Here is a 274,091-nt window from a genome sequence, read left to right as displayed (position 1 = left end):
CGGCTACCATAATCTCCCCATGGAAAAGAATACATAAAAATAACTTAATTTTTGCTGTTAAGAGTAAAATTGTAAAAAGTATGATGGAAATGTTGTAGTTTGTTTTTGTTTTTTAAGAAAATGTGTATTAATTATTGTGCATATGTCTGATAACCTAGTTACCATTGAAACATTAGACAGTTTGTCATACTTAAGAAATTGATGTTGTTCCCCTCTTAAATGTGTGGAGTATGTTGCTTTTGTTTTCTGCCCTGCTCTGAATTAAAGCCCGCTTGTGGTGAATCCTGGGTTCAGGGGAAGGTGTTGGGTTTCTGTGGGCTCCACTAAGCGCTGGACACAGCCAATGAAGAGCCCCAACATGCTTAACCTGTCCATGTCCTGACCACTCTCAATACACACCTGACAGGGCCAGAGATGAGAGAGTTCACTGCTGTCTGGTTTTCAAAATAAACAAATACTTAACTCATATGTTTCTCTGTCACTGAAAACCTGCTCAGACTATTCCCAAGTTCTTCTGTTTCCCAGAAAAACCACAAAATGAAGAATTGTTTTTTTTGCGTTTTTTTCTCCTACTCGACAGCATTCCCCTCCATCAGAGTAATAATTTCCCAGCAGGAGCTCTGCAGAGTTTTTTTTTTTTTTTTGCAATTACTGTATATTTATCATTATATAAATATATATGTATTACAAAAAACAAAAAACATTAATATAAAACTCCCATATTTGATTTCTGGATGTTGAAGTTAAAAGTGATGTGTGCTATAGAAGTATTATTAGAAGTATTATGCACAGTGAGCACTTTATTAGGTATTTATTAGATTTATTTTTTAGACAAATGAAGTCTTCTGCTGCTGTATCCTATCCACTTGAGAAGTTTGACACCTTGTGTATTCAGAGATGCTCTTCTGCATGCCACGGTTGTAATATGTGGTTATTTGCATTACTGTCACCTTCCTGTCAGCTTCAACCAGTCTGGCCCTTCTCCTCAGACCTCTATAATTAATAACACATTTCAGCCCCAGAACTGCTGCTCACTGGATGTTTTTTGTTTTTTGCACCATTCCCTGCAAACTATTGTGTGTGAAAATCCCAGGAGATCAGCAGTTTCTGAGATACTCAAACCATCCTACCAGGCACCACCAATCATTCCACGATTTAAGTCACTTAGATTACATTTCTTCCCCATTCTGACATTTGGTCTGAAAACCAGTTGAACCTCTTGACCATGTCTTTATGCTTTTATGCATTTAGTTGCTGCCACAAAAATCTGCATTAACATGCTGGTGTACAGGTCTACCTAATAAAGTGATCACTGAATGTATAAAGGCCTATCTGCACATTGTTCTAAACTGTTAAAAAGGATGTGCTCCATTCACATTGCTTTCTTTTTAAAACGTCTTTAGCCTGTAGTGGTTTATCGCCCAGACGCAACACTTCTCGGAAGATCTAGCGTTTCTTAACGATTGGCAGTGCCTTGCACCAGGCTTGTGTAAATCAGCCCAGCTCCCCACCCAGTTACTCATGTGGAAACCGGCCGCCATATCTCCCAATGACAGCGCTTAATCTCTGCCCAGACTTCAGCTCCGCGGCCTTGCTCCCCTGCCTTTGAAGTGAGGTTGCTGCTTTTTGTTACTACAGTGCAAGAGCTACTGATAATACCCCTTTTCGTAACGATCAAAATCTTAGAGCCCAAACGACAGCCTTAATAAAACGGCACGGATAGCCGAAACAACCTATGGCTAACGTGGCACTGAACGGAGCGCATGCGCAGAAACGCTTCTGCTTCGTTCTGGAGAAACCTTCTCAATTTCCTCTATTGTTGCATATTTGTCAAACTGGACAATTATGGTTTCATATCTTTAGACAAAAGTGATATGAGACAAAGGGAACCCGACTAAACACAAAACACAAACTATTATTTTGTTTATGTAATGAAAAATGTTATCAAACACCCAAGTCAGCCCTGTGAAAAAGTGGCCCCTTTATTAGAGCACTACCACGTTTGACTTATGTTTGTGTGATGATGTTCTTACTGTGACATTTTGTATTTGCCTTACTCCAGACATAACACATATTGTTAAAATATTTCTACTTTTGTCTTGCGGATCTTCCAGGTGCTTTTTTGCAATTGTGAGATGGGCTTTGACGTTTCTCTTGGTTAGTAGTGGTGTCCACCTCGCTGCTCTCTCATGAATCCCTTCATTGCCCAGAGTCGTGACATCAACATTATCTGATGCAGGAGTCTTTGAATGTCCTTCTCTGATGATACATCCTCATCACACTGTACTAAGAGGCTTCCTGGATGAGTTGGCACTGTGCTCTAGGAGGAATTTTGGCAGGCTGGACACTCCAGGGAAGACTCATCACTGTTCCAACTGTTCTCCATTTGCAGAATTTGTCTGAATTAAAGTTGGCTAAAATTCCTCCACAGTGATGTGCAAGATGAATATGAATTCATAAGAAGTGTTGTGCAACCAGTTACTAATATTACATTGCATTATATTATTGGCATACGCTCATATCCAGAGCGATGTACAGTTGATTAGACTAAGCAGGAGACAATCCTCCCCTGGAGCAATGCAGGGTTAAGGGCCTCATTCAAGGGCCCAACGGCTGTGCAGATCTTATTATGGCTACACCGGGATTAGAACCACCGACCTTGCGTATCTCAATCTTAACCACTACGCTACAGGCCGCCCCATTTTAAGGGGGAAATTCCTTTTTCACATATTTGCAATAAAATATGCAATAGTAGAGAAAATCTGGACTTTTTCACGGCATTGTATGAGTACACTCTTGTTTCCACAACCTTTCCTTGGCTCCTTTGCAGACCACAGATATAAACAGCCTTATCAGTCATGCAGTGGGCTACACATATTCATTGGGCTTCTTGGTGGTGAGATACAGTGATCAGTGATGACATCAGCTACTGTCTCCCGGAGAGCCCATCAGCAGATAAGAAAAAAGCAAATATAGCTTTTGTTTGACTTAAGAAGCCAGTCCTTGTTCACGGGTGTCCATTAATTAGACCGCAAGATCCATAACCCGCCCCGCTTTCCTTGAGAGAGATAGAAAAATGGAGAGAAAATACATTATAACCTTAGTGGCTAAGTGGGTCTCAAATCACCACCCCTGCACCTAAAAAAAATAAAATAAATGGTTGGCATTTATATAGCACCTTTACCCAAATCACAGTACAATTGATGCTTCTCATTCACCCATTCATACACACACTCACACCAACAGCAATGGGCTGCCATGCAAGGCACCAACCCGCTCGTCAGGAGCATTTAGGGGTTAGGTGTCTTGCTCAGGGACACTTCGACACAGCCCAGGCGGGGGATCAAACCGGCAACCCTCTGACTGCCAGATGACTGCTCTTACTGCCTGAGCCATGTCGCACCTCTGCAGATATATGAAATGGTTCCTCTTCTTGTTTCAGTTGAAACAACCCCACCAAAAAAACACAAACACCTCCTCTGTGTCATATACAGATGGTGCAGTGGGTAGTATTGTCACCTCACAACAAGGAGGTCCTGGGTTTGAATCCCGGTCTGTGCGGAGTTTGCATGTTCTCCCCGTGTTTGCATGGGTTTCCTCCAGGTACTCCAGTTTCCTCCCACAGTCCAAAGACATGCAGGTTAGGCTGATTGGAGAGTCTAAATTGCCTGTGGGTATGAGTGTGTGAGTGAATGGTGTGTGTGGCCTGTGATGGACTGGCGACCTGCCCAGGGTGTATTCCTGCCTTACGCCCAATGTATGCTGGGATAGGCTCCAGCCCCCCAGCGACCCTGTTCAGGATAAGCGGGTTAAGATAATGGATGGATGGATGGATGGAGGTTGGTATAGGTTAATTCTCCCCCATATGTGAATGTGCTGGTAAATACATCAGGGAATAGTACAGCTGTGTTATGCTGTTACTCAAATGGGACAGGTTTTACTAAAGCTGTTGAGCTACAGTATGTCTCTCGACATGCTAACAAGACAGATCCAAAGCCAAAACCTAAAACTTGCCATTAAAGGTATACTTTTATGCGGTAAATACTGCAGTTTTAAATAATTCATTTAGGACTGTAACATTTCTTGTTTGGACATTTCAACATAGCTGCCCTTTCCTTTGTGTAGCAAACAATGCCTTGGGTTCCTTGAAAACAAACAGTACTAGCCTTCCTTAAATAACAACCTGTAACAGGTACAAACTGTCTCGGCCTGTGACACAACAATAAGACCAAAAACAAAGATAAACTGATTGCCTGAGGTGGATGTCATTATATTCTAGCTGATACATGTACCTTTGGTATATGTAATGACAAGTCACTTCCGCAGTGAATTCAGTCACCTTGAACGCCTTGAAAGTTCAAGTTCATTTTGGTAAGGAGGCATCAAATGCACAGTACATATGCTTCAGTTGAATATGAAATAAACACAGATTCACCCCTTCAAAACACACTGGTAGCGTGCTATTTCCCCTTTTAAGTAATGTTGGGGAAGAGATTGACAGTCTGTATGACAAGAATGTCTAAAAAAGCAGTCCACTACACCTGCGGTTCCCAAACACCTCCTTAGGCATCCCCAGCCAGTCCAGGTATTTCATGTGTTCCACCTCAAGGACACCTGATGCAACTAATCAAGGGCTTGATGCGGACGGTTTGAGGTAGAACACGTGAAATACCAGGACCGGCTGGGGGTACTTCAGGAGAGGTTTGGGAACCGTTGAGTTACAGTTCGGTTATGCACCTGGCTCCTTGGGTATCGCAGGGACGTTGCATTTAAGGTGAAAATGAGAACCAGCAGACGCTGAGGCTCGGCGGGACCTTGGCCGGCCGGTGAGCTGTATTATCTGATGAGAGCAAAACGGTGTGAGACAGTGACAAGCCCCAGAGCGCTTGGCTGAGCTCATCCGAAAACGCCGGCTTAAACTGTCTCAGGAATTTCATACCGGATTCTCTTACCTTTAATTTTGACATGAGAAGGATCTTTGGAATGCGTGACCGGGGTAGGCGAGGCGAACACAGGGCATTGCCACCGTGACTGCCTAACCCCGAGGCGCAAAACAAGGGCGTGATCCGTTTTTTTTTTTTTTTGCCAACTCCTGCTCTTAATTATTTAATTTCCGTTAGCATATCTTGATCTGACGTGTATAAGCACCAGCTATAGCCGCAGACTGCGAGTGAACTAAAACAAAGGAAACTGGCTGCCTGAAAAACTGACACGCAAACCAGCTCCCCAGGAGGGGAGTTCTGCAACCAAGGTGTAGCCTGACCACATTCAGTTCAGTGCGCATGAAGCACTAAGTCAGGGGTGCTCAACTCCTCAAGTCCTCGCGGGCTGGTCTGCATATTGGTTTTTGTTCCAACCAATCGGCTTGTTTTCAATTTGCTGACAGCTCTATAAATTCAAGCCTGAACTTGAGCAGAGCAAAATCATTAGGATACACTTGCAGTCTGCAGCTGTAGCCGGTGCTCATACACGTCAGATAAGATACGATTGAGTCGGTTAAATAATTAAAAGCAGAAGTTGGCACAAAATCCTGAAACGGATCAGCCCTTGTTGTGCACCCCTGCACTAAGTCATTGCTCCTCAAGTGTTTGCTCTGGTTTTCTGTTACAGCCAATCTCTTGGTAAATAGACTGCATTTATATAGCGCTTTACAATTGATGCCTCTTTCACCCATTCACAAAGCTATCTTTGACTTCATTATCTACCAAATGATTAGTCACAGTGTCCAGGTATGTCCAGGTCCCACACTTTCACCAATTAGGAGTTGATTTGTCTCAAATTAGGCCAATACCCCCCCCCCCTTTTTATGTAATTATTTGCATATAGCACAATGTGAACTTGGGACTTTTATACTTCATGGAATATATAGCTAGTCCTGACATATGCAGTTTAAGAGGGTAAACAATCCCTCAAAACATCCATCCATCCATTATCTGAACCCGCTTATCCTGATCAGGGTCGCAGGGGGGCTGGAGCCTATCTCAGCGTACATTGGGCGAAAGGCAGGAATACACCCTGGACAGGTCGCCAGTCTATCGCAGGGCACACACACCATTCACTCACACACTCATACCTACGGGCAATTTAGAGTCTCCAATCAGCCTAACGTGCATGTCTTTGGACTGTGGGAGGAAACCGGAGTACCCGGAGGAAACCCACGCAAACACGGGGAGAACATGCAAACTCCGCACAGAGAGGCCCCGGCCGACGGGGATTCGAACCCAGGACCTCCTTGCTGTGAGGCAGCAGTGCTACCCACTGCACCATCCGTGCCGCCCCCTCAAAACATGAAAAGCATAATTAAAACAATAAAATAAAACATAATTTAAAATATATATATACTGGGATTTCAATTGTTTTGACTAAGCACTTTGTTGTATGTTGCTCTGGAGCGACGCCTATAATTCAATTGTGGTCAGAACAAAAGGCAGCACTGAATTTGAGAACCAATGATCAAGACAGGGATCATAAAATCACGGTCCTCGAGGTCTGAGAACTGCTGGCTTTCCACCCTCCCTCTACCTGGGAGTCAGGTGTGATCACCCTCCCTCCACCTGGGAGTCAGGTGTGTCCACCCTCCCTCTACCTGGGAGTCAGGTGTGTTCACCCTCCCTCTACCTGGCAGTCAGGGGTTTCCACCCTCCCTCTACCTGGGAGTCAGGTGTGTTCACCCTCCCTTTACCTGGGAGTCAGGTGTGTTCACCCTCCCTCCACCTGAGAGTCAGGTGTGTTCACCCTCCATTTACCTGGGAGTCAGGTGTGTTCACCCTCCCTTTACCTGGGAGTCAGGTGTGTTCACCCTCCATTTACCTGGGAGTCAGGTGTGTCCACCCTCCCTCCACCTGGGAGTCAGGTGTGTTCATCCTCCATTTACCTCGGAGTCAGGTGTGATCACCCTCCCTCTACCTCGGAGTCAGGTGTAATCACCCTCCCTTTACCTGGGAGTCAGGTGTGTCCACCCTCCCTTTACCTGGGAGTCAGGTGTGTTCACTCTCCCTTTACCTGGGAGTCAGGTGTAATCACCCTCCCTTTACCTGGGAGTCAGATGTGTCCACCCTCCCTTTACCTGGGAGTCAGGTGTGTTCACCCTCCCTTTACCTGGGAGTCAGATGTGTCCACCCTCCCTTTACCTGGGAGTCAGGTGTGTTCACCCTCCCTTTACCTGGGAGTCAGGTGTGATCACCCTCCCTCTACCTCGGAGTCAGGTGTGTTCCCCCTCCCTCTACCTGGGAGTCAGGTGTGTTCACCCTCCCTCTACCTGGCAGTCAGGGGTATCCACCCTCCCTCTACCTGGGAGTCAGGTGTGTTCACCCTCCCTTTACCTGGGAGTCAGGTGTGTCCACCCTCCCTCTACCTGGCAGTCAGGGGTGTCCACCCTCCCTCTACCTGGCAGTCAGGGGTGTCCACCCTCCCTCTACCTGGGAGTCAGGTGTGTTCACCCTCCCTCTACCTGGGAGTCAGGTGTGATCACCCTCCCTCCACCTGGGAGTCAGGTGTGTTCATCCTCCATTTACCTGGGAGTCAGGTGTAATCACCCTCCCTTTACCTGGGAGTCAGGTGTGTTCACCCTCCCTCTACCTCGGTGTCAGGTGTAATCACCCTCCCTTTACCTGGGAGTCAGGTGTGTTCACTCTCCCTTTACCTGGGAGTCAGGTGTAATCACCCTCCCTTTACCTGGGAGTCAGGTGTGTTCACCCTCCCTCTACCTGGGAGTCTGAAGAGGCATGAAGACAGTCTGGCCAGTCATTAGCACTAATTGTTCAGCTTATTACCTGGGATAAAAGAAAACCAGGGCCAAATTTTGATTTGAGGTCCAGATTTGATGACTGCAGATCTAAGGCATGTATACTGGTGGAATTAAACCTGGGGGAAAAGTCTGAAAGGCACTGAGTTGTTTTTCTTTTCAGGTTGCGTCCAACATAATGTCTTCCAAACACCTATATCACATGCAACCGTACTATTTATATGGCTCAAAATACTAAGCTGAAAATACTGTGTGAGAATACTGGCAGACAGTGCTGATCAGGACCGTTTCCCAATAATGGTGTCTTAGCATTTTACAAGACTAAAAGACAAAAAAGACAAAAAAGGTATACCTTAGTAAAGTGTGTTTCCCGAAGGAAGTTGCTTAAGGGATAGCTTCTATGTGCGACGTTACTAGGCCCATCGACTAGGCTCCAGGTTCGATTATTCACTCCATGCAGCAACTGCTTGACTGCGTTATGAGAAAGTAGTATTCTTTATAAATAAAACACTGCAGGAATACTTAAAAATATTGCACTTATCATGACTGGTGGGAACTTCTGAATTATCCAACCATATATATAATTTTCGCCAAATGGGTGCAAGAACGCGGCGCCTCAGATTGCGTTATCACACCTCGTCCCGCTACACCACCTGGCAATACGCCTTCTTTGGTGTGTCATGTTTTATTTACATTATTTTAATATCTTTGTCGTGGTGCCTTAAATTACTTTGCAATCTGGGTTGATTGCCAAAGGCGCCATTGCATTACTGGTGTAATTCACTATATTCTCTAATTGGCTGACATTTTCAATAAAAGTGCACCAACAAGCAAAACGCACCAACACGAAAACAACATAAGCTACGCCGGAAAAATGACAAAGAAAGAATCGGTCCCCCAGCTTCACAGCACACGAAATGGAGATATTGTTAGAGGACATGAATAAATAAATATTATCTTCCAGTTTTAGGACTACGGTGTCCAACAAAACAAAGAAAGAACTATGCTTAAACATTGCTCCAGCCCACAGAGAGAGTGTGACGTTTATAAATCACCAGTTCATAAATATCATTTAAAGGCAATTAGGCTACATGTTCAAGTGCAACATGTATCCATCGTAATGTACAATTTTATTCTTTGCATGAAAACACTCCCATTAATGCAGTATTTTAATTAGGTATTTTAGTAATATCATTAGCCAACTACAAATGCAGAATTATTAGTGTGCATATTGCTTAACAGATTGAGATGTAACTAAGAGAAACAGCTGATTTCAGCGGCTTGCAGTCGTAACAGTGGTGGCCACTAGCGGAGTGAGCTGACAACATCGCTAAGGTATAGCTAAGAGTGGTCCAGACCAACCTTACGAAAGTACGATGTACAGAAGGTATACTTAGCTAACAACGTTTCAGGAAACACACTGAAACGTTAAGGTACAGCTTAAGGTATAACCAGGGGTGGTTCTAATTGTTTGAACATATTTAAGTCATGGACTGTGTTCTGCAGTGTAGAGCAATCCCTGCCAAGGTACACCAGAGAAGAATAACAAAGTGCCTGGATAAGGAACACATCAGAGCTAGTGATTCTGGACAAAGCAAGAATGTGTATTATCATCATGATGTACAGTAGCAGTCAAAAGTTTAGACACACCTTGCCTCTTTCTGCTTTTTCCTATTAATGTTTTATTTCCTTCCTTGTAATCAAACAATTCATACAACAATTAATTCTCAGCTTTTATTAAAGGGTATTTTTGTACATATTGGTTTCACCATGCAGTATCTACAGTACTTTTTATACAACGTTACATTAGCTAACTAACTAGATAAGTTAGCTGATTTAGCTAGTAGTACACAAGGGGGCCATATGATATTAAAGAAACACAGCATTCAAGTAATTTATTTCTTCTTGAGACAAACGTTCATTAGTTGGCTAGTCACTCGTCTTCAATTTAATCAGCAAACATTAGCTACCATCAGCTAGCTAACTAGTTTGATGTTATTTAATGATGACATTTAAATGAGATTTCAAACATAACATTACCATTCAACATATTCGATATTTCAACTTGTCAACTGACAAGAGCAAAATACACTTGGCTTTCACGTCTTGGTGATACTGGCTTTTTACCGCACATTTGGTAGTCTTGCAAGAGGAAAAATACGGTGTCTTCGTAAAAACAGATTGATTGACAGAACAGCCAATAACTTTCGAATCAGACTGGTGCTTCTGGCAGGTGCACATTTGGAAGGCAGTTAAACGGTAAATACGGTGTCTTTGGTGAAAACGGTATCTCGGTAACGTTATAGCAGACTGATGATCTGCGGGGTGGCACAGGGGTGGCCAATCAGATTCTAGGGGTGCCATCGCCCACTCCGGCCCCCGCTTTAGTCCTGCCCTTGGGTATAACTTACTAACGACGTAACGTTAAGAAGTCTTCGGGGAACGTTAAACAAGAATAGTATCTTGGCCCCAGAGTGCTCCAACAAAAATCATGCAATTGAATTGTGCAGGACTGCATGGATTGTTTATATCAGTGTCTAGTTCTGGTGTTGATATAATGGTGAGGGAATTGGGGTTTTAACGCAAATGTTTAATGCAGGTTTGATTCCTGGCTGACTGTTCCCTTGAGCGAGGTACTTAACCTGAATACTTCAGTAAAAATAACTACCTGAGTAAATGGCAGAGCTGGGTCAAATACGCAATTTTCTGTGCTCAATTGATCGTGCCTGACACAATTGAACAAATCAAAAGGAGGGATTCACAGTTTTTGAGAGTATGAAATACTTTACTGAGGTTCCAATACACCAGACAAGCTTAGTAAAGTGTAGAATAGTATTTGAATCCAAAGCATTTACGTATTTAACCATGGTCTGGTAAAAGGATTGAGTGTAAAAAATATAATGTATAAGTCACTCTGGATAAGAGTGTCTGCTAGAGATTCAAACACAGTCCCTGTAGGATTGTGGGTCTGTTCCTGTAAAGAACATGAGATATGTCTGTTGAGGTCCAAGAGAAGGAGGATTTTGTGAGATTTGGGGAATTTTTTTTCAACAGGCAAAAATGAAGAAGAGAGTGACATAGTGGAGTAGAAGAGAACCAGAATGGAATTGTGTTGCTCGGGAAGAAAAACTTTTTCGCAATTTCGCAGCTATGCACGAGAGTGATAAGATGTTCAGAAGCTTTGGATGAGTGGCCAGAATGTTCGCTCCACAAGAATCCACAGTCATGTGGCTCATACCCAAATTACCACTTGACTGGATTTTCTGACCCAAAAGCATAATGTGGCAATTTGTTACATGTGAAAGTGGGAACTGCACGATAAAACGCCCTTAGAAAAGATGAAGGTGTGTCAATAGAGAAGGAATAACCCAGCCTGCATCTGGAACTGAGTTGGAATGTCAGTCACAAAGAGTATTCAACTGGTGGCCAAATAAACGCACACCAGTGTCTCAACATGCAAACAAGATGGACACAAGAAAATACCTTAATGCCAGCAGCTCAGAAACTGCAGGGGAATATGGCCAGGATACGATTATTTCATTCAAACAATTTAAAGCAGTAAGTATTATTTAGTTTTTTATCACGGTTAGCCCCTGTACTGGAATATCTCAACATTAGTCATACGCTTCTTCACAAATGCAGATCATAGCTATCACTGAAACTAACTTGACAAACCGAGTTTGTGAAGTCTTTACCTACCAGCAAAAGGACAATTGTTACATTTCAGCCAATGATATCGCAGACTTTCAACACCTCATATATTTCTCCCAAATATTTATCACCTGTAAAATGGAACTACAGTACAACCTCTATACGGTATAGCATATGTTGGCCTTACAGAAACGGGCTAAAGGAGTATAAAAATGGTGTAGCTCATAGAAGACTGGCTTGTCATTTTCAGTAAGGTTGTAAAAGCCATAGAGGCCTTCTGACTAAGTGTGCATAAGCTTGCAGAGCCTGGTGACTAACTGCCTCTCTGCAGGTCTGAGCTGCTACACTGCACTGCCAGCAGCAGCTGCGTATCTGACATATTTATGACCCAGCCGCTGGTCTCAGATTGGTCAAAACCCACCTGCTGATATCTGGGAATGAGCCCAGAGATAACGGGAAAGGAAAAGCACACGTGTAGCGGATGTGCCGTTAATATCCTCAATGTTCCATCATCATCACCATTATTATTATTATTATTATTATTATTATTATTATTACTATTACTATTACTATTACTATTACTATTACTATTACTATTATTATTACTTCCAGCAGCAGTAGTGGATGTTGATTTAAATTGCTTTGGTATCTCCCTTGTCATAATGTTTTTCTTTAGTAATAATAGTTATTTTCTACTTAATTTTTACTGATGTTTTGTGTCTTGCTTTAATGGTATTGTAATATATTCTAATGTCATACTGAGAAAGCTTTGTTGCGTTGAACTGATGTGAGTGAGGAAAAACAGACAGCGAGAGAGCATCCGCCATTAAGAGATCAGGCACACCCTCACAACAGGGAAGGGCTGGAGGACGTGAGGAGTCAGGAGGTATAAATCAGATTGGGGTGTAGAAGGGCTCCCCTGGACAAAAGAGCAAGATAAACAGGCACGTGCAATAAAGCTATGTCTGTGTGTGGTGGAGTACGCCCATGACAGAGAACTTAACCTCGCCCAGTGGTCAGCCTGCTGCGGCATGCTCCCCTGACCTTTGTCCTTTGACCCCGCTATGGCAGAGGTTTTACCGGCTCAAATTGCCTCCTCATGCCTTCCTCCTCAAGAACATCTGGGCCGCCGTGCGAGGGACCCTACGCGTACCGCCAACGAGCAACAACTGTTCGAAAACCTTACAGTCAATACATCCTTGTTCAGTTCCTGTGCTTGCTTCCCTGCCGCAAACCCAATAAACGACTACAAGGCCCGAGCCGACTCAATTACACGAACTTGTTTTCCACCCGCAGTGGTTATTGGACTGTAAATTATTTTTATTTTTATTCCCTGGGACTGTTTACGGAGTCGTGGCGTGGTGATAAGACACGCTCCGGTGGGCACGCGCGCAGCTCAGCGGTTACAGCTGATTTACGCCGCGGCCGGGAGAGTTCCTATAGCTCAGAATTAGTGATGTAAGTGTCAGGGCCCGGCTTTTACAGAGCCATTGGCACAATAAGCGCAGATGCATCTAATGGCTGGTAAATATTTCCCAGTAGTTGGTGGGAAGAAGGGAAGAACAAGACAGCAGTGAAGCAGCCAATCCGGCGAGAGGAAGACCTCTGGGTCCCGGTGTCTTGGTACAGGCTGGAGCTGTGCGCTTCCTGCATTCCTACGTTCTCCTGCACTGTAAAGGTGCACACAGACCCAGTCCTGCACGCAGCGCATGCCATTCGTTCTCTATGGAGAGCCTTGCGGTGCATGATGTTCACAGTCCAGCTCGTGCTGTGGTACGCGCGGCGGTTCTGTATTTGCATACGATGCCCGTGCGAATCAGCTGAGTCCAGTGCAGCTCGCCTGGCACACAAAACCAGGATCAAACTTTAAATCTAGGCTTTGCAGATGAATCAATATTCAGCAACTGTATTGCTTATTTCTTGCCTCAAGTGCTTTCAGAAATATTTTTTTAGTGGACTGTTTAGGAGGAATAAGAAAATAAGTTTCTAAACGGTCCGCCATCTTGTTGTTTTGGTTGATATAAATGGATTATCGGTCTTATTGAGGCAGGAACCCACAGCACCACTGGCTGTAAGAGTATTATACTATATTGTTATGGGTAATGCTTCTGCCCAGTGTGTTACCTTCATTTTATTTATTAACATCCCCCCTCCATCATTAATAAGGGTCCAAGCGCCATATCATTGTTTTATATAAACAGTTCCTTTTGCAGCAGGCTACTATGCTCATGTGAGTGAGAAAGAAAAACACAGAGAGATAGAGAGATATATTAAATGTGTCTTCCCTGTTTCTGTGTTTCGATGTTTAAAATATTGTATTATTTGTTGATTTGGTTGTTTTGTCCTGCTGATGAAGCAATTTGGAATTGAAAATTGCTGAAGAGAGAAAGACAGAGAGAGAGAGAGAGATAGTGAGACATAGAGAGAGATCCCATTAAGGATATCCATCCATCCATCCATTATCTGAACCCGCTTATCCTAAACAGGGTCGCAGGGGGGCTGGAGCCTATCCCAGCATACATTGGGCGAAAGGCAGGAATACTCCCTGGACAGGTCGCCAGTCCATCGCAGGGCACACACACCATTCACTCACACACTCATATCTATGGGCAATTTAGACTCTCCAATCAGCCTAACCTGCATGTCTTTGGACTGTGGGAGGAAACCGGGATACCCGGAGGAAACCCACGCAGACACGGGGAGAACATGCAAACTCCGCACAGAGAGGCCCCGGCCAACGGGGATTCGAATCCAGGACCTCCTTGCTGTGAGGCGGCAGTGCTACCCACTGCACCCTCCGTGCCGCCCCATTAAGGATATCCAATTTAAAAATAGCAAATGTGTTCATTCTGTTTGAGTTGTTGGGATATCCAGGGTCTGGGCTCCTCAGCCTTTGGCCTGAAGAGTACAAACCCTGAATTTCTCAGGTGCATTAACAATGCTGATATTATTATCCTAACAGAGATTTGGTGCCGCAAAGACACACATACACACTGTCCCTCAGGCCTCTATGAAATAACTGTACCCTCACAAAAAATGAGCATAACCCAATAGGGTCCAAACTCCGGAGGAATATTCGTGTTGGTATAGAGAAGATCTTGGCGAACACATTTCCTCAATTAACATACCCAAATCACACCACTGGCTAAAACTAAACAAAGAAATTGGCATAACAGAAAATGACAATGACCTCTATGCAGTATATATCCCTCCAGTAGAATCACCTTACTACGAAGAGGAATACATCAATGACTTCCACTCAGAAATAAGCCATTTCCAGGCCCAGGGAAATGTGCTACTATGTGGTGACTTCAACGCTCGAACTGGATCTGAATCTGACCAAATTGAATCACATGGAAATAAGCATGTGTTACCAACACTCCCAAAGCGAAATAGTCTAGATTCCACTGTCAACAAGAGTGGTAAAGAGCTAGTGCACCTCTGCTGAGCCTTAGGTCTATACACGCTTAACGGTCGGATCAGAGGGGATTCTTTAGGGAGGTTCACAAGTTGTTCAGCACTTGGAGCTCGTGTACTTGACAAGGACCCCACCTTTTTCAATGCATTCACTGTCAGAAGACAAACTCCTCTTTCAGACCACAATCAAATTAACACCTATATAAAAACTATTAGAGAACACATCAAAATACCCGGTAAGCTGCACAAAGTCCCCAAAACTTACAAATGGAACACAGAAAGCCCAAAATAGTTTATAAATGCCCTAAACTCAGAAGTGCTAAAAATTCAACCTGGCTGTTAGGGAATCAACCTGTCAACCTGGCTGTCAGGGAATTGAGACGTATTTCTGAAACGGCAGCAACTATGGCTGACCTGTAACAGAAAAACGAATGAAAAACACAAAAACTGAAAAATGGTTTGATGAGGAATAGATCAATAAGAAAAGAACTGCGCAAAATGTCCAACCTAAAGCACCACCAACCTTTAGACTTCAGAAGAGATTACTCTACAATTGTAAAAATATATAAAAACACTCTACTGAAGAAAAAACGAAACCACACCAATGAAACCGTTCTACAAATTGAAGACTCAATTAAACAATCAGTTTGGGAAATGTGGAATAACTTGAACAAAACAAAACCACAAGACCTGACTATTCAAAATGGTGAAATCTGGAAAAAACACTTTGGAACCCTTTACAATGAAATCCTACCCAGGGATCTAAATTCTAATTATGACCTGCTCAAACATAAACTGCAACTACTAGAATGCACTATTAAAGACAATCAAAATCCACTCGATTTCCCCATTACTCAAGAAGAATTGGCCGAGAAAACAAAAACTCTGAAATCCAAAAAGGCTTGTGGCTCTGACAGCATCAGATGTGAAATGCTTAAAAATAGCAGACCTGAGCTACAGAGAGCAGTGCTCAAATTATTCAACATTGTCCTACATTCTGGAGCCAAGGGTTTATTACCCCAATATACAAGAGTGGTGACAAATTTGACCCTAATAATTTCAGGGGCATTTGTGTAAGCAGCAATCTGGGGATGTTATTAGTAACATTATAAACAATTGAATCCTAACCTTCCTTAATGAACACAATGTCCTGATCAAAGGTCAAATTGGATTTCTCCCAAATCACCTTACTACAGACCATATTTACACCCTGCACATGTAAACCAAACGAAGAATGGAAAATGTTTTGCATGCTTTATTGACTTCAAAAAAGCATTTGATTCTATTTGGCATGAAGGATTATATTATGAGCGGCACAGATGGTGCAATGGGTAGCACTGCTGCCCCACAGCAAGGAGGTCCTGGGTTTGAATCCCCGTCGGCCGGGGCCTCTCTGTGTGGAGTTTGCATGTTCTCCCCGTGTTTCAGTGGGTTTCCTCCCACAGTCCAAAGATATGCAGGTTAGACTGATTGGAGAGTCTAAGTTTAATATACTTTTAAACATCACGTTTTTAGAAAACAGGATATAAAGAAAAGGGGGTGACTAATCCCTAAACTACCAAAACTATACAAAACGTAACTACCTGCTTCAGAAATGAATTGCATATTTGTAAGTTGTGCATAACGGAGATAACTTCATTTTAATGCTACAGAAATTAGACTAGCTTGCTTGCTCGCAAATACCAAGGCGATTAATAAAACCAAGGCGATTAATGACAAAATTACAGCATGATGGTGGCATCTGGCAAGTCCGACTGACCTGCTTCAGTTTTTTTTTTGAGGGATATATAACATAGTGGCGGCACGGATGGTGCAGTGGGTAGCACTGCCACCTCACAGCAAGAAGGTCCTGAGTTCGAATCCCCGTCGGCCGGGACCTCTCTGTGTGGAGTTTGCATGTTCTCCCCGTGTTTGAGTGGGTTTCCTCCGGGTACTCCGGTTTCCTCCCGCAGTCCAAAGACATGCAGTTTAGGCTGATTGGAGAGAATAAATTACCTGTAGGTATGAGTGTGTGAGTGAATGGTGTGTGTGCCCTGCGATGAACTGGCGACCTGTCCATGGTGTATTCCTGCCTTTCGCCCAATGTATGCTGGGATAGGCTCCAGCCCCCCTGCGACCCTGTTCAGGATAAGCGGGCTACGATAATGGATGGATGGATGAGTTATATTATAAACTTTTACAAAGTGGTGTAGGGGGTAAAGTATGATATGATAAAATCAATGTACTCAAAAAGCAAATGTGGGATAAAAATTGGCGTAAAGCAAGTTTTTCACCCAAAGAAGAGGAGTTTGGCAAGGTTGCAGCGTGAGTCCAACACTATTTAACATCTATCTTAATGAATTAGCGGTGCAGTTGGAACAATCTGCAGCCCCCGGACTCAGTCTACAAAACAATGAAATCAAATTCCTGCTCTATGCAGACAACCTGGTGCTGCTGTCACCCACTGCACAGGGCCTACAGCAGCACTGGACCTGCTAGAGAACTACTGGCAGTCCCGGGCCCTGGCAGAAAACCTGAAAAAGACCAGGTCTCTCAAAAGAAGTCCAGATGTCAGGAACACAGATAGCAGTTCAGTCTAGACAGCACCACCCTAGAACACATCATGCAATATGCTTACCTTGGTCTAATCATTACTGCATCAGGTAACTTTAACAAGGCAGTGAATGCATTAAAGGGCAAAGCTAGCAGAGCTCTATATGCCATACACAAGAAATTTTATAATAACGATATCCCGTTATTGATAGTGTAATTCAGCCCATTGCGCTGTATGGACGTGAGGTATGGGGCCCACTCCGTCACCATAGCTACACCAGATGGGACAAGCATCCAACCGAAAGCCTACATGCAGACTTCTGTAGATTGATCCTGAAATGATGTAGGGCGGAATTAGGCAGATATCCACTCATAATTCAGGTCCAAAAAAGATCCATAAAATTCTGGATGCATTTAAAATCAAGTCCCGAAAGATCACTTCATTTAAAAACTCTGACCAGCACTGCTGTTAAAATTATAAACGTCAATCAAATAATCAACGATTACAAAAACAACTATTTGAAACATTGGGACACTGAAACTAAAACTCAAAGTAAATTAGATCTAAAAAGTGAATACGAATTGGAGAAATATCTCTTAACTGTCAGAGATAAAAAGCAGAGACAGATCCTGACCAAGTACAGGCTCAGTGACCACAGTCTAGCTATAGAGAGGGGCAGACAGAAAAACCTGGCTCCCAAAAGAAGAGAGACTCTGTGCTCACTGCAGGACAGGTGAGGTTGAGACCGAGGCGCACTTTCTTCTTCAGTGTAAAACATTTGAAAATATAAGGAAAATATATTTTGACCTATTTAGAAATGCTGTTCCTCAATTTGATCAACTGCCTGAAATTAAGGGATGGAAAGACTGCAAAAATAGCAGCAAAATATGTGTGCATTTGCCACAGCCTGAGGGACAGTGAATGAGTGACACCCACACACACACACACACTTACACACACACAAACACACACACACACACTCACACACACACAGACACACACACACACACACTCACACACACACACACACACACAGACACACACACTCACACACACACACACACAGACACACACACTCACACACACATACACACACACTCACACACACACACTCACACACACAGACACACACACACACACACGCATACACACAGACACACACACACACACGTTAAAACACACACACACTCTCACACACACACACACACACGCATGCACGCACACACACATACATGTTTAAACACACGTTTTGTATTGTTTCTGTTGTTGTTGTTTGTACTTTGTATACTGCAAAAAAGCTTTGGCAATACTAAAATGTAAAATGTTTTTGTCATGCCAATAAAGCACCATTGCATTGAATTGAATTGAGAGAGAGAGAGAGGGAGAGAGAGAGAGAGAGAGAGAGAGAGAGAGAGAGGGAGAGGCCTCTTTTCCCATAATAGTGGACTTGAACAGCCGGCGGCTTTTTGCTGGCACAAACCTACCCCCCTCCCCCCACACTACCAGGGCGTACCAAGCAGTGACTTCACCTCATGACAGACTGAAATGCACCGGCGCTCTCTGACATGATGCAGTGCATCTGGAGCCGCCCGCGCGGCTAATCGCGGCCGGCGGATGATTTGTGCGGCCGGTCCCAGGGGCAGGCGAATGCAGGGCCGACAGTTCCCCCGCTCGGCGAGGAGTCGGACGCTATTCATTATCCCCATTAATCACCGCGGATTAGGTGATCGAGACTCCAACCACATGGTCAATAGAGGGGAGACCAGGGGCCCGAGTACAAAGAAACAGTTCTTGACAGTTTTATGAAAATAGCGCTGGTATGTGCTGGAGAAAGCCCTGACAGTAGGCCTTCGTTTCCATAACTACCATGACTGTGTCACTTTAAATATGATAAACGCTGTCCGTGGACAAAGGGGCAGCACACACGTACTGTTTCTCATCACAGTGAAGTGGCAGAGATCTGTAACTCAAAACTGAAAGACAAACAAAAAACAAAACGCAAAAAGACAAAGAAAAAACCGAAAAAAATTGTTTGATGTATATTTGTCTTTATTCTTTTATATTGCCTTATTCAGTCAGGTGGGAAGGGTAAAGAGGGTCAGAGACAGAAGTGATGCCATGGCAGGGGCCTGTACTGCGTATGCCACTCATATCAGCTGCAGACAGACTGCACCACATCCAGACCTTAGTGTGTCAGTTAAATAATGAATTATTATTTATAAGGCAACCATGCAAGCCACCATGCTATCAGCGAGCATTGTGAATGGCAAAAGAAAAGGTGTAAAGTAAACCATTCAAAATGGCAGCCAATTTATGACTTGGGCGATCCATTGGGACCAGGTTTCACTAGTCCATCTATAATGCAATGAAGGAAACACACAGGTACCTGCACAAACAAGCAAAGACCACACAGAAAGGACCCAGGCAGGCACCCTTAGAAGCAACTGTTGTTTTTAATGACTGGTGAATTTGTATGGGCTCATTGCAGACATATTTTTTCAGATATAACTTTATAATTGTACATCCAATGAAGGGTTGACAGAAAGTAGTAGTTTGCCAAGTTGCGTGATGATCAGAAAAGCATTCAAATGTTACAGATATTTCAGTAAAAATGGCCACACCCACAACAATTGACTGATATGTCATGGCAGCATCATAGCATGTTCTGTGTCAAACATGGTGAAGATTAGGTCACCTTTGTGGAAGAAGAAGCCAAAAATGTGTTTTTTAAAAATTCTGAAAATAATAGTATCTTTCAAACCTGCCATTGACAAAGGGTTTGCTCCATCAAAAAAAGTGATAACCTTTTCCTTGGTTACACCAGGTATGCTATTTGTGAAATTTGGTGAAGATTGAATCAAATTAGTAGAACAAGCAAAAAATTGTTTTTGAAAAAAAAAAAAAAAAATCTAAAGGGTGGAAAGTCTAAGGCAGGGGTCGGCAACCCTAGTCCTGGAGAGCCGCAGTGTGTGCTGGCTTTCGTCTCCACCTTAAAATAAGCAACTGATTCAGACCCAAGAAACCAGGTGAGGTGAGTTAACTGTGCAATCAACGGCTTTCATTGATCAATTAATGCCAAGTAACAACGAAAGCCAGCACACCCTGCGGCTCTCCAGGACCAGGGTTGCCGACCCCTGGTCTAAGGGGTTGCCAACATTCTTTCTTAAACATGCAAGTTTGATACATTACTGTAGTGCCCCCTATTGGCCAATTGTCAGTCCAATTTTTGGTTAGTACACACTGACCACTGACCTTGATAAGTCCATCAAATGAAATAAAGTGAAGCCACAAAGGAACCTCAAGAACATGCAAACACAATGCAGAAAGAACCCAGTTTGATTAAAACTTTTTTTCTCAGAGGCACCTGAGCTAACAGCTACCACCATGCCAGCAGGAAATGTTGATGTTTTTGAAGAAGCTTGGTCAAAGGTGGCAATACCCCAAAGTTCTGTAGGTATTTAAACGTATTTGCTTTTTATAGCACCACCTATTGGCCGGGAGGTGCCATAATTGCCATATGTTCTACACAGACTACATATATGTGTGTATGAGGCTGGTGAGGATCAGACAGGATTCATGAGTTACAGCTGTTTTAGAAAAAATGGCAGCACCCACAGCAATTAATAGCCAGTTTGAAACATCAAAAAAGTGACAACTTTTATCGAGGTTACTCCCAGCATACTTTATGTCAATTTTGGTGAAGATTAGATGGAATTTGTACAATATGCAAAAAGAATGTTTTTTTTAAAGATCTAAATGGTGAAAAAATGAAAGGGCTGCCGACATTACTTCTTTAGGAAAAGATGTTAATCTGAAAAGATGTTAATCTGAGACCTACTGAGGTAAGTGATAGGATTCCATCATCCATAGCCGGAGATCCACTCTGGGGAATACTGCATATCTGCTATAGCTGCTATTGCCCCCTAAGGGCCAACAGAAAGCTGATTTTACATGGTGGTATCAAGTCAGTCATGAAGATTGGACATTGCTAAGCCGGTCAAATAGCTGCTGATATCTGATCGGTTGATGGCGGACATGTTTTTTTAAGATACTGTATCTTTTGATCTTTGAAAACCCTATTGGAGACTTGCATAGGAATTAATGGTACCAAATCACTGGATGAAAGGTTGAGTAGTTATTGGCATTCAAACCTATTTGCTTTTTATAGCGCCACCTATTGGCCGGGAGGCTCCAAAATTGGCACTTGTCCATAGAATCATGATTCATCGTTTGAGTGGGCGGGTCTGGCTTGCCCGCAGAGACGGATCAGGCCTATCGGGGGTGTGAAGTGTGCGGGCGTTAAACATGCGCTGAAAGCAGACCCTTCAGCTGTCCAGGGTAAATGGTATGTGTAAAGAATGGTTCAGGAGAACCATATACGCAGTTCAAGTAAGAAAAGAAGGCGAAATAACAAAGCACTTGAATCATGTTTCGCCAGTGGAGGTTGAACTTTGCATTGCTGCAAGAGTCCATCCTATCAGGTATCTCTACTATAACGCTCTTCCAATTGGAATTGAACACCATAAAAATGTCATTGAGCATTTATCAAGTTGTGACTTACACATGTTACAAAACTGAAATTTAATGAAGATTTCAATACTACCCTTAATTGCCAAGTTGGCCGATCAGTTAGTTAGTTGCTGGGGTGTTCTTGTGATGGATGCTCATGTTGTTGGAGGCTATAATAGAAACCATGCAGACAAATTGGTAAAATCACATAGTAGTTATGTTGCTATAATGTTACCTCCACAATTATTGCGTAGTGACTTGTAACTCCCCTCAAAGAATGAATTGAACTGTAATTGAATTGTAATTGTAAAATTAATTTTACAAACTTTTATTATTTAAAAAAATTGGATTAGAGAAAACACGCTTAACAATAATAATAATAATTGTAAAGGTGTGCGATCGCAAATATGTGATTAGAATGTTCTTAACTGAATATTGTAATGCTGATTTAACAATCACTGCTGCATTTGAAAGCAATGGAGTTCTAGAACACTTACAGCTTTGAAAAAAAAAAAAACATTCCAAAAAACCTTACTCTTCAAAGGGTTCAATTTTACCAGTCACTCCTCAAGGGAAAAACATATTCAGGGCATACTGCTGTGCCATAATTTCTGTCCCCCGCCTGTCATGCTTTCCATTGCCAGCAGTTATGTGGTAGTATTTTAAGAGCAGTTCCCTACACTCCTGCATTCATTCTTTTTTTTTTTACTGCCGTTCTTTTTTAAACTTTGACTTTGCCACAAATCTGTCTGGCGAGGAGATATATACCGATAGGCATGCACTTCGTTGACGGTAAAATATTCTTGACATGAGAAAACAAACACGGACAAGATGAGATAGAGTCCTTAAAATGCAGGTGGTGATGGTGGCCCCTGGGAGGGTGTGGGAGTAAGGGAATCTGTGCACACCTTGCCTAGCCTCTTGAAAATACCGCTAATTGTTGATTGAGATGGAGTATCTGGAGAGAGAGAGAGATAGACAGAGAGGGAGAGAGAGAGAAAGAGAGAGAAAGAGAGGAAGAGAGAGAGGGACAGAGAAAGAGAGGGAAAGAGAAAGAGAGGGAGAGAGAGAGGGAGGGAGAGAGAGAGAAAGAGAGAGAGGGAGAGAGAGAAAGAAAGGGAGAGAGAGAAAGAGAGGGAGAGGGAGAGAGAGAGAAGCCAGCGTGGCCAGCACATTGGAGGGAAGCTCAGCTCCCTCTCAAGCGCAGCTGTATTTGTGTTAAGCACAGGGGTCCAATAACTCATCCGCCATGTTAAGAGAGGACCAGAGTGATCAGAATTAGCTTTGATTTAAATGGCTTTTAAAATTCCCCTCCTCAAGTGGCTATTCTTTTTCGGCCTGGACGCTGGACTTTCTCAACGCCAGCCAAGCATTCCTTGTGCTCCGGCTAGCCGGAAACAAGTGAGGTCAGGTCTGCTGGGGAAACGGACTTCATTTCATCTCTAAAAGGGCCAAAAGAGTGTTTTGTACCTAAAAGAATTTCCCAATAAAAAAAGTTGTTGATGGCAGGATAACAAAAATGCTACGAATTTGGGTGCTAACATACCTGAACATGTTCACCGACTGTCTGATTAACTGTGTTAAAAAGGTAACGTTTTGTGGAGGGTTCACAGACATAGGACAGTACACAGCTTTCCTTTCCAAATCTCCCAATAAAGGAACTAAGGAAACAATTGGCTGAGTTAAATAATCTTTCTTTCATTGCTGAGAAACATTTATCTGTGAGCACTAAGGTTCAAACAACATGAAATTGGACATCTCTAGAAACAGGGACACCTCTAGAATAGTAGAGTACAGGCAGATGGTGCCCTGTATCCAATCTCTCTGTAAAGTGTACATTTCTATAGAGATTCTGGAGAAGAAAACAATAGTACAGATGTTTGTTTCATGAGTTCTATAGTATTTATTTTTTTCTGAGAACTATTACTGGAAACAATTTCTGAAATGTTGCATTCTCCCCCCCCCCCCCCCCCCCCCATCCTTATCATGGGTGGATGCAGGATTGAATTGGCTGTTGGGGTGAAGACTGTAATTTCTATAGTGGGGGGAGGCAGACTATTTTCAGTGAAATATTTTGCTACTTTGGCTTTCACATCAGCGTGTGTTAAACTTACCTTCTAAACAAAACCTAAACCATCCACAGATCCGCTCAATCGATCCCCTGCAGAACTGCAAGTTTATTATTATAGCTCTGATATAACATCATATAATTACAACAGAACAATTCAATAAATTTGATGTTAATGATAAGTATTTGGTATGCTATGCTGATAGATTTTTTTTTAACCTAATGTCTGACAACTATTAATTACTTTAAAACAATTCATTACTTTATGAATACACACAAATGCAATAAATAGCTAATGCTGTTGGAAAACAAATCACACTTTTATTATTATTTTTGTTTATGTTTAAGCACAGCATGCCTGCTTTACCAAATCAAGCAGCTAATAATGTAGCTATAATTATGCGGAAGATAACGTAGCTCACTAGCTAACCACAACTGCAAGAGCTATCTAACTACAAGTGCTTCAAACTTTCAGTAAATTTGATTTCTGCCTAATGCTAAACCAGACAAAGATTGAATGGGTTAAGATTTAGTTGAAGTAACTTTTACAGATAACATTTACCTCCAAGTTTTTTATCCATATTAACTTTTTGTTGGTTTGAAGATTATCATTGTTAAACTGACTACTATAAACTGGCAGTCTAGTGTTAGAGAACTCGGGTATTATTCAAAGTCCATATTATTTTAAATAACTATACTAGTCAGGAATTGACTTAATTTAGGCTATATGCTTATTGAATTTGTTTCAATGCAAATTCAGTATTCAGGAGTACTTCCCGTTCTGTGTTTTTCTGTTATCAGTGTTTTTGCTTTTTGTTACCTCTGTGCTTTCCGTAGTCTGTTTCCTGCTCCATTCACCTTTATCCATTTGTTTCAGCTGTGTCCCATATCGTGTCTCCGCCTCCCCACTCCTTATATGGACTTCCTTCCTGTCATTTCTGTCATTTCTCTCACCCGTGTCTCGTTGTCTGTCAGCCAGTAATGTATTTAAACCTGTCTTTTTCTGTTTCTTGTTGCTAGTTTGTCTTTCTGTTATTCTGTTCCCTACCCCAGTTCTAGCTTCCCCGTTCCTGTGCCATTATTTTTCTGTCTAGTTTTGCTCTGCTCTTGAATGTTTCTGGTTTGATCTCTGCCTGATCTTTTGACTTCTGCCTTGGATTTTTGTTTTTGTACCTCTGCCTGTCTTCTTGGTTTTGAACCCTGCTTGTATCCTGACTATGCCCTGCCTGCCCTCTATGTACCTGTCTGTTTGGAATATGACCATTGCCTGTTTTGCCATTTGTCATTTAATTTGACCATTGCCATTTGTCATTAAAGCCTGTCTTATTCACTTATTCTTATTTTTAGAGTTCTCTCCCAAACCTCAGTTTTAGTATGTGAGGACAGACTCAGTTTTAGTATGTGAGGACAGGGCCAATGGGCCTACTGACCCTGTAATTCCAAAGGGTATGACGAGAGGCTAGGAATTGGGAATAATAAAATCAGGGAATATTGGTTGTTTTGCACTTCATGCTGAAGTAGGGTCCTTTGCAGCAGGGCTTCCCAATGGAGATCTACTGTCCTGTAGGTTTTTACTCCACCTTGTTCCTGGAGATCTACTGTCCTGTAGGTTTTTACTCCGCCCTGTTCCTGGAGATCTACTGTCCTGTAGGTTTTTACTCCACCCTGTTCCTGTAGGTTTTATTACCCTGACAAAGCACAGCTCATTCAACAGCTAGAGCAGGCCTACACAGCCCTGTTCCTGATGATCTACTGTCCTGTAGATTTTCACTCCAAACCTGACAATAGCTTGAAATGAGAGTTGAAAGGAAAACATACAGGACAACACATCTCCAGGTCCAGGGTGGAGTAAAAACCTTCAGGACAGCACATCTCCAGGTCCAGGGTAGAGTAAAAACCTTCAGGACAGCACATCTGCAGGTCCAGGGTGGAGTAAAAACCTTCAGGACAGCACATCTCCAGGTCCAGGGTGGAGTAAAAACCTTCAGGACAGCACATCTGCAGGTCCAGGGTGGAGTAAACACCTTCAGGACAGCACATCTGCAGGTCCAGGGTGGAGTAAACACCTTCAGGACAGCACATCTGCAGGTCCAGGGTAGAGTAAACACCTTCAGGACAGCACATCTGCAGGTCCAGGGTGGAGTAAAAACCTTCAGGACAGCACATCTGCAGGTCCAGGGTGGAGTAAACACCTTCAGGACAGCACATCTGCAGGTCCAGGGTGGAGTAAAAACCTTCAGGACAGCACATCTGCAGGTCCAGGGTTGGGCCCAGCCCAGCTCTGCTGTAGTCCCGGGTCCTGGAGTGAGAAGCTCTGCTGGTTTTTGTTTCATCTTAAAATCAGCAACCAATTAATACACCAGGGCCACGTTCAGCCCCGACAAAACATAGCCAAACGTTTATTTAAACATAAACGGTCACGTGTTGAACATCCTGTTGCAAACCGTGGGACTGACTGACATTTCCACTTTACCGTTACTTGGGAGACAGTCTGGCCAATCAGTAGTACTAATTCTTCTGAAATTACCTAAGAAAAAAGAAAACCGGGGCTGAATTTGAATTTGATTTGGATTTGCTACTGTAGCTTTTCCAGGACCAGGGTTGTAGACACCTGCCATTGTGGATTAAAATATGGATTGAGCTGAATTGCTTTTCAATTTGGTCAATTGTCTAGCACTAATACATTTATTTATGTTTTTAATCAATTTAGTCTAAATACAAGTGTCACTAAAAGGCATTTGTACCATTTATAAAAAGCATGTGAAATTCTAACACGATGTTCATAAGATGGGACCCTATGTGTACGTTTCGCGGGGGTGATGTTGACAAGCCTTTGGCGACACCTTGAGGACATCCTTGGAACGGAACTGAAATTTAAAATGGCCAGAACTGTGATCTGCATTTGGAGCACAGAATTGGAGGTCTAATATCATTGGAGCCTATTGCCTACTGTCCCTCTTTTATTGTTTAATTCGGAAATATAACCCCCTCTTTTAAAAGGTAAAATAATGACTTTTGGAGAGCTATTTTTTGAACTGCTTAAGCAATTACATTAGTTATTTTCCGAATTTAAAAATAAAGAATCTTACATTTATGATCACAATCATGATTACTAAAATGCACTCCAGGTCAAAAACCTTAAAATGGTCATGAATTATTTGTCCCTTGAAGGAGTGAAAATGGAGTCCTTGTAATCACGGTATATTCCCTCAAATTTACCAAAACCCTAAACTGGGGGGTATTTCACGAAGCAGGATTACTGAGTTAGCTGGATAACTGCACTGAGAAAAACACCAAAGCCTTGATCCAGTTGTCAACTCTAGTTTTGCCTCTCCCCAAACCCTGTTTGTACATGTACTTACTGGTAATTGAATTGCATTAAATACCTTGATTGCTGTGTCTCATTAAATTACTTCCATAACCATTTTAAATCCAGCTGGAGAATCTTCTGTCATAAGCATATGAATGACATGTTTGTTTGCAACTACATGTTGATGGTTATGCCTGTTATCCTAACCGACCACAATTTACATTACACTTATGGGACTATTTCCATTACAGTTACATTTACTTACAGTTGATTGGACTAAGCAGGAAACAATCTTCCCTGGAGCAATGTAGGGTTAAAGGCCTTTCTCAAGGGTCCAACACCAGCGGATTATATTATGGCTACACAGTGGATTGAACCGAGTCATGTACCGTAACCACTACACCACAACCTGCCCTGTTTTTAACACAATAAACAATTTTTGCACAATTTAGACATTATTGGGGTGCTGAGTGATGTTGAGATTGGAAAAAAGCACATGGACAAGTTGACACAGGTGATTAAGGCTTTATACCTGTATATATCTTAATATTGCTTCAGAAAGTTAGGAAACACATTCTGACAATCCACATCATGTAAAATACATGTTTATATCAGCACACACGGACAGAACAGTGGAATTATAGCCTGATATAATTTAGTAAAACACAGACAAACTAAAACCACAAATGTAATCACATCTGTTTTGTCTGAGTGAATGACTTGTACATGCTGCCATACCCTGATAACTGGCAAAACACACCACTACTATAATTATTTTAATTCTGTAGAGTCAGTTATTGCATTAGCTAGCTTCTATGAATGCACTAGCTATAGTAACTATGGGATGTTGTATTAAACACTGAGCTCTAGTACAAGGACAAGGAAGTACGCGGGAGGGAGACTGAGGAGGAGGATCCATGTGAATAGGGTGCTTCTGGGGGACTGTGCTGTATCCTTTTAGGAATCTCAAGTCCCGTATTACAGCATTGATTTGTATTGCGTCCATGTTTAGGAACTTCATTTCATCCAATTAATCTATTGAAAAGCAAAAGAACGCACCAAAGAACATCCCCATGGTAAACAATTTGATCAGTGTCAAATCCACTCTAACAGAGTATGTTCATATGGCACATATTAGACGAATGCAAACACAATTTATGTTAAAGTGTTACATCTGGTTTTACACTTGGGATTTTACTGTAATGAAACACATTTTTAACAGAAATATAGAGAACACACCATTAAATAATCTCTAAATAATCTTGCTAACAGTTACAGGAGCTAATATACGATCACCAGCTTGACACAGCTCCCGGCATTAAAAGTGCCTTTTCAATTACTATCTTTCTACATAAAATGGAAATTCGTACCAATCTTTTTAAGAAATCAATTGGAAATGTCCCCTCTTGGATCATGGCTTTGTCATGGCAAAAGGGCTTGTGAGGCTTTATGAACCCAGAGCTATGTCATCAGGGACCTATGCACCCCAGTAGGGCCTCAATCACATTAAATCAGTGTTTGTTTGAGAAAGAAAGTTAAAACGAATGCAATTTAATAACATTCAAACAGATCATACCATTCCAGTATGTACACTTCCTAATTGTGGCCCAGTTCATGCTCTACAGCAATTCACACAGACATCACATTGACCTTGGCGTGCACACACACAAGCACACACACACACACACACACTTATATATTTGTTACATCCATGCATGAGGCTGAAAAACTGAGGCAGGGTCAGGAAGTGAGAAGTATTTTGCCTCTTTTAGCAGTGTTTATGCTGCTCCTTTATTTATTTTTATTTTTTTACTTGAACAGGTAAAAACACACTGCAACATGCCCAAACAGTAATATACTTTTAAACATCACGTTTTTAGAAAACTGGATATAAAGAAAATGGGGTGACTAATCCCTAAACTACCAAAACTATACAAAACGTAACTACCTGCTTCAGAAATTAATTGCATATTTGGAAGTTGTGCATAACGGAGATAACTTTGTTTTAATGCTACAGAAATTAGACTAGCTTGCTTGCTCGGAAATACCAAGGCAATTAATGACAAAATTACAGCATGATGGTGGCAACTGGCAAGTCCTACTGACCTGCTTCATAGTTTTTTTTGATGGCTATATAACATAAAAAAGTAAGCAAGTATTGTTTCAGCGTGGTTTCGTAATTAAAACCATGCCTACCTGAGTGAACTGGGGCTGGGGATGCGATGCTTTTTGTGACAAGTATTCTGAAAGTTGGAAGATGTCATGTTGATTTATTGAGACAAAACCATTTGGAAGGGGGTTGGAGAGCAGTCTACTTTTTAAATAAGATAAGATATATATTTTGTGGATACTACTATACATTTCTCTCTTTATATTGGATAGAATTTCAATAACAAATAAATAAATTAAATACAATAAACAGCAGCCAAGGGCAAAAGGGCAGGGGCTCAAGCCCCCCTTGGGCCCGATGTGTGCACGTGCCTGGTTCAGGACAGGGGTTCTGTGTAAAATGCCCTATAAAAGCAATGGCTGTCGCAGGGGTGATGTTGACAAGCCTTTGGTGCCACCTTGAGGACATCCTTGGAACTGAACTGAAATTTAAAATGGCCAGAACTGTGATCTGCCTTTGGAGCACAGAATTGGAGGTCTCGTATCATTGGAGCCTAACCAAGTGGCCAATAGCGCACTTGGTTTGAGAAAACTGTTCACGTTCTGTAGTTGATACTGTCCCTCTTTTATTGTTTAATTTGGAAATATAATCCCCTCTTTTAAAAGGTAAAATAATGACTTTTGGAAAGCTGTTTTTTGAACTGCTTAAGCAATTACATTTGTTATTTTCCAAATTGAAAATAAGGAATCTTACATTTATGATCACAATCATGATTATTAAAATGCACTCCAGGTCAAAAACCTTAAAATGGTCATGGATTATTTGTTCCTTGAAGGAGTGAAAATGGAGTCCTTGTTATCACGGTATATGCCCTCAAATTTACCAAAACCCTAAACTGGGGGGGATTTCACCAAGCAGGATTACTGAGTTAGCTGGATAACTGCACTGAGAAAAAAACCAAAGCCTTGATCCTGTTGTCAACTCTAGTTTTGCCTCTCCCCTGTTTGTACATGTACTTACTGGTAATTGAATTGCATTAAATACCTTGTTTGGTGTGTCTGATTAAATTACTTCCATAACCATTTTAAATCCAGCTGGAGAATCTTCTGTCATAAGCATATGAATGACATGTTTGTTTGCAACTACATGTTGATGGTTATGCCTGTTATCCTAACCGACCACAATTTACATTACAGTTATGGGACTATTTCCATTACAGTTACATTTACTTGGACTAAGCAGGAAACAATCTTCCCTGGAGCAATGTAGGGTTACAGGCCTTGCTCAAGGGTCCAACAGCAGCGGATTATATTGTGACTACACAGTGGATTGAACCAAGTCATGTACCTTAACCACTACACCACAACCTGCCTGTTTTTAACACAATAAGCAATTTTTGCACAATTTAGACATTATTGGGGTGCTGAGTGATGTTGAGATTGGAAAAAAGCACATGGACAAGTTGACACAGGTGATTAAGGCTTTATACCTGTATATATCTTAATAGGAAACACATTCTGACAATCCACATCATGTAAAATACATGTTTATATTAGCACACATGGACGGAACAGTGGAAGTATAGCCTGACATAATTTAGTAAAACAGACAAATTAAAACCACAAATGTAATCACATCTATTTTGTCTGAGTGAATGACTTGTACATGCTGCCATACCCTGATAACTTGTTGGCAAAACACACCACTACTATAATTATTTTAATTCTGTAGAGTTAGTTATTGCATTAGCTTCTATTAAAATGGCAGGGGAGGGATTTGAACCCTCGCCTCCGAAGAGACTGGAGCCGTAATCCAGCGCCTTGGACCGCTCGGCCACGCTACCTAAAGCACACTAGCAACACAACAAGAAAAACATTGAATCCTAACAGTTACTGAATCTTATTCAAATATTTTGTGTCAGGATTTCATGTCCTCACCTTCTTCAAATAACAGTATGTAAGTCAGATCAACTAGTCAGACAAACAAATCAACAAGAGGAGGTTTTCATTTAAATGTTACCCTTCTTTATGGCGAGAATATTTCATTATTTTGTGAACCAATTACAACAACCAGTGTTTAGCCTGTCTATGCCAACAACTGTTGAAATCAGCCACAAAAATTGTTGGTATTGTCTCTGCACTGAAAAGCATGCTGGCATTCTCTCAATGTGAGATCTGTGGTAATACCGTGAGAACCAGGGTGTAGCATGAAGCTGACCATTAAGCACGTTTTGCAGCTTTTTTGCTGAAAATGGCAGCGGAGGGATTCGAACCCTCGCCTCCGAAGAGACTGGAGCCTTAATCTAGCGCTTTGGACCGCTCGGCCAAGCTACCTAAAGCACACTAGCAACACAACAAGAAAAACATTGAATCCTAACAGTTACTGAATCTTATTCAAATGTGGGTAGTTTTTATGGGTGTTGCCGTTGTCTGAACACTGAAGAACAAGATGGCATCCCGACTGTGTGAAATCTTTGTTGATTCACTTAGAAGGAGCTTTTCGCGTGGAGCTCCCAAGTATGCACGTTCGTAGTAAAAATGGCAGCGGAGGGATTCGAACCCTCGCCTCCGAAGAGACTGGAGCCTTATTCCAGCGCCTTGGACCGCTCGGCCACGCTACCTAAAACAAGGACCAAGCATTAAAAGAAAATCTTTGAATACTGGCAGTTTTCTTTAATTTCATCATTTTTCAGGACTATTCTGGCTACGTAAAGTCAATTTTACATTGTGTGATGAAAGTGTTTTGCTAATTCCAATGATGTAAAGGATTACTTGATCTGTGTCAGAGCATTTCTGTCTTCATAGACAACATGCTACATGTTTTGAAATTTAGACGGCTTTGATTTTTTATATATTTTTTAGGTTTGAGAACGAATAATTCCGCCACTTGATTTGGAGTGAAAAATGCATTGAATGCATTGAGCAACACTGACTGTTCATCTCTTCAAACATTCTGGACCATTCACAGCTCTTTGTATTTCTGGTCCATTTACTTGTGTAAATGTGCGTCCAAAAGAAACCATTTTGTGTCAGGATTTCATGTCCTCACCTTCTTCAAATAACAGTATGTAAGTCAGATCAACTAGTCAGACAAACAAATCAACAAGAGGAGGTTTTCATTTAAATGTTACCCTTCTTTATGGCGAGAAAATTTCATTATTTTGTGAACCAATTAGAACAACCAGTGTTTAGCCTGTCTATGCCAACAACTGTTGAAATCAGCCACAAAAATTGTTGGTATTGTCTCTGCACTGAAAAGCATGCTGGCATTCTCTCAATGTGAGATCTGTGGTAATGCCGTGAGAACCAGGGTGTAGCATGAAGCTGACCATTAAGAACGTTTTGCAGCTTTTTTGCTGAAAATGGCAGCGGAGGGATTCGAACCCTCGCCTCCGAAGAGACTGGAGCCTTAATCCAGCGCCTTGGACCGCTCGGCCACGCTACCTAAAGCACACTCACGACACAACAAGAAAAACATTGAATCCTAACAGTTACTGAATCTTATTCAAATGTGGGTAGTTTTTATGGGTGTTGCCGTTGTCTGAACACTGAAGAACAAGATGGCATCCCGACCGTGTGAAATCTTTGTTGATTCACTTAGAAGGAGCTTTTCGCGTGGAGCTCCCAATTATGCACGTTCGTAGTTAAAATGGCAGCGGAGGTATTCAAACCGTCGCCTCCGAAGAGACTGGAGCCTAAATCCAGCGCCTTGGACCGCTCGGCCACGCTACCTAAAACAAGGACCAAGCATTAAAAGAAAATCTTTGAAAACTGGCAGTTTTCTTTAATTTCATCATTTTTCAGGACTATTCTGGCTACGTAAAGTCAATTTTACATTGTGTGATGAAAGTGTTTTGCTAATTCCAATGATGTAAAGGATTACTTGATCTGTGTCAGAGCATTTCTGTCTTCATAGACAACATGCTACATGTTTTGAAATTTAGACGGCTTTGATTTTTTATATATTTTTTAGGTTTGAGAACAAATAATTCCGCCACTTGATTTGGAGTGAAAAATGCATTGAATGCATTGAGCAACACTGACTGTTCATCTCTTCAAACATTCTGGACCATTCACAGCTCTTTGTATTTCTGGTCCATTTACTTGTGTAAATGTGCGTCCAAAAGAAACCATTTTGTGTCAGGATTTCATGTCCTCACCTTCTTCAAATAACAGTATGTAAGTCAGATCAACTAGTCAGACAAACAAATCAACAAGAGGAGGTTTTCATTTAAATGTTACCCTTCTTTATGGCGAGAAAATTTCATTATTTTGTGAACCAATTAGAACAACCAGTGTTTAGCCTGTCTATGCCAACAACTGTTGAAATCAGCCACAAAAATTGTTGGTATTGTCTCTGCACTGAAAAGCATGCTGGCATTCTCTCAATGTGAGATCTGTGGTAATGCCGTGAGAACCAGGGTGTAGCATGAGCTGACCATTAAGCACGTTTTGCAGCTTTTTTGCTGAAAATGGCAGCGGAGGGATTCGAACCCTCGCCTCCGAAGAGACTGGAGCCTTAATCCAGCGCCTTGGACCGCTCGGCCACGCTACCTAAAGCACACTCACGACACAACAAGAAAAACATTGAATCCTAACAGTTACTGAATCTTATTCAAATGTGGGTAGTTTTTATGGGTGTTGCCGTTGTCTGAACACTGAAGAACAAGATGGCATCCCGACCGTGTGAAATCTTTGTTGATTCACTTAGAAGGAGGTTTTCGCGTGGAGCTCCCAATTATGCACGTTCGTAGTTAAAATGGCAGCGGAGGTATTCAAACCGTCGCCTCCGAAGAGACTGGAGCCTAAATCCAGCGCCTTGGACCGCTCGGCCACGCTACCTAAAACAAGGACCAAGCATTAAAAGAAAATCTTTGAAAACTGGCAGTTTTCTTTAATTTCATCATTTTTCAGGACTATTCTGGCTACGTAAAGTCAATTTTACATTGTGTGATGAAAGTGTTTTGCTAATTCCAATGATGTAAAGGATTACTTGATCTGTGTCAGAGCATTTCTGTCTTCATAGACAACATGCTACATGTTTTGAAATTTAGACGGCTTTGATTTTTTATATATTTTTTAGGTTTGAGAACAAATAATTCCGCCACTTGATTTGGAGTGAAAAATGCATTGAATGCATTGAGCAACACTGACTGTTCATCTCTTCAAACATTCTGGACCATTCACAGCTCTTTGTATTTCTGGTCCATTTACTTGTGTAAATGTGCGTCCAAAAGAAACCATTTTGTGTCAGGATTTCATGTCCTCACCTTCTTCAAATAACAGTATGTAAGTCAGATCAACTAGTCAGACAAACAAATCGACAAGAGGAGGTTTTCATTTAAATGTTACCCTTCTTTATGGCGAGAAAATTTCATTATTTTGTGAACCAATTAGAACAACCAGTGTTTAGCCTGTCTATGCCAACAACTGTTGAAATCAGCCAGAAAAATTGTTGGTATTGTCTCTGCACTGAAAAGCATGCTGGCATTCTCTCAATGTGAGATCTGTGGTAATACCGTGAGAACCAGGGTGTAGCATGAAGCTGACCATTAAGCACGTTATGCAGCTTTTTTGCTGAAAATGGCAGCGGAGGGATTCGAACCCTCGCCTCCGAAGAGACTGGAGCCTTAATCCAGCGCCTTGGACCGCTCGGCCACGCTACCTAAAGCACACTCACGACACAACAAGAAAAACATTGAATCCTAACAGTTACTGAATCTTATTCAAATGTGGGTAGTTTTTATGGGTGTTGCCGTTGTCTGAACACTGAAGAACAAGATGGCATCCCGACCGTGTGAAATCTTTGTTGATTCACTTAGAAGGAGCTTTTCGCGTGGAGCTCCCAAGTATGCACGTTCGTAGTTAAAATGGCAGCGGAGGGATTCGAACCCTCGCCTCCGAAGAGACTGGAGCCTAAATCCAGCGCCTTGGACCGCTCGGCCACGCTACCTAAAACAAGGAGGAAGCATTAAAAGAAAATCTTTGAATACTGGCAGTTTTCTTTAATTTCATCATTTTTCAGGACTATTCTGGCTACGTAAAGTCAATTTTACATTGTGTGATGAAAGTGTTTTGCTAATTCCAATGATGTAAAGGATTACTTGATCTGTGTCAGAGCATTTCTGTCTTCATAGACAACATGCTACATGTTTTGAAATTTAGACGGCTTTGATTTTTTATATATTTTTTAGGTTTGAGAACGAATAATTCCGGCACTTGATTTGGAGTGAAAAATGCATTGAATGCATTGAGCAACACTGACTGTTCATCTCTGCAAACATTCTGGACCATTCACAGCTCTTTGTATTTCTGGTCCATTTACTTGTGTAAATGTGCGTCCAAAAGAAATCATTTTGTGTCAGGATTTGATGTCCTCACCTTCTTCAAATAACAGTATGTAAGTCAGATCAACTAGTCAGACAAAAAAATCAACAAGAGGAGGTTTTCATTTAAATGTTACCCTTATTTATGGCGAGAAAATTTCATTATTTTGTGAACCAATTAGAACAACCAGTGTTTAGCCTGTCTATGCCAACAACTGTTGAAATCAGCCACAAAAATTGTTGGTATTGTCTCTGCACTGAAAAGCATGCTGGCATTCTCTCAATGTGAGATCTGTGGTAATACCGTGAGAACCAGGGTGTAGCATGAAGCTGACCATTAAGAACGTTTTGCAGCTTTTTTGCTGAAAATGGCAGCAGAGGGATTCGAACCCTCGCCTCCGAAGAGACTGGAGCCTTAATCCAGCGCCTTGGACCGCTCGGCCACGCAACCTAAAGCACGCTATCAGCACAACAAGAAAAACATTGAATCCTAACAGTTACTGAATCTTATTCAAATGTGGGTAGTTTTTATGGGTGTTGCCGTTGTCTGAACACTGACGAACAAGATGGCATCCTGACCGTGTGAAATCTTTGTTGATTCACTTAGAAGGAGCTTTTCGCGTGGAGCTCCCAAGTATGCACGTTCGTAGTTAAAATGGCAGCGGAGGGATTCGAACCCTCGCCTCCGAAGAGACTGGAGCCTAAAGCCAGCGCCTTGGACCGCTCGGCCAAGCGAGCTAAAACCAGGGTTAGGAATTAAAAGAAAATCTTTGAAAACTGGCAGTTTTCTTTGATTTCATCATTTTTCAGGACTATTCTGGCTACGTAAAGTCAATTTTACATTGTGTGATGAAAGTGTTTTGCTAATTCCAATGATGTAAAGGATTACTTGATCTGTGTCAGAGCATTTCTGTCTTCATAGACAACATGCTACATGTTTTGAAATTTAGATGGCTTTGATTTTTTGTATATTTTTTAGGTTTGAGAACGAATAATTCCGGCACTTGATTTGGAGTGAAAAATGCATTGAATGCATTGAGCAACACGGACTGTTCATCTCCTCAAACATTCTGGACCATTCACAGCTCTTTGTATTTCTGGTCCATTTACTTGTGTAAATGTGCGTCCAAAACAAACCATTTTGTGTCAGGATTTCATGTCCTCACCTTCTTCAAATAACAGTATGTAAGTCAGATCAACTAGTCAGACAAACAAATCGACAAGAGGAGGTTTTCATTTAAATGTTACCCTTCTTCATGGCGAGAAAATTTCATTATTTTGTGAACCAATTAGAACAACCAGTGGTTAGCCTGTCTATGTCAACAACTGTTGAAATCAGCCACAAAAATTGTTGGTATTGTCTCTGCACTGAAAAGCATGCTGGCATTCTCTCAATGTGAGATCTGTGGTAATACCGTGAGAACCAGGGTGTAGCATGAAGCTGACCATTAAGCACGTTTTGCAGCTTTTTTGCTGAAAATGCCAGCCGAGGGATTAGAACCCTCGCCTCCGAAAAAAATGGAGCCTTAATCCAGCGCTTTGGACCGCTCGGCCACGCTACCCACAATTCACTCACAACGCAACAAGAAAAACATTGAATCCTAACATTACTGAATCTTGTTCAAATGTGGGTAGTTTTTATGGGTGTTGCCGTTGTCTGAACACTGATGAACAAGATGGCATCCTGACAGTGTGAAATCTTTGTTGAGTCACTTAGAAGGAGCTTTTCGCGTCTAGCTCCCAAGTATGCACGTTCGAAGTTAAAATGGCAGCCGAGGGATTCGAACCCTCGCCTCCGAAGAGACTGGAGCCTAAATCCAGCGCCTTGGACCGCTCGGCCAAGCGAGCTAAAACCAGGGTTAGGAATTAAAAGAAAATCTTTGAAAACTGGCAGTTTTCTTTGATTTCATCATTTTTCAGGACTATTCTGGCTGCGTAAACTCAATTTTACATTGTGTGATGAAAGTGTTTTGCTAATTCCAATGATGTAAAGGATTACTTGATCTGTGTCAGAGCATTTCTGTCTTCATAGACAACATGGTACATGTTTTGAAATTTAGACGGCTTTGATTTTTTATATATTTTTTAGGTTTGAGAACGAATAATTCCGGCACTTGATTTGGAGTGAAAAATGCATTGAATGCATTGAGCAACACTGACTGTTCATCTCCTCAAACATTCTGGACCATTCACAGCTCTTTGTATTTCTGGTCCATTTACTTGTGTAAATGTGCGTCCTAAAGAAACCATTTTGTGTCAGGATTTCCTGTCCTCACCTTCTTCAAATAACAGTATGTAAGTCAGATCAACTAGTCAGACAAACAAATCGACAAGAGGAGGTTTTCATTTAAATGTTACCCTTCTTTATGGCGAGAAAATTTCATTATTTTGTGAACCAATTAGAACAACCAGTGTTTAGCCTGTCTATGCCAACAACTGTTGAAATTAGCCACCAAAATTGTTGGTATTGTCTCTGCACTGAAAAGCATGCTGGCATTCTCTCAATGTGAGATCTGTGGTAATACCGTGAGAACCAGGGTGTAGCCTGAAGCTGACCATTAAGCACGTTTTCCAGCTTTTTTGCTGAAAATCGCAGCGGAGGGATTCGAACCTTCGCCTCCGAAGAGACTGGAGCCTTAATCCAGCGCCTTGGACCGCTCGGCCACGCTACCTAAAGCACACAAACCACACAACAAGAAAAACATTGAATCCTAACAGTTACTGAATCTTATTCAAATGTGGGAAGTTTTTATGGGTGTTGCCGTTGTCTGAACACTGAAGAACAAGATGGCATCCTGACCGTGTGAAATCTTTGTTGATTCACTTAGAAGGAGCTTTTCGCGTGGAGCTCCCAAGTATGCACGTTCGTAGTTAAAATGGCAGCGGAGGGATTCGAACCCTCGCCTCCGAAGAGACTGGAGCCTAAATCCAGCGCCTTGGACCGCTCGGCCACGCTACCCAAAATTCACTAACAACGCAACAAGAAAAACATTGAATCCTAACATTACTGAATCTTGTTCAAATGTGGGTAGTTTTTATGGGTGTTGCCGTTGTCTGAACACTGATGAACAAGATGGCATCCTGACCGTGTGAAATCTTTGTTGATTCACTTAGAAGGAGCTTTTCGCGTGGAGCTCCCAAGTATGCACGTTCGTAGTTAAAATGGCAGCGGAGGGATTCGAACCCTCGCCTCCGAAGAGACTGGAGCTTAAATCCAGCGCCTTGGACCGCTCGGCCACGCTACCTAAAACAAGGACCTGGCATTAAAAGAAAATCTTTGAATACTGGCAGTTTTCTTTAATTTCATCATTTTTCAGGACTATTCTGGCTACGTAAAGTCAATTTTACATTGTGTGATGAAAGTGTTTTGCTAATTCCAATGATGTAAAGGATTACTTGATCTGTGTCAGAGCATTTCTGTCTTCATAGACAACATGCTACATGTTTTGAAATTCAGACGGCTTTGATTTTTTATATATTTTTTAGGTTTGAGAACGAATAATTCCGCCACTTGATTTGGAGTGAAAAATGCATTGAATGCATTGAGCAACACTGACTGTTCATCTCTTCAAACATTCTGGACCATTCACAGCTCTTTGTATTTCTGGTCCATTTACTTGTGTAAATGTGCGTCCAAAAGAAACCATTTTGTGTCAGGATTTCATGTCCTCACCTTCTTCAAATAACAGTATGTAAGTCAGATCAACTAGTCAGACAAACAAATCAACAAGAGGAGGTTTTCATTTAAATGTTACCCTTCTTTATGGCGAGAAAATTTCATTATTTTGTGAACCAATTAGAACAACCAGTGTTTAGCCTGTCTATGCCAACAACTGTTGAAATCAGCCACAAAAAATGTTGGTATTGTCTCTGCACTGAAAAGCATGCTGGCATTCTCTCAATGTGAGATCTGTGGTAATACCGTGAGAACCAGGGTGTAGCATGAAGCTGACCATTAAGAACGTTTTGCAGCTTTTTTGCTGAAAATGGCAGCAGAGGGATTCGAACCCTCGCCTCCGAAGAGACTGGAGCCTTAATCCAGCGCCTTGGACCGCTCGGCCAAGCAACCTAACGCACGCTATCAGCACAACAAGAAAAACATTGAATCCTAACAGTTACTGAATCTTATTCAAATGTGGGTAGTTTTTATGGGTGTTGCCGTTGTCTGAACACTGAAGAACAAGATGGCATCCCGACCGTGTGAAATCTTTGTTGATTCACTTAGAAGGAGCTTTTCGCGTGGAGCTCCCAAGTATGCACGTTCGTAGTTAAAATGGCAGCGGAGGGATTCGAACCCTCGCCTCCGGAGAGACTGGAGCCTAAAGCCAGCACCTTGGACCGCTCGGCCAAGCGACCTAAAACCAGGGATAGGCATTAAAAGAAAATCTTTGAAAACTGGCAGTTTTCTTTAATTTCATCATTTTTCAGGACTATTCTGGCTACGTAAAGTCAATTTTACATTGTGTGATGAAAGTGTTTTGCTAATTCCAATGATGTAAAGGATTACTTGATCTGTGTCAGAGCATTTCTGTCTTCATAGACAACATGCTACATGTTTTGAAATTCAGACGGCTTTGATTTTTTATATATTTTTTAGGTTTGAGAACGAATAATTCCGCCACTTGATTTGGAGTGAAAAATGCATTGAATGCATTGAGCAACACTGACTGTTCATCTCTTCAAACATTCTGGACCATTCACAGCTCTTTGTATTTCTGGTCCATTTACTTGTGTAAATGTGCGTCCAAAAGAAACCATTTTGTGTCAGGATTTCATGTCCTCACCTTCTTCAAATAACAGTATGTAAGTCAGATCAACTAGTCAGACAAACAAATCAACAAGAGGAGGTTTTCATTTAAATGTTACCCTTATTTATGGCGAGAAAATTTCATTATTTTGTGAACCAATTAGAACAACCAGTGTTTAGCCTGTCTATGCCAACAACTGTTGAAATCAGCCACAAAAAATGTTGGTATTGTCTCTGCACTGAAAAGCATGCTGGCATTCTCTCAATGTGAGATCTGTGGTAATACCGTGAGAACCAGGGTGTAGCATGAAGCTGACCATTAAGAACGTTTTGCAGCTTTTTTGCTGAAAATGGCAGCAGAGGGATTCGAACCCTCGCCTCCGAAGAGACTGGAGCCTTAATCCAGCGCCTTGGACCGCTCGGCCAAGCAACCTAACGCACGCTATCAGCACAACAAGAAAAACATTGAATCCTAACAGTTACTGAATCTTATTCAAATGTGGGTAGTTTTTATGGGTGTTGCCGTTGTCTGAACACTGAAGAACAAGATGGCATCCCGACCGTGTGAAATCTTTGTTGATTCACTTAGAAGGAGCTTTTCGCGTGGAGCTCCCAAGTATGCACGTTCGTAGTTAAAATGGCAGCGGAGGGATTCGAACCCTCGCCTCCGGAGAGACTGGAGCCTAAAGCCAGCACCTTGGACCGCTCGGCCAAGCGACCTAAAACCAGGGATAGGCATTAAAAGAAAATCTTTGAAAACTGGCAGTTTTCTTTAATTTCATCATTTTTCAGGACTATTCTGGCTACGTAAAGTCAATTTTACATTGTGTGATGAAAGTGTTTTGCTAATTCCAATGATGTAAAGGATTACTTGATCTGTGTCAGAGCATTTCTGTCTTCATAGACAACATGCTACATGTTTTGAAATTTAGACGGCTTTGATTTTTTATATATTTTTTAGGTTTGAGAACAAATAATTCCGCCACTTGATTTGGAGTGAAAAATGCATTGAATGCATTGAGCAACACTGACTGTTCATCTCTTCAAACATTCTGGACCATTCACAGCTCTTTGTATTTCTGGTCCATTTACTTGTGTAAATGTGCGTCCAAAAGAAACCATTTTGTGTCAGGATTTCATGTCCTCACCTTCTTCAAATAACAGTATGAAAGTCAGATCAACTAGTCAGACAAACAAATCAACAAGAGGAGGTTTTCATTTAAATGTTACCCTTCTTTATGGCGAGAAAATTTCATTATTTTGTGAACCAATTAGAACAACCAGTGTTTAGCCTGTCTATGCCAACAACTGTTGAAATTAGCCACAAAAATTGTTGGTATTGTCTCTGCACTGAAAAGCATGCTGGCATTCTCTCAATGTGAGATCTGTGGTAATGCCGTGAGAACCAGGGTGTAGCATGAAGCTGACCATTAAGCACGTTTTGCAGCTTTTTTGCTGAAAATGGCAGCGGAGGGATTCGAACCCTCGCCTCCGAAGAGACTGGAGCTTTAATCCAGCGCCTTGGACCGCTCGGCCACGCTATCTAAAACAAGAATCAAGCATTAAAAAAAAATCTTTAAATACTGGCAGTTTTCTTTAATTTCATCATTTTTCAGGACTATTCTGGCTACGTAAAGTCAATTTTACATTGTGTGATGAAAGTGTTTTGCTAATTCCAATGATGTAAAGGATTACTTGATCTGTGTCAGAGCATTTCTGTCTTCATAGACAACATGCTACATGTTTTGAAATTTAGACGGCTTTGATTTTTTATATATTTTTTAGGTTTGAGAACAAATAATTCCGCCACTTGATTTGGAGTGAAAAATGCATTGAATGCATTGAGCAACACTGACTGTTCATCTCTTCAAACATTCTGGACCATTCACAGCTCTTTGTATTTCTGGTCCATTTACTTGTGTAAATGTGCGTCCTAAAGAAACCATTTTGTGTCAGGATTTCATGTCCTCACCTTCTTCAAATAACAGTATGTAAGTCAGATCAACTAGTCAGACAAACAAATCAACAAGAGGAGGTTTTCATTTAAATGTTACCCTTCTTTATGGCGAGAAAATTTCATTATTTTGTGAACCAATTAGAACAACCAGTGTTTAGCCTGTCTATGCCAACAACTGTTGAAATTAGCCACAAAAATTGTTGGTATTGTCTCTGCACTGAAAAGCATGCTGGCATTCTCTCAATGTGAGATCTGTGGTAATGCCGTGAGAACCAGGGTGTAGCATGAAGCTGACCATTAAGCACGTTTTGCAGCTTTTTTGCTGAAAATGGCAGCGGAGGGATTCGAACCCTCGCCTCCGAAGAGACTGGAGCCTTAATCCAGCGCCTTGGACCGCTCGGCCACGCTACCTAAAGCACACTCACGACACAACAAGAAAAACATTGAATCCTAACAGTTACTGAATCTTATTCAAATGTGGGTAGTTTTTATGGGTGTTGCCGTTGTCTGAACACTGAAGAACAAGATGGCATCCCGACCGTGTGAAATCTTTGTTGATTCACTTAGAAGGAGGTTTTCGCGTGGAGCTCCCAATTATGCACGTTCGTAGTTAAAATGGCAGCGGAGGTATTCAAACCGTCGCCTCCGAAGAGACTGGAGCCTAAATCCAGCGCCTTGGACCGCTCGGCCAAGCAACCTAACGCACGCTATCAGCACAACAAGAAAAACATTGAATCCTAACAGTTACTGAATCTTATTCAAATGTGGGTAGTTTTTATGGGTGTTGCCGTTGTCTGAACACTGACGAACAAGATGGCATCCTGACCGTGTGAAATCTTTGTTGATTCACTTAGAAGGAGCTTTTCGCGTGGAGCTCCCAAGTATGCACGTTCGTAGTTAAAATGGCAGCGGAGGGATTCGAACCCTCGCCTCCGAAGAGACTGGAGCCTAAATCCAGCGCCTTGGACCGCTCGGCCACGCTACCTAAAACAAGGAGGAAGCATTAAAAGAAAATCTTTGAATACTGGCAGTTTTCTTTAATTTCATCATTTTTCAGGACTATTCTGGCTACGTAAAGTCAATTTTACATTGTGTGATGAAAGTGTTTTGCTAATTCCAATGATGTAGAGGATTACTTGATCTGTGTCAGAGCATTTCTGTCTTCATAGACAATATGCTACATGTTTTGAAATTTAAACGGCTTTGATTTTTTATATATTTTTTAGGTTTGAGAACGAATAATTCCGCCACTTGATTTGGAGTGAAAAATGCATTGAATGCATTGAGCAACACTGACTGTTCATCTCTTCAAACATTCTGGACCATTCACAGCTCTTTGTATTTCTGGTCCATTTACTTGTGTAAATGTGCGTCCAAAAGAAACCATTTTGTGTCAGGATTTCATGTCCTCACCTTCTTCAAATAACAGTATGTAAGTCAGATCAACTAGTCAGACAAACAAATCAACAAGAGGAGGTTTTCATTTAAATGTTACCCTTCTTTATGGCGAGAAAATTTCATTATTTTGTGAACCAATTAGAACAACCAGTGTTTAGCCTGTCTATGCCAACAACTGTTGAAATCAGCCAGAAAAATTGTTGGTATTGTCTCTGCACTGAAAAGCATGCTGGCATTCTCTCAATGTGAGATCTGTGGTAATACCGTGAGAACCAGGGTGTAGCATGAAGCTGACCATTAAGCACGTTTTGCAGCTTTTTTGCTGAAAATGGCAGCGGAGGGATTCGAACCCTCGCCTCCGAAGAGACTGGAGCCTTAATCCAGCACCTTGGACCACTCGGCCACACTACCTAAAGCACACTCATGACACAACAAGAAAAACATTGAATCCTAACAGTTACTGAATCTTATTCAAATGTGGGTAGTTTTTATGGGTGTTGCCGTTGTCTGAACACTGAAGAAAAAGATGGCATCCCGACCGTGTGAAATCTTTGTTGATTCACTTAGAAGGGGCTTTTCGCTTGGAGCTCCCAAGTATGCACGTTCGTAGTTAAAATAGCAGCGGAGGGATTCGAACCCTCGCCTCCGAAGAGACTGGAGCCTAAATCCAGCGCCTTGGACCGCTCGGCCACGCTACCTAAAACAAGGAGGAAGCATTAAAAGAAAATCTTTGAATACTGGCAGTTTTCTTTAATTTCATCATTTTTCAGGACTATTCTGGCTACGTAAAGTCAATTTTACATTGTGTGATGAAAGTGTTTTGCTAATTCCAATGATGTAAAGGATTACTTGATCTGTGTCAGAGCATTTCTGTCTTCATAGACAACATGCTACATGTTTTGAAATTTAGACGGCTTTGATTTTTTATATATTTTTTAGGTTTGAGAACGAATAATTCCGCCACTTGATTTGGAGTGAAAAATGCATTGAATGCATTGAGCAACACTGACTGTTCATCTCTTCAAACATTCTGGACCATTCACAGCTCTTTGTATTTCTGGTCCATTTACTTGTGTAAATGTGCGTCCAAAAGAAATCATTTTGTGTCAGGATTTCATGTCCTCACCTTCTTCAAATAACAGTATGTAAGTCAGATCAACTAGTCAGACAAACAAATCAACAAGAGGAGGTTTTCATTTAAATGTTACCCTTATTTATGGCGAGAAAATTTCATTATTTTGTGAACCAATTAGAACAACCAGTGTTTAGCCTGTCTATGCCAACAACTGTTGAAATCAGCCACAAAAATTGTTGGTATTGTCTCTGCACTGAAAAGCATGCTGGCATTCTCTCAATGTGAGATCTGTGGTAATACCGTGAGAACCAGGGTGTAGCATGAAGCTGACCATTAAGAACGTTTTGCAGCTTTTTTGCTGAAAATGGCAGCAGAGGGATTCGAACCCTCGCCTCCGAAGAGACTGGAGCCTTAATCCAGCGCCTTGGACCGCTCGTCCAAGCAACCTAACGCACGCTATCAGCACAACAAGAAAAACATTGAATCCTAACAGTTACTGAATCTTATTCAAATGTGGGTAGTTTTTATGGGTGTTGCCGTTGTCTGAACACTGAAGAACAAGATGGCATCCCGACCGTGTGAAATCTTTGTTGATTCACTTAGAAGGAGCTTTTCGCGTGGAGCTCCCAAGTATGCACGTTCGTAGTTAAAATGGCAGCGGAGGGATTCGAACCCTCGCCTCCGGAGAGACTGGAGCCTAAAGCCAGCACCTTGGACCGCTCGGCCAAGCGACCTAAAACCAGGGATAGGCATTAAAAGAAAATCTTTGAAAACTGGCAGTTTTCTTTAATTTCATCATTTTTCAGGACTATTCTGGCTACGTAAAGTCAATTTTACATTGTGTGATGAAAGTGTTTTGCTAATTCCAATGATGTAAAGGATTACTTGATCTGTGTCAGAGCATTTCTGTCTTCATAGACAACATGCTACATGTTTTGAAATTTAGACGGCTTTGATTTTTTATATATTTTTTAGGTTTGAGAACAAATAATTCCGCCACTTGATTTGGAGTGAAAAATGCATTGAATGCATTGAGCAACACTGACTGTTCATCTCTTCAAACATTCTGGACCATTCACAGCTCTTTGTATTTCTGGTCCATTTACTTGTGTAAATGTGCGTCCAAAAGAAACCATTTTGTGTCAGGATTTCATGTCCTCACCTTCTTCAAATAACAGTATGTAAGTCAGATCAACTAGTCAGACAAACAAATCAACAAGAGGAGGTTTTCATTTAAATGTTACCCTTCTTTATGGCGAGAAAATTTCATTATTTTGTGAACCAATTAGAACAACCAGTGTTTAGCCTGTCTATGCCAACAACTGTTGAAATTAGCCACAAAAATTGTTGGTATTGTCTCTGCACTGAAAAGCATGCTGGCATTCTCTCAATGTGAGATCTGTGGTAATGCCGTGAGAACCAGGGTGTAGCATGAAGCTGACCATTAAGCACGTTTTGCAGCTTTTTTGCTGAAAATGGCAGCGGAGGGATTCGAACCCTCGCCTCCGAAGAGACTGGAGCCTTAATCCAGCGCCTTGGACCGCTCGGCCACGCTACCTAAAGCACACTCACGACACAACAAGAAAAACATTGAATCCTAACAGTTACTGAATCTTATTCAAATGTGGGTAGTTTTTATGGGTGTTGCCGTTGTCTGAACACTGAAGAACAAGATGGCATCCCGACCGTGTGAAATCTTTGTTGATTCACTTAGAAGGAGGTTTTCGCGTGGAGCTCCCAATTATGCACGTTCGTAGTTAAAATGGCAGCGGAGGTATTCAAACCGTCGCCTCCGAAGAGACTGGAGCCTAAATCCAGCGCCTTGGACCGCTCGGCCAAGCAACCTAACGCACGCTATCAGCACAACAAGAAAAACATTGAATCCTAACAGTTACTGAATCTTATTCAAATGTGGGTAGTTTTTATGGGTGTTGCCGTTGTCTGAACACTGACGAACAAGATGGCATCCTGACCGTGTGAAATCTTTGTTGATTCACTTAGAAGGAGCTTTTCGCGTGGAGCTCCCAAGTATGCACGTTCGTAGTTAAAATGGCAGCGGAGGGATTCGAACCCTCGCCTCCGAAGAGACTGGAGCCTAAATCCAGCGCCTTGGACCGCTCGGCCACGCTACCTAAAACCAGGACCTGGCATTAAAAGAAAATCTTTGAATACTGGCAGTTTTCTTTAATTTCATCATTTTTCAGGACTATTCTGGCTACGTAAAGTCAATTTTACATTGTGTGATGAAAGTGTTTTGCTAATTCCAATGATGTAAAGGATTACTTGATCTGTGTCAGAGCATTTCTGTCTTCATAGACAACATGCTACATGTTTTGAAATTTAGATGGCTTTGATTTTTTGTATAGTTTTTAGGTTTGAGAACGAATAATTCCGGCAGTTGATTTGGAGTGAAAAATGCATTGAATGCATTGAGCAACACTGACTGTTCATCTCCTCAAACATTCTGGACCATTCACAGCTCTTTGTATTTCTGGTCCATTTACTTGTGTAAATGTGCGTCCAAAACAAACCATTTTGTGTCAGGATTTCATGTCCTCACCTTCTTCAAATAACAGTATGTAAGTCAGATCAACTAGTCAGACAAACAAATCGACAAGAGGAGGTTTTCATTTAAATGTTACCCTTCTTTATGGCGAGAAAATTTCATTATTTTGTGAACCAATTAGAACAACCAGTGTTTAGCCTGTCTATGCCAACAACTGTTGAAATCAGCCACAAAAATTGTTGGTATTGTCTCTGCACTGAAAAGCATGCTGGCATTCTCTCAATGTGAGATCTGTGGTAATACCGTGAGAACCAGGGTGTAGCATGAAGCTGACCATTAAGCACGTTTTGCAGCTTTTTTGCTGAAAATCGCAGCGGAGGGATTCGAACCTTCGCCTCCGAAGAGACTGGAGCCTTAATCCAGCGCCTTGGACCGCTCGGCCACGCTACCTAAAGCACACAAACCACACAACAAGAAAAACATTGAATCCTAACAGTTACTGAATCTTATTCAAATGTGGGTAGTTTTTATGGGTGTTGCCGTTGTCTGAACACTGAAGAAAAAGATGGCATCCCGACCGTGTGAAATCTTTGTTGATTCACTTAGAAGGAGCTTTTCGCTTGGAGCTCCCAAGTATGCACGTTCGTAGTTAAAATAGCAGCGGAGGGATTCGAACCCTCGCCTCCGAAGAGACTGGAGCCTAAATCCAGCGCCTTGGACCGCTCGGCCACGCTACCTAAAACAAGGAGGAAGCATTAAAAGAAAATCTTTGAATACTGGCAGTTTTCTTTAATTTCATCATTTTTCAGGACTATTCTGGCTGCGTAAAGTCAATTTTACATTGTGTGATGAAAGTGTTTTGCTAATTCCAATGATGTAAAGGATTACTTGATCTGTGTCAGAGCATTTCTGTCTTCATAGACAACATGGTACATGTTTTGAAATTTAGACGGCTTTGATTTTTTATATATTTTTTAGGTTTGAGAACGAATAATTCCGCCACTTGATTTGGAGTGAAAAATGCATTGAATGCATTGAGCAACACTGACTGTTCATCTCCTCAAACATTCTGGACCATTCACAGCTCTTTGTATTTCTGGTCCATTTACTTGTGTAAATGTGCGTCCTAAAGAAACCATTTTGTGTCAGGATTTCCTGTCCTCACCTTCTTCAAATAACAGTATGTAAGTCAGATCAACTAGTCAGACAAACAAATCGACAAGACGAGGTTTTCATTTAAATGTTACCCTTCTTTAAGGCGAGAAAATTTCATTATTTTGTGAACCAATTAGAACAACCAGTGTTTAGCCTGTCTATGCCAACAACTGTTGAAATTAGCCACCAAAATTGTTGGTATTGTCTCTGCACTGAAAAGCATGCTGGCATTCTCTCAATGTGAGATCTGTGGTAATACCGTGAGAACCAGGGTGTAGCCTGAAGCTGACCATTAAGCACGTTTTCCAGCTTTTTTGCTGAAAATCGCAGCGGAGGGATTCGAACCTTCGCCTCCGAAGAGACTGGAGCCTTAATCCAGCGCCTTGGACCGCTCGGCCACGCTACCTAAAGCACACAAACCACACAACAAGAAAAACATTGAATCCTAACAGTTACTGAATCTTATTCAAATGTGGGAAGTTTTTATGGGTGTTGCCGTTGTCTGAACACTGAAGAACAAGATGGCATCCTGACCGTGTGAAATCTTTGTTGATTCACTTAGAAAGAGCTTTTCGCGTGGAGCTCCCAAGTATGCACGTTCGTAGTTAAAATGGCAGCGGAGGGATTCGAACCCTCGCCTCCGAAGAGACTGGAGCCTAAATCCAGCGCCTTGGACCGCTCGGCCACGCTACCCAAAATTCACTAACAACGCAACAAGAAAAACATTGAATCCTAACATTACTGAATCTTGTTCAAATGTGGGTAGTTTTTATGGGTGTTGCCGTTGTCTGAACACTGATGAACAAGATGGCATCCTGACAGTGTGAAATCTTTGTTGATTCACTTAGAAGGAGCTTTTCGCGTGGAGCTCCCAAGTATGCACGTTCGTAGTTAAAATGGCAGCGGAGGGATTCGAACCCTCGCCTCCGAAGAGACTGGAGCCTAAATCCAGCGCCTTGGACCGCTCGGCCACGCTACCTAAAACCAGGACCTGGCATTAAAAGAAAATCTTTGAATACTGGCAGTTTTCTTTAATTTCATCATTTTTCAGGACTATTCTGGCTACGTAAAGTCAATTTTACATTGTGTGATGAAAGTGTTTTGCTAATTCCAATGATGTAAAGGATTACTTGATCTGTGTCAGAGCATTTCTGTCTTCATAGACAACATGCTACATGTTTTGAAATTCAGACGGCTTTGATTTTTTATATATTTTTTAGGTTTGAGAACGAATAATTCCGCCACTTGATTTGGAGTGAAAAATGCATTGAATGCATTGAGCAACACTGACTGTTCATCTCTTCAAACATTCTGGACCATTCACAGCTCTTTGTATTTCTGGTCCATTTACTTGTGTAAATGTGCGTCCAAAAGAAACCATTTTGTGTCAGGATTTCATGTCCTCACCTTCTTCAAATAACAGTATGTAAGTCAGATCAACTAGTCAGACAAACAAATCAACAAGAGGAGGTTTTCATTTAAATGTTACCCTTCTTTATGGCGAGAAAATTTCATTATTTTGTGAACCAATTAGAACAACCAGTGTTTAGCCTGTCTATGCCAACAACTGTTGAAATTAGCCACAAAAATTGTTGGTATTGTCTCTGCACTGAAAAGCATGCTGGCATTCTCTCAATGTGAGATCTGTGGTAATGCCGTGAGAACCAGGGTGTAGCATGAAGCTGACCATTAAGAACGTTTTGCAGCTTTTTTGCTGAAAATGGCAGCAGAGGGATTCGAACCCTCGCCTCCGAAGAGACTGGAGCCTTAATCCAGCGCCTTGGACCGCTCGGCCAAGCAACCTAACGCACGCTATCAGCACAACAAGAAAAACATTGAATCCTAACAGTTACTGAATCTTATTCAAATGTGGGTAGTTTTTATGGGTGTTGCCGTTGTCTGAACACTGACGAACAAGATGGCATCCTGACCGTGTGAAATCTTTGTTGATTCACTTAGAAGGAGCTTTTCGCGTGGAGCTCCCAAGTATGCACGTTCGTAGTTAAAATGGCAGCGGAGGGATTCGAACCCTCGCCTCCGAAGAGACTGGAGCCTAAATCCAGCGCCTTGGACCGCTCGGCCACGCTACCTAAAACAAGGAGGAAGCATTAAAAGAAAATCTTTGAATACTGGCAGTTTTCTTTAATTTCATCATTTTTCAGGACTATTCTGGCTACGTAAAGTCAATTTTACATTGTGTGATGAAAGTGTTTTGCTAATTCCAATGATGTAGAGGATTACTTGATCTGTGTCAGAGCATTTCTGTCTTCATAGACAATATGCTACATGTTTTGAAATTTAAACGGCTTTGATTTTTTATATATTTTTTAGGTTTGAGAACGAATAATTCCGCCACTTGATTTGGAGTGAAAAATGCATTGAATGCATTGAGCAACACTGACTGTTCATCTCTTCAAACATTCTGGACCATTCACAGCTCTTTGTATTTCTGGTCCATTTACTTGTGTAAATGTGCGTCCAAAACAAACCATTTTGTGTCAGGATTTCATGTCCTCACCTTCTTCAAATAACAGTATGTAAGTCAGATCAACTAGTCAGACAAACAAATCAACAAGAGGAGGTTTTCATTTAAATGTTACCCTTCTTTATGGCGAGAAAATTTCATTATTTTGTGAACCAATTAGAACAACCAGTGTTTAGCCTGTCTATGCCAACAACTGTTGAAATCAGCCAGAAAAATTGTTGGTATTGTCTCTGCACTGAAAAGCATGCTGGCATTCTCTCAATGTGAGATCTGTGGTAATACCGTGAGAACCAGGGTGTAGCATGAAGCTGACCATTAAGCACGTTTTGCAGCTTTTTTGCTGAAAATGGCAGTGGAGGGATTCGAACCCTCGCCTCCGAAGAGACTGGAGCCTTAATCCAGCACCTTGGACCACTCGGCCACACTACCTAAAGCACACTCATGACACAACAAGAAAAACATTGAATCCTAACAGTTACTGAATCTTATTCAAATGTGGGTAGTTTTTATGGGTGTTGCCGTTGTCTGAACACTGAAGAAAAAGATGGCATCCCGACCGTGTGAAATCTTTGTTGATTCACTTAGAAGGAGCTTTTCGCTTGGAGCTCCCAAGTATGCACGTTCGTAGTTAAAATAGCAGCGGAGGGATTCGAACCCTCGCCTCCGAAGAGACTGGAACCTAAATCCAGCGCCTTGGACCGCTCGGCCACGCTACCTAAAACAAGGAGGAAGCATTAAAAGAAAATCTTTGAATACTGGCAGTTTTCTTTAATTTCATCATTTTTCAGGACTATTCTGGCTACGTAAAGTCAATTTTACATTGTGTGATGAAAGTGTTTTGCTAATTCCAATGATGTAAAGGATTACTTGATCTGTGTCAGAGCATTTCTGTCTTCATAGACAACATGCTACATGTTTTGAAATTTAGACGGCTTTGATTTTTTATATATTTTTTAGGTTTGAGAACAAATAATTCCGCCACTTGATTTGGAGTGAAAAATGCATTGAATGCATTGAGCAACACTGACTGTTCATCTCTTCAAACATTCTGGACCATTCACAGCTCTTTGTATTTCTGGTCCATTTACTTGTGTAAATGTGCGTCCAAAAGAAACCATTTTGTGTCAGGATTTCATGTCCTCACCTTCTTCAAATAACAGTATGTAAGTCAGATCAACTAGTCAGACAAACAAATCAACAAGAGGAGGTTTTCATTTAAATGTTACCCTTCTTTATGGCGAGAAAATTTCATTATTTTGTGAACCAATTAGAACAACCAGTGTTTAGCCTGTCTATGCCAACAACTGTTGAAATTAGCCACAAAAATTGTTGGTATTGTCTCTGCACTGAAAAGCATGCTGGCATTCTCTCAATGTGAGATCTGTGGTAATGCCGTGAGAACCAGGGTGTAGCATGAAGCTGACCATTAAGCACGTTTTGCAGCTTTTTTGCTGAAAATGGCAGCGGAGGGATTCGAACCCTCGCCTCCGAAGAGACTGGAGCCTTAATCCAGCGCCTTGGACCGCTCGGCCACGCTACCTAAAACAAGAATCAAGCATTAAAAAAAAATCTTTAAATACTGGCAGTTTTCTTTAATTTCATCATTTTTCAGGACTATTCTGGCTACGTAAAGTCAATTTTACATTGTGTGATGAAAGTGTTTTGCTAATTCCAATGATGTAAAGGATTACTTGATCTGTGTCAGAGCATTTCTGTCTTCATAGACAACATGCTACATGTTTTGAAATTTAGACGGCTTTGATTTTTTATATATTTTTTAGGTTTGAGAACAAATAATTCCGCCACTTGATTTGGAGTGAAAAATGCATTGAATGCATTGAGCAACACTGACTGTTCATCTCTTCAAACATTCTGGACCATTCACAGCTCTTTGTATTTCTGGTCCATTTACTTGTGTAAATGTGCGTCCAAAAGAAACCATTTTGTGTCAGGATTTCATGTCCTCACCTTCTTCAAATAACAGTATGTAAGTCAGATCAACTAGTCAGACAAACAAATCAACAAGAGGAGGTTTTCATTTAAATGTTACCCTTCTTTATGGCGAGAAAATTTCATTATTTTGTGAACCAATTAGAACAACCAGTGTTTAGCCTGTCTATGCCAACAACTGTTGAAATCAGCCACAAAAATTGTTGGTATTGTCTCTGCACTGAAAAGCATGCTGGCATTCTCTCAATGTGAGATCTGTGGTAATGCCGTGAGAACCAGGGTGTAGCATGAAGCTGACCATTAAGCACGTTTTGCAGCTTTTTTGCTGAAAATGGCAGCGGAGGGATTCGAACCCTCGCCTCCGAAGAGACTGGAGCCTTAATCCAGCGCCTTGGACCGCTCGGCCACGCTACCTAAAGCACACTCACGACACAACAAGAAAAACATTGAATCCTAACAGTTACTGAATCTTATTCAAATGTGGGTAGTTTTTATGGGTGTTGCCGTTGTCTGAACACTGAAGAACAAGATGGCATCCCGACCGTGTGAAATCTTTGTTGATTCACTTAGAAGGAGGTTTTCGCGTGGAGCTCCCAATTATGCACGTTCGTAGTTAAAATGGCAGCGGAGGTATTCAAACCGTCGCCTCCGAAGAGACTGGAGCCTAAATCCAGCGCCTTGGACCGCTCGGCCACGCTACCTAAAACAAGGACCAAGCATTAAAAGAAAATCTTTGAATACTGGCAGTTTTCTTTAATTTCATCATTTTTCAGGACTATTCTGGCTACGTAAAGTCAATTTTACATTGTGTGATGAAAGTGTTTTGCTAATTCCAATGATGTAAAGGATTACTTGATCTGTGTCAGAGCATTTCTGTCTTCATAGACAACATGCTACATGTTTTGAAATTTAGACGGCTTTGATTTTTTATATATTTTTTAGGTTTGAGAACGAATAATTCCGCCACTTGATTTGGAGTGAAAAATGCATTGAATGCATTGAGCAACACTGACTGTTCATCTCTTCAAACATTCTGGACCATTCACAGCTCTTTGTATTTCTGGTCCATTTACTTGTGTAAATGTGCGTCCAAAAGAAACCATTTTGTGTCAGGATTTCATGTCCTCACCTTCTTCAAATAACAGTATGTAAGTCAGATCAACTAGTCAGACAAACAAATCGACAAGAGGAGGTTTTCATTTAAATGTTACCCTTCTTTATGGCGAGAAAATTTCATTATTTTGTGAACCAATTAGAACAACCAGTGTTTAGCCTGTCTATGCCAACAACTGTTGAAATCAGCCACAAAAATAGTTGGTATTGTCTCTGCACTGAAAAGCATGCTGGCATTCTCTCAATGTGAGATCTGTGGTAATACCGTGAGAACCAGGGTGTAGCATGAAGCTGACCATTAAGCACGTTTTGCAGCTTTTTTGCTGAAAATGGCAGCGGAGGGATTCGAACCCTCGCCTCCGAAGAGACTGGAGCCTTAATCCAGCGCCTTGGACCGCTCGGCCACGCTACCTAAAGCACACTCACGACACAACAAGAAAAACATTGAATCCTAACAGTTACTGAATCTTATTCAAATGTGGGAAGTTTTTATGGGTGTTGCCGTTGTCTGAACACTGAAGAACAAGATGGCATCCTGACCGTGTGAAATCTTTGTTGATTCACTTAGAAGGAGCTTTTCGCGTGGAGCTCCCAAGTATGCACGTTCGTAGTTAAAATAGCAGCGGAGGGATTCGAACCCTCGCCTCCGAAGAGACTGGAACCTAAATCCAGCGCCTTGGACCGCTCGGCCACGCTACCTAAAACAAGGAGGAAGCATTAAAAGAAAATCTTTGAATACTGGCAGTTTTCTTTAATTTCATCATTTTTCAGGACTATTCTGGCTACGTAAAGTCAATTTTACATTGTGTGATGAAAGTGTTTTGCTAATTCCAATGATGTAAAGGATTACTTGATCTGTGTCAGAGCATTTCTGTCTTCATAGACAACATGCTACATGTTTTGAAATTTAGACGGCTTTGATTTTTTATATATTTTTTAGGTTTGAGAACGAATAATTCCGCCACTTGATTTGGAGTGAAAAATGCATTGAATGCATTGAGCAACACTGACTGTTCATCTCTTCAAACATTCTGGACCATTCACAGCTCTTTGTATTTCTGGTCCATTTACTTGTGTAAATGTGCGTCCAAAAGAAATCATTTTGTGTCAGGATTTCATGTCCTCACCTTCTTCAAATAACAGTATGTAAGTCAGATCAACTAGTCAGACAAACAAATCAACAAGAGGAGGTTTTCATTTAAATGTTACCCTTATTTATGGCGAGAAAATTTCATTATTTTGTGAACCAATTAGAACAACCAGTGTTTAGCCTGTCTATGCCAACAACTGTTGAAATCAGCCACAAAAATTGTTGGTATTGTCTCTGCACTGAAAAGCATGCTGGCATTCTCTCAATGTGAGATCTGTGGTAATACCGTGAGAACCAGGGTGTAGCATGAAGCTGACCATTAAGAACGTTTTGCAGCTTTTTTGCTGAAAATGGCAGCAGAGGGATTCGAACCCTCGCCTCCGAAGAGACTGGAGCCTTAATCCAGCGCCTTGGACCGCTCGGCCAAGCAACCTAACGCACGCTATCAGCACAACAAGAAAAACATTGAATCCTAACAGTTACTGAATCTTATTCAAATGTGGGTAGTTTTTATGGGTGTTGCCGTTGTCTGAACACTGAAGAACAAGATGGCATCCCGACCGTGTGAAATCTTTGTTGATTCACTTAGAAGGAGCTTTTCGCGTGGAGCTCCCAAGTATGCACGTTCGTAGTTAAAATGGCAGCGGAGGGATTCGAACCCTCGCCTCCGGAGAGACTGGAGCCTAAAGCCAGCACCTTGGACCGCTCGGCCAAGCGACCTAAAACCAGGGATAGGCATTAAAAGAAAATCTTTGAAAACTGGCAGTTTTCTTTAATTTCATCATTTTTCAGGACTATTCTGGCTACGTAAAGTCAATTTTACATTGTGTGATGAAAGTGTTTTGCTAATTCCAATGATGTAAAGGATTACTTGATCTGTGTCAGAGCATTTCTGTCTTCATAGACAACATGCTACATGTTTTGAAATTTAGACGGCTTTGATTTTTTATATATTTTTTAGGTTTGAGAACAAATAATTCCGCCACTTGATTTGGAGTGAAAAATGCATTGAATGCATTGAGCAACACTGACTGTTCATCTCTTCAAACATTCTGGACCATTCACAGCTCTTTGTATTTCTGGTCCATTTACTTGTGTAAATGTGCGTCCAAAAGAAACCATTTTGTGTCAGGATTTCATGTCCTCACCTTCTTCAAATAACAGTATGTAAGTCAGATCAACTAGTCAGACAAACAAATCAACAAGAGGAGGTTTTCATTTAAATGTTACCCTTCTTTATGGCGAGAAAATTTCATTATTTTGTGAACCAATTAGAACAACCAGTGTTTAGCCTGTCTATGCCAACAACTGTTGAAATTAGCCACAAAAATTGTTGGTATTGTCTCTGCACTGAAAAGCATGCTGGCATTCTCTCAATGTGAGATCTGTGGTAATGCCGTGAGAACCAGGGTGTAGCATGAAGCTGACCATTAAGCACGTTTTGCAGCTTTTTTGCTGAAAATGGCAGCGGAGGGATTCGAACCCTCGCCTCCGAAGAGACTGGAGCCTTAATCCAGCGCCTTGGACCGCTCGGCCACGCTACCTAAAACAAGAATCAAGCATTAAAAAAAATCTTTAAATACTGGCAGTTTTCTTTAATTTCATCATTTTTCAGGACTATTCTGGCTACGTAAAGTCAATTTTACATTGTGTGATGAAAGTGTTTTGCTAATTCCAATGATGTAAAGGATTACTTGATCTGTGTCAGAGCATTTCTGTCTTCATAGACAACATGCTACATGTTTTGAAATTTAGACGGCTTTGATTTTTTATATATTTTTTAGGTTTGAGAACAAATAATTCCGCCACTTGATTTGGAGTGAAAAATGCATTGAATGCATTGAGCAACACTGACTGTTCATCTCTTCAAACATTCTGGACCATTCACAGCTCTTTGTATTTCTGGTCCATTTACTTGTGTAAATGTGCGTCCAAAAGAAACCATTTTGTGTCAGGATTTCATGTCCTCACCTTCTTCAAATAACAGTATGTAAGTCAGATCAACTAGTCAGACAAACAAATCAACAAGAGGAGGTTTTCATTTAAATGTTACCCTTCTTTATGGCGAGAAAATTTCATTATTTTGTGAACCAATTAGAACAACCAGTGTTTAGCCTGTCTATGCCAACAACTGTTGAAATCAGCCACAAAAATTGTTGGTATTGTCTCTGCACTGAAAAGCATGCTGGCATTCTCTCAATGTGAGATCTGTGGTAATGCCGTGAGAACCAGGGTGTAGCATGAAGCTGACCATTAAGCACGTTTTGCAGCTTTTTTGCTGAAAATGGCAGCGGAGGGATTCGAACCCTCGCCTCCGAAGAGACTGGAGCCTTAATCCAGCGCCTTGGACCGCTCGGCCACGCTACCTAAAGCACACTCACGACACAACAAGAAAAACATTGAATCCTAACAGTTACTGAATCTTATTCAAATGTGGGTAGTTTTTATGGGTGTTGCCGTTGTCTGAACACTGAAGAACAAGATGGCATCCCGACCGTGTGAAATCTTTGTTGATTCACTTAGAAGGAGGTTTTCGCGTGGAGCTCCCAATTATGCACGTTCGTAGTTAAAATGGCAGCGGAGGTATTCAAACCGTCGCCTCCGAAGAGACTGGAGCCTAAATCCAGCGCCTTGGACCGCTCGGCCACGCTACCTAAAACAAGGACCAAGCATTAAAAGAAAATCTTTGAATACTGGCAGTTTTCTTTAATTTCATCATTTTTCAGGACTATTCTGGCTACGTAAAGTCAATTTTACATTGTGTGATGAAAGTGTTTTGCTAATTCCAATGATGTAAAGGATTACTTGATTTGTGTCAGAGCATTTCTGTCTTCATAGACAACATGCTACATGTTTTGAAATTTAGACGGCTTTGATTTTTTATATATTTTTTAGGTTTGAGAACGAATAATTCCGCCACTTGATTTGGAGTGAAAAATGCATTGAATGCATTGAGCAACACTGACTGTTCATCTCTTCAAACATTCTGGACCATTCACAGCTCTTTGTATTTCTGGTCCATTTACTTGTGTAAATGTGCGTCCAAAAGAAACCATTTTGTGTCAGGATTTCATGTCCTCACCTTCTTCAAATAACAGTATGTAAGTCAGATCAACTAGTCAGACAAACAAATCGACAAGAGGAGGTTTTCATTTAAATGTTACCCTTCTTTATGGCGAGAAAATTTCATTATTTTGTGAACCAATTAGAACAACCAGTGTTTAGCCTGTCTATGCCAACAACTGTTGAAATCAGCCACAAAAATAGTTGGTATTGTCTCTGCACTGAAAAGCATGCTGGCATTCTCTCAATGTGAGATCTGTGGTAATACCGTGAGAACCAGGGTGTAGCATGAAGCTGACCATTAAGCACGTTTTGCAGCTTTTTTGCTGAAAATGGCAGCGGAGGGATTCGAACCCTCGCCTCCGAAGAGACTGGAGCCTTAATCCAGCGCCTTGGACCGCTCGGCCACGCTACCTAAAGCACACTCACGACACAACAAGAAAAACATTGAATCCTAACAGTTACTGAATCTTATTCAAATGTGGGAAGTTTTTATGGGTGTTGCCGTTGTCTGAACACTGAAGAACAAGATGGCATCCTGACCGTGTGAAATCTTTGTTGATTCACTTAGAAGGAGCTTTTCGCGTGGAGCTCCCAAGTATGCACGTTCGTAGTTAAAATGGCAGCGGAGGTATTCAAACCGTCGCCTCCGAAGAGACTGGAGCCTAAATCCAGCGCCTTGGACCGCTCGGCCAAGCGAGCTAAAACCAGGGTTAGGAATTAAAAGAAAATCTTTGAAAACTGGCAGTTTTCTTTGATTTCATCATTTTTCAGGACTATTCTGGCTACGTAAAGTCAATTTTACATTGTGTGATGAAAGTGTTTTGCTAATTCCAATGATGTAAAGGATTACTTGATCTGTGTCAGAGCATTTCTGTCTTCATAGACAACATGCTACATGTTTTGAAATTTAGATGGCTTTGATTTTTTGTATATTTTTTAGGTTTGAGAACGAATAATTCCGGCACTTGATTTGGAGTGAAAAATGCATTGAATGCATTGAGCAACACGGACTGTTCATCTCCTCAAACATTCTGGACCATTCACAGCTCTTTGTATTTCTGGTCCATTTACTTGTGTAAATGTGCGTCCAAAACAAACCATTTTGTGTCAGGATTTCATGTCCTCACCTTCTTCAAATAACAGTATGTAAGTCAGATCAACTAGTCAGACAAACAAATCAACAAGAGGAGGTTTTCATTTAAATGTTACCCTTCTTTATGGCGAGAAAATTTCATTATTTTGTGAACCAATTAGAACAACCAGTGGTTAGCCTGTCTATGCCAACAACTGTTGAAATCAGCCACAAAAATTGTTGGTATTGTCTCTGCACTGAAAAGCATGCTGGCATTCTCTCAATGTGAGATCTGTGGTAATACCGTGAGAACCAGGGTGTAGCATGAAGCTGACCATTAAGCACGTTTTGCAGCTTTTTTGCTGAAAATGCCAGCCGAGGGATTAGAACCCTCGCCTCCGAAAAGACTGGAGCCTTAATCCAGCGCTTTGGACCGCTCGGCCACGCTACCCACAATTCACTGACAACGCAACAAGAAAAACATTGAATCCTAACATTACTGAATCTTGTTCAAATGTGGGTAGTTTTTATGGGTGTTGCCGTTGTCTTAACACTGATGAACAAGATGGCATCCTGACAGTGTGAAATCTTTGTTGAGTCACTTAGAAAGAGCTTTTCGCGTCTAGCTCCCAAGTATGCACGTTCGAAGTTAAAATGGCAGCCGAGGGATTCGAACCCTCGCCTCCGAAGAGACTGGAGCCTAAAGCCAGCGCCTTGGACCGCTCGGCCAAGCGAGCTAAAACCAGGGTTAGGAATTAAAAGAAAATCTTTGAAAACTGGCAGTTTTCTTTGATTTCATCATTTTTCAGGACTATTCTGGCTGCGTAAAGTCAATTTTACATTGTGTGATGAAAGTGTTTTGCTAATTCCAATGATGTAAAGGATTACTTGATCTGTGTCAGAGCATTTCTGTCTTCATAGACAACATGGTACATGTTTTGAAATTTAGACGGCTTTGATTTTTTATATATTTTTTAGGTTTGAGAACGAATAATTCCGGCACTTGATTTGGAGTGAAAAATGCATTGAATGCATTGAGCAACACTGACTGTTCATCTCCTCAAACATTCTGGACCATTCACAGCTCTTTGTATTTCTGGTCCATTTACTTGTGTAAATGTGCGTCCAAAAGAAACCATTTTGTGTCAGGATTTCATGTCCTCACCTTCTTCAAATAACAGTATGTAAGTCAGATCAACTAGTCAGACAAACAAATCAACAAGAGGAGGTTTTCATTTAAATGTTACCCTTCTTTATGGCGAGAAAATTTCATTATTTTGTGAACCAATTAGAACAACCAGTGGTTAGCCTGTCTATGCCAACAACTGTTGAAATCAGCCACAAAAATTGTTGGTATTGTCTCTGCACTGAAAAGCATGCTGGCATTCTCTCAATGTGAGATCTGTGGTAATACCGTGAGAACCAGGGTGTAGCATGAAGCTGACCATTAAGCACGTTTTGCAGCTTTTTTGCTGAAAATGCCAGCCGAGGGATTAGAACCCTCGCCTCCGAAAAGACTGGAGCCTTAATCCAGCGCTTTGGACCGCTCGGCCACGCTACCCACAATTCACTGACAACGCAACAAGAAAAACATTGAATCCTAACATTACTGAATCTTGTTCAAATGTGGGTAGTTTTTATGGGTGTTGCCGTTGTCTTAACACTGATGAACAAGATGGCATCCTGACAGTGTGAAATCTTTGTTGAGTCACTTAGAAAGAGCTTTTCGCGTCTAGCTCCCAAGTATGCACGTTCGAAGTTAAAATGGCAGCCGAGGGATTCGAACCCTCGCCTCCGAAGAGACTGGAGCCTAAAGCCAGCGCCTTGGACCGCTCGGCCAAGCGAGCTAAAACCAGGGTTAGGAATTAAAAGAAAATCTTTGAAAACTGGCAGTTTTCTTTGATTTCATCATTTTTCAGGACTATTCTGGCTGCGTAAAGTCAATTTTACATTGTGTGATGAAAGTGTTTTGCTAATTCCAATGATGTAAAGGATTACTTGATCTGTGTCAGAGCATTTCTGTCTTCATAGACAACATGGTACATGTTTTGAAATTTAGACGGCTTTGATTTTTTATATATTTTTTAGGTTTGAGAACGAATAATTCCGGCACTTGATTTGGAGTGAAAAATGCATTGAATGCATTGAGCAACACTGACTGTTCATCTCCTCAAACATTCTGGACCATTCACAGCTCTTTGTATTTCTGGTCCATTTACTTGTGTAAATGTGCGTCCTAAAGAAACCATTTTGTGTCAGGATTTCCTGTCCTCACCTTCTTCAAATAACAGTATGTAAGTCAGATCAACTAGTCAGACAAACAAATCGACAAGAGGAGGTTTTCATTTAAATGTTACCCTTCTTTATGGCGAGAAAATTTCATTATTTTGTGAACCAATTAGAACAACCAGTGTTTAGCCTGTCTATGCCAACAACTGTTGAAATTAGCCACCAAAATTGTTGGTATTGTCTCTGCACTGAAAAGCATGCTGGCATTCTCTCAATGTGAGATCTGTGGTAATACCGTGAGAACCAGGGTGTAGCCTGAAGCTGACCATTAAGCACGTTTTCCAGCTTTTTTGCTGAAAATCGCAGCGGAGGGATTCGAACCTTCGCCTCCGAAGAGACTGGAGCCTTAATCCAGCGCCTTGGACCGCTCGGCCACGCTACCTAAAGCACACAAACCACACAACAAGAAAAACATTGAATCCTAACAGTTACTGAATCTTATTCAAATGTGGGAAGTTTTTATGGGTGTTGCCGTTGTCTGAACACTGAAGAACAAGATGGCATCCTGACCGTGTGAAATCTTTGTTGATTCACTTAGAAGGAGCTTTTCGCGTGGAGCTCCCAAGTATGCACGTTCGTAGTTAAAATGGCAGCGGAGGGATTCGAACCCTCGCCTCCGAAGAGACTGGAGCCTAAATCCAGCGCCTTGGACCGCTCGGCCACGCTACCCAAAATTCACTAACAACGCAACAAGAAAAACATTGAATCCTAACATTACTGAATCTTGTTCAAATGTGGGTAGTTTTTATGGGTGTTGCCGTTGTCTGAACACTGATGAACAAGATGGCATCCTGACAGTGTGAAATCTTTGTTGATTCACTTAGAAGGAGCTTTTCGCGTGGAGCTCCCAAGTATGCACGTTCGTAGTTAAAATGGCAGCGGAGGGATTCGAACCCTCGCCTCCGAAGAGACTGGAGCCTAAATCCAGCGCCTTGGACCGCTCGGCCACGCTACCTAAAACCAGGACCTGGCATTAAAAGAAAATCTTTGAATACTGGCAGTTTTCTTTAATTTCATCATTTTTCAGGACTATTCTGGCTACGTAAAGTCAATTTTACATTGTGTGATGAAAGTGTTTTGCTAATTCCAATGATGTAAAGGATTACTTGATCTGTGTCAGAGCATTTCTGTCTTCATAGACAACATGCTACATGTTTTGAAATTCAGACGGCTTTGATTTTTTATATATTTTTTAGGTTTGAGAACGAATAATTCCGCCACTTGATTTGGAGTGAAAAATGCATTGAATGCATTGAGCAACACTGACTGTTCATCTCTTCAAACATTCTGGACCATTCACAGCTCTTTGTATTTCTGGTCCATTTACTTGTGTAAATGTGCGTCCAAAAGAAACCATTTTGTGTCAGGATTTCATGTCCTCACCTTCTTCAAATAACAGTATGTAAGTCAGATCAACTAGTCAGACAAACAAATCAACAAGAGGAGGTTTTCATTTAAATGTTACCCTTCTTTATGGCGAGAAAATTTCATTATTTTGTGAACCAATTAGAACAACCAGTGTTTAGCCTGTCTATGCCAACAACTGTTGAAATCAGCCACAAAAATTGTTGGTATTGTCTCTGCACTGAAAAGCATGCTGGCATTCTCTCAATGTGAGATCTGTGGTAATGCCGTGAGAACCAGGGTGTAGCATGAAGCTGACCATTAAGCACGTTTTGCAGCTTTTTTGCTGAAAATGGCAGTGGAGGGATTCGAACCCTCGCCTCCGAAGAGACTGGAGCCTTAATCCAGCGCCTTGGACCGCTCGGCCACGCTACCTAAAGCACACTCACGACACAACAAGAAAAACATTGAATCCTAACAGTTATTGAATCTTATTCAAATGTGGGTAGTTTTTATGGGTGTTGCCGTTGTCTGAACACTGAAGAACAAGATGGCATCCCGACCGTGTGAAATCTTTGTTGATTCACTTAGAAGGAGGTTTTCGCGTGGAGCTCCCAATTATGCACGTTCGTAGTTAAAATGGCAGCGGAGGTATTCAAACCGTCGCCTCCGAAGAGACTGGAGCCTAAATCCAGCGCCTTGGACCGCTTGGCCACGCTACCTAAAACAAGGACCAAGCATTAAAAGAAAATCTTTGAATACTGGCAGTTTTCTTTAATTTCATCATTTTTCAGGACTATTCTGGCTACGTAAAGTCAATTTTACATTGTGTGATGAAAGTGTTTTGCTAATTCCAATGATGTAAAGGATTACTTGATCTGTGTCAGAGCATTTCTGTCTTCATAGACAACATGCTACATGTTTTGAAATTTAGACGGCTTTGATTTTTTATATATTTTTTAGGTTTGAGAACAAATAATTCCGCCACTTGATTTGGAGTGAAAAATGCATTGAATGCATTGAGCAACACTGACTGTTCATCTCTTCAAACATTCTGGACCATTCACAGCTCTTTGTATTTCTGGTCCATTTACTTGTGTAAATGTGCGTCCAAAAGAAACCATTTTGTGTCAGGATTTCATGTCCTCACCTTCTTCAAATAACAGTATGTAAGTCAGATCAACTAGTCAGACAAACAAATCGACAAGAGGAGGTTTTCATTTAAATGTTACCCTTCTTTATGGCGAGAAAATTTCATTATTTTGTGAACCAATTAGAACAACCAGTGTTTAGCCTGTCTATGCCAACAACTGTTGAAATTAGCCACAAAAATTGTTGGTATTGTCTCTGCACTGAAAAGCATGCTGGCATTCTCTCAATGTGAGATCTGTGGTAATACCGTGAGAACAAGGGTGTAGCATGAAGCTGACCATTAAGCACGTTTTGCAGCTTTTTTGCTGAAAATGGCAGCTGAGGGATTCGGACCCTCGCCTCCGAAGAGACTGACGCCTAAATCCAGCGCCTTGGACCGCTCGGCCACGGTACCTAAAACAAGAAACAAGCATTAAAAGAAAATCTTTGAATACTGGCAGTTTTCTTTAATTTCATCATTTTTCAGGACTATTCTGGCTACGTAAAGTCAATTTTACATTGTGTGATGAAAGTGTTTTGCTAATTCCAATGATGTAAAGGATTACTTGATCTGTGTCAGAGCATTTCTGTCTTCATAGACAACATGCTACATGTTTTGAAATTTAGACGGCTTTGATTTTTTATATATTTTTTAGGTTTGAGAACGAATAATTCCGCCACTTGATTTGGAGTGAAAAATGCATTGAATGCATTGAGCAACACTGACTGTTCATCTCTTCAAACATTCTGGACCATTCACAGCTCTTTGTATTTCTGGTCCATTTACTTGTGTAAATGTGCGTCCAAAAGAAACCATTTTGTGTCAGGATTTCATGTCCTCACCTTCTTCAAATAACAGTATGTAAGTCAGATCAACTAGTCAGACAAACAAATCAACAAGAGGAGGTTTTCATTTAAATGTTACCCTTCTTTATGGCGAGAAAATTTCATTATTTTGTGAACCAATTAGAACAACCAGTGTTTAGCCTGTCTATGCCAACAACTGTTGAAATCAGCCAGAAAAATTGTTGGTATTGTCTCTGCACTGAAAAGCATGCTGGCATTCTCTCAATGTGAGATCTGTGGTAATGCCGTGAGAACCAGGGTGTAGCATGAAGCTGACCATTAAGCACGTTTTGCAGCTTTTTTGCTGAAAACGGCAGTGGAGGGATTCGAACCCTCGCCTCCGAAGAGACTGGAGCCTTAATCCAGCGCCTTGGACCGCTCGGCCACGCTACCTAAAGCACACTCACGACACAACAAGAAAAACATTGAATCCTAACAGTTATTGAATCTTATTCAAATGTGGGTAGTTTTTATGGGTGTTGCCGTTGTCTGAACACTGAAGAACAAGATGGCATCCCGACCGTGTGAAATCTTTGTTGATTCACTTAGAAGGAGGTTTTCGCGTGGAGCTCCCAATTATGCACGTTCGTAGTTAAAATGGCAGCGGAGGTATTCATACCGTCGCCTCCGAAGAGACTGGAGCCTAAATCCAGCGCCTTGGACCGCTCGGCCACGGTACCTAAAACAAGGACCAAGCATTAAAAGAAAATCTTTGAAAACTGGCAGTTTTCTTTAATTTAATCATTTTTCAGGACTATTCTGGCTACGTAAAGTCAATTTTACATTGTGTGATGAAAGTGTTTTGCTAATTCCAATGATGTAAAGGATTACTTGATCTGTGTCAGAGCATTTCTGTATTCATAGACAACATGCTACATGTTTTGAAATTTAGACGGCTTTGATTTTTTATATATTTTTTAGGTTTGAGAACAAATAATTCCGCCACTTGATTTGGAGTGAAAAATGCATTGAATGCATTGAGCAACACTGACTGTTCATCTCTTCAAACATTCTGGACCATTCACAGCTCTTTGTATTTCTGGTCCATTTACTTGTGTAAATGTGCGTCCAAAAGAAACCATTTTGTGTCAGGATTTCATGTCCTCACCTTCTTCAAATAACAGTATGTAAGTCAGATCAACTAGTCAGACAAACAAATCGACAAGAGGAGGTTTTCATTTAAATGTTACCCTTCTTTATGGCGAGAAAATTTCATTATTTTGTGAACCAATTAGAACAACCAGTGTTTAGCCTGTCTATGCCAACAACTGTTGAAATCAGCCACAAAAATTGTTGGTATTGTCTCTGCACTGAAAAGCATGCTGGCATTCTCTCAATGTGAGATCTGTGGTAATGCCGTGAGAACCAGGGTGTAGCATGAAGCTGACCATTAAGCACGTTTTGCAGCTTTTTTGCTGAAAATGGCAGTGGAGAGATTCGAACCCTCGCCTCCGAAGAGACTGGAGCCTTAATCCAGCGCCTTGGACCGCTCGGCCACGCTACCTAAAGCACACTCACGACACAACAAGAAAAACATTGAATCCTAACAGTTATTGAATCTTATTCAAATGTGGGTAGTTTTTATGGGTGTTGCCGTTGTCTGAACACTGAAGAACAAGATGGCATCCCGACCGTGTGAAATCTTTGTTGATTCACTTAGAAGGAGGTTTTCGCGTGGAGCTCCCAATTATGCACGTTCGTAGTTAAAATGGCAGCGGAGGTATTCAAACCGTCGCCTCCGAAGAGACTGGAGCCTAAATCCAGCGCCTTGGACCGCTTGGCCACGCTACCTAAAACAAGGACCAAGCATTAAAAGAAAATCTTTGAAAACTGGCAGTTTTCTTTAATTTCATCATTTTTCAGGACTATTCTGGCTACGTAAAGTCAATTTTACATTGTGTGATGAAAGTGTTTTGCTAATTCCAATGATGTAAAGGATTACTTGATCTGTGTCAGAGCATTTCTGTCTTCATAGACAACATGCTACATGTTTTGAAATTTAGACGGCTTTGATTTTTTATATATTTTTTAGGTTTGAGAACAAATAATTCCGCCACTTGATTTGGAGTGAAAAATGCATTGAATGCATTGAGCAACACTGACTGTTCATCTCTTCAAACATTCTGGACCATTCACAGCTCTTTGTATTTCTGGTCCATTTACTTGTGTAAATGTGCGTCCAAAAGAAACCATTTTGTGTCAGGATTTCATGTCCTCACCTTCTTCAAATAACAGTATGTAAGTCAGATCAACTAGTCAGACAAACAAATCGACAAGAGGAGGTTTTCATTTAAATGTTACCCTTCTTTATGGCGAGAAAATTTCATTATTTTGTGAACCAATTAGAACAACCAGTGTTTAGCCTGTCTATGCCAACAACTGTTGAAATTAGCCACAAAAATTGTTGGTATTGTCTCTGCACTGAAAAGCATGCTGGCATTCTCTCAATGTGAGATCTGTGGTAATACCGTGAGAACAAGGGTGTAGCATGAAGCTGACCATTAAGCACGTTTTGCAGCTTTTTTGCTGAAAATGGCAGCTGAGGGATTCGGACCCTCGCCTCCGAAGAGACTGACGCCTAAATCCAGCGCCTTGGACCGCTCGGCCACGGTACCTAAAACAAGAAACAAGCACTAAAATAAAATCTTTGAATACTGGCAGTTTTCTTTAATTTCATCATTTTTCAGGACTATTCTGGCTACGTAAAGTCAATTTTACATTGTGTGATGAAAGTGTTTTGCTAATTCCAATGATGTAAAGGATTACTTGATCTGTGTCAGAGCATTTCTGTCTTCATAGACAACATGCTACATGTTTTGAAATTTAGACGGCTTTGATTTTTTATATATTTTTTAGGTTTGAGAACGAATAATACCGCCACTTGATTTGGAGTGAAAAATGCATTGAATGCATTGAGCAACACTGACTGTTCATCTCTTCAAACATTCTGGACTATTCACAGCTCTTTGTATTTCTGGTCCATTTACTTGTGTAAATGTGCGTCCAAAAGAAACCATTTTGTGTCAGGATTTCATGTCCTCACCTTCTTCAAATAACAGTATGTAAGTCAGATCAACTAGTCAGACAAACAAATCAACAAGAGGAGGTTTTCATTTAAATGTTACCCTTCTTTATGGCGAGAAAATTTCATTATTTTGTGAACCAATTAGAACAACCAGTGTTTAGCCTGTCTATGCCAACAACTGTTGAAATCAGCCAGAAAAATTGTTGGTATTGTCTCTGCACTGAAAAGCATGCTGGCATTCTCTCAATGTGAGATCTGTGGTAATGCCGTGAGAACCAGGGTGTAGCATGAAGCTGACCATTAAGCACGTTTTGCAGCTTTTTTGCTGAAAACGGCAGTGGAGGGATTCGAACCCTCGCCTCCGAAGAGACTGGAGCCTTAATCCAGCGCCTTGGACCGCTCGGCCACGCTACCTAAAGCACACTCACGACACAACAAGAAAAACATTGAATCCTAACAGTTATTGAATCTTATTCAAATGTGGGTAGTTTTTATGGGTGTTGCCGTTGTCTGAACACTGAAGAACAAGATGGCATCCCGACCGTGTGAAATCTTTGTTGATTCACTTAGAAGGAGGTTTTCGCGTGGAGCTCCCAATTATGCACGTTCGTAGTTAAAATGGCAGCGGAGGTATTCATACCGTCGCCTCCGAAGAGACTGGAGCCTATATCCAGCGCCTTGGACCGCTTGGCCACGCTACCTAAAACAAGGACCAAGCATTAAAAGAAAATCTTTGAAAACTGGCAGTTTTCTTTAATTTAATCATTTTTCAGGACTATTCTGGCTACGTAAAGTCAATTTTACATTGTGTGATGAAAGTGTTTTGCTAATTCCAATGATGTAAAGGATTACTTGATCTGTGTCAGAGCATTTCTGTATTCATAGACAACATGCTACATGTTTTGAAATTTAGACGGCTTTGATTTTTTATATATTTTTTAGGTTTGAGAACAAATAATTCCGCCACTTGATTTGGAGTGAAAAATGCATTGAATGCATTGAGCAACACTGACTGTTCATCTCTTCAAACATTCTGGACCATTCACAGCTCTTTGTATTTCTGGTCCATTTACTTGTGTAAATGTGCGTCCAAAAGAAACCATTTTGTGTCAGGATTTCATGTCCTCACCTTCTTCAAATAACAGTATGTAAGTCAGATCAACTAGTCAGACAAACAAATCGACAAGAGGAGGTTTTCATTTAAATGTTACCCTTCTTTATGGCGAGAAAATTTCATTATTTTGTGAACCAATTAGAACAACCAGTGTTTAGCCTGTCTATGCCAACAACTGTTGAAATCAGCCAGAAAAATTGTTGGTATTGTCTCTGCACTGAAAAGCATGCTGGCATTCTCTCAATGTGAGATCTGTGGTAATACCGTGAGAACCAGGGTGTAGCATGAAGCTGACCATTAAGCACGTTTTGCAGCTTTTTTGCTGAAAACGGCAGCTGAGGGATTCGAACCCTCGCCTCCGAAGAGACTGACGCCTAAATCCAGCGCCTTGGACCGCTCGGCCACGGTACCTAAAACAAGAAACAAGCACTAAAATAAAATCTTTGAATACTGGCAGTTTTCTTTAATTTCATCATTTTTCAGGACTATTCTGGCTACGTAAAGTCAATTTTACATTGTGTGATGAAAGTGTTTTGCTAATTCCAATGATGTAAAGGATTACTTGATCTGTGTCAGAGCATTTCTGTCTTCATAGACAACATGCTACATGTTTTGAAATTTAGACGGCTTTGATTTTTTATATATTTTTTAGGTTTGAGAACAAATAATTCCGCCACTTGATTTGGAGTGAAAAATGCATTGAATGCATTGAGCAACACTGACTGTTCATCTCTTCAAACATTCTGGACCATTCACAGCTCTTTGTATTTCTGGTCCATTTACTTGTGTAAATGTGCGTCCAAAACAAACCATTTTGTGTCAGGATTTCATGTCCTCACCTTCTTCATATAACAGTATGTAAGTCAGATCAACTAGTCAGACAAACAAATCAACAAGAGGAGGTTTTCATTTAAATGTTACCCTTCTTTATGGCAAGAAAATTTCATTATTTTGTGAACCAATTAGAAAAACCAGTGTTTAGCCTGTCTATGCCAACAACTGTTGAAATCAGCCACAAAAATTGTTGGTATTGTCTCTGCACTGAAAAGCATGCTGGTATTCTCTCAATGTGAGATCTGTGGTAATACCGTGAGAACCAGGGTGTAGCATGAAACTTACCATTAAGCACATTTTGCAGCTTTTTTGCTGCAAATGGCAGCGGAGGGATTCGAACCCTCGCCTCCGAAGAGACTGGAGCCTTAATCCAGCGCCTTGGACCGCTCGGCCACGCAACCTAAAGCACGCTATCCGCCCAACAAGAAAAACATTGAATCCTAACAGTTACTGAATCTTATTCAAACGTGGGTAGTTTTTATGGGTGTTGCCGTTGTCTGAACACTGACGAACAAGATGGCATCCTGACCGTGTGAAATCTTTGTTGATTCACTTAGAAGGAGCTTTTCGCGTGGAGCTCCCAAGTATGCACGTTCGTAGTTAAAATGGCAGCGGAGGGATTCGAACCCTCGCCTCCGGAGAGACTGGAGCCTAAAGCCAGCACCTTGGACCGCTCGGCCAAGCGACCTAAAACCAGGGATAGGCATTAAAAGAAAATCTTTGAAAACTGGCAGTTTTCTTTAATTTCATCATTTTTCAGGACTATTCTGGCTACGTAAAGTCAATTTTACATTGTGTGATGAAAGTGTTTTGCTAATTCCAATGATGTAAAGGATTACTTGATCTGTGTCAGAGCATTTCTGTCTTCATAGACAACATGCTACATGTTTTGAAATTTAGACGGCTTTGATTTTTTATATATTTTTTAGGTTTGAGAACAAATAATTCCGCCACTTGATTTGGAGTGAAAAATGCATTGAATGCATTGAGCAACACTGACTGTTCATCTCTTCAAACATTCTGGACCATTCACAGCTCTTTGTATTTCTGGTCCATTTACTTGTGTAAATGTGCGTCCAAAAGAAACCATTTTGTGTCAGGATTTCATGTCCTCACCTTCTTCAAATAACAGTATGTAAGTCAGATCAACTAGTCAGACAAACAAATCAACAAGAGGAGGTTTTCATTTAAATGTTACCCTTCTTCATGGCGAGAAAATTTCATTATTTTGTGAACCAATTAGAACAACCAGTGTTTAGCCTGTCTATGCCAACAACTGTTGAAATCAGCCACAAAAATTGTTGGTATTGTCTCTGCACTGAAAAGCATGCTGGCATTCTCTCAATGTGAGATCTGTGGTAATACCGTGAGAACCAGGGTGTAGCATGAAGCTGACCATTAAGCACGTTTTGCAGCTTTTTTGCTGAAAATGGCAGCGGAGGGATTCGAACCCTCGCCTCCGAAGAGACTGGAGACTTAATCCAGCACCTTGGACCGCTCGGCCACACTACCTAAAGCACACTCATGACACAACAAGAAAAACATTGAATCCTAACAGTTACTGAATCTTATTCAAATGTGGGTAGTTTTTATGGGTGTTGCCGTTGTCTGAACACTGAAGAACAAGATGGCATCCTGACCGTGTGAAATCTTTGTTGATTCACTTAGAAGGAGCTTTTCGCGTGGAGCTCCCAAGTATGCACGTTCGTAGTTAAAATGGCAGCGGAGGGATTCGAACCCTCGCCTCCGAAGAGACTGGAGCCTAAATCCAGCGCCTTGGACCGCTCGGCCACGCTACCTAAAACCAGGACCTGGCATTAAAAGAAAATCTTTGAATACTGGCAGTTTTCTTTAATTTCATCATTTTTCAGGACTATTCTGGCTACGTAAAGTCAATTTTACATTGTGTGATGAAAGTGTTTTGCTAATTCCAATGATGTAAAGGATTACTTGATCTGTGTCAGAGCATTTCTGTCTTCATAGACAACATGCTACATGTTTTGAAATTTAGATGGCTTTGATTTTTTGTATAGTTTTTAGGTTTGAGAACGAATAATTCCGGCAGTTGATTTGGAGTGAAAAATGCATTGAATGCATTGAGCAACACTGACTGTTCATCTCCTCAAACATTCTGGACCATTCACAGCTCTTTGTATTTCTGGTCCATTTACTTGTGTAAATGTGCGTCCAAAACAAACCATTTTGTGTCAGGATTTCATGTCCTCACCTTCTTCAAATAACAGTATGTAAGTCAGATCAACTAGTCAGACAAACAAATCGACAAGAGGAGGTTTTCATTTAAATGTTACCCTTCTTTATGGCGAGAAAATTTCATTATTTTGTGAACCAATTAGAACAACCAGTGTTTAGCCTGTCTATGCCAACAACTGTTGAAATCAGCCACAAAAATTGTTGGTATTGTCTCTGCACTGAAAAGCATGCTGGCATTCTCTCAATGTGAGATCTGTGGTAATACCGTGAGAACCAGGGTGTAGCATGAAGCTGACCATTAAGCACGTTTTGCAGCTTTTTTGCTGAAAATCGCAGCGGAGGGATTCGAACCTTCGCCTCCGAAGAGACTGGAGCCTTAATCCAGCGCCTTGGACCGCTCGGCCACGCTACCTAAAGCACACACACCACACAACAAGAAAAACATTGAATCCTAACAGTTACTGAATCTTATTCAAATGTGGGAAGTTTTTATGGGTGTTGCCGTTGTCTGAACACTGAAGAACAAGATGGCATCCTGACCGTGTGAAATCTTTGTTGATTCACTTAGAAGGAGCTTTTCGCGTGGAGCTCCCAAGTATGCACGTTCGTAGTTAAAATGGCAGCGGAGGGATTCGAACCCTCGCCTCCGAAAAGACTGGAGCCTAAATCCAGCGCCTTGGACCGCTCGGCCACGCTACCTAAAACCAGGACCTGGCATTAAAAGAAAATCTTTGAATACTGGCAGTTTTCTTTAATTTCATCATTTTTCAGGACTACGTAAAGTCAATTTTACATTGTGTGATGAAAGTGTTTTGCTAATTCCAATGATGTAAAGGATTACTTGATCTGTGTCAGAGCATTTCTGTCTTCATAGACAACATGCTACATGTTTTGAAATTTAGACGGTTTTGATTTTTTATATATTTTTTAGGTTTGAGAACGAATAATTCCGGCACTTGATTTGGAGTGAAAAATGCATTGAATGCATTGAGCAACACTGACTGTTCATCTCTTCAAACATTCTGGACCATTCACAGCTCTTTGTATTTCTGGTCCATTTACTTGTGTAAATGTGCGTCCAAAAGAAACCATTTTGTGTCAGGATTTCATGTCCTCACCTTCTTCAAATAACAGTATGTAAGTCAGATCAACTAGTCAGACAAACAAATCGACAAGAGGAAGTTTTCATTTAAATGTTACCCTTCTTTATGGCGAGAAAATTTCATTATTTTGTGAACCAATTAGAACAACCAGTGTTTAGCCTGTCTATGCCAACAACTGTTGAAATTAGCCACAAAAATTGTTGGTATTGTCTCTGCACTGAAAAGCATGCTGGCATTCTCTCAATGTGAGATCTGTGATAATACCGTGAGAACCAGGGTGTAGCATGAAGCTGAGAATGGCAGGGGCGGGATTCGAATCCTGGCCTCCGAAGAGACTGGTGCCTTATTCCAGCGCCTTGGACCACTCGGCCACGCTACCTAAAGCACAAGAACAGCAGAATAAGAAAAACATTGAATCTTAACAGTTACTGAATCTTATTCAAAAGAGGGTAGTTTTTATGGGTGTTGCCATTGTCTGAACACTGAAGAACACTGAAGAACACAATGGCACCCTGCCAGTGTGAAATCTTTGTTGATTCAGTTAGAAGCAGCTTTTCGCGTGGAGCTCCGAAGTATGCACATTTGCAGTTAACACGGCAGCGGAGAGATTCGAACCCTCGCCTCAGAAGAGACAGGACCCTTAGTACAGCGCCTTGGACCGCTCGGCCACACTACCTAAAGCGCCAGAACAGTACAACAAGAAAAACATTGAATCCTAACAGTTACTGAATCTTATTCCAATGTGGGTAATCAGGCCATGACATGCTGGATTACAGACTATCTCACCGGCTGGTGTAACAACAACCACCTGCAGCCGAACATCAGCAAAACAATAGAGCTGATGGTTGACCTTCGACGGAAGGGGAAGCCACCAACACCCATCACCATCCAGGGAGAGGAGGTGGGTGTGGTTGAGTCCTATAAGTTCCTTGGGGTGCACCTCAACAACAAACTGGACTGGACTGACTGGTGGTGCACTCTACAAAAGGGACAGAGCAGGCTGCACTTCTTCAGGCTGTACTTCCTTTGAGGTCTGCAATAAACTACTGCGCATGTTTTATGAGTCAGTGGTGGCCAGCGCAGTATTTTTTGCTTTTGTGTGCTGGGGACGAGGCATTGCAATGGCTCCAATAAGCTTAACAAGCTGGTCAGGAAGGTGGCCTATGTTGTAGGAGGGGCCTTGACAGTCTGGAGGAGGTGGCTGAGGGGAGGATGAGGTCTAAAATCTGTACCATTCTGGGGAACCCAACCCACCCCCTCTATGGGGAGTTGAATGGCCTGAGGAGCAGCTGCCTCATCCTGCCGAGGTGCTGGAAGGAGCGCTTCAGACGCTCCTATATTCCCTCAGCCATTTGTCTGTATAATGCCGCCTGCCATGGTGATTCCTCCAGTCAGCATGGTGGCCCACACTGGTCACCTCTATATGGACTATTTATTATTATGGACACCTTGCACTATTTATTATTATGGACTATTTATTATTATTATGGACACCTTGCACTTTTATACTTTAATACTCTCATATGTTGACACACATAACTGTTCTTAACATACTGTATTGGTATTTTTAGTATTCCTATCTATTGTGTTCTCCCTATTTATTCCCTTATTCCTTTTATTCTACTAATCTCTTCTGCTGTGAGGCTGAAATTTCCCCACGGGGATAAAGAAAGAGCTATCTATCTATCTATCTATCTATCTATCTATCTATCTATCTATCTATCTATCTATCTATCTATCTATCTATCAGAACTTGACTCAGTAGGGGAACCCATCTGCCGCTGGTTGACACCGGTTTGTAGAAAGAATGGTTTTAAACATAAAACCATATGAATAAAAGCACATAAATGTCCAATTAAAAAGTTGAAGCAGAGATGAGGTAGAGGGATGGCAGGAACACCAATGGGTGGCACTGTCAGTCAAGGGGACAGCCTTGGTGCTACAGCTGAATCAGCAGGGAGTTGTACGACTGGTCTTGGGCTGGAGCTACAGGCCGGGGGGGGGGGGGGGGCGGTGGTCTATACTATATACTATATACAGCACTGTGCAAAAGTTTTAGGCAAGTGTGAAAAAATGCTTTAAATGGAATGCTTTCAAAAATAGAAATGTTAATAGTTTATTTCTTATCAATTAACAAAACGTATGAACAGAAGAAGTGAATGAACAGAAGAAAAATCTAAATAAAATCAATATTTGGTGTGACCACCCTTTGCCTTCAAAACAGCATCAATTATCCTAGGTATACTTGCACACACTTTTTGAAGGAACTTTGAAGGTAGGTTGTTCCAAACATGTTGGAGAACTAGCCACAGTTCTTCTGTGGATTTAGGCAGCCTCAAATGCTTCTGTCTCTTCATGTAATCCCAGACAGACTTGATGATGTTAAGATCAGGGATCTGTGGGGGCCATACCATCACTTCCAGGACTCCTTGTTCTTCTTTACACTGATGATAGTTCTTAATGACATTGGCTATATGCTTGGGGTCATTGTCCTGCTGCAGAATAAATTTGGGGCCAATCAGATGCCTGCCTGATGGTACTGCATGATGGATAAGTATCTGCCTGTACTTCTCAGCATTGAGGAGACCATTAATGCTGACCAAATCCCCAACTCCATTTGAAGAAATACAGCGCCAAACTTGCAAGGAACCTCCACCATGCTCCACTGTTGCCTGCAGACACTCATTCTTGTACCGCTCTCCAGTCCTTTGAAAAAGTCTTCTGCTACAGCCAAATATTTCAAATTTTGACCCATCAGTCCAGAGAGCCAGCTGCCATTTTTCTGCACCCCAGTTCCTGTGTTTTCGTGCTTAGTTGACTCGCTTGGCCTTGTTTCCACATCGGAGGTATGGCTTTCTGGCCGCAATTCTTCCATGAAAACTACTTCTGACCAGACTTCTGTGCAGAGTAGATGGGTGTACCTGGGTCACACTGGTTTCTGCCAATTCTGAGCTGATGGCACTACTGGACATCTTCTGAATACAAAGGGAAGTAAGCATGATGTGTTTTCCATCTGCTGCACTAAGTTTCCTTGGCAGACCACTGCATCTACAGTCCTCAACGTTGCCCGTTTCTTTGTGCTTCTTCAGCAGAGTTTGGACAGGACATCTGGAAACCCCTGTCTGCCTTGAAATTTCTGCCTGGGAGAGACCTTGCTGATGCAGTATCACTATCTTGTGTCTTGTTGCTGTGCTCAGTCTTGCTATGGTGTATGACTTCTGACATTAAACTGTCTTCAGCAACCTCACCTTGGAAGCAGAGTTTGGCTGTTCCTCACCCAGTTTTAACCCTCCTATACAGCTGTTTCTGTTTCAGTTAATGATTGTGTTTCAACCTGCATATTTAATTGATGATCATTAGCTCCCTGACTATGTGCAAGTGTACCTATTGATGCTGATCACACCAAATATTGATGTGATTTTGATTTTTGTTCTGTTCACTCACTTTGCATTTTGTTAATTGAGGAAAATATTTTTGAAAGCATTCTTACTTTACAGCATTTTTTCACACCTACCTAAAGTACTGTATGGGGCAGCATGTAGCGTAGTGGTTAAGGCACATGACTTTGATCCCAGGGTAGCCACAATAAGATCCGCACAGCCATTGGGCCCTTGAGCAATGTCCTTAACCTTGCATTGCTCCAGGAGAGGATTGTCTCCTGCTTAGTCTAATCAACTGTACGTCGCTCTGGATAAGAGTGTTTATTTATTATTCAAAAGCAGGCTTGCTCCTCATTTATAAGCAAACTGAATAATAATACGGTATTTTGAGAATGGATTTAGATGATCACTCATATAAAATCGGGTGACGGTGATTTAAATGCTCTCTGTTGTAGAGGAGTTTTCACCGTCTTCCTCAGAAATATTCACTCGAGAATACTTGAGAGGCTAGAGAGACGAGGAAGTCCTCTAGTTAGTTAAAGTAGGCATCACAACATTGTTTTAAAACGTTAACCTTTTTGGCCATAAAATACAACAGTTTTTGCCAAAGTGCAACAGTTTTAGTGTGCGTATTGTAAATTCTGCTAGTTAGTTATGCAGTAATGCTGTGTTGTTTTATGAAAGACAAACTATTCACCACTGGAAACGTAATGTCATGAGCTAAAATGCTTCTCAGCCATTACTTCAATACCATACCACTTCTGGTTCTTGGCTCAGATGAAGTTATACTGTATTTTTTTGCTCACGGATGGGGATCACACATTTACTGTGCAACAGGATTACCAATACTGCTCAGAGAAGTTTGTTCATGGGCTCTTCGTGTTCCAGAGCCTATACAAAACGTAGGTAATAGCATTCATATGTAAAAGTACTTTTATAAACATGGTCGTGAATCGCCGTTCTGGGACCAATATACTTGAAAATCTTTGAGTAAGTTTATCCGTTTGGTAGTTTTTATTAAAAACATTAGTGAAAATATTATCATTTTCTTCTACAAACTTTTTAAAGCGTTGTATAGTTTCTCACGGAATTTGAACACATCCTACTTTTAAATGGACTAGTGCCTTTTCCTAAAAGTGGGTCTTCATGAGCTACAGTGTTATTAAAATTGATATTATCAGAACAAGGCCCCTTTGAAAATGATGGTGAAAAGTTGGCTTGTCTGTTAGCCAGTGACTCTATAATGTAAGGCCTACAGATTATACAGAGCCATATGGAGCCCACAACATGGTTCTATTACTCGAATGCTTTGCTTTTATTATTTCAATTAATTATGTGTATGTCATGTGGTGCCAAATATTTCTTACCTTGCTCTTGGTTGAGGACATACTCGCCCAAAACTCCTCAACATTAAAGGTGGTGGGATCTTGGGGCATGGGAAACGGAAAAAACCCGACGAGCAGCCGATTCAACATGTGTAATCGGCGCAAAAGCTACCGCCGAACACATACGATGGCCAAAATCGCGCGTGTGTCAGGGTCATAATAGCCAAGCAGACCAAACATAGCCGAGACCGTATTTTCATGATAACAATTGAAAATACAGTACAGCCAACAGTAGGTCTATATCCCGAGAATGACATACTTGAATCACTCATCAGCCTATCACGGAGCAAGGTGAATGCAAGCAAGCTCGTGCATGAGCCGTCAAGCAAAGCGGAGCTTTTATCTCATCTTAAGTCGGTAATGTCCTTCCTAGAAGTTGGTCTCAACTGCTTTGTGAATTACTTTTAAGAAAAAAATAAAAACTTTTAGTGCAATTTAGAAGTACTCTTAGTGATAGCGTAAGGGAAAAGTTTTGTGAATAATGGGTCCTGAACTAAGACTAAAAAACAAGTGTCAGAATAGCTGCTGAAATTAGCAGGGATTCAACTGGCTAGCTAGGCTAGTTCACACACTCTGGTCTAACATTACTGATTACCCGCTGCCTGGACACAATATTCCCCACAATGGAAATCAAATGATGAGATGGCTAACTGTACTCATAGGATATGGTCTTCTCCCACGTCGATCAGTCTGTAGCTACTTCGGCGAGATGTGAATCAATGTGACAGCTCTCCTCTCTTCTGTAGCTACTTCAGCAAGCGTCTGAATCAATGTGTCAATTGTGGTCATTGGAATCAGAATGTAACGTTGTTGTAGCGGGAATATCTAAATCTTACCCGGATACAGCAATGCTATTTTTTGATTGGCTGTTCGGTAGCTATATTCTTATTATTTGATTAGCTGGTGCGTGGCTGGCGCCTTCTGAACTCAGTGGGGAACCCACTTGACTCCTACCTGTTCCACTGTTATAAAAAATAGCGGCGCAACTTGGTAGGCGTTATCCAGGTAATTTCTCTGCGTGAGAAACACAAGGTGTGGTGTGTGAGCGTGTGAACGGGTTAAAATGTGTGTGTCTCACGCCCAATGCGTGAGACTTGAGAGCTTTGATACATATCTTCAATCGTGTCAAATACTTAAGCTTAGCTTTATACTTGGCCAAGCTAGCAAACTAGCATAACTGCATTATTACTTAGATTGTTAGCTGAGCCGCAGTGCTTAGCCTATCACTTAACTTAGATTTGTCAAAAGGTGCCATGTATAGCCTGTGGCTAGCTGCCTTTTAGGGATCCACAGAGTGTGGGTAGAGGTTTGTAACCTAAGTTAGCTATTGTAGCCCATAGTTAAAAACCTGTTGATATTGCCCATGCCAGTGGTCGCTCGATGTCTAAAAGAAAATAAACCAGGCAGTTGTACTTTCGAAAATAATATTTGAACACTTGGTAAAACTGGTCCTTGGGATTTTTCAGCTCATTGGTTAACTTGAATGTTTTATGATAGAATGCATTAAAGGAGTAAAATGGTGATCGAATGTGACACTTGCCAGTCGTCTTTAGGCAACAACAAAATGAATGTGCATAATTTTTATTATTATTCAGTCATGTAAACCTATTTTTCTAAGCCTAGTTTGCTTTCATGAGGACATTATAATTGTGCTTTTATCTCAGAAAATTCTACCTTTAAAAATACATTTCAATAATTTAATAATAAAAAAGTATGTACATCTGTTTTGTTGTTGCCCAAAGACAACTGACAAGTAAGTGTCTCATTCAACCACCATATCACTCCTTTAAATGAAATACGCATGGGCTGCTAAATAACGTAGGGATTTTACTCTCTACGAAAACGGCGCGCCAACTAGCAGTATAACTGCAAAAAGTAATCAGTCTCATAAAATTACTGTTCTCAGAAATATCTAACCTAATATTTTAATAATTAAAATAATAATGAATAATTAAAATAACCAATATTACTGATTCCCGATAACCTGAAGGTTGGAAGTTCTTTGAAAGACTGACTTGACTCGGCTCTCATATCTATGTGACGCCAAAACAGACAAAATAGATTTATTAAACAGACGTACACAAACAGAACATATACGGGGTTGAACTAACGGGAAGTTAGTAGTATAAGGTATGTTAGGAATGTGTGTGTGATGTCCCAAAGGAAAGGTCGGAGTAGCTAGCTTGGGTGGCTGGCTTGGGAGTGTAGCTGTGAGAAGAGTGGCTACTGGCGTAGCTTAGCTTGGCCTGGGCAGATGAGCAGAGCTGGGACCTTCCTGTGGGCTCCGCTGTTCCATTTCCGAGAGGAAAAGTTTGTTGCTGTAGTTTGTAGTGGTAAACTGATGCAGCGGTTCGCATACACCAGTTTCCACTCGCTATAGGCCACTAAGTTACCGCATGGGAACTAGGTGTATCCATAAGGCCTGGTGGGGCATTGTGGAGGCCAGATGGAGGGCGAGAGTAGGGCGTGGAAGCCGGAGGCCAGATGAGGTGAAGGGAAGGGCCAAAGAGAGTGTCCAAAAAGAGAAGTGCGTCGAAAGAAAGAGAAAGGGGTTCCCAAGTGTGTGCCATGCTCTTATACTGGGAAAGTTTATTACTCCCACCATTACGGGATTGGCTGAACCGAACCCTCACATCATGCGGGGTGGATGTTGCGGAATTGTCCTGTGGGATTGTAGGAAATGCGTTCCCTGCACTACCATCTCCTGTAGATGGGTTGATTCATTAAACAGCTAGGCCTCAAAGAACTACTGGACTAGCTAGCTGCCAAGCCACTAGCTGGGCCCTCCAACTGAGAATTCTTGGTTGGTTTTCAACCGCCCCTGAAACGGTTGCATCCTTTCACAGGTTGGCTTTGAAAGTGAAAATGCAAAGTAGGGTTTTGCATTATCAATTCGATTTTTGACAGGATTTGAAAATGTGTGATCGTATGAAAATGATAATGCAAATGATGCCCTTGATGCAGGCATCAGTTTGATACAGTTTTACACCGAGGACTGGGGTTCACACCCAGGTTCTTCCAAGCAGCATAATTGGGCCGCCACTCCAAGGGTGGCAAACATTTTACAAATACCGAACAAATCAGTATTTAGCATTCTTCCACTGCCACTTCATCTTTGTGTCTTTCCAAAGGCTTTACTTCTTTCTCACGTTTCCATTTCTTTCTGCCTTTTTCTACCTCTTTAAACTCCACTGCTACTTTCTCATTCTCCTCCTTTGCTCCATCTTCTTACTCTTCCCCCTTTTATTCACTCTTCCTCTACTTTCGGCATCTTCTCATCAGTTTCTACCTTCTCTTCATTGCCTTTTATTTCCTCTATTTTCTCTATCCTTTTATTCCCTCTCCTCAGCCTCTCCCTCTTTCCCTCCTCCCTCTTCACCCTTTACCTAGGTAACACACTGAGGCCCTGTTGAGCCTCCCTCCGCCCCTCCATAAAACATGGCCACCATGTTCCTGATTTCTTGTAGGATGGAAGTGTGTTCTAGCAGCCTTTCATCCATCCTGCCCAGCCTTCAGCTGCAGGGTCTTCTCTGTCATATCACAGGCTGACTCCTTATGAGTAGCTATCCTACAAACATACATACAGCATAATGAGAAAGGCACACGTTCTGAAGTCCTACCTATCCTCTGTGTTCATGACACCCATCAACGTTTGTAGTTTTACTCATCTTAAAACCAGTCAAAACCCATTGGATCTGCTTACTGACGTAATTTTAGCACTGATCTCCTAACGAAAAACTCTTATGTCCAGTGTTTGTATGTGTGCATCGGTAAGGCCACTAAAACCTCACAGTGAGTTAAACTGTCAGATGAAGGTGTTACTTGCGATTCTATCTGCTCTTCCCCAAGCACTGCTTGACTTTTGTTTGCTGCCCAACAAAGATGTTGATATCCATAACTGCCGTATGCTTTTGTGTGAGCGCTGCCAACATTTTGTCTTGACTATTTATTTAAATTTTTCTTTTACCTCCTCACTCTGGCTCCTCTGAAATTTCCTTTTCAGAGAGCTTCAAATCCCCTTCTTCTCCTTCTTTTTGTGCTTCCTCACTAGCCCCCGATTCCCGTCCTTCCCCTACCACTCTTTGTTTGTGCAGTCACTCACCCCTTCTCCTAGGTCCTCCCTCTCTCTATTATTCCCTTCCTCCCTCTTCCCTTCTTCCCCCTCCTCAGTCCAGCCAGCATTCTTCCTCTCCCAGTTAGCATAAGGTAATATGGTAATGGTGAGAACAGGCTATTCAGCCCAGCAATGATCGCCTTTTCCTACCCCTAAGTGTACCTACTGCCTAAATTGCCTAAAAGCTAACTAGAATCTAACACTGTATCAAGCCTGGTCTTGAAAACCCCCAGTGTTTCTGCCTCCACTACATGCGCTGGCAAGCTATTCCACACATTGACTACTCGCTGTGTGGAAAAAAATACTTCCTAATATCTGTACGGAAATTCTCCTTTGCCAATTTCCATTTGTGTCCTCTCGTTCTGCTAACCAAACTCAACCTGAAAAATCCCAAGTACTTTACTTTGTTAATCCCTTTAATTAATTTAAAAGCCTCAATCAAATCCCCCCTAACCCTCCTTTTACTAAGCTTAAATAAATTAAGCATCCTTAGTCTATCCTCGTAACTCTTATCTTTTATACATGGAATCAATCTGGTTGCCTTCTCTGAATCTTTTCTAGTGCCTCTATGTCCTTCTTATAGTGTGGTTCCCAGAACTGCACACAGTACTCAAAGTGTGGTCTAACAAGAGTATTTTGTAAGGTGAGTATAACTTGGATTTATAATCAATACTCCTGGCTATGTATCCTAGCATCCTATTGGCCTTTACTGCTACTGCACATTGACTAGAACCCCTTTTTCCACTTGAGCACTATCTAATTTTGTACCCCCCATGAAGTAATCCTGCCTTATATTTTTATTTCCCACATGTAGAACTTTTCATTTAATTGTATTGAATTTCACTTGGCTGGATTCTGTTTAAGTCTTCCTGGATTACTTTAGTATAGTATATACTGTTAGCTAAACCACCTAGTTTTGTATCATCTGCAAATTTAACTAAATTACTTTCAATGCCCATGTCTAGGTCATTTATGTGAATGAGGAAGAGTGGTGGCCCCAGCACCGATCCCTGTGGGACTCCACTTCCCACGATACCCTGCTCGGATAAGGCCCCTCCTACTACTACTCCGTGTGTCCTTTCCCGTAGCCAATACCGAGCCCACTTCAAAATGGCTCCTACAATTTCTACCGTCCTCATTTTGATAATGAGTTTGTCATATTGTACCTTATTGAATGCATTTTGGAAATCTAGGTATACAATATCATAAGCCTTGCTATCATCAAAACACTTTAGTTATCTCAAAGAATGCCAAAAGGTTTGTCAAGCATGACCTACCCTTTTGAAAACCATGCTGACTATCCCTTAGAATGTTATTCTTTTCACTAAATAATTCCAGTTTGACCCTAATTATAGATTCCAGTATTTTACATGTGATAGAAGTTAGACTGGCAGGCCTGTAGTTTCCTAGATCGGTACGTCCCCCTTTCTTATATATTCTTATCTTATAATATTTATTATATTACCTTGTTTCCAGCCATCCGGTATTTCTCTAGTTTCTAAGGACTGTCTAAAAATACTTGCCAGTGGTTTAAAAATGATCTCCCTTAACTCTTTGAGTACCCTTGGGAATATGCCATCTGGGCCTGCTGCCTTATTTGTCTTTAGTTACGTAATTTATCCAATATTTCTTTATCCCCTATCTCAATATTGGCTAAGACATTGTTAGTATAGAGTATGCCTTCCGGCCTACTAGTAACCTCCTCCCTGAAAAAACTCTCAACAAAGTAGCCAGTTAAGGCCTCAGCAATATCTTTATTCTTTTACAGCAGTTCTTTGTTATCCTTAATGCACTTGACCTCCTCTTTAATTTTCCCTTTCCTTCTGCAGTATTGAAAGAAGCATTTGGGATTGCATTTAGCATCATCAGCGATTTTCTTTTCAAATTGCCTTTTGGCTAACCTTAGTTCTTTTTTAACCTTAGCACGCATATTACAATAATCAGCTTTATCAGCTCTTCCAATTCAGGGCTCTGCAAGCGGCCCACGCGCCTGCCCTCCAGATCAAGAATCTTGCTCTGGAGATGCTCAACAAGCAGACAACAATGTCAGATGAACGACTCAAGGAAATTGCTTTCCAGCAGAGTGATCATTCTGGACCCCTCACATAGCTTTGGCCACATTTTACCCCTAACTATGTCCTTCTCTCTCTCCCTAAATCTGAAAGCTACAGCCCAAATGGAAACACAAAAAACATGGCTTAAAAAACCCCACAGGGTAGCTCCGAACAGCTAGCAGCAGAAAACCGGAGAGATAAAAACACCTCTTTACTATAAGCTTAGCTAGCTAATTTACTGTACTGCACAAATAAAACTACCAGGCGCTAAGGTTAAATCAACAATAATCTACTACCTTAGTGTAGCTGCTTGATTTTATAAAGAACAGAAAAGAGCCCTTGTAGCTAGCCAACTTGCTAGTCCTTTATTTTTCTCTGTAAAACCCTTACACCGGAGGCACCCTAACTACCAACATGATTTGCTTCCAAGAGGGCGAAAACCCCCCTTGTTAGCTTGATAGGGTCCAGTTATCTAACCGGCATATGAGTGCTAACGAAGGGGAAAAAAGGGGGGGAAATTTCCCTCTCTGTCCCCTAATGGCAACAAAGATTTTCACCTTAGGAGCAAATCTACTTACCGTGTTTAAAATAGCAGCACTCATATTAGCCTCCGATTCAAAGCATTAAAAATAAACAAACAAACAAACAAACACCAGAAACAGGAAGTGCATAAACACGTAAGTACGTATCAAACCAACAGCGCCAACAGTGCCAACAGCATCTCAACAGTCAACTTCACCTTCATGTCTTTTCAAAGGCTCCATTTCTTTCCGTGGCCTCTCACGACTCCCTTTCCCTGTCTTTCTCTTCCTCCTTAAACTCCTTTCACCTCCTTTCACCCCCTCCCATGATGGGTGTGGTGAACACAGAGGTTAGGTAGAACTTCAGAACTTCCAGGGTCCAATTGCCTGTTCTCATCAACCACACCCATCAACTTTTGTAGTTCTATGAATTTTAAAACCAATCAAAACCCATTGGATCTGCTTACTGACATAATTTTAGCACTAATATCCTAATAAAAAATTCTTATGTCCAGTGTTCGTAGGTGTGCATTGGTAAGGCTCACAGTGACTTAACTGTGTTACTTGGCATTCTATCTTCTCTTCCCGAAGTACTGCATGACCTTTGTTTGCCGCCCGACAACAATGTCGATATCCATAATATCTGCTGTCTGCTTCTGTGTGACCGCTGCCACCATTTTATCCTGACTATTCATTTTCTTTATCTCTCCTTTGACCTCCTCACTCCGTCTCCTCTGAAACTTCCTTTTCAGAGAGCTCCAAATCCCCTTCTTCTTCTTCTCTTTTTGCCCTTCCTCACTAGCCCCCTGATTTCCTTCCTTCCCCTCCCACTCTTTGTTTGTGCACCCACTCGTTCCTTCGCCCAAGTCCTCCATCTCACTTTCCCCCTCCACAGTCCGGCCAGCATTCTTCTTCTGCCACTTCATCTTCATGACTTTCCAAAGGCTCCACTTCTTTCTGTGGCCTTTGTCATAATTCCCTTTCCCTTGGTCTTTCTCTACCTCTTTAAACTCCACCTCAGCTTTCTCATTCTCTTCCTTTGCCCTTTCTTCCTCTCCTTTCTCCTCAGCCCCATTCATTCCCTCTTCCTCTACTTTCCCCATCTTCTCATCAGTTTCTGCCTTCTCTCCATTCTCTTCATCCCCCTCTTTCCCTGTACCTTTCTCTTCTTCGCCATTTACCTGGGTCACACACTGAGGCCCTGTTGACCCCCCCCCCACTCCTTCATAAATCATGGCCACCATGTTCCTGACTTCTTGCAGGATGGAGGTGTGTTCTTGCAGTCTCTCCTCCATCCAGTGCATCCTGCTCTTCACCCTCTCCATCCTCTGCAGGACGCTTTCCAACGTTTCCCTCAAACTCTCCTCTTCCTTCATCTGCAGGGTCTTCTCTGCCAGGTCCCTGGCTAACTCTTCCTGAGTATCCTACAAACATAAGTATACATAATGAGATGTATCCACCCAGGTAAAGGGGGGTGAAGATAAAGGCACAGGGAAGTTCTGAAGTTACCTATCCCTGGTGTTCACCACACCGATCATTACATTACAAGGCATTTGGCAGACGCTCTTATCCAGAGCGACGTACAGTTGATTAGACTAAGCAGGAGACAATCCTCCCTGGAGCAATGCAGGATTAAGGGCCTTGCTCAAGGGCCCAATGGCTGTGCGGATCTTATTGTGGCTACACCGGGATTAGAACAACGGACCTTGCGTGTCCCAGTCATTTACCTTAACCACTACGCTACACTAAAATGCATTCATTTTAAGGTGTAAGGTTAGCACTTCTGAAAAAACTTTGTCCTTATTTTTTATATATTTCTAACCTTAGCATGCATGTTAAAATGTTCTACCTTATTTCTCTCCACCTGCTCCACACACGACTCCTCCTTCTCACTTCCTGAAGCCTGAGGGGTTGATCGCAGGAGCGCCGTCCTGCACGCCTGCTCTTCTGCCTTACCGCTCAACGCCATTTCCACCTCAAGGGGAAGCGGCTTGTGAAACGCTCTTTTCACCAGTACTGGAAAAAAATAAGCCTATCATTATTATTCTTTTTAATAAAAGTGGATGATGGCAAAGGCCAGGCGATCAAAGCAACACTTGAATTTCTTCAAGGAACACTTGGGTGAATTTCTTTCAATTTTCAGCAAACAAGGGATACAATTCACACTTTGGTCATTTGGTAGATGCTTTTTGCAGATTTACAATAGTGCATATTACACAATTTTGGTAAACATGTTCAGTATATTTGGATGGCATTATGGATCACACTAACTAGCTAATATAATGCTAATAGGCTGTTCGGCTATTGCTACACCCATGACAGCTAGTTTATTGTTAGGCTCCAGTTTTAACCAAAAAGTATTGAACTACGTATGCCTAAATCGCCTACACCTGGCTTTATACCTCACCTTTCAAGAAAAATAAGTATAGCTCTCAGTTCGTTCTTCTGACTTCTCGTTCTTGATTCTTCTCCAGCTGAATCTGAATGCGATATGCGAACGCTGTCAAAATGGTTTAATTTATAGCAGATACCACTTAATGCTACTGTGACGTGGGGCAAAAATAACGTAAGGGATTCCATCGAAGGATGCAACTTCATTATTTTACCTTTGCCTTTGTGACGTCACTGCGTAAGTGTACTTAGTGTAAATTATATCAAAAGTTAGAATATAATTAAATAAAATCTGCCGAGGTGAACTTAGGCTCATGCTGGTTTATAATGTGGCACTCAATCATTTTATCCTGCTATGCCAGAAAACAATGACACAAGTGTCCATTCCGTTTAATCTATTCTATTCCGAGCTATCACGCATACCGTGGCATATGATAAGCAGTCAAGATGCAGAACACTAGGCTGTCGATAATAAATTGATAAACTGATCCTACCGCAGGCGGACGGCTAGCGCCAATTTGCTAAACTAAGGTTGGTCGAGTATCAGCTTGCTGGATGTAAAAAACAAATAAAAGGACTCCAGAATTATCGTATTTCAGGGTAAACGCGTATACATTCAAATGCAGACTGCGGCGGATCAAGATCTGCTCCCTGGAACTGTGGAATCACTTTATTGGTTTGGGTACATTTGTCATTTGTTGGCTCGTAAAAACTGAACTGGCCACTAATAAAAACTGGCCAATAAAATAGTAAACGTCTGTTCTAACGGAGTATAAGTGCATGTACAGAGATGCTCAAGGCTTTTCAGGGCCATTTCAAGAGCAGCAAAACATGAAACACTCCTTTTGGAGTCTCTAGGATCTGATTTCTCTGGTTAGTCTGTAGCTGTGTGTCTTGTTGGGATAGCTACCTAGCTCTATGCTTCATGATTAGCTATATTGGCTTGGTGGTAATATAACCTTAACATTACTAGCTAATTGCGTTAGCTAGCTAGCTATGTAACATAGGACAATTTAGCTATAATGGCAACTTCTAGCTAGCTAGCTATGTTATTAAGTCCTGTAAAGCATATACATTAAACCAACAACAACGTTACCTCCAGTTTTGCAGCTATCAACAGCTTCATCTACAGGCATGACATCTTCTCTATTCATTCTCTTTCACTGCCCACCACTAGCTAGCTATCATAGCTAGCAATATAGGTAGAGCTAGCTAGTAACTGTCTTCGATCATGCTGTAACGTCAGCTAGTTTGAACAGTTAGATTAGTAAAATTTGTCACCTATCATATAGTTAAGATAAGTCTCCCAATTACGTAATATTCACAGCATAAATTCGGTAGAGGGCTTCAAAGGGCCTTATAATTCGTTTTCTATAGTAACACCACCATCTGCTGTTCAAGTGCAGTCATGTCAAGGGAAGTCTCTTTAGCATTGTGTGCATTCTGTATTTCTGTGTTGGTTTGTATATCTGTACACACACACACACACACACACACACACACACACACACACACACATATATATATATATATATATATATATATATATATATATATATACACACTTCTGCGTGACTGTGTACTGTCTGTTACTTTAAAGACCATATAAAACAAACATTGCAAAACACCAGTAACTGCGCCCCCAAGACTCAAACAGGGTTAATCTCAGCCAGAAAAGAAGACTCACACAACTGGTCATTAATATTCACAATTCAGAGATGGTCTGTTAAGGTTACTTTCATTTTAATTTAAGTACTTTTAGAACACTGATTTCAAGCTCAATGATTCCACAGATTTGACATGTACAATATATTAGTATTCACAAAATAATAAAAATAAAAACAAAAACTACAGTAAGTAAAAAAAAGAAGTCAAAAACAGAAAAATGCAAGAGCAAAAGTCTTTATTCACAACTAATAAAGAAATAAATTGGTGGTGTTAATAATCCTAAAAATATGGTATGGAAGGGAAATTAAGAAGGAAAATAAAAACGTACTATATGAAAATGTAAAAGCTTAAAAATGTTTACAAAGGCATTTTGCATTTTACCAAAAAAAAACAGCAAGATTGTCAACAAGAAGTGGTCTCACTGGAAATAAAAATGAGTTGATCTTTTTAGAAAAGCAGGGCTCAGTTTTCACATTGGACTTTTGGTTGTCTAAGCCTCCAAGTAATGAACATTTACAAAAGGCTGAAGTGAATGAACTATATAAAATAACTTGTGGGCTTCAACCTAAAACGGAACGACTGGAAGGTCACATATTTTTGGCCATCGGCAGTTTGTGGAAATATCCTCCATGAGATGCGAAGACACATTGCTACCTCCATGAAAATTCCGGTTGAAAATGGGACGATAAACATAAGCAGATGGGTTTAATGTTGTGGTTGATTGGTGTATGTAACACACTATATTTACTGATTACAGACATCTTTATATCAGTGGTCACACTAATGTACTGTAGTATTCTGGATTATATACAGTCAGGTCCAGAATTATTGGCACCCTTGATGAAAAGTAGCAAAAAAGACTGTAGAAAACAAATAATACCATTACTCAGATACAGTGCATCCGGAAAGTATTCACAGCGCTTCACTTTTCCCACATTTTGTTATGTTACAGCCTTATTCCAAAATGGAATAAATTCATTTTTTTCCTCAAAATTCTACACACAACACTCCATAATGACAACATGAAAGAAGTTTTTTTTTTTTAATTTTTGCACATTTATTAAAAATAAAAAACTAAGAAATCACATGTACATAAGTATTCACAGCCTTTGCTCAATACTTTATTGATGCACCTTTGGCAGCAATTACAGCCTCAAGTCTTTTTGAATATGATGCCACAAGCTTGGCACACCTATCTTTGGGCAGTTTCGCCCATTCCACTTTGCAGCACCTCTCAAGCTCCATCAGGTTGGATGGGGAGCGTCGGTGCACAGCCATTTTCAGATCTCTCCAGAGATGTTCAATCGGATTCAAGTCTGGGCTCTGGCTGGGCCACTCAAGGACATTCACAGAGTTGTCCTGAAGCCACTCCTTTGATATCTTGGCTGGGTGCTTAGGGTCGTTGTCCTGCTGAAAGATGAACCATCGCCCCAGTCTGAGGTCAAGAGCGCTCTGGAGCAGGTTTTCACCCAGGATGTCTCTGTACATTGCTGCATTCATCTTTCCTTCAATCCTGACTAGTCTCCCAGTTCCTGCCGCTGAAAAACATCCCCACAGCATGATGCTGCCACCACCACGCTTCACTGTAGGGATGGTATTGGCCAGGTGATGAGCGGTGCCTGGTTTCCTCCAAACATGACGCCTGGCATTCATGCCAAAGAGTTCAATCTTTGTCTCATCAGACCAGAGAATTTTGTTTCTCATGGTCTGAGAGTCCTTCAGGTGCCTTTTGGCAAACTCCAGGCGGGCTGCCATGTGCCTTTTACTAAGGAGTGGCTTCCGTCTGGCCACTCTACCATACAGGCCTGATTGGTGGATTGCTGCAGAGATGGTTGTCCTTCTGGAAGGTTCTCCGCTCTCTACAGAGGAACGCTGGAGCTCTGACAAGAGTGACCATCGGGTTCTTGGTCACCTCCCTGACTAAGGCCTTTCAACCCCGATTGCTCAGTTTAGACGGGCGGCCAGCTCTAGGAAGAGTCCTGGTGGTTCTGAACTTCTTCCATTTATGGATGATGGAGGCCACTGTGCTCATTGGGACCTTCAAAGCAGCAGAAATTTTTCTGTACCCTTCCCCAGATTTGTGCCTCAAGACAATCCTGTCTCGGCGGTCTACAAACAATTCCTTTGACTTCATACTTGGTTTGTGCAACGACATGCACTGTCAACTGTGGGACCTTATATAGACAGGTGTGTGCCTTTCTAAATCATGTCCAATCAACTGAATTTGCCACAGGTGGACTCCAATTAAGCTGTAGAAATATCTCAAGGTTGATCAGTGGAAACAGGATGCACCTGAGCTCAATTTTGAGCTTCATGGCAAAGGCTGTGAATACTTACGTACATGTGATTTCTTAGTTTTTTATTTTTAATAAATTTGCAAAAATTTTAAAAAGACTTCTTCCATGTTGTCATTATGGGGTGTTGTGTGTAGAATTTTGAGGAAAAAATGAATTTATTCCATTTTGGAATAAGGCTGTAACATAACAAAATGTGGGGAAAGTGAAGCGCTGTGAATACTTGCATTGTATGCACTGTATATTGTAATTTTCCAACATGTGGAAAATATTTGACTTTATTAATGATTCAATGGAATCGTCCAAAACAGTGGTCTCCAACCCTGGTCCTGGAGAGCTACAGGGTCTGCTGGTTTTTGTTGTTACTCTGCGCCTAATTAATCAATTAGAGCCGTTGATTACACAGTTAACTCAGCTCACCTGTTTACCCGGGTCTCAGCAGGGTGCTGATTTTAAGGTGAAAACAAAACCCAGCAGACCCCGTAGCTCTCCAGGACCAGGGTTGGAGACCACTGGTCCAAAATTACACATTATAAATTTTATTTCCAAAAGAAAAGGTTTTTATGCCCTAGGGAAACAGGACATGATGGAAGGCCACAATACAGTTCCTTAAGACTGAGATTAACTTATATAAGTAGAATTTTACTGCAGATTTAACTTTGTTTGGTTTTATTATTAAAAGCAGAATGAAAGTAAAGAAACCGACTAGGCCAGTGAGACTTAAGGGGTTAAAAGTGTTTATATTATGAATTAAATCTAGCAGCTTTGAGATACATTTGTTTGGCACATTATACATGTATTCAGAAATGTAAATAACATAGGATACAGCCCCAATTGTATGCAAACTTTGCCAACACCCTTGTATATCATTCACTTATATTCTGTCAGCTCGCTCCTGGTCATAGTGTTTTTCATTAAAACACCTCATTTGGCATTTGTTTGCATGCATGCGGCATTGCTGAATTTACAATTTAACCATCGTCATTTGTTTAGGAAATCACTACCTATGTGTTTGAAGAGGATTTCATGTGAGAAGGGGAACACAAAAAATACATGTAGATATGAATTTGAAGTAGTCTTAATCAATTTGTTAGTGTCGGTTCAGACGCACATTTCCACGTTGATGCATTTCCCCCCATATTCTGAATATTTCCCCGTGGTTTGACTGCAGCCCAGCATCTCTCTCAGCTCTCCAGCAGGAGAGGGGCCGTGGGCCTCCCAGGGGCCAGAGGTGACAATGGGCCAGGAGGCTCCTTTTACCTCAGCTGCACAGGGTCCAACGTGACCCAGCCTCCGGCTGCTGTCAATCGTTCTGCTTCCTTCACATATTCTGCTGCTGAGGTCAAGAGTGGGGTGAGGGGTTCAGCCAGAGTTTCCACCTGCAATTTATTTGCTAGTAAGGGGCCAACACTCACAATGTGTCCTCATCCTTTAACTGAACCTATTTGAGTGAGTGACTATCAGTGCCATTAAAAAAAATAATAATCTTCTATGTTGCCCGAACCATTTTTTATTTATCACACAGGTGGGCTCTTGGCAGTGAGGGTGTGGAATTAAATAATGATTGTGTCAATAGTTTTTATAGCCATTTCTTTTATAGGGCATTTTACACAGAACCCCTCCCCTGAACCAGGCACGTGCACACATCGGGCCCAAGGGGGGCTTGAGCCCCTGCCCTTTTGCCCTTGGCTGCTGTTTATTGTATTTAATTTATTTATTTGTTATTGAAATTCTATCAAATATAAAGAGGGAAATGTATCTCATATTTCAGCGTGGTTTCATAATTAAAACCATGCCTACCTGAGTGAACTGGGGCTGGGGATGCGATGCTTTTTGTGACAAGTATTCTGAAAGTTGGAAGATGTCATGTTGATTTATTGAGACAAAACCATTTGGAAAGGGGTTGGAGAGCAGTGTACTTTTTAAATAAGATAAGATGTATATTTCGTGGATACGACTATAGCACCCTATTCACATGGATCCTCCTCCTCAGTCTCCCTCCCGCATACTTCCTCGTCCTTGTACTAGAGGTCAGTGTTTAATACAACATCCCATAGTTACTATAGCTAGTGCATTAATAGAAGCTAATGCAATAACTAACTCTACAGAATTCAAATAATTATAGTAGTGGTATTTTACATGATGTGGGTTGTCAGAATGTGTTTCCTAAATTTCTGAAGCAATATTAAGATATATACAGGTATAAAGGCTTAATCACCTGTGTCAACTTGTCCATGTGCTTTTTTCCAATCTCAACATCACTCAGCACCCCAATAATGTCTAAATTGTGCAAAAATTGTTTATTGTGTTAAAAACAGGGCAGGTTGTGGTGTAGTGGTTACGGTACATGACTCGGTTCAATCCACTGTGTAGCCACAATATAATCCGCTGCTGTTGGACCCATGAGCAAGGCCTTTAACCCTACATTGCTCCAGGGAAGATTGTTTCCTGCTTAGTCCAATCAACTGTAAGTAAATGTAACTGTAATGGAAATAGTCCCATAAGTGTAATGTAAATTGTGGTCGGTTAGGATAACAGGCATAACCATCAACATGTAGTTGCAAACAAACATATCATTCATATGCTTATGACAGAAGATGCTCCAGCTGGATTTAAAATGGTTATGGAAGTAATTTAATCAGACACACCAAACAAGGTATTTCATGCAATTCAATTACCAGTAAGTACATGTACAAACAGGGTTTGGGGAGAGGCAAAACTAGAGTTGACAATTGGATCAAGGCTTTGGTGTTTTACTCAGTGCAGTTATCCAGCTAACTCAGTGATCCTGATGGTGAAATACCCCCCAGTTTAGGGTTTTGGTAAATTTGAGGGAATATACCATGATTAATAGGACTCCATTTTCACTCCTTCAAGGAACAAATAATTCATGACCATTTTAAGGTTTTTGACCTGGAGTGAATTTTAATAATAATGATTGTGATCATAAAAGTAAGATTCCTTATTTTGAATTTGGAAAATAACAAATTTAATTGGTTAAGCAGTTCAAAAAACTGCTTTCCAAAAGTCATTATTTTACCTTTTAAAAGAGGGGGTTATATTTCCAAATTAAACAATAAAAGAGGGACAGTATCAACTACAGAACGTGAACAGTTTTCTCAAACAAAGCGCGCTATTGGCCACTTGGTTAGGCTCCAGTGATACGAGACCTCCAATTCTGTGCTCCAAATGCAGATCACAGTTCTGGCCATTTTAAATTTCAGTTCCGTTCCAAGGATGTCCTCAAGGTGGCGCCAAAGGCTTGTCAACATCACCCCCGCGAAACATAGGGTCCCATCTTATGACATCGTGTTAGAATTTCACATGCTTTTTATAAATGGTACAAATGCCTTTTAGTGACACTTGTATTTAGACTAAATTGATTAAAAACATAAATAAATATATTAGTGCTAGACAATTGACCAAATTGAAAAGCAATTCAGCTCAATCCATATTTTAATCCACTATGGCAGGTGTCTACAACCCTGGTCCTGGAAAAGCTACAGTAGCAAATCCAAATCAAATTCAAATTCAGCCCCGGTTTTCTTTTTTCTTAGGTAATTTCAGAAGAATTAGTACTACTGATTGGCCAGACTGTCTCCCAAGTAACGGTAAAGTGGAAATGTCAGTCAGTCCCACGGTTTGCAACAGGATGTTCAACACGTGACCGTTTATGTTTAAATAAACGTTTGGCTATGTTTTGTCGGGGCTGAACGTGGCCCTGGTGTATTAATTGGTTGCTGATTTTAAGATGAAACAAAAACCAGCAGAGCTTCTCACTCCAGGACCCGGGACTACAGCAGAGCTGGGCTGGGCCCAACCCTGGACCTGCAGATGTGCTGTCCTGAAGGTTTTTACTCCACCCTGGACCTGCAGATGTGCTGTCCTGAAGGTTTTTACTCCACCCTGGACCTGCAGATGTGCTGTCCTGAAGGTGTTTACTCCACCCTGGACCTGCAGATGTGCTGTCCTGAAGGTTTTTACTCCACCCTGGACCTGCAGATGTGCTGTCCTGTATGTTTTCCTTTCAACTCTCATTTCAAGCTATTGTCAGGTTTGGAGGGAAAATCTACAGGACAGTAGATCTCCAGGAACAGGGCTGTGTAGGTCTGCTCTAGCTGTTGAATGAGCTGTGCTTTGTCAGGGTAATAAATCCTACAGGACAGTTGATCTACAGGAACAGGGTGGAGTAAAAACCTACAGGACAGTAGATCTCCAGGAACAGGGCGGAGTAAAAACCTACAGGACAGTTGATCTACAGGAACAGGGTGGAGTAAAAACCTACAGGACGGTAGATCTCCAGGAACAGGGCGGAGTAAAAACCTACAGGACAGTAGATCTCCAGGCACAGGGCGGAGTAAAAACCTACAGGACAGTAGATCTCCAGGAACAAGGTGGAGTAAAAACCTACAGGACAGTAGATCTCCATTGGGCAGCCCTGCTGCAAAGGACCCTACTTCAGCATGAAGTGCAAAACAACCGATATTCCCAATTCCTAGCCTCTCGTCATACCCTTTGGAATTACAGCACTGCGCTTTTGCCTGGTGCTTAGGATTTCTGGCCTTTGCCATTGTCTCAATACGCAATTACAAGATGACATCCTCACATCATGAGATCTGCGCTAAACCACTGAGAACCCAAATCAGTCATAGAGCTACCCATTATGCTCTTGTGCAGCTTTTTTTCTTGACAGTATTCATGAATGACATTTTTGTTAATGACTATCGTGGCCATGTAAAGTCTATTTTACATTGTGTGATGAAAGTGTTTCGCTAAATGCAATGAAGTTCCTGCATTGACTGTGTTTTGGCATTTGTTTCTTCTTAGTGAACATGCATATATGCTTTGAAATTTAGACGCGCTCGAATTTTGTACATTTTGAAAGCTTCACAACATATAATTGCAGCTCTTGATTTTGAGTGAAAAATGTCTTGAATGCACTGAAGACTTATAATTGTTCACCGCCCCAAACATTCTGGACCATTCACTCCTTTTTGCATTACTGGTCCATTCACTTGTGTAAATGTGCTTCCAGAAGAAACCATTGTCTGGCAAGGTAACATGTCCTCTCCTTTTGAAATGTATCGTATGTATGTCCTAGCAAATAGTCAGAGCAACAAATAAAAACAAGAATGCTTTTTTTGATTTCAATGTTAAACCTGTTTATGTCCAAAGAAATGTCATTGTTTTTTGAACCAATGAGCTACAGCCGGTCTTTAGCCCACCTATGCCTACAACTGTTTAGGCAATCCAAGAAAACTCCATTTGTTTATGATGTTATAATGAGTATGTTGAAAACAGGATTTTGATTGACCGATTGTTCAAAATGACTGTCTTTACAGTGCATTGCAGCCCGGGCATAGTAGGCCACAGGTGGTTGAACTGGATTTATTTTGTGCAGTGCTGTCCATGAATTTCTGACTGCAGAATGAAACCACCTCTGAAAGTAACAGTAAGTTGACATTGTTGCACAGTCTTTCATGACACGATTGAGGCACACTTCGATTGACCACAAAAAGCTGAATTGCTGATGCTGAACATGAATCCATTGCGCTGAACTGAAATTGATTTTTCAACCAGATGTGGCCATTTTTCTATGATAAGGCTCAGCAAAGAGACTATGAATTATGGGCTCTTTCAATTAGTAACTGTCTGGAGGTCCACATGCACTCTGCCTGTAGGCTCGTTGGTCTAGGGGTATGATTCTCGCTTAGGATGCGAGAGGTCCTAGGTTCAAATCCCGGACGAGCCCTCCAAAAAAACAGTCAGCACCGCGCTTTTGGCTGGTGCTTAGGATTTCTGGCCTTTGCCATTGTCTCAATACGCAATTACAAGATGACATCCTCACACCATGAGATCTGCGCTAAACCACTGACAACCCAAATCAGTCATATAGCTACCCATTATGCTCTTGTGCAGCTTTTTTTCTTGACAGTATTCATGAATGACATTTTTGTTAATGACTATCGTGGCCATGTAAAGTCTATTTTACATTGTGTGATGAAAGTGTTTCGCTAAATGCAATGAAGTTCCTGCATTGACTGTGTTTTGGCATTTGTTTCTTCTTAGTGAACCTACATATATGCTTTGAAATTTAGACGCGCTCGAATTTTGTACATTTTGAAAGCTTCACAACATATAATTGCAGCTCTCGATTTTGAGTGAAAAATGTCTTGAATGCACTGAAGACTTATAATTGTTCACCGCCCCAAACATTCTGGACCATTCACTCCTTTTTGCATTACTGGTCCATTCACTTGTGTAAATGTGCTTCCAGAAGAAACCATTGTCTGGCAAGGTAACATGTCCTCTCCTTTTGAAATGTATCGTATGTATGTCCTAGCAAATAGTCAGAGCAACAAATAAAAACAAGAATGCTTTTTTTGATTTCAATGTTAAACCTGTTTATGTCCAAAGAAATGTCATTGTTTTTTGAACCAATGAGCTACAGCCGGTCTTTAGCCCACCTATGCCTACAACTGTTTAGGCAATCCAAGAAAACTCCATTTGTTTATGATCTTATAATGAGTATGTTGAAAACAGGATTTTGATTGACCGTTTGTTCAAAATGACTGTCTTTACAGTGCATTGCAGCCCGGGCATAGTAGGCCGCAGGTGGTTGAACTGGATTTATTTTGTGCAGTGCTGTCCATGAATTTCTGACTGCAGAATGAAACCACCTCTGAAAGTAACAGTAAGTTGACATTGTTGCACAGTCTTTCATGACACGATTGAGGCACACTTCGATTGACCACAAAAAGCTGAATTGCTGATGCTGAACATGAATCCAATGCGCTGAACTGAAATTGATTTTTCAACCAGATGTGGCCATTTTTCTATGATAAGGCTCAGCAAAGAGACTATGAATTATGGGCTCTTTCAATTAGTAACTGTCTGGAGGTCCACATGCACTCTGCCTGTAGGCTCGTTGGTCTAGGGGTATGATTCTCGCTTAGGGTGCGAGAGGTCCTGGGTTCAAATCCCGGATGAGCCCTCCAAAAAAACAGTCAGCACAGCGCTTTTGGCTGGTGCTTAGGTTTTCTGGCCTTTGCCATTGTCTCAATACGCAATTACAAGATGACATCCTCACACCATGAGATCTGCGCTAAACCACTGAGAACCCAAATCAGTCATATAGCTACCCATTATGCTCTTGTGCAGCTTTTTTTCTTGACAGTATTCATGAATGACATTTTTGTTAATGACTATCGTGGCCATGTAAAGTCTATTTTACATTGTGTGATGAAAGTGTTTCGCTAAATGCAATGAAGTTCCTGCATTGACTGTGTTTTGGCATTTGTTTCTTCTTAGTGAACATGCATATATGCTTTGAAATTTAGACGCGCTCGAATTTTGTACATTTTGAAAGCTTCACAACATATAATTGCAGCTCTTTATTTTGAGTGAAAAATGTCTTGAATGCACTGAAGACTTATAATTGTTCACCGCCCCAAACATTCTGGACCATTCACTCCTTTTTGCATTACTGGTCCATTCACTTGTGTAAATGTGCTTCCAGAAGAAACCATTGTCTGGCAAGGTAACATGTCCTCTCCTTTTGAAATGTATCGTATGTATGTCCTAGCAAATAGTCAGAGCAACAAATAAAAACAAGAATGCTTTTTTTGATTTCAATGTTAAACCTGTTTATGTCCAAAGAAATGTCATTGTTTTTTGAACCAATGAGCTACAGCCGGTCTTTAGCCCACCTATGCCTACAACTGTTTAGGCAATCCAAGAAAACTCCATTTGTTTATGATGTTATAATGAGTATGTTGAAAACAGGATTTTGATTGACCGTTTGTTCAAAATGACTGTCTTTACAGTGCATTGCAGCCCGGGCATAGTAGGCCACAGGTGGTTGAACTGGATTTATTTTGTGCAGTGCTGTCCATGAATTTCTGACTGCAGAATGAAACCACCTCTGAAAGTAACAGTAAGTTGACATTGTTGCATAGTCTTTCATGACACGATTGAGGTACACTTCGATTGACCACAAAAAGCTGAATTGCTGATGCTGAACATGAATCCATTGCGCTGAACTGAAATTGATTTTTCAACCAGATGTGGCCATTTTTCTATGATAAGGCTCAGCAAAGAGACTATGAATTATGGGCTCTTTCAATTAGTAACTGTCTGGAGGTCCACATGCCCTCTGCCTGTGGGCTCGTTGGTCTAGGGGTATGATTCTCGCTTAGGGTGCGAGAGGTCCCGGGTTCAAATCCCGGACGAGCCCTCCAAAAAAACAGTCAGCACCGCGCTTTTGGCTGGTGCTTAGGTTTTCTGGCCTTTGCCATTGTCTCAATACGCAATTACAAGATGACATCCTCACACCATGAGATCTGCGCTAAACCACTGAGAACCCAAATCAGTCATATAGCTACCCATTATGCTCTTGTGCAGCTTTTTTTCTTGACAGTATTCATGAATGACATTTTTGTTAATGACTATCGTGGCCATGTAAAGTCTATTTTACATTGTGTGATGAAAGTGTTTCGCTAAATGCAATGAAGTTCCTGCATTGACTGTGTTTTGGCATTTGTTTCTTCTTAGTGAACATGCATATATGCTTTGAAATTTAGACGCGCTCGAATTTTGTACATTTTGAAAGCTTCACAACATATAATTGCAGCTCTTTATTTTGAGTGAAAAATGTCTTGAATGCACTGAAGACTTATAATTGTTCACCGCCCCAAACATTCTGGACCATTCACTCCTTTTTGCATTACTGGTCCATTCACTTGTGTAAATGTGCTTCCAGAAGAAACCATTGTCTGGCAAGGTAACATGTCCTCTCCTTTTGAAATGTATCGTATGTATGTCCTAGCAAATAGTCAGAGCAACAAATAAAAACAAGAATGCTTTTTTTGATTTCAATGTTAAACCTGTTTATGTCCAAAGAAATGTCATTGTTTTTTGAACCAATGAGCTACAGCCGGTCTTTAGCCCACCTATGCCTACAACTGTTTAGGCAATCCAAGAAAACTCCATTTGTTTATGATGTTATAATGAGTATGTTGAAAACAGGATTTTGATTGACCGTTTGTTCAAAATGACTGTCTTTACAGTGCATTGCAGCCCGGGCATAGTAGGCCACAGGTGGTTGAACTGGATTTATTTTGTGCAGTGCTGTCCATGAATTTCTGACTGCAGAATGAAACCACCTCTGAAAGTAACAGTAAGTTGACATTGTTGCATAGTCTTTCATGACACGATTGAGGTACACTTCGATTGACCACAAAAAGCTGAATTGCTGATGCTGAACATGAATCCATTGCGCTGAACTGAAATTGATTTTTCAACCAGATGTGGCCATTTTTCTATGATAAGGCTCAGCAAAGAGACTATGAATTATGGGCTCTTTCAATTAGTAACTGTCTGGAGGTCCACATGCTCTCTGCCTGTGGGCTCGTTGGTCTAGGGGTATGATTCTCGCTTTGGGTGCGAGAGGTCCTGGGTTCAGATCCCGGACGAGCCCTCCAAAAAAACAGTCAGCACCGCGCTTTTGGCTGGTGCTTAGGATTTCTGGCCTTTGCCATTGTCTCAATACGCAATTACAAGATGACATCCTCACACCATGAGATCTGCGCTAAACCACTGAGAACCCAAATCAGTCATATAGCTACCCATTATGCTCTTGTGCAGCTTTTTTTCTTGACAGTATTCATGAATGACATTTTTGTTAATGACTATCGTGGCCATGTAAAGTCTATTTTACATTGTGTGATGAAAGTGTTTCGCTAAATGCAATGAAGTTCCTGCATTGACTGTGTTTTGGCATTTGTTTCTTCTTAGTGAACATGCATATATGCTTTGAAATTTAGACGCGCTCGAATTTTGTACATTTTGAAAGCTTCACAACATATAATTGCAGCTCTTGATTTTGAGTGAAAAATGTCTTGAATGCACTGAAGACTTATAATTGTTCACCGCCCCAAACATTCTGGACCATTCACTCCTTTTTGCATTACTGGTCCATTCACTTGTGTAAATGTGCTTCCAGAAGAAACCATTGTCTGGCAAGGTAACATGTCCTCTCCTTTTGAAATGTATCGTATGTATGTCCTAGCAAATAGTCAGAGCAACAAATAAAAACAAGAATGCTTTTTTTGATTTCAATGTTAAACCTGTTTATGTCCAAAGAAATGTCATTGTTTTTTGAACCAATGAGCTACAGCCGGTCTTTAGCCCACCTATGCCTACAACTGTTTAGGCAATCCAAGAAAACTCCATTTGTTTATGATGTTATAATGAGTATGTTCAAAACAGGATTTTGATTGACCGTTTGTTCAAAATGACTGTCTTTACAGTGCATTGCAGCCCGGGCATAGTAGGCCACAGGTGGTTGAACTGGATTTATTTTGTGCAGTGCTGTCCATGAATTTCTGACTGCAGAATGAAACCACCTCTGAAAGTAACAGTAAGTTGACATTGTTGCATAGTCTTTCATGACACGATTGAGGCACACTTCGATTGACCACAAAAAGCTGAATTGCTGATGCTGAACATGAATCCATTGCGCTGAACTGAAATTGATTTTTCAACCAGATGTGGCCATTTTTCTATGATAAGGCTCAGCAAAGAGACTATGAATTATGGGCTCTTTCAATTAGTAACTGTCTGGAGGTCCACATGCACTCTGCCTGTGGGCTCGTTGGTCTAGGGGTATGATTCTCGCTTAGGGTGCGAGAGGTCCCTGGTTCAAATCCCGGACGAGCCCTCCAAAAAAACAGTCAGCACCGCGCTTTTGGCTGGTGCTTAGGATTTCTGGCCTTTGCCATTGTCTCAATACGCAATTACAAGATGACATCCTCACACCATGAGATCTGCGCTAAACCACTGAGAACCCAAATCAGTCATAGAGCTACCCATTATGCTCTTGTGCAGTCTTTTTTCTTGACAGTATTCATGAATGACATTTTTGTTAATGACTATCGTGGCCATGTAAAGTCTATTTTACATTGTGTGATGAAAGTGTTTCGCTAAATGCAATGAAGTTCCTGCATTGACTGTGTTTTGGCATTTGTTTCTTCTTAGTGAACATGCATATATGCTTTGAAATTTAGACGCGCTCGAATTTTGTACATTTTGAAAGCTTCACAACATATAATTGCAGCTCTTGATTTTGAGTAAAAAATGTCTTGAATGCACTGAAGACTTATAATTGTTCACCGCCCCAAACATTCTGGACCATTCACTCCTTTTTGCATTACTGGTCCATTCACTTGTGTAAATGTGCTTCCAGAAGAAACCATTGTCTGGCAAGGTAACATGTCTTCTCCTTTTGAAATGTATCGTATGTATGTCCTAGCAAATAGTCAGAGCAACAAATAAAAACAAGAATGCTTTTTTTGATTTCAATGTTAAACCTGTTTATGTCCAAAGAAATGTCATTGTTTTTTGAACCAATGAGCTACAGCCGGTCTTTAGCCCACCTATGCCTACAACTGTTTAGGCAATCCAAGAAAACTCCATTTGTTTATGATGTTATAATGAGTATGTTGAAAACAGGATTTTGATTGACCGTTTGTTCAAAATGACTGTCTTTACAGTGCATTGCAGCCCGGGCATAGTAGGCCACAGGTGGTTGAACTGGATTTATTTTGTGCAGTGCTGTCCATGAATTTCTGACTGCAGAATGAAACCACCTCTGAAAGTAACAGTAAGTTGACATTGTTGCATAGTCTTTCATGACACGATTGAGGCACACTTCGATTGACCACAAAAAGCTGAATTGCTGATGCTGAACATGAATCCATTGCGCTGAACTGAAATTGATTTTTCAACCAGATGTGGCCATTTTTCTATGATAAGGCTCAGCAAAGAGACTATGAATTATGGGCTCTTTCAATTAGTAACTGTCTGGAGGTCCACATGCACTCTGCCTGTGGGCTCGTTGGTCTAGGGGTATGATTCTCGCTTAGGGTGCGAGAGGTCCCGGGTTCAAATCCTGGACGAGCCCTCCAAAAAAACAGTCAGCACCGCGCTTTTGGCTGGTGCTTAGGATTTCTGGCCTTTGCCATTGTCTCAATACGCAATTACAAGATGACATCCTCACACCATGAGATCTGCGCTAAACCACTGAGAACCCAAATCAGTCATAGAGCTACCCATTATGCTCTTGTGCAGCTTTTTTTCTAGACAGTATTCATGAATGACATTTTTGTTAATGACTATCGTGGCCATGTAAAGTCTATTTTACATTGTGTGATGAAAGTGTTTCGCTAAATGCAATGAAGTTCCTGCATTGACTGTGTTTTGGCATTTGTTTCTTCTTAGTGAACCTACATATATGCTTTGAAATTTAGACGCGCTCGAATTTTGTACATTTTGAAAGCTTCACAACTTATAATTGCCGCTCTTGATTTTGAGTGAAAAATGTCTTGAATGCACTGAAGACTTATTATTGTTCATCGCCCCAAACATTCTGGACCATTCACACCTTTTTGCATTACTGGTCCATTCACTTGTGTAAATGTGCTTCCAGAAGAAACCATTGTCTGGCAAGGTAACATGTCCTCTCCTTTTGAAATGTATCGTATGTATGTCCTAGCAAATAGTCAGAGCAACAAATAAAAACAAGAATGCTTTTTTTGATTTCAATGTTAAACCTGTTTATGTCCAAAGAAATGTCATTGTTTTTTGAACCAATGAGCTACAGCCGGTCTTTAGCCCACCTATGCCTACAACTGTTTAGGCAATCCAAGAAAACTCCATTTGTTTATGATGTTATAATGAGTATGTTGAAAACAGGATTTTGATTGACCGATTGTTCAAAATGACTGTCTTTACAGTGCATTGCAGCCCGGGCATAGTAGGCCGCAGGTGGTTGAACTGGATGTATTTTGTGCAGTGCTGTCCATGAATTTCTGACTGCAGAATGAAACCACCTCTGAAAGTAACAGTAAGTTGACATTGTTGCATAGTCTTTCATGACACGATTGAGGCACACTTCGATTGACCACAAAAAGCTGAATTGCTAATGCTGAACATGAATCCATTGCGCTGAACTGAAATTGATTTTTCAACCAGATGTGGCCATTTTTCTATGATAAGGCTCAGCAAAGAGACTATGAATTATGGGCTCTTTCAATTAGTAACTGTCTGGAGGTCCACATACACTCTGCCTGTGGGCTCGTTGGTCTAGGGGTATGATTCTCGCTTAGGGTGCGAGAGGTCCCGGGTTCAAATCCCGGACGAGCCCTCCAAAAAGACAGTGAGCACCGCGCTTTTGGCTGGTGCTTAGGATTTCTGGCCTTTGCCATTGTCTCAATACGCAATTACAAGATGACATCCTCACACCATGAGATCTGCGCTAAACCACTGAGAACCCAAATCAGTCATAGAGCTACCCATTATGCTCTTGTGCAGTCTTTTTTCTTGACAGTATTCATGAATGACATTTTTGTTAATGACTATAGTGGCCATGTAAAGTCTATTTTACATTGTGTGATGAAAGTGTTTCGCTAAATGCAATGAAGTTCCTGCATTGACTGTGTTTTGGCATTTGTTTCTTCTTAGTGAACATGCATATATGCTTTGAAATTTAGACGCGCTCGAATTTTGTACATTTTGAAAGCTTCACAACATATAATTGCAGCTCTTGATTTTGAGTGAAAAATGTCTTGAATGCACTGAAGACTTATAATTGTTCACCGCCCCAAACATTCTGGACCATTCACTCCTTTTTGCATTACTGGTCCATTCACTTGTGTAAATGTGCTTCCAGAAGAAACCATTGTCTGGCAAGGTAACATGTCCTCTCCTTTTGAAATGTATCGTATGTATGTCCTAGCAAATAGTCAGAGCAACAAATAAAAACAAGAATGCTTTTTTTGATTTCAATGTTAAACCTGTTTATGTCCAAAGAAATGTCATTGTTTTTTGAACCAATGAGCTACAGCCGGTCTTTAGCCCACCTATGCCTACAACTGTTTAGGCAATCCAAGAAAACTCCATTTGTTTATGATCTTATAATGAGTATGTTGAAAACAGGATTTTGATTGACCGATTGTTCAAAATGACTGTCTTTACAGTGCATTGCAGCCCGGGCATAGTAGGCCGCAGGTGGTTGAACTGGATGTATTTTGTGCAGTGCTGTCCATGAATTTCTGACTGCAGAATGAAACCACCTCTGAAAGTAACAGTAAGTTGACATTGTTGCATAGTCTTTCATGACACGATTGAGGCACACTTCGATTGACCACAAAAAGCTGAATTGCTAATGCTGAACATGAATCCATTGCGCTGAACTGAAATTGATTTTTCAACCAGATGTGGCCATTTTTCTATGATAAGGCTCAGCAAAGAGACTATGAATTATGGGCTCTTTCAATTAGTAACTGTCTGGAGGTCCACATACACTCTGCCTGTGGGCTCGTTGGTCTAGGGGTATGATTCTCGCTTAGGGTGCGAGAGGTCCTGGGTTCAAATCCCGGACGAGCCCTCCAAAAAGACAGTGAGCACCGCGCTTTTGGCTGGTGCTTAGGATTTCTGGCCTTTGCCATTGTCTCAATACGCAATTACAAGATGACATCCTCACACCATGAGATCTGCGCTAAACCACTGAGAACCCAAATCAGTCATAGAGCTACCCATTATGCTCTTGTGCAGTCTTTTTTCTTGACAGTATTCATGAATGACATTTTTGTTAATGACTATAGTGGCCATGTAAAGTCTATTTTACATTGTGTGATGAAAGTGTTTCGCTAAATGCAATGAAGTTCCTGCATTGACTGTGTTTTGGCATTTGTTTCTTCTTAGTGAACATGCATATATGCTTTGAAATTTAGACGCGCTCGAATTTTGTACATTTTGAAAGCTTCACAACATATAATTGCAGCTCTTGATTTTGAGTGAAAAATGTCTTGAATGCACTGAAGACTTATAATTGTTCACCGCCCCAAACATTCTGGACCATTCACTCCTTTTTGCATTACTGGTCCATTCACTTGTGTAAATGTGCTTCCAGAAGAAACCATTGTCTGGCAAGGTAACATGTCCTCTCCTTTTGAAATGTATCGTATGTATGTCCTAGCAAATAGTCAGAGCAACAAATAAAAACAAGAATGCTTTTTTTGATTTCAATGTTAAACCTGTTTATGTCCAAAGAAATGTCATTGTTTTTTGAACCAATGAGCTACAGCCGGTCTTTAGCCCACCTATGCCTACAACTGTTTAGGCAATCCAAGAAAACTCCATTTGTTTATGATGTTATAATGAGTATGTTGAAAACAGGATTTTGATTGACCGATTGTTCAAAATGACTGTCTTTACAGTGCATTGCAGCCCGGGCATAGTAGGCCGCAGGTGGTTGAACTGGATGTATTTTGTGCAGTGCTGTCCATGAATTTCTGACTGCAGAATGAAACCACCTCTGAAAGTAACAGTAAGTTGACATTGTTGCATAGTCTTTCATGACACGATTGAGGCACACTTCGATTGACCACAAAAAGCTGAATTGCTAATGCTGAACATGAATCCATTGCGCTGAACTGAAATTGATTTTTCAACCAGATGTGGCCATTTTTCTATGATAAGGCTCAGCAAAGAGACTATGAATTATGGGCTCTTTCAATTAGTAACTGTCTGGAGGTCCACATACACTCTGCCTGTGGGCTCGTTGGTCTAGGGGTATGATTCTCGCTTAGGGTGCGAGAGGTCCCGGGTTCAAATCCCGGACGAGCCCTCCAAAAAGACAGTGAGCACCGCGCTTTTGGCTGGTGCTTAGGATTTCTGGCCTTTGCCATTGTCTCAATACGCAATTACAAGATGACATCCTCACACCATGAGATCTGCGCTAAACCACTGAGAACCCAAATCAGTCATAGAGCTACCCATTATGCTCTTGTGCAGCCTTTTTTCTTGACAGTATTCATGAATGACATTTTTGTTAATGACTATCGTGGCCATGTAAAGTCTATTTTACATTGTGTGATGAAAGTGTTTCGCTAAATGCAATGAAGTTCCTGCATTGACTGTGTTTTGGCATTTGTTTCTTCTTAGTGAACATGCATATATGCTTTGAAATTTAGACGCGCTCGAATTTTGTACATTTTGAAAGCTTCACAACATATAATTGCAGCTCTTGATTTGAGTGAAAAATGTCTTGAATGCACTGAAGACTTATAATTGTTCACCGCCCCAAACATTCTGGACCATTCACTCCTTTTTGCATTACTGGTCCATTCACTTGTGTAAATGTGCTTCCAGAAGAAACCATTGTCTGGCAAGGTAACATGTCCTCTCCTTTTGAAATGTATCGTATGTATGTCCTAGCAAATAGTCAGAGCAACAAATAAAAACAAGAATGCTTTTTTTGATTTCAATGTTAAACCTGTTTATGTCCAAAGAAATGTCATTGTTTTTTGAACCAATGAGCTACAGCCGGTCTTTAGCCCACCTATGCCTACAACTGTTTAGGCAATCCAAGAAAACTCCATTTGTTTATGATGTTATAATGAGTATGTTGAAAACAGGATTTTGATTGACCGTTTGTTCAAAATGACTGTCTTTACAGTGCATTGCAGCCCGGGCATAGTAGGCCACAGGTGGTTGAACTGGATTTATTTTGTGCAGTGCTGTCCATGAATTTCTGACTGCAGAATGAAACCACCTCTGAAAGTAACAGTAAGTTGACATTGTTGCATAGTCTTTCATGACACGATTGAGGTACACTTCGATTGACCACAAAAAGCTGAATTGCTGATGCTGAACATGAATCCATTGCGCTGAACTGAAATTGATTTTTCAACCAGATGTGGCCATTTTTCTATGATAAGGCTCAGCAAAGAGACTATGAATTATGGGCTCTTTCAATTAGTAACTGTCTGGAGGTCCACATACACTCTGCCTGTGGGCTTGTTGGTCTAGGGGTATGATTCTCGCTTTGGGTGCGAGAGGTCCCGGGTTCAAATCCCGGACGAGCCCTCCAAAAAGACAGTAAGCGCCGCTCTTTTGGCTGGTGCTTAGGATTTCTGGCCTTTGCCATTGTCTCAATACGCAATTACAAGATGACATCCTCACATCCTTATCATAAAGATGTTTCATGATAATCCCACGTCAGAATATAGTAATGTTTGGTGTTATTCTGATTGGTTCAGTGCGACTGGTGTAATGGTCTAGTTTTTGTAACAGTCTACCTTTGATATCATAACCATTCAGGAGCCGAGGGGAAACTGGGCAAAAGCTGTCTCTGTAGAACCCATGTGTTTTAGCCCCCTGACCACTGCCTGGTGGGGGTTGGCAGTAAATTACAGGTTTTTAGGGTCAAGAACTAAGGCCTAGATTTTAGAGATAAGGCGAAGAAACCAAGAAATCTGGGGTTGTGTCTAATTTCCTTTCATTCACCCAAATCAGGTTTATCCAAAAGGTATATTACCATGAAAGGTACAAATACATATTTACAGCATAATGCAGTTATCATGAAGACTCCCAACTACATCATTCATAGATATGATGGGGCAGCCTGTAGCGTAGTGGTTAAGGTCAGGAAGGGCTGCCATTTGTGAGGAGCCTGAAAGCTGGGGTTTCTGGTCAATGCTGTTTAGACTACCTTTTGGGGAGTTTCAGGCAAAGACAAGGGAAAGATGTATGAGTAGTCCAAGGGCAGTTGGGTCATGGGAAAAGAATCCTCCAGAACATTGGTGACCTCCCTGTGACCCCATACCTGGTCACTTCCAAGGGGGAAGACTCCAGACAATGCCACAGTGCCCTCATTTGGGCACTGCTGTCATTACACCGGTGACTGCTCTCCTGGATTAAATATAATCTGTTTGGTATGGATGTGATCCAGTAAAATCAAGGAATCGGATGAGATACATTTCATACCAAATTTAATAACTCAAGGGAAAACCTGCATGTCCTCTCTTAGTAATCATCTCATTTTCCCTACTTAACAACCCCCAAGGGTGGGGGTCTAAATTCCAGATTCAACCAACCCTCCAGGTTGATTTATGGCACTGCCGCCTGGTCCAAACATATGATTTGGCATAAAAGCAAGGGAGACAGACCAATCTGGGAAGACCGTACCTGGCTTCCCGCACAGCACGTTCCATGTATGTGTAGCAACGGAAGATCGTATTCGACTTCCCACACAGCATATTGTACATATATGTAAATATCAGGAAGATCGTATTCGGCTTCCCACACTCTGCATATTCTATACTCTGTGTTTGTGTGTAGCCAACGCAGGCTAGGTATGATGACTTACTCTATCTCTATTCCTAATTTGTGTATTCTGTAATTGACTATTGGAATTCTAAAGCTATTAACCAACCTGTCTGCGAATAAACTATTTTGTTTGTAACTTGCGTGATCTCCATGACTCTAATTCATCTTGTACCTTTTTCAGCCTAAATTACAACTGAATACTCAGGGGGAAATGGTGGCTGAAGACCGACTGATCAGCGGCTTGGTACATTCGTGGTAGTTCTAAACTGTGAGGCCGTCAAGTTCGGCCCATAAAAGGATTGGTGGTGCATGGCTCTTGTAATTTGGTGTGAAGGGAACCCTCTGGGTGTTACGACGCTGGTTCCTGTCTAATTAGCTCTAAGGAGCCCATTTAATGCTACACTGACCTGGGCTCGCAACTATCATGGCAGTGTTTTGCATGTATTGTGTTGGCTAGACCCTCAGCCTCTGAGTTCTCCACTGAACTGAGATTTCAGCAATAGTGCTAATCCCGGGAGCATATATTGAGTAATGGTGGCGCAGGTACGAGTCGAGTGTAATCACTCCCGAGTTTGCATATGTTTCAAACCCAAATTTCTAAATTATATCTTAAATGGAGTCAGATAAACTCAAGGCTAGTTCCTTCTCTATAAGAGCCTCTCCTCAATCTAGTGGCATAATTTAGTACTGCAGTTTCAACTCCTTTTAGCTAAGAGAAGAAGAAGAACCTCCTGTTCCAGTGACAACAAAGAAAATTGTGTATCTTCAGTGCAGCAATGTTCATGCTCTATCGTTAGCCATCACTAAGTTTCCATCCCTTTGAGTGGCAATATCAGTAAGGCAAACTATTATCCATCATTGCTAGAATGTTTATCTTGAATAATTTTATCATATTTGTTACAACTTTGGTAACTTGCGTTACAGCACATTGCAATGATGGCATTTAGGCTATACTTTGATACTTGAGACAATGATTCGTGTAAATATAATGTTCAATGTGATACTTACCTGATTATTAGTTCAATCATATACTTACGGTACATTTAGGTATTCCTGCGGAGAGAATGATAGTTCATACTTACCTTACATTTCCTGCAAAATAGAGGATTAGTTATCCTAGCCAAATGTAACTACATTACAGGCATTTGGCAAACACTCTTAGCCAGCGCGACATACAGTTCATTAGGCTAAGCAGGAGACAATACTCCCCTGGAGTAATGCAGGGTTAAGGGCCTTGCTCAGGGGCCCAACGGCTGCGCGGATCTTATTGCGGCTACACCGGGATTAGAACCCCCAACCTTGCACTTCCCAGTCATTTACCTTAACCACTACGCTACAGGCCGCCCCCTAGCTTGAGTAAGGTATTTTGTGTTGTATACTGTGTATTTTTCTGTATGTTTCAGTTTCATACTTCTTTGTCATTAAATCTTGTCCATCTTCAACACTGGCCTGTTCCTTGGAGGATATAATGCAAGGGAGAGTTTAGCTGACTGTGAAAACCTAATACACGACAGGGGTCACATTGGGTGTAGCAGTACAAAATAACTAATGAACCTGCCGGAAGGCAAAAGGGGAAAATGATCAAATGGAGCAGGGCAGCGTGACAATAGAACGACTTCTAATGTGGTATTACCCCTGTACGCCCTCCTGGTCTGTCTGCTCTAGTCCCATAGTATAGAGCCACTTCTAACATGGTATTACCCCTGCACGCCCTCCTGGTCTGTCTGCTCTTGTCCCATAGTATAGAGCCACTTCTAACATGGTATTACCCCTGTACGCCCTCCTGGTCTGTCAGTGGAAGCTCTAGTCCCATAGTTTGTCACATAGATTACACGGGAACTGTGTGCAATTTTGAACAAATTCCAAGATGCGAAATCTAATGTCTTGCACCAGATTATCCTATCACTAGAGAAAGGCATGGTGTTTCAAAGAGACTAAACAATGACAAATGACCTCACACGAACAGTTCATAACTGCAGAGTCCAAATGATTTATATGCAATTGTGGAGATAAAAAACAGCGATTGTGCAGATAAAAAATGATTATGCACTAAAGTGATGTGTTGTTGCTTATTCAGTGGTTTAACTTGAAAGGAAAATGTATTGAAACTACTGCAATTTTGTTGTGTCCGTGGGGAGGCCTAGACTGACATTTCCGAGATATCACTCAAATCCACAGAAAAAGAATGACATTTAAATTATTGTTTCTCACCAGGAGTGAGAAATGCATGCATGTTTTTTTTTTGTTTTTTTAATAAAGCAGTCTGCAGGATTTGGTGTAATCAGATAAAAGATGGAAAATACGAATCTAAAAATCAACCTGTGATGTTAACCTGCAGGAAACTTGCAGAAAGTTATTTTTCAGGAAATAATTTTGCTGCGTTTGGTGCTGTTTGCAGAATTACTGGATTGCTGTTAGGCTCGCTGTATGGGATTATGGGTATATTTTATGTCTTTTGATGGAGTTGAGTTGTGTCATAGCAGGTTTCCACCCCGATGTGGCTCTTCCATCAGTCTAGAAATCAAAGGATAAAACATGGCCAGTGGAGGCAGAACTGAAACAGCATTTCCATCTTAGCTTCAGAGCAGACACACACAGATCGGTCTTGACAACTTGATTGGTATAAATACCAATATATTTATGCTGCGTGTGTATGTGTGTTTCACTTCCATTGATATATATACAATGAAGAGGTCCCCTCTGAGTCAGCATACCACGCACGCTTTTTATTTTATTTATTTCGACAAGTATTTGATTGTCGAAATTTTAAAATGTATTTTTAGAATGAATGTATATTTATGGAGAGAAAGTAACTGGAAAGAATGTGCTTCTTGAGTGTTCATTCCTGCAGATAATGCACAGTATTACATAAGCTCTAGACTTAGTGCAGGGGTGTCAAACTGAATTCCCAGGGGGCCGCAGTGTCTTCGTGTTTTTATGGTTTCCTTTCAATCAGCTGCCAATCAACTGGCCAGCTGCAAGGCCAATTAAGGCGTGCGGATGCCAATTAAGGTAAATTAAGGCGTGTGGATACTTTAACCAATCAATGACATGAATGAACTCAGAACACCCCAAAAACCAGCAGACACTAAGGCCCTCCCGGACTGGAGTTTGACACCTGTGACTTAGTGTCTTAATAAAAACCTCTAAAGATTTGTTCATTTTACCTGATTCCAAGTCTCTTCTGCTCCAACTGTTTACTTAGTGTTTCGCATTTTGTGTTATTCGTTTCACCTGAGCCTTGTTACTCGATTCCTGTTTGTACACCTGTAAATCATTTCACTTCGTTGTCTGTGTATTTAGGTCTGCCCATTTGTTCAGTTATTTGCATAATTGTAATGTGCTCCTGCCATTCTCGGCAGTGTTTATTTGCCTGTGTTCTGACCTGTTTCGTTTACTCTGACCTCTGATTACTGGATTAACCTTCTGTCTGCTTTTTACCCACTGTGTATGGACCTTGATTTTACTTTCTGTTTGTATTTCTGGCAGAGATGTGACCAAGTCCCTCTTATCCAAGTCACAAGTAAGTCTCAAGTCATTTGGTCCAAGTCTCAAGCAAGTCCCAAGTATTTTTTTCTTGGGCAAGTCAAGTCAAGTCAAGTCACAGGTTATGTCAAGTCAAGTCAAGTCGAGTCCTTGGTTACGGCAAGTCAAGTCCCAAGTCGAGTCACTATTATCTCAGTTTAACCTTAAATTAACGTGTGGTGGACAATAATTCTGCTTAGGTGTGACAAAATGACTGTTTTTGTGGCTTTTAAGCGCTCATTTTACCAGCATTCCATCAATGTTAAATGCTGGACCCCGACGGCACCGAAAAACAGGCAGATTTCACTGCCATTCCATTATTTACGTATATGGAGCTCAAAAATGGTGACACAACAATAGCTTTTGCTGGTTTACTTCATGCGCTCATACATGGCAGTTGGTGGCAGTTCGAACTGTCAAAAGTGTGACTGTAGCCAGGTCAATATTTTTGCTGGGTACTCGGTATGTCCAGCCTTATAAGTCCAAAGTCCCTGGTTACTTTTTCATAGTTTAAATGGATTTTGACAATAGACATGTCAGACTTCAATCATGTTAACGCTCTCGAGCGTGCGTCAAAGTTTAGGTAGCAAATAACAGTGCTGTATCCTTCTGACGTCATTTACATAGCTACAGAACTGTCCGATCACGCCGAATCACTGATAGAAACAAGATGAATTAATGACGATTCAGAAAATGTATAACTTTTAAAGATTTAAATAAATCCTATGGTGGGACTTTTGCCATTTATGGACCGTACGACAGAAAATTCCGGTGCCGTCGAACTTAATCGAATGCTTTTATTTATATCGTTCGAATGACCAAGTGCCGTTAAAAAGCAAATTGTATGGCTTTGTGTTATTCGCGTATGCTAGCTACATCATGCTAACATCGTACAGGGACCAGTAAAGGCTTAGAACACACTTGCACTTAGTTATTGTAAGTTTGATCACCTCTACTGTAAAGTAAAAAAGTGGACAAATTACGTTTTCTGTGAGAAATCTATTGGCGAGCTCACGTGCACACACAGCGGTCTACATTCTAAAGCTCCACTTTGCCCTCCCTACTAATTAATATCACCTGCGCCTATTTAGGAATCAGTCTGTTTGTTGTTTGCAACTGAGAGAGGGTGAGTCAGGGTGCCGATATTTCTGTTGACCACTAAACGCTAACACTAACATCTAAGTCCAAATGCAATACCATCTATGCAGAGCAATGTTTTGTCGTAGTATCAATAAACACTCTTTAACTGCAGCTACGGACTCATGCTCGTTCCTTGGACTCGTGTCGGACAGATCTCCCTGTACTCGCCCTCTCAGTGGCTTATAGTAGGTTTTGATAGTCGCATTACAGCCACTAAATTAATCAGCCGTTCCTCCTCCACGACACCGTGTCCTACAGCGCTTTCAAAGCGCGGGGCAGGGGGTAAGTAGAAACGGCTTCTGACAAACGTTTAGTACAAGTTATGTTTATTAAATGTGTTATTTAATGTGCATTTGGTGTCTGTGGTCTGTTTTGGGAGCTGGTAATGGAGAGTATTGGGGGTGCAATTGTGTGGGGGCAGCATCACGGTCGGGTGCTGTGGCGGCAACAGAAGGACACACGAAGAAGAAGTAATGCTCACTGAGCATACCCACAGTGTTCAGACTAAAATAACCGGTAACTTTTTGAAGCAACAAGGATTCCGATCAGTGAGCAGAGTAGAGTAGCAGTCAATACAAACTAATTTAGCCCAATGTATGGGATGTCCCGGCTAATACGGGATAGTTGGTAACTCTTGGCGGCGTTCCAGGACTTTTTTTTTCTCCCCCTGACGCGACGGAACAGCAGCCTCTTTTTGTATCGGGACCTCCTGATTTACAAACTAAGCACTGGTTATTTCATTTTATCTGGCTAACGTTAGCTAACATGAGCCACCCCTCACACTTACCGATCCAAATGAGTCCTCAAATGACGAACAAAGTTTGATGTTGTACTCTGGCTGTCAGAAATCGTTGTTGAGCAGGTCTTGCATTCAGCAGTTCGTTTTTTTCCATCACATTTGAAATTTTTAAATCCAAAAGTGATGACTCTTGGCACAGTCGCGGTAGCCATGATCAGATCACATTCACATGACAGGGCAGTCATCCAATCATGACCATGCCATTCCCAGTGTACGCGCTCGCATACCGGTAACCTTGACAACTTGAACATTTGAATAATATTTAAACTGAAAACAAAACGAACACAAACAAGTCATTCGAGTCATCATGTCTCAAGTCACATCAAGTCTCAAGTCTTTCACTTCCAAGTCCAAGTCGAGTCTCAAGTAAATTATTTTCTGTCAAGTCAAGTTGCAAGTCGTCAAAAAGGTGACTCGAGTCGACTCGAGTCCGAGTCACAATGACTCGAGTCCACATCTCTGATTTCTGGATTTCTGGACTGCCTGTTCTGACTGAAGCGTGACATAACAATCTGGTCATGGAACCAGTAAACCCGACTCCAACTCAAGAGGCTCTCCGACTCCAAGGACAGAGACCCTAAACCAATGTGTGGAGAGCCTGCATATCCAGATGACCAACCTCTCCGATTTTCTTGAGAATGCCCAAGCCACTCATCCTCCTGTGGTCACTGTTCCAGAGGCTGCCCGTGTTCATCCAAAACCATGTCTATGTGATCACCCTGCTGGCTGGGAGAGCACAGGAGTGGGGCAAGGTGGTCTTAGAGTCGGATGCCCCGAGTGCCACAGTTTAGCCCTTTTCTCAGAAGGCATGAAGAGGGTCTTTGACCATGCCACTGCAGTACCAGCTGCCACTCCCCAACTTTTCTGGATCCGCCAAGACCACCACTTTGGGATTACGCCATCGAGGGAGAGATGAGCCGTGAGTCAGGCACGTGAGCCCAACTACTCAAGACCCGCTTTCACCCCAAGTTCTAGCAATCAGCCTCTGGTAGAGATTCCCAATCCAGAACCCATGTAGATAACCGATACCAGATTTCCTCACGAGAGAGAGAGGTGGATTATGGAACAACTCAGCCTCTACTATGCCGAGCTGGGGTATCGCATCAGTAACTGGCCGGTAAAAGGAAACACCCGCCAGTAAGCGAGGTGTTTCCGTTCTGCCTCCATCAATCCGAGTGATGTAAACATTCTGCCTCCATCAATCCGAGTGATGTAAACATTCTGCCTCCATCAATCCCAGTGATGTAAACATTCTGTCTCCATCAATCCCAGTGATGTAAACATTCTGTCTCCATCAATCCGAGTGCTGTGTTAAGATGAACCAGTCATGGTATGGTGGTGACTGTATCAAGCCTGCCCTCATGGCTGTGTTGGCCACTGCCTCAGTTTCCATTAGCTATGCTGCTATAGCCTTATTCTGCCGGGGTTTTCCTTATTGTAGGCAGGCACCTCTCTCCTGCTGTGATTGACCAATTACTGTCTGATCCCCTTAATGATGTTACTTTCCTCTTCTCCCCACTCTGGGCATCTGAGTAGAGCTCTAGCCCAACTTTTCCTGAGCACCCCTTCCTGGCCCGGAGCTCCTGCCCAAGACCAGCTGTGCATGTCCCTCCTGCCACCGCTGATTCAGCTGTTGCACCAAGCCTGTCCCCTTGCCTGACAGTGCCACCCATTAGTGTTCCTGCCATCCCTCTCTCGTCTCTGCTCTGACTTTTTAATTCGGATTGGACATTTATGTACTTTTAGTCATCTGTTTGTATTTAAAACCATTTCAACAAACCGGTGTCAACCAGCAACAGATAGGTTCCCCTACTGAGTCAGGTTCTGCTCAAGGTTTCTTCCTGTTAGCCAGGCAGTTTTTCCCTTGCCACTGCCCTAGGCATACTCTTGGAGACCAGTTTCTCTGTAAAGCTGCTTTGTGACAAAGCTCCTTTCTTAAAACTGTTGAAAAATTGATTGATTGATTGGTTTGCCGCTATTTCCTTTCTGATCAACTTGGGAGCCAATTTCATGTGCCCTACCCTGGTCACCCGACTAAGAGTCCTCACATCTACCCCTCTTTGGACTAAGGCACTAACAGGAGTTCCCCTGGCTGAGATTCACTCTGTTACTGTAAGTCTCCTGATCTTGGGAAACCACCTGGAAATCGCCTTCTACGTGATGAAGTCAGCCTATGTTCCCATGGTTTAGGCGGACTATAGCTATTACGCCACAACCTGCAAATAGACTGGGTCCAAGGGACTATCATGGCTGGAGCCCTGGCTGTCATATTCCCTGTCTCCAGTCTGCCTCTGGTCCATCTACGCCGGCTCTGCCGACGAAAGAGGTGCTGCCTGACCTGTCCATGTACCATCTGTCTACCATGACCGAAGCCAAGTTTTCAGCAGTCCCTTGCCTGCTCCCTGTCTCCGCATCGCTCTTATGACTACGCCATGGACCTGCTTTCTGGCACCTGAAACCCAAGATATGGACAAATACATCAGTCCCTGGCTGCTGGTCGTATCTATCCGTCCTCCTCACCTTCCTTTTTCTCTGAAAAGACAGACAAGTCATTGCACCCTTGTATTGACTACCAAGGTTTAAACAATATCACTATTAAGAACTGCTATCCCATTTCGCTGATCTCTTCTGCCTTCTCCTCCCTCCACAACCGCAAGTTGGATTTACGCAATGCCTACCATCAGGTGCGTATAAGAGAGGGGGACCAGTGGAAGATGGCCTTTAATGTCAATAGCGACCACTCCAAGTATTTGGTGATGCCGGTCAGGGTCACTAACACTCCAGCTGTATTTCAAAATCTGATTAATCATGTGCTGAGGGACATGATTTCCAGGTTTGTCTTTGTACACCTGGATGGCATTCTGATATTCTCGCTTCACTAGAAGAACATGTACAGCATGTCCGCCAAGTCTTGCAATGCCTGCTGGGAAATCAGCTGTTTGTCAAGGCAGAGAAATGCAAATTCACTGCACAAAAATGGCATTAATTAATACCAATGCAATTCTTAATGCTTTTCACTTTCACTTCTAATTAGGCTGGTAAATAATGACCCCAGTGTTGAATAGTCCTATAACACAAGGATAGACTTTTCTAGGTAAAAAAATTGTATATTCACAACCTGTACAACTAATATATTTATTTTATTTAGCGAATGCAAATTTCTCAAGCCAAGCAGTAGCCTCTTGATCTAAATTGTGGAGGGAGATTAGAGAGTCTTTGGAGAGGGCAGGCTTCAGTAATATGCTCCATAGTTTGCTCCTCTCTGCAGGCACACAGTGGGCTCGGGCTTCTTCCCCATCTGTGAAGGCTGGCCAAGCAGGGACCCTGACCAGTCCTGAATCTGTTTATGGTGGACCACTGTCTCCTAGGGAGGTTGGTGCCAGGGACTGGTTGGGTCGGGTCTGACACTAGATGTTTGTTTGGGATGTCTTTGGATTCCCATTCTGTTGCCCAAGCAGACATGGCATCAAAGTCAGTGGGTGGAGGGTCCTTCCAAATTGGACGTCTAGATCGGAGACGTGCGGGTGGTGGGTTGTAGATGTCGGCATGGATTGGTAAGTGGGGGGAATCTTTGACCTTTTGGAGCATCCTATATGTGAGTTCAGTTCGTCAGATATTGGGGGGAAGTATATTAGATAAGACAGGGAGCCAGGTAACCGGTGTTGACCAGATAGTCCCAGTAATGTTTTGCATAGTGTTGTTTAGTTGGGTGTCTACTTGGTGTGTGTGGGGTGACCTGGACCAGACAGGGGCGCAGTATTCTGCTGCAGAATATGACAGGGCCAGAGCTGAGGTGCGCAGTGTGGGAGCTGCTGCACCCCATTTTGCACCTGCAAGTTTGCAGAGGAGGTTGTTTCTAGATTTCACCTTTGCTGCTGTTCCTTTAAGGTGTTCTTTGAATGACAGTGTCCTGTCCAGGGTCACTCCCAGGTATGTTGGGTTGAGGGAGTGTCTGAGCTGGTGTCCACCCAATCTGATGTCCAGCTGTTTGGTGGCATCTGCGTTTCGAAGATGGAAGACACTGGAAACTGTTTTTGCTGGACTTTGCAGTACTGGTCCAGTTTTTCAAGGTCCTCATTGAGCACCTGCTCCAAAGAGGCCAGATCAGACGCTTGGGTTGCCAGACAGATGTCATCAGCATAGATGAACTTGCGGGATCTGGTGATGGGCAGGTTGTTTGTGTATACATTGAACAGGGTCAGAGAGAGAACTGAGCCTTGAGGAAGCCCATTTATCTGTGTTTTCCATGAGCTTACTTTCTGTCCTAAGTGTACTCTGAACCTCCTATTGTTGAGCAGAGTTTGGATGGTGGCTGTTGCCCAGGCAGGGAGCATTTTCCTGAGTTTCCGCAGGAGGCCTTTATGCCAGACCGTATCGTAGGCTGCTGTGAGATCGAGGAACACAGTCCCTGTTTTGAGCTTGCTCTCCAGGTCGTTTTCAATGTAGGTGGTTAGGGCCAGTACTTGTACCCCTGTACTGCATCCTTTGCGGAAACCGGCCTGATCGACATTAAGTTTTGACTCTACTTCTGTGGATATACGCTGTAGTATTAGGCGTTCCAAGATTTCAGAGGGGACACAGAGCAGAGAGATTGGGCGGTAGCTTGCTGGCAGTTTATGGTCTTTGCCAGGTTTTGGTATAGCAATTACTTTTGCTGTCTGCCACTTCTTAGGGATTGTGTTCGTATGTACAATCCGGGTGTAGAATTTGGCCAGCCAGGTAAGAGCTTTGGGGCCAAGGTGTTTCATGAATTCTGGAGATATGTTGTCATAACCTGCTGCCTTACCACATTTCAGTCCCTGCAGGGCTTTCTCCAGTTCGTTGACCATGAAAGGCTCGGGGTTTTGTTCCTCGCTGGGATGTTTGCCTTCTGCCTTCAGTTCAGTTAAGATTGCTCTTCTGCTGTCTTTGTCTTGGGCTGCCTTTGCAACAGACAGTAGGTGAGTCGCGACTTAGTTGGGGGTGACAGAGGGTCGGCTCTGGGTTGGGGGTTTCTGTGCAGCTCCAAGCCGGCGGATGAGACTCCAGCATTTCCTGCTGGAGTGGGCGAAATTCATCTCTGAGACGGTCTCCTCCCATTTCTTGCGCCGTGCTGTGTTTAGTGATTCTATAAGGTGGTCTGCTAGCTCGGGGTCCCCTGTTGTTTCATAGGCATGCAGGAGGGCAGCGCTTTCCTCATCCAAACAAGGGACATAAAGGGGGCGGTAGCCTCTGGGGATTGCCATAAGACCAGCTTTGTAGACGGCACCACAGAAGCGATTGTATGCTTCATCTACAGTGATGTTTTGGAGGGGGATGGTGACAACACTTTGTTCCAGAGCTTCGCTATATCTCGCCCAGTTGGCTTTCCGGAAATTCCATCACATCTTCCTGGGGCTGTTTATGATGGGGAGTTGTAGGCCAATGTGAATGAGTGATGGCCGATGTTGACTGTGTGGAAAGTCATCAAGGATGAGAGTCTGTACAGGGTATGGGGTTCCGTTTTCAGAGCTTACCCAGCACAAATCAGGGGAGTAGTCCTTCTTCCACCTGGCTGAGTGGAAGGTTCCTTGTTGTTTGGGGTCATACATCAGGGCAAGGTAATTTCTGGATGCCCATTCTGCCAATGCCTCCCCATCGCTATCCACTGCTGAGTAGCCCTAGTCAGGGTGATGGCTGTTAAAGTTGCCCACATAGATGGCAGGGTGAGGGAGGAAGGGTAGGACTTGTTGGTCTCAGTTGGTGCTGGGTGGCTTATAGACGTTGGTGATGTGAAAACCTGCAATGCTTATTGAGTCAGAGAAGGTAATTGTATTCAGGTGGTTTGCATCAGCAATGTCGGAGCGCACGTAGGTTGCACGTCCATGTTTGCTGTGAGGTGTATAACACAACAGGTCAAAGCCTCCTATGGAGTAGCGGCCCGCTTCTTCAGTGCCGATGTGGGTTTCTTGAAGGCAGATGACATCAGCAGAATTTTGAAAGGCAAGGACTTGGATGAGGTTACGCTTGGCAGCAGACAGGCCTTCAACATTGAGTTGGAGTATTCGGAGGGCAGGTCCCACTGCTAGGTGCTCTTGAGGCTGTTTGTTGTTTTTTCTGCTTTCAGGTTGAGAAATGTGACTAGGATTCTTGGAGTTAGCTCTAAGGCATCTTCTCTTGGAATTTAGTCTGCTGGTTGGATCATTTGCTTCCCCAGCTATGCCTGAGTACTGACGGAGGGCGCGACGTGAACGCTGATCCATTGCCCCTCCAACTAATATATTGAGAGGCTTTCTTCCCCATTCTAACATTTGGTCTGATAAACAGCTGAACCGCTTGACCATGTCTGCATGTTTTTATACCTTTAGATGCTGCCACATGATTAGCTGATAAAATATTTGCATTAACAAGCTGGTGCAAAGGTCTAACTAATAAAGTGCTCAGTGAGTGTATGTATGCATATATTTGAGGCAGGAAAAACTTTGTCTGATAACATCCCAGTGAATATATTTGTTGCAAAAAGTTATTTTACCTGCTAAATTTGTGTTGCGATATGGTTGGTGTCCGCTTTATGACAAAAACACAATGCTCCATCTGTTAAAAGCAAGCCTCCACTGAACTCTTTCATCAAGTTTTAATTACAGCTCTCCATCAATGCATACACAGAACAGAGTCTCTGCCCTGTGAAATGACTGTAAAAATATATTTCATGTGGAGAAAACAGGTCTTGCACAGGGTCTGAATTGCCAAAACAAACACTTACATTTCTGATTAAATATCTTTACCTGAAGAAATCCACCAGGAGCTTCTGCACCTCCTGGATCAGACACCTCGGTGGTTGCAAAACAATTAATTTGTGCCATAAGGTTGAGGCCACCAAGTTATTGGCAACCAATAACTCTTCCCCTATAGGACAGCTGAGGCAGCAACCATTTCCATGAAGACAACCTGGCACACACCTTCTCCACTACACCCCCCCAATTCTGTTTCTGGAAACCCTCTGTTCCCAAAAAACCCCCCAGAACCTTCATCCCATTTCTTCCCCCCCTAAGACCCTCTGGTAGACTTGGAGCTCCCTCCTGCTGCCACTGCCCCACCTGCAATGGCTCTCATTTCCCCCAATTCACTTTAGGTGAAGAAGCCTTTTCATACAACCCCAGCCAATCAGTTAAAAACTGAACATCCCCCTGCCCTCTAATAAAAACACATAGCACATAGCAATGGTATGAAATACCTTTGAATGTGCTGATAATGACACCTAAAGGAAGCATGTACAGAGCAAACAAAATCGGACCCAGAACAGAACCCTGAGGGACACCACAGAATAAGGCAGCAGACTCAGATTTGTAGGGGCCAACAGCCATGGAAAAACTCCTACCAGAGAGATAAGATGAAAACCAATCTAGAGCGCTCCCAGAGACACCCAACCACTCACTAAGCCTGTCTATCAAAATGCAGTTATCCACAGTATCAAAAGCTGTACTGCGATCCAGCAGCACCAGGATAGAGCAGTCACCAGCATCAGAGGACATCATAATGTCATTTGAAACTCTGAGAAGAGCCGTTTCTGTTGAGTGCTTTTGGCGAAAAACAGAATGGAATTTGTCAAATGTTGTGGTGATTTAAAACATCAGTGAGCTGATGGGCAACTATTTATTTCCAAAAAATTTTTTTAGCCCACCTATGCCGACAAAAGGCAATCCAAGAAAACTCCATTTGTTTATGATGTTATAATAAGTATGCTTTAAAGTGCTTTGCAGCCCTGGCATTGCAGCCCACATGTGGTTGAACTGGATTTATTTTGTGGTGTGCTGTCCATGAATCTATGACTGCAGAATGAAACCACCTCTGAAAGTAACAGCAAGTTGACATTGTTGCTGCATAGTCTTTCATGACACAATTGATTCACGCAAGGGGTATGATTCTAGCTTACTGTGCGAGGGCCAGTCCCATGTAGGTGTAGAGCCCTGCAATGGTCACCACGGTTCGAATCCACCTTTTGGCAAACCGTGACATAAATTATGGAAACAATTTCCTTGTAGAATTGTCCCATAAACATGTTTGTTGTGTCATTAGATTTGATCTCCAGCTCCATTTCACTATGGATAGGAAATTAATTCTGCCATCATTCTACTTAATAGTTATCTCACAATACAATTAACGTATTTGGCTTTGTCCCCCAACTGTTCACTCTGAACAATATGGGATATGCAATTTGTTTTAAGTACATTGTTTTTAATGGCTGTTGTTGTAACTCCATAAATGTTTTTTGTCAAGCTTGACAGTAAACAATAAAATTAGGGATATGTTACTGCTCTGTGGTACTTATTCTGGCGTTACTTCACAGGTGCCTAGTGGGCGGAGTACCAGGTCGTTTGTGCAACTGGGAGCACCTGTGGCCAGATGTTAAAATGTGCCTGACTCTTGTCTGAAGGAGGGTACTCTCTGCCCACATACCTGTTGGTTCTTTTTGTGTTTGCATCAGACATTGCTTCAGCAAACTTTTCACACATCCACTCACTCACACTGCTGATGCAATTGACTTTCACACTACATATTTCTGTTAACTGGTTATTTCAAATAAATTTGACCTTGTTTTTTAAATACGTCAGTGTGCGCCTCCCTCTTTGTCACGGCCAGTGAGCCAGGTCATGACAGAGAATGAATTACATAATTTAATATCTTCTAATCCTGACAAACTTTACATTCAAATGAATAATATCAAGCAGGAAATAAAATGAATGGCAGGCAGCTGGTTGGATGTTGGGTAAAAGTGTTTATGGCAACTGAAGGAGAACAATATTTCCAACTTGCCAACTATCCAAGGAAAATTAGACCGCTCAGAGAATAGGGAGTGGAAGAAAGAGGGAGAGTCAGTGTTAGGACCATAGATGTGAGCGATAATAATATGGTCTTGGTCAGTTTAGCTATTTATGATGATGAATCATCCTTCGGGATCAGCTATAGTTGAATAATGGGAATATGGTATGTTCTTACAAGGCAGGATGGAGGTGCCATGTTTTTTGGAGTTGTAGGTTGTGTCGAAGGTCTGGCCAATCCATCCGGCCTTAAGTTTCCGAGATTCTGCCTCAGTGAGATGAGTTTCTTGTATTAAACAGATATCTGATTGCAGTTTATGTAGTTCAAAACTTTGGTCCTTTTAGCAGGGGAGCTGATTCCTCATATTTTCCATGAAGTAAAGTTTAGGAACAAAGGCATAGTGCTACTGTGTTGTACTTTGATCTAGACTAAAAAACATAAACAAACAATGAACATATAAAAGAAAAAACATGTTCTAGATTTGCTAATAATTGCCTAAGGAAGGAGTTATCTTACCTTACTACATCTGGCTAACGAAACTAATATCTGTACAAAACAAAATTATTATTTAAGCAAATGATGTTACATAAATACTGATTTCATTGGAAGAGAAGGGGAATAAGGGGAAAGAACAAATACATAATCGTAATAATCATAATAAATGGCAGGTCAACAAAAAAGTAGCCAAAAACAAATCCTGTGCCATTTTTTGAATAATTTGCCCATACTCGAATACGCTGCAATTGATTGAAACAAAATATAGTTCCATATCGTTCAGCTCACCCCCTGCCAAGCACACATATACCCGTGACCGACAGACTTGCATACAGAGGTAACACACACACACACACACACGCACACACAAAATGTGCCAACAGAAACAAAATCGGCCCATTAATCTGTCATGAGAATCAAGACTGCCATTTCTTTGAAAACATGTGACATTATACTGCTTACTAGTACACTGGTACAGTCACACTATTTTTTAAACAAAAGAGGACACACCCATTTCAATCTAGAAACATACTGTACATACTCACTCACACACACACACACACCCACACACTGCTGAGGTCTGTGCCATATTAGTCATAAGACAAAACAATGCTGTGCATATTGAGGCATTTATATAACTACTTTCATTTTTCACCTCAACAACAAACAAAGTTTGCATGTCTGTGTTAATACCGTGAGAAGCAGCGTGTAGCATGAAGCTGCCCATTAAGCACGTTTTGCAGATTTTTTGCAGAACATGGCAGTGGAGGGATTCGAACCCTTTCCTCCGAAGAGACTGGAGCCTTAATCCAGCGCTCGGCCACACGCCCCAAAGCACAAAAACCTCGCAACAAGAAAAACATGTTCTTGTTCTTGAAAAGAACTGTTACTGAATCTTATTCAACTGCGGGTCGTTTTTATGGGTGTTGCCGTCGTCTGAACACTGAAGAACAAGATGGCATCCTGACAGTGTAAAATCTTTGTTAATTCACTGAGAAGCAGCTTTTCGCATGGAGCTCCCAAGTATGCACGTTTGTAGTTAAAATTGCAGCAGAGGGATTTGAAACCTCGCCTCCGAAGAGACTGGAGCCTAAATCCAGCGCCTTCAGGGCTATTCTGGCTACGTAAAGTCAATTTTACATTGTGTGATGAAAGTGTTTTGCTAATTCCAATGATGTAAAGGATTACTTGATCAGTGTCAGAGCATTTCTGTCTTCATAGACAACATGCTACATGTTTTGAAATTCAGACGGCTTTGATTTTTTATATATTTTTTAGGTTTGAGAACGAATAATTCCGGCACTTGATTTGGAGTGAAAAATGCATTGAATGCATTGAGCAACACTGACTGTTCATCTCTTCAAACATTCTGGACCATTCACAGCTCTTTGTATTTCTGGTCCATTTACTTGTGTAAATGTGCGTCCAAAAGAAACCATTTTGTGTCAGGATTTCATGTCCTCACCTTCTTCAAATAACAGTATGTAAGTCAGATCAACTAGTCAGACAAACAAATCGACAAGAGGAGGTTTTCATTTAAATGTTACCCTTCTTTATGGCGAGAAAATTTCATTATTTTGTGAACCAATTAGAACAACCAGTGTTTAGCCTGTCTATGCCAACAACTGTTGAAATTAGCCACAAAAATTGTTGGTATTGTCTCTGCACTGAAAAACATGCTGGCATTCTCTCAATGTGAGATCTGTGGTAATACCGTGAGAACCAGGGTGTAGCATGAAGCTGACCATTAAGCACGTTTTGCAGCTTTTTTGCTGAAAATGGCAGCGGAGGGATTCGAACCCTCGCCTCCGAAGAGACTGGAGCCTTAATCCAGTGCCTTGGACCGCTCGGCCACGCTACCTAAAGCACACACGCAACACAACAAGAAAAACATTGAATCCTAACAGTTACTGAATCTTATTCAAATGTGGGTAGTTTTTATGGGTGTTGCCGTTGTCTGAACACTGAAGAACAAGATGGCATCCTGACCGTGTGAAATCTTTGTTGAATCACTTAGAAGGAGCTTTTCGCGTAGAGCTCCCAAGTATGCACGTTCGTAGTTTAAATGGCAGCGGAGGGATTCGAACCCTCGCCTCCGAAGAGACTGGAGCCTAAATCCAGCGCCTTGGACCGCTCGGCCACGCTACCTAAAACAACGCCTCGGCATTAGAAGAAAATCTTTGAATACTGGCAGTTTTCTTTAATTTCATCATTTTTCAGGACTATTCTGGCTACGTAAAGTCAATTTTACATTGTGTGATGAAAGTGTTTTGCTAATTCCAATGATGTAAAGGATTACTTGATCTGTGTCAGAGCATTTCTGTCTTCATAGACAACATGCTACATGTTTTGAAATTTAGACAGCTTTGATTTTTTATATATTTTTTAGGTTTGAGAACGAATAATTCCGACACTTGATTTGGAGTGAAAAATGCATTGAATGCATTGAGCAACACTGACTGTTCATCTCTTCAAACATTCTGGACCATTCACAGCTCTTTGTATTTCTGGTCCATTTACTTGTGTAAATGTGCGTCCAAAAGAAACCATTTTGTGTCAGGATTTCATGTCCTCACCTTCTTCAAATAACAGTATGTAAGTCAGATCAACTAGTCAGACAAACAAATCGACAAGAGGAGGTTTTCATTTAAATGTTACCCTTCTTTATGGCGAGAAAATTTCATTATTTTGTAAACCAATTAGAACAACCAGTGTTTAGCCTGTCTATGCCAACAACTGTTGAAATTAGCCACAACAATTGTTGGTATTGTCTCTGCACTGAAAAACATGCTGGCATTCTCTCAATGTGAGATCTGTGGTAATACCGTGAGAACCAGGGTGTAGCATGAAGCTGACCATTAAGCACGTTTTGCAGCTTTTTTGCTGAAAATGGCAGCGGAGGGATTCGAACCCTCGCCTCCGAAGAGACTGGAGCCTTAATCCAGCGCCTTGGACTGCTCGGCCACGCTACCTAAAGCACACTCGCAACACAACAAGAAAAACATTGAATCCTAACAGTTACTGAATCTTATTCAAATGTGGGTAGTTTTTATGGGTGTTGCCGTTGTCTGAACACTGAAGAACAAGATGGCATCCTGACCGTGTGAAATCTTTGTTGAATCACTTAGAAGGAGCTTTTCCCGTAGAGCTCCCAAGTATGCACGTTCGTAGTTAAAATGGCAGCGGAGGGATTCGAACCCTCGCCTCCGAAGAGACTGGAGCCTAAATCCAGCGCCTTGGACCGCTCGGCCACGCTACCTAAAAAAAGGCCTCGGCATTAAAAGAAAATCTTTGAATACTGGCAGTTTTCTTTAATTTCATCATTTTTCAGGACTATTCTGGCTACGTAAAGTCAATTTTACATTGTGTGATGAAAGTGTTTTGCTAATTCCAATGATGTAAAGGATTACTTGATCTGTGTCAGAGCATTTCTGTCTTCATAGACAACATGCTACATGTTTTGAAATTTAGACAGCTTTGATTTTTTATATATTATTTTGGTTTGAGAACGAATAATTCCGGCACTTGATTTGGAGTGAAAAATGCATTGAATGCATTGAGCAACACTGACTGTTCATCTCTTCAAACATTCTGGACCATTCACAGCTCTTTGTATTTCTGGTCCATTTACTTGTGTAAATGTGCGTCCAAAAGAAACCATTTTGTGTCAGGATTTCATGTCCTCACCTTCTTCAAATAACAGTATGTAAGTCAGATCAACTAGTCAGACAAACAAATCGACAAGAGGAGGTTTTCATTTAAATGTTACCCTTCTTTATGGCGAGAAAATTTCATTATTTTGTAAACCAATTAGAACAACCAGTGTTTAGCCTGTCTATGCCAACAACTGTTGAAATTAGCCACAACAATTGTTGGTATTGTCTCTGCACTGAAAAACATGCTGGCATTCTCTCAATGTGAGATCTGTGGTAATACCGTGAGAACCAGGGTGTAGCATGAAGCTGACCATTAAGCACGTTTTGCAGCTTTTTTGCTGAAAATGGCAGCGGAGGGATTCGAACCCTCGCCTCCGAAGAGACTGGAGCCTTAATCCAGCGCCTGGGACCGCTCGGCCACGCTACCTAAAGCACGCTCGCAACACAACAAGAAAAACATTGAATCCTAACAGTTACTGAATCTTATTCAAATGTGGGTAGTTTTTATGGGTGTTGCCGTTGTCTGAACACTGAAGAACAAGATGGCATCCTGACCGTGTGAAATCTTTGTTGAATCACTTAGAAGGAGCTTTTCGCGTAGAGCTCCCAAGTATGCACGTTCGTAGTTAAAATGGCAGCGGAGGGATTCGAACCCTCGCCTCCGAAGAGACTGGAGCCTAAATCCAGCGCCCTGGACCGCTCGGCCACGCTACCTAAAACCAGGACAAGGCATTAAAAGAAAATCTTTGAATACTGGCAGTTTTCTTTAATTTCATCATTTTTCAGGACTATTCTGGCTACGTAAAGTCAATTTTACATTGCGTGATGAAAGTGTTTTGCTAATTCCAATGATGTAAAGGATTACTTGATCAGTGTCAGAGCATTTCTGTCTTCATAGACAACATGCTACATGTTTTGAAATTCAGACGGCTTTGATTTTTTGTATATTTTTTAGGTTTGAGAACGAATAATTCCGGCACTTGATTTGGAGTGAAAAATGCATTGAATGCATTGAGCAACACTGACTGTTCATCTCTTCAAACATTCTGGACCATTCACAGCTCTTTGTATTTCTGGTCCATTTACTTGTGTAAATGTGCGTCCAAAAGAAACCATTTTGTGTCAGGATTTCATGTCCTCACCTTCTTCAAATAACAGTATGTAAGTCAGATCAACTAGTCAGACAAACAAATCGACAAGAGGAGGTTTTCATTTAAATGTTACCCTTCTTTATGGCAAGAAAATTTCATTATTTTGTGAACCAATTAGAACAACCAGTGTTTAGCCTGTCTATGCCAACAACTGTTGAAATTAGCCACAACAATTGTTGGTATTGTCTCTGCACTGAAAAACATGCTGGCATTCTCTCAATGTGAGATCTGTGGTAATACCGTGAGAACCAGGGTGTAGCATGAAGCTGACCATTAAGCACGTTTTGCAGCTTTTTTGCTGAAAATGGCAGCGGAGGGATTCGAACCCTCGCCTCCGAAGAGACTGGAGCCTTAATCCAGCGCCTTGGACTGCTCGGCCACGCTACCTAAAGCACACTCGCAACACAACAAGAAAAACATTGAATCCTAACAGTTACTGAATCTTATTCAAATGTGGGTAGTTTTTATGGGTGTTGCCGTTGTCTGAACACTGAAGAACAAGATGGCATCCTGACCGTGTGAAATCTTTGTTGAATCACTTGGAAGGAGCTTGTCGCGTAGAGCTCCCAAGTATGCACGTTCGTAGTTTAAATGGCAGCGGAGGGATTCGAACCCTCGCCTCCGAAGAGACTGGAGCCTAAATCCAGCGCCTTGGACCGCTCGGCCACGCTACCTAAAACAACGCCTCCGCATTAGAAGAAAATCTTTGAATACTGGCAGTTTTCTTTAATTTCATCATTTTTCAGGACTATTCTGGCTACGTAAAGTCAATTTTACATTGTGTGATGAAAGTGTTTTGCTAATTCCAATGATGTAAAGGATTACTTGATCTGTGTCAGAGCATTTCTGTCTTCATAGACAAAATGCTACATGTTTTAAAATTTAGACAGCTTTGATTTTTTATATATTTTTTAGGTTTGAGAACGAATAATTCCGGCACTTGATTTGGAGTGAAAAATGCATTGAATGCATTGAGCAACACTGACTGTTCATCTCTTCAAACATTCTGGACCTTTCACAGCTCTTTGTATTTCTGGTCCATTTACTTGTGTAAATGTGCGTCCAAAAGAAACCATTTTGTGTCAGGATTTCATGTCCTCACCTTCTTCAAATAACAGTATGTAAGTCAGATCAACTAGTCAGACAAACAAATCGACAAGAGGAGGTTTTCATTTAAATGTTACCCTTCTTTATGGCGAGAAAATTTCATTATTTTGTGAACCAATTAGAACAACCAGTGTTTAGCCTGTCTATGCCAACAACTGTTGAAATTAGCCACAACAATTGTTGGTATTGTCTCTGCACTGAAAAACATGCTGGCATTCTCTCAATGTGAGATCTGTGGTAATACCGTGAGAACCAGGGTGTAGCATGAAGCTGACCATTAAGCACGTTTTGCAGCTTTTTTGCTGAAAATGGCAGCGGAGGGATTCGAACCCTCGCCTCCGAAGAGACTGGAGCCTTAATCCAGCGCCTTGGACTGCTCGGCCACGCTACCTAAAACAAGGCCTCGGCATTAAAAGAAAATCTTTGAATACTGGCAGTTTTCTTTAATTTCATCATTTTTCAGGACTATTCTGGCTACGTAAAGTCAATTTTACATTGTGTGATGAAAGTGTTTTGCTAATTCCAATGATGTAAAGGATTACTTGATCTGTGTCAGAGCATTTCTGTCTTCATAGACAACATGCTACATGTTTTAAAATTTAGACAGCTTTGATTTTTTATATATTTTTTAGGTTTGAGAACGAATAATTCCGGCACTTGATTTGGAGTGAAAAATGCATTGAATGCATTGAGCAACACTGACTGTTCATCTCTTCAAACATTCTGGACCTTTCACAGCTCTTTGTATTTCTGGTCCATTTACTTGTGTAAATGTGCGTCCAAAAGAAACCATTTTGTGTCAGGATTTCATGTCCTCACCTTCTTCAAATAACAGTATGTAAGTCAGATCAACTAGTCAGACAAACAAATCGACAAGAGGAGGTTTTCATTTAAGTGTTACCCTTCTTTATGGCGAGAAAATTTCATTATTTTGTGAACCAATTAGAACAACCAGTGTTTAGCCTGTCTATGCCAACAACTGTTGAAATTAGCCACAACAATTGTTGGTATTGTCTCTGCACTGAAAAACATGCTGGCATTCTCTCAATGTGAGATCTGTGGTAATACCGTGAGAACCAGGGTGTAGCATGAAGCTGACCATTAAGCACGTTTTGCAGCTTTTTTGCTGAAAATGGCAGCGGAGGGATTCGAACCCTCGCCTCCGAAGAGACTGGAGCCTTAATCCAGTGCCTTGGACCGCTCGGCCACGCTACCTAAAGCACACACGCAACACAACAAGAAAAACATTGAATCCTAACAGTTACTGAATCTTATTCAAATGTGGGTAGTTTTTATGGGTGTTGCCGTTGTCTGAACACTGAAGAACAAGATGGCATCCTGACCGTGTGAAATCTTTGTTGAATCACTTAGAAGGAGCTTTTCGCGTAGAGCTCCCAAGTATGCACGTTCGTAGTTTAAATGGCAGCGGAGGGATTCGAACCCTCGCCTCCGAAGAGACTGGAGCCTAAATCCAGCGCCTTGGACCGCTCGGCCACGCTACCTAAAACAACGCCTCGGCATTAGAAGAAAATCTTTGAATACTGGCAGTTTTCTTTAATTTCATCATTTTTCAGGACTATTCTGGCTACGTAAAGTCAATTTTACATTGTGTGATGAAAGTGTTTTGCTAATTCCAATGATGTAAAGGATTACTTGATCTGTGTCAGAGCATTTCTGTCTTCATAGACAACATGCTACATGTTTTGAAATTTAGACAGCTTTGATTTTTTATATATTTTTTAGGTTTGAGAACGAATAATTCCGACACTTGATTTGGAGTGAAAAATGCATTGAATGCATTGAGCAACACTGACTGTTCATCTCTTCAAACATTCTGGACCATTCACAGCTCTTTGTATTTCTGGTCCATTTACTTGTGTAAATGTGCGTCCAAAAGAAACCATTTTGTGTCAGGATTTCATGTCCTCACCTTCTTCAAATAACAGTATGTAAGTCAGATCAACTAGTCAGACAAACAAATCGACAAGAGGAGGTTTTCATTTAAATGTTACCCTTCTTTATGGCGAGAAAATTTCATTATTTTGTAAACCAATTAGAACAACCAGTGTTTAGCCTGTCTATGCCAACAACTGTTGAAATTAGCCACAACAATTGTTGGTATTGTCTCTGCACTGAAAAACATGCTGGCATTCTCTCAATGTGAGATCTGTGGTAATACCGTGAGAACCAGGGTGTAGCATGAAGCTGACCATTAAGCACGTTTTGCAGCTTTTTTGCTGAAAATGGCAGCGGAGGGATTCGAACCCTCGCCTCCGAAGAGACTGGAGCCTTAATCCAGCGCCTTGGACTGCTCGGCCACGCTACCTAAAGCACACTCGTAACACAACAAGAAAAACATTGAATCCTAACAGTTACTGAATCTTATTCAAATGTGGGTAGTTTTTATGGGTGTTGCCGTTGTCTGAACACTGAAGAACAAGATGGCATCCTGACCGTGTGAAATCTTTGTTGAATCACTTAGAAGGAGCTTTTCCCGTAGAGCTCCCAAGTATGCACGTTCGTAGTTAAAATGGCAGCGGAGGGATTCGAACCCTCGCCTCCGAAGAGACTGGAGCCTAAATCCAGCGCCTTGGACCGCTCGGCCACGCTACCTAAAAAAAGGCCTCGGCATTAAAAGAAAATCTTTGAATACTGGCAGTTTTCTTTAATTTCATCATTTTTCAGGACTATTCTGGCTACGTAAAGTCAATTTTACATTGTGTGATGAAAGTGTTTTGCTAATTCCAATGATGTAAAGGATTACTTGATCTGTGTCAGAGCATTTCTGTCTTCATAGACAACATGCTACATGTTTTGAAATTTAGACAGCTTTGATTTTTTATATATTATTTTGGTTTGAGAACGAATAATTCCGGCACTTGATTTGGAGTGAAAAATGCATTGAATGCATTGAGCAACACTGACTGTTCATCTCTTCAAACATTCTGGACCATTCACAGCTCTTTGTATTTCTGGTCCATTTACTTGTGTAAATGTGCGTCCAAAAGAAACCATTTTGTGTCAGGATTTCATGTCCTCACCTTCTTCAAATAACAGTATGTAAGTCAGATCAACTAGTCAGACAAACAAATCGACAAGAGGAGGTTTTCATTTAAATGTTACCCTTCTTTATGGCGAGAAAATTTCATTATTTTGTAAACCAATTAGAACAACCAGTGTTTAGCCTGTCTATGCCAACAACTGTTGAAATTAGCCACAACAATTGTTGGTATTGTCTCTGCACTGAAAAACATGCTGGCATTCTCTCAATGTGAGATCTGTGGTAATACCGTGAGAACCAGGGTGTAGCATGAAGCTGACCATTAAGCACGTTTTGCAGCTTTTTTGCTGAAAATGGCAGCGGAGGGATTCGAACCCTCGCCTCCGAAGAGACTGGAGCCTTAATCCAGCGCCTGGGACCGCTCGGCCACGCTACCTAAAGCACGCTCGCAACACAACAAGAAAAACATTGAATCCTAACAGTTACTGAATCTTATTCAAATGTGGGTAGTTTTTATGGGTGTTGCCGTTGTCTGAACACTGAAGAACAAGATGGCATCCTGACCGTGTGAAATCTTTGTTGAATCACTTAGAAGGAGCTTTTCGCGTAGAGCTCCCAAGTATGCACGTTCGTAGTTAAAATGGCAGCGGAGGGATTCGAACCCTCGCCTCCGAAGAGACTGGAGCCTAAATCCAGCGCCCTGGACCGCTCGGCCACGCTACCTAAAACCAGGACAAGGCATTAAAAGAAAATCTTTGAATACTGGCAGTTTTCTTTAATTTCATCATTTTTCAGGACTATTCTGGCTACGTAAAGTCAATTTTACATTGCGTGATGAAAGTGTTTTGCTAATTCCAATGATGTAAAGGATTACTTGATCAGTGTCAGAGCATTTCTGTCTTCATAGACAACATGCTACATGTTTTGAAATTCAGACGGCTTTGATTTTTTGTATATTTTTTAGGTTTGAGAACGAATAATTCCGGCACTTGATTTGGAGTGAAAAATGCATTGAATGCATTGAGCAACACTGACTGTTCATCTCTTCAAACATTCTGGACCATTCACAGCTCTTTGTATTTCTGGTCCATTTACTTGTGTAAATGTGCGTCCAAAAGAAACCATTTTGTGTCAGGATTTCATGTCCTCACCTTCTTCAAATAACAGTATGTAAGTCAGATCAACTAGTCAGACAAACAAATCGACAAGAGGAGGTTTTCATTTAAATGTTACCCTTCTTTATGGCAAGAAAATTTCATTATTTTGTGAACCAATTAGAACAACCAGTGTTTAGCCTGTCTATGCCAACAACTGTTGAAATTAGCCACAACAATTGTTGGTATTGTCTCTGCACTGAAAAACATGCTGGCATTCTCTCAATGTGAGATCTGTGGTAATACCGTGAGAACCAGGGTGTAGCATGAAGCTGACCATTAAGCACGTTTTGCAGCTTTTTTGCTGAAAATGGCAGCGGAGGGATTCGAACCCTCGCCTCCGAAGAGACTGGAGCCTTAATCCAGCGCCTTGGACTGCTCGGCCACGCTACCTAAAGCACACTCGCAACACAACAAGAAAAACATTGAATCCTAACAGTTACTGAATCTTATTCAAATGTGGGTAGTTTTTATGGGTGTTGCCGTTGTCTGAACACTGAAGAACAAGATGGCATCCTGACCGTGTGAAATCTTTGTTGAATCACTTGGAAGGAGCTTGTCGCGTAGAGCTCCCAAGTATGCACGTTCGTAGTTTAAATGGCAGCGGAGGGATTCGAACCCTCGCCTCCGAAGAGACTGGAGCCTAAATCCAGCGCCTTGGACCGCTCGGCCACGCTACCTAAAACAACGCCTCCGCATTAGAAGAAAATCTTTGAATACTGGCAGTTTTCTTTAATTTCATCATTTTTCAGGACTATTCTGGCTACGTAAAGTCAATTTTACATTGTGTGATGAAAGTGTTTTGCTAATTCCAATGATGTAAAGGATTACTTGATCTGTGTCAGAGCATTTCTGTCTTCATAGACAAAATGCTACATGTTTTAAAATTTAGACAGCTTTGATTTTTTATATATTTTTTAGGTTTGAGAACGAATAATTCCGGCACTTGATTTGGAGTGAAAAATGCATTGAATGCATTGAGCAACACTGACTGTTCATCTCTTCAAACATTCTGGACCTTTCACAGCTCTTTGTATTTCTGGTCCATTTACTTGTGTAAATGTGCGTCCAAAAGAAACCATTTTGTGTCAGGATTTCATGTCCTCACCTTCTTCAAATAACAGTATGTAAGTCAGATCAACTAGTCAGACAAACAAATCGACAAGAGGAGGTTTTCATTTAAATGTTACCCTTCTTTATGGCGAGAAAATTTCATTATTTTGTGAACCAATTAGAACAACCAGTGTTTAGCCTGTCTATGCCAACAACTGTTGAAATTAGCCACAACAATTGTTGGTATTGTCTCTGCACTGAAAAACATGCTGGCATTCTCTCAATGTGAGATCTGTGGTAATACCGTGAGAACCAGGGTGTAGCATGAAGCTGACCATTAAGCACGTTTTGCAGCTTTTTTGCTGAAAATGGCAGCGGAGGGATTCGAACCCTCGCCTCCGAAGAGACTGGAGCCTTAATCCAGCGCCTTGGACTGCTCGGCCACGCTACCTAAAACAAGGCCTCGGCATTAAAAGAAAATCTTTGAATACTGGCAGTTTTCTTTAATTTCATCATTTTTCAGGACTATTCTGGCTACGTAAAGTCAATTTTACATTGTGTGATGAAAGTGTTTTGCTAATTCCAATGATGTAAAGGATTACTTGATCTGTGTCAGAGCATTTCTGTCTTCATAGACAACATGCTACATGTTTTAAAATTTAGACAGCTTTGATTTTTTATATATTTTTTAGGTTTGAGAACGAATAATTCCGGCACTTGATTTGGAGTGAAAAATGCATTGAATGCATTGAGCAACACTGACTGTTCATCTCTTCAAACATTCTGGACCTTTCACAGCTCTTTGTATTTCTGGTCCATTTACTTGTGTAAATGTGCGTCCAAAAGAAACCATTTTGTGTCAGGATTTCATGTCCTCACCTTCTTCAAATAACAGTATGTAAGTCAGATCAACTAGTCAGACAAACAAATCGACAAGAGGAGGTTTTCATTTAAGTGTTACCCTTCTTTATGGCGAGAAAATTTCATTATTTTGTGAACCAATTAGAACAACCAGTGTTTAGCCTGTCTATGCCAACAACTGTTGAAATTAGCCACAACAATTGTTGGTATTGTCTCTGCACTGAAAAACATGCTGGCATTCTCTCAATGTGAGATCTGTGGTAATACCGTGAGAACCAGGGTGTAGCATGAAGCTGACCATTAAGCACGTTTTGCAGCTTTTTTGCTGAAAATGGCAGCAGAGTCATTCGAACCCTCGCCTCCGAAGAGACTGGAGCCTTAATCCAGCGCCTTGGACCGCTCGGCCACGCTACCTAAAGCACCCTCGCAACACAACAAGAAAAACATTGAATCCTAACAGTTACTGAATCTTATTCAAATGTGGGTAGTTTTTATGGGTGTTGCCGTTGTCTGAACACTGAAGAACAAGATGGCATCCTGACCGTGTGTAATCTTTGTTGAATCACTTAGAAGGAGCTTTTCGCGTAGAGCTCCCAAGTATGCACGTTCGTAGTTAAAATGGCAGCGGAGGAATTCGAACCCTCGCCTCCGAAGAGACTGGAGCCTAAATCCAGCGCCTTGGACCGCTCGGCCACGCTACCTAAAACAAGGCCTCGGCATTAAAAGAAAATCTTTGAATACTGGCAGTTTTCTTTAATTTCATCATTTTTCAGGACTATTCTGGCTACGTAAAGTCAATTTTACATTGTGTGATGAAAGTGTTTTGCTAATTCCAATGATGTAAAGGATTACTTGATCTGTGTCAGAGCATTTCTGTCTTCATAGACAACATGCTACATGTTTTGAAATTTAGACAGCTTTGATTTTTTATATATTTTTTAGGTTTGAGAACGAATAATTCCGGCACTTGATTTGGAGTGAAAAATGCATTGAATGCATTGAGCAACACTGACTGTTCATCTCTTCAAACATTCTGGACCATTCACAGCTCTTTGTATTTCTGGTCCATTTACTTGTGTAAATGTGCGTCCAAAAGAAACCATTTTGTGTCAGGATTTCATGTCCTCACCTTCTTCAAATAACAGTATGTAAGTCAGATCAACTAGTCAGACAAACAAATCGACAAGAGGAGGTTTTCATTTAAGTGTTACCCTTCTTTATGGCGAGAAAATTTCATTATTTTGTGAACCAATTAGAACAACCAGTGTTTAGCCTGTCTATGCCAACAACTGTTGAAATTAGCCACAACAATTGTTGGTATTGTCTCTGCACTGAAAAACCTGCTGGCATTCTCTCAATGTGAGATCTGTGGTAATACCGTGAGAACCAGGGTGTAGCCTGAAGCTGACCATTAAGCACGTTTTTTTTGCAGCTTTTTTGCTGAAAATGGCAGCGGAGGGATTCGAACCCTCGCCTCCGAAGAGACTGGAGCCTTAATCCAGCGCCTTGGACCGCTCGGCCACGCTACCTAAAGCACACTCGCAACACAACAAGAAAAACATTGAATCCTAACAGTTACTGAATCTTATTCAGATGTGGGTAGTTTTCATGGGTGTTGCCGTTTTCTGAACACTGAAGAACAAGATGGCATCCTGACCGTGTGAAATCTTTGTTGATTCACTTAGAAGGAGCTTTTCGCGTAGAGCTCCCAAGTATGCACGTTCGTAGTTAAAATGGCAGCGGAGGGATTCGAACCCTCGCCTCCGAAGAGACTGGAGCCTAAATCCAGCGCCTTGGACCGCTCGGCCACGCTACCTAAAACAAGGCCTTGGCATTAAAAGAAAATCTTTGAATACTGGCAGTTTTCTTTAATTTCATCATTTTTCAGGACTATTCTGGCTACGTAAAGTCAATTTTACATTGTGTGATGAAAGTGTTTTGCTAATTCCAATGATGTAAAGGATTACTTGATCTGTGTCAGAGGATTTCTGTCTTCATAGACAACATGCTACATGTTTTGAAATTTAGACGGCTTTGATCTTTTATATATTTTTTAGGTTTGAGAACAAATAATTCCGGCACTTGATTTGGAGTGAAAAATGCATTGAATGCATTGAGCAACACTGACTGTTCATCTCTTCAAACATTCTGGACCATTCACAGCTCTTTGTATTTCTGGTCCATTTACTTGTGTAAATGTGCGTCCAAAAGAAACCATTTTGTGTCAGGATTTCATGTCCTCACCTTCTTCAAATAACAGTATGTAAGTCAGATCAACTAGTCAGACAAACAAATCGACAAGAGGAGGTTTTCATTTAAATGTTACCCTTCTTTATGGCGAGAAAATTTCATTATTTTGTGAACCAATTAGAACAACCAGTGTTTAGCCTGTCTATGCCAACAACTGTTGAAATTAGCCACAAAAATTGTTGGTATTGTCTCTGCACTGAAAAACATGATGGCATTCTCTCAATGTGAGATCTGTGGTAATACCGTGAGAACCAGGGTGTAGCCTGAAGCTGACCATTAAGCACGTTTTGCAGCTTTTTTGCTGAAAATGGCAGAGGAGGTATTCGAACCCTCGCCTCTGAAGAGACTGGAGCCTTAATCCAGCGCCTTGGACCGCTCAGCCACGCTACCTAAAGCACACTCGCAAGACAACAAGAAAAACATTGAATCCTAACAGTTACTGAATCTTATTCAAATGTGGGTAGTTTTTATGGGTGTTGCCGTTGTCTGAACACTGAAGAACAAGATGGCATCCTGACCGTGTGAAATCTTTGTTGATTCACTTAGAAGGAGCTTTTCGCGTGGAGCTCCCAAGTATGCACGTTCGTAGTTAAAATGGCAGCGGAGGGATTCGAACCCTCGCCTCCGAAGAGACTGGAGCCTAAATCCAGCGCCTTGGACCGCTCGGCCACGCTACCTAAAACCAGGACAAAGCATTAAAAGAAAATCTTTGAATACTGGCAGTTTTCTTTAATTTCATCATTTTTCAGGACTATTCTGGCTACGTAAAGTCAATTTTACATTGTGTGATGAAAGTGTTTTGCTAATTCCAATGATGTAAGGGATTACTTGATCAGTGTCAGAGCATTTCTGTCTTCATAGACAACATGCTACATGTTTTGAAATTTAGACGGCTTTGATTTTTTATATATTTTTTAGGTTTGAGAACGAATAATTCCGGCACTTGATTTGGAGTGAAAAATACATTGAATGCATTGAGCAACACTGACTGTTCATCTCTTCAAACATTCTGGACCATTCACAGCTCTTTGTATTTCTGGTCCATTTACTTGTGTAAATGTGCGTCCAAAAGAAACCATTTTGTGTCAGGATTTCATGTCCTCACCTTCTTCAAATAACAGTATGTAAGTCAGATCAACTAGTCAGACAAACAAATCGACAAGAGGAGGTTTTCATTTAAATGTTACCCTTCTTTATGGCGAGAAAATTTCATTATTTTGTGAACCAATTAGAACAACCAGTGTTTAGCCTGTCTATGCCAACAACTGTTGAAATTAGCCACAAAAATTGTTGGTATTGTCTCTGCACTGAAAAACATGCTGGCATTCTCTCAATGTGAGATCTGTGGTAATACCGTGAGAACCAGGGTGTAGCATGAAGCTGACCATTAAGCACGTTTTGCAGCTTTTTTGCTGAAAACGGCAGCAGAGGGATTCGAACCCTCGCCTCCGAAGAGACTGGAGCCTTAAGCCAGCGCCTTGGACCGCTCGGCCACGCTACCTAAAGGAGATGCACAGCACAACAAGAAAAACATTGAATCCTAACAGTTACTGAATCTTATTCAAATGTGGGTAGTTTTTATGGGTGTTGCCGTTGTCTGAACACTGAAGAACAAGATGGCATCCTGACCGTGTGAAATCTTTGTTGATTCACTTAGAAGGAGCTTTTCGCGTGGAGCTCCCAAGTATGCACGTTCGTAGTTAAAAAGGCAGTGGAGGGATTCGAACCCTCGCCTCCGAAGAGACTGGAGCCTAAAGACAGCGCCTTGGACCGCTCGGCCAAGCTACCTAAAAACAGAACAAGGGATTAAAAGAAAATCTTTGAATACTGGCAGTTTTCTTTAATTTCATCATTTTTCAGGACTATTCTGGCTACGAAAAGTCAATTTTACATTGTGTGATGAAAGTGTTTCGCTAATTCCAATGATGTAACGGATTACTTGATCTGTGTCAGAGCATTTCTGTCTTCATAGACAACATGCTACATGTTTTGAAATTTAGACGGCTTTGATTTTTTATATATTTTTTAGGTTTGAGAACGAATAATTCCGGCACTTGATTTGGAGTGAAAAATGCATTGAATGCATTGAGCAACACTGACTGTTCATCTCTTCAAACATTCTGGACCATTCACAGCTCTTTGTATTATTGAATTAATCCAGCGCCTTGGACTGCTTGGCCACACTACCTAAAGCGCCAGAAGAGTACAACAAGAAAAACATTGAATCCTAACAGTTACTGAATCTTATTCCAATGTGGGTAATCAGGCCATGACATGCTGGATTACAGACTATCTCACCCACAAACCACAGTTCGTCCAGCTCCAGAGCTGCCACTCAAGACACATTGGAATGCAACAGGGGCGCACCCCAGGGAAATGTTCTTTCCCCATTCCTGTTTACACTCTACACCGCCAACTTCAGATTCAACTCTGCATCTCCACATCTGCAGAAGTTCTCAGAGGACTCGTCCATCGTTGGCTGCATCACTGGGGACAACGAGGATGAGTACAGGAGTCTGGTGGCTGGATTCTTCGGCTGGTGTAACAACAACCACCTGCAGCCGAACATCAGCAAAACAATAGAGCTGATGGTTGACCTTCGACGGAAGGGGAAGCCACCAACACCCATCACCATCCAGGGAGAGGAGGTGGGTGTGGTTCAGTCCTATAAGTTCCTTGGGGTGCACCTCAACAACAAACTGGACTGGACTGACTGGTGGTGCACTCTACAAAAGGGACAGAGCAGGCTGCACTTCTTCAGGCTATACTTCCTTTGAGGTCTGCAATAAACTACTGCGCATGTTTTATGAGTCAGTGGTGGCCAGCGCAGTATTTTTTGCTTTTGTGTGCTGGGGACGAGGCATTGCAATGGGTCCAATAAGCTGAACAAGCTGGTCAGGAAGGTGGCCTCTGTTGTAGGAGGGGCCTTGACAGTCTGGAGGAGGTGGCTGAGGGGAGGATGAGATCTAAAATCTGTACCATTCTGGGGAACCCAACCCACCCCCTCTATGGGGAGTTGAATGGCCTGAGGAGCAGCTGCCTCATCCTGCCGAGGTGCTGGAAGGAGCGCTTCAGACGCTCCTATATTCCCTCAGCCATTTGTCTGTATAATGCCGCCTGCCATGGTGATCTCTCCAGTCAGCATGGTGGCCCACACTCTCACCTCTATATGGACTATTTATTATTATGGACACCTTGCACTATTTATTATTATGGACTATTTATTATTATTATGGACACCTTGCACTTTTATACTTTAATACTCTCATATGTTGACACACATAACTGTTCTTAACATACTGTATTGGTATTTTTATTATTCCTATCTATTGTGTTCTCCCTATTTATTCCCTTATTCCTTTTATTCTACTAATCTCTTCTGCTGTGAGGCTGAAATTTCCCCACGGGGATAAAGAAAGAGCTATCTATCTATCTATCTATCTATCTATCTATCTATCTATCTATCTATCAGAACTTGACTCAGTAGGGGAACCCATCTGCCGCTGGTTGACACCGGTTTGTAGAAAGAATGGTTTTAAACATAAAACCATATGAATAAAAGTACATAAATGTCCAATTAAAAAGTTGAAGCAGAGATGAGGTAGAGGGATGGCAGGAACACCAATGGGTGGCACTGTCAGTCAAGGGGACAGCCTTGGTGCTACAGCTGAATCAGCAGGGAGTTGTACGACTGGTCTTGGGCTGGAGCTACAGGCCGGGGGGGGGGGGTGGTCTATACTATATACTATATACAGCACTGTGCAGAAGTTTTAGGCAATTGTGAAAAAATGCTTTAAATGGAATGCTTTCAAAAATAGAAATGTTAATAGTTTATTTCTTATCAATTAACAAAATGTATGAACAGAAGAAGTGAATGAACAGAAGAAAAATCTAAATAAAATCAATATTTGGTGTGACCACCCTTTGCCTTCAAAACAGCATCAATTATCCTAGGTATACTTGCACACACTTTTTGAAGGAACTTTGAAGGTAGGTTGTTCCAAACATGTTGGAGAACTAGCCACAGTTCTTCTGTGGATTTAGGCAGCCTCAAATGCTTCTGTCTCTTCATGTAATCCCGGACAGACTTGATGATGTTAAGATCAGGGATCTGTGGGGGCCATACCATCACTTCCAGGACTCCTTGTTCTTCTTTACACTGATGACAGTTCTTAATGACATTGGCTATATGCTTGGGGTCATTGTCCTGCTGCAGAATAAATTTGGGGCCAATCAGATGCCTGCCTGATGGTACTGCATGATGGATAAGTATCTGCCTGTACTTCTCAGCATTGAGACCATTAATTCTGACCAAATCCCCAACTCCATTTGCAGAAATACAGCCCCAAACTTGCAAGGAACCTCCACCATGCTCCACTGTTGCCTGCAGACACTCATTCTTGTACCGCTCTCCAGTCCTTTGAAAAAGTCTTCTGCTACAGCCAAATATTTCAAATTTTGACCCATCAGTCCAGAGAGCCAGCTGCCATTTTTCTGCACCCCAGTTCCTGTGTTTTCGTGCTTAGTTGACTCGCTTGGCCTTGTTTCCACATCGGAGGTATGGCTTTCTGGCCGCAATTCTTCCATGAAAACTACTTCTGACCAGATTTCTGTGCAGAGTAGATGGGTGTACCTGGGTCCCACTGGTTTCTGCCAATTCTGAGCTGATGGCACTACTGGACATCTTCTGAATACAAAGGGAAGTAAGCATGATGTGTTTCCTTGGCAGACCACTGCATCTACAGTCCTCAACGTTGCCCGTTTCTTTGTGCTTCTTCAACAGAGTTTGGACAGGACATCTGGAAACCCCTGTCTGCCTTGAAATTTCTGCCTGGGAGAGACCTTGCTCATGCAGTATCACTATCTTGTGTCTTGTTGCTGTGCTCAGGCTTGCCATGGTGTATGACTTCTGACATTAAATTGTCTTCAGCAACCTCACCTTGGAAGCAGAGTTTGGCTGTTCCTCACCCAGTTTTAACCCTCCTATACAGCTGTTTCTGTTTCAGTTAATGATTGTGTTTCAACCTGCATATTTAATTGATGATCATTAGCTCCCTGACTATGTGCAAGAGTACCTATTGATGCTGATCACACCAAATATTGATTTGATTTAGATTTTTGTTCTGTTCACTCACTTTGCATTTTGTTAATTGAGGAAAATAAACTATTAACATTTCTATTTTTGAAAGCATTCTTACTTTACAGCATTTTTTCACACCTACCTAAAGTACTGTATGGGGCAGCCTGTAGCGTAGTGGTTAAGGCACATGACTTTGATCCCAGGGTAGCCACAATAAGATCCGCACAGCCATTGGGCCCTTGAGCAATGTCCTTAACCTTGCATTGCTCCAGGAGAGGATTGTCTCCTGCTTAGTCTAATCAACTGTACGTCGCTCTGGATAAGAGTGTTTATTTATTATTCAAAAGCAGGCTTGCTCCTCATTTATAAGCAAACTGAATAATAATACGGTATTTTGAGAATGGATTTAGATGATCACTCATATAAAATTGGGTGACGGTGATTTAAATGCTCTCTGTTGCAGAGGAGTTTTCACCGTCTTCCTCAGAAATATTCACTTGAGAATACTTGAGAGGCTAGAGAGACGAGGAAGTCCTCTAGTTAGAGTTAAAGTAGGCATCACAACATTGTTTTAAAACGTTAACCTTTTTGGCCAGAAAATACAACAGTTTTTGCCAAAGTGCAACAGTTTTAGTGTGCTTATTGTAAATTCTACTAGTTAGTTATGCAGTAATGCTGTGTTGTTTTATGAAAGACAAACTATTCACCACTGGAAACGTAATGTCATGAGCTAAAATGCTTCTCAGCCATTACTTCAATACCATACCACTTCTGGTTCTTGGCTCAGATGAAGTTATACTGTATTTTTTTGCTCACGGATGGGGATCACACATTTACTGTGCAACAGGATTACCAATACTGCTCAGAGAAGTTTGTTCGTGGGCTCTTCGTGTTCCAGAGCCTATACAAAACGTAGGTAATAGCATTCATGTGTAAAAGTACTTTTATAAACATGGTCGTGAATCGCCGTTCTGGGACCAATATACTTGAAAATCTTTGAGTAAGTTTATCCGTTTGGTAGTTTTTATTAAAAACATTAGTGAAAATATTATCATTTTCTTCTACAAACTTTTTAAAGCGTTGTATAGTTTCTCACGGAATTTGAACACATCCTACTTTTAAATGGACTACTGCCTTTTCCTAAAAGTGGGTCTTCATGTGCTACAGTGTTATTAAAATTGATATTATCAGAACAAGGCCCCTTTGAAAATGAATGGTGAAAAGTTGGCTCGTCTGTTAGCCAGTGACTACGGCCTACAGATTATACAGAGCCATATGGAGCCCACAACATGGCTCTATTACTCAAATGCTTTGCTTTTATTATTTCAATTAATTATGTGTATGTCATGTGGTGCCAAATATTTCTTACCTTGCTCTTGGTTGAGGACATACTCGCCCAAAACTCCTCAACATTAAAGGTGGTGGGATCTTGGGGCATGGGAAACGGAAAAAACCCGACGAGCAGCCGATTCAACATGTGTAATCGGCGCAAAAGCTACCGCCGAACACATACGATGGCCAAAATCGCGCGTGTGTCAGGGTCATAATAGCCAAGCAGACCAAACATAGCCGAGACCGTATTTTCATGATAACAATTGAAAATACAGTACAGCCAACAGTAGGTCTATATCCCGAGAATGACATACTTGAATCACTCATCAGCCTATCACGGAGCAAGGTGAATGCAAGCAAGCTCGTGCATGAGCCGTCAAGCAAAGCGGAGCTTTTATCTCATCTTAAGTCGGTAATGTCCTTCCTAGAAGTTGGTCTCAACTGCTTTGTGAATTACTTTTAAGAAAAAAATAAAAACTTTTAGTGCAATTTAGAAGTACTCTTAGTGATAGCCTAAGGGAAAAGTTTTGTGAATAATGGGTCCTGAACTAAGACTAAAAAACAAGTGTCAGAATAGCTGCTGAAATTAGCAGGGATTCAACTGGCTAGCTAGGCTAGTTCACACACTCTGGTCTAACATTACTGATTACCCGCTGCCTGGACACAATATTCCCCACAATGGAAATCAAATGATGAGATGGCTAACTGTACTCATAGGATATGGTCTTCTCCCACGTCGATCAGTCTGTAGCTACTTCGGCGAGATGTGAATCAATGTGACAGCTGTCCTCTCTTCTGTAGCTACTTCAGCAAGCGTCTGAATCAATGTGTCAATTGTCGTCATTGGAATCAGAATGTAACGTTGTTGTAGCGGGAATATCTAAATCTTACCCGGATACAGCAATGCTATTTTTTGATTGGCTGTTCGGTAGCTATATTCTTATTATTTGATTAGCTGGTGCGTGGCTGGCGCCTTCTGAACTCAGTGGGGAACCCACTTGATTCCTACCTGTTCCACTGTTATAAAAAATAGCGGCGCAACTTGGTAGGCGTTATCCAGGTAATTTCTCTGCGTGAGAAACACAAGGTGTGGTGTGTGAGCGTGTGAACGGGTTAAAATGTGTATGTCTCACGCCCAATGCGTGAGACTTGAGAGCTTTGATACATATCTTCAATCGTGTCAAATACTTAAGCTTAGCTTTATACTTGGCCAAGCTAGCAAACTAGCATAACTGCATTATTACTTAGATTGTTAGCTGAGCCGCAGTGCTTAGCCTATCACTTAACTTAGATTTGTCAAAAGGTGCCATGTATAGCCTGTGGCTAGCTGCCTTTTAGGGATCCACAGAGTGTGGGTAGAGGTTTGTAACCTAAGTTAGCTATTGTAGCCCATAGTTAAAAACCTGTTGATATTGCCCATGCCAGTGGTCGCTCGATGTCTAAAAGAAAATAAACCAGGCAGTTGTACTTTCGAAAATAATATTTGAACACTTGGTAAAACTGGTCCTTGGGATTTTTCAGCTCATTGGTTAACTTGAATGTTATATGATAGAATGCATTAAAGGAGTAAAATGGTGATCGAATGTGACACTTGCCAGTCGTCTTTAGGCAACAACAAAATGAATGTGCATAATTTTTATTATTATTCAGTCATGTAAACCTATTTTTCTAAGCCTAGTTTGCTTTCATGAGGACATTATAATTGTGCTTTTATCTCAGAAAATTCAACCTTTAAAAATACATTTCAATAATTTAATAATAAAAAAGTATGTACATCTGTTTTGTTGTTGCCCAAAGACAACTGACAAGTGTCTCATTCAACCACCATATCACTCCTTTAAATGAAATACGCATGGGCTGCTAAATAACGTAGGGATTTTACTCTCTACGAAAACGGGGCGCCAACTAGCAGTATAACTGCAAAAAGTAATCAGTCTCATAAAATTACTGTTCTCAGAAATATCTAACCTAATATTTTAATAATTAAAATAATAATGAATAATTAAAATAACCAATATTACTGATTCCCGATAACCTGAAGGTTGGAAGTTCTTTGAAAGACTGACTTGACTCGGCTCTCATATCTATGTGACGCCAAAACAGACAAAATAGATTTATTAAACAGACGTACACAAACAGAACATATACAGGGTTGAACTAACGGGAAGTTAGTAGTATAAGGTATGTTAGGAATGTGTGTGTGATGTCCCAAAGGAAAGGTCGGAGTAGCTAGCTTGGGTGGCTGGCTTGGGAGTGTAGCTGTGAGAAGAGTGGCTACTGGCGTAGCTTAGCTTGGCCTGGGCAGATGAGCAGAGCTGGGACCTTCCTGTGGGCTCCGCTGTTCCGTTTCCGAGAGGAAAAGTTCGTTGCTGTAGTTTGTAGTGGTAAACTGATGCAGCGGTTCGCATACACCAGTTTCCACTCGCTATAGGCCACTAAGTTACCGCATGGTAACTAGGTGTATCCATAAGGCCTGGTGGGGCATTGTGGAGGCCAGATGGAGGGCGAGAGTAGGGCGTGGAAGCCGGAGGCCAGATGAGGTGAAGGGAAGGGCCAAAGAGAGCAAAGATGCAAAGTAGGGTTTTGCATTATCAATTCGATTTTTGACAGGATTTGAAAATGTGTGATCGTATGAAAATGATAATGCAAATGATGCAGGCATCAGTTTGATACAGTTTCACACCGAGGACTGGGGTTCACACCCAGGTTCTTCCAAGCAGCATAATTGGGCCGCCACTCCAAGGGTGGCAAACATTTTACAAATACCAAACAAATCGGTATTTAGCATTCTTCCACTGCCACTTCATCTTTGTGTCTTTCCAAAGGCTTTACTTCTTTCTCACGTTTCCATTTCTTTCTGCCTTTTTCTACCTCTTAAACTCCACTGCTACTTTCTCATTCCCCTCCTTTGCTCCATCTTCTTGCTCTTCCCCCTTTTATTCTGCATCTTCTCATCAGTTTCTACCTTCTCTTCATTGCCTTTTATTTCCTCTATTTTCTCTATCCTTTTATTCCCTCTCCTCAGCCTCTCCCTCTTTCCCTCCTCCCTCTTCACCCCTTACCTAGGTAACATACTGAGGCCCTGTTGAGCCCCCCTCCGCCCCTCCATAAAACAAGGCCACCATGTTCCTGATTTCTTGTAGGATGGAAGTGTGTTCTAGCAGCCTTTCATCCATCCTGCCCAGCCTGACAGCCTTCTCTGTCATATCACAGGCTGACTCCTTATGAGTAGCTATCCTACAAACATACATACAGCATAATGAGAAAGGCACATGTTCTGAAGTCCTACCTATCCTCTGTGTGACACCAATCAACATTTGTAGTTTCACTAATCTTAAAACCAGTCAAAACCCATTGGATCTGCTTAGTGACGTAATTTTAGCACTGATATCCTAACGTCCAGTGTTTGTATGTGTGCATCGGTAAGGCCACTAAAACCTCACAGTGAGTTAAACTGTCAGATGAAGGTGTTACTTGCGATTCTATCTGCTCTTCCCCAAGCTCTGCTTGACTTTTGTTTGCTGCCCAACAAAGATGTTGATATCCATAACTGCCGTATGCTTTTGTGTGAGCGCTGCCAACATTTTATCTTTACTATTTATTTAAATTTTTCTCTTTTACCTCCTCACTCTGTCTCCTCTGAAACTTCCTTTTCAGAGAGCTTCAAATCCCCTTCTTCTCCTTCTTTTTGCGCTTCCTCACTAGCCCCCGATTCCCTTCCTTCCCCTACCACTCTTTGTTTGTGCAGCCACTCACCCCTTCTCATAGGTCCTCCCTCTCTCTATTATTCCCTTCCTCCCTCTTCCCTTCTTCCCCCTCCTCAGTCCAGCCAGCATTCTTCCTCTCCCAGTTAGCATAAGGTAATATGGCAATGGTGAGAACAGGCCATTCAGCCCAGCAATGATCGCCTTTTCCTACCCCTAAGTGTACCTACTGCCTAAATTGCCTAAAAGCTAAATAGAATCTAACACTGTATCAAGCCTGGTCTTGAAAACCCCCAGTGTTTCTGCTTCCACTACATGCGCTGGCAAGCTATTCCACACATTGACCACTCGCTGTGTGAAAAAAATACTTCCTAATATCTGTACGGAAATTCTCCTTTGCCAATTTCCATTTGTGTCCTCTCGTTCTGCTAACCAAACTCAACCTGAAGAATCCCAAGTACTTTACTTTGTTAATCCCTTTAATGAATTTAAAAGCCTCAATCAAATCCCCCCTAACCCTCCTTTTACTAAGCTTAAATAAATTAAGCATCCTTAGTCTACCCTCGTAACTCTTATCTTTTATACATGGAATCAATCTGGTTGCCTACTCTGAATCTTTTCTAGTGCCTCTACGTCCTTCTTATAGTGTGGTTCCCAGAACTGCACACAGTACTCAAAGTGTGGTCTAACAAGAGTATTTCATAAGGTGAGTATAACTTGGATTTATAATCAATACTCCTGGCTATGTATCCTAGCATCCTATTGGCCTTTACTGCTACTGCACATTGACTAGAACCCCTTTTTCCACTTGAGCAATATCTAATTTTGTACCCCCCATGAAGTAATCCTGCCTTATATTTTTTTAATTTTAATTTTAATTTTAATTTCCCACATGTAGAACTTTTCATTTAATTGTATTGAATTTCACTTGGCTGGATTCTGTTTAAGTCTTCCTGGATTACTTTAGTATAGTATATACTGTTAAACCACCTAGTTTTGTATCATCTGCAAATTTAACTAAATTACTTTCAATGCCCATGTCTAGGTCATTTATGTGAATGAGGAAGAGCGGTGGGCCCAGCACCGATCCCTGTGGGACTCCACTTCCCACGATACCCTGCTCGGATAAGGCCCCTCCTACTACTACTCTGTGTGTCCTTACCCGTAGCCAATACCGAGCCCACTTCGAAATGGCTCCTACAATTTCTACCGTCCTCATTTTGATAATGAGTTTGTCATATTGTACCTTATTGAATGCATTTTGGAAATCTAGGTATACAATATCATAAGCCTTGCTATCATCAAAACACTTGGTAGTTATCTCAAGGAATGCCAAAAGGTTTGTCAAGCATGACCTAACCTTTTGAAAACCATGCTGGCTATCCCTTAGAATGTTATTCTTTTCAATAAATAATTCCAGTTTGACCCTAATTATAGATTCCAGTATTTTACATGTGATAGAAGTTAGACTGGCAGGCCTGTAGTTTCCTAGATCGGTACGTCCCCCTTTCTTATATATTCATATTATATTACCTTGTTTCCAGCCATCTGGTATTTCTCTAGTTTCTAAGGACTGTCTAAAAATACTTGCCAGTGGTTTAAAAATGATCTCCCTTAACTCTTTGAGTACCCTTGGGAATATGCCATCTGGGCCTGCTGCCTTATTTGTCTTTAGTTATGTAATTTATCCAATATTTCTTTATCCCCTACCTCAATATTGGCTAAGACATTGTTAGTATAGAGTATGCCTTCCGGCCTACTAGTAACCTCCTCCCTGAAAAAACTCTCAACAAAGTAGCCAGTTAAGGCCTCAGCAATATCTTTATTCTTTTACAGCAGTTCTTTGTTATCCTTAATGCACTTGACCTCCTCTTTAATTTTCCCTTTCCTTCTGCAGTATTGAAAGAAGCATTTGGGATTGCATTTAGCATCATCAGCGATTTTCTTTTCAAATTGCCTTTTGGCTAACCTTAGTTCTTTTTTCTCTTAGCACGCATATTACAATAATCAGCTTTATCAGCTCTTCCAATTCAGGGCTCTGCAATCGGCCCACGCGCCTGCCCTCCAGATCAAGAATCTTGCTCTGGAGATGCTCAACAAGCAGACAACAATGTCAGATGAACGACTCAAGGAAATTGCTTTCCAGCAGAGTGATCATTCTGGACCCCTCACATAGCTTTGGCCACATTTTACCCCTAACTATGTCCTTCTCTCTCTCCCTAAATCTGAAAGCTACAGCCCAAATGGAAACACAAAAAACATGGCTTAAAAAACCCCACAGGGTAGCTCCGAACAGCTAGCAGCAGAAAACCGGAGAGATAAAAACACCTCTTTACTATAAGCTTAGCTAGCTAATTTACTGTACTGCACAAATAAAACTACCAGGCGCTAAGGTTAAATCAACAATAATCTACTACCTTAGTGTAGCTGCTTGATTTTATAAAGAACAGAAAAGAGCCCTTGTAGCTAGCCAACTTGCTAGTCCTTTATTTTTCTCTGTAAAACCCTTACACCGGAGGCACCCTAACTACCAACATGATTTGCTTCCAAGAGGGCGAAAACCCCCCTTGTTAGCTTGATAGGGTCCAATTATCTAACCGGCATATGAGTGCTAACGAAGGGGAAAAAAAGGGGGGAAATTCCCTCTCTGTCCCCTAATGGCAACAAAGATTTTCACCTTAGGAGCAAATCTACTTACCGCGTTTAAAATAGCAGCACTAATATTAGCCTCCGATTCAAAGCATTAAAAACAAACAAACAAACAAACAAACACCAGAAACAGGAAGTGCATAAACACGTAAGTACGTATCAAACCAACAGCGCCAACAGCGCCAACAGCATCTCAACAGTCAACTTCACCTTCATGTCTTTTCAAAGACTCCATTTCTTTCCGTGGCCTCTCACAACTCCCTTTCCCTGTCTTTCTCTACCTCCTTAAACTCCTTTCACCTCCTTTCACCCCCTCCCATGATGGGTGTGGTGAACACAGAGGTTAGGTAGAACTTCAGAACTTCCTGGGTCCAATTGCCTGTTCTCATCAACCACACCCATCAACTTTTGTAGTTCTATGAATTTTAAAACCAATCAAAACCCATTGGATCCGCTTACTGACATAATTTTAGCACTAATATCCTAATGAAAAATTCTTATGTCCAGTGTTTGTAGGTGTGCATTGGTAAGGCTCACAGTGACTTAAACTGTCAGATGAAGGTGTTACTTGGCATTCTATCTTCTCTTCCCGAAGTACTGCATGACCTTTGTTTGCCGCCCGACAACAATGTTGATATCCATAATATCTGCTGTCTGCTTCTGTGTGACCGCTGCCACCATTTTATCCTGACTATTCTTTTTTTTTTTCTCTCCTTTCACCTCCTCGCTCCGTCTCCTCTGAAACTTCCTTTTCAGAGAGCTCCAAATCCCCTTCTTCTTCTTCTCTTTTTGCCCTTCCTCACTAGCCCCCTGATTTCCTTCCTTCCCCTCCCACTCTTTGTTTGTGCACCCACTCGTTCCTTCGCCCAAGTCCTCCATCTCACTTTCCCCCTCCACAGTCCGGCCAGCATTCTTCTTCTGCCACTTCATCTTCATGACTTTCCAAAGGCTCCACTTCTTTCTGTGGCCTTTGTCATGTTTCCCTTTCCCTTGGTCTTTCTCTACCTCTTTAAACTCTACCTCAGCTTCCTCATTCTCTTCCTTTGCCCTTTCTTCCTCTCCTTTCTCCTCAGCCCCATTCATTCCCTCTTCCTCTACTTTCCCCATCTTCTCATCAGTTTCTGCCTTCTCTCCATTCTCTTCATCCCCCTCTTTCCCTGTACCTTTCTCTTCTTCGCCATTTACCTGAGTCACACACTGAGGCCCTGTTGACCCCCCCCCCACTCCTTCATAAATCATGGCCATCATGTTCCTGACTTCTTGCAGGATGGAGGTGTGTTCTTGCAGTCTCTCCTCCATCCAGTGCATCCTGCTCTTCACCCTCTCCATCCTCTGCAGGACGCTTTCCACCGTTTCCCTCAAACTCTCCTCTTCCTTCATCTGCAGGGTCTTCTCTGCCAGGTCCCTGGCTAACTCTTGCTGAGTATCCTACAAACATAAGTATACATAAGGAGATGTATCCACCCAGGTAAAGGGGGATGAAGATAAAGGCACAGGGAAGTTCTGAAGTTACCTATCCCTGGTGTTCACCACACCGATCATTACATTACAAGGCATTTGGCAGACGCTCTTATCCAGAGCGACGTACAGTTGATTAGACTAAGCAGGAGACAATCCTCCCTGGAGCAATGCAGGATTAAGGGCCCAACGGCTGTGCGGATCTTATTGTGGCTACACCGGGATTAGAACCACTGACCTTGCGTGTCCCAGTCATTTACCTTAACCACGACGCTACACTAAAATGCATTCATTTTAAGGTGTAAGGTTAGCACTTCTGAAAAAACTTTGTCCTTATTTTTTATATATTTCTAACCTTAGCATGCATGTTAAAATGTTCTACCTTATTTCTCTCCACCTGCTCCACACACGACTCCTCCTTCTCACTTCCTGAAGCCTGAGGGGTTGATCGCAGGAGCCCCGTCCTGCACGCCTGCTCTTCTGCCTTACCGCTCAACGCCATTTCCACTAAGTGCGGCTTGTGAAACGCTCTTTTCACCAGTACTGGAAAAAATAAGCCTATCATTATTATTCTTTTTAATAAAAGTGGATGATGGCAAAGGCCAGGCGATCAAAGCAACACTTGAATTTCTTCAAGGAACACTTGGCTGAATTTCTTTCAATTTTCAGCAAACAAGGGATACAATTCACACTTTGGTCATTTGGTAGATGCTTTTTGCAGATTTACAATAGTGCATATTACACAATTTTGGTAAACATGTTCAGTATATTTGGATGGCATTATGGATCACACTAACTAGCTAATATAATGCTAATAGGCTGTTCGGCTATTGCTACACCCATGACAGCTAGTTTATCGTTAGGCTCCAGTTTTAACCAAAAAGTATTGAACTACGTATGCCTAAATCGCCTACACCTGGCTTTATACCTCACCTTTCAAGAAAAATAAGTATAGCTCTCAGTTCGTTCTTCTGACTTCTCGTTCTTGATTCTTCTCCAGCTGAATCTGAATGCGATATGCGAACGCTGTCAAAATGGTTTAATTTATAGCAGATACCAGTTAATGCTACTGTGACGTGGGGCAAAAATAACGTAAGGGATTCCATCGAAGGATGCAACTTCATTATTTTACCTTTGCCTTTGTGACGTCAATGCGTATGTGTACTTACTGTAAATTATATCAAAAGTTAGAATATAATTAAATAAAATCTGCCGAGGTGAACTTAGGCTCATGCTGGTTTATAATGTGGCACTCAATCATTTTATCCTGCTATGCCAGAAAACAATGACACAAGTGTCCATTCCGTTTAATCTATTCTATTCCGAGCTATCACGCATACCGTGGCATATGATAAGCAGTCAAGATGCAGAACACTAGGCTGTCGATAATAAATTGATAAACTGATCCTACCGCAGGCGGACGGCTAGCGCCAATTTGCTAAACTAAGGTTGGTCGAGTATCAGCTTGCTAGATGCCAAAAAACAAATAAAAGGACTCCAGAATTATCGTATTTCAGGGTAAACGCGTATACATTCAAATGCAGACTGCGACGGACCAAGATCTGCTCCCTGGAACTGTGGAATCACTTTATTGGTTTGGGTACATTTGTCATTTGTTGGCTCGTAAAAACTGAACTGGCCACTAATAAAAACTGGCCAATAAAATAGTAAAAGTCTGTTCTAACGGAGTATAAGTGCATGTACAGAGATGCTCAAGGCTTTTCAGAGCCATTTCAAGAGCAGCAAAACATGAAACACTCCTTTTGGAGTCTCTAGGATCTGATTTCTCTGGTTAGTCTGTAGCTGTGTGTCTTGTTGGGATAGCTACCTAGCTCTATGCTTCATGATTCGCTATATTGGCTTGGTGGTAATATAACCTTAACATTACTAGCTAATTGCGTTAGCTAGCTAGCTATGTAACATAGGACAATTTAGCTATAATGGCAACTTCTAGCTAGCTAGCTATGTTATTAAGTCCTGTAAAGCATATACATTAAACCAACAACAACAGACTAGTTGTCACCGCCAAGCTTACAAAACAACATTGCCTTGTAACGTTACCTCCAGTTTTGCAGCTATCAACAGCTTCATGACATCTATAGGCATGACATCTTCTCTATTCATTCTCTTTCACTGCCCACTAGCTAGCTATCATAGCTAGCAATATAGGTAGAGCTAGCTAGTAACTGTCTTCGATCAGGCTGTAACGTCAGCTAGTTTGAACAGTTAGATCAGTAAAATTTGTCACCTATCATCTCGTTAAGATAAGTCTCCCAATCACAGCATAAATTCGATAGAGGGCTTCAAAGGGCCTTATAATTCGTTTTCTATAGTAACACCACCATCTGCTGTTCAAGTGCAGACATGTCAAGGGAAGTCTCTTTAGCATTGTGTGCATTCTGTATTTCTGTGTTGGTTTGTATATCTGTATATAGTGTTGGATTAACACACACACACACACACACACACACACACACACACACACACACACATATATATATATATATATACACACACTTCTGCGTGACTGTGTATCTGTTACTTTAAAGACCATATAAAACAAACATTGCAAAACACCAGTAACTGCGCCCCCAAGACTCAAACAGGGTTAATCTCAGCCAGAAAAGAAGACTCACACAACTGGTCATTAATATTCACAATTCAGAGATGGTCTGTTAAGGTTACTTTCATTTTAATTTAAGTACTTTTAGAACACTGATTTCAAGCTCAATGATTCCACAGATTTGACATGTACAATATATTAGTATTCACAAAATAATAAAAATAAAAATAGTCTTTATTCACAACTAATAAAGAAATAAATTGGTGGTGTTAATAATCCTAAAAATATTAAGAAATTAAGAAGGAAAATAAAAACGTACTATTTGAAAATGTAAAAGCTTAAAAATGTTTACAAAGGAATTTTGTATTTTACCAGATTTTTCTTAGTGCAAACATATTACGTTGTAGATACACTGTTCTAGCAATGAATAATAAAGAAGAAATGACTTCTGAAAACAGCAAGATTGTCAACAAGAAGTGGTCTCACTGGAAATAAAAATGAGTTGATCTTTTTAGAAAAGCAGGGCTCAACGACCCCAAACATACAGCCAATGTCATTAAGAACTATCATCAGTATAAAGAAGAACAAGGAGTCCTGGAAGTGATGGTATGGCCCCCACAGAGCCCTGATCTTAACATCATCAAGTCTGTCTGGGATTACATGAAGAGACAGAAGCATTTCTCCAACATGTTTGGAACAACCTACCTTCAAAGTTCCTTCAAAAATTGTGTGCAAGTATACCTAGGATAATTGATGCTGTTTTGAAGGCAAAGGGTGGTCACACCAAATATTGATTTTATTTAGATTTTTCTTCTGTTCATTCACTTCTTCTGTTCATACGTTTTGTTAATTGATAAGAAATAAACTATTAACATTTCTATTTTTGAAAGCATTCCATTTAAAGCATTTTTTCACACTTGCCTAAAACTTTTGCACAGTGCTGTATATAGTATATAGTATAGACCACCCCCCCCCCCCCCCCCCCCGGCCTGTAGCTCCAGCCCAAGACCAGTCGTACAACTCCCTGCTGATTCAGCTGTAGCACCAAGGCTGTCCCCTTGACTGACAGTGCCACCCATTGGTGTTCCTGCCATCCCTCTACCTCATCTCTGCTTCAACTTTTTAATTGGACATTTATGTACTTTTATTCATATGGTTTTATGTTTGAAACCATTCTTTCTACAAACCGGTGTCAACCAGCGGTCAACCACCCCTACTGAGTCAAGTTCTGATAGATAGATAGATAGATAGATAGATAGATAGATAGACAGATAGAATGATTGATTGATTGATTGATTGATTGATTGATTGATAGCTCTTTCTTTATCCCCGTGGGGAAATTTCAGCCTCACAGCAGAAGAGATTAGTAGAATAAAAGGAATAAGGGAATAAATAGGGAGAACACAATAGATAGGAATACTAAAAATACCAATACAGTATGTTAAGAACAGTTATGTGTGTCAACATATGAGAGTATTAAAGTATAAAAGTGCAAGGTGTCCATAATAATAATAAATAGTCAATAATAATAAATAGTGCAAGGTGTCCATAATAATAAATAGTCCATATAGAGGTGACCAGTGTGGGCCACCATGCTGACTGGAGGAATCACCATGGCAGGTGGCATTATACAGACAAATGGCTGAGGGAATATAGGAGCGTCTGAAGCGCTCCTTCCAGCACCTCGGCAGGATGAGGCAGCTGCTCCTCAGGCCATTCAACTCCCCATAGAGGGGGTGGGTTGGGTTCCCCAGAATGGTACAGATTTTAGACCTCATCCTCCCCTCAGCCACCTCCTCCAGACTGTCAAGGCCCCTCCTACAACAGAGGCCACCTTCCTGACCAGCTTGTTCAGCTTATTGGACCCATTGCAATGCCTCGTCTCCAGCACACAAAAGCAAAAAATACTGCGCTGGCCACCACTGACTCATAAAACATGCGCAGTAGTTTATTGCAGACCTCAAAGGTAGTACAGCCTGAAGAAGTGCAGCCTGCTCTGTCCCTTTTGTAGAGTGCACCACCAGTCAGTCCAGTCCAGTTTGTTGTTGAGGTGCACCCCAAGGAACTTATAGGACTCAACCACACCCACCTCCTCTTCCTGGATGGTGATGGGTGTTGGTGGCTTCCCCTTCCGTCGAAGGTCAACCATCAGCTCTATTGTTTTGCTGATGTTCGGCTGCAGGTGGTTGTTGTTACACCAGCTGAAGAATCCAGCCACCAGACTCCTGTACTCATCCTCGTTGTTACCAGTGATGCAGCCAATGATGGACGAGTCCTCTGAGAACTTCTGCAGATGTGGAGATGCAGAGTTGAATCTGAAGTTGGCGGTGTCGAGTGTGAACAGGAATGGGGAAAGAACATTTCCCTGGGGTGCGCCCCTGTTGCATTCCAATGTGTCTTGAGTGGCAGCTCTGGAGCAGGACGAACTGTGGTTTGTGGGTGAGATAGTCTGTAATCCAGCCTGTCATGGCCAGGTTACCCACATTGGAATAAGATTCAGTAACTGTTAGGATTCAATGTTTTTCTTGTTGTACTCTTCTGGCGCTTTAGCTAGTGTGGCCGAGCGGTCCAAAGCGCTGGATTAAGGCTCCAGTCTCTTCGGAGGCGAGGGTTCGAATCCCTCCGCTGCAATTTTCAGCAAAAAAGCTGCAAAACGTGCTTAATGGTCAGCTTCAGGCTACACCCTGGTTCTCACGGTATTACCACAGATCTCACATTGAGAGAATGCCAGCATGTTTTTCAGTGCAGAGACAATATCAACAATTTTGGTGGCTTATTTCAACAGTTGTTGGCATAGACAGGCTAAACACTGGTTGTTCTAATTGGTTCACAAAATAATGAAATTTTCTCGCCATAAAGAAGGGTAACATTTAAATGAAAACCTCCTCTTGTCGATTTGTTTGTCTGACTAGTTGATCTGACTTACATACTGTTATTTGAAGAAGGTGAGGACATGAAATCCTGACACAAAATGGTTTCTTTTGGACGCACATTTACACAAGTAAATGGACCAGAAATACAAAGAGCTGTGAATGGTCCAGAATGTTTGAAGAGATGAACAGTCAGTGTTGATCAATGAATTCAATGCATTTTTCACTCCAAATCAAGTGCCGGAATTATTCGTTCTCAAACCTAAAAAATATATAAAAAATCAAAGCCGTCTAAATTTCAAAACATGTAGAATGTTGTCTATGAAGACAGAAATGCTCTGACACAGACCAAGTAATCCTTTACATCATTGGAATTAGCAAAAAACTTTCATCACGCAATGTAAAATTGACTTTACGTAGCCAGAATAGTCCTGAAAAATGAGGAAATTAAAGAAAACTGCCAGTATTCAAAGATTTTATTTTAATGCTTTGTCCTGGTTTTAGGTAGCGTGGCCGAGCGGTCCAAGGCGCTGGATTTAGGCTCCAGTCTCTTCGGAGGCTAGGGTTCGAATTCCTCCGCTGCCATTTTAACTACGAACGTGCATACTTGGGAGCTCCACGCGAAAAGCTCCTTCGAAGTGAATCAACAAAGATTTCACACGGTCAGGATGCGATCTTGTTCTTCAGTGTTCAGACAACGGCAACACCCATAAAAACTACCCACATTTGAATAAGATTCAGTAACTGTTAGGATTCAATGTTTTTCTTGTTGTGTTGTTAGCGTGCCTCAGGTAGCGTGGCCGAGCGGTCCAAGGCGCTGGATTAAGGCTCCAGTCTCTTCGGAGGCGAGGGTTCGAATCCCTCCGCTGTCATTTTCAGCAAAAAAGCTGCAAAACGTGCTTAATGGTCAGCTTCATGCTACACCCTGGTTCTCACGGTATTACCACAGATCTCACATTGAGAGAATGCCAGCATGTTTTTCAGTGCAGAGACAATACCAACAATTTTTGTGGCTAATTTCAACAGTTGTTGGCATAGACAGGCTAAACACTGGTTGTTCGAATTGGTTCACAAAATAATGAAATTTTCTCGCCATAAAGAAGGGTAACATTTAAATGAAAACCTCCTCTTGTCGATTTGTTTATCTGACTAGTTGATCTGACTTACATACTGTTATTTGAAGAAGGTGAGGACATGAAATCCTGACACAAAATGGTTTCTTTTGGACGCACATTTACACAAGTAAATGGACCAGAAATACAAAGAGCTGTGAATGGTCCAGAATGTTTGAAGAGATGAACAGTCAGTGTTGCTCAATACATTCAATGCATTTTTCATTCCAAATCAAGTGCCGGAATTAGTCGTTCTCAAACCTAAAAAATATATAAAAAATCAAAGCCGTCTAAATTTCATAACATGTAGCATGTTGTCTATGAAGAAAGAAATGCTCTGACACAGATCAAGTAATCCTTTACATCATTGGAATTAGCAAAACACTTTCATCACGCAATGTAAAATTGACTTTACGTAGCCAGAATAGTCCTGAAAAATGATGAAATTAAAGAAAACTGCCAGTATTCAAAGATTTTATTTTAATGCTTTGCCCTGGTTTTAGGTAGCGTGGCCGAGCGGTCCAAGGTGCTGGATTTAGGCTCCAGTCTCTTCGGAGGCGAGGGTTCGAATTCCTCCGCTGCCATTTTAACTACGAATGTGCATACTTGGGAGCTCCACGCGAAAAGCACCTTCTAAGTGAATCAACAAAGATTTCACACGGTCAGGATGCCATCTTGTTCTTCAGTGTTCAGACAACGGCAACACCCATATAAACTACCCACATTTGAATAAGATTCAGTAACTGTTAGGATTCAATGTTTTTCTTGTTGTGTCGTTCACATGCTTCAGGTAGCGTGGCCGAGTGGTCCAAGGCGCTGGATTAAGGCTCCAGTCTCTTCGGAGGCGAGGGTTCGAATCCCTCTTCTGCCATTTTCAGCAAAAAAGCTGCAAAACGTGCTTAATGGTCAGCTTCATGCTACACCCTGGTTCTCACGGTATTACCACAGATCTCACATTGAGAGAATGCCAGCATGTTTTTCAGTGCAGAGACAATACCAACAATTTTTGTGGCTAATTTCAACAGTTGTTGGCATAGACAGGCTAAACACTGGTTGTTCTAATTGGTTCACAAAATAATGAAATTTTCTCGCCATAAAGAAGGGTAACATTTAAGTGAAAACCTCCTCTTGTCGATTTGTTTGTCTGACTAGTTGATCTGACTTACATACTGTTATTTGAAGAAGGTGAGGACATGAAATCCTGACACAAAATGGTTTCTTTTGGACGCACATTTACACAAGTAAATGGACCAGAAATACAAAGAGCTGTGAATGGTCCAGAATGTTTGAAGAGATGAACAGTCAGTGTTGAACAATGCATTCAATGCATTTTTCACTCGAAATCAAGTGCCGGAATTATTCGTTCTCAAACCTAAAAAATATATAAAAAATGAAAGCCGTCTAAATTTCAAAACATGTAGCATGTTGTCTATGAAGACAGATATGCTCTTACACAGTTCAAGTAATCCTTTACATCATTGGAATTAGCAAAACACTTTCATCACGCAATGTAAAATTGACTTTACGTAGCCAGAATAGTCCTGAAAAATGAGGAAATTAAAGAAAACTGCCAGTATTCAAAGATTTTATTTTAATGACTTGTCCTGGTTTTAGGTAGCGTGGCCGAGCGGTCCAAGGCGCTGGATTTAGGCTCCAGTCTCTTCGGAGGCGAGGGTTCGAATCCCTCCACTGCCATTTTAACTACGAACGTGCATACTTGGGAGCTCCACGCGAAAAGCTCCTTCTAAGTGAATCAACAAAGATTTCACACGGTCAGGATGCCATCTTGTTCTTCAGTGTTCAGACAACGGCAACACCCATATAAACTACCCACATTTGAATAAGATTCAGTAACTGTTAGGATTCAATGTTTTTCTTGTTGTGTTGTTCGCGTGCTTCAGGTAGCGTGGCCGAGCGGTCCAAGGCGCTGGATTAAGCCTCCAGTCTCTTCGGAGGCCAGGGTTCGAATCCCTCCGCTGCCATTTTCAGCAAAAAAGCTGCAAAACGTGCTTAATGGTCAGCTTCATGCTACACCCTGGTTCTCACGGTATTACCACAGATCTCACATTGAGAGAATGCCAGCATGTTTTTCAGTGCAGAGACAATACCAACAATTTTTGTGGCTAATTTCAACAGTTGTTGGCATAGACAGGCTAAACACTGGTTGTTCTAATTGGTTCACAAAATAATGAAATTTTCTCGCGATAAAGAAGGGTAACATTTGAATGAAAACCTCCTCTTGTCGATTTGTTTGTCTGACTAGTTGATCTGACTTACATACTGTTATTTGAAGAAGGTGAGGACATGAAATCCTGACACAAAATGGTTTCTTTTGGACGCACATTTACACAAGTAAATGGACCAGAAATACAAAGAGCTGTGAATGGTCCAGAATGTTTGAAGAGATGAACAGTCAGTGTTGAACAATGCATTCAATGCATTTTTCACTCCAAATCAAGTGCCGGAATTATTCGTTCTCAAACCTAAAAAATATATTAAAAATCAAAGCCGTCTGAATTTCAAAACATGTAGCATGTTGTCTATGAAGACAGAAATGCTCTGACACAGATCAAGTAATCCTTTACATCATTGGAATTAGCAAAACACTTTCATCACGCAATGTAAAATTGACTTTACGTAGCCAGAATAGTCCTGAAAAATGAGGAAATTAAAGAAAACTGCCAGTATTCAAAGATTTTATTTTAATGACTTGTCCTGGTTTTAGGTAGCGTGGCCGAGCGGTCCAAGGCGCTGGATTTAGGCTCCAGTCTCTTCGGAGGCGAGGGTTCGAATCCCTCCGCTGCCATTTTAACTACGAACGTGCATACTTGGGAGCTCCACGCGAAAAGCTCCTTCTAAGTGAATCAACAAAGATTTCACACGGTCAGGATGCCGTCTTGTTCTTCAGTGTTCAGACAACGGCAACACCCATATAAACTACCCACATTTGAATAAGATTCAGTAACTGTTAGGATTCAATGTTTTTCTTGTTGTGTTGTTCGCGTGCTTCAGGTAGCGTGGCCGAGCGGTCCAAGGCGCTGGATTAAGGCTCCAGTCTCTTCGGAGGCGAGGGTTCGAATCCCTCCGCTGGCATTTTCAGCAAAAAAGCTGCAAAACGTGCTTAATGGTCAGCTTCATGCTACACCCTGGTTCTCCCGGTATTACCACAGATCTCACATTGAGAGAATGCCAGCATGTTTTTCAGTGCAGAGACAATACCAACAATTTTTGTGGCTAATTTCAACAGTTGTTGGCATAGACAGGCTAAACACTGGTTGTTCTAATTGGTTCACAAAATAATGAAATTTTCTCGCCATAAAGAAGGGTAACATTTAAATGAAAACCTCTTCTTGTCGATTTGTTTGTCTGACTAGTTGATCTGACTTACATACTGTTATTTGAAGAAGGTGAGGACATGAAATCCTGACACAAAATGGTTTCTTTTGGACGCACATTTACACAAGTAAATGGACCAGAAATAAAAAGAGCTTTGAATGGTCCAGAATGTTTGAAGAGAAGAACAGTCAGTGTTGCTCAATGCATTCAATGCATTTTTCACTCCAAATCAAGTGCCGGAATTATTCGTTCTCAAACCTAAAAAATATATAAAAAATCAAAGCCGTCTAAATTTCAAAACATGTAGGAAGTTGTCTATGAACACTGAAATGCTCTGACACAGATCAAGTAATCCTTTACATCATTGGAATTAGCAAAACACTTTCATCACGCAATGTAAAATTGACTTTACGTAGCCAGAATAGTCCTGAAAAATGAGGAAATTAAAGAAAACTGCCAGTATTCAAAGATTTTGTTTTAATGACTTCTCCTGGTTTTAGGTAGCGTGGCCGAGCGGTCCAAGGCGCTGGATTTAGACTACAGTCTCTTCGGAGGCAAGGGTTCGAATCCCTCCACTGCCATTTTAACTAAGAAGGTGCATACTTGGGAGCTCCACGCGAAAAGCTCCTTCTAAGTGAATCAACAAAGATTTCATACGGTCAGGATGCCATCTTGTTCTTCAGTGTTCAGACAACGGCAACACCCATATAAACTACCCACATTTGAATAAGATTCAGTAACTGTTAGGATTCAATGTTTTTCTTGTTGTGTTGTTCCTGTGCCTCAGGTAGCGTGGCCGAGCGGTCCAAGGCGCTGGATTAAGGCTCCAGTCTCTTCGGAGGCGAGGGTTCGAATCCCTCGGCTCCCTTTTTCAGCAAAAAAGCTGCATAACGTGCTTAATGGTCAGCTTCATGCTACACCCTGGTTCTCCCGGTATTACCCCAGATCTCACATTGAGAGAATGCCAGCATGTTTTTCAGTGCAGAGACAATACCAACAATTTTTGTGGCTAATTTCAACAGTTGTTGGCATAGACAGGCTAAACACTGGTTGTTCTAATTGGTTCACAAAATAATGAAATTTTCTCGCCATAAAGAAGGGTAACATTTGAATGAAAACCTCCTCTTGTCGATTTGTTTGTCTGACTACTTGATCTGACTTACATACTGTTATTTGAAGAAGGTGAGGACATGAAATCCTGACACAAAATGGTTTCTTTTGGACGCACATTTACACAAGTAAATGGACCAGAAATACAAAGAGCTGTGAATGGTCCAGAATGTTTGAAGAGATGAACAGTCAGTGTTGATCAATGCATTCAATGCATTTTTCACTCCAAATCAAGTGCCGGAATTATTCGTTCTCAAACCTAAAAAATATATAAAAAATCAAAGCCGTCTAAATTTCAAAACGTAGCATGTTGTCTATGAAGACAGAAATGCTCTGACACAGATCAAGTAATCCTTTACATCATTGGAATTAGCAAAACACTTTCATCACGCAATGTAAAATTGACTTTACGTAGCCAGAATAGTCCTGAAAAATGAGGAAATTAAAGAAAACTGCCAGTATTCAAAGATTTTATTTTAATGACTTGTCCTGGTTTTAGGTAGCGTGGCCGAGTGGTCCAAGGCGCTGGATTTAGGCTCCAGTCTCTTCGGAGGCGAGGGTTCGAATCCCTCCGCTGCCATTTTAACGACGAACGTGCATACTTGGGAGCTCCACGCGAAAAGCTCCTTCTAAGTGAATCAACAAAGATTTCACACGGTCAGGATGCCATCTTGTTCTTCAGTGTTCAGACAACGGCAACACCCATATAAACTACCCACATTTGAATAAGATTCAGTAACTGTTAGGATTCAATGTTTTTCTTGTTGTGTTGTTCGCGTGCTTCAGGTAGCGTGGCCGAGCGGTCCAAGGCGCTGGATTAAGGCTCCAGTCTCTTCGGGGGCGAGGGTTCGAATTCCTCCGCTGCCATTTTCAGCAAAAAAGCTGCAAAACGTGCTTAATGGTCAGCTTCATGCTACACCCAGGTTCTCACGGTATTACCACAGATCTCAATTTGAGAGAATGCCAGCATGTTTTTCAGTGTAGAGACAATACCAACAATTTTTTTAGCTAATTTCAACAGTTGTTGGCATAGACAGGCTAAACACTGGTTGTTCTAATTGGTTCAGAAAATAATGAAATTTTCTCGCCATAAAGAAGGGTAACATTTGAATGAAAACCTCCTCTTGTCGATTTGTTTGTCTGACTAGTTGATCTGACTTACATACTGTTATTTGAAGAAGGTGAGGACATGAAATCCTGACACAAAATGGTTTCTTTTGGACGCACATTTACACAAGTAAATGGACCAGAAATACAAAGAGCTGTGAATGGTCCAGAATGTTTGAAGAGATGAACAGTCAGTGTTGATCAATGCATTCAATGCATTTTTCACTCCAAATCAAGTGCCGGAATTATTCGTTCTCAAACCTAAAAAATATATTAAAAATCAAAGCCGTCTAAATTTCAAAACATGTAGCATGTTGTCTATGAAGACAGAAATGCTCTGACACAGTTCAAGTAATCCTTTACATCATTGGAATTAGCAAAACACTTTCATCACGCAATGTAAAATTGACTTTACGTAGCCAGAATAGTCCTGAAAAATGAGGAAATTAAAGAAAACTGCCAGTATTCAAAGATTTTATTTTAATGGCTTGCCCTGGTTTTAGGTAGCGTGGCCGAGCGGTCCAAGGCGCTGGATTTAGGCTCCAGTCTCTTCGGAGGCGAGGGTTCGAATCCCTCCACTACCATTTTAACTACGAACGTGCACACTTGGGAGCTCCATGCGAAAAGCTCCTTCTAAGTGAATCAACAAAGATTTCATACGGTCAGGATGCCATCTTGTTCTTCAGTGTTCAGACAACGGCAACACCCATATAAACTACCCACGTTTGAATAAGATTCAGTAACTGTTAGGATTCAATGTTTTTCTTGTTGTGTTGTTAGCGTGCCTCAAGTAGCGTGGCCGAGCGGTCCAAGGCGCTGGATTAAGGCTCCAGTCTCTTCGGAGGCGAGGGTTCGAATCCCTCTGCTGCCATTTTCAGCAAAAAAGCTGCATAACGTGCTTACTGGTCAGCTTCATGCTACACCCTGGTTCTCCCAGTATTACCACAGATCTCACATTGAGAGAATGCCAGCATGTTTTTCAGTGCAGAGACAATACCAACAATTTTTGTGGCTAATTTCAACAGTTGTTGGCATAGACAGGCTAAACACTGGTTGTTCTAATTGGATCACAAAATAATGAAATTTTCTCGCCATAAAGAAGGGTAACATTTAAATGAAAACCTCCTCTTGTCGATTTGTTTGTCTGACTAGTTGATCTGACTTACATACTGTTATTTGAAGAAGGTGAGGACATGAAATCCTGACACAAAATGGTTTCTTTTGGACGCACATTTACACAAGTAAATGGACCAGAAATACAAAGAGCTGTGAATGGTCCAGAATGTTTGAAGAGATGAACAGTCAGTGTTGATCAATGCATTCAATGCATTTTTCACTCCAAATCAAGTGCCGGAATTATTCGTTCTCAAACCTAAAAAATATATAAAAAATCAAAGCCGTCTAAATTTCAAAACATGTAGCATGTTGTCTATGAAGACAGAAATGCTCTGACACAGATCAAGTAATCCTTTACATCATTGGAATTAGCAAAACACTTTCATCACGCAATGTAAAATTGACTTTACGTAGCCAGAATAGTCCTGAGAAATGAGGAAATTAAAGAAAACTGCCAGTATTCAAAGATTTTATTTTAATGGCTTGTCCTGGTTTTAGGTAGCTTGGCCGAGCGGTCCAAGGCGCTGGATTTAGGCTCCAGTCTCTTCGGAGGCGAGGGTTCGAATCCCTCCACTGCCATTTTAACTACGAACGTGCATACTTGGGAGCTCCACGCGAAAAGCTCCTTCTAAGTGAATCAACAAAGATTTCATACGGTCAGGATGCCATCTTGTTCTTCAGTGTTCAGACAACGGCAACACCCATATAAACTACCCACATTTGAATAAGATTCAGTAACTGTTAGGATTCAATGTTTTTCTTGTTGTGTTGTTAGCGTGCCTGAGGTAGCGTGGCCGAGCGGTCCAAGGCGGTGGATTAAGGCTCCAGTCTCTTCGGAGGCGAGGGTTCGAATCCCTCCGCTGCCATTTTCAGCAAAATAGCTGCATAACGTGCTTCATGGTCAGCTTCATGCTACACCCTGGTTCTCCCGGTATTACCACAGATCTCACATTGAGAGAATGCCAGCATGTTTTTCAGTGCAGAGACAATACCAACAATTTTTGTGGCTAATTTCAACAGTTGTTGGCATAGACAGGCTAAACACTGGTTGTTCTAATTGGTTCACAAAATAATGAAATTTTCTCGCCATAAAGAAGGGTAACATTTAAATGAAAACCTCCTCTTGTCGATTTGTTTGTCTGACTAGTTGATCTGACTTACATACTGTTATTTGAAGAAGGTGAGGACATGAAATCCTGACACAAAATGGTTTCTTTTGGACGCACATTTACACAAGTAAATGGACCAGAAATACAAAGAGCTGTGAATGGTCCAGAATGTTTTTAAGAGATGAACAGTCAGTGTTGATCAATGCATTCAATGCATTTTTCACTCCAAATCAAGTGCCGGAATTATTCGTTCTCAAACCTAAAAAATATATAAAAAATCAAAGCCGTCTAAATTTCAAAACATGTAGCATGTTGTCTATGAAGACAGAAATGCTCTGACACAGATCAAGTAATCCTTTACATCATTGGAATTAGCAAAACACTTTCATCACGCAATGTAAAATTGACTTTACGTAGCCAGAATAGTCCTGAGAAATGAGGAAATTAAAGAAAACTGCCAGTATTCAAAGATTTTATTTTAATGGCTTGTCCTGGTTTTAGGTAGCGTGGCCGAGCGGTCCAAGGCGCTGGATTTAGGCTCCAGTCTCTTCGGAGGCGAGGGTTCGAATCCCTCCACTGCCATTTTAACTACGAACGTGCATACTTGGGAGCTCCACGCGAAAAGCTCCTTCTAAGTGAATCAACAAAGATTTCATACGGTCAAGATGCCATCTTGTTCTTCAGTGTTCAGACAACGGCAACACCCATATAAACTACCCACATTTGAATAAGATTCAGTAACTGTTAGGATTCAATGTTTTTCTTGTTGTGTTGTTAGCGTGCCTGAGGTAGCGTGGCCGAGCGGTCCAAGGCGGTGGTTTAAGGCTCCAGTCTCTTCGGAGGCGAGGGTTCGAATCCCTCCGCTGCCATTTTCAGCAAAATAGCTGCATAACGTGCTTCATGGTCAGCTTCATGCTACACCCTGGTTCTCCCGGTATTACCACAGATCTCACATTGAGAGAATGCCAGCATGTTTTTCAGTGCAGAGACAATACCAACAATTTTTGTGGCTAATTTCAACAGTTGTTGGCATAGACAGGCTAAACACTGGTTGTTCTAATTGGTTCACAAAATAATGAAATTTTCTCGCCATAAAGAAGGGTAACATTTAAATGAAAACCTCCTCTTGTCGATTTGTTTGTCTGACTAGTTGATCTGACTTACATACTGTTATTTGAAGAAGGTGAGGACATGAAATCCTGACACAAAATGGTTTCTTTTGGACGCACATTTACACAAGTAAATGGACCAGAAATACAAAGAGCTGTGAATGGTCCAGAATGTTTTTAAGAGATGAACAGTCAGTGTTGATCAATGCATTCAATGCATTTTTCACTCCAAATCAAGTGCCGGAATTATTCGTTCTCAAACCTAAAAAATATATAAAAAATCAAAGCCGTCTAAATTTCAAAACATGTAGCATGTTGTCTATGAAGACAGAAATGCTCTGACACAGATCAAGTAATCCTTTACATCATTGGAATTAGCAAAACACTTTCATCACGCAATGTAAAATTGACTTTACGTAGCCAGAATAGTCCTGAGAAATGAGGAAATTAAAGAAAACTGCCAGTATTCAAAGATTTTATTTTAATGGCTTGTCCTGGTTTTAGGTAGCGTGGCCGAGCGGTCCAAGGCGCTGGATTTAGGCTCCAGTCTCTTCGGAGGCGAGGGTTCGAATCCCTCCACTGCCATTTTAACTACGAACGTGCATACTTGGGAGCTCCACGCGAAAAGCTCCTTCTAAGTGAATCAACAAAGATTTCATACGGTCAGGATGCCATCTTGTTCTTCAGTGTTCAGACAACGGCAACACCCATATAAACTACCCACATTTGAATAAGATTCAGTAACTGTTAGGATTCAATGTTTTTCTTGTTGTGTTGTTAGCGTGCCTGAGGTAGCGTGGCCGAGCGGTCCAAGGCGGTGGTTTAAGGCTCCAGTCTCTTCGGAGGCGAGGGTTCGAATCCCTCCGCTGCCATTTTCAGCAAAATAGCTGCATAACGTGCTTCATGGTCAGCTTCATGCTACACCCTGGTTCTCCCGGTATTACCACAGATCTCACATTGAGAGAATGCCAGCATGTTTTTCAGTGCAGAGACAATACCAACAATTTTTGTGGCTAATTTCAACAGTTGTTGGCATAGACAGGCTAAACACTGGTTGTTCTAATTGGTTCACAAAATAATGAAATTTTCTCGCCATAAAGAAGGGTAACATTTAAATGAAAACCTCCTCTTGTCGATTTGTTTGTCTGACTAGTTGATCTGACTTACATACTGTTATTTGAAGAAGGTGAGGACATGAAATCCTGACACAAAATGATTTCTTTTGGACGCACATTTACACAAGTAAATGGACCAGAAATACAAAGAGCTGTGAATGGTCCAGAATGTTTGAAGAGATGAACAGTCAGTGTTGATCAATGCATTCAATGCATTTTTCACTCGAAATCAAGTGCCGGAATTATTCGTTCTCAAACCTAAAAAATATATAAAAAATCAAAGCCGTCTAAATTTCAAAACATGTAGCATGTTGTCTATGAAGACAGAAATGCTCTGACACAGATCAAGTAATCCTTTACATCATTGGAATTAGCAAAACACTTTCATCACGCAATGTAAAATTGACTTTACGTAGCCAGAATAGTCCTGAAAAATGAGGAAATTAAAGAAAACTGCCAGTATTCAAAGATTTTATTTTAATGGCTTGTCCTGGTTTTAGGTAGCGTGGCCGAGCGGTCCAAGGCGCTGGATTTAGGCTCCAGTCTCTTCGGAGGCGAGGGTTCGAATCCCTCCACTGCCATTTTAACTACGAACGTGCATACTTGGGAGCTCCACGCGAAAAGCTCCTTCTAAGTGAATCAACAAAGATTTCATACGGTCAGGATGCCATCTTGTTCTTCAGTGTTCAGACAACGGCAACACCCATATAAACTACCCACATTTGAATAAGATTCAGTTACTGTTAGGATTCAATGTTTTTCTTGTTGTGTTGTTAGCGTGCCTGAGGTAGCGTGGCCGAGCGGTCCAAGGCGGTGGTTTAAGGCTCCAGTCTCTTCGGAGGCGAGGGTTCGAATCCCTCTGCTGCCATTTTCAGCAAAATAGCTGCATAACGTGCTTCATGGTCAGCTTCATGCTACACCCTGGTTCTCCCGGTATTACCACAGATCTCACATTGAGAGAATGCCAGCATGTTTTTCAGTGCAGAGACAATACCAACAATTTTTGTGGCTAATTTCAACAGTTGTTGGCATAGACAGGCTAAACACTGGTTGTTCTAATTGGTTCACAAAATAATGAAATTTTCTCGCCATAAAGAAGGGTAACATTTAAATGAAAACCTCCTCTTGTCGATTTGTTTGTCTGACTAGTTGATCTGACTTACATACTGTTATTTGAAGAAGGTGAGGACATGAAATCCTGACACAAAATGGTTTCTTTTGGACGCACATTTACACAAGTAAATGGACCAGAAATACAAAGAGCTGTGAATGGTCCAGAATGTTTTTAAGAGATGAACAGTCAGTGTTGATCAATGCATTCAATGCATTTTTCACTCCAAATCAAGTGCCGGAATTATTCGTTCTCAAACCTAAAAAATATATAAAAAATCAAAGCCGTCTAAATTTCAAAACATGTAGCATGTTGTCTATGAAGACAGAAATGCTCTGACACAGATCAAGTAATCCTTTACATCATTGGAATTAGCAAAACACTTTCATCACGCAATGTAAAATTGACTTTACGTAGCCAGAATAGTCCTGAGAAATGAGGAAATTAAAGAAAACTGCCAGTATTCAAAGATTTTATTTTAATGGCTTGTCCTGGTTTTAGGTAGCGTGGCCGAGCGGTCCAAGGCGCTGGATTTAGGCTCCAGTCTCTTCGGAGGCGAGGGTTCGAATCCCTCCACTGCCATTTTAACTACGAACGTGCATACTTGGGAGCTCCACGCGAAAAGCTCCTTCTAAGTGAATCAACAAAGATTTCATACGGTCAGGATGCCATCTTGTTCTTCAGTGTTCAGACAACGGCAACACCCATATAAACTACCCACATTTGAATAAGATTCAGTAACTGTTAGGATTCAATGTTTTTCTTGTTGTGTTGTTAGCGTGCCTGAGGTAGCGTGGCCGAGCGGTCCAAGGCGGTGGTTTAAGGCTCCAGTCTCTTCGGAGGCGAGGGTTCGAATCCCTCCGCTGCCATTTTCAGCAAAATAGCTGCATAACGTGCTTCATGGTCAGCTTCATGCTACACCCTGGTTCTCCCGGTATTACCACAGATCTCACATTGAGAGAATGCCAGCATGTTTTTCAGTGCAGAGACAATACCAACAATTTTTGTGGCTAATTTCAACAGTTGTTGGCATAGACAGGCTAAACACTGGTTGTTCTAATTGGTTCACAAAATAATGAAATTTTCTCGCCATAAAGAAGGGTAACATTTAAATGAAAACCTCCTCTTGTCGATTTGTTTGTCTGACTAGTTGATCTGACTTACATACTGTTATTTGAAGAAGGTGAGGACATGAAATCCTGACACAAAATGATTTCTTTTGGACGCACATTTACACAAGTAAATGGACCAGAAATACAAAGAGCTGTGAATGGTCCAGAATGTTTGAAGAGATGAACAGTCAGTGTTGATCAATGCATTCAATGCATTTTTCACTCGAAATCAAGTGCCGGAATTATTCGTTCTCAAACCTAAAAAATATATAAAAAATGAAAGCCGTCTAAATTTCAAAACATGTAGCATGTTGTCTATGAAGACAGAAATGCTCTGACACAGATCAAGTAATCCTTTACATCATTGGAATTAGCAAAACACTTTCATCACGCAATGTAAAATTGACTTTACGTAGCCAGAATAGTCCTGAAAAATGAGGAAATTAAAGAAAACTGCCAGTATTCAAAGATTTTATTTTAATGGCTTGTCCTGGTTTTAGGTAGCGTGGCCGAGCGGTCCAAGGCGCTGGATTTAGGCTCCAGTCTCTTCGGAGGCGAGGGTTCGAATCCCTCCACTGCCATTTTAACTACGAACGTGCATACTTGGGAGCTCCACGCGAAAAGCTCCTTCTAAGTGAATCAACAAAGATTTCATACGGTCAGGATGCCATCTTGTTCTTCAGTGTTCAGACAACGGCAACACCCATATAAACTACCCACATTTGAATAAGATTCAGTAACTGTTAGGATTCAATGTTTTTCTTGTTGTGTTGTTAGCGTGCCTGAGGTAGCGTGGCCGAGCGGTCCAAGGCGGTGGTTTAAGGCTCCAGTCTCTTCGGAGGCGAGGGTTCGAATCCCTCCGCTGCCATTTTCAGCAAAATAGCTGCATAACGTGCTTCATGGTCAGCTTCATGCTACACCCTGGTTCTCCCGGTATTACCACAGATCTCACATTGAGAGAATGCCAGCATGTTTTTCAGTGCAGAGACAATACCAACAATTTTTGTGGCTAATTTCAACAGTTGTTGGCATAGACAGGCTAAACACTGGTTGTTCTAATTGGTTCACAAAATAATGAAATTTTCTCGCCATAAAGAAGGGTAACATTTAAATGAAAACCTCCTCTTGTCGATTTGTTTGTCTGACTAGTTGATCTGACTTACATACTGTTATTTGAAGAAGGTGAGGACATGAAATCCTGACACAAAATGATTTCTTTTGGACGCACATTTACACAAGTAAATGGACCAGAAATACAAAGAGCTGTGAATGGTCCAGAATGTTTGAAGAGATGAACAGTCAGTGTTGATCAATGCATTCAATGCATTTCTCACTCGAAATCAAGTGCCGGAATTATTCGTTCTCAAACCTAAAAAATATATAAAAAATCAAAGCCGTCTAAATTTCAAAACATGTAGCATGTTGTCTATGAAGACAGAAATGCTCTGACACAGATCAAGTAATCCTTTACATCATTGGAATTAGCAAAACACTTTCATCACGCAATGTAAAATTGACTTTACGTAGCCAGAATAGTCCTGAAAAATGAGGAAATTAAAGAAAACTGCCAGTATTCAAAGATTTTATTTTAATGGCTTGTCCTGGTTTTAGGTAGCGTGGCCGAGCGGTCCAAGGCGCTGGATTTAGGCTCCAGTCTCTTCGGAGGCGAGGGTTCGAATCCCTCCACTGCCATTTTAACTACGAACGTGCATACTTGGGAGCTCCACGCGAAAAGCTCCTTCTAAGTGAATCAACAAAGATTTCATACGGTCAGGATGCCATCTTGTTCTTCAGTGTTCAGACAACGGCAACACCCATATAAACTACCCACATTTGAATAAGATTCAGTAACTGTTAGGATTCAATGTTTTTCTTGTTGTGTTGTTAGCGTGCCTGAGGTAGCGTGGCCGAGCGGTCCAAGGCGGTGGTTTAAGGCTCCAGTCTCTTCGGAGGCGAGGGTTCGAATCCCTCCGCTGCCATTTTCAGCAAAATAGCTGCATAACGTGCTTCATGGTCAGCTTCATGCTACACCCTGGTTCTCCCGGTATTACCACAGATCTCACATTGAGAGAATGCCAGCATGTTTTTCAGTGCAGAGACAATACCAACAATTTTTGTGGCTAATTTCAACAGTTGTTGGCATAGACAGGCTAAACACTGGTTGTTCTAATTGGTTCACAAAATAATGAAATTTTCTCGCCATAAAGAAGGGTAACATTTAAATGAAAACCTCCTCTTGTCGATTTGTTTGTCTGACTAGTTGATCTGACTTACATACTGTTATTTGAAGAAGGTGAGGACATGAAATCCTGACACAAAATGATTTCTTTTGGACGCACATTTACACAAGTAAATGGACCAGAAATACAAAGAGCTGTGAATGGTCCAGAATGTTTGAAGAGATGAACAGTCAGTGTTGATCAATGCATTCAATGCATTTCTCACTCGAAATCAAGTGCCGGAATTATTCGTTCTCAAACCTAAAAAATATATAAAAAATCAAAGCCGTCTAAATTTCAAAACATGTAGCATGTTGTCTATGAAGACAGAAATGCTCTGACACAGATCAAGTAATCCTTTACATCATTGGAATTAGCAAAACACTTTCATCACGCAATGTAAAATTGACTTTACGTAGCCAGAATAGTCCTGAAAAATGAGGAAATTAAAGAAAACTGCCAGTATTCCAAGATTTTATTTTAATACCTTGTCCTGGTTTTAGGTAGCGTGGCCGAGCGGTCCAAGGCGCTGGATTTAGGCTCCAGTCTCTTCGGAGGCGAGTGTTCGAATCCCTTCGCTGCCATTTTAACTACGAACGTGCATACTTGGGAGCTCCACGCGAAAAGCTCCTTCTAAGTGAATCAACAAAGATTTCACACGGTCAGGATGCCATCTTGTTCTTCATTGTTCAGACAACGGCAACACCCATATAAACTACCCACATTTGAATAAGATTCAGTAACTGTTAGGATTCAATGTTTTTCTTGTTGTGTTGTTAGCGTGCTTCAGGTAGCGTGGCCGAGCGGTCCAAGGCGCTGGATTAAGGCTCCAGTCTCTTCGGAGGCGAGGGTTCGAATCCCTCCGCTGCCATTTTCAGCAAAAAAGCTGCATAACGTGCTTAATGGTCAGCTTCATGCTACACCCTGGTTCTCCCGGTATTACCACAGATCTCACATTGAGAGAATGCCAGCATGTTTTTCAGTGCAGAGACAATACCAACAATTTTTGTGGCTAATTTCAACAGTTGTTGGCATAGACAGGCTAAACACTGGTTGTTCTAATTGGTTCACAAAATAATGAAATTTTCTCGCCATAAAGAAGGGTAACATTTAAATGAAAACCTCCTCTTGTCGATTTGTTTGTCTGACTAGTTGATCTGACTTACATACTGTTATTTGAAGAAGGTGAGGACATGAAATCCTGACACAAAATGATTTCTTTTGGACGCACATTTACACAAGTAAATGGACCAGAAATACAAAGAGCTGTGAATGGTCCAGAATGTTTGAAGAGATGAACAGTCAGTGTTGATCAATGCATTCAATGCATTTTTCACTCGAAATCAAGTGCCGGAATTATTCGTTCTCAAACCTAAAAAATATATAAAAAATCAAAGCCGTCTAAATTTCAAAACATGTAGCATGTTGTCTATGAAGACAGAAATGCTCTGACACAGATCAAGTAATCCTTTACATCATTGGAATTAGCAAAACACTTTCATCACGCAATGTAAAATTGACTTTACGTAGCCAGAATAGTCCTGAAAAATGAGGAAATTAAAGAAAACTGCCAGTATTCAAAGATTTTATTTTAATGGCTTGTCCTGGTTTTAGGTAGCGTGGCCGAGCGGTCCAAGGCGCTAGATTTAGGCTCCAGTCTCTTCGGAGGCGAGGGTTCGAATCCCTCCACTGCCATTTTAACTACGAACGTGCATACTTGGGAGCTCCACGCGAAAAGCTCCTTCTAAGTGAATCAACAAAGATTTCATACGGTCAGGATGCCATCTTGTTCTTCAGTGTTCAGACAACGGCAACACCCATATAAACTACCCACATTTGAATAAGATTCAGTAACTGTTAGGATTCAATGTTTTTCTTGTTGTGTTGTTAGCGTGCCTGAGGTAGCGTGGCCGAGCGGTCCAAGGCGCTGGATTAAGGCTCCAGTCTCTTCGGAGGCGAGGGTTCGAATCCCTCCGCTGCCATTTTCAGCAAAAAAGCTGCATAACGTGCTTAATGGTCAGCTTCATGCTACACCCTGGTTCTCCCGGTATTACCACAGATCTCACATTGAGAGAATGCCAGCATGTTTTTCAGTGCAGAGACAATACCAACAATTTTTGTGGCTAATTTCAACAGTTGTTGGCATAGACAGGCTAAACACTGGTTGTTCTAATTGGTTCACAAAATAATGAAATTTTCTCGCCATAAAGAAGGGTAACATTTAAATGAAAACCTCCTCTTGTCGATTTGTTTGTCTGACTAGTTGATCTGACTTACATACTGTTATTTGAAGAAGGTGAGGACATGAAATCCTGACACAAAATGATTTCTTTTGGACGCACATTTACACAAGTAAATGGACCAGAAATACAAAGAGCTGTGAATGGTCCAGAATGTTTGAAGAGATGAACAGTCAGTGTTGATCAATGCATTCAATGCATTTTTCACTCGAAATCAAGTGCCGGAATTATTCGTTCTCAAACCTAAAAAATATATTAAAAATCAAAGCCGTCTAAATTTCAAAACATGTAGCATGTTGTCTATGAAGACAGAAATGCTCTGACACAGTTCACGTAATCCTTTACATCATTGGAATTTGCAAAACACTTTCATCACGCAATGTAAAATTGACTTTACGTAGCCAGAATAGTCCTGAAAAATGAGGAAATTAAAGAAAACTGCCAGTATTCCAAGATTTTATTTTAATACCTTGTCCTGGTTTTAGGTAGCGTGGCCGAGCGGTCCAAGGCGCTGGATTTAGGCTCCAGTCTCTTCGGAGGCGAGTGTTCGAATCCCTCCGCTGCCATTTTAACTACGAACGTGCATACTTGGGAGCTCCACGCGAAAAGCTCCTTCTAAGTGAATCAACAAAGATTTCACACGGTCAGGATGCCATCTTGTTCTTCAGTGTTCAGACAACGGCAACACCCATATAAACTACCCACATTTGAATAAGATTCAGTAACTGTTAGGATTCAATGTTTTTCTTGTTGTGTTGTTAGCGTGCTTCAGGTAGCGTGGCCGAGCGGTCCAAGGCGCTGGATTAAGGCTCCAGTCTCTTCGGAGGCGAGGGTTCGAATCCCTCCGCTGCCATTTTCAGCAAAAAAGCTGCATAACGTGCTTAATGGTCAGCTTCATGCTACACCCTGGTTCTCCCGGTATTACCACAGATCTCACATTGAGAGAATGCCAGCATGTTTTTCAGTGCAGAGACAATACCAACAATTTTTGTGGCTAATTTCAACAGTTGTTGGCATAGACAGGCTAAACACTGGTTGTTCTAATTGGTTCACAAAATAATGAAATTTTCTCGCCATAAAGAAGGGTAACATTTAAATGAAAACCTCCTCTTGTCGATTTGTTTGTCTGACTAGTTGATCTGACTTACATACTGTTATTTGAAGAAGGTGAGGACATGAAATCCTGACACAAAATGATTTCTTTTGGACGCACATTTACACAAGTAAATGGACCAGAAATACAAAGAGCTGTGAATGGTCCAGAATGTTTGAAGAGATGAACAGTCAGTGTTGATCAATGCATTCAATGCATTTTTCACTCCAAATCAAGTGCCGGAATTATTCGTTCTCAAACCTAAAAAATATATTAAAAATCAAAGCCGTCTAAATTTCAAAACATGTAGCATGTTGTCTATGAAGACAGAAATGCTCTGACACAGTTCACGTAATCCTTTACATCATTGGAATTAGCAAAACACTTTCATCACGCAATGTAAAATTGACTTTACGTAGCCAGAATAGTCCTGAAAAATGAGGAAATTAAAGAAAACTGCCAGTATTCCAAGATTTTATTTTAATACCTTGTCCTGGTTTTAGGTAGCGTGGCCGAGCGGTCCAAGGCGCTGGATTTAGGCTCCAGTCTCTTCGGAGGCGAGTGTCGAATCCCTCCACTGCCATTTTAACTACGAACGTGCATACTTGGGAGCTCCACGCGAAAAGCTCCTTCGAAGTGAATCAACAAAGATTTCATACGGTCAGGATGCCATCTTGTTCTTCAGTGTTCAGACAACGGCAACACCCATATAAACTACCCACTTTTGAATAAGATTCAGTAACTGTTAGGATTCAATGTTTTTCTTGTTGTGTTGTTAGCGTGCTTCAGGTAGCGTGGCCGAGCGGTCCAAGGCGCTGGATTAAGGCTCCAGTCTATTCGGAGGCGAGGGTTCGAATCCCTCCGCTGCCATTTTCAGCAAAAAAGCTGCATAACGTGCTTAATGGTCAGCTTCATGCTACACCCTGGTTCTCCCGGTATTACCACAGATCTCACATTGAGAGAATGCCAGCATGTTTTTCAGTGCAGAGACAATACCAACAATTTTTGTGGCTAATTTCAACAGTTGTTGGCATAGACAGGCTAAACACTGGTTGTTCTAATTGGTTCACAAAATAATGAAATTTTCTCGCCATAAAGAAGGGTAACATTTAAATGAAAACCTCCTCTTGTCGATTTGTTTGTCTGACTAGTTGATCTGACTTACATACTGTTATTTGAAGAAGGTGAGGACATGAAATCCTGACACAAAATGATTTCTTTTGGACGCACATTTACACAAGTAAATGGACCAGAAATACAAAGAGCTGTGAATGGTCCAGAATGTTTGAAGAGATGAACAGTCAGTGTTGATCAATGCATTCAATGCATTTCTCACTCGAAATCAAGTGCCGGAATTATTCGTTCTCAAACCTAAAAAATATATAAAAAATCAAAGCCGTCTAAATTTCAAAACATGTAGCATGTTGTCTATGAAGACAGAAATGCTCTGACACAGATCAAGTAATCCTTTACATCATTGGAATTAGCAAAACACTTTCATCACGCAATGTAAAATTGACTTTACGTAGCCAGAATAGTCCTGAAAAATGAGGAAATTAAAGAAAACTGCCAGTATTCAAAGATTTTATTTTAATGGCTTGTCCTGGTTTTAGGTAGCGTGGCCGAGCGGTCCAAGGCGCTGGATTTAGGCTCCAGTCTCTTCGGAGGCGAGGGTTCGAATCCCTCCACTGCCATTTTAACTACGAACGTGCATACTTGGGAGCTCCACGCGAAAAGCTCCTTCTAAGTGAATCAACAAAGATTTCATACGGTCAGGATGCCATCTTGTTCTTCAGTGTTCAGACAACGGCAACACCCATATAAACTACCCACATTTGAATAAGATTCAGTAACTGTTAGGATTCAATGTTTTTCTTGTTGTGTTGTTAGCGTGCCTGAGGTAGCGTGGCCGAGCGGTCCAAGGCGGTGGTTTAAGGCTCCAGTCTCTTCGGAGGCGAGGGTTCGAATCCCTCCGCTGCCATTTTCAGCAAAATAGCTGCATAACGTGCTTCATGGTCAGCTTCATGCTACACCCTGGTTCTCCCGGTATTACCACAGATCTCACATTGAGAGAATGCCAGCATGTTTTTCAGTGCAGAGACAATACCAACAATTTTTGTGGCTAATTTCAACAGTTGTTGGCATAGACAGGCTAAACACTGGTTGTTCTAATTGGTTCACAAAATAATGAAATTTTCTCGCCATAAAGAAGGGTAACATTTAAATGAAAACCTCCTCTTGTCGATTTGTTTGTCTGACTAGTTGATCTGACTTACATACTGTTATTTGAAGAAGGTGAGGACATGAAATCCTGACACAAAATGATTTCTTTTGGACGCACATTTACACAAGTAAATGGACCAGAAATACAAAGAGCTGTGAATGGTCCAGAATGTTTGAAGAGATGAACAGTCAGTGTTGATCAATGCATTCAATGCATTTCTCACTCGAAATCAAGTGCCGGAATTATTCGTTCTCAAACCTAAAAAATATATAAAAAATCAAAGCCGTCTAAATTTCAAAACATGTAGCATGTTGTCTATGAAGACAGAAATGCTCTGACACAGATCAAGTAATCCTTTACATCATTGGAATTAGCAAAACACTTTCATCACGCAATGTAAAATTGACTTTACGTAGCCAGAATAGTCCTGAAAAATGAGGAAATTAAAGAAAACTGCCAGTATTCCAAGATTTTATTTTAATACCTTGTCCTGGTTTTAGGTAGCGTGGCCGAGCGGTCCAAGGCGCTGGATTTAGGCTCCAGTCTCTTCGGAGGCGAGTGTTCGAATCCCTTCGCTGCCATTTTAACTACGAACGTGCATACTTGGGAGCTCCACGCGAAAAGCTCCTTCTAAGTGAATCAACAAAGATTTCACACGGTCAGGATGCCATCTTGTTCTTCATTGTTCAGACAACGGCAACACCCATATAAACTACCCACATTTGAATAAGATTCAGTAACTGTTAGGATTCAATGTTTTTCTTGTTGTGTTGTTAGCGTGCTTCAGGTAGCGTGGCCGAGCGGTCCAAGGCGCTGGATTAAGGCTCCAGTCTCTTCGGAGGCGAGGGTTCGAATCCCTCCGCTGCCATTTTCAGCAAAAAAGCTGCATAACGTGCTTAATGGTCAGCTTCATGCTACACCCTGGTTCTCCCGGTATTACCACAGATCTCACATTGAGAGAATGCCAGCATGTTTTTCAGTGCAGAGACAATACCAACAATTTTTGTGGCTAATTTCAACAGTTGTTGGCATAGACAGGCTAAACACTGGTTGTTCTAATTGGTTCACAAAATAATGAAATTTTCTCGCCATAAAGAAGGGTAACATTTAAATGAAAACCTCCTCTTGTCGATTTGTTTGTCTGACTAGTTGATCTGACTTACATACTGTTATTTGAAGAAGGTGAGGACATGAAATCCTGACACAAAATGATTTCTTTTGGACGCACATTTACACAAGTAAATGGACCAGAAATACAAAGAGCTGTGAATGGTCCAGAATGTTTGAAGAGATGAACAGTCAGTGTTGATCAATGCATTCAATGCATTTTTCACTCGAAATCAAGTGCCGGAATTATTCGTTCTCAAACCTAAAAAATATATAAAAAATCAAAGCCGTCTAAATTTCAAAACATGTAGCATGTTGTCTATGAAGACAGAAATGCTCTGACACAGATCAAGTAATCCTTTACATCATTGGAATTAGCAAAACACTTTCATCACGCAATGTAAAATTGACTTTACGTAGCCAGAATAGTCCTGAAAAATGAGGAAATTAAAGAAAACTGCCAGTATTCAAAGATTTTATTTTAATGGCTTGTCCTGGTTTTAGGTAGCGTGGCCGAGCGGTCCAAGGCGCTAGATTTAGGCTCCAGTCTCTTCGGAGGCGAGGGTTCGAATCCCTCCACTGCCATTTTAACTACGAACGTGCATACTTGGGAGCTCCACGCGAAAAGCTCCTTCTAAGTGAATCAACAAAGATTTCATACGGTCAGGATGCCATCTTGTTCTTCAGTGTTCAGACAACGGCAACACCCATATAAACTACCCACATTTGAATAAGATTCAGTAACTGTTAGGATTCAATGTTTTTCTTGTTGTGTTGTTAGCGTGCCTGAGGTAGCGTGGCCGAGCGGTCCAAGGCGCTGGATTAAGGCTCCAGTCTCTTCGGAGGCGAGGGTTCGAATCCCTCCGCTGCCATTTTCAGCAAAAAAGCTGCATAACGTGCTTAATGGTCAGCTTCATGCTACACCCTGGTTCTCCCGGTATTACCACAGATCTCACATTGAGAGAATGCCAGCATGTTTTTCAGTGCAGAGACAATACCAACAATTTTTGTGGCTAATTTCAACAGTTGTTGGCATAGACAGGCTAAACACTGGTTGTTCTAATTGGTTCACAAAATAATGAAATTTTCTCGCCATAAAGAAGGGTAACATTTAAATGAAAACCTCCTCTTGTCGATTTGTTTGTCTGACTAGTTGATCTGACTTACATACTGTTATTTGAAGAAGGTGAGGACATGAAATCCTGACACAAAATGATTTCTTTTGGACGCACATTTACACAAGTAAATGGACCAGAAATACAAAGAGCTGTGAATGGTCCAGAATGTTTGAAGAGATGAACAGTCAGTGTTGATCAATGCATTCAATGCATTTTTCACTCGAAATCAAGTGCCGGAATTATTCGTTCTCAAACCTAAAAAATATATTAAAAATCAAAGCCGTCTAAATTTCAAAACATGTAGCATGTTGTCTATGAAGACAGAAATGCTCTGACACAGTTCACGTAATCCTTTACATCATTGGAATTTGCAAAACACTTTCATCACGCAATGTAAAATTGACTTTACGTAGCCAGAATAGTCCTGAAAAATGAGGAAATTAAAGAAAACTGCCAGTATTCCAAGATTTTATTTTAATACCTTGTCCTGGTTTTAGGTAGCGTGGCCGAGCGGTCCAAGGCGCTGGATTTAGGCTCCAGTCTCTTCGGAGGCGAGTGTTCGAATCCCTCCGCTGCCATTTTAACTACGAACGTGCATACTTGGGAGCTCCACGCGAAAAGCTCCTTCTAAGTGAATCAACAAAGATTTCACACGGTCAGGATGCCATCTTGTTCTTCAGTGTTCAGACAACGGCAACACCCATATAAACTACCCACATTTGAATAAGATTCAGTAACTGTTAGGATTCAATGTTTTTCTTGTTGTGTTGTTAGCGTGCTTCAGGTAGCGTGGCCGAGCGGTCCAAGGCGCTGGATTAAGGCTCCAGTCTCTTCGGAGGCGAGGGTTCGAATCCCTCCGCTGCCATTTTCAGCAAAAAAGCTGCATAACGTGCTTAATGGTCAGCTTCATGCTACACCCTGGTTCTCCCGGTATTACCACAGATCTCACATTGAGAGAATGCCAGCATGTTTTTCAGTGCAGAGACAATACCAACAATTTTTGTGGCTAATTTCAACAGTTGTTGGCATAGACAGGCTAAACACTGGTTGTTCTAATTGGTTCACAAAATAATGAAATTTTCTCGCCATAAAGAAGGGTAACATTTAAATGAAAACCTCCTCTTGTCGATTTGTTTGTCTGACTAGTTGATCTGACTTACATACTGTTATTTGAAGAAGGTGAGGACATGAAATCCTGACACAAAATGATTTCTTTTGGACGCACATTTACACAAGTAAATGGACCAGAAATACAAAGAGCTGTGAATGGTCCAGAATGTTTGAAGAGATGAACAGTCAGTGTTGATCAATGCATTCAATGCATTTTTCACTCCAAATCAAGTGCCGGAATTATTCGTTCTCAAACCTAAAAAATATATTAAAAATCAAAGCCGTCTAAATTTCAAAACATGTAGCATGTTGTCTATGAAGACAGAAATGCTCTGACACAGTTCACGTAATCCTTTACATCATTGGAATTAGCAAAACACTTTCATCACGCAATGTAAAATTGACTTTACGTAGCCAGAATAGTCCTGAAAAATGAGGAAATTAAAGAAAACTGCCAGTATTCCAAGATTTTATTTTAATACCTTGTCCTGGTTTTAGGTAGCGTGGCCGAGCGGTCCAAGGCGCTGGATTTAGGCTCCAGTCTCTTCGGAGGCGAGTGTCGAATCCCTCCACTGCCATTTTAACTACGAACGTGCATACTTGGGAGCTCCACGCGAAAAGCTCCTTCGAAGTGAATCAACAAAGATTTCATACGGTCAGGATGCCATCTTGTTCTTCAGTGTTCAGACAACGGCAACACCCATATAAACTACCCACTTTTGAATAAGATTCAGTAACTGTTAGGATTCAATGTTTTTCTTGTTGTGTTGTTAGCGTGCTTCAGGTAGCGTGGCCGAGCGGTCCAAGGCGCTGGATTAAGGCTCCAGTCTATTCGGAGGCGAGGGTTCGAATCCCTCCGCTGCCATTTTCAGCAAAAAAGCTGCATAACGTGCTTAATGGTCAGCTTCATGCTACACCCTGGTTCTCCCGGTATTACCACAGATCTCACATTGAGAGAATGCCAGCATGTTTTTCAGTGCAGAGACAATACCAACAATTTTTGTGGCTAATTTCAACAGTTGTTGGCATAGACAGGCTAAACACTGGTTGTTCTAATTGGTTCACAAAATAATGAAATTTTCTCGCCATAAAGAAGGGTAACATTTAAATGAAAACCTCCTCTTGTCGATTTGTTTGTCTGACTAGTTGATCTGACTTACATACTGTTATTTGAAGAAGGTGAGGACATGAAATCCTGACACAAAATGATTTCTTTTGGACGCACATTTACACAAGTAAATGGACCAGAAATACAAAGAGCTGTGAATGGTCCAGAATGTTTGAAGAGATGAACAGTCAGTGTTGATCAATGCATTCAATGCATTTTTCACTCCAAATCAAGTGCCGGAATTATTCGTTCTCAAACCTAAAAAATATATTAAAAATCAAAGCCGTCTAAATTTCAAAACATGTAGCATGTTGTCTATGAAGACAGAAATGCTCTGACACAGTTCACGTAATCCTTTACATCATTGGAATTTGCAAAACACTTTCATCACGCAATGTAAAATTGACTTTACGTAGCCAGAATAGTCCTGAAAAATGAGGAAATTAAAGAAAACTGCCAGTATTCCAAGATTTTATTTTAATACCTTGTCCTGGTTTTAGGTAGCGTGGCCGAGCGGTCCAAGGCGCTGGATTTAGGCTCCAGTCTCTTCGGAGGCGAGTGTTCGAATCCCTCCGCTGCCATTTTAACTACGAACGTGCATACTTGGGAGCTCCACGCGAAAAGCTCCTTCTAAGTGAATCAACAAAGATTTCACACGGTCAGGATGCCATCTTGTTCTTCAGTGTTCAGACAACGGCAACACCCATATAAACTACCCACATTTGAATAAGATTCAGTAACTGTTAGGATTCAATGTTTTTCTTGTTGTGTTGTTAGCGTGCTTCAGGTAGCGTGGCCGAGCGGTCCAAGGCGCTGGATTAAGGCTCCAGTCTCTTCGGAGGCGAGGGTTCGAATCCCTCCGCTGCCATTTTCAGCAAAAAAGCTGCATAACGTGCTTAATGGTCAGCTTCATGCTACACCCTGGTTCTCCCGGTATTACCACAGATCTCACATTGAGAGAATGCCAGCATGTTTTTCAGTGCAGAGACAATACCAACAATTTTTGTGGCTAATTTCAACAGTTGTTGGCATAGACAGGCTAAACACTGGTTGTTCTAATTGGTTCACAAAATAATGAAATTTTCTCGCCATAAAGAAGGGTAACATTTAAATGAAAACCTCCTCTTGTCGATTTGTTTGTCTGACTAGTTGATCTGACTTACATACTGTTATTTGAAGAAGGTGAGGACATGAAATCCTGACACAAAATGATTTCTTTTGGACGCACATTTACACAAGTAAATGGACCAGAAATACAAAGAGCTGTGAATGGTCCAGAATGTTTGAAGAGATGAACAGTCAGTGTTGATCAATGCATTCAATGCATTTTTCACTCCAAATCAAGTGCCGGAATTATTCGTTCTCAAACCTAAAAAATATATTAAAAATCAAAGCCGTCTAAATTTCAAAACATGTAGCATGTTGTCTATGAAGACAGAAATGCTCTGACACAGTTCACGTAATCCTTTACATCATTGGAATTAGCAAAACACTTTCATCACGCAATGTAAAATTGACTTTACGTAGCCAGAATAGTCCTGAAAAATGAGGAAATTAAAGAAAACTGCCAGTATTCCAAGATTTTATTTTAATACCTTGTCCTGGTTTTAGGTAGCGTGGCCGAGCGGTCCAAGGCGCTGGATTTAGGCTCCAGTCTCTTCGGAGGCGAGTGTCGAATCCCTCCACTGCCATTTTAACTACGAACGTGCATACTTGGGAGCTCCACGCGAAAAGCTCCTTCGAAGTGAATCAACAAAGATTTCATACGGTCAGGATGCCATCTTGTTCTTCAGTGTTCAGACAACGGCAACACCCATATAAACTACCCACTTTTGAATAAGATTCAGTAACTGTTAGGATTCAATGTTTTTCTTGTTGTGTTGTTAGCGTGCTTCAGGTAGCGTGGCCGAGCGGTCCAAGGCGCTGGATTAAGGCTCCAGTCTCTTCGGAGGCGAGGGTTCGAATCCCTCCGCTGCCATTTTCAGCAAAAAAGCTGCATAACGTGCTTAATGGTCAGCTTCATGCTACACCCTGGTTCTCCCGGTATTACCACAGATCTCACATTGAGAGAATGCCAGCATGTTTTTCAGTGCAGAGACAATACCAACAATTTTTGTGGCTAATTTCAAAAGTTGTTGGCATAGACAGGCTAAACACTGGTTGTTCTAATTGGTTCACAAAATAATGAAATTTTCTCGCCATAAAGAAGGGTATCATTTAAATGAAAACCTCCTCTTGTCGATTTGTTTGTCTGACTAGTTGATCTGACTTACATACTGTTATTTGAAGAAGGTGAGGACATGAAATCCTGACACAAAATGGTTTCCTTTGGACGCACATTTACACACGTAAATGGACCAGAAATACAAAGAGCTGTGAATGGTCCAGAATGTTTGAAGAGATGAAGAGTCAGTGTTGATCAATGCATTCAATGCATTTTTCACTCGAAATCAAGTGCCGGAATTATTCGTTCTCAAACCTAAAAAATATATTAAAAATCAAAGCCGTCTAAATTTCAAAACATGTAGCATGTTGTCTATGAAGACAGAAATGCTCTGACACAGTTCAAGTAATTCTTTACATCATTGGAATTAGCAAAACACTTTCATCACGCAATGTAAAATTGACTTTACGTAGCCAGAATAGTCCTGAAAAATGAGGAAATTAAAGAAAACTGCCAGTATTCAAAGATTTTATTTTAATGGCTTGTCCTGGTTTTAGGTAGCGTGGCCGAGCGGTCCAAGGCGCTGGATTTAGGCTCCAGTCTCTTCGGAGACGAGGGGTCGAATCCCTCCGCTGCCGTTTTAACTACGAACGTGCATACTTGGGAGCTCCACGCGAAAAGCTCCTTCTAAGTGAATCAACAAAGATTTCACACGGTCAGGATGCCATCTTGTTCTTCAGTGTTCAGACAACGGCAACACCCATATAAACTACCCACATTTGAATAAGATTCAGTAACTGTTAGGATTCAATGTTTTTCTTGTTGTGTTGTTAGCGTGCCTCAGGTAGCGTGGCCGAGCGGTCCAAGGCGCTGGAGTAAGGCTCCAGTCTCTTCGGAGGCGAGGGTTCGAATCCCTCCGCTGCCATTTTCAGCAAAAAAGCTGCAAAACGTGCTTAATGGTCAGCTTCAGGCTACACCCTGGTTCTCACGGTATTACCACAGATCTCACATTGAGAGAATGCCAGCATGTTTTTCAGTGCAGAGACAATACCAACAATTTTTGTAGCTAATTTCAACAGTTGTTGGCATAGACAGGCTAAACACTGGTTGTTCTAATTGGTTCACAAAATAATGAAATTTTCTCGCCATAAAGAAGGGTAACATTTGAATGAAAACCTCCTCTTGTCGATTTGTTTGTCTGACTAGTTGATCTGACTTACATACTGTTATTTGAAGAAGGTGAGGACATGAAATCCTGACACAAAATGATTTCTTTTGGACGCACATTTACACAAGTAAATGGACCAGAAATACAAAGAGCTGTGAATGGTCCAGAATGTTTGAAGAGATGAACAGTCAGTGTTGATCAATGCATTCAATGCATTTTTCACTCGAAATCAAGTGCCGGAATTATTCGTTCTCAAACCTAAAAAATATATTAAAAATCAAAGCCGTCTAAATTTCAAAACATGTAGCATGTTGTCTATGAAGACAGAAATGCTCTGACACAGTTCACGTAATCCTTTACATCATTGGAATTTGCAAAACACTTTCATCACGCAATGTAAAATTGACTTTACGTAGCCAGAATAGTCCTGAAAAATGAGGAAATTAAAGAAAACTGCCAGTATTCCAAGATTTTATTTTAATACCTTGTCCTGGTTTTAGGTAGCGTGGCCGAGCGGTCCAAGGCGCTGGATTTAGGCTCCAGTCTCTTCGGAGGCGAGTGTTCGAATCCCTCCGCTGCCATTTTAACTACGAACGTGCATACTTGGGAGCTCCACGCGAAAAGCTCCTTCTAAGTGAATCAACAAAGATTTCACACGGTCAGGATGCCATCTTGTTCTTCAGTGTTCAGACAACGGCAACACCCATATAAACTACCCACATTTGAATAAGATTCAGTAACTGTTAGGATTCAATGTTTTTCTTGTTGTGTTGTTAGCGTGCTTCAGGTAGCGTGGCCGAGCGGTCCAAGGCGCTGGATTAAGGCTCCAGTCTCTTCGGAGGCGAGGGTTCGAATCCCTCCGCTGCCATTTTCAGCAAAAAAGCTGCATAACGTGCTTAATGGTCAGCTTCATGCTACACCCTGGTTCTCCCGGTATTACCACAGATCTCACATTGAGAGAATGCCAGCATGTTTTTCAGTGCAGAGACAATACCAACAATTTTTGTGGCTAATTTCAACAGTTGTTGGCATAGACAGGCTAAACACTGGTTGTTCTAATTGGTTCACAAAATAATGAAATTTTCTCGCCATAAAGAAGGGTAACATTTAAATGAAAACCTCCTCTTGTCGATTTGTTTGTCTGACTAGTTGATCTGACTTACATACTGTTATTTGAAGAAGGTGAGGACATGAAATCCTGACACAAAATGATTTCTTTTGGACGCACATTTACACAAGTAAATGGACCAGAAATACAAAGAGCTGTGAATGGTCCAGAATGTTTGAAGAGATGAACAGTCAGTGTTGATCAATGCATTCAATGCATTTTTCACTCCAAATCAAGTGCCGGAATTATTCGTTCTCAAACCTAAAAAATATATTAAAAATCAAAGCCGTCTAAATTTCAAAACATGTAGCATGTTGTCTATGAAGACAGAAATGCTCTGACACAGTTCACGTAATCCTTTACATCATTGGAATTAGCAAAACACTTTCATCACGCAATGTAAAATTGACTTTACGTAGCCAGAATAGTCCTGAAAAATGAGGAAATTAAAGAAAACTGCCAGTATTCCAAGATTTTATTTTAATACCTTGTCCTGGTTTTAGGTAGCGTGGCCGAGCGGTCCAAGGCGCTGGATTTAGGCTCCAGTCTCTTCGGAGGCGAGTGTCGAATCCCTCCACTGCCATTTTAACTACGAACGTGCATACTTGGGAGCTCCACGCGAAAAGCTCCTTCGAAGTGAATCAACAAAGATTTCATACGGTCAGGATGCCATCTTGTTCTTCAGTGTTCAGACAACGGCAACACCCATATAAACTACCCACTTTTGAATAAGATTCAGTAACTGTTAGGATTCAATGTTTTTCTTGTTGTGTTGTTAGCGTGCTTCAGGTAGCGTGGCCGAGCGGTCCAAGGCGCTGGATTAAGGCTCCAGTCTCTTCGGAGGCGAGGGTTCGAATCCCTCCGCTGCCATTTTCAGCAAAAAAGCTGCATAACGTGCTTAATGGTCAGCTTCATGCTACACCCTGGTTCTCCCGGTATTACCACAGATCTCACATTGAGAGAATGCCAGCATGTTTTTCAGTGCAGAGACAATACCAACAATTTTTGTGGCTAATTTCAAAAGTTGTTGGCATAGACAGGCTAAACACTGGTTGTTCTAATTGGTTCACAAAATAATGAAATTTTCTCGCCATAAAGAAGGGTATCATTTAAATGAAAACCTCCTCTTGTCGATTTGTTTGTCTGACTAGTTGATCTGACTTACATACTGTTATTTGAAGAAGGTGAGGACATGAAATCCTGACACAAAATGGTTTCCTTTGGACGCACATTTACACACGTAAATGGACCAGAAATACAAAGAGCTGTGAATGGTCCAGAATGTTTGAAGAGATGAAGAGTCAGTGTTGATCAATGCATTCAATGCATTTTTCACTCGAAATCAAGTGCCGGAATTATTCGTTCTCAAACCTAAAAAATATATTAAAAATCAAAGCCGTCTAAATTTCAAAACATGTAGCATGTTGTCTATGAAGACAGAAATGCTCTGACACAGTTCAAGTAATTCTTTACATCATTGGAATTAGCAAAACACTTTCATCACGCAATGTAAAATTGACTTTACGTAGCCAGAATAGTCCTGAAAAATGAGGAAATTAAAGAAAACTGCCAGTATTCAAAGATTTTATTTTAATGGCTTGTCCTGGTTTTAGGTAGCGTGGCCGAGCGGTCCAAGGCGCTGGATTTAGGCTCCAGTCTCTTCGGAGACGAGGGGTCGAATCCCTCCGCTGCCGTTTTAACTACGAACGTGCATACTTGGGAGCTCCACGCGAAAAGCTCCTTCTAAGTGAATCAACAAAGATTTCACACGGTCAGGATGCCATCTTGTTCTTCAGTGTTCAGACAACGGCAACACCCATATAAACTACCCACATTTGAATAAGATTCAGTAACTGTTAGGATTCAATGTTTTTCTTGTTGTGTTGTTAGCGTGCCTCAGGTAGCGTGGCCGAGCGGTCCAAGGCGCTGGAGTAAGGCTCCAGTCTCTTCGGAGGCGAGGGTTCGAATCCCTCCGCTGCCATTTTCAGCAAAAAAGCTGCAAAACGTGCTTAATGGTCAGCTTCAGGCTACACCCTGGTTCTCACGGTATTACCACAGATCTCACATTGAGAGAATGCCAGCATGTTTTTCAGTGCAGAGACAATACCAACAATTTTTGTGGCTAATTTCAACAGTTGTTGGCATAGACAGGCTAAACACTGGTTGTTCTAATTGGTTCACAAAATAATGAAATTTTCTCGCCATAAAGAAGGGTAACATTTGAATGAAAACCTCCTCTTGTCGATTTGTTTGTCTGACTAGTTGATCTGACTTACATACTGTTATTTGAAGAAGGTGAGGACATGAAATCCTGACACAAAATGGTTTCTTTTGGACGCACATTTACACAAGTAAATGGACCAGAAATACAAAGAGCTGTGAATGGTCCAGAATGTTTGAAGAGATGAACAGTCAGTGTTGATCAATGCATTCAATGCATTTTTCACTCGAAATCAAGTGCCGGAATTATTCGTTCTCAAACCTAAAAAATATATAAAAAATCAAAGCCGTCTAAATTTCAAAACATGTAGCATGTGGTCTATGAAGACAGAAATGCTCTGACACAGATCAAGTAATCCTTTACATCATTGGAATTAGCAAAACACTTTCATCACGCAATGTAAAATTGACTTTACGTAGCCAGAATAGTCCTGAAAAATGAGGAAATTAAAGAAAACTGCCAGTATTCAAAGATTTTATTTTAATGGCTTGTCCTGGTTTTAGGTAGCGTGGCCGAGCGGTCCAAGGCGCTGGATTTAGGCTCCAGTCTCTTCGGAGGCGAGGGTTCGAATCCCTCCGCTGCCATTTTAACTACGAACGTGCAGACTTGGGAGCTCCACGCGAAAAGCTCCTTCTAAGTGAATCAACAAAGATTTCATACGGTCAGGATGCCATCTTGTTCTTCAGTGTTCAGACAACGGCAACACCCATATAAACTACCCACATTTGAATAAGATTCAGTAACTGTTAGGATTCAATGTTTTTCTTGTTGTGTTGTGAGCATGCCTGAGGTAGCGTGGCCGAGCGGTCCAAGGCGCTGGATTAAGGCTCCAGTCTCTTCGGAGGCGAGGGTTCGAATCCCTCCGCTGCCATTTTCAGCAAAAAAGCTGCATAACGTGCTTAATGGTCAGCTTCATGCTACACCCTGGTTTTCCCGGTATTACCACAGATCTCACATTGAGAGAATGCCAGCATGTTTTTCAGTGCAGAGACAATACCAACAATTTTTGTGGCTAATTTCAACAGTTGTTGGCATAGACAGGCTAAACACTGGTTGTTCTAATTGGTTCACAAAATAATGAAATTTTCTCGCCATAAAGAAGGGTAACATTTAAATGAAAACCTCCTCTTGTCGATTTGTTTGTCTGACTAGTTGATCTGACTTACATACTGTTATTTGAAGAAGGTGAGGACATGAAATCCTGACACAAAATGGTTTCTTTTGGACGTACATTTACACAAGTAAATGGACCAGAAATACAAAGAGCTGTGAATGGTCCAGAATGTTTGAAGAGATGAACAGTCAGTGTTGCTCAATACATTCAATGCATTTTTCACTCCAAATTAAGTGCCGGAATTATTCGTTCTCAAACCTAAAAAATATATAAAAAATCAAAGCCGTCTAAATTTCAAAACATGTAGCATGTTGTCTATGAAGACAGAAATGCTCTGACACAGATCAAGTAATCCTTTACATCATTGGAATTAGCAAAACACTTTCATCACGCACTGTAAAATTGACTTTACGTAGCCAGAATAGTCCTGAAAAATGATGAAATTAAAGAAAACTGCCAGTATTCAAAGATTTTATTTTAATGCCTTGTCCTGGTTGTAGGTAGCGTGGCCGAGCGGTCCAAGGCGCTGGATTTAGGCTCCAGTCTCTTCGGAGGCGAGGGTTCGAATCCCTCCGCTGCCATCTTAACTACGACCGTGCATACTTGGGAGCTCCACGCGAAAAGCTCCTTCTAAGTGAATCAACAAAGATTTCACACGGTCAGGATGCCATCTTCAGTGTTCAGACAACGGCAACACCCATAAAAACTACCCACATTTGAATAAGATTCAGTAACTGTTAGGATTCAATTTTTTTCTTGTTGTGTTGTTTGCGTGCTTCAGGTAGCGTGGCTGAGCGGTCCAAGGCGCTGGATTAAGGCTCCAGTCTCTTCGGAGGCGAGGGTTTGAATCTCTCCGCTGCCATTTTCAGCAAAAAAGTTGCAAAACGTGCTTAATGGTCAGCTTCATGCTACACCCTGGTTCTCACGGTATTACCACAGATCTCACATTGAGAGAATGCCAGCATGTTTTTCAGTGCAGAGACAATACCAACAATTTTTGTGGCTAATTTCAACAGTTGTTGGCATAGACAGGCTAAACACTGGTTGTTCTAATTGGTTCACAAAATAGTGAAATTTTCTCGCCATAAAGAAGGGTAACATTTAAATGAAAACGTCTTCTTGTCGATTTGTTTGTCTGACTAGTTGATCTGACTTACATACTGTTATTTGAAGAAGGTGAGGACATGAAATCCTGACACAAAATGGTTTCTTTTGGACGCACATTTACACAAGTAAATGGACCAGAAATACAAAGAGCTGTGAATGGTCCAGGATGTTTGAAGAGATGAACAGTCAGTGTTGATCAATGCATTCAATGCATTTTTCACTCGAAATCAAGTGCCGGAATTATTCGTTTTCAAACCTAAAAAATATATAAAAAATCAAAGCCGTCTAAATTTCAAAACATGTAGCATGTTGTCTATGAAGACAGAAATGCTCTGACACAGATCAAGTAATCCTTTACATCATTGGAATTAGCAAAACACTTTCATCACGCAATGTAAAATTGACTTTACGTAGCCAGAATAGTCCTGAAAAATGAGGGAATTAAAGAAAACTGCCAGTATTCCAAGATTTTATTTTAATACCTTGTCCTGGTTTTAGGTAGCGTGGCCGAGCGGTCCAAAGCGCTGGATTTAGGCTCCAGTCTCTTCGGAGTCGAGGGTTCGAATCCCTCGGCTGCCATTTTAACTACGAACGTGCATACTTGGGAGCTCCACGCGAAAAGCTCCTTCTAAGTGAATCAACAAAGATTTCATACGGTCAGGATGCCATCTTGTTCTTCAGTGTTCAGACAACGGCAACACCCATATAAACTACCCACATTTGAATAAGATTCAGTAACTGATAGGATTCAATGTTTTTCTTGTTGTGTTGTTAGCGTGCTTCAGGTAGCGTGGCCGAGCGGTCCAAGGCGCTGGATTAAGGCTCCAGTCTCTTTGGAGGCGAGGGTTCGAATCCCTCCGCTGCCATTTTCAGCAAAAAAGCTGCATAACGTGCTTTATGGTCAGCTTCATGCTACACCCTGGTTCTCCCGGTATTACCACAGATCTCACATAGAGAGAATGCCAGCATGTTTTTCAGTGCAGAGACAATACCAACAATTTTTGTGGCTAATTTCAACAGTTGTTGGCATAGACAGGCTAAACACTGGTTGTTCTAATTGGTTCACAAAATAATGAAATTTTCTCGCCATAAAGAAGGGTAACATTTGAATGAAAACCTCCTCTTGTCGATTTGTTTGTCTGACTAGTTGATCTGACTTACATACTGTTATTTGAAGAAGGTGAGGACATGAAATCCATCCCTCCATCCATCCATCCATCCATTATCTGAACCCGCTTATCCTGATCAGGGTCGCAGGGGGCTGGAGCCTATCCCAGCATACATTGGGCGAAAGGCAGGAATACACCCTGGACAGGTCGCCAGTCCATCGCAGGGCACACGCACCATTCACTCACACACTCATGCCTACGGGCAATTTAGACTCTCCGATCGGCCTAACCTGCATGTCTTTGGACAGTGGGAGGAAACCGGAGTACCCGGAGGAAACCCACGCAGACACAGGGAGAACATGCAAACTCCGCACAGAGAGGCCCCGGCCGACGGGGATTCGAACCCAGGACCTCCTTGCTGTGAGGCGGGACATGAAATCCTGACACAAAATGGTTTCTTTTGGACCCACATTTACACAAGTAAATGGACCAGAAATACAAAGAGCTGTGAATGGTCCAGAATGTTTGAAGAGATGAACAGTCAGTGTTGATCAATGCATTCAATGCATTTTTCACTCGAAATCAAGTGCCGGAATTATTCGTTCTCAAACCTAAAAAATATATAAAAAATCAAAGCCGTCTAAATTTCAAAACATGTAGCATGTTGTCTATGAAGACAGAAATGCTCTGACACAGATCAAGTAATCCTTTACATCATTGGAATTAGCAAAACACTTTCATCACGCAATGTAAAATTGACTTTACGTAGCCAGAATAGTCCTGAAAAATGAGGAAATTAAAGAAAACTGCCAGTATTCAAATATTGTATTTTAATGACTTGTCCTGGTTTTAGGTAGCGTGGCCGAGCGGTCCAAGGCGCTGGATTTAGGCTCCAGTCTCTTCGGAGACGAGGGTTCGAATCCCTCCACTGCCATTTTAACTACGAACGTGCATACTTGGGAGCTCCACGCGAAAAGCTCCTTCTAAGTGAATCAACAAAGATTTCATACGGTCAGGATGCCATCTTGTTCTTCAGTGTTCAGACAACGGCAACACCCATATAAACTACCCACGTTTGAATAAGATTCAGTAACTGTTAGGATTCAATGTTTTTCTTGTTGTGTTGTTAGCGTGCCTCAGGTAGCGTGGCTGAGCGGTCCAAGGCGCTGGATTAAGGCTCCAGTCTCTTCGGAGGCGAGGGTTCGAATCCCTCCGCTGCCATTTTCAGCAAAAAAGCTGCATAACGTGCTTAATGGTCAGCTTCATGCTACACCCTGGTTCTCCCGGTATTACCACAGATCTCACATTGAGAGAATGCCAGCATGTTTTTCAGTGCAGAGACAATACCAACAATTTTTGTGGCTAATTTCAACAGTTGTTGGCATAGACAGGCTAAACACTGGTTGTTCTAATTGGTTCAAAAAATAATGAAATTTTCTCGCCATAAAGAAGGGTAACATTTGAATGAAAACCCCTCCTCTTGTCGATTTGTTTGTCTGACTAGTTGATCTGACTTACATACTGTTATTTGAAGAAGGTGAGGACATGAAATCCTGACACAAAATGATTTCTTTTGGACGCACATTTACACAAGTAAATGGACCAGAAATACAAAGAGCTGTGAATGGTCCAGAATGTTTGAAGAGATGAACAGTCAGTGTTGATCAATGCATTCAATGCATTTTTCACTCCAAATCAAGTGCCGGAATTATTCGTTCTCAAACCTAAAAAATATATAAAAAATCAAAGCCGTCTAAATTTCAAAACATGTAGCATGTTGTCTATGAAGACAGAAATGCTCTGACACAGTTCAAGTAATCCTTTACATCATTGGAATTAGCAAAACACTTTCATCACGCAATGTAAAATTGACTTTACGTAGCCAGAATAGTCCTGAAAAATGAGGAAATTAAAGAAAACTGCCAGTATTCCAAGATTTTATTTTAATACCTTGTCCTGGTTTTAGGTAGCGTGGCCGAGCAGTCCAAGGCGCTGGATTTAGGCTCCAGTCTCTTCGGAGGCGAGGGTTCGAATCCCTCCGCTGCCTTTTTAACTACGAACGTGCATACTTGGGAGCTCCACGCGAAAAGCTCCTTCTAAGTGAATCAACAAAGATTTCACACGGTCAGGATGCCATCTTGTTCTTCAGTGTTCAGACAACGGCAACACCCATATAAACTACCCACATTTGAATAAGATTCAGTAACTGTTAGGATTCAATGTTTTTCTTGTTGTGTTGTCAGCGCGCTTCAGGTAGCGTGGCCGAGCGGTCCAAGGCGCTGGATTAAGGCTCCAGTCTCTTCGGAGGCGAGGGTTCGAATCCCTCAGCTGCCATTTTCAGCAAAAAAGCTGCAAAACGTGCTTAATGGTCAGCTTCATGCTACACCCTGGTTCTCACGGTATTACCACAGATCTCACATTGAGAGAATGCCAGCATGTTTTTCAGTGCAGAGACAATACCAACAATTTTTGTAGCTAATTTCAACAGTTGTTGGCATAGACAGGCTAAACACTGCTTGTTCTAATTGGTTCACAAAATAATGAAATTTTCTCGCCATAAAGAAGGGTAACATTTGAATGAAAACCTCCTCTTGTCGATTTGTTTGTCTGACTAGTTGATCTGACTTACATACTGTTATTTGAAGAAGGTGAGGACATGAAATCCTGACACAAAATGGTTTCTTTTGGACGCACATTTACACAAGTAAATGGACCAGGAATACAAAGAGCTGTGAATGGTCCAGAACGTTTGAAGAGATGAACAGTCAGTGTTGATCAATGCATTCAATGCATTTTTCACTCAAAATCAAGTGCCGGAATTATTTGTTCTCAAACCTAAAAAATATATAAAAAATCAAAGCCGTCTAAATTTCAAAACATGTAGCATGTTGTCTATGAAGACAGAAATGCTCTGACACAGATCAAGTAATCCTTTACATCATTGGAATTAGCAAAACACTTTCATCACGCAATGTAAAATTGACTTTACGTAGCCAGAATAGTCCTGAGAAATGAGGAAATTAAAGAAAACTGCCAGTATTCAAAGATTTTATTTTAATGGCTTGTCCTGGTTTTAGGTAGCGTGGCCGAGCGGTCCAAAGCGCTGGATTTAGGCTCCAGTCTCTTCGGAGGCGAGGGTTCGAATCCCTCCGCTGCCATTTTAACTACGAACGTGCATACTTGGGAGCTCCACGCGAAAAGCTCCTTCTAAGTGAATCAACAAAGATTTCATACGGTCAGGATGCCATCTTGTTCTTCAGTGTTCAGACAACGGCAACACCCATATAAACTACCCACATTTGAATAAGATTCAGTAACTGTTAGGATTCAATGTTTTTCTTGTTGTGTTGTGAGCATGCCTGAGGTAGCGTGGCCGAGCGGTCCAAGGCGCTGGATTAAGGCTCCAGTCTCTTCGGAGGCGAGGGTTCGAATCCCTCCGCTGCCATTTTCAGCAAAAAAGCTGCATAACGTGCTTAATGGTCAGCTTCATGCTACACCCTGGTTTTCCCGGTATTACCACAGATCTCACATTGAGAGAATGCCAGCATGTTTTTCAGTGCAGAGACAATACCAACAATTTTTGTGGCTAATTTCAACAGTTGTTGGCATAGACAGGCTAAACACTGGTTGTTCTAATTGGTTCACAAAATAATGAAATTTTCTCGCCATAAAGAAGGGTAACATTTAAATGAAAACCTCCTCTTGTCGATTTGTTTGTCTGACTAGTTGATCTGACTTACATACTGTTATTTGAAGAAGGTGAGGACATGAAATCCTGACACAAAATGGTTTCTTTTGGACGTACATTTACACAAGTAAATGGACCAGAAATACAAAGAGCTGTGAATGGTCCAGAATGTTTGAAGAGATGAACAGTCAGTGTTGCTCAATACATTCAATGCATTTTTCACTCCAAATTAAGTGCCGGAATTATTCGTTCTCAAACCTAAAAAATATATAAAAAATCAAAGCCGTCTAAATTTCAAAACATGTAGCATGTTGTCTATGAAGACAGAAATGCTCTGACACAGATCAAGTAATCCTTTACATCATTGGAATTAGCAAAACACTTTCATCACGCACTGTAAAATTGACTTTACGTAGCCAGAATAGTCCTGAAAAATGATGAAATTAAAGAAAACTGCCAGTATTCAAAGATTTTATTTTAATGCCTTGTCCTGGTTGTAGGTAGCGTGGCCGAGCGGTCCAAGGCGCTGGATTTAGGCTCCAGTCTCTTCGGAGGCGAGGGTTCGAATCCCTCCGCTGCCATCTTAACTACGACCGTGCATACTTGGGAGCTCCACGCGAAAAGCTCCTTCTAAGTGAATCAACAAAGATTTCACACGGTCAGGATGCCATCTTCAGTGTTCAGACAACGGCAACACCCATAAAAACTACCCACATTTGAATAAGATTCAGTAACTGTTAGGATTCAATTTTTTTCTTGTTGTGTTGTTTGCGTGCTTCAGGTAGCGTGGCTGAGCGGTCCAAGGCGCTGGATTAAGGCTCCAGTCTCTTCGGAGGCGAGGGTTTGAATCTCTCCGCTGCCATTTTCAGCAAAAAAGTTGCAAAACGTGCTTAATGGTCAGCTTCATGCTACACCCTGGTTCTCACGGTATTACCACAGATCTCACATTGAGAGAATGCCAGCATGTTTTTCAGTGCAGAGACAATACCAACAATTTTTGTGGCTAATTTCAACAGTTGTTGGCATAGACAGGCTAAACACTGGTTGTTCTAATTGGTTCACAAAATAGTGAAATTTTCTCGCCATAAAGAAGGGTAACATTTAAATGAAAACGTCTTCTTGTCGATTTGTTTGTCTGACTAGTTGATCTGACTTACATACTGTTATTTGAAGAAGGTGAGGACATGAAATCCTGACACAAAATGGTTTCTTTTGGACGCACATTTACACAAGTAAATGGACCAGAAATACAAAGAGCTGTGAATGGTCCAGGATGTTTGAAGAGATGAACAGTCAGTGTTGATCAATGCATTCAATGCATTTTTCACTCGAAATCAAGTGCCGGAATTATTCGTTTTCAAACCTAAAAAATATATAAAAAATCAAAGCCGTCTAAATTTCAAAACATGTAGCATGTTGTCTATGAAGACAGAAATGCTCTGACACAGATCAAGTAATCCTTTACATCATTGGAATTAGCAAAACACTTTCATCACGCAATGTAAAATTGACTTTACGTAGCCAGAATAGTCCTGAAAAATGAGGGAATTAAAGAAAACTGCCAGTATTCCAAGATTTTATTTTAATACCTTGTCCTGGTTTTAGGTAGCGTGGCCGAGCGGTCCAAAGCGCTGGATTTAGGCTCCAGTCTCTTCGGAGTCGAGGGTTCGAATCCCTCGGCTGCCATTTTAACTACGAACGTGCATACTTGGGAGCTCCACGCGAAAAGCTCCTTCTAAGTGAATCAACAAAGATTTCATACGGTCAGGATGCCATCTTGTTCTTCAGTGTTCAGACAACGGCAACACCCATATAAACTACCCACATTTGAATAAGATTCAGTAACTGATAGGATTCAATGTTTTTCTTGTTGTGTTGTTAGCGTGCTTCAGGTAGCGTGGCCGAGCGGTCCAAGGCGCTGGATTAAGGCTCCAGTCTCTTTGGAGGCGAGGGTTCGAATCCCTCCGCTGCCATTTTCAGCAAAAAAGCTGCATAACGTGCTTTATGGTCAGCTTCATGCTACACCCTGGTTCTCCCGGTATTACCACAGATCTCACATAGAGAGAATGCCAGCATGTTTTTCAGTGCAGAGACAATACCAACAATTTTTGTGGCTAATTTCAACAGTTGTTGGCATAGACAGGCTAAACACTGGTTGTTCTAATTGGTTCACAAAATAATGAAATTTTCTCGCCATAAAGAAGGGTAACATTTGAATGAAAACCTCCTCTTGTCGATTTGTTTGTCTGACTAGTTGATCTGACTTACATACTGTTATTTGAAGAAGGTGAGGACATGAAATCCATCCCTCCATCCATCCATCCATCCATTATCTGAACCCGCTTATCCTGATCAGGGTCGCAGGGGGCTGGAGCCTATCCCAGCATACATTGGGCGAAAGGCAGGAATACACCCTGGACAGGTCGCCAGTCCATCGCAGGGCACACGCACCATTCACTCACACACTCATGCCTACGGGCAATTTAGACTCTCCGATCGGCCTAACCTGCATGTCTTTGGACAGTGGGAGGAAACCGGAGTACCCGGAGGAAACCCACGCAGACACAGGGAGAACATGCAAACTCCGCACAGAGAGGCCCCGGCCGACGGGGATTCGAACCCAGGACCTCCTTGCTGTGAGGCGGGACATGAAATCCTGACACAAAATGGTTTCTTTTGGACCCACATTTACACAAGTAAATGGACCAGAAATACAAAGAGCTGTGAATGGTCCAGAATGTTTGAAGAGATGAACAGTCAGTGTTGATCAATGCATTCAATGCATTTTTCACTCGAAATCAAGTGCCGGAATTATTCGTTCTCAAACCTAAAAAATATATAAAAAATCAAAGCCGTCTAAATTTCAAAACATGTAGCATGTTGTCTATGAAGACAGAAATGCTCTGACACAGATCAAGTAATCCTTTACATCATTGGAATTAGCAAAACACTTTCATCACGCAATGTAAAATTGACTTTACGTAGCCAGAATAGTCCTGAAAAATGAGGAAATTAAAGAAAACTGCCAGTATTCAAATATTGTATTTTAATGACTTGTCCTGGTTTTAGGTAGCGTGGCCGAGCGGTCCAAGGCGCTGGATTTAGGCTCCAGTCTCTTCGGAGGCGAGGGTTCGAATCCCTCCACTGCCATTTTAACTACGAACGTGCATACTTGGGAGCTCCACGCGAAAAGCTCCTTCTAAGTGAATCAACAAAGATTTCATACGGTCAGGATGCCATCTTGTTCTTCAGTGTTCAGACAACGGCAACACCCATATAAACTACCCACGTTTGAATAAGATTCAGTAACTGTTAGGATTCAATGTTTTTCTTGTTGTGTTGTTAGCGTGCCTCAGGTAGCGTGGCTGAGCGGTCCAAGGCGCTGGATTAAGGCTCCAGTCTCTTCGGAGGCGAGGGTTCGAATCCCTCCGCTGCCATTTTCAGCAAAAAAGCTGCATAACGTGCTTAATGGTCAGCTTCATGCTACACCCTGGTTCTCCCGGTATTACCACAGATCTCACATTGAGAGAATGCCAGCATGTTTTTCAGTGCAGAGACAATACCAACAATTTTTGTGGCTAATTTCAACAGTTGTTGGCATAGACAGGCTAAACACTGGTTGTTCTAATTGGTTCAAAAAATAATGAAATTTTCTCGCCATAAAGAAGGGTAACATTTGAATGAAAACCCCTCCTCTTGTCGATTTGTTTGTCTGACTAGTTGATCTGACTTACATACTGTTATTTGAAGAAGGTGAGGACATGAAATCCTGACACAAAATGATTTCTTTTGGACGCACATTTACACAAGTAAATGGACCAGAAATACAAAGAGCTGTGAATGGTCCAGAATGTTTGAAGAGATGAACAGTCAGTGTTGATCAATGCATTCAATGCATTTTTCACTCCAAATCAAGTGCCGGAATTATTCGTTCTCAAACCTAAAAAATATATAAAAAATCAAAGCCGTCTAAATTTCAAAACATGTAGCATGTTGTCTATGAAGACAGAAATGCTCTGACACAGTTCAAGTAATCCTTTACATCATTGGAATTAGCAAAACACTTTCATCACGCAATGTAAAATTGACTTTACGTAGCCAGAATAGTCCTGAAAAATGAGGAAATTAAAGAAAACTGCCAGTATTCCAAGATTTTATTTTAATACCTTGTCCTGGTTTTAGGTAGCGTGGCCGAGCAGTCCAAGGCGCTGGATTTAGGCTCCAGTCTCTTCGGAGGCGAGGGTTCGAATCCCTCCGCTGCCTTTTTAACTACGAACGTGCATACTTGGGAGCTCCACGCGAAAAGCTCCTTCTAAGTGAATCAACAAAGATTTCACACGGTCAGGATGCCATCTTGTTCTTCAGTGTTCAGACAACGGCAACACCCATATAAACTACCCACATTTGAATAAGATTCAGTAACTGTTAGGATTCAATGTTTTTCTTGTTGTGTTGTCAGCGCGCTTCAGGTAGCGTGGCCGAGCGGTCCAAGGCGCTGGATTAAGGCTCCAGTCTCTTCGGAGGCGAGGGTTCGAATCCCTCAGCTGCCATTTTCAGCAAAAAAGCTGCAAAACGTGCTTAATGGTCAGCTTCATGCTACACCCTGGTTCTCACGGTATTACCACAGATCTCACATTGAGAGAATGCCAGCATGTTTTTCAGTGCAGAGACAATACCAACAATTTTTGTAGCTAATTTCAACAGTTGTTGGCATAGACAGGCTAAACACTGCTTGTTCTAATTGGTTCACAAAATAATGAAATTTTCTCGCCATAAAGAAGGGTAACATTTGAATGAAAACCTCCTCTTGTCGATTTGTTTGTCTGACTAGTTGATCTGACTTACATACTGTTATTTGAAGAAGGTGAGGACATGAAATCCTGACACAAAATGGTTTCTTTTGGACGCACATTTACACAAGTAAATGGACCAGGAATACAAAGAGCTGTGAATGGTCCAGAACGTTTGAAGAGATGAACAGTCAGTGTTGATCAATGCATTCAATGCATTTTTCACTCAAAATCAAGTGCCGGAATTATTTGTTCTCAAACCTAAAAAATATATAAAAAATCAAAGCCGTCTAAATTTCAAAACATGTAGCATGTTGTCTATGAAGACAGAAATGCTCTGACACAGATCAAGTAATCCTTTACATCATTGGAATTAGCAAAACACTTTCATCACGCAATGTAAAATTGACTTTACGTAGCCAGAATAGTCCTGAGAAATGAGGAAATTAAAGAAAACTGCCAGTATTCAAAGATTTTATTTTAATGGCTTGTCCTGGTTTTAGGTAGCGTGGCCGAGCGGTCCAAAGCGCTGGATTTAGGCTCCAGTCTCTTCGGAGGCGAGGGTTCGAATCCCTCCGCTGCCATTTTAACTACGAACGTGCATACTTGGGAGCTCCACGCGAAAAGCTCCTTCTAAGTGAATCAACAAAGATTTCATACGGTCAGGATGCCATCTTGTTCTTCAGTGTTCAGACAACGGCAACACCCATATAAACTACCCACATTTGAATAAGATTCAGTAACTGTTAGGATTCAATGTTTTTCTTGTTGTGTTGTTAGCGTGCCTGAGGTAGCGTGGCCGAGCGGTCCAAGGCGGTGGTTTAAGGCTCCAGTCTCTTCGGAGGCGAGGGTTCGAATCCCTCCGCTGCCATTTTCAGCAAAATAGCTGCATAACGTGCTTCATGGTCAGCTTCATGCTACACCCTGGTTCTCCCGGTATTACCACAGATCTCACATTGAGAGAATGCCAGCATGTTTTTCAGTGCAGAGACAATACCAACAATTTTTGTGGCTAATTTCAACAGTTGTTGGCATAGACAGGCTAAACACTGGTTGTTCTAATTGGTTCACAAAATAATTAAATTTTCTCGCCATAAAGAAGGGTAACATTTAAATGAAAACCTCCTCTTGTCGATTTGTTTGTCTGACTAGTTGATCTGACTTACATACTGTTATTTGAAGAAGGTGAGGACATGAAATCCTGACACAAAATGGTTTCTTTTGGACGCACATTTACACAAGTAAATGGACCAGAAATACAAAGAGCTGTGAATGGTCCAGAATGTTTGAAGAGATGAACAGTCAGTGTTGATCAATGCATTCAATGCATTTTTCACTCGAAATCAAGTGCCGGAATTATTCGTTCTCAAACCTAAAAAATATATGAAAAATCAAAGCCGTCTAAATTTCAAAACATGTAGCATGTTGTCTATGAAGACAGAAATGCTCTGATACAGTTCAAGTAATCCTTTACATCATTGGAATTAGCAAAACACTTTCATCACGCAATGTAAAATTGACTTTACGTAGCCAGAATAGTCCTGAAAAATGAGGAAATTAAAGAAAACTGCCAGTATTCCAAGATTTTATTTTAATACCTGGTCCTGGTTTTAGGTAGCGTGGCCGAGCGGTCCAAGGCGCTGGATTTAGGCTCCAGTCTCTTCGGAGGCGAGGGTTCGAATCCCTCCGCTGCCATTTTAACTACGAACGTGAATACTTGGGAGCTCCACGCGAAAAGCTCCTTCTAAGTGAATCAACAAAGATTTCACACGGTCAGGATGCCATCTTGTTCTTCAGTGTTCAGACAACGGCAACACCCATATAAACTACCCACATTTGAATAAGATTCAGTAACTGTTAGGATTCAATGTTTTTCTTGTTGTGTTGTTAGCGTGCTTCAGGTTGCGTGGCCGAGCGGTCCAAGGCGCTGGATTAAGGCTCCAGTCTCTTCGGAGGCGAGGGTTCGAATCCCTCCGCTGCCATTTTCAGCAAAAAAGCTGCATAACGTGCTTAATGGTCAGCTTCATGCTACACCCTGGTTCTCCCGGTATTACCACAGATCTCACATTGAGAGAATGCCAGCATGTTTTTCAGTGCAGAGACAATACCAACAATTTTTGTGGCTAATTTCAACAGTTGTTGGCATAGACAGGCTAAACACTGGTTGTTCTAATTGGTTCACAAAATAATGAAATTTTCTCGCCATAAAGAAGGGTAACATTTAAATGAAAACCTCCTCTTGTCGATTTGTTTGTCTGACTAGTTGATCTGACTTACATACTGTTATTTGAAGAAGGTGAGGACATGAAATCCTGACACAAAATGGTTTCTTTTGGACGCACATTTACACAAGTAAATGGACCAGAAATACAAAGAGCTGTGAATGGTCCAGAATGTTTGAAGAGATGAACAGTCAGTGTTGATCAAGGCATTCAATGCATTTTTCACTCGAAATCAAGTGCCGGAATTATTCGTTCTCAAACCTAAAAAATATATTAAAAATCAAAGCCGTCTAAATTTCAAAACATGTAGCATGTTGTCCATGAAGACAGAAATGCTCTGACACAGATCAAGTAATCCTTTACATCATTGGAATTAGCAAAACACTTTCATCACGCAATGTAAAATTGACTTTACGTAGCCAGAATAGTCCTGAAAAATGAGGAAATTAAAGAAAACTGCCAGAATTCAAAGATTTTGTTTTAATGACGTGTCCTGGTTTTAGGTAGCGTGGCCGAGCGGTCCAAGGCGCTGGATTTAAGCTCCAGTCTCTTCGGAGGCGAGGGTTCGAATCCCTCCGCTGCCATTTTAACTACGAACGTGCATACTTGGGAGCTCCACGCGAAAAGCTCCTTCTAAGTGAATCAACAAAGATTTCATACGGTCAGGATGCCATCTTGTTCTTCAGTGTTCAGACAACGGTAACACCCATATAAACTACCCACATTTGAATAAGATTCAGTAACTGTTAGGATTCAATGTTTTTCTTGTTGTGTCGTTAGTGTGCTTCAGGTGGCGTGGCCGAGCGGTCCAAGGCGCTGGATTAAGGCTCCAGTCTTTTCGGAGGCGAGGGTTCGAATCCCTCCGCTGCCATTTTCAGCAAAAAAGCTGCAAAACGTGCGTAATGGTCAGCTTCATGCTACACCCTGGTTCTCACGGTATTACCACAGATCTCACATTGAGAGAATGCCAGCATGTTTTTCAGTGCAGAGACAATACCAACAATTTTTGTGGCTAATTTCAACAGTTGTTGGCATAGACAGGCTAAACACTGGTTGTTCTAATTGGTTCACAAAATATTGAAATTTTCTCGCCATGAAAAAGGGTAACATTTGAATGAAAACCTCCTCTTGTCGATTTGTTTGTCTGACTAGTTGATCTGACTTACATACTGTTATTTGAAGAAGGTGAGGACATGAAATCCTGACACAAAATGGTTTCTTTTGGACGCACATTTACACAAGTAAATGGACCAGAAATACAAAGAGCTGTGAATGGTCCAGAATGTTTGAAGAGATGAACAGTCAGTGTTGATCAATGCATTCAATGCATTTTTCACTCGAAATCAAGTGCCGGAATTATTCGTTCTCAAACCTAAAAAATATATTAAAAATCAAAGCCGTCTAAATTTCAAAACATGTAGCATGTTGTCCATGAAGACAGAAATGCTCTGACACAGATCAAGTAATCCTTTACATCATTGGAATTAGCAAAACACTTTCATCACGCAATGTAAAATTGACTTTACGTAGCCAGAATAGTCCTGAAAAATGAGGAAATTAAAGAAAACTGCCAGTATTCAAAGATTGTATTTTAATGACTTGTCCTGGTTTTAGGTAGCGTGGCCGAGCGGTCCAAGGCGCTGGATTTAGGCTCCAGTCTCTTCGGAGGCGAGGGTTCGAATCCCTCCGCTGCCATTTTAACTACGAACGTGCATACTTGGGAGCTCCACGCGAAAAGCTCCTTCTAAGTGAATCAACAAAGATTTCATACGGTCAGGATGCCATCTTGTTCTTCAGTGTTCAGACAACGGTAACACCCATATAAACTACCCACATTTGAATAAGATTCAGTAACTGTTAGGATTCAATGTTTTTCTTGTTGTGTCGTTAGCGTGCTTCAGGTAGCGTGGCCGAGCGGTCCAAGGCGCTGGATTAAGGCTCCAGTCTTTTCGGAGGCGAGGGTTCGAATCCCTCCGCTGCCATTTTCAGCAAAAAAGCTGCAAAACGTGCGTAATGGTCAGCTTCATGCTACACCCTGGTTCTCACGGTATTACCACAGATCTCACATTGAGAGAATGCCAGCATGTTTTTCAGTGCAGAGACAATACCAACAATTTTTGTGGCTAATTTCAACAGTTGTTGGCATAGACAGGCTAAACACTGGTTGTTCTAATTGGTTCACAAAATATTGAAATTTTCTCGCCATGAAAAAGGGTAACATTTGAATGAAAACCTCCTCTTGTCGATTTGTTTGTCTGACTAGTTGATCTGACTTACATACTGTTATTTGAAGAAGGTGAGGACATGAAATCCTGACACAAAATGGTTTCTTTTGGACGCACATTTACACAAGTAAATGGACCAGAAATACAAAGAGCTGTGAATGGTCCAGAATGTTTGAAGAGATGAACAGTCAGTGTTGATCAATGCATTCAATGCATTTTTCACTCGAAATCAAGTGCCGGAATTATTCGTTCTCAAACCTAAAAAATATATAAAAAATCAAAGCCGTCTAAATTTCAAAACATGTAGCATGTTGTCTATGAAGACAGAAATGCTCTGACACAGATCAAGTAATCCTTTACATCATTGGAATTAGCAAAACACTTTCATCACGCAATGTAAAATTGACTTTACGTAGCCAGAATAGTCCTGAAAAATGAGGAAATTAAAGAAAACTGCCAGTATTCAAAGATTGTATTTTAATGACTTATCCTGGTTTTAGGTAGCGTGGCCGAGCGGTCCAAGGCGCTGGATTTAGGCTCCAGTCTCTTCGGAGGCGAGGGTTCAAATCCCTCCGCTGCCATTTTAACTACGAACGTGCATACTTGGGAGCTCCACGCGAAAAGCTCCTTCTAAGTGATTCAACAAAGATTTCACACGGTCAGGATGCCATCTTGTTCTTCAGTGTTCAGACAACGGTAACACCCATATAAACTACCCACATTTGAATAAGATTCAGTAACTGTTAGGATTCAATGTTTTTCTTGTTGTGTCGTTAGCGTGCTTCAGGTAGCGTGGCCGAGCGGTCCAAGGCGCTGGATTAAGGCTCCAGTCTCTTCGGAGGCGAGGGTTCGAATCCCTCCGCTGCCATTTTCAGCAAAAAAGCTGCAAAACGTGCATAATGGTCAGCTTCATGCTACACCCTGGTTCTCACGGTATTACCACAGATCTCACATTGAGAGAATGCCAGCATGTTTTTCAGTGCAGAGACAATACCAACAATTTTTGTGGCTAATTTCAACAGTTGTTGGCATAGACAGGCTAAACACTGGTTGTTCTAATTGGTTCACAAAATAATGAAATTTTCTCACCATGAAAAAGGGTAACATTTGAATGAAAACCTCCTCTTGTCGATTTGTTTGTCTGACTAGTTGATCTGACTTACATACTGTTATTTGAAGAAGGTGAGGACATGAAATCCTGACACAAAATGGTTTCTTTTGGACGCACATTTACACAAGTAAATGGACCAGAAATACAAAGAGCTGTGAATGGTCCAGAATGTTTGAAGAGATGAACAGTCAGTGTTGATCAATGCATTCAATGCATTTTTCACTCCAAATCAAGTGCCGGAATTATTCGTTCTCAAACCTAAAAAATATATAAAAAATCAAAGCCGTCTAAATTTCAAAACATGTAGCATGTTGTCTATGAAGACAGAAATGCTCTGACACAGATCAAGTAATCCTTTACATCATTGGAATTAGCAAAACACTTTCATCACGCAATGTAAAATTGACTTTACGTAGCCAGAATAGTCCTGAAAAATTAAAGAAAACTGCCAGTATTCAAAGGTTTTCTTTTAATGCCTTCTCCTGCTTTTAGGTAGCGTGGCCGAGCGGTCCAAGGCGCAGGATGTAGGCTCCAGTCTCTTCAGAGGCAAGGATTCGAATCCCTCCGCTGCAATTTTAACTACGAACGTGCATACTTGGGAGCTCTACGCGAAAAGCTCCTTCTAAGTGATTCAACAAAGATTTCACACGGTCAGGATGCCATCTTGTTCTTCAGTGTTCAGACAACGGCAACACCCATAAAAACGACCCGCAGTTGAATAAGATTCATTAACAGTTCTTTTCAAGAACAAGAACATGTTTTTCTTGTTGCGTCTTTTCTGTTTTTTGGGGCGTGTGGCCGAGCGGTCCAAGGCGCTGGATTAAGGCTCCAGTCTTTTCGGAGGAAAGGGTTCGAATCCCTCCACTGCCATGTTCATGCTACACCCTGGTTCTCACGGTATTAACACAGACATGCAAACTTTGTTTGTTGTTGAGGTGAAAAATGAAAGTAGTTATATAAATGCCTCAATATGCACAGCATTGTTTTGTCTTATGACTAATATGGCACAGACCTCAGCAGTGTGTGGGTGTGTGTGTGTGTGTGTGTGTGTGAGTGAGTATGTACAGTATGTTTCTAGATTGAAATGGGTGTGTCCTCTTTTGTTTAAAAAATAGTGTGACTGTACCAGTAAGCAGTATAATCTCACATGTTTTCAAAGAAATGGCAGTATTGATTCTCATGACAGATTAATGGGCCGATTTTGTTTCTGTTGGCACATTTTGTGTGTGTGTGTGTGTGTGTGTGTTACCTCTGTATGCAAGTCTGTCGGTCACTGGGGTATATGTGTGCTTGGCAGGGGGTGAGCTGAACGATATGGAACTATATTTTGTTTCAATCAATTGCAGCGTATTCGAGTATGGGCAAATTATTCAAAAAATGGCACAGGATTTGTTTTTGGCTACTTTTTTGTTGACCTGCCATTTATTATGATTATTACGATTATGTATTTGTTCTTTCCCCTTATTCCCCTTCTCTTCCAATGAAATCAGTATTTATGTAACATCATTTGCTTAAATAATAATTTTGTTTTGTACAGATATTAGTTTCGTTAGCCAAAAGATGTAGTAAGGTAAGATAACTCCTTCCTTAGGCAATTATTAGCAAATCTAGAACATGTTTTTTCTTTTATATGTTCATTGTTTGTTTATGTTTTTTAGTCTAGATCAAAGTACAACACAGTAGCACTATGCCTTTGTTCCTAAACTTTACTTCTTGGAAAATATGAGGAATCAGCTCCCCTGCTAAAAGGACCAAAGTTTTGAACTACATAAACTGCAATCAGATATCTGTTTAATACAAGAAACTCATCTCACTGATGCAGAATCTCGGAAACTTAAGGCCGGATGGATTGGCCAGACCTTCGACACAACCTACAACTCCAAAAAACATGGCACCTCCATCCTGCCTTGTAAGAACATACCATATTCCCATTATTCAACTATAGCTGATCCCGAAGGATGATTCATCATCATAAATAGCTAAACTGACCAAGACCATATTATGATCGCTCACATCTATGGTCCTAACACTGACTCTCCCGCTTTCTTCCACTCCCTATTCTCTGAGCGGTCTAATTTTCCTTGGATAGTTGGCAAGTTGGAAATATTGTTCTCCTTCAGTTGCCATAAACACTTTTACCCAACATCCAACCAGCTGCCTGCCATTCATTTTATTTCCTGCTTGATATTATTCATTTGAATGTAAAGTTTGTCAGGATTAGAAGATATTAAATTATGTAATTCATTCTCTGTCATGACCTGGCTCACTGGCCGTGACAAAGAGGGAGGCGCACACTGACGTATTTAAAAAACAAGGTCAAATTTATTTGAAATAACCAGTTAACAGAAATATGTAGTGCGAAAGTCAATTGCATCAGCAGTGTGAGTGAGTGGATGTGTGAAAAGTTTGCTGAAGCAATGTCTGATGCAAACACAAAAAGAACCAACAGGTATGTGGGCAGAGAGTACCCTCCTTCAGACAAGAGTCAGGCACATTTTAACATCTGGCCACAGGTGCTCCCAGTTGCACAAACGACCTGGTACTCCGCCCACTAGGCACCTGTGAAGTAACGCCAGAATAAGTACCACAGAGCAGTAACATATCCCTAATTTTATTGTTTACTGTCAAGCTTGACAAAAAACATTTATGGAGTTACAACAACAGCCATTAAAAACAATGTGCTTAAAACAAATTGCATATCCCATATTGTTCAGAGTGAACAGTTGGGGGACAAAGCCAAATACGTTAATTGTATTGTGAGATAACTATTAAGTAGAATGATGGCAGAATTAATTTCCTATCCATAGTGAAATGGAGCTGGAGATCAAATCTAATGACACAACAAACATGTTTATGGGACAATTCTACAAGGAAATTGTTTCCATAATTTATGTCACGGTGGATTCGAACCGTGGTGACCATTGCAGGGCTCTACACCTACATGGGACTGGCCCTCGCACAGTAAGCTAGAATCATACCCCTTGCGTGAATCAATTGTGTCATGAAAGACTATGCAGCAACAATGTCAACTTGCTGTTACTTTCAGAGGTGGTTTCATTCTGCAGTCATAGATTCACGGACAGCACACCACAAAATAAATCCAGTTCAACCACATGTGGGCTGCAATGCCAGGGCTGCAAAGCACTTTAAAGCATACTTATTATAACATCATAAACAAATGGAGTTTTCTTGGATTGCCTTTTGTCGGCATAGGTGGGCTAAAAAATTTTTTTGGAAATAAATAGTTGCCCATCAGCTCACTGATGTTTTAAATCACCACAACATTTGACAAATTCCATTCTGTTTTTCGCCAAAAGCACTCAACAGAAACGGCTCTTCTCAGAGTTTCAAATGACATTATGATGTCCTCTGATGCTGGTGACTGCTCTATCCTGGTGCTGCTGGATCGCAGTACAGCTTTTGATACTGTGGATCACTGCATTTTGATAGACAGGCTTAGTGAGTGGTTGGGTGTCTCTGGGAGCGCTCTAGATTGGTCTCTCTGGTAGGAGTTTTTCCGTGGCTGTTGGCCCCTACAAATCTGAGTCTGCTGCCTTATTCTGTGGTGTCCCTCAGGGTTCTGTTCTGGGTCCGATTTTGTATGCTCTGTACATGCTTCCTTTAGGTGTCATTATCAGCAAATTCAAAGGTATTTCATACCATTGCTATGTGCTATGTGTTTTTATTAGAGGGCAGGGGGATGTTCAGTTTTTAACTGATTGGCTGGGGTTGTATGAAAAGGCTTCTTCAGCTAAAGTGAACTGGGGGAAATGAGAGCCATTGCAGGTGGGGCAGTGGCAGCAGGAGGGAGCTCCAAGTCTACCAGAGGGTCTTAGGTGGGGAAGAAATGGGATGAAGGTTCTGGGGGGTTTTTTGGGAACAGAGGGTTTCCAGAAACAGAATTGGGGGGGTGTAGTGGAGAAGGTGTGTGCCAGGTTGTCTTCATGGAAATGGTTGCTGCCTCAGCTGTCCTATAGGGGAAGAGTTATTGGTTGCCAATAACTTGGTGGCCTCAACCTTATGGCACAAATGAATTATTTTGCAACCACCAAGGTGTCTGATCCAGGAGGTGCAGAAGCTCCTGGTGGATTTCTTCAGGTAAAGATATTTAATCAGAAATGTAAGTGTTTGTTTTGGCAATTCAGACCCTGTGCAAGACCTGTTTTCTCCACATGAAATATATTTTTACAGTCATTTCACAGGGCAGAGACTCTGTTCTGTGTATGCATTGATGGAGAGCTGTAATTAAAACTTGATGAGTTCAGTGGAGGCTTGCTTTTAACAGATGGAGCATTGTGTTTTTGTCATAAAGCGGACACCAACCATATCGCAACACAAATTTAGCAGGTAAAATAACTTTTTGCAACAAATATATTCACTGGGATGTTATCAGACAAAGTTTTTCCTGCCTCAAATATATGCATACATACACTCACTGAGCACTTTATTAGGTAGACCTTTGCACCAGCTTGTTAATGCAAATATTTTATCAGCTAATCATGTGGCAGCATCTAAAGGTATAAAAACATGCAGACATGGTCAAGCGGTTCAGCTGTTTATCAGACCAAATGTTAGAATGGGGAAGAAAGCCTCTCAATATATTAGTTGGAGGGGCAATGGATCAGCGTTCACGTCGCGCCCTCCGTCAGTACCCAGGCATAGCTGGGGAAGCAAATGATCCAACCAGCAGACTAAATCCCAAGAGAAGATGCCTTAGAGCTAACTCCAAGAATCCTAGTCACATTTCTCAACCTGAAAGCAGAAAAAACAACAAACAGCCTCAAGAGCACCTAGCAGTGGGACCTGCCCTCCGAATACTCCAACTCAATGTTGAAGGCCTGTCTGCTGCCAAGCGTAACCTCATCCAAGTCCTTGCCTTTCAAAATTCTGCTGATGTCATCTGCCTTCAAGAAACCCACATCGGCACTGAAGAAGCGGGCCGCTACTCCATCGGAGGCTTTGACCTGTTGTGTTATACACCTCACAGCAAACATGGACGTGCAACCTACGTGCGCTCCGACATTGCTGATGCAAACCACCTGAATACAATTACCTTCTCTGACTCAATAAGCATTGCAGGTTTTCACATCACCAACGTCTATAAGCCACCCAGCACCAACTGAGACCAACAAGTCCTACCCTTCCTCCCTCACCCTGCCATCTATGTGGGCAACTTTAACAGCCATCACCCTGACTAGGGCTACTCAGCAGTGGATAGCGATGGGGAGGCATTGGCAGAATGGGCATCCAGAAATTACCTTGCCCTGATGTATGACTCCAAACAACAAGGAACCTTCCACTCAGCCAGGTGGAAGAAGGACTACTCCCCTGATTTGTGCTGGGTAAGCTCTGAAAACGGAACCCCATACCCTGTACAGACTCTCATCCTTGATGACTTTCCACACAGTCAACATCGGCCATCACTCATTCACATTGGCCTACAACTCCCCATCATAAACAGCCCCAGGAAGATGTGATAGAACTGGGCGAGATATAGCGAAGCTCTGGAACAAAGTGTTGTCACCATCCCCCTCCAAAACATCACTGTAGATGAAGCATACAATCGCTTCTGTGGTGCTGTCTACAAAGCTGGTCTCACGGCAATCCCCAGAGGCTACCGCCCCCTTTATGTCCCTTGCTTGGATGAGGAAAGCGCTGCCCTCCTGCATGCCTATGAAACAACAGGGGACCCCGAGCTAGCAGACCACCTTATAGAATCACTAAACACAGCACGGCGCAAGAAATGGGAGGAGACCGTCTCAGAGATGAATTTCGCCCACTCCAGCAGGAAATGCTGGAGTCTCATCCGCCGGCTTGGAGCTGCACAGAAACCCCCAACCCAGAGCCGACCCTCTGTCACCCCCAACCAAGTCGCGACTCACCTACTGTCTGTTGCAAAGGCAGCCCAAGACAAAGACAGCAGAAGAGCAATCTTAACTGAACTGAAGGCAGAAGGCAAACATCCCCGAGCCTTTCATGGTCAACGAACTGGAGAAAGCCCTGCAGGGACTGAAATGTGGTTAGGCAGCAGGTTATGACAACATATCTCCAGAATTCATGAAACACCTTGGCCCCAAAGCTCTTACCTGGCTGGCCAAATTCTACACCCGGATTGTACATACGAACACAATCCCTAAGAAGTGGCAGACAGCAAAAGTAATTGCTATACCAAAACCTGGCAAAGACCATAAACTGCCAGCAAGCTACCGCCCAATCTCTCTGCTCTGTGTCCCCTCTGAAATCTTGGAACGCCTAATACTACAGCGTATATCCACAGAAGTAGAGTCAAAACTTAATGTCGATCAGGCCGGTTTCCGCAAAGGATACAGTACAGGGGTACAAGTACTGGCCCTAACCACCTACATTGAAAACGACCTGGAGAGCAAGCTCAAAACAGGGACTGTGTTCCTCGATCTCACAGCAGCCTACGATACGGTCTGGCATAAAGGCCTCCTGCTGAAACTCAGGAAAATGCTCCCTGCCTGGGCAACAGCCACCATCCAAACTCTGCTCAACAATAGGAGGTTCAGAGTACACTTAGGACAGAAAGTAAGCTCATGGAAAACACAGATAAATGGGCTTCCTCAAGGCTCAGTTCTCTCTCTGACCCTGTTCAATGTATACACAAACGACCTGCCCATCACCAGATCCCGCAAGTTCATCTATGCTGATGACATCTGTCTGGCAACCCAAGCGTCTGACCTGGCCTCTTTGGAGCAGGTGCTCAATGAGGACCTTGAAAAACTGGACCAGTACTGCAAAGTCCAGCAAAAACAGTTTCCAGTGTCTTCCATCTTCGAAACGCAGATGCCACCAAACAGCTGGACATCAGATTGGGTGGACACCAGCTCAGACACTCCCTCAACCCAACATACCTGGGAGTGACCCTGGACAGGACACTGTCATTCAAAGAACACCTTAAAGGAACAGCAGCAAAGGTGAAATCTAGAAACAACCTCCTCTGTAAACTTGCAGGTGCAAAATGGGGTGCAGCAGCTCCCACACTGCGCACCTCAGCTCTGGCCCTGTCATATTCTGCAGCAGAATACTGCGCCCCTGTCTGGTCCAGGTCACCCCACACACACCAAGTAGACACCCAACTAAACAACACTATGCAAAACATTACTGGGACTATCTGGTCAACACCGGTTACCTGGCTCCCTGTCTTATCTAATATACTTCCCCCCAATATCTGACGAACTGAACTCACATATAGGATGCTCCAAAAGGTCAAAGATTCCCCCCACTTACCAATCCATGCCGACATCTACAACCCACCACCCGCACGTCTCCGATCTAGACGTCCAATTTGGAAGGACCCTCCACCCACTGACTTTGATGCCATGTCTGCTTGGGCAACAGAATGGGAATCCAAAGACATCCCAAACAAACATCTGGTGTCAGACCCGACCCAACCAGTCCCTGGCACCAACCTCCCTAGGAGACAGTGGTCCACCATAAACAGATTCAGGACTGGTCAGGGTCCCTGCTTGGCCAGCCTTCACAGATGGGGAAGAAGCCCGAGCCCACTGTGTGCCTGCAGAGAGGAGCAAACTATGGAGCATATTACTGAAGCCTGCCCTCTCCAAAGACTAAAAGGAGGTCTAATCTCCCTCCACAATTTAGATCAAGAGGCTACTGCTTGGCTTGAGAAATTTGCATTCGCTAAATAAAATAAATATATTAGTTGTACAGGTTGTGAATATACAATTTTTTTACCTAGAAAAGTCTAACCTTGTGTTATAGGACTATTCAACACTGGGGTCATTATTTACCAGCCTAATTAGAAGTGAAAGTGAAAAGCATTAAGAATTGCATTGGTATTAATTAATGCCATTTTTGTGCAGTGAATTTGCATTTCTCTGCCTTGACAAACAGCTGATTTCCCAGCAGGCATTGCAAGACTTGGCGGACATGCTGTACATGTTCTTCTAGTGAAGCGAGAATATCAGAATGCCATCCAGGTGTACAAAGACAAACCTGGAAATCATGTCCCTCAGCACATGATTAATCAGATTTTGAAATACAGCTGGAGTGTTAGTGACCCTGACCGGCATCACCAAATACTTGGAGTGGTCGCTATTGGCATTAAAGGCCATCTTCCACTGGTCCCCCTCTCTTATACGCAACTGATGGTAGGCATTGCGTAAATCCAACTTGCGGTTGTGGAGGGAGGAGAAGGCAGAAGAGATCAGCGAAATGGGATAGCAGTTCTTTATAGTGATATTGTTTAAACCTTGGTAGTCAATACAAGGGTGCAATGACTTGTCTGTCTTTTCAGAGAAAAAGGAAGGTGAGGAGGACGGATAGATACGACCAGCAGCCAGGGACTGATGTATTTGTCCATATCTTGGGTTTCAGGTGCCGACAGAGAATAGACGTCCTCTGGGGGGAGTGGTGCCAGAAAGCAGGTCCATGGCGTAGTCATAAGAGCGATGCGGAGGCAGGGAGCAGGCAAGGGACTGCTGAAAACTTGGCTTCGGTCATGGTAGACAGATGGTACATGGACAGGTCAGGCAGCACCTCTTTCGTCGGCAGAGCCGGCGTAGATGGACCAGAGGCAGACTGGAGACAGGGAATATGACAGCCAGGGCTCCAGCCATGATAGTCCCTTGGACCCAGTCTATTTGCAGGTTGTGGCGTAATAGCTATAGTCCGCCTAAACCATGGGAACATAGGCTGACTTCATCACGTAGAAGGCGATTTCCAGGTGGTTTCCCAAGATCAGGAGACTTACAGTAAAAGAGTGAATCTCAGCCAGGGGAACTCCTGTTAGTGCCTTAGTCCAAAGAGGGGTAGATGTGGGGACTCTTAGTCGGGTGACCAGGGTAGGGCACATGAAATTGGCTCCAAAGTTGATCAGAAAGGAAATAGCGGCAAACCAATCATTAATCAATTTTTCAACAGTTTTAACAAAGGAGCTTTGTCACAAAGCAGCTTTACAGAGAAACTGGTCTCCAAGAGTATGCCTAGGGCAGTGGCAAGGGAAAAACTGCCTGGCTAACAGGAAGAAACCTTGAGCAGAACCTGACTCAGTAGGGGAACCTATCTGTTGCTGGTTGACACCGGTTTGTTGAAATGGTTTTAAATACAAACAGATGACTAAAAGTACATAAATGTCCAATCCGAATTAAAAAGTCAGAGCAGAGACGAGAGAGGGATGGCAGGAACACTAATGGGTGGCACTGTCAGGCAAGGGGACAGGCTTGGTGCAACAGCTGAATCAGCGGTGGCAGGAGGGACATGCACAGCTGGTCTTGGGCAGGAGCTCCGGGCCAGGAAGGGGTGCTCAGGAAAAGTTGGGCTAGGGCTCTACTCAGATGCCCAGAGTGGGGAGAAGAGGAAAGTAACATCATTAAGGGGATCAGACAGTAATTGGTCAATCACAGCAGGAGAGAGGTGCCTGCCTACAATAAGGAAAACCCCGGCAGAATAAGGCTATAGCAGCATAGCTAATGGAAACTGAGGCAGTGGCCAACACAGCCATGAGGGCAGGCTTGATACAGTCACCACCATACGATGACTGGTTCATCTTAACACAGCACTCGGATTGATGGAGACAGAATGTTTACATCACTGGGATTGATGGAGGCAGAATGTCTACATCACTCGGATTGATGGAGGCAGAATGTTTACATCACTCGGATTGATGGAGGCAGAACGGAAACACCTCGCTTACTGGCGGGTGTTTCCTTTTACCGGCCAGTTACTGATGCGATACCCCAGCTCGGCATAGTAGAGGCAGAGTTGTTCCATAATCCACCTCTCTCTCTCGTGAGGAAATCTGGTATCGGTTATCTACATGGGTTCTGGATTGGGATTCTCTACCAGAGGCTGATTGCTAGAACTTGGGGTGAAAGCGGGTCTTGAGTAGTTGGGCTCACGTGCCTGACTCACTCTCTCCCTCGATGGCGTAATCCCAAAGTGGTGGTCTTGGCGGATCCAGAAAAGTTGGGGAGTGGCAGCTGGTACTGCAGTGGCATGGTCAAAGACCCTCTTCATGCCTTCTGAGAAAAGGGCTAAACTGTGGCACTCGGGGCATCCGACTCTAAGACCACCTTGCCCCACTCCTGTGCTCTCCCAGCCAGCAGGGTGATCACATAGGCACGGCTTCAGTTCGAAGATCAGGGAGCAAGAACAAGGTTCTTCAGTGTAGCGCTCTGGAGGAGGGAGACATGGTTTTGGATGAACACGGGCAGCCTCTGGAACAGTGACCACAGGAGGATGAGTGGCTTGGGCATTCTCAAGAAAATCGGAGAGGTTGGTCATCTGGATATGCAGGCTCTCCACACATTGGTTTAGGGTCTCTGTCCTTGGAGTCGGAGAGCCTCTTGAGTTGGAGTCGGGTTTACTGGTTCCATGACCAGATTGTTATGTCACGCTTCAGTCAGAACAGGCAGTCCAGAAATCCAGAAATCAGAGATGTGGACTCGAGTCATTGTGACTCGGACTCGAGTCGACTCGAGTCACCTTTTTGACGACTTGCAACTTGACTTGACAGAAAATAATTTACTTGAGACTCGATTTGGACTTGGAAGTTAAAGACTTGAGACTTGATGTGACTTGAGACATGATGACTCGAATGACTTGTTTGTGTTCGTTTTGTTTTCAGTTTAAATATTATTCAAATGTTCAAGTTGTCAAGGTTACCGGTATGCGAGCGCGTACACTGGGAATGGCATGGTCATGATTGGATGACTGCCCTGTCATGTGAATGTGATCTGATCATGGCTACCGCGACTGTGCCAAGAGTCATCACTTTTGGATTTAAAAATTTCAAATGTGATGGAAAAAAACGAACTGCTGAATGCAAGACCTGCTCAACAAAGATTTCTGACAGCCAGAGCACAACATCAAACTTTGTTCGTCATTTGAGGACTCATTCGGATCGGTAAGTGTGAGGGGTGGCTCATGTTAGCTAACGTTAGCCAGATAAAATGAAATAACCAGTGCTTAGTTTGTAAATCAGGAGGTCCCGATACAAAAAGAGGCTGCTGTTCCGTCGCGTCAGGGGGAGAAAAAAAAAGTCCTGGAACGCCGCCAAGAGTTACCAACTATCCCGTATTAGCCGGGACATCCCATACATTGGGCTAAATTAGTTTGTATTGACTGCTACTCTACTCTGCTCTCTGATCGGAATCCTTGTTGCTTCAAAAAGTTACCGGTTATTTTAGTCTGAACACGGTGGGTATGCTCAGTGAGCATTACTTCTTCTTCGTGTGTCCTTCTGTTGCCGCCACAGCACCCGACCGTGATGCTGCCCCCACACAATTGCACCCCCAATACTCTCCATTACCAGCTCCCAAAACAGACCACAGACACCAAATGCACATTAAATAACACATTTAATAAACATAACTTGTACTAAACGTTTGTCAGAAGCCGTTTCTACTTACCCCCTGCCCCGCGCTTTGAAAGCGCTGTAGGACACGGTGTCGTGGAGGAGGAACGGCTGATTAATTTAGTGGCTGCAATGCGACTATCAAAACCTACTATAAGCCGCTGAGAGGGCGAGTACAGGGAGATCTGTCCGACACGAGTCCAAGGAACGAGCATGAGTCCGTAGCTGCAGTTAAAGAGTGTTTATTGATACTACGACAAAACATTGCTCTGCATAGATGGTATTGCATTTGGACTTAGATGTTAGTGTTAGCGTTTAGTGGTCAACAGAAATATCGGCACCCTGACTCACCCTCTCTCAGTTGCAAACAACAAACAGACTGATTCCTAAATAGGCGCAGGTGATATTAATTAGTAGGGAGGGCAAAGTGGAGCTTTAGAATGTAGACCGCTGTGTGTGCACGTGAGCTCGCCAATAGATTTCTCACAGAAAACGTAATTTGTCCACTTTTTTACTTTACAGTAGAGGTGATCAAACTTACAATAACTAAGTGCAAGTGTGTTCTAAGCCTTTACTGGTCCCTGTACGATGTTAGCATGATGTAGCTAGCATACGCGAATAGCACAAAGCCATACAATTTGCTTTTTAACGGCACTTGGTCATTCGAACGATATAAATAAAAGCATTCGATTAAGTTCGACGGCACCGGAATTTTCTGTCGTACCTTCCATAAATGGCAAAAGTCCCACCATAGGATTTATTTAAATCTTTAAAAGTTATACATTTTCTGAATCGTCATTAATTCATCTTGTTTCTATCAGTGATTCGGCGTGATCGGACAGTTCTGTAGCTATGTAAATGACGTCAGAATGATACAGCACTGTTATTTGCAACCTAAACTTTGACGCACGCTCGAGAGCGTTAACATGATTGAAGTCTGACATGTCTATTGTCAAAATCCATTTAAACTATGAAAAAGTAACCAGGGACTTTGGACTTATAAGGCTGGACATACCGAGTACCCAGCAAAAATATTGACCTGGCTACAGTCATACTTTTGACAGTTCAAACTGCCACCAACTGCCATGTATGAGCGCGTGAAGTAAACCAGCAAAAGCTATTGTTGTGTCACCATTTTCGAGCTCCATATACGTAAATAATGGAATGGCAGTGAAATCTGCCTGTTTTTCGGTGCCGTCGGGGTCCAGCATTTAACATTGATGGAATGCTGGTAAAATGAGCGCTTAAAAGCCACAAAAACAGTCATTTTGTCACACCTAAGCAGAATTATTGTCCACCACACGTTAATTTAAGGTTAAACTGAGATAATAGTGACTCGACTTGGGACTTGACTTGCCGTAACCAAGGACTCGACTTGACTTGACTTGACATAACCTGTGACTTGACTTGACTTGACTTGCCCAAGAAAAAAATACTTGGGACTTGCTTGAGACTTGGACCAAATGACTTGAGACTTACTTGTGACTTGGATAAGAGGGACTTGGTCACATCTCTGCCAGAAATACAAACAGAAAGTAAAATCAAGGTCCATACACAGTGGGTAAAAAGCAGACAGAAGGTTAATCCAGTAATCAGAGGTCAGAGTAAACGAAACAGGTCAGAACACAGGCAAATAAACACTGCCGAGAATGGCAGGAGCACATTACAATTAGGCAAATAACTGAACAAATGGGCAGACCTAAATACACAGACAACGAAGTGAAATGATTTACAGGTGTACAAACAGGAATCGAGTAACAAGGCTCAGGTGAAACGAATAACACAAAATGCGAAACACTAAGTAAACAGTTGGAGCAGAAGAGACTTGGAATCAGGTAAAATGAACAAATCTTTAGAGGTTTTTATTAAGACACTAAGTCACAGGTGTCAAACTCCAGTCCGGGAGGGCCTTAGTGTCTGCTGGTTTTTGGGGTGTTCTGAGTTCATTCATGTCATTGATTGGTTAAAGTATCCACACGCCTTAATTTACCTTAATTGGCATCCACACGCCTTAATTGGCCTTGCAGCTGGCCAGTTGATTGGCAGCTGATTGAAAGGAAACCATAAAAACACGAAGACACTGCGGCCCCCTGGGAATTCAGTTTGACACCCCTGCACTAAGTCTAGAGCTTATGTAATATTGTGCATTATCTGCAGGAATGAACACTCAAGAAGCACATTCTTTCCAGTTACTTTCTCTCCATAAATATACATTCATTCTAAAAATACATTTTAAAATTTCGACAATCAAATACTTGCCGAAATAAATAAAATAAAAAGTGTGCGTGGTATGCTGACTCAGAGGGGACCTCTTCATTGTATATATATCAATGGAAGTGAAACACACATACACACGCAGCATAAATATATTGGTATTTATACTAATCAAGTTGTCAAGACCGATCTGTGTGTGTCTGCTCTGAAGCTAAGAAGTAAATGCTGTTTCAGTTCTGCCTCCACTGGCCGTGTTTTATCCTTTGATTTCTACACTGACGGAAGAGCCACATCGGGGTGGAAACCTGCTATGACACAAGTCAACTCCATCAAAAGACATAAAATATACCCATAATCCCATACAGCGAGCCTAACAGCAATCCAGTAATTCTGCAAACAGCACCAAACGCAGCAAAATTATTTCCTGAAAAATAACTTTCTGCAAGTTTCCTGCAGGTTAACATCACAGGTTGATTTTTAGATTAGTATTTTCCATCTTTTATCTGATTACACCAAATCCTGCAGACTGCTTTATTAAAAAAACAAAAAAAAAAACATGCATGCATTTCTCACTCCTGGTGAGAAACAATAATTTAAATGTCATTCTTTTTCTGTGGATTTGAGTGATATCTCGGAAATGTCAGTCTAGGCCTCCCCACGGACACAACAAAATTACAGTAGTTTCAATACATTTTCCTTTCAAGTTAAACCACTGAATAAGCAACAACACATCACTTTAGTGCATAATCATTTTTTATCTGCACAATCGCTGTTTTTTATCTCCACAATTGCATATAAATCATTTGGACTCTGCAGTTATGAACTGTTCGTGTGAGGTCATTTGTCATTGTTCAGTCACTTTGAAACACCATGCCTTTCTCTAGTGATAGGATAATCTGGTGCAAGACATTCGATTTCGCATCTTGGAATTTGTTCAAAATTGCACACAGTTCCTGTGTAATCTATGTGACAAACTATGGGACTAGAGCTTCCACAGACAGACCAGGAGGGCGTACAGGGGTAATACCATGTTAGAAGTGGCTCTATACTATGGGACTAGAGCAGATAGACCAGGAGGGCGTACAGGGGTAATACCACATTAGAAGTCGTTCTATTGTCACGCTGCCCTGCTCCATTTGATCATTTTCCCCTTTTGCCTTCCGGCAGGTTCATTAGTTATAATCCCTTTTGTACTGCTACACCCAATGTGACCCCTGTCGTGTATTAGGTTTTTTTAGCTAAACTCTCCCTTGCATTATATCCTCCAAGGAACAGGCCAGTGTTGAAGATGGACAAGATTTAATGACAAAGAAGTATGAAACTGAAACATACAGAAAAATACACAGTATACAACACAAAATACCTTACTCAAGCCGGGGGTGGCCTGTAGCGTAGTGGTTAAGGTAAATAACTGGGAAGTGCAAGGTTGGGGGTTCTAATCCCGGTGTAGCCGCAATAAGATCCGCGCAGCCGTTGGGCCCCTGAGCAAGGCCCTTAACCCTGCATTACTCCAGGGGAGTATTGTCTCCTGCTTAGCCTAATGAACTGTATGTTGCTCTGGCTAAGAGTGTTTGCCAAATGCCTGTAATGTAGTTACATTCGGCTAGGATAACTAATCCTCTATTTTGCAGGAAATGTAAGGTAAGTATGAACTATCATTCTCTCCGCAGGAATACCTAAATGTACCGTAAGTATATGATTGAACTAATAATCAGGTAAGTATCACATTGAACATTATATTTACACGAATCATTGTCTCAAGTATCAAAGTATAGCCTAAATGCCATCATTGCAATGTGCTGTAACGCAAGTTACCAAAGTTGTAACAAATATGATAAAATTATTCAAGATAAACATTCTAGCAATGATGGATAATAGTTTGCCTTACTGATATTGCCACTCAAAGGGATGGAAACTTAGTGATGGCTAACGATAGAGCATGAACATTGCTGCACTGAAGATACACAATTTTCTTTGTTGTCACTGGAACAGGAGGTTCTTCTTCTTCTGTTAGCTAAAAGGAGTTGAAACTGCAGTACTAAATTATGCCACTAGATGGAGGAGAGGCTCTTATAGAGAAGGAACTAGCCTTGAGTTTATCTGACTCCATTTAAAATATAATTTAGAAATTTGGGTTTGAAACATATGCAAACTTGGGAGTGATTACACTCGACTCGTACCTGCGCCACCATTACTCAATATATGCTCCCGGGATTAGCACTATTGCTGAAATCTCAGTTCAGTGGAGAACTCAGAGGCTGAGGGTCTAGCCAACACAATACATGCAAAACACTGCCATGATAGTTGCGAGCCCAGGTCAGTGTAGCATTAAATGGGCTCCTTAGAGCTAATTAGACAGGAACCAGCGTCGTAACACCCAGAGGGTTCCCTTCGCACCAAATTACAAGAGCCATGCACCACCAATCCTTTTATGGGCCGAACTTGACGGCCTCACAGCTTAGAACTACCACGAATGTACCAAGCCGCTGATCAGTCGGTCTTCAGCCACCATTTCCCCCTGAGTATTCAGTTGTAATTTAGGCTGAAAAAGGTACAAGATGAATTAGAGTCATGGAGATCACGCAAGTTACAAACAAAATAGTTTATTCGCAGACAGGTTGGTTAATAGCTTTAGAATTCCAATAGTCAATTACAGAATACACAAATTAGGAATAGAGATAGAGTAAATCATCATACCTAGCCTGCGTTGGCTACACACAAACACAGAGTATAGAATATGCAGAGTGTGGGAAGCCGAATACGATCTTCCTGATATTTACATATACATACAATATGCTGTGTGGGAAGTCGAATACGATCTTCCGTTGCTACACATACATGGAACGTGCTGTGCGGGAAGCCAGGTACGGTCTTCCCAGATTGGTCTGTCTCCCTTGCTTTTATGCCAAATCATATGTTTGGACCAGGCGGCAGTGCCATAAATCAACCTGGAGGGTTGGTTGAATCTGGAATTTAGACCCCCACCCTTGGGGGTTGTTAAGTAGGGAAAATGAGATGATTACTAAGAGAGGACATGCAGGTTTTCCCTTGAGTTATTAAACTCCATTTGGTATGAAATGTATCTCATCCGATTCCTTGATTTTACTGGATCACATCCATACCAAACAGATTATATTTAATCCAGGAGAGCAGTCACCGGTGTAATGACAGCAGTGCCCAAATGAGGGCACTGTGGCATTGTCTGGAGTCTTCCCCCTTGGAAGTGACCAGGTATGGGGTCACAGGGAGGTCACCAATGTTCTGGAGGATTCTTTTCCCATGACCCAACTGCCCTTGGACTACTCATACATCTTTCCCTTGTCTTTGCCTGAAACTCCCCAAAAGGTAGTCTAAACAGCATTGACCAGAAACCCCAGCTTTCAGGCTCCTCACAAATGGCAGCCCTTCCTGACCTTAACCACTACGCTACAGGCCGCCCCATCATATCTAAGAATGATGTAGTTGGGAGTCTTCATGATAACTGCATTATGCTGTAAATATGTATTTGTACCTTTCATGGTAATATACCTTTTGGATAAACCTGATTTGGGTGAATGAAAGGAAATTAGACACAACCCCAGATTTCTTGGTTTCTTCGCCTTATCTCTAAAATCTAGGCCTTAGTTCTTGACCCTAAAAACCTGTAATTTACTGCCAACCCCCACCAGGCAGTGGTCAGGGGGCTAAAACACATGGGTTCTACAGAGACAGATTTTGCCCAGTATCCCCTCGGCTCCTGAATGGTTATGATATCAAAGGTAGACTGTTACAAAAACTAGACCATTACACCAGTCGCACTGAACCAATCAGAATAACACCAAACATTACTATATTCTGACCTGGGATTATCATGAAACATCTTTATGCCATCTCCAGTATTCCTGGGCTCTAACCCTGAAGGAATGTGAGAGAAGGGGGGCTCCCCCACAGGCATGTGTGCCAAAAGGTGGGGGCTAACAATGTATGCTCCGGGAGGGGGAAGTCAGCAAGCTGACCAGCGCATGAGACCAAGTGTTAATTATGACTGGCTTACAAGTGTAATCAATATTCAATAAAACTTGTTCCTAATATGAATTTGTGTTTTGTTCCCTGAGATCTGGATCTCTTTTGGAATATCAGAATTTTAGTTTTATTCATATTTACTGCCAGGGCCCATACTGTGTATGACAGTACTGTTGTAGCAGATCTTGAGTGAGGGACAGTAAGACCAGTGGCCGGTTGCATGAAACACCTTAGGTGTTTCCCTTATCTCTGACACTTAAGGGTTGATTTCCCATTAGCTAAGGGAATTACCTGAGGGTGTTGCATATAAACCCTTAGACATTTATCTTAGGTAAGGGAACTGCTTTGCTGCAATGTTTGAGGTTTTACTGTAACAAAATTTGACCATAGCCATAGATGCTTTATCTCATCGGTTATGATCACTTCCTGTTTGCTATACAATCAGATTAGGTTTTAACCCCTAACCTACGGTAGCCTAGCTATATTTTATTTTATTTTATGAAAATGGAAAATACGGAAAACAAAAAAAGGAAACCAAATTCAATGGATTAGGAGATGTGTATACTGTTAGAGGAAAAACATTTCAAAAAGTGAACTCAATCCAACTGTGACAGCGACCAAAAACATAAAACATGGGACGAAATAACAGATTAGATTAATGCTAGAAATATAGCCGAGGGGTCACCTTCGGTCAAAAAATCTGTTTCGGCAATCCGCGACTGGCCCCCGCGCCCTAAGCGAGAATCATACCCCTAGACCAACGAGCCCACAGGCAGAGTGAAGGTGGAACTCCAGACAGTTACTGATTGAAAGAGCCCATAATTCATAGTCTCTTTGCTGAGCCTTATCATAGAAAAATGGCCACATCTGCTTGATAAATCCATTTCAGTTCAGCGCAATGGATTCATGTTCAGCATCAGCAATTCAGCTTTTTGTGGTCAATCGAAGTGTGCCTCAATCGTGTCATGAAAGACTATGCAAAAATGTCAACTTGCTGTTACTTTCAGAGGTGGTTTCATTCTGCAGTCAGAAATTCATGGACAGCACTGCACAAAATAAATCCTGTTCAACCACCTGTGGCCTACTATGCCCGGGCTGCAATGCACTGTAAAGACAGTCATTTTGAACAAACGGTCAATCAAAATCCTGTTTTCAACATACTCATTATAAGATCATAAACAAATGGAGTTTTCTTGGATTGCCTAAACAGTTGTAGGCATAGGTGGGCTAAAGACCGGCTGTAGCTCATTGGTTCAAAAAACAATGATATTTCTTTGGACATAAACAGGTTTAACATTGAAATCAAAAAAAGCATTCTTGTTTTTATTTGTTGCTCTGACTATTTGCTAGGACATACATACGATACATTTCAAAAGGAGAGGACATGTTACCTTGCCAGACAATGGTTTCTTCTGGAAGCACATTTACACAAGTGAATGGACCAGTAATGCAAAAAGGAGTGAATGGTCCAGAATGTTTGGGGCGATTAACAATTATAAGTCTTCAGTGCATTCAAGACATTTTTCACTCCAAATCAAGAGCTGCAATTATATGTTGTGAAGCTTTCAAAATGTACAAAATTCGAGCGCGTCTAAATTTCAAAGCATACATGCATGTTCACTAAGAAGAAACAAATGCCAAAACACAGTCAATGCAGGAACTTCATTGCATTTAGCGAAACACTTTCATCACACAATGTAAAATAGACTTTACATGGCCACGATAGTCATTAACAAAAATGTCATTCATGAATACTGTCAAGAAAAAAAGCTGCACAAGAGCATAATGGGTAGCTCTATGACTGATTTGGGTTGTCAGTGGTTTAGCGCAGATCTCATGGTGTGAGGATGTCATCTTGTAATTGCGTATTGAGACAATGGCAAAGGCCAGAAATCCTAAGCACCAGCCAAAAGAGCAGTGCTGACTGTTTTTTTGGAGGGCTCGTCCGGGATTTGAACCCTGGACCTCTCGCACCCAAAGCTAGAATCAACCCCTAGACCAACGAGCCCACAGGCAGAGTGCTGGTGGACCTCCAGACAGTTACTAATTGAAAGATCCCATAATTCATAGTCTCTTTGCTGAGCCTTATAATAGAAAAATGGCCACATCTGGTTGAAAAATCCATTTCAGTTCAGCGCAATGGATTCATGTTCAGCATCAGCAATTCAGCTTTTTGTGGTCAATCGAAGTGTGCCTCAATGGTGTCATGAAAGACTATGCAACAATGTCAACTTACTGTTACTTTCAGAGGTGGTTTCATTCTGCAGTCAGAAATTCATGGACAGCACTGCACAAAATAAATCCAGTTCAACCACCTGTGGCCTACTATGCCCGGGCTGCAATGCACTGTAAAGACAGTCATTTTGAACAAACGGTCAATCAAAATCCTGTTTTCAACATACTCATTATAACATCATAAACAAATGGAGTTTTCTTGGATTGCCTAAACAGTTGTAGGCATAGGTGGGCTAAAGACCGGCTGTAGCTCATTGGTTCAAAAAACAATGACATTTCTTTGGACATGAACAGGTTTAACATTGAAATCAAAAAAAGCATTCTTGTTTTTATTTGTTGCTCTGACTATTTGCTAGGACATACATACGATACATTTCAAAAGGAGAGGACATGTTACCTTGCCAGACAATGGGTTCTTCTGGAAGCACATTTACACAAGTGAATGGACCAGTAATGCAAACAGGAGTGAATGGTCCAGAATGTTTGGGGCGATGAACAATTATAAGTCTTCAGTGCATTCAAGACATTTTTCACTCAAAATCAAGAGCTGCAATTTTATGTTGTGAAACTTTCAAAATGTACAAAATTCGAGCGCGTCTAAATTTCAAAGCATACATGCATGTTCACTAAGAAGAAACAAATGCCAAAACACAGTCAATGCAGGAACTTCATTGCATTTAGCGAAACACTTTCATCACACAATGTAAAATAGACTTTACATGGCCACGATAGTCATTAACAAAAATGTCATTCATGAATACTGTCAAGAAAAAAAGCTGCACAAGAGCATAATGGGTAGCTCTATGACTGATTTGGGTTCTCAGTGGTTTAGCGCAGATCTCATGGTGTGAGGATGTCATCTTGTAATTGCGTATTGAGACAATGGCAAAGGCCAGAAATCCTAAGCAACAGCCCAAAGAGCTGCGCTAACTGTTTTTTTTGGAGGGCTCGTCCGGGATTTGAACCCGGGACCTCTCGCACCCTAACCTAGAATCATACCCCTAGACCAACGAGCCCACAGGCAGAGTGCAAGTGGACCTCCAGACAGTTACTAATTGAAAGAGCCCATAATTCATAGTCTCTTTGCTGAGCCTTATCATAGAAAAATGGCCACATCTGGTTGAAAAATCCATTTCAGTTCAGCGCAATGGATTCATGTTCAGCTTCAGCAATTCAGCTTTTTGTGGTCAATCGAAGTGTGCCTCAATGGTGTCATGAAAGACTATGCAACAATGTCAACTTACTGTTACTTTCAGAGGTGGTTTCATTCTGCAGTCAGAAATTCATGGACAGCACTGCACAAAATAAATCCAGTTCAACCACCTGTGACCTGCTATGCCCGGGCTGCAATGCACTGTAAAGACAGTCATTTTCAACAAACGGTCAATCAAAATCCTGTTTTCAACATACTCATAATAACATCATAAACAAATGGAGTTTTCTTGGATTGCCTAAACAGTTGTAGGCATAGGTGGGCTAAAGACCGGCTGTAGCTCATTGGTTCAAAAAACAAAGACATTTCTTTGGACATAAACAGGTTTAACATTGAAATCAAAAAAAGCATTCTTGTTTTTATTTGTTGCTCTGACTATTTGCTAGGACATACATACGATACATTTCAAAAGGAGAGGACATGTTACCTTGCCAGACAATGGTTTCTTCTGGAAGCACATTTACACAAGTGAATGGACCAGTAATGCAAAAAGGAGTGAATGGTCCAGAATGTTTGGGGCGATGAACAATTATAAGTCTTCAGTGCATTCAAGACATTTTTCACTCCAAATCAAGAGCTGCAATTATATGTTGAGAAGCTTTCAAAATGTACAAAATTCGAGCGCGTCTAAATTTCAAAGCATACATGCATGTTCACTAAGAAGAAACAAATGCCAAAACACAGTCAATGCAGGAACTTCATTGCATTTAGCGAAACACTTTCATCACACAATGTAAAATAGACTTTACATGGCCACGATAGTCATTAACAAAAATGTCATTCATGAATACTGTCAAGAAAAAAAGCTGCACAAGAGCATAATGGGTAGCTCTATGACTGATTTGGGTTGTCAGTGGTTTAGCGCAGATCTCATGGTGTGAGGATGTCATCTTGTAATTGCGTATTGAGACAATGGCAAAGGCCAGAAATCCTAAGCACCAGCCAAAAGAGCGGTGCTGACTGTTTTTTTGGTGGGCTCGTCCAGGATTTGAACCCAGGACCTCTCGCACCCTAAGCGAGAATCATACCCCTAGACCAACGAGCCCACAGGCAGAGTGTACGTGGACCTCCAGACAGTTACTAATTGAAAGAGCCCATAATTCATAGTCTCTTTGCTGAGCCTTATCATAGAAAAATGGCCACATCTGGTTGAAAAATCAATTTCAGTTCAGCGCAATGGATTCATGTTCAGCATCAGCAATTCAGCTTTTTGTGGTCAATCGAAGTGTGCCTCAATGGTGTCATGAAAGACTATGCAACAATGTCAACTTACTGTTACTTTCAGAGGTGGTTTCATTCTGCAGTCAGAAATTCATGGACAGCACTGCACAAAATAAATCCAGTTCAACCACCTGTGACCTGCTATGCCCGGGCTTCAATGCACTGTAAAGACAGTTATTTTGAACAATCGGTCAATCAAAATCCTGTTTTCAACATATTCATTATAACATCATAAACAAATGGAGTTTTCTTGGATTGCCTAAACAGTTGTAGGCATAGGTGGGCTAAAGACCGGCTGTAGCTCATTGGTTCAAAAAACAATGACATTTCTTTGGACATAAACAGGTTTAACATTGAAATCAAAAAAAGCATTCTTGTTTTTATTTGTTGCTCTGACTATTTGCTAGGACATACATACGATACATTTCAAAAGGAGAGGACATGTTACCTTGCCAGACAATGGTTTCTTCTGGAAGCACATTTACACAAGTGAATGGACCAGTAATGCAAAAAGGGGTGAATGGTCCAGAATGTTTGGGGCGATGAACAATTATAAGTCTTCAGTGCATTCAAGACATTTTTCACTCCAAATCAAGAGCTGCAATTATATGTTGAGAAGCTTTCAAAATGTACAAAATTCGAGCGCGTCTAAATTTCAAAGCATACATGCATGTTCACTAAGAAGAAACAAATGCCAAAACACAGTCAATGCAGGAACTTCATTGAATTTAGCGAAACACTTTCATCACACAATGTAAAATAGACTTTACATGGCCACGATAGTCATTAACAAAAATGTCATTCATGAATACTGTCAAGAAAAAAAGCTGCACAAGAGCATAATGGGTAGCTCTATGACTGATTTGGGTTGTCAGTGGTTTAGCGCAGATCTCATGGTGTGAGGATGTCATCTTGTAATTGCGTATTGAGACAATGGCAAAGGCCAGAAATCCTAAGCACCAGCCAAAAGAGCGGTGTTGACTGTTTTTTTGGTGGGCTCGTCCAGGATTTGAACCCAGGACCTCTCGCACCCGAAGCGAGAATCATACCCCTAGACCAACGAGCCCACAGGCAGAGTGAACGTGGACCTCCAGACAGTTACTAATTGAAAGAGCCCATAATTCATAGTCTCTTTGCTGAGCCTTATCATAGAAAAATGGCCACATCTGGTTGAAAAATCAATTTCAGTTCAGCGCAATGGATTCATGTTCAGCATCAGCAATTCAGCTTTTTGTGGTCAATCGAAGTGTGCCTCAATGGTGTCATGAAAGACTATGCAACAATGTCAACTTACTGTTACTTTCAGAGGTGGTTTCATTCTGCAGTCAGAAATTCATGGACAGCACTGCACAAAATAAATCCAGTTCAACCACCTGTGACCTGCTATGCCCGGGCTTCAATGCACTGTAAAGACAGTTATTTTGAACAATCGGTCAATCAAAATCCTGTTTTCAACATATTCATTATAACATCATAAACAAATGGAGTTTTCTTGGATTGCCTAAACAGTTGTAGGCATAGGTGGGCTAAAGACCGGCTGTAGCTCATTGGTTCAAAAAACAATGACATTTCTTTGGACATAAACAGGTTTAACATTGAAATCAAAAAAAGCATTCTTGTTTTTATTTGTTGCTCTGACTATTTGCTAGGACATACATACGATACATTTCAAAAGGAGAGGACATGTTACCTTGCCAGACAATGGTTTCTTCTGGAAGCACATTTACACAAGTGAATGGACCAGTAATGCAAAAAGGGGTGAATGGTCCAGAATGTTTGGGGCGATGAACAATTATAAGTCTTCAGTGCATTCAAGACATTTTTCACTCCAAATCAAGAGCTGCAATTATATGTTGAGAAGCTTTCAAAATGTACAAAATTCGAGCGCGTCTAAATTTCAAAGCATACATGCATGTTCACTAAGAAGAAACAAATGCCAAAACACAGTCAATGCAGGAACTTCATTGCATTTAGCGAAACACTTTCATCACACAATGTAAAATAGACTTTACATGGCCACGATAGTCATTAACAAAAATGTCATTCATGAATACTGTCAAGAAAAAAAGCTGCACAAGAGCATAATGGGTAGCTATATGACTGATTTGGGTTCTCAGTGGTTTAGCGCAGATCTCATGGTGTGAGGATGTCATCTTGTAATTGCGTATTGAGACAATGGCAAAGGCCAGAAATCCTAAGCACCAGCCAAAAGAGCGGTGCTGACTGTTTTTTTGGTGGGCTCGTCCAGGATTTGAACCCAGGACCTCTCGCACCCTAAGCGAGAATCATACCCCTAGACCAACGAGTCCACAGGGAGAGTGTGCGTGGACCTCCAGACAGTTACTAATTGAAAGAGCCCATAATTCATAGTCTCTTTGCTGAGCCTTATCATAGAAAAATGGCCACATCTGGTTGAAAAATCAATTTCAGTTCAGCGCAATGGATTCATGTTCAGCATCAGCAATTCAGCTTTTTGTGGTCAATCGAAGTGTGCCTCAATGGTGTCATGAAAGACTATGCAACAATGTCAACTTACTGTTACTTTCAGAGGTGGTTTCATTCTGCAGTCAGAAATTCATGGACAGCACTGCACAAAATAAATCCAGTTCAACCACCTGTGACCTGCTATGCCCGGGCTTCAATGCACGGTAAAGACAGTTATTTTGAACAATCGGTCAATCAAAATCCTGTTTTCAACATATTCATTATAACATCATGAACAAATGGAGTTTTCTTGGATTGCCTAAACAGTTGTAGGCATAGGTGGGCTAAAGACCGGCTGTAGCTCATTGGTTCAAAAAACAATGACATTTCTTTGGACATAAACAGGTTTAACATTGAAATCAAAAAAAGCATTCTTGTTTTTATTTGTTGCTCTGACTATTTGCTAGGACATACATACGATACATTTCAAAAGGAGAGGACATGTTACCTTGCCAGACAATGGTTTCTTCTGGAAGCACATTTACACAAGTGAATGGACCAGTAATGCAAAAAGGGGTGAATGGTCCAGAATGTTTGGGGCGATGAACAATTATAAGTCTTCAGTGCATTCAAGACATTTTTCACTCCAAATCAAGAGCTGCAATTATATGTTGAGAAGCTTTCAAAATGTACAAAATTCGAGCGCGTCTAAATTTCAAAGCATACATGCATGTTCACTAAGAAGAAACAAATGCCAAAACACAGTCAATGCAGGAACTTCATTGCATTTAGCGAAACACTTTCATCACACAATGTAAAATAGACTTTACATGGCCACGATAGTCATTAACAAAAATGTCATTCATGAATACTGTCAAGAAAAAAAGCTGCACAAGAGCATAATGGGTAGCTCTATGACTGATTTGGGTTGTCAGTGGTTTAGCGCAGATCTCATGGTGTGAGGATGTCATCTTGTAATTGCGTATTGAGACAATGGCAAAGGCCAGAAATCCTAAGCACCAGCCAAGAGAGCGGTGCTGACTGTTTTTTTGGTGGGCTCGTCCAGGATTTGAACCCAGGACCTCTCGCACCCTAAGCGAGAATCATACCCCTAGACCAACGAGCCCACAGGCAGAGTGTACGTGGACCTCCAGACAGTTACTAATTGAAAGAGCCCATAATTCATAGTCTCTTTGCTGAGCCTTATCATAGAAAAATGGCCACATCTGGTTGAAAAATCAATTTCAGTTCAGCGCAATGGATTCATGTTCAGCATCAGCAATTCAGCTTTTTGTGGTCAATCGAAGTGTGCCTCAATGGTGTCATGAAAGACTATGCAACAATGTCAACTTACTGTTACTTTCAGAGGTGGTTTCATTCTGCAGTCAGAAATTCATGGACAGCACTGCACAAAATAAATCCAGTTCAACCACCTGTGACCTGCTATGCCCGGGCTGCAATGCACTGTAAAGACAGTCATTTTGAACAATCGGTCAATCAAAATCCTGTTTTCAACATATTCATTATAACATCATAAACAAATGGAGTTTTCTTGGATTGCCTAAACAGTTGTAGGCATAGGTGGGCTAAAGACCGGCTGTAGCTCATTGGTTCAAAAAACAATGACATTTCTTTGGACATAAACAGGTTTAACATTGAAATCAAAAAAAGCATTCTTGTTTTTATTTGTTGCTCTGACTATTTGCTAGGACATACATACGATACATTTCAAAAGGAGAGGACATGTTACCTTGCCAGACAATGGTTTCTTCTGGAAGCACATTTACACAAGTGAATGGACCAGTAATGCAAAAAGGGGTGAATGGTCCAGAATGTTTGGGGCGATGAACAATTATAAGTCTTCAGTGCATTCAAGACATTTTTCACTCCAAATCAAGAGCTGCAATTATATGTTGAGAAGCTTTCAAAATGTCCAAAATTCGAGCGCGTCTAAATTTCAAAGCATACATGCATGTTCACTAAGAAGAAACAAATGCCAAAACACAGTCAATGCAGGAACTTCATTGCAGTTAGCGAAACACTTTCATCACACAATGTAAAATAGACTTTACATGGCCACGATAGTCATTAACAAAAATGTCATTCATGAATACTGTCAAGAAAAAAAGCTGCACAAGAGCATAATGGGTAGCTCTATGACTGATTTGGGTTGTCAGTGGTTTAGCGCAGATCTCATGGTGTGAGGATGTCATCTTGTAATTGCGTATTGAGACAATGGCAAAGGCCAGAAATCCTAAGCACCAGCCGAAAGAGCGGTGCTGACTGTTTTTTTGGTGGGCTCGTCCAGGATTTGAACCCAGGACCTCTCGCACCCTAAGCGAGAATCATACCCCTAGACCAACGAGCCCACAGGCAGAGTGTACGTGGACCTCCAGACAGTTACTAATTGAAAGAGCCCATAATTCATAGTCTCTTTGCTGAGCCTTATCATAGAAAAATGGCCACATCTGGTTGAAAAATCAATTTCAGTTCAGCGCAATGGATTCATGTTCAGCATCAGCAATTCAGCTTTTTGTGGTCAATCGAAGTGTGCCTCAATGGTGTCATGAAAGACAATGCAACAATGTCAACTTACTGTTACTTTCAGAGGTGGTTTCATTCTGCAGTCAGAAATTCATGGACAGCACTGCACAAAGTAAATCCAGTTCAACCACCTGTGACCTGCTATGCCCGGGCTTCAATGCACTGTAAAGACAGTTATTTTGAACAATCGGTCAATCAAAATCCTGTTTTCAACATATTCATTATAACATCATAAACAAATGGAGTTTTCTTGGATTGCCTAAACAGTTGTAGGCATAGGTGGGCTAAAGACCGGCTGTAGCTCATTGGTTCAAAAAACAATGACATTTCTTTGGACATAAACAGGTTTAACATTGAAATCAAAAAAAGCATTCTTGTTTTTATTTGTTGCTCTGACTATTTGCTAGGACATACATACGATACATTTCAAAAGGAGGGGACATGTTACCTTGCCAGGCAATGGTTTCTTCTGGAAGCACATTTACACAAGTGAATGGACCAGTAATGCAAAAAGGGGTGAATGGTCCAGAATGTTTGGGGCGATGAACAATTATAAGTCTTCAGTGCATTCAAGACATTTTTCACTCCAAATCAAGAGCTGCAATTATATGTTGAGAAGCTTTCAAAATGTACAAAATTCGAGCGCGTCTAAATTTCAAAGCATACATGCATGTTCACTAAGAAGAAACAAATGCCAAAACACAGTCAATGCAGGAACTTCATTGCATTTAGCGAAACACTTTCATCACACAATGTAAAATAGACTTTACATGGCCACGATAGTCATTAACAAAAATGTCATTCATGAATACTGTCAAGAAAAAAAGCTGCACAAGAGCATAATGGGTAGCTATATGACTGATTTGGGTTCTCAGTGGTTTAGCGCAGATCTCATGGTGTGAGGATGTCATCTTGTAATTGCGTATTGAGACAATGGCAAAGGCCAGAAATCCTAAGCACCAGCCAAAAGAGCGGTGCTGACTGTTTTTTTGGTGGGCTCGTCCAGGATTTGAACCCAGGACCTCTCGCACCCTAAGCGAGAATCATACCCCTAGACCAACGAGTCCACAGGCAGAGTGTGCGTGGACCTCCAGACAGTTACTAATTGAAAGAGCCCATAATTCATAGTCTCTTTGCTGAGCCTTATCATAGAAAAATGGCCACATCTGGTTGAAAAATCAATTTCAGTTCAGCGCAATGGATTCATGTTCAGCATCAGCAATTCAGCTTTTTGTGGTCAATCGAAGTGTGCCTCAATGGTGTCATGAAAGACTATGCAACAATGTCAACTTACTGTTACTTTCAGAGGTGGTTTCATTCTGCAGTCAGAAATTCATGGACAGCACTGCACAAAATAAATCCAGTTCAACCACCTGTGACCTGCTATGCCCGGGCTGCAATGCACTGTAAAGACAGTCATTTTGAACAATCGGTCAATCAAAATCCTGTTTTCAACATATTCATTATAACATCATAAACAAATGGAGTTTTCTTGGATTGCCTAAACAGTTGTAGGCATAGGTGGGCTAAAGACCGGCTGTAGCTCATTGGTTCAAAAAACAATGACATTTCTTTGGACATAAACAGGTTTAACATTGAAATCAAAAAAAGCATTCTTGTTTTTATTTGTTGCTCTGACTATTTGCTAGGACATACATACGATACATTTCAAAAGGAGAGGACATGTTACCTTGCCAGACAATGGTTTCTTCTGGAAGCACATTTACACAAGTGAATGGACCAGTAATGCAAAAAGGGGTGAATGGTCCAGAATGTTTGGGGCGATGAACAATTATAAGTCTTCAGTGCATTCAAGACATTTTTCACTCAAAATCAAGAGCTGCAATTATATGTTGAGAAGCTTTCAAAATGTACAAAATTCGAGCGCGTCTAAATTTCAAAGCATACATGCATGTTCACTAAGAAGAAACAAATGCCAAAACACAGTCAATGCAGGAACTTCATTGCATTTAGCGAAACACTTTCATCACACAATGTAAAATAGACTTTACATGGCCACGATAGTCATTAACAAAAATGTCATTCAGGAATACTGTCAAGAAAAAAAGCTGCACAAGAGCATAATGGGTAGCTATATGACTGATTTGGGTTGTCAGTGGTTTAGCGCAGATCTCATGGTGTGAGGATGTCATCTTGTAATTGCGTATTGAGACAATGGCAAAGGCCAGAAATCCTAAGCACCAGCCAAAAGAGCGGTGCTGACTGTTTTTTTGGTGGGCTCGTCCAGGATTTGAACCCAGGACCTCTCGCACCCTAAGCGAGAATCATACCCCTAGACCAACGAGCCCACAGGCAGAGTGTACGTGGACCTCCAGACAGTTACTAATTGAAAGAGCCCATAATTCATAGTCTCTTTGCTGAGCCTTATCATAGAAAAATGGCCACATCTGGTTGAAAAATCAATTTCAGTTCAGCGCAATGGATTCATGTTCAGCATCAGCAATTCAGCTTTTTGTGGTCAATCGAAGTGTGCCTCAATGGTGTCATGAAAGACTATGCAACAATGTCAACTTACTGTTACTTTCAGAGGTGGTTTCATTCTGCAGTCAGAAATTCATGGACAGCACTGCACAAAATAAATCCAGTTCAACCACCTGTGACCTGCTATGCCCGGGCTGCAATGCACTGTAAAGACAGTCATTTTGAACAATCGGTCAATCAAAATCCTGTTTTCAACATATTCATTATAACATCATAAACAAATGGAGTTTTCTTGGATTGCCTAAACAGTTGTAGGCATAGGTGGGCTAAAGACCGGCTGTAGCTCATTGGTTCAAAAAACAATGACATTTCTTTGGACATAAACAGGTTTAACATTGAAATCAAAAAAAGCATTCTTGTTTTTATTTGTTGCTCTGACTATTTGCTAGGACATACATACGATACATTTCAAAAGGAGAGGACATGTTACCTTGCCAGACAATGGTTTCTTCTGGAAGCACATTTACACAAGTGAATGGACCAGTAATGCAAAAAGGGGTGAATGGTCCAGAATGTTTGGGGCGATGAACAATTATAAGTCTTCAGTGCATTCAAGACATTTTTCACTCCAAATCAAGAGCTGCAATTATATGTTGAGAAGCTTTCAAAATGTCCAAAATTCGAGCGCGTCTAAATTTCAAAGCATACATGCATGTTCACTAAGAAGAAACAAATGCCAAAACACAGTCAATGCAGGAACTTCATTGCAGTTAGCGAAACACTTTCATCACACAATGTAAAATAGACTTTACATGGCCACGATAGTCATTAACAAAAATGTCATTCATGAATACTGTCAAGAAAAAAAGCTGCACAAGAGCATAATGGGTAGCTCTATGACTGATTTGGGTTGTCAGTGGTTTAGCGCAGATCTCATGGTGTGAGGATGTCATCTTGTAATTGCGTATTGAGACAATGGCAAAGGCCAGAAATCCTAAGCACCAGCCGAAAGAGCGGTGCTGACTGTTTTTTTGGTGGGCTCGTCCAGGATTTGAACCCAGGACCTCTCGCACCCTAAGCGAGAATCATACCCCTAGACCAACGAGCCCACAGGCAGAGTGTAAGTGGACCTCCAGACAGTTACTAATTGAAAGAGCCCATAATTCATAGTCTCTTTGCTGAGCCTTATCATAGAAAAATGGCCACATCTGGTTGAAAAATCAATTTCAGTTCAGCGCAATGGATTCATGTTCAGCATCAGCAATTCAGCTTTTTGTGGTCAATCGAAGTGTGCCTCAATGGTGTCATGAAAGACAATGCAACAATGTCAACTTACTGTTACTTTCAGAGGTGGTTTCATTCTGCAGTCAGAAATTCATGGACAGCACTGCACAAAGTAAATCCAGTTCAACCACCTGTGACCTGCTATGCCCGGGCTTCAATGCACTGTAAAGACAGTTATTTTGAACAATCGGTCAATCAAAATCCTGTTTTCAACATATTCATTATAACATCATAAACAAATGGAGTTTTCTTGGATTGCCTAAACAGTTGTAGGCATAGGTGGGCTAAAGACCGGCTGTAGCTCATTGGTTCAAAAAACAATGACATTTCTTTGGACATAAACAGGTTTAACATTGAAATCAAAAAAAGCATTCTTGTTTTTATTTGTTGCTCTGACTATTTGCTAGGACATACATACGATACATTTCAAAAGGAGGGGACATGTTACCTTGCCAGGCAATGGTTTCTTCTGGAAGCACATTTACACAAGTGAATGGACCAGTAATGCAAAAAGGGGTGAATGGTCCAGAATGTTTGGGGCGATGAACAATTATAAGTCTTCAGTGCATTCAAGACATTTTTCACTCCAAATCAAGAGCTGCAATTATATGTTGAGAAGCTTTCAAAATGTACAAAATTCGAGCGCGTCTAAATTTCAAAGCATACATGCATGTTCACTAAGAAGAAACAAATGCCAAAACACAGTCAATGCAGGAACTTCATTGCATTTAGCGAAACACTTTCATCACACAATGTAAAATAGACTTTACATGGCCACGATAGTCATTAACAAAAATGTCATTCAGGAATACTGTCAAGAAAAAAAGCTGCACAAGAGCATAATGGGTAGCTATATGACTGATTTGGGTTGTCAGTGGTTTAGCGCAGATCTCATGGTGTGAGGATGTCATCTTGTAATTGCGTATTGAGACAATGGCAAAGGCCAGAAATCCTAAGCACCAGCCAAAAGAGCGGTGCTGACTGTTTTTTTGGTGGGCTCGTCCAGGATTTGAACCCAGGACCTCTCGCACCCTAAGCGAGAATCATACCCCTAGACCAACGAGCCCACAGGCAGAGTGTACGTGGACCTCCAGACAGTTACTAATTGAAAGAGCCCATAATTCATAGTCTCTTTGCTGAGCCTTATCATAGAAAAATGGCCACATCTGGTTGAAAAATCAATTTCAGTTCAGCGCAATGGATTCATGTTCAGCATCAGCAATTCAGCTTTTTGTGGTCAATCGAAGTGTGCCTCAATGGTGTCATGAAAGACTATGCAACAATGTCAACTTACTGTTACTTTCAGAGGTGGTTTCATTCTGCAGTCAGAAATTCATGGACAGCACTGCACAAAATAAATCCAGTTCAACCACCTGTGACCTGCTATGCCCGGGCTGCAATGCACTGTAAAGACAGTCATTTTGAACAATCGGTCAATCAAAATCCTGTTTTCAACATATTCATTATAACATCATAAACAAATGGAGTTTTCTTGGATTGCCTAAACAGTTGTAGGCATAGGTGGGCTAAAGACCGGCTGTAGCTCATTGGTTCAAAAAACAATGACATTTCTTTGGACATAAACAGGTTTAACATTGAAATCAAAAAAAGCATTCTTGTTTTTATTTGTTGCTCTGACTATTTGCTAGGACATACATACGATACATTTCAAAAGGAGAGGACATGTTACCTTGCCAGACAATGGTTTCTTCTGGAAGCACATTTACACAAGTGAATGGACCAGTAATGCAAAAAGGGGTGAATGGTCCAGAATGTTTGGGGCGATGAACAATTATAAGTCTTCAGTGCATTCAAGACATTTTTCACTCAAAATCAAGAGCTGCAATTATATGTTGAGAAGCTTTCAAAATGTACAAAATTCGAGCGCGTCTAAATTTCAAAGCATACATGCATGTTCACTAAGAAGAAACAAATGCCAAAACACAGTCAATGCAGGAACTTCATTGCATTTAGCGAAACACTTTCATCACACAATGTAAAATAGACTTTACATGGCCACGATAGTCATTAACAAAAATGTCATTCATGAATACTGTCAAGAAAAAAAGCTGCACAAGAGCATAATGGGTAGCTCTATGACTGATTTGGGTTGTCAGTGGTTTAGCGCAGATCTCATGGTGTGAGGATGTCATCTTGTAATTGCGTATTGAGACAATGGCAAAGGCCAGAAATCCTAAGCACCAGCCAAGAGAGCGGTGCTGACTGTTTTTTTGGTGGGCTCGTCCAGGATTTGAACCCAGGACCTCTCGCACCCTAAGCGAGAATCATACCCCTAGACCAACGAGCCCACAGGCAGAGTGTACGTGGACCTCCAGACAGTTACTAATTGAAAGAGCCCATAATTCATAGTCTCTTTGCTGAGCCTTATCATAGAAAAATGGCCACATCTGGTTGAAAAATCAATTTCAGTTCAGCGCAATGGATTCATGTTCAGCATCAGCAATTCAGCTTTTTGTGGTCAATCGAAGTGTGCCTCAATGGTGTCATGAAAGACTATGCAACAATGTCAACTTACTGTTACTTTCAGAGGTGGTTTCATTCTGCAGTCAGAAATTCATGGACAGCACTGCACAAAATAAATCCAGTTCAACCACCTGTGACCTGCTATGCCCGCGCTTCAAAGCACTGTAAAGACAGTTATTTTGAACAATCGGTCAATCAAAATCCTGTTTTCAACATATTCATTATAACATCATAAACAAATGGAGTTTTCTTGGATTGCCTAAACAGTTGTAGGCATAGGTGGGCTAAAGACCGGCTGTAGCTCATTGGTTCAAAAAACAATGACATTTCTTTGGACATAAACAGGTTTAACATTGAAATCAAAAAAAGCATTCTTGTTTTTATTTGTTGCTCTGACTATTTGCTAGGACATACATACGATACATTTCAAAAGGAGAGGACATGTTACCTTGCCAGACAATGGTTTCTTCTGGAAGCACATTTACACAAGTGAATGGACCAGTAATGCAAAAAGGGGTGAATGGTCCAGAATGTTTGGGGCGATGAACAATTATAAGTCTTCAGTGCATTCAAGACATTTTTCACTCAAAATCAAGAGCTGCAATTATATGTTGAGAAGCTTTCAAAATGTACAAAATTCGAGCGCGTCTAAATTTCAAAGCATACATGCATGTTCACTAAGAAGAAACAAATGCCAAAACACAGTCAATGCAGGAACTTCATTGCATTTAGCGAAACACTTTCATCACACAATGTAAAATAGACTTTACATGGCCACGATAGTCATTAACAAAAATGTCATTCATGAATACTGTCAAGAAAAAAAGCTGCACAAGAGCATAATGGGTAGCTATATGACTGATTTGGGTTGTCAGTGGTTTAGCGCAGATCTCATGGTGTGAGGATGTCATCTTGTAATTGCGTATTGAGACAATGGCAAAGGCCAGAAATCCTAAGCACCAGCCAAAAGAGCGGTGCTGACTATTTTTTTGGTGGGCTCGTCCAGGATTTGAACCCAGGACCTCTCGCACCCTAAGCGAGAATCATACCCCTAGACCAACGAGCCCACAGGCAGAGTGTACGTGGACCTCCAGACAGTTACTAATTGAAAGAGCCCATAATTCATAGTCTCTTTGCTGAGCCTTATCATAGAAAAATGGCCACATCTGGTTGAAAAATCAATTTCAGTTCAGCGCAATGGATTCATGTTCAGCATCAGCAATTCAGCTTTTTGTGGTCAATCGAAGTGTGCCTCAATGGTGTCATGAAAGACTATGCAACAATGTCAACTTACTGTTACTTTCAGAGGTGGTTTCATTCTGCAGTCAGAAATTCATGGACAGCACTGCACAAAATAAATCCAGTTCAACCACCTGTGACCTGCTATGCCCGGGCTGCAATGCACTGTAAAGACAGTCATTTTGAACAATCGGTCAATCAAAATCCTGTTTTCAACATATTCATTATAACATCATAAACAAATGGAGTTTTCTTGGATTGCCTAAACAGTTGTAGGCATAGGTGGGCTAAAGACCGGCTGTAGCTCATTGGTTCAAAAAACAATGACATTTCTTTGGACATAAACAGGTTTAACATTGAAATCAAAAAAAGCATTCTTGTTTTTATTTGTTGCTCTGACTATTTGCTAGGACATACATACGATACATTTCAAAAGGAGAGGACATGTTACCTTGCCAGACAATGGTTTCTTCTGGAAGCACATTTACACAAGTGAATGGACCAGTAATGCAAAAAGGGGTGAATGGTCCAGAATGTTTGGGGCGATGAACAATTATAAGTCTTCAGTGCATTCAAGACATTTTTCACTCCAAATCAAGAGCTGCAATTATATGTTGAGAAGCTTTCAAAATGTACAAAATTCGAGCGCGTCTAAATTTCAAAGCATACATGCATGTTCACTAAGAAGAAACAAATGCCAAAACACAGTCAATGCAGGAACTTCATTGCATTTAGCGAAACACTTTCATCACACAATGTAAAATAGACTTTACATGGCCACGATAGTCATTAACAAAAATGTCATTCATGAATACTGTCAAGAAAAAAAGCTGCACAAGAGCATAATGGGTAGCTATATGACTGATTTGGGTTCTCAGTGGTTTAGCGCAGATCTCATGGTGTGAGGATGTCATCTTGTAATTGCGTATTGAGACAATGGCAAAGGCCAGAAATCCTAAGCACCAGCCAAAAGAGCGGTGCTGACTGTTTTTTTGGTGGGCTCGTCCGGGTTTTGAACCCAGGACCTCGCGCACTTTAGCTAAAACTCCCTAAACCGAAACCCATTCATTCTCGATGGTAGTCCTAAACCACTACGGATGTAATATATTTTCCGCCACCGCGTTGAACCCGACGGAGCCCTGGCGCTATTTCCCGTTTTCCGCCGCGGCCAATGAGAAGACGGAATGAGAGACAGCGAGAGCCGGCCACAGAGAGAGAGATAGAGCGAGAGAGAGCGACGAGTTTGATCGGATTTTATTGATATTTTATTCGCGTTTACATTTTTAAACCGACCGAACCGAAGATTTCTTTTGACCATTGCCATCGTCAGGACGAAAGAATCGCCACTTAAATCATCTGGATCGCCGATCCTGTCGTCAGTCAGTCTACTTATTAAGGTAAGTTACCTCATCCGATAGCAACACGACGTTAATTTATTGTGAACGTAATTTATTGGTAACCTTTCGTCGCGCAAATGTAAAGTGGCACAACGTTTATGAAAAGCTACTTTTGAATAATGTCGATGGGAAAAGTTTTTGGTAGCTGTCTGGGTAGCTAGTAGTGGGAGTCATTTGTAAAGTTAACTTTTACGGTATCTAGGGACGCTGTTCACAGCAGCCGTGGTATCTAGGGACGCTGTTCACAGCAGCTGTGGGTGTAACGTTACTACGAAGTTAGATTACTACGAGGGGGTAGCGATTATTATTATTATTATTATTATTATTATTATTATTATTTTTGTTGTTGTTGTTATTACTATTGGCACTTTTTGTACACCTGTTTCATTCTACAGATGTAATAGTGCATACATACAAATATCACACATTTACAGTTCAGCTTGTGTGGTCTAAGCTGCTCTGACTTTTGTTAAAATTTAAATAATCTTTTTGTCCAAAAGATTTTTTACCTGTCAAATATGGTTATTTCTCATGAACAATTACATGTCCTCTGAGCAATGTCTTGTCTATTTCTTCAGCTTCAGCACCTGCTGCAGTCACCAGAGCGCCAATTAAGTCTACAGGCAGAGGTATGGAGAGGCTATCCTCTCATAACAAATATTTTATTACTTTGGTTTGTTTTTTTGGCCGTGTTCTGCCTGTCTTCTTTACTTCTTTACGTTCTATTAAGAGAGAACCTTGCAGTGTCAAACATCTTTTAATGGATTGGCGAGTTTACAATTGTAATCTCTGAAATATAGCATTTATAAAAATGGATAAAAATGGTTTCAGAATGTGAGTTTGACTCTTTCCAATGTGACTTTTTCCTTCAGAGCTGAGTGGTCCCACATCAACAGTGTCCAGAGGCAGTCCTGTATATGTGCATGCCTCCTCCTTGCGTGGTAAATATATTCATAACCATTACATCACTTTAGTTGTTCATGCTGAAATTAGATCCGAACATAGATTTTTCTTTGCCTGAATAGCTTCTCCTGCACCATGTACAGCCTCCAAAAATCAGCCCGCAGCCATTCTGTCAAGAACAGAGGGTACTGATGTACCTTCAGTGCCAGTGAAGGCCCCCATTCCAGTCCCAGTGGAACTTCTGCGCGTGTTCGTGGCGCTCACTGAAGCAGTAGCGCAAAGTATGGCATTGAATCTTACCCAATAGTAAATACTCTGTGAAGAGCCATCATTCATTATATTTACTTTTTATTTCTTACTTCCTTTGTGATAATATACTACAATTGTGGAAATTATACAATAGTTTGACTGATGACCCTTTGTCTCAAAGTTCACAGTGGAGTTGCTACAACAGCGCCACATCTCTCTGTCTCTGACAATATGTCCTGTTTTACATCCTCCAGCCCCTGCCACACATGAGCCAGAGACACGACTGGATGAAGGTGAGCCTCACTCCGTAAAAACACAACTGAAGTGATTGTTGAGTGTTATTGTGTCAGCTCTTAGATACTTTGTTAATTTAGTGTTTTAAGTCAGTAACCCCATACTTTGTGTTTTGTAGCAGTAATACAGCCAGCAACAACTTCTCCTGCCCAGCTAAGGTATTTTCCAATACCAAGCACAAGGCATGGCAAGGGAGATGACCTGGAGTGAGTTTCAGACCACTGCCTTTTATGAAAAGGATAACAAAGAAAACAAAGATCAATTATCTTGATCAACTGAGAGAGGAAAATGAAGCACACACGTGTGCACACAGACACGAGCATGTACACACACACACAAACGCACACGCATACACACACGCACGCACACACACACACTCGCACGCACGAACGCACAGACATGCGCATGTACACACACACACGCACACACACAGATACACACAGTGCTTCCAGGCCCCCACCCCCCAACATTGAACATTGGAACATTGTAAAATGCCTTTTTTTGGGAAAGGTTTATATATTCGTTCCCTTTGTTTAAGTGTATGTTTGTGCTGTTGCCGCACAGTTTTTTTACATAGATGTTGCATACCTAGTAATTAAAGAGTTTGTATTGTATAAGGGTGTCTTAATATGTGTGTGTATTGGGTACTGTATCAGGATGTGTATGTGTGTCTGTTAATATCACTGAAATTAAAAAATTATGTTTGTATTAAAGCAATGACTCCAGTGTTGATATGTGTAGGAATTTGGTCCTTTGTGAAGTAAAACTTGTAGTCCAAAATTCAGATCAATAACAATTTATTAATTCAGCAAAAATAGTCTTAATTACAGAATGAAGCGTATCATTTCAATCACAAAATCATGTTGTATGAGAATGAGCTTTTATGCCCCAAACCTCCTGAAGTAAAATGCTGAAATAAAATGCAGGTCCCGTCCCTGATGAGGTGACAGGCAGACGAATATGCATTATTTTGTACGCATGTGATGTGGAAGGAAAACAAATGGTTGTTCCTAACCCCCTTTGATCATCGAGTAGGGTTGAGGTGTTAGGTGACCATCAAAGAACACTGAAGCAGGAAATGTATTCTTCTTGATGATATTCATTTTTATGATTATTTTACTGAAATGTCAAGAAACTAAACTTTTTTTCTTGAACCACTTTGTGTAATATAACCAATCAACTAAGAACATTTTGATTTAAATTATCAAAAGATCAAAATAAAATGACCTTGAAGAGAGTCATGCTCTTTGTGCAGTTGAAGGTGGTTTTATCAATGAAATAATTGTTAGGCCTATTTATCTCTTAGGCCCCTGTATAAAATCACTGAATCAAAAATCATTATGCTCACGATCGCAAAGCATTCAAATATCAAATATCTAATGAGTGTCAGGACCTCAAAGGAATGAATCTTTCTTTGTTGATGAGCAAATTATGGAATTATACAAAACAAATATGAAATGAAAAAAAAATTTTTTAATTATGAAAAGTTTTTTACTGAAAATCTGCTAGAACAGCATTTGTCACAGATACAGGCCAATGCACTCTGGATTCAGTGGACTTTATCTTAATCCCGCTATTAGGAATGGCTTTGAATACCCTTTTCAGGCTGTTATCTGAGGGGGGAAACAAATGTACATTCCAAAAACAGGAATCGTACTCACAACTAGAATTGAGTATTACACCCATCAGCATTGTCACTTTATATTTATATATTTTCCTTTTTATGAGTTGCTATAAAAGGTTATTGTACAACATCACTTGAGTGGATCACATTAACTTAAAAAGGTGAGGTTTATAATGTTTAAATAACAGCCGGAGCTGGATTCGAACCATTATTTCAAGAGAGGCGTCACCTTCGGTCAAAAAATCTGTTACGGCAATCCGCGACTGGCCCCCGCGCCCTAAGCGAGAATCATACCCCTAGACCAATGAGCCCAAAGGCAGAGTGAAGGTGGACCTCCAGACAGTTACTAATTGAAAGAGCCCATAATTCATAGTCTCTTTGCTGAGCCTTATCATAGAAAAATGGCCACATCTGGTTGAAAAATCCATTTCAGTTCAGCGCAATGGATTCATGTTCAGCATCAGCAATTCAGCTTTTTGTGGTCAATCGAAGTGTGCCTCAATGGTGTCATGAAAGACTATGCAGCAATGTCAACTTACTGTTACTTTCAGAGGTGGTTTCATTCTGCAGTCAGAAATTCATGGACAGCACTGCACAAAATAAATCCAGTTCAACCACCTGTGGCCTACTATGCCCGGGCTGCAATGCACTGTAAAGACAGTCATTTTCAACAAACGGTCAATCAAAATCCTGTTTTCAACATACTCATTATAACATCATAAACAAATGGAGTTTTCTTGGATTGCCTAAACAGTTGTAGGCATAGGTGGGCTAAAGACCGGCTGTAGCTCATTGGTTCAAAAAACAATGACATTTCTTTGGACATAAACAGGTTTAACATTGAAATCAAAAATAGCATTCTTGTTTTTATTTGTTGCTCTGACTATTTGCTAGGACATACATACGATACATTTCAAAAGGAGAGGACATGTTACCTTGCCAGACAATGGTTTCTTCTGGAAGCACATTTACACAAGTGAATGGACCAGTAATGCAAAAAGGAGTGAATGGTCCAGAATGTTTGGGGCGATGAACAATTATAAGTCTTCAGTGCATTCAAGACATTTTTCACTCAAAATCGAGAGCTGCAATTATATGTTGTGAAGCTTTCAAAATGTCCAAAATTCGAGCGCGTCTAAATTTCAAAGCATATATGCATGTTCACTAAGAAGAAACAAATGCCAAAACACAGTCAATGCAGGAACTTCATTGCATTTAGCGAAACACTTTCATCACACAATGTAAAATAGACTTTACATGGCCACGATAGTCATTAACAAAAATGTCATTCATGAATACTGTCAAGAAAAAAAGCTGCACAAGAGCATAATGGGCGGCTCAATGAGTGATTTGGGTTCTCAGTAGTTTAGCGCAGATCTCATGGTGTGAGGATGTCAACTTGCAATTGCGTATTGAGACAAATGCAAAGGCCAGAAATCCTAAGCACCAGCCAAAAGCCCGGTGCTGACTGTTTTTTTGGAGGGCTCGTCCGGGATTTGAACCCGGGACCTCTCGCACCCGAAGCGAGAATCATACCCCTAGACCAACGAGCCCACAGGCAGAGCGTAGGTGGACCTCCAGACAGTTACTAATTGAAAGAGCCCATAATTCATAGTCTCTTTGCTGAGCCTTATCATAGAAAAATGGCCACATCTGGTTGAAAAATCCATTTCAGTTCAGCGCAATGGATTCATGTTCAGCATCAGCAATTCAGCTTTTTGTGGTCAATCGAAGTGTGCCTCAATGGTGTCATGAAAGACTCTGCAACAATGTCAACTTACTGTTACTTTCAGAGGTGGTTTCATTCTGCAGTCAGAAATTCATGGACAGCACTGCACAAAATAAATCCAGTTCAACCACCTGTGGCCTACTATGCCCGGGCTGCAATGCACTGTAAAGACAGTCATTTTCAACAAACGGTCAATCAAAATCCTGTTTTCAACATACTCATTTTAACATCATAAACAAATGGAGTTTTCTTGGATTGCCAAAACAGTTGTAGGCATAGGTGGGCTAAAGACCGGCTGTAGCTCATTGGTTCAAAAAACAATGACATTTCTTTGGACATAAACAGGTTTAACATTGAAATCAAAAATAGCATTCTTGTTTTTATTTGTTGCTCTGACTATTTGCTAGGACATACATACGATACATTTCAAAAGGAGAGGACATGTTACCTTGCCAGACAATGGTTTCTTCTGGAAGCATATTTTCACAAGTGAATGGACCAGTAATGCAAAAAGGAGTGAATGGTCCAGAATGTTTGGGGCGATGAACAATTATAAGTCTTCAGTGCATTCAAGACATTTTTCACTCAAAATCGAGAGCTGCAATTATATGTTGTGAAGCTTTCAAAATGTCCAAAATTCGAGCGCGTCTAAATTTCAAAGCATATATGCATGTTCACTAAGAAGAAACAAATGCCAAAACACAGTCAATGCAGGAACTTCATTGCATTTAGCGAAACACTTTCATCACACAATGTAAAATAGACTTTACATGGCCACGATAGTCATTAACAAAAATGTCATTCATGAATACTGTCAAGAAAAAAAGCTGCACAAGAGCATAATGGGTAGCTCTATGACTGATTTGGGTTCTCAGTGGTTTAGCGCAGATCTCATGGTGTGAGGATGTCAACTTGCAATTGCGTATTGAGACAAATGCAAAGGCCAGAAATCCTAAGCACCAGCCAAAAGCCGGGTGCTGAATGTTTTTTTGGAGGGCTCGTCCAGGATTTGAACCCGGGACCTCTCGCACCCGAAGCGAGAATCATACCCCTAGACCAACGAGCCCACAGGCGGAGCGCAGGTGGACCTCCAGACAGTTACTAATTGAAAGAGCCCATAATTCATAGTCTCTTTGCTGAGCCTTATCATAGAAAAATGGCCACATCTGGTTGAAAAATCAATTTCAGTTCAGCGCAATGGATTCATGTTCAGCATCAGCAATTCAGCTTTTTGTGGTCAATCGAAGTGTGCCTCAATGGTGTCATGAAAGACTATGCAACAATGTCAACTTACTGTTACTTTCAGAGGTGGTTTCATTCTGCAGTCAGAAATTCATGGACAGCACTGCACAAAATAAATCCAGTTCAACCACCTGTGGCCTACTATGCCCGGGCTGCAATGCACTGTAAAGACAGTCATTTTCAACAAACGGTCAATCAAAATCCTGTTTTCAACATACTCATTTTAACATCATAAACAAATGGAGTTTTCTTGGATTGCCAAAACAGTTGTAGGCATAGGTGGGCTAAAGACCGGCTGTAGCTCATTGGTTCAAAAAACAATGACATTTCTTTGGACATAAACAGGTTTAACATTGAAATCAAAAATAGCATTCTTGTTTTTATTTGTTGCTCTGACTATTTGCTAGGACATACATACGATACATTTCAAAAGGAGAGGACATGTTACCTTGCCAGACAATGGTTTCTTCTGGAAGCACATTTACACAAGTGAATGGACCAGTAATGCAAAAAGGAGTGAATGGTCCAGAATGTTTGGGGCGATGAACAATTATAAGTCTTCAGTGCATTCAAGACATTTTTCACTCAAAATCGAGAGCAGCAATTATATGTTGTGAAGCTTTCAAAATGTACCAAATTCGAGCGCATCTAAATTTCAAAGCATATATGCATGTTCACTAAGAAGAAACAAATGCCAAAACACAGTCAATGCAGGAACTTCATTGCATTTAGCGAAACACTTTCATCACACAATGTAAAATAGACTTTACATGGCCACGATAGTCATTAACAAAAATGTCATTCATGAATACTGTCAAGAAAAAAAGCTGCACAAGAGCATAATGGGCGGCTCAATGAGTGATTTGGGTTCTCAGTAGTTTAGCGCAGATCTCATGGTGTGAGGATGTCAACTTGCAATTGCGTATTGAGACAAATGCAAAGGCCAGAAATCCTAAGCACCAGCCAAAAGCCGGGTGCTGACTGTTTTTTTGGAGGGCTCGTCCGGGATTTGAACCCGGGACCTCTCGCACCCAAAGCGAGAATCATACCCCTAGACCAACGAGCCCACAGGCAGAGCGTAGGTGGACCTCCAGACAGTTACTAATTGAAAGAGCCCATAATTCATAGTCTCTTTGCTGAGCCTTATCATAGAAAAATGGCCACATCTGGTTGAAAAATCCATTTCAGTTCAGCGCAATGGATTCATGTTCAGCATCAGCAATTCAGCTTTTTGTGGTCAATCGAAGTGTGCCTCAATGGTGTCATGAAAGACTATGCAACAATGTCAACTTACTGTTACTTTCAGAGGTGGTTTCATTCTGCAGTCAGAAATTCATGGACAGCACTGCACAAAATAAATCCAGTTCAACCACCTGTGGCCTACTATGCCCGGGCTGCAATGCACTGTAAAGACAGTCATTTTCAACAAACGGTCAATCAAAATCCTGTTTTCAACATACTCATTATAACATCATAAACAAATGGAGTTTTCTTGGATTGCCTAAACAGTTGTAGGCATAGGTGGGCTAAAGACCGGCTGTAGCTCATTGGTTCAAAAAACAATGACATTTCTTTGGACATAAACAGGTTTAACATTGAAATCAAAAAAAGCATTCTTGTTTTTATTTGTTGCTCTGACTATTTGCTAGGACATACATACGATACATTTCAAAAGGAGAGGACATGTTACCTTGCCAGACAATGGTTTCTTCTGGAAGCACATTTACACAAGTGAATGGACCAGTAATGCAAAAAGGAGTGAATGGTCCAGAATGTTTGGGGCGATGAACAATTATAAGTCTTCAGTGCATTCAAGACATTTTTCACTCAAAATCAAGAGCTGCAATTATATGTTGTGAAGCTTTCAAAATGTACAAAATTCGAGCGCGTCTAAATTTCAAAGCATATATGCATGTTCACTAAGAAGAAACAAATGCCAAAACACAGTCAATGCAGGAACTTCATTGCATTTAGCGAAACACTTTCATCACACAATGTAAAATAGACTTTACATGGCCACGATAGTCATTAACAAAAATGTCATTCATGAATACTGTCAAGAAAAAAAGCTGCACAAGAGCATAATGGGCGGCTCAATGAGTGATTTGGGTTCTCAGTAGTTTAGCGCAGATCTCATGGTGTGAGGATGTCAACTTGCAATTGCGTATTGAGACAAATGCAAAGGCCAGAAATCCTAAGCACCAGCCAAAAGCCGGGTGCTGACTGTTTTTTTGGAGGGCTCGTCCGGGATTTGAACCCGGGACCTCTCGCACCCAAAGCGAGAATCATACCCCTAGACCAACGAGCCCACAGGCAGAGCGTAGGTGGACCTCCAGACAGTTACTAATTGAAAGAGCCCATAATTCATAGTCTCTTTGCTGAGCCTTATCATAGAAAAATGGCCACATCTGGTTGAAAAATCCATTTCAGTTCAGCGCAATGGATTCATGTTCAGCATCAGCAATTCAGCTTTTTGTGGTCAATCGAAGTGTGCCTCAATGGTGTCATGAAAGACTATGCAACAATGTCAACTTACTGTTACTTTCAGAGGTGGTTTCATTCTGCAGTCAGAAATTCATGGACAGCACTGCACAAAATAAATCCAGTTCAACCACCTGTGCCCTACTATGCCCGGGCTGCAATGCACTGTAAAGACAGTCATTTTCAACAAACGGTCAATCAAAATCCTGTTTTCAACATACTCATTATAACATCATAAACAAATGGAGTTTTCTTGGATTGCCTAAACAGTTGTAGGCATAGGTGGGCTAAAGACCGGCTGTAGCTCATTGGTTCAAAAAACAATGACATTTCTTTGGACATAAACAGGTTTAACATTGAAATCAAAAAAAGCATTCTTGTTTTTATTTGTTGCTCTGACTATTTGCTAGGACATACATACGATACATTTCAAAAGGAGAGGACATGTTACCTTGCCAGACAATGGTTTCTTCTGGAAGCACATTTACACAAGTGAATGGACCAGTAATGCAAAAAGGAGTGACTGGTCCAGAATGTTTGGGGCGATGAACAATTATAAGTCTTCAGTGCATTCAAGACATTTTTCACTCAAAATCGAGAGCTGCAATTATATGTTGTGAAGCTTTCAAAATGTACAAAATTCGAGCACGTCTAAATTTCAAAGCATATATGCATGTTCACTAAGAAGAAACAAATGCCAAAACACAGTCAATGCAGGAACTTCATTGCATTTAGCGAAACACTTTCATCACACAATGTAAAATAGACTTTACATGGCCACGATAGTCATTAACAAAAATGTCATTCATGAATACTGTCAAGAAAAAAAGCTGCACAAGAGCATAATGGGCAGCTCTATGAGTGATTTGGGTTCTCAGTGGTTTAGCGCAGATCTCATGGTGTGAGGATGTCAACTTGCAATTGCGTATTGAGACAAATGCAAAGGCCAGAAATCCTAAGCACCAGCCAAAAGCCCGGTGCTGACTGTTTTTTTGGAGGGCTCGTCCGGGAATTGAACGCCGGACCTCTCGCACCCAAAGCGAGAATCATACCCCTAGACCAACGAGCCCACAGGCTGAGTGCATGTGGACCTCCAGACAGTTACTAATTGAAAGAGCCCATAATTCATAGTCTCTTTGCTGAGCCTTATCATAGAAAAATGGCCACATCTGGTTGAAAAATCCATTTCAGTTCAGCGCAATGTATTCATGTTCAGCATCAGCAATTCAGCTTTTTGTGGTCAATCGAAGTGTGCCTCAATGGTGTCATGAAAGACTATGCAACAATGTCAACTTACTGTTACTTTCAGAGGTGGTTTCATTCTGCAGTCAGAAATTCATGGACAGTACTGCACAAAATAAATCCAGTTCAACCACCTGTGGCCTACTATGCCCGGGCTGCAATGCACTGTAAAGACAGTCATTTTCAACAAACGGTCAATCAAAATCCTGTTTTCAACATACTCATTATAACATCATAAACAAATGGAGTTTTCTTGGATTGCCTAAACAGTTGTAGGCATAGGTGGGCTAAAGACCGGCTGTAGCTCATTGGTTCAAAAAACAATGACATTTCTTTGGACATAAACAGGTTTAACATTGAAATCAAAAAAAGCATTCTTGTTTTTGTTTGTTGCTCTGACTATTTGCTAGGACATACATACGATACATTTCAAAAGGAGAGGACATGTTACCTTGCCAGACAATGGTTTCATCTGGAAGCACATTTACACAAGTGAATGGACCAGTAATGCAAAAAGGAGTGAATGGTCCAGAATGTTTGGGGCGATGAACAATTATAAGTCTTCAGTGCATTCAAGACATTTTTCACTCAAAATCAAGAGCTGCAATTATATGTTGTGAAGCTTTCAAAATGTACAAAATTCGAGCGCATCTAAATTTCAAAGCATATATGCATGTTCACTAAGAAGAAACAAATGCCAAAACACAGTCAATGCAGGAACTTCATTGCATTTAGCGAAACACTTTCATCACACAATGTAAAATAGACTTTACATGGCCACGATAGTCATTAACAAAAATGTCATTCATGAATACTGTCAAGAAAAAAAGCTGCACAAGAGCATAATGGGCGGCTCTATGAGTGATTTGGGTTCTCAGTGGTTTAGCGCAGATCTCGTGGTGTGAGGATGTCAACTTGCAATTGCGTATTGAGACAAATGGAAAAGCCAGAAATCCTAAGCACCAGCCAAACGCCCGGTGCTGACTGTTTTTTTGGAGGGCTCGTCCGGGATTTGAACCCGTGACCTCTCGCACCCAAAGCGAGAATCATACCCCTAGACCAACGAGCCCACAGGCAGAGCACAGGTGGACCTCCAGACAGTTACTAATTGAAAGAGCCCATAATTCATAGTCTCTTTGCTGAGCCTTATCATAGAAAAATGGCCACATCTGGTTGAAAAATCCATTTCAGTTCAGCGCAAAGGATTCATGTTCAGCATCAGCAATTCAGCTTTTTTGGTCAATCGAAGTGTGCCTCAATGGTGTCATGAAAGACTATGCAACAATGTCAACTTACTGTTACTTTCAGAGGTGGTTTCATTCTGCAGTCAGAAATTCATGGACAGCACTGCACAAAATAAATCCAGTTCAACCACCTGTGGCCTACTATGCCCGGGCTGCAATGCACTGTAAAGACAGTCATTTTCAACAAACGGTCAATCAAAATCCTGTTTTCAACATACTCATTATAACATCATAAACAAATGGAGTTTTCTTGGATTGCCTAAACAGTTGTAGGCATAGGTGGGCTAAAGACCGGCTGTAGCTCATTGGTTCAAAAAACAATGACATTTCTTTGGACAAAAACAGGTTTAACATTGAAATCAAAAAAAGCATTCTTGTTTTTATTTGTTGCTCTGACTATTTGCTAGGACATACATACGATACATTTCAAAAGGAGAGGACATGTTACCTTGCCAGACAATGGTTTCTTCTGGAAGCACATTTACACAAGTGAATGGACCAGTAATGCAAAAAGGAGTGACTGGTCCAGAATGTTTGGGGCGATGAACAATTATAAGTCTTCAGTGCATTCAAGACATTTTTCACTCAAAATCAAGAGCTGCAATTATATGTTGTGAAGCTTTCAAAATGTACCAAATTCGAGCGCATCTAAATTTCAAAGCATATATGCATGTTCACTAAGAAGAAACAAATGCCAAAACACAGTCAATGCAGGAACTTCATTGCATTTAGCGAAACACTTTCATCACACAATGTAAAATAGACTTTACATGGCCACGATAGTCATTAACAAAAATGTCATTCATGAATACTGTCAAGAAAAAAAGCTGCACAAGAGCATAATGGGTAGCTCTATGACTGATTTGGGTTCTCAGTGGTTTAGCGCAGATCTCATGGTGTGAGGATGTCAACTTGCAATTGCGTATTGAGACAAATGCAAAGGCCAGAAATCCTAAGCACCAGCCAAAAGCCGGGTGCTGAATGTTTTTTCGGAGGGCTCGTCCGGGATTTGAACCCTGGACCTCTCGCACCCGAAGCGAGAATCATACCCCTAGACCAACGAGCCCACAGGCGGAGCGCAGGTGGACCTCCAGACAGTTACTAATTGAAAGAGCCCATAATTCATAGTCTCTTTGCTGAGCCTTATCATAGAAAAATGGCCACATCTGGTTGAAAAATCCATTTCAGTTCAGCGCAATGGATTCATGTTCAGCATCAGCAATTCAGCTTTTTGTGGTCAATCGAAGTGTGCCTCAATGGTGTCATGAAAGACTATGCAGCAATGTCAACTTACTGTTACTTTCAGAGGTGGTTTCATTCTGCAGTCAGAAATTCATGGACAGCACTGCACAAAATAAATCCAGTTCAACCACCTGTGGCCTACTATGCCCGGGCTGCAATGCACTGTAAAGACAGTCATTTTCAACAAACGGTCAATCAAAATCCTGTTTTCAACATACTCATTATAACATCATAAACAAATGGAGTTTTCTTGGATTGCCTAAACAGTTGTAGGCATAGGTGGGCTAAAGACCGGCTGTAGCTCATTGGTTCAAAAAACAATGACATTTCTTTGGACAAAAACAGGTTTAACATTGAAATCAAAAAAAGCATTCTTGTTTTTATTTGTTGCTCTGACTATTTGCTAGGACATACATACGATACATTTCAAAAGGAGAGGACATGTTACCTTGCCAGACAATGGTTTCTTCTGGAAGCACATTTACACAAGTGAATGGACCAGTAATGCAAAAAGGAGTGACTGGTCCAGAATGTTTGGGGCGATGAACAATTATAAGTCTTCAGTGCATTCAAGACATTTTTCACTCAAAATCAAGAGCTGCAATTATATGTTGTGAAGCTTTCAAAATGTACAAAATTCGAGCGCATCTAAATTTCAAAGCATATATGCATGTTCACTAAGAAGAAACAAATGCCAAAACACAGTCAATGCAGGAACTTCATTGCATTTAGCGAAACACTTTCATCACACAATGTAAAATAGACTTTACATGGCCACGATAGTCATTAACAAAAATGTCATTCATGAATACTGTCAAGAAAAAAAGCTGCACAAGAGCATAATGGGTAGCTCTATGACTGATTTGGGTTCTCAGTGGTTTAGCGCAGATCTCATGGTGTGAGGATGTCAACTTGCAATTGCGTATTGAGACAAATGCAAAGGCCAGAAATCCTAAGCACCAGCCAAAAGCCGGGTGCTGAATGTTTTTTTGGAGGGCTCGTCCGGGATTTGAACCCTGGACCTCTCGCACCCGAAGCGAGAATCATACCCCTAGACCAACGAGCCCACAGGCGGAGCGCAGGTGGATCTCCAGACAGTTACTAATTGAAAGAGCCCATAATTCATAGTCTCTTTGCTGAGCCTTATCATAGAAAAATGGCCACATCTGGTTGAAAAATCCATTTCAGTTCAGCGCAATGGATTCATGTTCAGCATCAGCAATTCAGCTTTTTGTGGTCAATCGAAGTGTGCCTCAATGGTGTCATGAAAGACTATGCAGCAATGTCAACTTACTGTTACTTTCAGAGGTGGTTTCATTCTGCAGTCAGAAATTCATGGACAGCACTGCACAAAATAAATCCAGTTCAACCACCTGTGGCCTACTATGCCCGGGCTGCAATGCACTGTAAAGACAGTCATTTTCAACAAACGGTCAATCAAAATCCTGTTTTCAACATACTCATTATAACATCATAAACAAATGGAGTTTTCTTGGATTGCCTAAACAGTTGTAGGCATAGGTGGGCTAAAGACCGGCTGTAGCTCATTGGTTCAAAAAACAATGACATTTCTTTGGACAAAAACAGGTTTAACATTGAAATCAAAAAAAGCATTCTTGTTTTTATTTGTTGCTCTGACTATTTGCTAGGACATACATACGATACATTTCAAAAGGAGAGGACATGTTACCTTGCCAGACAATGGTTTCTTCTGGAAGCACATTTACACAAGTGAATGGACCAGTAATGCAAAAAGGAGTGACTGGTCCAGAATGTTTGGGGCGATGAACAATTATAAGTCTTCAGTGCATTCAAGACATTTTTCACTCAAAATCAAGAGCTGCAATTATATGTTGTGAAGCTTTCAAAATGTACAAAATTCGAGCGCATCTAAATTTCAAAGCATATATGCATGTTCACTAAGAAGAAACAAATGCCAAAACACAGTCAATGCAGGAACTTCATTGCATTTAGCGAAACACTTTCATCACACAATGTAAAATAGACTTTACATGGCCACGATAGTCATTAACAAAAATGTCATTCATGAATACTGTCAAGAAAAAAAGCTGCACAAGAGCATAATGGGTAGCTCTATGACTGATTTGGGTTCTCAGTGGTTTAGCGCAGATCTCATGGTGTGAGGATGTCAACTTGCAATTGCGTATTGAGACAAATGCAAAGGCCAGAAATCCTAAGCACCAGCCAAAAGCCGGGTGCTGAATGTTTTTTTGGAGGGCTCGTCCGGGATTTGAACCCTGGACCTCTCGCACCCGAAGCGAGAATCATACCCCTAGACCAACGAGCCCACAGGCGGAGCGCAGGTGGACCTCCAGACAGTTACTAATTGAAAGAGCCCATAATTCATAGTCTCTTTGCTGAGCCTTATCATAGAAAAATGGCCACATCTGGTTGAAAAATCCATTTCAGTTCAGCGCAATGGATTCATGTTCAGCATCAGCAATTCAGCTTTTTGTGGTCAATCGAAGTGTGCCTCAATGGTGTCATGAAAGACTATGCAGCAATGTCAACTTACTGTTACTTTCAGAGGTGGTTTCATTCTGCAGTCAGAAATTCATGGACAGCACTGCACAAAATAAATCCAGTTCAACCACCTGTGGCCTACTATGCCCGGGCTGCAATGCACTGTAAAGACAGTCATTTTCAACAAACGGTCAATCAAAATCCTGTTTTCAACATACTCATTATAACATCATAAACAAATGGAGTTTTCTTGGATTGCCTAAACAGTTGTAGGCATAGGTGGGCTAAAGACCGGCTGTAGCTCATTGGTTCAAAAAACAATGACATTTCTTTGGACAAAAACAGGTTTAACATTGAAATCAAAAAAAGCATTCTTGTTTTTATTTGTTGCTCTGACTATTTGCTAGGACATACATACGATACATTTCAAAAGGAGAGGACATGTTACCTTGCCAGACAATGGTTTCTTCTGGAAGCACATTTACACAAGTGAATGGACCAGTAATGCAAAAAGGAGTGAATGGTCCAGAATGTTTGGGGCGATGAACAATTATAAGTCTTCAGTGCATTCAAGACATTTTTCACTCAAAATCGAGAGCAGCAATTATATGTTGTGAAGCTTTCAAAATGTACCAAATTCGAGCGCATCTAAATTTCAAAGCATATATGCATGTTCACTAAGAAGAAACAAATGCCAAAACACAGTCAATGCAGGAACTTCATTGCATTTAGCGAAACACTTTCATCACACAATGTAAAATAGACTTTACATGGCCACGATAGTCATTAACAAAAATGTCATTCATGAATACTGTCAAGAAAAAAAGCTGCACAAGAGCATAATGGGTAGCTCTATGACTGATTTGGGTTCTCAGTGGTTTAGCGCAGATCTCATGGTGTGAGGATGTCAACTTGCAATTGCGTATTGAGACAAATGCAAAGGCCAGAAATCCTAAGCACCAGCCAAAAGCCCGGTGCTGACTGTTTTTTTGGAGGGCGAAGCGAGAATCATACCCCTAGACCAACGAGCCCACAGGCAGAGTGTAGGTGGACCTCCAGACAGTTACTAATTTAAAGAGCCCATAATTCATAGTCTCTTTGCTGAGCCTTATCATAGAAAAATGGCCACATCTGGTTGAAAAATCCATTTCAGTTCAGCGCAATGGATTCATGTTCAGCATCAGCAATTCAGCTTTTTGTGGTCAATCGAAGTGTGCCTCAATGGTGTCATGAAAGACTATGCAACAATGTCAACTTACTGTTACTTTCAGAGGTGGTTTCATTCTGCAGTCAGAAATTCATGGACAGCACTGCACAAAATAAATCCAGTTCAACCACCTGTGGCCTACTATGCCCGGGCTGCAATGCACTGTAAAGACAGTCATTTTCAACAAACGGTCAATCAAAATCCTGTTTTCAACATACTCATTATAACATCATAAACAAATGGAGTTTTCTTGGATTGCCTAAACAGTTGTAGGCATAGGTGGGCTAAAGACCGGCTGTAGCTCATTGGTTCAAAAAACAATGACATTTCTTTGGACATAAACAGGTTTAACATTGAAATCAAAAATAGCATTCTTGTTTTTATTTGTTGCTCTGACTATTTGCTAGGACATACATACGATACATTTCAAAAGGAGAGGACATGTTACCTTGCCAGACAATGGTTTCTTCTGGAAGCACATTTACACAAGTGAATGGACCAGTAATGCAAAAAGGAGTGAATGGTCCAGAATGTTTGGGGCGATGAACAATTATAAGTCTTCAGTGCATTCAAGACATTTTTCACTCAAAATCGAGAGCAGCAATTATATGTTGTGAAGCTTTCAAAATGTACCAAATTCGAGCGCATCTAAATTTCAAAGCATATATGCATGTTCACTAAGAAGAAACAAATGCCAAAACACAGTCAATGCAGGAACTTCATTGCATTTAGCGAAACACTTTCATCACACAATGTAAAATAGACTTTACATGGCCACGATAGTCATTAACAAAAATGTCATTCATGAATACTGTCAAGAAAAAAAGCTGCACAAGAGCATAATGGGTAGCTCTATGACTGATTTGGGTTCTCAGTGGTTTAGCGCAGATCTCATGGTGTGAGGATGTCAACTTGCAATTGCGTATTGAGACAAATGCAAAGGCCAGAAATCCTAAGCACCAGCCAAAGGCCCGGTGCTGACTGTTTTTTTGGAGGGCTCGTCCGGGATTTGAACCCGGGACCTCTCGCACCCGAAGCGAGAATCATACCCCTAGACCAACGAGCCCACAGGCAGAGTATAGGTGGACCTCCAGACAGTTACTAATTTAAAGAGCCCATAATTCATAGTCTCTTTGCTGAGCCTTATCATAGAAAAATGGCCACATCTGGTTGAAAAATCCATTTCAGTTCAGCGCAATGGATTCATGTTCAGCATCAGCAATTCAGCTTTTTGTGGTCAATCGAAGTGTGCCTCAATGGTGTCATGAAAGACTATGCAACAATGTCAACTTACTGTTACTTTCAGAGGTGGTTTCATTCTGCAGTCAGAAATTCATGGACAGCACTGCACAAAATAAATCCAGTTCAACCACCTGTGGCCTACTATGCCCGGGCTGCAATGCACTGTAAAGACAGTCATTTTCAACAAACGGTCAATCAAAATCCTGTTTTCAACATACTCATTATAACATCATAAACAAATGGAGTTTTCTTGGATTGCCAAAACAGTTGTAGGCATAGGTGGGCTAAAGACCGGCTGTAGCTCATTGGTTCAAAAAACAATGACATTTCTTTGGACATAAACAGGTTTAACATTGAAATCAAAAATAGCATTCTTGTTTTTATTTGTTGCTCTGACTATTTTCTAGGACATACATACGATACATTTCAAAAGGAGAGGACATGTTACCTTGCCAGACAATGGTTTCTTCTGGAAGCATATTTACACAAGTGAATGGACCAGTAATGCAAAAAGGAGTGAATGGTCCAGAATGTTTGGGGCGATGAACAATTATAAGTCTTCAGTGCATTCAAGACATTTTTCACTCAAAATCGAGAGCTGCAATTATATGTTGTGAAGCTTTCAAAATGTCCAAAATTCGAGCGCGTCTAAATTTCAAAGCATATATGCATGTTCACTAAGAAGAAACAAATGCCAAAACACAGTCAATGCAGGAACTTCATTGCATTTAGCGAAACACTTTCATCACACAATGTAAAATAGACTTTACATGGCCACGATAGTCATTAACAAAAATGTCATTCATGAATACTGTCAAGAAAAAAAGCTGCACAAGAGCATAATGGGTAGCTCTATGACTGATTTGGGTTCTCAGTGGTTTAGCGCAGATCTCATGGTGTGAGGATGTCAACTTGCAATTGCGTATTGAGACAAATGCAAAGGCCAGAAATCCTAAGCACCAGCCAAAAGCCCGGTGCTGAATGTTTTTTTGGAGGGCTCGTCCGGGATTTGAACCCCGGACCTCTCGCACCCGAAGCGAGAATCATACCCCTAGACCAACGAGCCCACAGGTGGAGCGCAGGTGGACCTCCAGACAGTTACTAATTGAAAGAGCCCATAATTCATAGTCTCTTTGCTGAGCCTTATCATAGAAAAATGGCCACATCTGGTTGAAAAATCCATTTCAGTTCAGCGCAATGGATTCATGTTCAGCATCAGCAATTCAGCTTTTTGTGGTCAATCGAAGTGTGCCTCAATGGTGTCATGAAAGACTCTGCAACAATGTCAACTTACTGTTACTTTCAGAGGTGGTTTCATTCTGCAGTCAGAAATTCATGGACAGCACTGCACAAAATAAATCCAGTTCAACCACCTGTGGCCTACTATGCCCGGGCTGCAATGCACTGTAAAGACAGTCATTTTCAACAAACGGTCAATCAAAATCCTGTTTTCAACATACTCATTATAACATCATAAACAAATGGAGTTTTCTTGGATTGCCTAAACAGTTGTAGGCATAGGTGGGCTAAAGACCGGCTGTAGCTCATTGGTTCAAAAAACAATGACATTTCTTTGGACATAAACAGGTTTAACATTGAAATCAAAAATAGCATTCTTGTTTTTATTTGTTGCTCTGACTATTTGCTAGGACATACATACGATACATTTCAAAAGGAGAGGACATGTTACCTTGCCAGACAATGGTTTCTTCTGGAAGCACATTTACACAAGTGAATGGACCAGTAATGCAAAAAGGAGTGAATGGTCCAGAATGTTTGGGGCGATGAACAATTATAAGTCTTCAGTGCATTCAAGACATTTTTCACTCAAAATCGAGAGCAGCAATTATATGTTGTGAAGCTTTCAAAATGTACCAAATTCGAGCGCATCTAAATTTCAAAGCATATATGCATGTTCACTAAGAAGAAACAAATGCCAAAACACAGTCAATGCAGGAACTTCATTGCATTTAGCGAAACACTTTCATCACACAATGTAAAATAGACTTTACATGGCCACGATAGTCATTAACAAAAATGTCATTCATGAATACTGTCAAGAAAAAAAGCTGCACAAGAGCATAATGGGTAGCTCTATGACTGATTTGGGTTCTCAGTGGTTTAGCGCAGATCTCATGGTGTGAGGATGTCAACTTGCAATTGCGTATTGAGACAAATGCAAAGGCCAGAAATCCTAAGCACCAGCCAAAAGCCCGGTGCTTACTGTTTTGTTGGAGGGCTCGTCCAGGATTTGAACCCGGGACCTCTCGCACCCAAAGCGAGAATAATACCCCTAGACCAACGAGCCCACAGGAAGAGTGCAGGCGGACCTCCAGACAGTTACTAATTGAAAGAGCCCATAATTCATAGTCTCTTTGCTGAGCCTTATCATAGAAAAATGGCCACATCTGGTTGAAAAATCCATTTCAGTTCAGCGCAATGGATTCATGTTCAGCATCAGCAATTCAGCTTTTTGTGGTCAATCGAAGTGTGCCTCAATGGTGTCATGAAAGACTATGCAACAATGTCAACTTACTGTTACTTTCAGAGGTGGTTTCATTCTGCAGTCAGAAATTCATGGACAGCACTGCACAAAATAAATCCAGTTCAACCACCTGTGGCCTACTATGCCCGGGCTGCAATGCACTGTAAAGACAGTCATTTTCAACAAACGGTCAATCAAAATCCTGTTTTCAACATACTCATTATAACATCATAAACAAATGGAGTTTTCTTGGATTGCCTAAACAGTTGTAGGCATAGGTGGGCTAAAGACCGGCTGTAGCTCATTGGTTCAAAAAACAATGACATTTCTTTGGACATAAACAGGTTTAACATTGAAATCAAAAAAAGCATTCTTGTTTTTATTTGTTGCTCTGACTATTTGCTAGGACATACATACGATACATTTCAAAAGGAGAGGACATGTTACCTTGCCAGACAATGGTTTCTTCTGTAAGCACATTTACACAAGTGAATGGACCAGTAATGCAAAAAGGAGTGAATGGTCCAGAATGTTTGGGGCGATGAACAATTATAAGTCTTCAGTGCATTCAAGACATTTTTCACTCAAAATCAAGAGCTGCAATTATATGTTGTGAAGCTTTCAAAATGTACAAAATTCGAGCGCATCTAAATTTCAAAGCATATATGCATGTTCACTAAGAAGAAACAAATGCCAAAACACAGTCAATGCAGGAACTTCATTGCATTTAGCGAAACACTTTCATCACACAATGTAAAATAGACTTTACATGGCCACGATAGTCATTAACAAAAATGTCATTCATGAATACTGTCAAGAAAAAAAGCTGCACAAGAGCATAATGGGCGGCTCTATGAGTGATTTGGGTTCTCAGTGGTTTAGCGCAGATCTCATGGTGTGAGGATGTCAACTTGCAATTGCGTATTGAGACAAATGCAAAGGCCAGAAATCCTAAGCACCAGCCAAAAGCCCGGTGCTTACTGTTTTGTTGGAGGGCTCGTCCAGGATTTGTACCCTAGACCTCTCGCACCCTAAGCGAGAATCATACCCCTAGACCAACAAGCCCACAGGCAGAGTGCAGGTGGACCTCCAGACAGTTACTAATTGAAAGAGCCCATAATTCATAGTCTCTTTGCTGAGCCTTATCATAGAAAAATGGCCACATCTGGTTGAAAAATCCATTTCAGTTCAGCGCAATGGATTCATGTTCAGCATCAGCAATTCAGCTTTTTGTGGTCAATCGAAGTGTGCCTCAATGGTGTCATGAAAGACTATGCAACAATGTCAACTTACTGTTACTTTCAGAGGTGGTTTCATTCTGCAGTCAGAAATTCATGGACAGCACTGCACAAAATAAATCCAGTTCAACCACCTGTGGCCTACTATGCCCGGGCTGCAATGCACTGTAAAGACAGCCATTTTCAACAAACGGTCAATCAAAATCCTGTTTTCAACATACTCATTATAACATCATAAACAAATGGAGTTTTCTTGGATTGCCTAAACAGTTGTAGGCATAGGTGGGCTAAAGACCGGCTGTAGCTCATTGGTTCAAAAAACAATGACATTTCTTTGGACATAAACAGGTTTAACATTGAAATCCAAAAAAGCATTCTTGTTTTTATTTATTGCTCTGACTATTTGCAAGGACATACATACGATACATTTCAAAAGGAGAGGACATGTTACCTTGCCAGACAATGGTTTCTTCTGGAAGCACATTTACACAAGTGAATGGACCAGTAATGCAAAAAGGAGTGAATGGTCCAGAATGTTTGGGGCGATGAACAATTATAAGTCTTCAGTGCATTCAAGACATTTTTCACTCAAAATCAAGAGCTGCAATTATATGTTGTGAAGCTTTCAAAATGTACAAAATTCGAGCGCATCTAAATTTCAAAGCATATATGCATGTTCACTAAGAAGAAACAAATGCCAAAACACAGTCAATGCAGGAACTTCATTGCATTTAGCGAAACACTTTCATCACACAATGTAAAATAGACTTTACATGGCCACGATAGTCATTAACAAAAATGTCATTCATGAATACTGTCAAGAAAAAAATCTGCACAAGAGCATAATGGGTAGCTCTATGAGTGATTTGGGTTCTCAGTGGTTTAGCGCAGATCTCATGGTGTGAGGATGTCATCTTGCAATTGCGTATTGAGACAATGGCAAAGGCCAGAAATCCTAAGCACCAGCCAAAAGAGCTGCGCTTACTGTCTTTTTGGAGGGCTCGTGCGGGATTTTAACCCGGACCTCTCGCACCCGAAGCAAGAATCATACCCCTAGACCAAGGCCTACTCAATACGATGCCCGAGGCCCACATGCGACCCAGAACCAACCCCCGAGTGGCCCAGCCTGTGGTCCAGCCCGCCTGAATTGAATTGAATTGAATTGAAGAGATGCAGAAGGCAACTCGTTTCGCAAGATTTCAGAAATTCCTACAGTGCTTCAGACCGTGAATGCAACACTCCGCGTAGCCTAGCAACAGTCTACCCCCAAAGTAGCGCGTTGTTTTGAAGCGTGGCTAGCGGTGCTGACCTGAGTAGTGCCTAAGTGTCTAAAAACATGTCCTTTTCAACTCTGAAACGCAGAATTGACAATGAAAACCGTAGATTTAACCCTGTCTGGACCGACAAATACTTGTTTATTTTACCATCAAGTTCAAACGCCAAACCCATGTGTTTAATTTGCCATGATTGCGTTGGGGTACTAAAAGATTACAATGTCCGGAGGCACCATATCGAGAAACACCTGACTTTCCGGACAAACTTCCCCGAGGGATCTCAGGAGAGAGTGGTAAAAGTGCAGAGTTTGATTGCTTCTTACAACCGGAGCTGTACTACAATGGTGCGGACATGCACAGCTCAAGAGAGAGCTACAGCTGCTTCCCTCCGTGTTTCGTGGATTTTGGCGAAGAAGAAAAGGCCATTTACTGACTCTGAAACTGTGAAAGATTGTATGCTGGCCATCGTGGATGAAGTGATAAATGACGACAAAATGAAAACGAGTGTGACATCTGCTATTAAAAATGTACCCTTGTCAGACACGTCAAACATTCGCAGGGTTGAAATTCGAGCTACAGATGTATTTGAAACGCTGTTGAATGAACTGAAGAAAGCCAATGTCATGTCTATAGCAGTAGATGAGTCCACGGACAGAACTGATACTGCACAATTGTGCTTATACGTCTGTTTTTTTGATGGCAAATGCTTCAGAGAGGAACTGCTTGGCTTACTGCCCTTAGAAGGACACACAACTGGCGAGGTAGTCTTTGAGAAGATTTCAAATTTTTTCAAAGACAATGGTCTGGATATGGAGCGTGTGTGCATGCTTGTGACAGATGGGGCTCCATCCATGGCAGGTAAAGTAAGTGGATTGGCAGCACGTTGGTCCGCTGTTGCACCCCAGATAACATCCTTACACTGCATCGTGCATCAGACGGTGTTGTGTGCGAAACTTAGCGGGGAGCTTAAAACGACAATGGACAGTGTGATGGCTACAATTAATTTTATTCGTTCCACATCAAGCCTCCAACATCGTCTATTCCGCAAGCTGCTGTCAGAAATGTCTGCTGAGCACCACGACCTTCTTTTGCATAATGACGTCAGGTGGCTGTCCAAAGGTAAAGCACTGGAGCGTTTCTGTGATCTCAGAGAGGAGATTACAACTTTCCTCCACAGCAGCAAGCAAAAAAAGGCGGAAGCACACTTGAAACACATACTGGACGACAACTTCATGGCCGATGTTTGCTTTCTGTGTGACATATTCAAACACCTGAATGACTTAATTGTGGGACTACAGGGTAGAGACAAAACTGTCACTGATCTTGTGGAACAGATGCGCGCATTCCAAGTCAAACTGGACCTTTTCGCGACCGACTTGAGCACCGGCAGAATGCTGCATTTTTCGACGCTACGCAAAAGCATCGCATCCCCGGCACATATCACGGATGTGATGACAGATTTCATTGCGAGGTTGAAAGAGAATTTTGCCAGTCGATTGGATGGACTTGCTCTGGACACAGAAGTAATGGGCTTTGCCAGGGACCCTTTCACTGTTGCAACAGCAGGGGGAATATCCACCAGAGCAAAGGAGGTGGTCTACTCCATAGACGAGGGGAAATTCATACTGGAACTTGTGGTCATCCCTAACTATGGCACAAGAACTTCGTACAAAGGGACCTGTGAAGTTTTGGAGTGATGTCAACAAGCACCAGTTCCCCAACGTTCATAAAGTAGCCATCCGCGTGCTCAGTATGTTTGGATCAACATACACATGTGAATCAAGCTTTTCACACATGAACTCAATAAAAAGCAGCACTCGCTGTTCCCTGGCTGACAGCACTCTTCACCAATGTCTTCGAATTGCACTGACATCTTATGAGCCAAAAATTACTGCTCTTGTTCAGAACAAAAAATGTCACTGTTCCCATTGAGAAAGCCAGCGGGGTAATGTGGGATGTGTAACTAAAAAGAGTTTCCTAATCACACATGTGGTGATTTAAAACAAACTGCAGTAGTAGATGTGTGGTTTAGTTTCATTCATATGTTTGAGAGTTCTTTTTTTATTCAGTTAAATGCACTTTGTAATGTGCCAAGTTCAGATATGACCAGAAACAAATGTTATTGCTACAACTGTGCACATTTTGTTTTTATGCACCTTGAGATATTCCTGGGTAAGATGTGACCAAAATTATTATTTACAGAATTTAATTTAATTTTTTCATTCTATTTATTTTATTTTTATTTAAGTGAAAAAATATTTCTACTACCTCAGGTTCTGTTCAATTACAGCTCTGTTATTGTGTTTTTATGAACTTTTTGAGGTGCCTTTGTCATGGTATCAAATTTAAAAGGGAGACTATGAATAAAAAGTGCATATTTTTCATCACATTGATCTGTATTGGTTTGAAATTTGTCAATACCAGCTGTTTACTGGGCGCCTAACATGTCTGGCCCAGCTACATTTCTTGATTTTAAAATTTGGCCCATATGAATTTGTAATTGAATAGCCCTGCCGTAGACCAACGAGCCCACAGGACGGATTACAGTGGCCCTCCAGAAATTTCAAATTGAAAGACCCCATAATTCATAGTCTCTTTGCTGAACCATATCTTAGAAAAATGGTCACATTTGGTTGAAAAATCAATTTCAGTTCAGCGCAATGGATTCATGTTCAGTATCAGCAATTCAGCTTTTTGTGGTCAATCGAAGTGTGCCTCAATGGTGTCATGAAAGACTATGCAACAATGTCAACTTACTGTTACTTTCAGAGGTGGTTTCATTCTGCAGTCAGAAATTCATGGACAGCACTGCACAAAATAAATCCAGTTCAACCACCTATGGCCTACTATGCCCGGGCTGCAATGCACTGTAAAGACAGTCATTTTCAACAAACGGTCAATCAAAATCCGGTTTTCAGCGTACTCATTATAACATCATAAACAAATGGAGTTTTCTTGGATTGCCTAAACAGTTGTAGGCATAGGTGGGCTAAAGACCGGCTGTAGCTCATTGGTTCAAAAAACTATGACATTTCTCTGGACATAAACGGGTTTAACATTGAAATAAAAAAAAGCATTCTTGTTTTTATTTGTTGCTCTGACTATTTGCTAGGACATACATACGATACATTTCAAAAGGAGAGGACATGTTACCTTGCCAGAAAATGGTTTCTTCTGGAAGCACATTTACACAAGTGAATGGACCAGTAATGCAAAAAGGAGTGAATGGTCCAGAATGTTTGGGGCGATGAACAATTATAAGTCTTCAGTGCATTCAAGACATTTTTCACTCAAAATCAAGAGCTGCAATTATAAGTTGTGAAGCTTTCAAAATGTACAAAATTTGAGCGCGTCTAAATTTCAAAGCATATATACATGTTCACTAAGAAGAAACAAATGCCAAAACACAGTCAATGCAGGAACTTCATTGCATTTAGCGAAACACTTTCATCACACAATGTAAAATAGAATTTACTTGGCCACGATAGTCATTAACAAAAATGTCATTCATGAATTCTGTCAAGAAAAAAATCTGCACAAGAGCATAATGGGTAGCTCTATGAGAGATGTGGATTCTCAGTGGTTTAGCACAGATCTCATGGTGTGAGAATGCCATCTTGCAATTCAGTATTGAGACAATGGCAAAAGGCAGAAAACCTAAGCACCAGCCGAAAGGTCGGCGCTGAGTGTTATTTAGGAGGGCTCGCCCGGGATTTGAACCCTGGACCTCTCGCACCCAAAGCGAGAATCAGACCCCTAGACCAACGAGCCCACAGGCAGAGAGACGGTGGACCTCCAGACAGTTACTAATTGAAAGAGCCCATAATTCATAGTCTCTTTGCTGAGCCTTATCATAGAAAAATGGCCACATCTGGTTGAAAAATCAATTTCAGTTCAGCGCAATGGATTCATGTTCAGCATCAGCAATTCAGCTTTTTGTGGTCAATCGAAGTGTACCTCAATCGTGTCATGAAAGACTATGCAACAATGTCAACTTACTGTTACTTTCAGAGGTGGTTTCATTCTGCAGTCAGAAATTCATGGACATCACTGCACAAAATAAATCCAGTTCAACCACCTGTGGCCTACTATGCCCGGGCTGCAATGCACTGTAAAGACAGTCATTTTCAACAAACGGTCAATAGAAATCCTGTTTTCAACATACTCATTATAACATCATAAACAAATGGAGTTTTCTTGGATTGCCTAAACAGTTGTAGGCATAGGTGGGCTAAAGACCGGCTGTAGCTCATTGGTTCATAAAACAATGACATTTCTTTGGACATAAACAGGTTTAACATTGAAATCAAAAAAAGCATTCTTGTTTTTATTTGTTGCTCTGACTACTTGCTAGGACATACATCCGATACATTTCAAAAGGAGAGGACATGTTACCTTGCCAGACAATGGTTTCTTCTGGAAGCACATTTACACAAGTGAATGGACCAGTAATGCAAAAAGGAGTGAATGGTCCAGAATGTTTGGGGCGATGAACAATTATAAGTCTTCAGTGCATTCAAGACATTTTTCACTCAAAATCAAGAGCTGCAATTATATGTTGTGAAGCTTTCAAAATGTACAAAATTTGAGCGCGTCTACATTTCAAAGCATATATGCATGTTCACTAAGAAGAAACAAATGCCAAAACACAGTCAATGCAGGAACTTCATTGCATTTAGCGAAACACTTTCATCACACAATGTAAAATAGACTTTACATGGCCACGATAGTCATTAACAAAAATGTCATTCATGAATACTGTCAAGAAAAAAAGCTGCACAAGAGCATAATGGGTAGCTCTATGAGTGATTTGGGTTCTCAGTGGTTTAGCGCAGATCTCATGGTGTGAGGATGTCATCTTGCAATTGCGTATTGAGACAATGGCAAAGGCCAGAAATCCTAAGCACCAGGCAAAAGCGCAGTGCTGTAATTCCAAAGGGTATGACGAGAGGCTAGGAATTGGGAATATCGGTTGTTTTGCACTTCATGCTGAAGTAGGGTCCTTTGCAGCAGGGCTGCCCAATGGAGATCTACTGTCCTGTAGGTTTTTACTCCACCTTGTTCCTGGAGATCTACTGTCCTGTAGGTTTTTACTCCGTCCTGTTCCTGGAGATCTACTGTCCTGTAGGTTTTTACTCCGCCCTGTTCCTGGAGATCTACTGTCCTGTAGGTTTTTACTCCACCCTGTTCCTGTAGATCAACTGTCCTGTAGGTTTTTACTCCGCCCTGTTCCTGGAGATCTACTGTCCTGTAGGTTTTTACTCCACCCTGTTCCTGTAGATCAACTGTCCTGTAGGATTTATTACCCTGACAAAGCACAGCTCATTCAACAGCTAGAGCAGACCTACACAGCCCTGTTCCTGGAGATCTACTGTCCTGTAGATTTTCACTCCAAACCTGACAATAGCTTGAAATGAGAGTTGAAAGGAAAACATACAGCACAGCACATCTCCAGGTACAGGGTGGAGTAAAAACCTTCAGGACAGCACATCTGCAGGTCCAGGGTGGAGTAAAAACCTTCAGGACAGCACATCTGCAGGTCCAGGGTGGAGTAAAAACCTTCAGGACAGCACATCTGCAGGTCCAGGGTGGAGTAAAAACCTTCAGGACAGCACATCTGCAGGTCCAGGGTGGAGTAAACACCTTCAGGACAGCACATCTGCAGGTCCAGGGTGGAGTAAACACCTTCAGGACAGCACATCTGCAGGTCCAGGGTGGAGTAAACACCTTCAGGACAGCACATCTGCAGGTCCAGGGTGGAGTAAAAACCTTCAGGACAGCACATCTGCAGGTCTAGGGTGGAGTAAACACCTTCAGGACAGCACATCTGCAGGTCCAGGGTGGAGTAAACACCTTCAGGACAGCACATCTGCAGGTCCAGGGTGGAGTAAAAACCTTCAGGACAGCACATCTGCAGGTCCAGGGTGGAGTAAACACCTTCAGGACAGCACATCTGCAGGTCCAGGGTGGAGTAAACACCTTCAGGACAGCACATCTGCAGGTCCAGGGTGGAGTAAACACCTTCAGGACAGCACATCTGCAGGTCCAGGGTGGAGTAAAAACCTTCAGGACAGCACATCTGCAGGTCCAGGGTGGAGTAAACACCTTCAGGACAGCACATCTGCAGGTCCAGGGTGGAGTAAAAACCTTCAGGACAGCACATCTGCAGGTCCAGGGTGGAGTAAAAACCTTCAGGACAGCACATCTGCAGGTCCAGGGTGGAGTAAAAACCTTCAGGACAGCACATCTGCAGGTACAGGGTGGAGTAAAAACCTTCAGGACAGCACATCTGCTTGTCCAGGGTGGAGTAAAAACCTTCAGGACAGCACATCTGCAGGTCCAGGGTGGAGTAAAAACCTTCAGGACAGCACATCTGCAGGTCCAGGGTGGAGTAAAAACCTTCAGGACAGCACATCTGCAGGTCCAGGGTGGAGTAAAAACCTTCAGGACAGCACATCTGCAGGTCCAGGGTGGAGTAAAAACCTTCAGGACAGCACATCTGCAGGTCCAGGGTGGAGTAAAAACCTTCAGGACAGCACATCTGCAGGTCCAGGGTGGAGTAAACACCTTCAGGACAGCACATCTGCAGGTCCAGGGTGGAGTAAACACCTTCAGGACAGCACATCTGCAGGTCCAGGGTGGAGTAAAAACCTTCAGGACAGCACATCTGCAGGTCCAGGGTGGAGTAAACACCTTCAGGACAGCACATCTGCAGGTCCAGGGTGGAGTAAAAACCTTCAGGACAGCACATCTGCAGGTCCAGGGTGGAGTAAACACCTTCAGGACAGCACATCTGCAGGTCCAGGGTGGAGTAAACACCTTCAGGACAGCACATCTGCAGGTCCAGGGTTGGGCCCAGCCCAGCTCTGCTGTAGTCCCGGGTCCTGGAGTGAGAAGCTCTGCTGGTTTTTGTTTCATCTTAAAATCAGCAACCAATTAATACACCAGGGCCACGTTCAGCCCCGACAAAACATAGCCAAACGTTTATTTAAACATAAACGGTCACGTGTTGAACATCCTGTTGCAAACCGTGGGACTGACTGACATTTCCACTTTACCGTTACTTGGGAGACAGTCTGGCCAATCAGTAGTACTAATTCTTCTGAAATTACCTAAGAAAAAAGAAAACCGGGGCTGAATTTGAATTTGATTTGGATTTGCTACTGTAGCTTTTCCAGGACCAGGGTTGTAGACACCTGCCATAGTGGATTAAAATATGGATTGAGCTGAATTGCTTTTCAATTTGGTCAATTGTCTAGCACTAATATATTTATTTATGTTTTTAATCAATTTAGTCTAAATACAAGTGTCACTAAAAGGCATTTGTACCATTTATAAAAAGCATGTGAAATTCTAACACGATGTTCATAAGATGGGACCCTATGTTTCGCGGGGGTGATGTTGACAAGCCTTTGGCGCCACCTTGAGGACATCCTTGGAACGGAACTGAAATTTAAAATGGCCAGAACTGTGATCTGCATTTGGAGCACAGAATTGGAGGTCTCGTATCATTGGAGCCTAACCAAGTGGCCAATAGCGCGCTTTGTTTGAGAAAACTGTTCACGTTCTGTAGTTGATACTGTCCCTCTTTTATTGTTTAATTTTGGAAATATAACCCCCTCTTTTAAAAGGTAAAATAATGACTTTTGGAAAGCAGTTTTTTGAACTGCTTAACCAATTAAATTTGTTATTTTCCAAATTCAAAATAAGGAATCTTACTTTTATGATCACAATCATGATTATTAAAATGCACTCCAGGTCAAAAACCTTAAAATGGTCATGAATTATTTGTTCCTTGAAGGAGTGAAAATGGAGTCCTATTAATCATGGTATATTCCCTCAAATTTACCAAAACCCTAAACTGGGGGGTATTTCACCAAGCAGGATCACTGAGTTAGCTGGATAACTGCACTGAGTAAAACACCAAAGCCTTGATCCAGTTGTCAACTCTAGTTTTGCCTCTCCCCAAACCCTGTTTGTACATGTACTTACTGGTAATTGAATTGCATGAAATACCTTGTTTGGTGTGTCTGATTAAATTACTTCCATAACCATTTTAAATCCAGCTGGAGCATCTTCTGTCATAAGCATATGAATGACATGTTTGTTTGCAACTACATGTTGATGGTTATGCCTGTTATCCTAACCGACCACAATTTACATTACACTTATGGGACTATTTCCATTACAGTTACATTTACTTACAGTTGATTGGACTAAGCAGGAAACAATCTTCCCTGGAGCAATGTAGGGTTAAAGGCCTTGCTCAAGGGTCCAACAGCAGCGGATTATATTGTGGCTACACAGTGGATTGAACCGAGTCATGTACCGTAACCACTACACCACAACCTGCCCTGTTTTTAACACAATAAACAATTTTTGCACAATTTAGACATTATTGGGGTGCTGAGTGATGTTGAGATTGGAAAAAAGCACATGGACAAGTTGACACAGGTGATTAAGCCTTTATACCTGTATATATCTTAATATTGCTTCAGAAATTTAG

At 41.4% G+C, this 274,091-nt stretch overlaps 1 protein-coding gene, 1 long non-coding RNA gene and 171 other non-coding genes across 179 annotated transcripts in view; 91 read left to right on the top strand and 82 right to left on the bottom strand.

Moving 5' to 3' along the window:
* wt1a (WT1 transcription factor a) overlaps positions 1-440 on the top strand; it is a 47,583-nt gene extending 47,143 nt beyond the window's left edge. For all 7 annotated transcript variants that reach the window (XM_061221617.1, XM_061221615.1, XM_061221613.1 and 4 more), the window contains one exon: positions 1-440. This exon is cut by the window's left edge and continues 769 nt beyond it. The gene's annotated coding sequence lies outside the window, so the exon portion shown is untranslated.
* A 30,663-nt stretch (positions 441-31,103) lies between these two features.
* trnar-acg (transfer RNA arginine (anticodon ACG)) lies at positions 31,104-31,185 on the bottom strand. The gene has a single exon. It is a non-coding gene; the product is annotated as a tRNA-Arg (tRNA).
* Positions 31,186-31,880: 695 nt separating this feature from the next.
* Positions 31,881-31,962, bottom strand: trnal-aag (transfer RNA leucine (anticodon AAG)). The gene has a single exon. It is a non-coding gene; the product is annotated as a tRNA-Leu (tRNA).
* Positions 31,963-32,704: 742 nt separating this feature from the next.
* On the bottom strand, positions 32,705-32,786 carry trnal-aag (transfer RNA leucine (anticodon AAG)). The gene has a single exon. It is a non-coding gene; the product is annotated as a tRNA-Leu (tRNA).
* Positions 32,787-33,814: 1,028 nt separating this feature from the next.
* Positions 33,815-33,896, bottom strand: trnal-aag (transfer RNA leucine (anticodon AAG)). The gene has a single exon. It is a non-coding gene; the product is annotated as a tRNA-Leu (tRNA).
* A 1,029-nt stretch (positions 33,897-34,925) lies between these two features.
* On the bottom strand, positions 34,926-35,007 carry trnal-aag (transfer RNA leucine (anticodon AAG)). The gene has a single exon. It is a non-coding gene; the product is annotated as a tRNA-Leu (tRNA).
* A 205-nt stretch (positions 35,008-35,212) lies between these two features.
* trnal-uag (transfer RNA leucine (anticodon UAG)) lies at positions 35,213-35,294 on the bottom strand. The gene has a single exon. It is a non-coding gene; the product is annotated as a tRNA-Leu (tRNA).
* Positions 35,295-36,036: 742 nt separating this feature from the next.
* trnal-aag (transfer RNA leucine (anticodon AAG)) lies at positions 36,037-36,118 on the bottom strand. The gene has a single exon. It is a non-coding gene; the product is annotated as a tRNA-Leu (tRNA).
* A 2,426-nt stretch (positions 36,119-38,544) lies between these two features.
* On the bottom strand, positions 38,545-38,626 carry trnal-uag (transfer RNA leucine (anticodon UAG)). Its single transcript has one exon. It is a non-coding gene; the product is annotated as a tRNA-Leu (tRNA).
* A 204-nt stretch (positions 38,627-38,830) lies between these two features.
* On the bottom strand, positions 38,831-38,912 carry trnal-uaa (transfer RNA leucine (anticodon UAA)). Its single transcript has one exon. It is a non-coding gene; the product is annotated as a tRNA-Leu (tRNA).
* Positions 38,913-41,876: 2,964 nt separating this feature from the next.
* On the bottom strand, positions 41,877-41,958 carry trnaf-aaa (transfer RNA phenylalanine (anticodon AAA)). Its single transcript has one exon. It is a non-coding gene; the product is annotated as a tRNA-Phe (tRNA).
* Positions 41,959-42,700: 742 nt separating this feature from the next.
* Positions 42,701-42,782, bottom strand: trnal-aag (transfer RNA leucine (anticodon AAG)). The gene has a single exon. It is a non-coding gene; the product is annotated as a tRNA-Leu (tRNA).
* Positions 42,783-43,274: 492 nt separating this feature from the next.
* On the bottom strand, positions 43,275-43,356 carry trnal-uag (transfer RNA leucine (anticodon UAG)). The gene has a single exon. It is a non-coding gene; the product is annotated as a tRNA-Leu (tRNA).
* Positions 43,357-44,098: 742 nt separating this feature from the next.
* On the bottom strand, positions 44,099-44,180 carry trnal-aag (transfer RNA leucine (anticodon AAG)). The gene has a single exon. It is a non-coding gene; the product is annotated as a tRNA-Leu (tRNA).
* A 205-nt stretch (positions 44,181-44,385) lies between these two features.
* trnal-uag (transfer RNA leucine (anticodon UAG)) lies at positions 44,386-44,467 on the bottom strand. The gene has a single exon. It is a non-coding gene; the product is annotated as a tRNA-Leu (tRNA).
* Positions 44,468-46,320: 1,853 nt separating this feature from the next.
* On the bottom strand, positions 46,321-46,402 carry trnal-aag (transfer RNA leucine (anticodon AAG)). Its single transcript has one exon. It is a non-coding gene; the product is annotated as a tRNA-Leu (tRNA).
* A 492-nt stretch (positions 46,403-46,894) lies between these two features.
* trnal-uag (transfer RNA leucine (anticodon UAG)) lies at positions 46,895-46,976 on the bottom strand. The gene has a single exon. It is a non-coding gene; the product is annotated as a tRNA-Leu (tRNA).
* A 1,029-nt stretch (positions 46,977-48,005) lies between these two features.
* trnal-uag (transfer RNA leucine (anticodon UAG)) lies at positions 48,006-48,087 on the bottom strand. The gene has a single exon. It is a non-coding gene; the product is annotated as a tRNA-Leu (tRNA).
* Positions 48,088-49,116: 1,029 nt separating this feature from the next.
* Positions 49,117-49,198, bottom strand: trnal-uag (transfer RNA leucine (anticodon UAG)). The gene has a single exon. It is a non-coding gene; the product is annotated as a tRNA-Leu (tRNA).
* Positions 49,199-49,402: 204 nt separating this feature from the next.
* trnal-uag (transfer RNA leucine (anticodon UAG)) lies at positions 49,403-49,484 on the bottom strand. The gene has a single exon. It is a non-coding gene; the product is annotated as a tRNA-Leu (tRNA).
* A 1,029-nt stretch (positions 49,485-50,513) lies between these two features.
* Positions 50,514-50,595, bottom strand: trnal-uag (transfer RNA leucine (anticodon UAG)). The gene has a single exon. It is a non-coding gene; the product is annotated as a tRNA-Leu (tRNA).
* Positions 50,596-51,337: 742 nt separating this feature from the next.
* On the bottom strand, positions 51,338-51,419 carry trnal-aag (transfer RNA leucine (anticodon AAG)). The gene has a single exon. It is a non-coding gene; the product is annotated as a tRNA-Leu (tRNA).
* Positions 51,420-51,624: 205 nt separating this feature from the next.
* On the bottom strand, positions 51,625-51,706 carry trnal-uag (transfer RNA leucine (anticodon UAG)). Its single transcript has one exon. It is a non-coding gene; the product is annotated as a tRNA-Leu (tRNA).
* A 742-nt stretch (positions 51,707-52,448) lies between these two features.
* On the bottom strand, positions 52,449-52,530 carry trnal-aag (transfer RNA leucine (anticodon AAG)). Its single transcript has one exon. It is a non-coding gene; the product is annotated as a tRNA-Leu (tRNA).
* Positions 52,531-53,272: 742 nt separating this feature from the next.
* On the bottom strand, positions 53,273-53,354 carry trnal-aag (transfer RNA leucine (anticodon AAG)). The gene has a single exon. It is a non-coding gene; the product is annotated as a tRNA-Leu (tRNA).
* A 1,029-nt stretch (positions 53,355-54,383) lies between these two features.
* trnal-aag (transfer RNA leucine (anticodon AAG)) lies at positions 54,384-54,465 on the bottom strand. The gene has a single exon. It is a non-coding gene; the product is annotated as a tRNA-Leu (tRNA).
* A 205-nt stretch (positions 54,466-54,670) lies between these two features.
* On the bottom strand, positions 54,671-54,752 carry trnal-uag (transfer RNA leucine (anticodon UAG)). The gene has a single exon. It is a non-coding gene; the product is annotated as a tRNA-Leu (tRNA).
* A 1,853-nt stretch (positions 54,753-56,605) lies between these two features.
* trnal-aag (transfer RNA leucine (anticodon AAG)) lies at positions 56,606-56,687 on the bottom strand. The gene has a single exon. It is a non-coding gene; the product is annotated as a tRNA-Leu (tRNA).
* A 741-nt stretch (positions 56,688-57,428) lies between these two features.
* Positions 57,429-57,510, bottom strand: trnal-aag (transfer RNA leucine (anticodon AAG)). The gene has a single exon. It is a non-coding gene; the product is annotated as a tRNA-Leu (tRNA).
* Positions 57,511-58,539: 1,029 nt separating this feature from the next.
* On the bottom strand, positions 58,540-58,621 carry trnal-aag (transfer RNA leucine (anticodon AAG)). The gene has a single exon. It is a non-coding gene; the product is annotated as a tRNA-Leu (tRNA).
* A 3,536-nt stretch (positions 58,622-62,157) lies between these two features.
* trnal-uag (transfer RNA leucine (anticodon UAG)) lies at positions 62,158-62,239 on the bottom strand. Its single transcript has one exon. It is a non-coding gene; the product is annotated as a tRNA-Leu (tRNA).
* A 204-nt stretch (positions 62,240-62,443) lies between these two features.
* On the bottom strand, positions 62,444-62,525 carry trnal-uag (transfer RNA leucine (anticodon UAG)). The gene has a single exon. It is a non-coding gene; the product is annotated as a tRNA-Leu (tRNA).
* Positions 62,526-63,267: 742 nt separating this feature from the next.
* On the bottom strand, positions 63,268-63,349 carry trnal-aag (transfer RNA leucine (anticodon AAG)). Its single transcript has one exon. It is a non-coding gene; the product is annotated as a tRNA-Leu (tRNA).
* Positions 63,350-65,202: 1,853 nt separating this feature from the next.
* On the bottom strand, positions 65,203-65,284 carry trnal-aag (transfer RNA leucine (anticodon AAG)). The gene has a single exon. It is a non-coding gene; the product is annotated as a tRNA-Leu (tRNA).
* Positions 65,285-68,248: 2,964 nt separating this feature from the next.
* On the bottom strand, positions 68,249-68,330 carry trnal-aag (transfer RNA leucine (anticodon AAG)). The gene has a single exon. It is a non-coding gene; the product is annotated as a tRNA-Leu (tRNA).
* Positions 68,331-70,183: 1,853 nt separating this feature from the next.
* trnal-aag (transfer RNA leucine (anticodon AAG)) lies at positions 70,184-70,265 on the bottom strand. Its single transcript has one exon. It is a non-coding gene; the product is annotated as a tRNA-Leu (tRNA).
* Positions 70,266-71,294: 1,029 nt separating this feature from the next.
* Positions 71,295-71,376, bottom strand: trnal-aag (transfer RNA leucine (anticodon AAG)). Its single transcript has one exon. It is a non-coding gene; the product is annotated as a tRNA-Leu (tRNA).
* Positions 71,377-71,581: 205 nt separating this feature from the next.
* Positions 71,582-71,663, bottom strand: trnal-uag (transfer RNA leucine (anticodon UAG)). The gene has a single exon. It is a non-coding gene; the product is annotated as a tRNA-Leu (tRNA).
* A 1,029-nt stretch (positions 71,664-72,692) lies between these two features.
* On the bottom strand, positions 72,693-72,774 carry trnal-uag (transfer RNA leucine (anticodon UAG)). Its single transcript has one exon. It is a non-coding gene; the product is annotated as a tRNA-Leu (tRNA).
* Positions 72,775-96,665: 23,891 nt separating this feature from the next.
* Positions 96,666-96,737, top strand: trnap-agg (transfer RNA proline (anticodon AGG)). Its single transcript has one exon. It is a non-coding gene; the product is annotated as a tRNA-Pro (tRNA).
* Positions 96,738-97,907: 1,170 nt separating this feature from the next.
* On the top strand, positions 97,908-97,979 carry trnap-agg (transfer RNA proline (anticodon AGG)). Its single transcript has one exon. It is a non-coding gene; the product is annotated as a tRNA-Pro (tRNA).
* Positions 97,980-99,149: 1,170 nt separating this feature from the next.
* Positions 99,150-99,221, top strand: trnap-agg (transfer RNA proline (anticodon AGG)). Its single transcript has one exon. It is a non-coding gene; the product is annotated as a tRNA-Pro (tRNA).
* A 1,170-nt stretch (positions 99,222-100,391) lies between these two features.
* Positions 100,392-100,463, top strand: trnap-ugg (transfer RNA proline (anticodon UGG)). The gene has a single exon. It is a non-coding gene; the product is annotated as a tRNA-Pro (tRNA).
* A 1,170-nt stretch (positions 100,464-101,633) lies between these two features.
* trnap-agg (transfer RNA proline (anticodon AGG)) lies at positions 101,634-101,705 on the top strand. Its single transcript has one exon. It is a non-coding gene; the product is annotated as a tRNA-Pro (tRNA).
* Positions 101,706-102,875: 1,170 nt separating this feature from the next.
* Positions 102,876-102,947, top strand: trnap-agg (transfer RNA proline (anticodon AGG)). The gene has a single exon. It is a non-coding gene; the product is annotated as a tRNA-Pro (tRNA).
* Positions 102,948-104,117: 1,170 nt separating this feature from the next.
* trnap-agg (transfer RNA proline (anticodon AGG)) lies at positions 104,118-104,189 on the top strand. Its single transcript has one exon. It is a non-coding gene; the product is annotated as a tRNA-Pro (tRNA).
* A 1,170-nt stretch (positions 104,190-105,359) lies between these two features.
* trnap-agg (transfer RNA proline (anticodon AGG)) lies at positions 105,360-105,431 on the top strand. Its single transcript has one exon. It is a non-coding gene; the product is annotated as a tRNA-Pro (tRNA).
* A 1,170-nt stretch (positions 105,432-106,601) lies between these two features.
* trnap-agg (transfer RNA proline (anticodon AGG)) lies at positions 106,602-106,673 on the top strand. Its single transcript has one exon. It is a non-coding gene; the product is annotated as a tRNA-Pro (tRNA).
* A 1,169-nt stretch (positions 106,674-107,842) lies between these two features.
* Positions 107,843-107,914, top strand: trnap-ugg (transfer RNA proline (anticodon UGG)). Its single transcript has one exon. It is a non-coding gene; the product is annotated as a tRNA-Pro (tRNA).
* A 17,758-nt stretch (positions 107,915-125,672) lies between these two features.
* trnal-aag (transfer RNA leucine (anticodon AAG)) lies at positions 125,673-125,754 on the bottom strand. Its single transcript has one exon. It is a non-coding gene; the product is annotated as a tRNA-Leu (tRNA).
* A 205-nt stretch (positions 125,755-125,959) lies between these two features.
* On the bottom strand, positions 125,960-126,041 carry trnal-uag (transfer RNA leucine (anticodon UAG)). The gene has a single exon. It is a non-coding gene; the product is annotated as a tRNA-Leu (tRNA).
* Positions 126,042-126,783: 742 nt separating this feature from the next.
* Positions 126,784-126,865, bottom strand: trnal-aag (transfer RNA leucine (anticodon AAG)). The gene has a single exon. It is a non-coding gene; the product is annotated as a tRNA-Leu (tRNA).
* A 205-nt stretch (positions 126,866-127,070) lies between these two features.
* On the bottom strand, positions 127,071-127,152 carry trnal-uag (transfer RNA leucine (anticodon UAG)). The gene has a single exon. It is a non-coding gene; the product is annotated as a tRNA-Leu (tRNA).
* Positions 127,153-127,894: 742 nt separating this feature from the next.
* Positions 127,895-127,976, bottom strand: trnal-aag (transfer RNA leucine (anticodon AAG)). Its single transcript has one exon. It is a non-coding gene; the product is annotated as a tRNA-Leu (tRNA).
* Positions 127,977-128,181: 205 nt separating this feature from the next.
* trnal-uag (transfer RNA leucine (anticodon UAG)) lies at positions 128,182-128,263 on the bottom strand. Its single transcript has one exon. It is a non-coding gene; the product is annotated as a tRNA-Leu (tRNA).
* A 742-nt stretch (positions 128,264-129,005) lies between these two features.
* Positions 129,006-129,087, bottom strand: trnal-aag (transfer RNA leucine (anticodon AAG)). Its single transcript has one exon. It is a non-coding gene; the product is annotated as a tRNA-Leu (tRNA).
* Positions 129,088-129,292: 205 nt separating this feature from the next.
* trnal-uag (transfer RNA leucine (anticodon UAG)) lies at positions 129,293-129,374 on the bottom strand. Its single transcript has one exon. It is a non-coding gene; the product is annotated as a tRNA-Leu (tRNA).
* Positions 129,375-130,116: 742 nt separating this feature from the next.
* trnal-aag (transfer RNA leucine (anticodon AAG)) lies at positions 130,117-130,198 on the bottom strand. The gene has a single exon. It is a non-coding gene; the product is annotated as a tRNA-Leu (tRNA).
* Positions 130,199-130,940: 742 nt separating this feature from the next.
* trnal-aag (transfer RNA leucine (anticodon AAG)) lies at positions 130,941-131,022 on the bottom strand. Its single transcript has one exon. It is a non-coding gene; the product is annotated as a tRNA-Leu (tRNA).
* A 205-nt stretch (positions 131,023-131,227) lies between these two features.
* On the bottom strand, positions 131,228-131,309 carry trnal-uag (transfer RNA leucine (anticodon UAG)). Its single transcript has one exon. It is a non-coding gene; the product is annotated as a tRNA-Leu (tRNA).
* Positions 131,310-132,051: 742 nt separating this feature from the next.
* On the bottom strand, positions 132,052-132,133 carry trnal-aag (transfer RNA leucine (anticodon AAG)). The gene has a single exon. It is a non-coding gene; the product is annotated as a tRNA-Leu (tRNA).
* Positions 132,134-132,338: 205 nt separating this feature from the next.
* On the bottom strand, positions 132,339-132,420 carry trnal-uag (transfer RNA leucine (anticodon UAG)). Its single transcript has one exon. It is a non-coding gene; the product is annotated as a tRNA-Leu (tRNA).
* Positions 132,421-133,162: 742 nt separating this feature from the next.
* trnal-aag (transfer RNA leucine (anticodon AAG)) lies at positions 133,163-133,244 on the bottom strand. The gene has a single exon. It is a non-coding gene; the product is annotated as a tRNA-Leu (tRNA).
* A 205-nt stretch (positions 133,245-133,449) lies between these two features.
* On the bottom strand, positions 133,450-133,531 carry trnal-uag (transfer RNA leucine (anticodon UAG)). The gene has a single exon. It is a non-coding gene; the product is annotated as a tRNA-Leu (tRNA).
* A 742-nt stretch (positions 133,532-134,273) lies between these two features.
* On the bottom strand, positions 134,274-134,355 carry trnal-aag (transfer RNA leucine (anticodon AAG)). Its single transcript has one exon. It is a non-coding gene; the product is annotated as a tRNA-Leu (tRNA).
* A 205-nt stretch (positions 134,356-134,560) lies between these two features.
* Positions 134,561-134,642, bottom strand: trnal-uag (transfer RNA leucine (anticodon UAG)). Its single transcript has one exon. It is a non-coding gene; the product is annotated as a tRNA-Leu (tRNA).
* Positions 134,643-135,384: 742 nt separating this feature from the next.
* On the bottom strand, positions 135,385-135,466 carry trnal-aag (transfer RNA leucine (anticodon AAG)). The gene has a single exon. It is a non-coding gene; the product is annotated as a tRNA-Leu (tRNA).
* Positions 135,467-136,495: 1,029 nt separating this feature from the next.
* Positions 136,496-136,577, bottom strand: trnal-uag (transfer RNA leucine (anticodon UAG)). Its single transcript has one exon. It is a non-coding gene; the product is annotated as a tRNA-Leu (tRNA).
* A 746-nt stretch (positions 136,578-137,323) lies between these two features.
* Positions 137,324-137,405, bottom strand: trnal-aag (transfer RNA leucine (anticodon AAG)). The gene has a single exon. It is a non-coding gene; the product is annotated as a tRNA-Leu (tRNA).
* A 205-nt stretch (positions 137,406-137,610) lies between these two features.
* Positions 137,611-137,692, bottom strand: trnal-uag (transfer RNA leucine (anticodon UAG)). Its single transcript has one exon. It is a non-coding gene; the product is annotated as a tRNA-Leu (tRNA).
* A 1,029-nt stretch (positions 137,693-138,721) lies between these two features.
* Positions 138,722-138,803, bottom strand: trnal-uag (transfer RNA leucine (anticodon UAG)). The gene has a single exon. It is a non-coding gene; the product is annotated as a tRNA-Leu (tRNA).
* Positions 138,804-139,545: 742 nt separating this feature from the next.
* On the bottom strand, positions 139,546-139,627 carry trnal-aag (transfer RNA leucine (anticodon AAG)). The gene has a single exon. It is a non-coding gene; the product is annotated as a tRNA-Leu (tRNA).
* Positions 139,628-158,572: 18,945 nt separating this feature from the next.
* On the top strand, positions 158,573-158,654 carry trnal-aag (transfer RNA leucine (anticodon AAG)). The gene has a single exon. It is a non-coding gene; the product is annotated as a tRNA-Leu (tRNA).
* A 742-nt stretch (positions 158,655-159,396) lies between these two features.
* On the top strand, positions 159,397-159,478 carry trnal-uag (transfer RNA leucine (anticodon UAG)). The gene has a single exon. It is a non-coding gene; the product is annotated as a tRNA-Leu (tRNA).
* A 205-nt stretch (positions 159,479-159,683) lies between these two features.
* trnal-aag (transfer RNA leucine (anticodon AAG)) lies at positions 159,684-159,765 on the top strand. The gene has a single exon. It is a non-coding gene; the product is annotated as a tRNA-Leu (tRNA).
* A 742-nt stretch (positions 159,766-160,507) lies between these two features.
* trnal-uag (transfer RNA leucine (anticodon UAG)) lies at positions 160,508-160,589 on the top strand. The gene has a single exon. It is a non-coding gene; the product is annotated as a tRNA-Leu (tRNA).
* Positions 160,590-160,794: 205 nt separating this feature from the next.
* Positions 160,795-160,876, top strand: trnal-aag (transfer RNA leucine (anticodon AAG)). Its single transcript has one exon. It is a non-coding gene; the product is annotated as a tRNA-Leu (tRNA).
* Positions 160,877-161,618: 742 nt separating this feature from the next.
* On the top strand, positions 161,619-161,700 carry trnal-uag (transfer RNA leucine (anticodon UAG)). Its single transcript has one exon. It is a non-coding gene; the product is annotated as a tRNA-Leu (tRNA).
* A 205-nt stretch (positions 161,701-161,905) lies between these two features.
* On the top strand, positions 161,906-161,987 carry trnal-aag (transfer RNA leucine (anticodon AAG)). The gene has a single exon. It is a non-coding gene; the product is annotated as a tRNA-Leu (tRNA).
* A 1,029-nt stretch (positions 161,988-163,016) lies between these two features.
* On the top strand, positions 163,017-163,098 carry trnal-aag (transfer RNA leucine (anticodon AAG)). Its single transcript has one exon. It is a non-coding gene; the product is annotated as a tRNA-Leu (tRNA).
* A 740-nt stretch (positions 163,099-163,838) lies between these two features.
* Positions 163,839-163,920, top strand: trnal-uag (transfer RNA leucine (anticodon UAG)). The gene has a single exon. It is a non-coding gene; the product is annotated as a tRNA-Leu (tRNA).
* A 205-nt stretch (positions 163,921-164,125) lies between these two features.
* Positions 164,126-164,207, top strand: trnal-aag (transfer RNA leucine (anticodon AAG)). Its single transcript has one exon. It is a non-coding gene; the product is annotated as a tRNA-Leu (tRNA).
* A 742-nt stretch (positions 164,208-164,949) lies between these two features.
* Positions 164,950-165,031, top strand: trnal-uag (transfer RNA leucine (anticodon UAG)). Its single transcript has one exon. It is a non-coding gene; the product is annotated as a tRNA-Leu (tRNA).
* Positions 165,032-165,236: 205 nt separating this feature from the next.
* Positions 165,237-165,318, top strand: trnal-aag (transfer RNA leucine (anticodon AAG)). The gene has a single exon. It is a non-coding gene; the product is annotated as a tRNA-Leu (tRNA).
* A 742-nt stretch (positions 165,319-166,060) lies between these two features.
* Positions 166,061-166,142, top strand: trnal-uag (transfer RNA leucine (anticodon UAG)). Its single transcript has one exon. It is a non-coding gene; the product is annotated as a tRNA-Leu (tRNA).
* A 205-nt stretch (positions 166,143-166,347) lies between these two features.
* Positions 166,348-166,429, top strand: trnal-aag (transfer RNA leucine (anticodon AAG)). The gene has a single exon. It is a non-coding gene; the product is annotated as a tRNA-Leu (tRNA).
* Positions 166,430-167,172: 743 nt separating this feature from the next.
* Positions 167,173-167,254, top strand: trnal-uag (transfer RNA leucine (anticodon UAG)). Its single transcript has one exon. It is a non-coding gene; the product is annotated as a tRNA-Leu (tRNA).
* A 205-nt stretch (positions 167,255-167,459) lies between these two features.
* Positions 167,460-167,541, top strand: trnal-aag (transfer RNA leucine (anticodon AAG)). Its single transcript has one exon. It is a non-coding gene; the product is annotated as a tRNA-Leu (tRNA).
* A 743-nt stretch (positions 167,542-168,284) lies between these two features.
* On the top strand, positions 168,285-168,366 carry trnal-uag (transfer RNA leucine (anticodon UAG)). Its single transcript has one exon. It is a non-coding gene; the product is annotated as a tRNA-Leu (tRNA).
* Positions 168,367-168,571: 205 nt separating this feature from the next.
* On the top strand, positions 168,572-168,653 carry trnal-aag (transfer RNA leucine (anticodon AAG)). Its single transcript has one exon. It is a non-coding gene; the product is annotated as a tRNA-Leu (tRNA).
* A 742-nt stretch (positions 168,654-169,395) lies between these two features.
* trnal-uag (transfer RNA leucine (anticodon UAG)) lies at positions 169,396-169,477 on the top strand. Its single transcript has one exon. It is a non-coding gene; the product is annotated as a tRNA-Leu (tRNA).
* Positions 169,478-170,507: 1,030 nt separating this feature from the next.
* trnal-uag (transfer RNA leucine (anticodon UAG)) lies at positions 170,508-170,589 on the top strand. Its single transcript has one exon. It is a non-coding gene; the product is annotated as a tRNA-Leu (tRNA).
* A 205-nt stretch (positions 170,590-170,794) lies between these two features.
* trnal-aag (transfer RNA leucine (anticodon AAG)) lies at positions 170,795-170,876 on the top strand. The gene has a single exon. It is a non-coding gene; the product is annotated as a tRNA-Leu (tRNA).
* Positions 170,877-171,618: 742 nt separating this feature from the next.
* trnal-uag (transfer RNA leucine (anticodon UAG)) lies at positions 171,619-171,700 on the top strand. The gene has a single exon. It is a non-coding gene; the product is annotated as a tRNA-Leu (tRNA).
* A 205-nt stretch (positions 171,701-171,905) lies between these two features.
* On the top strand, positions 171,906-171,987 carry trnal-aag (transfer RNA leucine (anticodon AAG)). The gene has a single exon. It is a non-coding gene; the product is annotated as a tRNA-Leu (tRNA).
* Positions 171,988-172,729: 742 nt separating this feature from the next.
* trnal-uag (transfer RNA leucine (anticodon UAG)) lies at positions 172,730-172,811 on the top strand. The gene has a single exon. It is a non-coding gene; the product is annotated as a tRNA-Leu (tRNA).
* Positions 172,812-173,016: 205 nt separating this feature from the next.
* trnal-aag (transfer RNA leucine (anticodon AAG)) lies at positions 173,017-173,098 on the top strand. Its single transcript has one exon. It is a non-coding gene; the product is annotated as a tRNA-Leu (tRNA).
* Positions 173,099-173,840: 742 nt separating this feature from the next.
* trnal-uag (transfer RNA leucine (anticodon UAG)) lies at positions 173,841-173,922 on the top strand. Its single transcript has one exon. It is a non-coding gene; the product is annotated as a tRNA-Leu (tRNA).
* A 205-nt stretch (positions 173,923-174,127) lies between these two features.
* Positions 174,128-174,209, top strand: trnal-aag (transfer RNA leucine (anticodon AAG)). The gene has a single exon. It is a non-coding gene; the product is annotated as a tRNA-Leu (tRNA).
* A 742-nt stretch (positions 174,210-174,951) lies between these two features.
* On the top strand, positions 174,952-175,033 carry trnal-uag (transfer RNA leucine (anticodon UAG)). The gene has a single exon. It is a non-coding gene; the product is annotated as a tRNA-Leu (tRNA).
* A 205-nt stretch (positions 175,034-175,238) lies between these two features.
* trnal-aag (transfer RNA leucine (anticodon AAG)) lies at positions 175,239-175,320 on the top strand. Its single transcript has one exon. It is a non-coding gene; the product is annotated as a tRNA-Leu (tRNA).
* A 742-nt stretch (positions 175,321-176,062) lies between these two features.
* On the top strand, positions 176,063-176,144 carry trnal-uag (transfer RNA leucine (anticodon UAG)). The gene has a single exon. It is a non-coding gene; the product is annotated as a tRNA-Leu (tRNA).
* Positions 176,145-176,349: 205 nt separating this feature from the next.
* Positions 176,350-176,431, top strand: trnal-aag (transfer RNA leucine (anticodon AAG)). Its single transcript has one exon. It is a non-coding gene; the product is annotated as a tRNA-Leu (tRNA).
* A 1,028-nt stretch (positions 176,432-177,459) lies between these two features.
* On the top strand, positions 177,460-177,541 carry trnal-aag (transfer RNA leucine (anticodon AAG)). Its single transcript has one exon. It is a non-coding gene; the product is annotated as a tRNA-Leu (tRNA).
* A 742-nt stretch (positions 177,542-178,283) lies between these two features.
* trnal-uag (transfer RNA leucine (anticodon UAG)) lies at positions 178,284-178,365 on the top strand. The gene has a single exon. It is a non-coding gene; the product is annotated as a tRNA-Leu (tRNA).
* A 205-nt stretch (positions 178,366-178,570) lies between these two features.
* trnal-aag (transfer RNA leucine (anticodon AAG)) lies at positions 178,571-178,652 on the top strand. The gene has a single exon. It is a non-coding gene; the product is annotated as a tRNA-Leu (tRNA).
* A 742-nt stretch (positions 178,653-179,394) lies between these two features.
* trnal-uag (transfer RNA leucine (anticodon UAG)) lies at positions 179,395-179,476 on the top strand. The gene has a single exon. It is a non-coding gene; the product is annotated as a tRNA-Leu (tRNA).
* Positions 179,477-179,681: 205 nt separating this feature from the next.
* On the top strand, positions 179,682-179,763 carry trnal-aag (transfer RNA leucine (anticodon AAG)). Its single transcript has one exon. It is a non-coding gene; the product is annotated as a tRNA-Leu (tRNA).
* Positions 179,764-180,505: 742 nt separating this feature from the next.
* On the top strand, positions 180,506-180,587 carry trnal-uag (transfer RNA leucine (anticodon UAG)). Its single transcript has one exon. It is a non-coding gene; the product is annotated as a tRNA-Leu (tRNA).
* A 205-nt stretch (positions 180,588-180,792) lies between these two features.
* Positions 180,793-180,874, top strand: trnal-aag (transfer RNA leucine (anticodon AAG)). The gene has a single exon. It is a non-coding gene; the product is annotated as a tRNA-Leu (tRNA).
* Positions 180,875-181,616: 742 nt separating this feature from the next.
* trnal-uag (transfer RNA leucine (anticodon UAG)) lies at positions 181,617-181,698 on the top strand. Its single transcript has one exon. It is a non-coding gene; the product is annotated as a tRNA-Leu (tRNA).
* A 205-nt stretch (positions 181,699-181,903) lies between these two features.
* trnal-aag (transfer RNA leucine (anticodon AAG)) lies at positions 181,904-181,985 on the top strand. Its single transcript has one exon. It is a non-coding gene; the product is annotated as a tRNA-Leu (tRNA).
* A 1,028-nt stretch (positions 181,986-183,013) lies between these two features.
* trnal-aag (transfer RNA leucine (anticodon AAG)) lies at positions 183,014-183,095 on the top strand. The gene has a single exon. It is a non-coding gene; the product is annotated as a tRNA-Leu (tRNA).
* A 742-nt stretch (positions 183,096-183,837) lies between these two features.
* On the top strand, positions 183,838-183,919 carry trnal-uag (transfer RNA leucine (anticodon UAG)). Its single transcript has one exon. It is a non-coding gene; the product is annotated as a tRNA-Leu (tRNA).
* A 205-nt stretch (positions 183,920-184,124) lies between these two features.
* On the top strand, positions 184,125-184,206 carry trnal-aag (transfer RNA leucine (anticodon AAG)). Its single transcript has one exon. It is a non-coding gene; the product is annotated as a tRNA-Leu (tRNA).
* A 1,028-nt stretch (positions 184,207-185,234) lies between these two features.
* trnal-aag (transfer RNA leucine (anticodon AAG)) lies at positions 185,235-185,316 on the top strand. Its single transcript has one exon. It is a non-coding gene; the product is annotated as a tRNA-Leu (tRNA).
* A 742-nt stretch (positions 185,317-186,058) lies between these two features.
* trnal-uag (transfer RNA leucine (anticodon UAG)) lies at positions 186,059-186,140 on the top strand. The gene has a single exon. It is a non-coding gene; the product is annotated as a tRNA-Leu (tRNA).
* Positions 186,141-186,345: 205 nt separating this feature from the next.
* trnal-aag (transfer RNA leucine (anticodon AAG)) lies at positions 186,346-186,427 on the top strand. The gene has a single exon. It is a non-coding gene; the product is annotated as a tRNA-Leu (tRNA).
* Positions 186,428-187,169: 742 nt separating this feature from the next.
* trnal-uag (transfer RNA leucine (anticodon UAG)) lies at positions 187,170-187,251 on the top strand. Its single transcript has one exon. It is a non-coding gene; the product is annotated as a tRNA-Leu (tRNA).
* A 205-nt stretch (positions 187,252-187,456) lies between these two features.
* Positions 187,457-187,538, top strand: trnal-aag (transfer RNA leucine (anticodon AAG)). Its single transcript has one exon. It is a non-coding gene; the product is annotated as a tRNA-Leu (tRNA).
* A 1,028-nt stretch (positions 187,539-188,566) lies between these two features.
* Positions 188,567-188,648, top strand: trnal-aag (transfer RNA leucine (anticodon AAG)). Its single transcript has one exon. It is a non-coding gene; the product is annotated as a tRNA-Leu (tRNA).
* Positions 188,649-189,390: 742 nt separating this feature from the next.
* trnal-uag (transfer RNA leucine (anticodon UAG)) lies at positions 189,391-189,472 on the top strand. The gene has a single exon. It is a non-coding gene; the product is annotated as a tRNA-Leu (tRNA).
* A 205-nt stretch (positions 189,473-189,677) lies between these two features.
* On the top strand, positions 189,678-189,759 carry trnal-aag (transfer RNA leucine (anticodon AAG)). The gene has a single exon. It is a non-coding gene; the product is annotated as a tRNA-Leu (tRNA).
* A 742-nt stretch (positions 189,760-190,501) lies between these two features.
* trnal-uag (transfer RNA leucine (anticodon UAG)) lies at positions 190,502-190,583 on the top strand. Its single transcript has one exon. It is a non-coding gene; the product is annotated as a tRNA-Leu (tRNA).
* A 205-nt stretch (positions 190,584-190,788) lies between these two features.
* On the top strand, positions 190,789-190,870 carry trnal-aag (transfer RNA leucine (anticodon AAG)). The gene has a single exon. It is a non-coding gene; the product is annotated as a tRNA-Leu (tRNA).
* Positions 190,871-191,612: 742 nt separating this feature from the next.
* Positions 191,613-191,694, top strand: trnal-uag (transfer RNA leucine (anticodon UAG)). The gene has a single exon. It is a non-coding gene; the product is annotated as a tRNA-Leu (tRNA).
* A 1,023-nt stretch (positions 191,695-192,717) lies between these two features.
* Positions 192,718-192,799, top strand: trnal-uag (transfer RNA leucine (anticodon UAG)). Its single transcript has one exon. It is a non-coding gene; the product is annotated as a tRNA-Leu (tRNA).
* A 205-nt stretch (positions 192,800-193,004) lies between these two features.
* trnal-aag (transfer RNA leucine (anticodon AAG)) lies at positions 193,005-193,086 on the top strand. The gene has a single exon. It is a non-coding gene; the product is annotated as a tRNA-Leu (tRNA).
* A 1,095-nt stretch (positions 193,087-194,181) lies between these two features.
* Positions 194,182-194,263, top strand: trnal-uag (transfer RNA leucine (anticodon UAG)). The gene has a single exon. It is a non-coding gene; the product is annotated as a tRNA-Leu (tRNA).
* A 205-nt stretch (positions 194,264-194,468) lies between these two features.
* Positions 194,469-194,550, top strand: trnal-aag (transfer RNA leucine (anticodon AAG)). Its single transcript has one exon. It is a non-coding gene; the product is annotated as a tRNA-Leu (tRNA).
* Positions 194,551-195,294: 744 nt separating this feature from the next.
* trnal-uag (transfer RNA leucine (anticodon UAG)) lies at positions 195,295-195,376 on the top strand. Its single transcript has one exon. It is a non-coding gene; the product is annotated as a tRNA-Leu (tRNA).
* Positions 195,377-195,581: 205 nt separating this feature from the next.
* On the top strand, positions 195,582-195,663 carry trnal-aag (transfer RNA leucine (anticodon AAG)). Its single transcript has one exon. It is a non-coding gene; the product is annotated as a tRNA-Leu (tRNA).
* Positions 195,664-196,405: 742 nt separating this feature from the next.
* trnal-uag (transfer RNA leucine (anticodon UAG)) lies at positions 196,406-196,487 on the top strand. Its single transcript has one exon. It is a non-coding gene; the product is annotated as a tRNA-Leu (tRNA).
* Positions 196,488-196,692: 205 nt separating this feature from the next.
* trnal-aag (transfer RNA leucine (anticodon AAG)) lies at positions 196,693-196,774 on the top strand. The gene has a single exon. It is a non-coding gene; the product is annotated as a tRNA-Leu (tRNA).
* Positions 196,775-197,516: 742 nt separating this feature from the next.
* On the top strand, positions 197,517-197,598 carry trnal-uag (transfer RNA leucine (anticodon UAG)). Its single transcript has one exon. It is a non-coding gene; the product is annotated as a tRNA-Leu (tRNA).
* Positions 197,599-198,621: 1,023 nt separating this feature from the next.
* trnal-uag (transfer RNA leucine (anticodon UAG)) lies at positions 198,622-198,703 on the top strand. The gene has a single exon. It is a non-coding gene; the product is annotated as a tRNA-Leu (tRNA).
* A 205-nt stretch (positions 198,704-198,908) lies between these two features.
* On the top strand, positions 198,909-198,990 carry trnal-aag (transfer RNA leucine (anticodon AAG)). Its single transcript has one exon. It is a non-coding gene; the product is annotated as a tRNA-Leu (tRNA).
* Positions 198,991-200,085: 1,095 nt separating this feature from the next.
* trnal-uag (transfer RNA leucine (anticodon UAG)) lies at positions 200,086-200,167 on the top strand. Its single transcript has one exon. It is a non-coding gene; the product is annotated as a tRNA-Leu (tRNA).
* A 205-nt stretch (positions 200,168-200,372) lies between these two features.
* trnal-aag (transfer RNA leucine (anticodon AAG)) lies at positions 200,373-200,454 on the top strand. The gene has a single exon. It is a non-coding gene; the product is annotated as a tRNA-Leu (tRNA).
* Positions 200,455-201,198: 744 nt separating this feature from the next.
* Positions 201,199-201,280, top strand: trnal-uag (transfer RNA leucine (anticodon UAG)). The gene has a single exon. It is a non-coding gene; the product is annotated as a tRNA-Leu (tRNA).
* A 205-nt stretch (positions 201,281-201,485) lies between these two features.
* On the top strand, positions 201,486-201,567 carry trnal-aag (transfer RNA leucine (anticodon AAG)). The gene has a single exon. It is a non-coding gene; the product is annotated as a tRNA-Leu (tRNA).
* A 742-nt stretch (positions 201,568-202,309) lies between these two features.
* On the top strand, positions 202,310-202,391 carry trnal-uag (transfer RNA leucine (anticodon UAG)). Its single transcript has one exon. It is a non-coding gene; the product is annotated as a tRNA-Leu (tRNA).
* A 205-nt stretch (positions 202,392-202,596) lies between these two features.
* Positions 202,597-202,678, top strand: trnal-aag (transfer RNA leucine (anticodon AAG)). The gene has a single exon. It is a non-coding gene; the product is annotated as a tRNA-Leu (tRNA).
* A 742-nt stretch (positions 202,679-203,420) lies between these two features.
* Positions 203,421-203,502, top strand: trnal-uag (transfer RNA leucine (anticodon UAG)). The gene has a single exon. It is a non-coding gene; the product is annotated as a tRNA-Leu (tRNA).
* A 205-nt stretch (positions 203,503-203,707) lies between these two features.
* On the top strand, positions 203,708-203,789 carry trnal-aag (transfer RNA leucine (anticodon AAG)). The gene has a single exon. It is a non-coding gene; the product is annotated as a tRNA-Leu (tRNA).
* Positions 203,790-204,531: 742 nt separating this feature from the next.
* trnal-uaa (transfer RNA leucine (anticodon UAA)) lies at positions 204,532-204,613 on the top strand. Its single transcript has one exon. It is a non-coding gene; the product is annotated as a tRNA-Leu (tRNA).
* A 205-nt stretch (positions 204,614-204,818) lies between these two features.
* On the top strand, positions 204,819-204,900 carry trnal-aag (transfer RNA leucine (anticodon AAG)). Its single transcript has one exon. It is a non-coding gene; the product is annotated as a tRNA-Leu (tRNA).
* A 742-nt stretch (positions 204,901-205,642) lies between these two features.
* On the top strand, positions 205,643-205,724 carry trnal-uag (transfer RNA leucine (anticodon UAG)). Its single transcript has one exon. It is a non-coding gene; the product is annotated as a tRNA-Leu (tRNA).
* A 205-nt stretch (positions 205,725-205,929) lies between these two features.
* On the top strand, positions 205,930-206,011 carry trnal-aag (transfer RNA leucine (anticodon AAG)). Its single transcript has one exon. It is a non-coding gene; the product is annotated as a tRNA-Leu (tRNA).
* Positions 206,012-206,753: 742 nt separating this feature from the next.
* Positions 206,754-206,835, top strand: trnal-uag (transfer RNA leucine (anticodon UAG)). Its single transcript has one exon. It is a non-coding gene; the product is annotated as a tRNA-Leu (tRNA).
* A 205-nt stretch (positions 206,836-207,040) lies between these two features.
* On the top strand, positions 207,041-207,122 carry trnal-aag (transfer RNA leucine (anticodon AAG)). The gene has a single exon. It is a non-coding gene; the product is annotated as a tRNA-Leu (tRNA).
* A 22,221-nt stretch (positions 207,123-229,343) lies between these two features.
* On the bottom strand, positions 229,344-229,415 carry trnap-agg (transfer RNA proline (anticodon AGG)). The gene has a single exon. It is a non-coding gene; the product is annotated as a tRNA-Pro (tRNA).
* A 1,170-nt stretch (positions 229,416-230,585) lies between these two features.
* trnap-cgg (transfer RNA proline (anticodon CGG)) lies at positions 230,586-230,657 on the bottom strand. Its single transcript has one exon. It is a non-coding gene; the product is annotated as a tRNA-Pro (tRNA).
* A 2,412-nt stretch (positions 230,658-233,069) lies between these two features.
* Positions 233,070-233,141, bottom strand: trnap-agg (transfer RNA proline (anticodon AGG)). The gene has a single exon. It is a non-coding gene; the product is annotated as a tRNA-Pro (tRNA).
* A 1,170-nt stretch (positions 233,142-234,311) lies between these two features.
* Positions 234,312-234,383, bottom strand: trnap-agg (transfer RNA proline (anticodon AGG)). The gene has a single exon. It is a non-coding gene; the product is annotated as a tRNA-Pro (tRNA).
* Positions 234,384-236,795: 2,412 nt separating this feature from the next.
* trnap-agg (transfer RNA proline (anticodon AGG)) lies at positions 236,796-236,867 on the bottom strand. The gene has a single exon. It is a non-coding gene; the product is annotated as a tRNA-Pro (tRNA).
* Positions 236,868-238,037: 1,170 nt separating this feature from the next.
* On the bottom strand, positions 238,038-238,109 carry trnap-agg (transfer RNA proline (anticodon AGG)). The gene has a single exon. It is a non-coding gene; the product is annotated as a tRNA-Pro (tRNA).
* Positions 238,110-239,279: 1,170 nt separating this feature from the next.
* trnap-agg (transfer RNA proline (anticodon AGG)) lies at positions 239,280-239,351 on the bottom strand. The gene has a single exon. It is a non-coding gene; the product is annotated as a tRNA-Pro (tRNA).
* Positions 239,352-240,521: 1,170 nt separating this feature from the next.
* On the bottom strand, positions 240,522-240,593 carry trnap-agg (transfer RNA proline (anticodon AGG)). Its single transcript has one exon. It is a non-coding gene; the product is annotated as a tRNA-Pro (tRNA).
* A 1,170-nt stretch (positions 240,594-241,763) lies between these two features.
* On the bottom strand, positions 241,764-241,835 carry trnap-agg (transfer RNA proline (anticodon AGG)). The gene has a single exon. It is a non-coding gene; the product is annotated as a tRNA-Pro (tRNA).
* A 2,437-nt stretch (positions 241,836-244,272) lies between these two features.
* Positions 244,273-245,431, top strand: LOC133112118 (uncharacterized). Its single transcript, XR_009705038.1, has 4 exons — positions 244,273-244,346; positions 244,431-244,589; positions 244,812-244,850; positions 244,970-245,431. It is a non-coding gene; the product is annotated as an uncharacterized LOC133112118 (long non-coding RNA).
* Positions 245,432-247,956: 2,525 nt separating this feature from the next.
* On the bottom strand, positions 247,957-248,028 carry trnap-cgg (transfer RNA proline (anticodon CGG)). Its single transcript has one exon. It is a non-coding gene; the product is annotated as a tRNA-Pro (tRNA).
* Positions 248,029-249,198: 1,170 nt separating this feature from the next.
* Positions 249,199-249,270, bottom strand: trnap-cgg (transfer RNA proline (anticodon CGG)). Its single transcript has one exon. It is a non-coding gene; the product is annotated as a tRNA-Pro (tRNA).
* Positions 249,271-250,440: 1,170 nt separating this feature from the next.
* Positions 250,441-250,512, bottom strand: trnap-ugg (transfer RNA proline (anticodon UGG)). The gene has a single exon. It is a non-coding gene; the product is annotated as a tRNA-Pro (tRNA).
* A 1,170-nt stretch (positions 250,513-251,682) lies between these two features.
* Positions 251,683-251,754, bottom strand: trnap-ugg (transfer RNA proline (anticodon UGG)). Its single transcript has one exon. It is a non-coding gene; the product is annotated as a tRNA-Pro (tRNA).
* Positions 251,755-252,924: 1,170 nt separating this feature from the next.
* Positions 252,925-252,996, bottom strand: trnap-ugg (transfer RNA proline (anticodon UGG)). The gene has a single exon. It is a non-coding gene; the product is annotated as a tRNA-Pro (tRNA).
* A 1,170-nt stretch (positions 252,997-254,166) lies between these two features.
* trnap-ugg (transfer RNA proline (anticodon UGG)) lies at positions 254,167-254,238 on the bottom strand. Its single transcript has one exon. It is a non-coding gene; the product is annotated as a tRNA-Pro (tRNA).
* Positions 254,239-255,407: 1,169 nt separating this feature from the next.
* trnap-cgg (transfer RNA proline (anticodon CGG)) lies at positions 255,408-255,479 on the bottom strand. Its single transcript has one exon. It is a non-coding gene; the product is annotated as a tRNA-Pro (tRNA).
* A 1,170-nt stretch (positions 255,480-256,649) lies between these two features.
* trnap-cgg (transfer RNA proline (anticodon CGG)) lies at positions 256,650-256,721 on the bottom strand. Its single transcript has one exon. It is a non-coding gene; the product is annotated as a tRNA-Pro (tRNA).
* Positions 256,722-257,891: 1,170 nt separating this feature from the next.
* On the bottom strand, positions 257,892-257,963 carry trnap-cgg (transfer RNA proline (anticodon CGG)). The gene has a single exon. It is a non-coding gene; the product is annotated as a tRNA-Pro (tRNA).
* A 2,377-nt stretch (positions 257,964-260,340) lies between these two features.
* On the bottom strand, positions 260,341-260,412 carry trnap-cgg (transfer RNA proline (anticodon CGG)). Its single transcript has one exon. It is a non-coding gene; the product is annotated as a tRNA-Pro (tRNA).
* A 1,170-nt stretch (positions 260,413-261,582) lies between these two features.
* trnap-cgg (transfer RNA proline (anticodon CGG)) lies at positions 261,583-261,654 on the bottom strand. Its single transcript has one exon. It is a non-coding gene; the product is annotated as a tRNA-Pro (tRNA).
* A 1,170-nt stretch (positions 261,655-262,824) lies between these two features.
* Positions 262,825-262,896, bottom strand: trnap-ugg (transfer RNA proline (anticodon UGG)). The gene has a single exon. It is a non-coding gene; the product is annotated as a tRNA-Pro (tRNA).
* Between the last annotated feature and the right edge of the window lie 11,195 nt (positions 262,897-274,091).

Source organism: Conger conger, chromosome 15 (genome assembly GCF_963514075.1).
Source record: "Conger conger chromosome 15, fConCon1.1, whole genome shotgun sequence".
In the NCBI taxonomy this organism is placed as follows: domain Eukaryota; kingdom Metazoa; phylum Chordata; class Actinopteri; order Anguilliformes; family Congridae; genus Conger; species Conger conger.
This window is presented reverse-complemented; position numbering and strand designations above follow the sequence as displayed.